At 42.9% G+C, this 288,358-nt stretch overlaps 1 protein-coding gene and 1 non-coding gene across 2 annotated transcripts; one reads left to right on the forward strand and one right to left on the reverse strand.

The window, feature by feature from the left end:
• The first annotated feature begins 6,953 nt into the window (after nucleotides 1–6,953).
• On the forward strand, nucleotides 6,954–158,872 carry LOC126259606 (multiple epidermal growth factor-like domains protein 10). The gene is made up of 14 exons (XM_049956517.1): nucleotides 6,954–7,108; nucleotides 20,950–21,072; nucleotides 41,765–41,905; nucleotides 54,120–54,257; nucleotides 71,986–72,150; nucleotides 79,661–79,807; nucleotides 101,323–101,466; nucleotides 110,234–110,371; nucleotides 119,597–119,725; nucleotides 128,545–128,670; nucleotides 135,953–136,078; nucleotides 149,845–149,991; nucleotides 156,389–156,523; nucleotides 158,280–158,872. Exons 1-14 carry the CDS (start codon nucleotides 7,036–7,038, stop codon nucleotides 158,363–158,365), a joined length of 1,818 nt encoding a protein of 605 aa, XP_049812474.1. The 5' UTR covers nucleotides 6,954–7,035; the 3' UTR covers nucleotides 158,366–158,872.
• Nucleotides 158,873–217,624: 58,752 nt separating this feature from the next.
• Nucleotides 217,625–217,699, reverse strand: Trnat-ugu (transfer RNA threonine (anticodon UGU)). The gene has a single exon. It is a non-coding gene; the product is annotated as a tRNA-Thr (tRNA).
• Between the last annotated feature and the right edge of the window lie 70,659 nt (nucleotides 217,700–288,358).

Below are 288,358 nucleotides of genomic sequence, written 5' to 3' on the forward strand. Positions count from 1 at the left end.
AAGGCCGACTGGTAATTCTGACCACCTGTCCGCTATGTCAGTGTCTGATAAGGTCTCTAGTAACGGATGCGGGTGTGCGCCAAAGGCATCTGCAGAGATGTCAGACACTGGAACCACAACACACATCAAAATGGACGAGAAAACATTATGCAAACCTATGAGCGTGACGGAGAAGCAGGCATTAAATTAAGCAGCTATTAGTAAAAGACGGTTTCTGTGTGTCTTGAAATGTAATATTCAGCAAGAAATAGCACTGTTTAGTTACTCGGTACGCTACTTCTGTACTAGTGTTCTGCGGTTCGTTAACTGTCTGTTAACAACTTAATGTTAGCGTTAAAATTGACAGTTCTCTTTCTAAAAGAATTCCAACAACAAAGATTTCTTTTTTATTTCATTTTTCATTCCTCGCTCGAATGTGTGTGGCGGGTTATTTGAGATCCTGATACGTTGTAGAGCTCAAATCTTTTCCGACATATTTTAGCAAGGTGCGAGTGGGGCCGAAGGGCTCCGTATTTGGGAGTAATTTGGAGGGGATAAGGAAGAAGCTTCACTAAAAAAATCTCCAGAAATCCGTACTGAAACTGGGGTATTCGAACCACATTTAATTCGGGTCTGCTACCATATCTTCCCGTTTTAAATGTGATTGCCTAGTAAACTTATGTTCATTCGTCAGTCAGTGTAAGAAAATCGCTCAGAATCTACAGCAGTCTACCTCTCTGCTTGCCTGTGTCGTAAAATAGAAGGGAATATATCCCCCTGAATAGGAAAGATTCTTTTTTAGGGAAGGCCTCAGGTTGTTACAACAATTTTTTCTTGGAGGAAATCGGAAAAGATATACTAGAAAAAATGTTTATGATGGTATAAGACCTTGGTATGACTACAAGCTAGTTATATGGCAATTTCAACTATATAGTTGACTATTGACTGTACTAAGTGACAAGTCTGCACTCGGAAAACCGTCTACTAAATCTTCAGTGCAAAGCTCAAAAGCACTAAGAAAAAGCAAAACCGTAGCACTAAGTGGCACATTGAGAATGTGGTCAACGGAAGGTAAGGGCAATTATTTTCGATTGCTTAGAAAAAGAGGAATGAAAACAAGGAGACACATAATTGAAGCTAAAGAGACCTTTTTAGTTGTTAGAAACGAATGAATAATTCTGCATGAAGAAATAGTCGAACTAACGGATGAAAGAGAGAACTACAAAATTATAAGACATGCGAAGAGCAGTCAATAACAAACGATCTTTTTTTCCTTTAAAAAGCAAAGACAATGACTCTAAGGTGCCTGGCTAATATAAAAACAAAAATAAATAATAAATCAAAAATAATAAATAATAAATACTGTTAGGAAGAACTGACACCACAGGCACAGATGAAAAGTCATAATTAAGTGGGTACAAAGTAGTACATGGATATAATAAACTGAAAAAATATGCGTTCCTCTGTCATTTCTAATAGTAGTTTTTTTTTCTGTTAATTCCTATAGCTTGTAGAATCATTTTTCCTCTTTAATTTTCTTTCTTTAATGTGCTCCGCCATATAAAATCATTCCACCTCATGTTAATATTACATTTTCACTGGCTGTAGGTTTTTCATCGTTAGTGGACAACTGAAGTATCATCACTATTTTAGTAGAAGATGTTTTTCGATATGGGGAGGACTCTCTCTCTCTCTCTCTCTCTCTCTCTCTCTCTCTTTCTCTCTTGGTATTGATGTTTTTAATGCGGGATTTCTGTTGTTTTAAATTTATACCAGTCCATTGTGGCGCGGTGGTACAGGAACTTTATAATGTGATTCATAATAAAAAGAAACAGTCCAGGCTGCACAATGTTGTTTATTGGTTCAAAAACGACGCGTTGCAATATTGTAGGGTGTCATCAGTCCTTGTAGCCAAGAATACGAGCGTATTCTTATTTAAGAGCTTTTTCTTTATCCGAACGCCAATTTTCGGGCCACGACAGGCAGTCATTCACTCTGCAGCAAAGAGTTTTCTGAGGTCACACTCTGTCTTAAATGGTTCAAATGGCTCTGAGCACTATGGGACTCAACATCTTAGGTCATAAGTCCCCTAGAACTTAGAACTACTTAAACCTAAGGACATCACACACACCCATGCCCGAGGCAGGATTCGAACCTGCGACCGTAGCAGTCCCGCGGTTCCGGACTGCAGCGCCAGAACCGCTAGACCACCGCGGCCGGCACTCTGTCTTACCCCAACGTATTATTCAACACGGACAGCCTGGTGACTAACTACGCTGAGTTTTCTATCACTACTAATTTTGAAAATTACAATCAGGCAACTCAATAGAAACTGTGCAGTGGCTATGAACGTCACACTAGTAATATTATGCGGCGTCTTTGGCCTTTTTGTGGTGGGGAACAATCATGGCGTGACCCAAGACTTTTAATCGTATCTTTTTGCGCAGTCTCCAGACGACCGAACGAAAAAGCCAGTTACTGACTCGACTCCTCCTGACGGACATATGGCCAAATTCTGTCTGACTGGCGCGTTACATCGTGAAAATTACGGGATGACTGGACGGCCCTACTCACAGTGCTCCAAACGTTCTCGATTTGGAGAAATACGGCGACCTTGCTGATCAAGAAAGACACGCTTTAGAAACTCTCGCCGTGTGGGAGCGGGCATTATCTTGGCGAAACGTAAGCCCGTAATGACTTGCCATGAAGGGCAACCAAACGAGCCTTAAAATTTCGTCGAAATACCTCTGTACTGTAAGGCCGCGGATTACAGCCGTAGCGGACCTGCTATGAAAAGAAATGGTACTCCAGACCATCACTCCTGGTTATATCCCACCGCTATCCATGCCGTCTCCAGACAAATCTCAGGACTGGAGTAGAATTGCCTTCACTGATGAGTCCAGACGACCGCCAAAGACATGTCTATATCGGCGACGGGATACAAACCTGATTATCGCCCGCCATACAGCCCGACAACCAGGAGTGATGATCTGGAGTGCCATCTTTTCATAGCAGGACCCATTTAGTTGTCATCCGCGACACCGTTACAGGATAACGGTACATGGACAATATTCTACACACCATTTTATTGCCCTTCATGGCGAGCCATCCTGAGCATACACTTCAGCAAGATAATGCCCCACTGCACACGGCAGGAGTTTGAATTGCTTTTCTTCGCTCTTGCCAAACCCTGTCTTGGCCAGGAAGGTTACCAGATCTCTCCCCTATTGAGAACGTCCGGAGTGTTATGGGCAGGGCCCTCCAACCAGCTGGGGATTTTGACGATCTAACGCGCCAATTGTACACAGTTTGTCAATATATCCCTCAGGTGGACATCCAACAACTGTGTCAATCAATGCGAAGCCGAATAATTGCTTGCATACGGACCAGACTTGCTCAATTTGTGAAGTTCTTTCTCTTGAATAAATCATCCGGATTCTCTAAAATTACAATCACAGGTTTGTGTTTACATGTACATCACATCTACGATTTCCATCCAATTCGAAATTCGGATAATTCCTTCGAGGTGCGCTTTTTTTTATTAGATTGTAGTTTCTGAACCGGTTTGGTCTCGCTCAGTCCATACTTTCTACGTTATCAATCTTGCGACTGGTTTGACGAGATCCTCCATCGTTTCCTATCTTGTGCTAATCTTGTCACCTTTATGTGTCGCTACATTCAACATCTTTTGCTATCTGTTTTACGTGTTATCCTCTTGCTATGACCCTAACATTTTTCCTTTCTGTTTCACCTTCCACCGCCAAAGCCGGCAGGGATGGCCGAGCGGGGAACTGATGACCTCAGCAGTTAAGTCCCATAGTGCCAGAGACATTGGCCGAGCGGTTCTAGGTGCTACAGTCTGGAACCGCGCGGCCGCTACAGGTTCGAATCCTGCCTCGGGCATGGATGTGCGTATGTCCTTAGGTTAGTTAGGTTTAAGTAGTTCTAAGTTCTAGGGGACTGATGACCTCAGAAGTTAAGTCCCATAGTGCTCAGAGCCATTTGAACCATATAAGTTACTCAAAGTAAACACGTTTTATCCTTTTCCCTCAGCAGTCTCTATCAATTCAGCCTCACTAATCACCCTTGTTAGTTGGTCTCTCTCACCCATTTCATTTTACGAATATTTAAATTATTTAGCTACTTCACACGTCATTGTTCAAGATTTCTTCCGATAAACACCTTTTATATACGCTCGCAGTAGAATTTAGTTTTCTATTTCATGATTTCCATTCGCGTAACACTCTGCGATCGTCAAATTGCTCAAAACACATGAATATACACACTTTTGCCTCAGTAAACTACTGCCCGTGAACTTTTAATCACGAACACGGCTCTTTATTTTCAGACTCGGTTTACTTCAGTATACTTAGTATGAGCCTTTTGTCCTCACATTTGGGCAACAAATCGACCAAAATCCTTGACCAGCAGCCACCAACTAACTCAGTCCACAATCTCCAAACTCACACAGTCTACTTGGGAATCCCAGGACGTTCTAGGACCTAGGCAGTATCTCATCCGTGACCGTCTCTAATGACCTCGTTGTCGACGGGACGTTAAACACTATCCACCACCACCACATCATCCATGAGCTTCTAATATCAACCTTTAGTAAGTGTATTGATAATGCACCTATTAAGGCCTTGAATTAGGCTTGATTTTGGTATGGGCTTTTGTTTGATAACCACACCCTAATGAAGGAAAAATGACGTCACTTAATAGTAGTATCAGGATGTGGAACCTTGTTCTAAAACATTATTTAGAACCTATCTTTCTCGTCTTCTACCTCCATTGCTATCATTTGGCCTTTGTACACACTGCAGATTATTCATATGCCTCTGTACTTTTGATCTTAACATGTGATACAAAATAAAATTAGTTGCTGTCACGCTCTTTATAGTGATTCACAGAATATAAAGGTAAATACAGGGTTTTTGAAAAAAGGGTCACATAATCCTACAGGAGGCAGTAGTGCTCAAAACTGGAAGAAACATTTTTATAATGATCTGTCTGGAATGCAATACCTGTTGAGATATGAGCCAAGCTGTCCTTCCATTCCCATCTCTCTCTTACGTAGAGTGCTGCGTGTGGTAACCACGCATTCTGAAACATCTTTCAGCCCTTCTTCGAAGTGTATCTCGCATGCTACTGGCACCATTCGGACTGCGTCACTTTCATTGGTCATACGATCCTGTAACTTTTGCACATTGACGAAGTTGAGTACATTCCAATGTCTTTAAATGTCCCCATAGGCACAAATCCAATCGATTCAGGCCGATGGACGAGCAGTCCATATTACTGAGCCTCCTCAACTCATCCATTGCCCATTCAGCGAGAGCTGTCGAACGAGCCTTAGAAAGTGGGTAAGGTCCGTCGTGCCTAATCCATAATTGTTGTCTTTCTGAAACAGTAACATTTTCCAATAGCGCCAGTCATTCATGGCACAGAAATTGGTGATGCGCAACATCTGTTAATCTTTTTGGAAAAGCGTATGGCCGTACGAGTCAGTCGTCGACAATTCCTGCTGATAGACTGATACTCCAATGATCCTGATGTCTCGCCTCCATGATTGGTGAAAGATTTGCATGTACCCACGCGGGCATATTGTGGTACCGGGTGGTTGTAATTTATGTTCAACTACTCACGGAGGTCCATTGTGGACTGTAACTATAGTATGGCAGCGAAACTTGGTAGGTATGCTAACGCTGCAATAAATAGTTGCAATTTTGGCCACCAGCTGCAATTCTGGCGCTGTACAGCATGTCGTCAACGTCTACGGTGGTCATATTGCACAAATTTGTAAGTGGGGGGTTAATAATAACATCAGCAGTATCTCTTTCTCACTTGTTTCACCTCTTCTGCCCACGTCCGGTCATACACCATTACATATGAAAACAGCGTCAGATTGGCACCTGCTGAACTTAATTGGAACTAATATAGTACTGGCAAAATTGACATTTCTGACCGAGAGAAGTCTGCTAATATCAAACGTAGCCCTTAATCTCAGCAAGAAATTTCTGAGACTGTACGTTTGGAGCGTAGAATCGGATAATAGTGAGAAACGGACTGTAGAAAAAGCACAACAGAAGAGAATTGGTGCATTTGAGACGTGGTGCTACAGACGACTGTTGAAAATTAGGTGGACTGATAAAGTAAAGGAGGAGGAGCTTCTCCGCAAAATCGGCGAAGAAGGGAATATATGGAAAACACTGTCAAGAAGAAGGGACGGGGTGATAGGACATATGTTAGAAAGAAAAGATATCAGGCAGTAACCTCCATGGTACCAGAGGGCGCAGTAAAGGGTAAAAACTGTAGAGGAAGAGATAGATTCGAATACATCCAGCTAATAGTTGAGGCCGTCGCTTTCAATTGCTTCTCTGAGATGAATAGGTTGGCACCGGAGAAAAATCGTGGAGGGCCGCATCAGTTCAGTCAGAAAACTGACACAAAGGTTGCATCTGCCATGTTTAGCTGCTATACGATAATTACAGCCCGCACTGGACCTCTGTGAGTAGCTGCACTTTAATTACAGCCACCCACTAATTTATTATGCCTTTTTTTGTGTATCCTACTTCATCTGTAAATAAAATACGTCACCAAAACAAACGGCCCATATCCCAACAATTATTGGTTTTCGCATGCACTACTATCGGAATTTTTCTCCTGTTTTGACCAGTACTACCACCCGCAGGAATATGTGAGACCCTTTTTTAATAAACCATGTTTTAATTTAGCCGCCCAACCGCGTCATAATAAAAGTTCCACTGGACCCGGTGAGGCCGCCCTATTTACGCCTGAGCTCCGAAGTAATGTTTTCATTGACCGTGACGCAAACACATTTTCGGGTACTACTTTAGAAACGACAGCCTCCGCTTGTGCAGCTGACAGCTCACCACCTGCTCGTATCTCTCTTCCGAACTCTATCAGAGAGGTTGCAGGTGTGCGCAGAGCCGGTGGAGGCCGTTATCGGCCGTCTTTTATCAGGAGACACCGGTCAGCACTGCCGGCTGAGGCGTTCCTCCGCAGTCTCACTCGCTCGCCACGCCGCGCCGCGCCATGGCCCACCTCCCGTCGCTGTTCCTCGCCGTCGGCGTCGTCGCAGTCGGCATCGGCTTTCAGCTGGCCCAAGGCGAGTACCCCGCTTTCCCCCCAGTCAGGCGTATCCTTCGGCAAGTGTCTGTACACGTAAGGGACACATTGTCTGATAGTCGTTAAAGATGTAAATAATGTTTGCTACATCAGGTTAGAAGTATAACAATTACCAGCGATCTGGCCTGGCTTCGTACAGGAAGCACTAACAAGGAGAACACGGCAAATGCCATAACTCAATTTCCCAGAAACTTCGCTCAGTGGAAGAGGGGTCAAAAATTAACGAACAAGAGTCTCAGAATATCCGTAGATACTCGGCAGTTTCTGACGAAACTACGATCAGCGTTTTCGACGCAGTTTAGATGCCTTTTATGAGGTGGTAACGTCAACTGAAGTGTTGCATCAGTGGATAGCGCCACGGCTTCACAATTTTGCACCCATGTTGCCGGTGGTTTTCCAAATTTCAAGCATTAGCATAATATTGCCAACATCTAATAACCTCACAGCCTTACTACGTGCCTTGTATATTAAAAGTACTGGTACCGCTTACATAATGCACATATTTATGTCTTTATGTCTGTTTGTATGTCTGCCGGCCGGGGTGGCCGAGCAGTTCTAGGCGCTACAGTCTGGAACCGTGCGACCGCTACGGTCGCAGTTTCGAATCCTGCCTCGGGCATGGATGTGTGTGATGCCCTTAGGTTAGTTAGGTTTAAGTAGTTCTAAGTTCTAGGGGACTGACGACTTCAGATGTGAAGTCCCATAGTGCTCAGAGCAATTTGAACCATTTTTTCTTTTGTGTGTGTGTGTGTGTGTGTGTGTGTGTGTGTGTGTGAGCAGTTGACGCGGTTTACAAAAATTCGCAAATAGAAAAGTAAATATAGGTGGATGAATTAGAAAAACAATCCTTTTGACTTAAATAGTTGTGGTTTCTTTCTTTCTGCGTTAGGTTATAAGTGTAACACTTGCAAGCGACCTGCACTGGCTTTGCACGGGTAGCACTAACGAGGAGAACACAAATGCCATAACCCGGTTTCCCAGAAACTTAAGAAGAGGGGTCAAAATAAGCGAACACGTGCTTCGGATTATCTGTAGATACTCTACCGTTTCTGAGAAAACGACGGTCAAATTTTTGATGCACTTTAGATGTCTCTTATGGGCCGCCAAGTTCAACTGACGCGATGACACATTGTACAGCGTCGCGGCTTCACAATTTTGCGCCCAGTGTTCAAACCCGATTATTGTTTTTTTTCATTTATTTACTCATATGTTTCTTATCAAGTAAGGGGATACGAGAATGTTATGATAATTGTTGGATCACAACTGGGTTTCCTAAGAAGTGTCATAAGTTTATTATATAAAGTGTGTGTGTATGGTCCATTGCTGTCTGTTCGCTTCGATATCTAATTCTGGAATGATGTGTTTCCTTTGCTGATTCCGTTAATAGGACAGAAACAGCTGAGCAGGTCAGAATGGACTGCAGGCTACACGAATAAACGGGTATACTTGCTGGCAGATCGAAAGACGTTTCACCACATCAAGTAAGCAACACCACGAATATTATTAACAGGTCACACAACATGAATTTCAGTGAAAACAATTTCAAATTTTTTTCGTACATTTATTCTTTTACGGATAAGTATAGTAATCTTCTACGGACATCGGTAGCTAAATGAAAAAAATAAGGAAAATAAAAAATAAAAATTTTTAAAAAATCAGGTTTAGAATGCAGGGCGCAAAAGGGTGAAGCTGTGATGCTAGCAACTATGCCGCCACTTTGGCTGAATGAGAAGCGTGCTAAAAGGCATATCAAGTACCTCGAAAATTTCTAACGACATTTTCTCAGAAACGAACGCGTATCTACGGATAAGCCTAGACATTCGCTTATTTTGGCCCCTCTACTCACAAGCGGACCGTACGAAAATCCCCTCACCGAGTTGATTCATATTGACATGATGTGTAGGACACGACTACGACTTTAGTATATGTCAACAGAAGCACGCAACTCTCAACCGTTTTCGAGAAAATTTAGTTCGAAAATTGTATAAGCGTTTGTATATTTTGTATGATCGATACTACTCTAAAAGTCCGCATCCGAGGGTGTTAAGCGCGGACCGTGCAACGAATATCTCTGCCTACACTCATTTGTTATTTTCCCCCGTAATTATTACGACTGTGCAAACCGTCACACTGAATCTCTCATTTATTATTTTCATAATTTTTATCCTGAAAAAAGGGAAAATATTTTCGTAATGAGATTGGGAAAAAGTGGATACATAAGACTTTCAATCAAATCAGAATTTAGCCATTTTATTTAATTTATCTACACGACTGGCCATTAAAATTACTACACCAAGAAGAAATGCAGATGATAAACGAGTATTCATTGGACAACTATATTATACTAAAAGTGACATGTGATTACATCATCACGCAATTTCGGTGCATAGATCCTGAGAAATCAGTACCCAGAACAACCACCTCTGGCTCTAATAACGGCCTTGAGCCGCATGGGCATTGAGTCAAACAGAGCTTGGATGGCGTGTACAGGTACAGCTGCCCATACAGCTTCAACACGATACCACAGTTCATCAAGAGTAGTGACTGGCGTATTGTGACGAGCCACTTGCTCGGCCACCATTGACCAAACGTTTTCAATTGGTGAGAGATCTCAGGGATCGAATGAAGGGTAGAGCCACGGCTCGTAACACATCTGAAATGTAACGTCCACTGTTCAAAGTGCCATCAATGCGAACAAGAGGTGACCGAGACGTTTAACCAATGGCACCCCATACCATCACGCCGGGTGATACGCCAGTATGGCGATGACGAATACACGCTTCCAAATGTGCGTTCACCGCGATGTCACCAAACACGGATGCGACCATCATGATGCTGTAAACAGAACCTGGAATCATCCGAAAAAATGACGATTTGTCGTCGTTGAGTACACCATCGCAGGCGCTTCTGTCTGTGATGCAGCGTCAAAGGTAACCGCAGGCATGGTCTCCGAGCTGATAGTGCATACTGCTGCAAACTACGTCGAACTGTTCGTGCAGATGATCGTTGTCTTGCAAACGACCCCATCTTTTGACTCAGGGATCGATCCGTAACATCCATGAGGATAAGATGCCTGTCATCTCGACTGCTAGTGATACGAGGCCGTTGGGATCCAGCACGGCGTTCCGTATTACCCTCTTGAACCCACCGATTCCATATTCTGCTAACAGTCATTGGATCTCGACCAATGCGAGCAGCAATGTTGCGATACGATGAACCAAAATTTCTATAGGCTACAATCCGACCTTTATCAATGTCGGAAACGTGATGGTACGCATTTCTCCTCCTTACACGAGGCATCACAACAACGTTTCACCGGGCAAAGGCGGTCAACTGCTGTTTGTGTATGAGAAATCGGTTCGAAACTTTCCTCATGTCAGCACGTTGTAGATATCGCCACCGGCATCAACCTTGTGTGACTGCTCTGAAAAGCTAATCATTTGCATATCACAGCATCTTCTTCCTGTCGGTTAAATTTCGCGTCTGTAGCACGTCATCTTCGTGGTGTAGCAATTTTAATGGCCAGTAAAGTACATTTGTGGCAACTATAATGTGTAATCTATGGAGCACTGTACGAATCAGGATGATAATGATCTTGGAAACGTGGGAAACAATAATTACTGCGACGTACAGCGCTTGTATCGAACATTGAATCTTTGCATGTCCATGGTTTTATCCAGTGTGTCAACTGCGAAACAAACTTAGGTTATCTACGCAAGCGGTTCTCAGTCATCACACAATTTCGCAGCGTACCACGCATATCTGTCATTATAGTTACGTACAGAAAAAAAGAGAAGAAGGGGAGAGAGAGAGAGAGAGAGAGACACTATCGGAAGCGAGATTCGATCCACAGACCTCGCGCTTACGAAACTAAGCGCTTACTCGCTTGGCTGCAGAATCCTTGTTTAGTAGCTATCATGTGAAGTACGTAGGAACGTGTAAAATATTCAAACTCGATTTTTATCGAAAGCAGTTCAGAGTAACGTTCTGCTATTTACATACACTCCTGGAAATGGAAAAAAGAACACATTGACACCGATGTGTCAGACCCACCATACTTGCTCCGGACACTCCGAGAGGGCTGTACAAGCAATGATCACACGCACGGCACAGCGGACACACCAGGAACCGCGGTGTTGGCCGTCGAATGGCGCTAGCTGCGCAGCATTTGTGCACCGCCGCCGTCAGTGTCAGCCAGTTTGCCGTGGCATACGGAGCTCCATCGCAGTCTTTAACACTGGTAGCATGCCGCGACAGCGTGGACGTGAACCGAATGTGCAGTTGACGGACTTTGAGCGAGGGCGTATAGTGGGCATGTGGGAGGCCGGGTGGACGTATCGCCCAATTGCTCAACACGTGGAGCGTGAGGTCTTCACAGTACATCGATGTTGTCGCCAGTGGTCGGCGGAAGGTGCACGTGCCCGTCGACCTGGGACCGGACCGCAGCGACGCACGGATGCACGCCAAGACCGTAGGATCCTACGCAGTGCCGTAGGGGACCGCACCGCCACTTCCCAGCAAATTAGGGACACTGTTGCTCCTGGGGTATCGGCGAGGACCATTCGCAACCGTCTCCATGAAGCTGGGCTACGGTCCCGCACACCGTTAGGCCGTCTTCCGCTCACGCCCCAACATCGTGCAGCCCGCCTCCAGTGGTGTCGCGACAGGCGTGAATGGAGGGACGAATGGAGACGTGTCGTCTTCAACGATGAGAGTCGCTTCTGCCTTGGTGCCAATGATGGTCGTATGCGTGTTTGGCGCCGTGCAGGTGAGCGCCACAATCAGGACTGCATACGACCGAGGCACACAGGGCCAACACCCGGCATCATGGTGTGGGGAGCGATCTCCTACACTGGCCGTACACCACTGGTGATCGTCGAGGGGACACTGAATAGTGCACGGTACATCCAAACCGTCATCGAACCCATCGTTCTACCATTCCTAGACCGGCAAGGGAACCTGCTGTTCCAACAGGACAATGCACGTCCGCATGTATCCCGCGCCACCCAACGTGCTCTAGAAGGTGTAAGTCAACTACCCTGGCCAGCAAGATCTCCGGATCTGTCCCCCATTGAGCATGTTTGGGACTGGATGAAGCGTCGTCTCACGTGGTCTGCACGTCCAGCACGAACGCTGGTCCAACTGAGGCGCCAGGTGGAAATGGCATGGCAAGCCGTTCCACAGGACTACATCCAGCATCTCTACGATCGTCTCCATGGGAGAATAGCAGCCTGCATTGCTGCGAAAGGTGGATATAACTGTACTAGTGCCGACATTGTGCATGCTCTGTTGCCTGTGTCTATGTGCCTGTGGTTCTGTCAGTGTGATCATGTGATGTATCTGACCCCAGGAATGTGTCAATAAAGTTTCCCCTTCCTGGGACAATGAATTCACGGTGTTCTTATTTCAATTTCCAGGAGTGTACGTTGAAGTTCTAGTCATGCCCTACGCAGCCTGTCAATATGAATCAAATCGGTGAGGGAAGTTCGTAGGGCCCCTAGAGATCGAAGTTCCTGGGAAATCTGGCACTTTCCGTGTTCTCCTCGAAGTATATACCGCCGGACAACTCGTCTGGCATAGCGGTAATTTCGTCTGCGGGCCAGTGCATAGAATCATGACTAAAATTTGGAGAACAGCGTTTGGTTAATTTTTTATTTATTTATTTATTGTTCCGTGGGACCAAATTAAGGAGAAGACTCCATGGTCATGGAACGAGTCAATACATGGAATTATAACACGATAGTAGAAACAGATAACATGAAATATAAAAAACATATTCAGGCGATAAGTCGTTAGTTTAAATGTAACACTGGAATTTGCTTAATTTTTAGCTCTTCCAGGAGCTCCTCGACAGAATAGAAGGAGTGAGCCATGAGGAAGCTCTTCAGTTTAGACTTAAAAGAGTTTGGGCTACTGCTAAGATTTTTGAGTTCTTGTGGTAGCTTATTGAAAATGGATGCAGCAGAATACTGCACTCCTTTCTGCACAAGAGTCAAGGAAGTGTATTCCACATGCAGATTTGATTTCTGCCTAGTATTAACTGAATGAAAGCTGCTAACTCTTGGGAATAGGCTAATATTGCTAACAACAAACGACATTAAAGAAAATATATACTGTGAGGGCAATGTCAGGATTCCCAGACTATTGAATAGGGGTTCGACACGAGGTTCTCGAACTTACACCACATATAGCTCGAACAGCCCGTTTTTGAGCCAAAAATACCATTTTTGAATCAGAAGAATTACCCCAAAAAGTAATACCATACGACATAAGTGTATGAAAATATGCGAAGTAGACTACTTTTCGTGTCGAAGTGTCACTTATTTCAGATACTGTTCTAATGGTAAATAAAGCAGCATTTAGTTTCTGAACAAGATCCTGGACATGGGCTTTCCACAACAGCTTACTATCTATCCAAACGCCTAGGAACTTGAACTGTTCCGTCTCGCTTATAATATGCCCATTCTGTCTGATCAAAATATCGGTTCTTGTTGAATTGTGAGTTAGAAACTGTAAAAACTGAGTCTTACTGTGATTTAGCATTAAATTATTTTCCACAAGCCACGAACTTATTTCATGAACTACATTATTTGATACTGTTTCAATATTACACACAAGATCCTTCACTACCAAGCTGATGTCATCAGCAAACAGAAATATTTTTGATTCACCTTTAATACTAGAAGGCATATCATTTATATAAATAAGAGACAGCAGTGGCCCCAGCACCGACCCTTGGGGGACGCCCCACTTAACAGTGCCCCATTGGCACTGAACATCACTACCACTACCACTCGTCATTTCCATATAATTTAAATGGTTTAAGCAGCGCACACCAGAGGCATAATTGTTACGTATTCCATAATTAACTGGCTTTTGGAGTTAAATCTCTTGGCAATGGTGGCTGCTGCGAGCTACTGTGCGGGCCAATCCACCCGACCGCAGTGCCATTCCGGCGCAAGCTTTGGCCACTTGCCAGCTGCCGGCCTCCAGCAGCAGAAGGCACGAGCTACTTTTTATGTGTGACCTTTTCATACATTTTCCTTCACAGCTTTTAAACATTGATTCTATACCAAAAAATCTGTTCTTATCAGTTTAATATCTGGTATGTCCTGTGTCGTTGGTTGTTTAGGACTCTGCAGATGGATTGCTTCAGCAAGACAATGTCCACCAGCAAGTGGAGGGGAATGTACATGCCTTCTTCGAAGTAGTATAGGTACGACTGTTTACACTCCTGGAAATTGAAATAAGAACACCGTGAATTCATTGTCCCAGGAAGGGGAAACTTTATTGACACATTCCTGGGGTCATATACATCACATGATCACACTGACAGAACCACAGGCACATAGACACAGGCAACAGAGCATGCACAATGTCGGCACTAGTACAGTGTATATCCACCTTTCGCAGCAATGCAGGCTGCTATTCTCCCATGGAGACGATCGTAGAGATGCTGGATGTAGTCCTGTGGAACGGCTTGCCATGCCATTTCCACCTGGCGCCTCAGTTGGACCAGCGTTCGTGGTGGACGTGCAGACCGCGTGAGACGACGCTTCATCCAGTCCCAAACATGCTCAATGGGGGACAGATCCGGAGATCTTGCTGGCCAGGGTAGTTGACTTACACCTTCTAGAGCACGTTGGGTGGCACGGGATACATGCGGACGTGCATTGTCCTGTTGGAACAGCAAGTTCCCTTGCCGGTCTAGGAATGGTAGAACGATGGGTTCGATGACGGTTTGGATGTACCGTGCACTATTCAGTGTCCCCTCGACGATCACCAGTGGTGTACGGCCAGTGTAGGAGATCGCTCCCCACACCATGATGCCGGGTGTTGGCCCTGTGTGCCTCGGTCGTATGCAGTCCTGATTGTGGCGCTCACCTGCACGGCGCCAAACACGCATACGACCATCATTGGCACCAAGGCAGAAGCGACTCTCATCGCTGAAGACGACACGTCTCCATTCGTCCCTCCATTCACGCCTGTCGCGACACCACTGGAGGCGGGCTGCACGATGTTGGGGCGTGAGCGGAAGACGGCCTAACGGTGTGCGGGACCGTAGCCCAGCTTCATGGAGACGGTTGCGAATGGTCCTCACCGATACCCCAGGAGCAACAGTGTCCCTAATTTGCTGGGAAGTGGCGGTGCGGTCCCCTACGGCACTGCGTAGGATCCTACGGTCTTGGCGTGCATCCGTGCGTCGCTGCGGTCCGGTCCCAGGTCGACGGGCACGTGCACCTTCCGCCGACCACTGGCGACAACATCGATGTACTGTGGAGACCTCACGCCCCACGTGTTGAGCAATTCGGCAGTACGTCCACCCGGCCTCCCGCATGCCCACTATACGCCCTCGCTCAAAGTCCGTCCACTGCACATACGGTTCACGTCCACGCTGTCGCGGCATGCTACCAGTGTTAAAGACTGCGATGGAGCTCCGTATGCCACGGCAAACTGGCTGACACTGACGGCGGCGGTGCACAAATGCTGCGCAGCTAGCGCCATTCGACGGCCAACACCACGGTTCCTGGTGTGTCCGCTGTGCCGTGCGTGTGATCATTGCTTGTACAGCCCTCTCGCAGTGTCCGGAGCAAGTATGGTGGGTCTGACACACCGGTGTCAATGTGTTCTTTTTTCCATTTCCAGGAGTGTATATGGTCTGTACGTTCACCGACATGTCGACCATCTAACATGTCATATATAACTTATTCAACAACATCATCCAGCAACTACCCAAAGAGAACTTTGTGAGTCCGCGTACAAACTGCAGTGGTGGAGATTCGCCAGGAATATATCAAGACGAATTTGCTTCCGTGTCACAATGTTAACAGTCGATCAAAGACGTAGCTGCTTCGAATTATGCCAAATGCTCAGTCAAAGACAAAGTACAGTTCGGTAGTCCTCATCCTTTTTGTCTTTTGATGTGCCAAAAACGTCCCTTTAAGTCGTACGTATCATTCTTGATGTTGCAGTTTTCCCTAACATCTAGCAATATTTACAGAAAATGAAAACAAAACTACCTGAAAATAAACCTTTTCTTTCATTTCTTTATTGCCCCATCAGTTCTACTGGGTTGTAACAAACTTCAGTCACACAATTGTGTGAGTGTGGCGTAACACCTGCAACCTGGAAGGTAACCATGCCTTATACTGAGTGAAAAGAAGCCTGCAGTTATGAACCTGGTACGGGGAGGTGTCTTTGAAAGTCTCTTCGGGTTTGCTGCCGGATCCTAAAATCAACTTGACTCGATATTTCGGCGATCCAGCTCGTCGCCATCTTCAGGAGAATGCTGCTTCTGCTGATGAGTCCCGCTGAGAACTAACGCCAGGCTGCAAATCGACGTGCTGTATAGGGCACGGTTCAGTACACGGCTCATGCGGCACCCATCACGGATGCTGCTCTCCAAGACCGGGAGGTGGCGCCGCCCTTAGTGGAACACTACTGGCAGCGATATATCGCACTCAGGGCCGCACCGAAGAACGTTCAATTTTCAACTACTTTTGGAAATGCTACATTAAAATAGTGAAGAAAGATGCTCTGAAAATTCATGTACATGCTATCAACATTGTTCTGAGTGGCGATGCTTTCCCAGTTTCCCTTCGCCAGTAAGAGATTAAAAATTCTAATGCTATCTTCAGGAAAGGTTCTTCTTTCGACTACTTTTTCGGAACTGCTACTACTTGTTGGCATTTCTATATACAGCAGCCGTGCCTCATGACCTCTGAATCTACAAATGCTCTAAAATTGGGTTTCTCCAGTCTTCTAAGATAAATGGTAGGGTCGATTTTGCGACTCGTTTTCCTACATTTCCAGGAACCCAAAACGATCTTCAAGGTCAGCTTCTACCTTTTCCCCATTCTTCTATAAGCAATTCGTCTCATGATATCCATACCTATCAGAACCTGTCTTGATGTGGCTTCGTAAACTTCCCTGGCGTAGCAATTTAGCAATTGATGATATTCACGTCGGGTCTCCAGCCGGAACATAACGTCATCTTGACACAATATTTCGCCATCCACTTGGCCGTCATATTCAGGTCAGTAAGCCGTCGCACTAACTCGCCGGAACTGAAATCAAACACTCCGCGGCAGGTGCTTTATACAACGCCTGTAGGTCCACCGCGCGTGAGCAAATATAACTGCTCTCTAGTACAAGGCACACCAACACACCGGTGGTGAAACTCGCGGAAACAATAAATCGATGTCAAACACTACTGACAGCTTTTGATGACCGAAACAAAGGCCGTTGTTTTTTAATGTCAAAGAAAACAGGGTTACAACTCTTACTTAAAGGATGCCCCATGATCCCTTTTGTAATATTGTCAGACAGCCGGATTTCAATAGCTTCATTCACTACACAGTCCCAACAACGCGACCCAAGGACAACCATTTGTGTCTCATAGTACAACATTTTATATTCTTCAGTAAGACAATGTTCCGCAACCGCAAATTTTTCTGGCCTGAAAAACGCGTACGAATTGTTTGTCCAATATAGGCTTTTCTGCAATGGCAGGGAGTTTTGTAAACACCGGGCTCCCTCAAACCCAAATCATCCCTCACTGAGCCCAGCAAAGCTCTAGTCTTAGTTGGTGGACGGAACACACTTTTAATATCAAACCTCTTTAAAATTCTTCCTATTTTTTAAGATATGCTTCTTGCGAAAGGTAGAAATGCCCGCGAAGGTCCAGTCTGTAAAGCACGACGAATCTGACTGTCGGCATAACCATTCTGCTTGAACAGAGCTTTTAAAAGATCCAGTTCTTGTGTCAAACTACCTGCATCTGAGATGGCATAAGCTCATTTTACCAATGTACGTAGGACCTCATGGCGTTGGTACTATGGACGATAACTTGGTGCGTGAAGATATCTGTCCATATTCGTGGGCTTACAATAAACACTGCGTCCTAATGTCCCATCATCCCTCCTGTAGACCAAGACATCTAAAAACGGAAGTTTTCAATCCTTTTTAGCTTCCATCGTGTACTTAATATGGCGATGCAGGAAATTAAAAAATCTAAGAAACGACCCAGAACATTTCTCTCACGTGGCCATACCACAAACGCGTAGTCAACGTATCTCCAAAAACAAGTTGGTGTTAAGAACGCCGTCTTCGGTGCCGTGTTCTCAAAATGTTCCAGAAGCAAATTGGCTACTATAGTGTACTCGCCATAGTCACACAGTCAGTTTGTTCAAAGTTTTATATCAAATAAAAAATATGTCGACAAAGCTTAGTTGTTTCTTCGTCCGATTTTTCACCAATTAACAGCAAAGAATCTTCAACAGGAACTGTGTTAAAAAGAAACACAACATAAAAACTAGCGAGCAAATCCGTAGGACTGAGACAAGAAGTCTTCAAACGCTGAATAAAATCCAGAGAATTAGAAAAATTATGTTCGCATTTTCCGACATGGGGGCTGAGAATGGATGCTAAATACTTGGTCAAGTTATAAGACGGATCGCCCAAATTGGTGGAACCCCTTGCTTGTGTACCTTAGACAAACTAAGACTACAGCTCTGCTAGGCTCAGTGAAGGATGATTCGGGTTTGAGGAACCACGATATCTACAAAATTCCCTGCCATTGCGGAAAAGCGGACAAGCGATTCGTAAGGTCCAGGATCGATGTGTGGAGCACCATCGCAGAAAAATTTGCGATTGCGGAGCATTGTCTTACTGAAGAACATAAAATGTACGATGAGACACAAGTGGTTGCCCTGCGTCGCGGTATTGGGACTGTGCACTGAAAGAAGCCACTGAAATCCGGCTATCTGACAATATTATAAACAGAGATAAAGGGTATCCTTTAAGTAACAGTTGGAACCCTGTTATGTTTGACATTAAAAAACAACGGTCTTTGTTTCAACCATCAAAAGCTTTCAGTAGTGTCTGATATCAATTTATCGTTTCCGCAAGTTTTCACCACCGGTGTGCTGGTGTGCCTCGCTCTCGGGGACAGTTATGTTTGCGCACGCGCGGTGGACCTACAGGCGGTGTATAAAGAGTCGCTGCGGCGTGTTTGATTTCAGTTCCGGCGAGTTTGTGCGACGGCTTACTGGCATGAAGATGGCGGCCAGATGGACCGCCGAAATTTTGTGTCAAGATGTTATGTTCCGGTTGGCGACCCGACATGAATATCAGCACCTGTCGTTTTTTAAATTGCAATTATTATATTATCACGAAGTTTTAGGGTATTTCATGTATATTACACACAAGGCGGAGTATTTCGACGTGGCTGGTTCTCCCAAGGCCTTGAATGAATCTAATGTAAGAGCCTTGTTTCGACTCGGTCCTTTCAGTGCTCTGTGAAATAATTCTCGCAGTATCAGTCTCCCAGCCCATCTTCACGTATTCCTCTTCTATTTCTAGAATATTGTCTTCATTTTTCTTGCATAATACTTCTGTATATTCATGCTTTTCTCTTCTTTGCTTGGTACTGACATGCCGTCGATCTCTTGATGTTTATACGGCTTGTTATCTCTTCTCTAAAGGTCTCATTTACGTATAGGCAACATCCATTTGTCATATGTGCTTCTACAGCCTTGTATTTGTTCTCTAGCTACATCTTCCCAGCCATTTTGCAGTTTCTTTCAGTCATTTTTGAGAAGTTGGTTCAAATGGCTCTGAGCACTATGGGACTCAACTTCTAAGGTCATTAGTCCCCTAGAACTTAGAACTAGTTAAACCTAACTAACCTAGGGACATCACACACATCCATGCCCGAGGCAGGATTCGAACCTGCGACCGTAGCGGTCTCGCGGTTCCAGACTGCAGCGCCTAGAACCGCAAGGCCACTTCGGCCGGCTTTTGAGAAGTCTTTAATCCATTTTCCCAGCTTTATTTTTTGCATTTTTATGTTCTTTCTTTCGTTATTTTAACTCAGTATCTCGTACGTTGTTGAGAAGTATCTACTGGGCCGTGATTAAATTATGTATTGTGCAAAATACTGCCAGGATGCTACCGCCTTCATGCCTTTCCCCAGTCCTATTACTATTTTTTTTACTTTCTTTTGCAACTATCGAATTCAGTCTCCCATGAAACATTTTTGTTTTCTTCAACTATCTAAATAACTTCTTTAATCTCAACATAGAGTGCTTCAATCTCTTCATCACCGGAGCTAACTGACATACGACTTTTACGATTACCGTTATTGATGGTTTCATATTTGTTTCGGCTCCGTGGAGGCGTTCACCATGCTGTTCATAGGAGCTTAACCGCATTCCTATTTTCTTATTAACCGTCAGACCTATTTCTGCATTATAACGGTTCTATTGTATATTTATAATCCTATACTCATCTGATGTGAAGTCCTTTCCTTCCGACCACCACACTTCATTACTTCCCACTATATCTATCAACGTATCCACCTCTAGAATATTTTACCCAGGAGGATGCTGACATAAGCCATACAGTAGAGATGCATGTACTACGGAAAAATTAAAGCTGTAGTTTTCTGTTGCTTCCAGTCATTCACAGTACTACATAGCAAGGCTAATGTTACAAGACTAAATCACTCAATCACACGCTGTTGCCTCTCTTCAGGAACCACGAGTCTGCCTCGCCTCTGCACAGCTGCCCCTCTGTTGTGGTTGCAACGGTGGTGTCGTCGTACGCATCGTTGAGACATGCAAACTAGTATAACCAGAATTATACACAATAAATAAAAGCCAATACCGCACTGTCTGGAAAGGGCCTGGTATTGACCAGTACGACTTCTGTAATTATAAGCTACTACGGGTATAGTGAATAGCAGTTCAGAGCCTTCTGTCTCTTTGGTAATGTAGAAGCAGATATCCAATGGCTAAACACCTGGCTTTATGTTTTCAGGAGCGGCCACGTGCGAAGAAGACAGTGACTGCTCGGCGCTGAAAAACTCCATCTGCTATGAGGGCCAGTGCACCTGTCCATCCCAGTTCTTCCCCAACTACGACTACACGCTCTGTCTACCTCGTGAGTATATACTGTACACGCCGATTTGTCTGCTGTTTGTGGAGGTGGGAATATCTGCTACGCTACGGGTCACTGGCAACAATTAACGTTTTGTATTTGAGAAGTTAAAATGGTACTTTTTCTGTACTGCTGCTATGCGGTTAGTGGTCATAACAGCTTCTGTAGTAATGCAGAATGCATTAACGATACGTTATCCTCTATAACACAACATACGAATCACAGACCCTTGGGGATCTGTGTGTTCCTGGCAGACTACAAAGAAAGTGGAAGTTGTATAGTGAGCTTTAAAAGAAAATGTTATTTAATGTTGATGTGTACTGTATACGTTCATCTCGCCACATTGTGCTCACCGATTCGTCGCTCTCTCCAACATGATAACGGACGCTGACATGTAGAGGATGCCATTCAGACAGAGACCTGTAAGTAAAGCTGCCATCTGTATGAAAACGGATATGGAAACCTCAGTGCCTTACGAAGAGTATGACGCTATTGAAGTTGGTGCGTACTCGCTTTTCTCTGATCTTCAAACTCACTCACACAACCAGTTACAGGGGGACCTACAAGTTACTAGGACTCAGAACCATGAGAGACCTCTGCATTTTCCACATACACCAGTGAAAGAAGCAATAAGCGAAAGAAAAAACCTAGGAACGAATGGGGATTGAATGCTGAGCTGCGTCTTTGGATTTATAGTCTGATCCTTACACACTGAATCCAATGAACAACGTAAATAAATAAAATATGTTTATCTTAAAAATTTACATAATATGCGGGAAGCGACGCAATAATATACTCTGATGGGAAACTGAGCTAGGTAAACCTACCTAGTAACGTGTAGCAGTCGCTTTCGTCCTGTAACCAGACAGATACACACAATGGGACACTATGATCCTACAACGTTCACCAACCAACGTCGTTCGCCACTGAGAGAAGATGGCAAACATATCAAGAGCTTATCCAATCCCATGACAATGATTCTTCACATCAGAATGCCATAACGTATAGCAAATAACTAGGCGGGTTTATGGTAAGATTATAATCAGACATTAATTCAGTCTAAATCACTACAGCCTTGCACCCGAGAAAGTTTATAGTGACCATAGATAAGCGAAGCAGTTCAGCATCTGTGACAGGATGCAATCAAGGAAATGTGACAAGAAAGTCCAGTTGTCAACATGACGTACGAGGCCGTAGCACGGATAACATGAGGAAATGTTTCAGAGTCTATGAGGCATGGCGAACCCGGCTCCGTAGCTGAGATCTTGTTCTTCTTCCGACGAGGACCGATTTCGTTTTAGTCCCGCTCGATATCATGGGGTTTGCCATTGCTCAAATTTTGCATCACGCTGGTGATGCTAATAATATATCTTCTTTTCATTGATGCATGTTGGCCCTCTTGGAACCTGTGCCCTCCAGCCTTCTTAGTTCTGAATGAGAGAATGGACACGGTGGCCAAGCCTCGGGGTGCAACCATTGTCCACTTTGTCCCCGACCCCTCCTTTTACTATGTATAAAATAAGAGATAAAATGCGTGCCCGAAAAAGTCAGTAACGCGCTCTTGGGCGGTTCTGTTCTACTCGTAAGTAATCCGATTCGAATCCTGGTGGAGGACGAAATTTTGCCCGGTAGTATTTGGCAATGGGAGAAGAGGTGGTGACGTGAACTTCCCCAGTCACCAGTCTTTTCACAAAGGTCTTGGATTAAATTCCAACTATGGAACCAATTTAATCACCGTGTTGTCAGTTTTATTCCTCTAACGCCCCATGCATATAAATTACATTAAATTCCAGTTTCGGCCTTAGGCCATTTTAAAATGTGTGATAATGATAATGTTTGCGATGATCCATTGATACTGTGGACCAGTACATGAAGAACTTAAATAGTGAACTTCGCCACAGTGTCTCGTAAGCTGAGAACATATGACACTGTTGATGTTAATCCATCCGTCGGAGAGGAACCTTAAGCTTGGCGGCCCCATTGGAGTTATTGGAGAGCAGTAAGCTACCTAACAGCACCGGTTTTCACCTTCTCCCTTCTCTCATCATCAACAACACAAACAAACTGTACAACAATCCATACGAGGCAACTCTCACATAACCGCAAAGAATAGTTCCAGTGTGCACGGAGGAAGAACAGCTTCCGACGGGCGTCTGGACACACTTTGTGGGGCATTCCAGCCAACAATGCCAGACGACATTTGCGTTTTCATTGCTGACAAATTCCCATGCCCGCACAGTATAGCGAAACGACGAATTAGGCAGGGTCCAGCGGAACGGGGCGTCCAGTGACAGCGGCAGTAAAGAAGACGGCGGCATAGAGTAGCTGGCGATGATCTGCTTGAGGCTGCCGCCTGAAGATAAATGTCTTCCTCCTGTTACAATGCTACCTTCGTATTTACGAGGTGGCCGACTTGCGTGAACTGCATTCACTTTGCCTAGCTACCGCCGATTGTGGCTGAGCCGCTAAATCTGCGATGACCATGGTGCCTGCAGTCAATGTGTTTTTATCCATAAATGCCAAAGATGGGGGCGAGGCATGAGTCTTACACCATATTGGAGCCTACCAACGGCTTAGCAGTCCAGGCGATCGTTTGATACACCATGACCGCCTATGCGTCGAATTACGGCACCCAAGATAATCTCTGTGGATGAGGCGTGCAGAGAACAGTGATATTCGTCTGGAACAGCGGCTTCTGTAGATGACAGTAAGGTTCAAATGACTCTGAGCACTATGGGACTTGACATCTGAAGTAATCAGTCCCCTAGAACTTAGAACTACTTAAACCTAACAAATCCTAAGGACATCACACACATCCATGCCCAAGGCAGGATTCGAACTTGCGACCGTGGCAGTCGCGCGGTTCCGGACTGAAGCGCCTAGAACCGCTCGGCCACCGCGGCCGGCTGTCAGTAAGGAACTGGTCCTCGATGACTGTTACAATCCGCCATAGTCGAGGGCGATCACTGTCATCAACACATTACTGACTAAGACACGTGAATGCGGTGTCTTTGTACCCGAACTGACATTCACACTACAGAAAGTGGAAGACGCAGTGTCTGCGCAACTTCGGTGACGGAGTTTTTCTTACATAAAGGCACCAACATGTGGTCGCTATGATATGCAATGACTCCGTACGATTTACTGTCACTCTGAGATTCATAATAAAGTCATAATCTGTCACGTAACACGCGAATTGTTTATTTGATGCCTATGTTTTGTAAGATAACCTTCTGCAGTATCATAGTGATAGTTTTCCTCCCTCAGTGGAGCCTAAATTTCATGCCATCGTTTCGACTCCGAAGCAAACGACAAAATCAATACAGGATGCCAGCAGATTTCATGTGACATCACATACACAAAACCGTAGATCGTGGAATTCTTGGATGCTTCCTGTATTCGTTACGGTGACCCACTGATGGTCGGTTACGTCGATCACGGCACCATTAGATCTACAAAGTATAAGACCTGTAGTAAAGTGAAAACCTGCCGAAATACTAATGGACTCAAATATTGCTTTAGCTCTTACGCACATTTTGAAGCTGTCAGAAAAACGGTTCGTTATGGGCTGTTACAAGGAGAGGAGGATGTAGGTGAAAATGAGATGAAAGGTAGGATACTGCGAGACAGACTAGTGAAAAACCTAAGTGGGAAAAAGGCCCAAAGAGTAGACGACATTCCCACAGAATTATTGAAATCCTTAGCAGACCTAGCGGTGATAAACCCATTCCACGTCGTATGCAAGATGTATGACACAATGGTGATACCGTTAGATTTCAAGAAGAACGTAATTATTCCAATTTCAAAGAAAGTAGGCGCTGACAGATTTGAACACTACGGAATCACTCTAATAAGACATGATTCCGAATATTGATACGAATTAAGGGTCAACGGAAGCGTCATTTTTTGTTCGTCATTTTGGGATCGTGGTGTGTTGTTTTTTTACTGTTATATTTAGCTTGTCCCCTCCCTAAAACCCCCAATTTCCCTCGGTTGTCCCATTAGTTTGATTGTATTTTTGGAGGGAAATGTTATTGTCTTATTTGTACGTATTTTCGTGTGTTCTGCCATGTGTATGTAGTGACAATATAGGCGCCACATTGGAGACGCTTAGAATAGCCATTTTCGCCATATTGATGACCTCATGAGTCAAAGCAGACGGGTGGAATCAGACACTTCCGTAATCCCCGAATTACAGGGAATGGCAAAACTATTAAAGACGACCTTGAACGAGATCCGTTTTAGGTTCCGGAGAAATGTATGAACGCACGAAGCAATTCGGATCTAACGGCTAATCTTAGAGGGTAGATTGAAGAGAAGGAAATCTCCATTTATAGCATTTATAGATTTAGAGAAAGCTTTTGACAATGCTGATTGGGCTAGACTCCGAAATTTTGTAGGTAATAGGGATTAAATACATGAAGCGAAATATTACCTACTGTTTGTACAGAAACCATGCTGTAGTTATAACAGTCGAAAGACGTGAAGGGGAAGCAGTGGTTGAGAAGCCAGCGAGTGAGGTTTGTAGACTCTCCCTGATGTCATTCAATCTGTACACTGTGTAAGCAGTAAGGGAATGCAAGGTGAAATTTAGAAGTTGGATTAAAGGTCACTGACACGAAACAGAATCTTTAACGTTTGCCTATGAGATTGTAATTCTGTGAGAGACAGCAAACCACCTGAAAGAACAGTTGAACGGAACGGATAATGTCCTGAAGAGAGATTATAAGATGAATACCAGCGAAAATAATACGAGGGTAATGGAGTGAGGTTGATTAAAATCATGCGATGGTGAGGGACTTAGATGACAGTAAAAGTAGTAGACGACTTTGGTATTTGGACAGAAGAATAACTGGCAGAGGCCGAAACAGGATGTAAAACACAGTTTTTGTGATAGCAAGAGAATCGTTTCTGAAAAGTTCGGGAGCTGCACCGCTATTTTTAAAGATTACATTCACATTTTTTGTGCGTTACATCTGCTTCGCCTAATCACTATCATTCGGTCACGATGTGTTCATCTTCTTCTTCGGTGAAAACTGCCACATTCGCAGTTCAGATATATAAGCTACAGTTGCAGACATCTCTATTAATAACTACAGCACAGTCTGATAAAATTGTAGGGATGTTTTTTTTCTGCAATGTCACCACAGAGTATTTTATAACACCTTTATAACGTTATCTAGTTTATTTTCAGTGCTGAGTGTAAAATTAAGTACAATATTTTTAAAATATATTATTACAGAACGATCTGTGTAAAGAAAACTGTTCTCAGAGATTTGTTTTGCGCAATTTTGATCGCAATTTACCATTATTTAAATCCAGAAGAAAGTGTTTTACTTCCAAACTTAACGAAAGTAACCACATCAGAGTTCGGCAACTAACACCAAAAGACCGCATAACATGAAAACTCCCGTAAATAAATCCGTAAATAATCAACCCTCCGTTACTCGCGCAAAAATTCCTGACATCGTCACTCGCTTGGATGACAGGTGTCATCCACAAAGCAAGAGGTCTATTTATAAACTTTGAACGGTCTTTATGACAGATTTTATGATGTTTTTTATTAAATCTAAATATAATAAGTTAATATTTGAACACAGTATAATATATTCTAACGTTTGAAACAATTCGACAATTCGAAGAACAATATCTTCAGCTGAATTACTGGCATTGCATTGTCCCTCTGGTTGCTTACCGACGCACGGTTCTAAACTCAAAGTGTATGCTGTTTTTATATCAACCAAAGCAAACACTTTCAATCCATACTTTGCTCGTTTGCTAGGAATATACGAGTATTGCCTGAAATGGGCAGTTTCCTCTAAATGCCAAAAGCTGTTCGTCGACAGTAAGATATTCACTAGGTGAAAAATATTTTTGGCAATTGTTCGTGAATAGTTAAAGTACCGGTACCTCTCTGATAGCAGCCAACTCGTCAATCTCTCTCTGTGAACACCTCTGTCATGGATATTATCAAACATCAGACGTCTCAACAGAACCATGAATCGGTTTTCACTTATGCATAACTAACACGATTCAAGTCTGTTACCCTTTGAGGTATCCCACAATTTCGACATATTCTTCCTAGTACATCTCAAACCTATGAAACCTCTGATCTCTGTCGCATCTGTTTCTTTAGCGTCCCTTTCCCTAGCGAAGTTACCACGAACTTAATTGATGTATATATTAGTGCATGTTGCGATAATCCTTCTTACGTTTCCATCTAAGAACAAATTCAGGATTTCTATTTCTGTCTTTTTTATACGAGCTTGATTTTTTGGTCCAGGCGAATGTGTAATAATATTACAAGATATGCTTCTAACTTTTGTAGGATATTTATTTTTCCTCCGTTTAGTTATTCCATATTTCCCTAAAAAAATGCACCCTCTTGAGTTACTTCTTCCTGTGATACATATTAACCATTTTCTGACACTTCTTGTTCTGTTCCTCAATCATGACCGCTTTTGTGAACACAGTCCTCAGTCTTTCAGTCAGCGCTATCACTGTGGGCATCTTCATCACTCAGCTCATTGAGCCATTCCAGCCATACATTAGGATTTCTACTAAACTCTGTCCGAGGTTATTTTGCCTTTGACATCTCCTCCATAATCTAAAAATAAAGATAATACTAGGTAACACGGAAGGTAACTGCAATCAGTTTCAGTACGTCTAAATTTGCGCACATAAAAGAGTGATTGAATCTAGGAAAGCAATAAAGTAATACGGACTTCGTTTCAGATTGTGGCAGCAGAGCTCGCACGGATGAAAACTGTCCTCCAGACTATAATAATGTTTCATAAACAATGTATATTTCGTAACTGAAAACCAACAATGATTGGAGCTAACAGCCGGAGAGTTAACAGAAAGGTACTGAAAATGGCGCGAACTCAATCCAGCGCTGTCAGACAAAACTGAGCGGGAAAGTCATGTGGATGACGAGTGTCATCCGCGCGAGCAACGGAGGGTTAATGACATGGCTATAATTTTGTTCACTTCTAACTGAATAACTCGCATTTGGAAATGATAATGCCCTAATACGACGTCTTAAAGAATGTAAATACTGTTTACGTAGTTGACAACTATCAAAATCAAAAATCCCGCCGTTAGCGTGCTTTGCACTAATAGCGAGCGAGCAGCTTTGCTATGATTGTTCGGGGCGGGAAAGTAACGGCGGACGCCACAATTCACGCGGTATAGCACGTACCACAACAAACACGTACATGCGCCCAATAAAAACTCTGCACACGTTTATGAAAACACAGGCTCAAAAAGAACAAGTAGAAACACATGCAATAATAGCTACAATAAAATAAAGGACAAAGATATGCGCAGAAAATTACAATAACTACTGTTAATGGTAGGTCAGCAATGTCGAAACACGTAATACACTTCACTGAAGTTACATCTATTTCTAAAGAAAGCTTGTGAGAAGAAAAGTTTGTCACAAAAGAAGAAGAAGCTACATTTAACACTATTCGAAATTCTTTGTGTCTTTTCAGGGAGTGAGCGCTTGGCGTTGCAGCTTTTCTTTTTGTAGACGATGTGTCCTGACGTCAGCGACAGCTCGTTGGTACTGGCAGCATAATTATTGTGGCTCCATTATGAAATGTCAGGGATACACCCTCTTGATTGGTACAGGCCCTACCGTTCAATGTTATTATCCTCCTTTACGTTTCTGTGGTCAAAGGATGGTCCACGTACCGCGGTAATCGTTGTGACAGATCCAATTTCGTATCTGATGTTTCTAGCGTTCCGTACACAGTTTTAAAACAGCATAATATTCAATTCCACCCGCTGATCGCTATACTACAGTCTGTATATTTTTAGCAATCACGATAGCGAATTTACAGTTCTGGCGAAAACAATGCCACACGTCACAATCAGTCTGCAAATCTCCACAGTGACATTCAACGTGTCAATGCTTGCGGCAACTCATTAAGTTGCACATGAGGTAATAAGTTCAAGGTACCTACATTAGTTCGTGCAGTTCGGTTTTCTGCAAAGAGTTCAGTTCTCACAGGACAAGTGACAGTAGATTCGCACAAGCATTATCACTGCTGTTTATAGTACTCAACGAAACTCACAGCACTCACACAATCTAACGTTTTGGTCCACAGCGTCCACCCTGAAGTTTAGTTTAATCTGTGACCGAAAAATAAGAAGGCGGCCATGAATTTTCGTGTGATTCTGTCAACCATCTTTGCACAACATAAACGGTGCCTACGCCACGACACCACACACATTCTGTCTGTACTGTTCGACTGCAACTGCATGTATCGATATCGCTCTCGCATCACGGTTCATATAACAGTGCTGCATGTTACATTTGGTTTTACACAGCACATTACGCATAAGCATGACGAGGGAAGTGAAACATAGTTAAAAGAGACTCTTGTAGTAAGACCAATAAAGCAAAATATAGTAATATTTCATACTACAGAACAAAAAACAAAATTCTAGACCATCAAAGATACACGTACAAGCAAAATGAAGCAGAAGAAAAGACAGAAGAAAAAGAAAAAAAAACATCTCTCATAATGGCCAGCTAAATATGCTTTCGTAAGTCGTTATCAGAGGAGGCTTACATGGCCTGACGAGAATTGACTCCTTTATGTAGCAAAATGTTTTTAGAAGCACGTTGCTGTTTACTTAAAATATGTCAGTCATTCAACTAAATTTAGTAACACACCGGATATTACACTAGTGACTTTCTTACGTGACCGAAGTAAGCACCTGCACGGTGATCAATCACAAGTCCAATTCGTGCAAGGTTGTCAAGAGCGAAAAATGGTAGCCAACACAGATTATAAACTGAAGCATAGTCTGTTGTAAACTTAACAATAACAGTCCAGTCGTAAACCAACAGAACTTCACAACCACAGTAGATCCGATGTAGTGAGACTGTATACGGCATGCGACTAAAAGCTTCGCAAGCAATAAAGTGTCTACCTCGCTGTCAGATTTATTGTACGGAACAGGCCAAAGGCTTTATGGCTGGCGTGTTTCGTGCCAGTCGAGCGCTTTGTTCGACTAACACTACAACAAAATCTTCTCCAGTTACGGTATCAGTCTTTCATACTTATCCTGAAGATGACCGGCAACAGACTATGAATTTTTCCTTCGAAATTTCGTCAGATTCTCAGTAATATTGTATTCTCATACAATTTATGACTCCTTCCGGGCCGGCCGGAGTGGCCAAGCGGTTCTAGGCGCTTCCGTCTGGAACCGCGCGACCGCTACGGTCGCAGGTTCGAATCCTGCCTCGGGCATGGATTGTGTGATGTCCTTAGGTTAGTTAGGTTTAAGTAGTTCTAAGTTCTAGGGGACTGATGACCTCACCTGTTAAGTCCCAAAGTGTTCAGAGACATTTGAACGATTTGAACTCCTTCCGGAGGTAAATTCAATATTTTCGCTTCTTCATCACAAACCGGCGAAGACACAAGCATTTACTTTTACTAGAACGTTTAACCTTTTGAGGAAGGTTTTTCAGTAAACTCCTTGTTTTCATCCAGTCTGCAGGACGGTGAATATATGCTGCGAGATTTTTGGGCTGAATAATTCGGCAGACAAAAAACTCTCTGCTTCAAGCTACATGTGTTCTACGAGGTTCATCAGGGGATTTCCATACACCAGAGCAACAAATCCACCTGATTTTCTTCGAATTACGGGAGCATTATTATGCTGATATGTAAAAAATCCAGTTAACAACAATAGTCCAAAGAATGGATATGGTTACACTTTCGAATGTGTTCGCACGAACTTCTAGGTTCATTCTGACTCCCATAGAAATTGATGGTGGTACATCAGAGTAACAGACCTCTACAATCTTCTCACTGTAATTTACCGCCGTCACAGTACGTCCTGTTAAATGTTTACCATTTACCAGGATTCTTCCAGGTCCTCGTACTTCCCGGTGTTGCGCCTTATCGATTTTCCAGTGACATAATGTTAGTTAATTAACAAAAACAAGGGGCGTGTGTAAGGCTGTGTTTGAGCACGACTCACGGTTCGAACAGTTTACGTCACAGTTTGGGAAAGTTCGTGTTCTCTTCGATCGCTTGATCGGCCTGCGATCTAGTGACTTTCGCTGATACTATAAGAACGACCTGCCTTAGCGTTTTTAATCCACTATTGAGTTTAATATTAAAAATTACTGTGAAACAGGGCTGGAATGTCTTTTAGTGTGCAGGTCTTGTGTAACAACGGCAATTAACAAGTAAATGAAAGATTTCTATGACGAATCTGTCTAATTCTGGAGCTTTCCCTCAACCTGGTGACGTTTTTATCTGTTGTTCTGATATGTGGACAGGGACTGAATTGCTCATGTGTGACCTACTCGGCAAGTCTTTTAAACATTGTACTGGTTTCAGTCGCGTGTTATTGTTTTGGAGAATATTTTCGTCTTTGTCTTTGTTATCGTAATATTAAAATCAACATAAATGTTTGAATATGCATAATACCGGCAATCTATGAGAACTTGTGTTGCAAATAAGTTCGCCCGCAATAGGAGTTTGTGCAGTGGTATAAATTAATGCTGTTTCGTCGAGTGCTGCACAAAATTATCGAATTTTAAATTTAATGCAAAGCCATAGCCTACCGTTCTGGCTAGTCCGTGGTTTCTTGCATATCCCTTGCATCGCGCCGTGCGAAGTCAAAGCACGACATGAATCGAACGCTGCCGTGTATCGGGAAACCTTGAGCCCGTTCGAACGCGAGTATTGTTTACCCAGTCCTAGTAGTCTGAATTCTACTGGTAAATTTTAAGAGGTTTGTCAGGGCTGTTTGCTGTTTTTCACAATTAACCCGTGCTCTCCACTGACTGTTTGCGGAGTAATGCATTCGTTTTGTTACTCAACGAAGTTAGACTGAAAGAAGTGACTCAATGTTAAGATGGCAGACTTTCATCCGGTGTGTATAGGGTTTAGACTCCATTAATCTGTCATCCAGGTATATATTTCCTCTATATCGATTGAGGCCACAACGTGAAAGTTTCCTCGAACACGAATAGTAAATCCTCTTTCTCAGAAATAACTTAACGCCTACTTAAAAAATGAATTGGAGGGGTGCACACTGAATGCCTCCTGTCTGACATGATAACGTTGAAATTTTCTAATTGCGGTTAAAGTTTTCTAAAGCTAACTTAACTTGAATGTGTTATGACGACAGTGAAATGTTATTGGAATCTTTTGGTTTCTTCGTCTGTTTGCTCTGATATAGGGTTCATAGGGAGGAATATAGTTAGTCGTTTCTTCCCTCGCTCTTTTTGCGATCGGAATTGGACAGGAAATGACTAGTAGTGTTACAGGGTACCCTCCGCCACGCAGCGCACGGTGATTTGCAAAGTATCGCTGTAGATGTAGATGCAGATGAAAGCTATCACCATTACTTGTGAGTGGCGTGAAACTGAACGTAGACGAAGTGAAGGAACTATTACCTTCGAAGCAAAATAAATCACGATGGGCGAAGCAATGAGGATGTAAACAGAGGCCAAATAAAGGCAAGGAGGACATACCCAGCCGAAAGAAGTCTGTTGGTATCAATCGTCGATCTTAATCTGAGGTAGAAATATACATCTAGAGCGCAGTAGTCAATGGAAGTGAATACTGGCCTTGAAGAAAACCGAAGAAGGAGGTAATAGAAGCATTTGAGATGTGGTGCTACACAAGGATGTAGAAAACTATATGGGCCGATAAGAAACGAGGAATTTTCCCGCAGAATCGGCAAGGAAAGGATTTGTGAAACACTGTCAAGACAGTTAGGAACAGCTTGCATGGTACTGGAAGGATCTTGGGCGGGTAGAAAGTGCAAAGCAAAACTTAAGTAATATACCCAACAAATAATTAAGTACTTTGTGCACCGATCCGTTTTATTGTCCTTCCGTGTACTAGCGCAGGAAGTTCACTCACCTATGATGAATTCCAGGTAAAATCGACCTACCTGGAGAGACCTATAACGTCCTTCATCTGTAAAGGTGTATAAAGAAACTGATAATTCAGGTTCCTGATCAGACTAAACTGCCAAATAAGCAACAAACATCGAATATAAATTCCGTCATTGTCATTTCTATCTACAAATCACTACCACCAAGTCTATATTAGTATACAATTTTCAGTACAAAAGAACGATACACAAGAGAGTCTGCACTAATCCACTCACGCTTGCAGCACAATCACTCTCTAGTAGCCAGTTTAAAGTTTTCGCTCTAAACCTGATACCGAGAAGATACTCACCTTGACTTGTAGCACGAATGCTCTCGCATACGCTTTGGAAATTCTCACTTCGCAAGATTTCGGTTATGCTTGCGCAACACGCGACAGGTGGATGCAAATGCTACTCCTGAGATGAAGAGGTCGGAACAGGAAAGGAAGTCGTGGCGCGCCACGAAACCAGTCAAAAAACGAAAACGATGAGGAACGAAAAAGTTTTGATTTTTGTTTGAGAGGTGATTGTAAATATCCTTATGCCGCATTGAGGTGATTAATACGGGTGTCCCAGGAGAGACGGGCAATTTTCAGGAATGTGACAGGAACGATCATTAGAAGCAAAAAAGACTAGTAAATACGGGCTTTAAAACGAGTACCTTATCAGCTGGGAGCACTTTTTCTTCCATACTGTGCAACAAATTCTTCTACTACAGGTTCTTTGCTTTCCGTGTGTTGGAAGGACGTAGCATGAACCAAAATCAAAAATGTCTAGTACATCTACTTCTAATTCTATATCTACATGGATACTCTGCAAATCACATTTAAGTGCCTGGCAAAGGGTTCATCGAACCAACTTCACAGTTCTCTATTATTCCAATCTCGTATAGCGCGCGGAAAGAATGAACACCTACATCTTTCAGTACGAGCTCTGATTTCCCTTATTTTATCGTGGTGATCGTTCCTCCCTGTGTAGGTCGGTGTCAACAAAATATTTTCGCATTCAGAGGAGAAAGTTGGTGATTGGAATTTCATGAGAAGATTCCGTCGCAACGAAAAACGCCTATCCTTTAATGATGTCCAGACCAAATCCTGTATCATTTCTGTGACACTCTCTCCCAGATTTCGCCATAATACAAAACGTACTGACCTTCTTTGAACTTTTTCGATGTACTCCGTCAGTCCTATCTGGTAAGAATCCCACTCCGCGCAGCAGTATTCTAAGAGAGGACGGACGAGAGTAGTGTAGGCGGTCTCATTAGTAGGTCTGTTACATTTTCTAAGTGTCCTGCCAAGAAAACGCAGTCTTTGGTTAGCCTTCCCCACAACATTTTCTATGTGTTCCTTCCAATTTAAGTTGTTCGTAATTGTAATACCTTGGTATTTAGTTGAACTTACGGCTTTTAGATTAGACTGATTTATCGTGTAACCGAAGTTTAACGAGTTCCTTTCAGCACTCATGTGGATGACCTCACACTTTTCGTTATTTAGGGTAAACCGCCACTTTTCGCACCATTCATATATCTTTTCTAGATCGTTTTACAGTTTGTTTTGATCTTCTGATTGCTTTATTAGTCGATAAAAGACAGCGTCATCTGCAAACAACCGAAGACGGTTGCTCAGATTGTCTCCCAAATCTGGAAATCCAGAAATACGGAATCGATCTGAAATCCCTTGTCAATAGCACTCAACACTTCATGTGAATAAAGACCTAGTTGTGTTTCACAGGAACGATATTTTCTAAACCCATGTTGACTATGTGTCAATAGACCGTTTTCTTCGAGGTAATTCATAATGTTCGAGCGCAATATATGTTCCAAAATGCTGCTGCATATCCACGTTAACGATATGGGCCTGTAATTTTGTGGATTACTCCTACTACCTTTCTTGAACATTGGTTTTTCCAGTCTTTGGGTGCGGATCTTTCGTCGAGTGAACGGTTGTATATGATTGTTAAGTAAACATGCGCTGTAAAATACCTTAAGAGCTATCACCACTTGTTCAGTAGAACATATGTGTTTCGCGGTAGCGAAGTTTAAGGTATGCACTTGGGAGGCGATATTTACTGGAGTCTTTCTTTTTTTTTTTGTTTCATTTTTTCTTTCGATGCATACTATCACCTCCCAACACGTGAAAAGCAAAGAGCTTGCAATAGAAGAGATTTGTTCCACATTACCGAAGACGAACAAGTGCTCATAGCTCTTAAGCTACGCATTTTAGAGTCGATGTTTACTATACTCTTTGCTTCGAATGACCGTTCTTGTCATTTCCCTGAATATTGACCATTGCTCCTGAGACACGGTGTACATGATCTTAGATATGTTAAACATACTGACTGTATTAACGTTGGCTATGGTTCCTCAGATGTCAGACGTTGCGAACACCTTTCTAACAAAAGTAACCGTACAGTAGATACGTTACTTGTCATCGGCTACATATTATTTCTCGTTTATTGGAAGGTATCAGACATAAATCGAATTCCAAAATCGAATCCAGTCATTTTTCGTTTCGTAACATGCATGATCAGACATTGTCGTTTCACAATAGAGAATTTGTAAGTAATCGCGAATTTCGAGCTGACGTGAATATCAACAGTCAGACCACTATCGATCAGCTGAGCTCTGATTACATATGTGGAACTGGACATCAGTGCGTGATAAGCGATTAAGAGACAGGTGCGTGCGATCTGATAACGCTGAGCTAACGCAATCTTTCCTGTGAACTACGTGTACGATATTTTCAATTAGCAGAAGATAGTCAGTGGAAGACAAAAGTGTCGCGCCAAGTTTTTAATGTTTTTATGAGTCTCGGGAAGTTTTTCTTGTCTTTTTTCCCCTATTTGTGCCTAAAAGCACGGTGTTGGCTGGTGACTTCACTCAGCCTCCTCTGCATTCATCACTGATAGGCCATTGGCAAGCCGCTCAGCCACTTCCGCTAATCTATCCGATAGCTTGTAAGCCTGCAGCTAGAGGGCTGCACGGATAAAAGAGGTGTGATTCGTATCCGCAGGTCCATTTATGTACCCGCATCGGCAACTCTTTAATTCGTATCCGCGTTTAAAATTTTGTAAACAATTTAAAATTGGCCGGAATGAGATTTTCACTCTGCAGCGGAGTGTGCGCTGATATGAAACTTCCTGGCAGATTAAAACTGTGTGCCAATGCGCGGGATTTGCCGAGCGGTCTTAGGCGCTGCAGTCATGGACTGTGCGACTGGTCCCGGCGGAGGTTCGAGTCCTCCCTCGAGCATGGGTGTGTGTCTGTATGTGTGTTTGTCCTTAGGATAATTTAGGTTAAGTAGTGTGTAAGCTAACGGACTGATGACCTTAGCAGTTAAGTCCCATAAGATTTCACACACATTTTGAACAAAATTGTGTGCCGGGCCGAGACTTGAATTCAATTTAAAATTGTTCTGCACGCTACAACTGTGATGATAGCGCTGGCTACAGATTAAATTTTCGTCTATCGAAATCAAACCTCGTATTTTATATTCCACTAATTACGAACGTAGAGGATGATTAACAGTACGTTTTAATATACCACAACTAGTCATATTCTTGATTCGATCCGTACTTTACAACTTTCTGTCGTAATTATTGAAACTGATCTTGTGAATTTTCTTCGGAACATTTCCGTAGTATCGGAAAGTAAAATGATGTACGCTCGCCCGGTTAGCCATGCTGTCTAAAGCACTGCTTTCCGAGCGGATTTGTGTCCAGGTCCGGTGTGACGGCCAGTCTGTGGATGGTTTTTAAAGCAGTTTTCCATCTGCCTCGGCGAATGCGAGCTGGTTCTCCTTATTCCGCCTCAGTTACGCTATGTCGGCGATTACTGCACAAACACTTTCTCCACGTACGCGTACACCATAGTTACTCTACCACGCAAACATCGGGATTACACTCGTCTTGTGTGAGACGTTCCCAGGGGAGTCCACTGGGGGCCGAACCGCGCAATAACCCTGGGTTCGGTATGGGGCGGCGGTGGGGTGACTGGACTGCTGTAGCCTGTTGTGGGATTGTATACCACTGCGGGCTCTGACTGGGGGCGAATCCTCTCCGTCGTTTCGAGGTCCCCAATTCCTTGCAATATAATACAATACAAAATGATGTAGCATTAAAAGTTGCGTCATGTGTTGCATACTATTGAAAGATTCACTGATTTTACCCCGAACATTGCCGGCCGCTGGTGGCCGAGCGGTTCTGGCGCTACAGTCTGGAACCGCGCGACCGCTACGGTCGCAGGTTCGAATCCTGCCTCGGGCATGGATGTTTGTGTTGTCCTTAGGTTAGTTAGGTTTAAGTAGTTCTAAGTTCTAGGGGACTTATGACCTCAGCAGTTGAGTCCCATAGTGCTCAGAACCATTTGAACCATTTTTTTTTCACCCCGAACATTATTTGTGCCGTATGTGATAAACAGGAGTCACATCATGAAGCAAAGACTTCAAATGGATGAGAAGTCTTAGTACAACCTTCAGGTAGCTCTGTAGCAGCTTTCGGTAATTGCAAAACTGACGTTTGTTTCTGCAAACGAAACTGGAATAACTCAGGTATAAGACACCTGCTGATACAAATAGCATGCACTTGTAATTGTCCACGTGTAATTGTACAGAGAATCAGGAAAACGAGCATGTCGCCAGCCTTAGCCACGGTAGATGTCAACAGCGCACCTACCCTCTCAGAGACGATGCTTATTCAAGTGAATGTAGTCCCACTCCGTCCTAATGTGCCATAACAGTTATTTATAACAGTAAAAGTTTTTACAGTCGAAGGAATGTAATACAGGCAGGCGACATTAAAATACCGACACTGTTCGTTAATTTTCAACCGCAAAATAATTATTATTGCGGGTATCCTCAGATACATCGACAGATATGCGCAAAGAGACAGGCTTTCATCCACATCCTCGTAGATTTCTACCTACGATTAAGTGGTCGGGAAAACTAAAAAATTGATGTATCTGGTGTACAACAAACCCACGAAACCAGGCACCAATTAGTAGTCTGTAAAGATACCAAAGTTATTGCCATGTCGAACTGCCTCCCGTCATAAAACCATCACTATGTACTTGCTCAGTGGATACCAAGTGCGGTGGCTGCATAGTTTCATGTCGGTTAACTCAGTATATGAACACATCCATACTCACATCCGCGGTGTGATGCATTGAATTAACTCTCCACAACCTCCAGTCAATCTCACTTATCCATGGTAATAGCGGATAACCAGCTAGTTTACAGTGCTCCACTGGCTCCAAAAAATTACACGACGGTCGGATATTACCTCCCACCCCTTTTTTTCCGGCCTCTTCCGGCTTCTAATCTCTTAAACTGGGATACTGACACCGAAGACCTTGACGCCAACAATTACAATTTACACTGAGGAGATAAAAGTCGTCGGACCTCCTTTTGCCCGGTATAGTCCAGCGACTATGTGGCATAGACTCAACAACTCATTGGAAGTCCCCTATAGAAATATTGAGCCAGGTTGCCTCTATAGCGGTCCATAATTGCGAAAGTTTTGTCGGTACAGGATTTTGTGGACGGGCTGGCCTCTCGAGTATGTCTTGTAAATGTTGGATGGGATTCGTTGTCTGGGTGGCCAAATCAAGCGTTCCAATTGTCCAGAATGTTCTTTAAACCAATCGCGAACAATTGAGGCCCGGTGACACTGCGCATTGACATCCATAAAAAAAACTCCATCTCCAAGTAGACGAACATAACCATTTACAATCAATGATCGATTCATTTTGGCCAGAGAACCCAGCCCATTTCGTATAAACACAGCCCACATAATAATAGAGCAGTAAGCAACTTGCACTGTGCCTTGTTAGCACCTTGGGTCGATGGCTTCGTGGGTCTGCGCCACACTCTAAACGTACCATCAGCTCTTACCAACTGAAATCGGGATTTTCCAATCGTGTAGGTACCTACCGAAATGGTCAGTAATCTAGGAGAGGCGCGACAGGCAATTTCGTGCTGTTAGAAAAGCTTGCTTCGATCGTCCGCTACCATAGTCCGTTAACGTCAAATTTCGCAGTCCTGCGCTAACGGATACGTTCTGCGGTTACTTCACATAGTGTTGCTTGCCTTTTAGCACTGACAACTCTACGCAAACGCTGCTGTCCTCGGTCGTTAAGTGAAGGCCGTCGGCACTGCGTTGTCCATGGTGAGAGTTAGAGCCTGAAATTTGGTGTTCTCGGCATACTCTTTACAATGTGGAACTCGGAACATTGAATTCCCTGAAAATTTCACAAATGAAGTGTCCCATGCTTCTAGCTCGAACCATCATTCCGCGTTCAGAGTCTGTTAGTTCCCAACGTGCGGCCTTAGCAATGTTGGAAATCTTTTCACACGAGTCACCTCAGTACAAATGATAGCTCCGCCAATGCACTGCCCTTTTATACCTTGTGTACGCGATACTACGGTTATCTGTATGCGCATATCGCTATTCCATCAAGTCATCTCAAAGTATCTGTTCTTCTCCTACAAACTCACCTATCTATTCAGGGAAAAGAGCAACGGTCTAAAAAATATGAGGAGCCAGCCTGTACCTCATTCAAGAGGTACAATTATTGCAGTTTTCCGCAGTTTCACAATATCAATAACACTGCAGGGAAATGATGTATAAATTCTAAAATAAGTGTGTGACAAAGCTGTTTTGGCGAACAGTAAAGAAGTCTCTAGTGGATAGTAAAAATAGCTCAAACTTTAGTTTAGGATACACGGAAGTTAAGACAAATTTTTGACAAAAGCAACCGCGGTAGTACCCCAAGCAAGTGTTTCAGAGCCATTAGTGTTCACAACATAGCCGCGCGGGGTAGCCGCGAGGTCTGAGGCACCTAGCACGGCCCGCGTGGCTCCCCCTGTCGGAGGTTCGAGTCCTCCCTCGGGCATGGGTGTGTGTGTTGTCCTTAGTATAAGTTAGTTTAAGTTACGTTAAGTTGTGCGTAAGCTTAGGAACCGATGACCTCCGCAGTTTGTTCCGATGAGACCTTACCACAAATTTCCAAAATTTCACAACATAAAGAGTGAGCCAGAACTCCGCAGACAAACTTTCACAGGTGGTAGTATGGACCAAAACAAGAAAAAAGCGACTATTAAAACATGGGCTCTAAAATGCACACCATAACAGGTATGAGCACTTGTTCAGTAGAAGAGATGTGTCTTACAGTAGCGAAGATGAACAGATGCTTATAGCTCTTAAGGCATACAGTTTATATATGTTTATGAGACTTTCTTCTTTGTTTTGGTCTAATCTTTCATCTCTGAAAGTTTGTCGGTGAAGTTCCGGTTCACCCTGCATGTAAATGACCAAGTAGATATCGTCGGAGGGTCTCTATGACTGTCTACGTTCATCCTATTCATATGGCCAAACCACACCAGCTGTTTTTGTTGGATGTCGTCTCAGATATTCCTATCCATTTCCATCCTTTGTCGGATTCGTCATCCAGCGCAGAACATATTCATTTTGTGTTAATACAATCTGGTCATCTGAAGAAACCCCACACACTGCTGCAGACTCTTCTTCACCTCCAATTCTTACTCTCGCAGTGCTATTTTCACTTAATTTCCTAACAGTCTGTAGCAAACTTTGTCTTAAAACGTGAAGATATACCTCCCACAGTACTAGAGGGACTGTGCAAGGTAAAAACTGTAAGGGACGACAAAGATTGCTTTCTTTATGGTAATTTCATCCTCTCGACTCATATGTGGAGGGGTGGGCTGTTAGCAGTACAACATCCTCTCTTCGGCCAAGTGGTTTTAAAAATTTAAAGAATACAAAAATAAGAATTATTAAAATGTGAAAAATTTACAATGATTTTTAAAAACTGTAAAAAATTGTATTTTGTTTCCTTTTACGTAAAAACAGTAAGACTTATTTAGAAATAATGTGAAATGATAAAAAGTTAAACATTGCACTTCCGTCTAACAGCTGAAGGATTTCCATTGGGAGAAAAGGATTCAGGGAAGAGAGAATGTGCTCTATAGAGCCGAGGGTAGAAGGAGTGGGATAGGGAAAGGTGGATAGGGAAGAGGGAGGAAGGGGAGGGGGAGCCCAGATGTGGAGTGGGATATATGAAGAATTGTAGCTGGTAAGGAGGATAGATATCGGGGCAGATCTTATTGTCTAGGAGTGGAAGTCGACTGAAGTTGCGCTGGGTAGAAAGTGTAGTGTATGTGTAGGGGCGCGGTGGCACACCAGGACTGGTGATCTCAGGGGAAATAATGGGGTTTTTGGAATCTAGTTTGCGAATAGTGTAGGATATGCAGAGGTGTTTGATAGGAGCAATGAGGGTGGAAATTTTATGAGATGGTAGAGGATCCGCGTGGGGGAATTAGCGAGGCGATGTGCACGACGTTCAAGGATTTTGAGGCACTTGTAGAACTTTGGTGGGGTGGACACTCATGCGATATTAGTATAGGAAAGGACAGGTCGGATCAAGGTTTTATAACAGTGGAGGATTGTGGTAGGATGTAATCCCCACTTTTGGACAGTTAGTAGTTTTATTCGTGGGTTTTCTTTTTGCTGAGTAATGGGTAGGGTTTCCATGTTATTTGCCGGACGAACGTTAGTACAAGGGATTTTAGCGTGTGACGGATTGGAACACATCCAACAAATAGTTGAGGGTGTAGGGTGCTACTGAGAGATGAAGATGCTGCAACAGGTGAAGAATTCGTGAAGGGCAGTATCAGACCAGTGAGAAGACTGACGACCCAGAGAACAAGTAACCACCGGTTATGCAAGCACTCCGGGGTAATATAAGCTCTTGTGTTTGTTGCAGCCTCGGTGGACAGCAGCACGGGGTGCGAGACGGCCATGCAGTGCGCCGGCCGCCTGGGTCTGGGCGTCGAGTGCCACGACAGCGTGTGTCGCTGCGGACCCGGGAACCACTATCTGCACGGCAGCTGCCGCCGGTCCGCAGGTCAGTGCCCACACCTCTCGTTTGTTGCAAACAGCGTATCTAGCTACCAACCTCGACCAGATGGTATTCACTCGGAAGCACTGAGAAAACTAGCACTGCAGATCACCCCGTTGCTAACAAAGTTACTGAACGATGCCTTACGGCTAGGCAGTGTACTTACAGTACAGAAAACCTCCAAAGCAGTCATTATTAAGAAATCAGCGTGCAATGTCTGCGTAAGCAGAAGAAACTAACGATCAAAGTCCGAAAACAATTTATTGGACTGTTCAATTAACCAAAACAAATTCGCCAAGTATAACACCAACACAAAACAGTGATCCGTCTTCGAATCACAACTACGCACAAGAATAATATAGAAAACAACTGAAATAAATTCCTACTAGTCTCCGCCAGAGACTTCTCCGATATACCAAGCCTAATCCAGAGATCAGCGAGAAGATCCAAGCCGGGCTCCCGGTGCGGCAGCTATCCACGTCTGCTGGCGGCCTTTATAGCGCTTCGGCGGATGAGTACCGCGGAACTATTTTCCATCACGTGGTTGTGAAAATAGTTCCAGGATCTGCAGTGACCTCTTCCTTATGTTCATGTGGGCCGGTAGTGGCCCCTGGTGTCTTTGCTGTGGTGTTGTTGTTGTTGTGGTTGTTGCTATGGCCTATCATCAGTGTTGCCTGTCGGTTGTGTAGTGCTTCGGTGTGCCTGCGAGGTGAGCAACCCGCGGCTGCAGGCTGTCAGTTTGCTTGCTGATACTCTAGGCGCCGTGATGTCTGGTGGAGAAGGCCACAGCACAGCGGATCGGGATCCTTCAGATTCAAAGACATGCAGGCCAATATGGCTAATAAACATCCTAGCAAAGATTCAGGAGAAGCTACTACGTAACCCCTTGCAAACACACAAATCTCTCAGGGGTATGAGCCAACACCAATTTGTTTTCAGAACTAGCAGATCAATAGATGATGCCATCAAGCAGGCCCTACACATAGCTAATACTACAACACGGAAGCCGCGCGAGGTAGCCGCGCGGTCTTGGGCGCCTTGTCACGGTTCGCGAGACCTTCCCCGTTGGAGGTTCGAGTCCTCCCTCGGGCATGGGTGTGTGTGTTGTCCTTAGCGTAAGTTAGTTTAATTTAGATTAAGTAGTGTGTAAGACTAGGGACCGATGACCTCAGCTATTTGGCCCCATAGGAACTTACCACCACCACAACACAGAAATACGCCATGGCAATAATGATTGACATTGCCGGGGCATTCGATAATCTCTGGTGGCAATTTTCCAGAGATTAAGACATCTGGAGGTACCGCAATCACTGTACAACAGTTTCCTAGACTACTCTAAAGACAGAGCAGTCGAATGGCATATGGACAGCCGGAAAGTGATTACAGCAATCGCCAAAGGCTGTCCTCAAGGGTCGATCTGCGGCCTCATCTTCTGGGACATAACAATCGAAGCCCTCCTACAACTTCTGGACGGGGATGACAGGTCAGACGGCATTTTCGCCTACTCAGATGACCTATTAGTTGTAGTCACTGCAAACAACAGAGCCCAGTTAGAACAGAAAGTCAGTCGAATACTACAAACAATTACACAATGGTTTCAAAACAATAAACTCAGGATAGGTGAAAACAAAACAACATACACATTACTGAAAGGATCACTCCAACGGAATCCTTCAGTTAAAATGGGGGCACAAACACCGAACGAGCACACGTTACGCGCTATCTTGGGTATACATTAATGAAAAATTGAATTTCCACGAATACATAAGGCTAACTACAGGCAAAGCAGAAAAAATACTACACAAACTGGTGTGGCTAAAATTAACAGTACAGACAACCTCTACCAGTTATACGGACATACCACTGTGCGCTCTTCGAATCAGTACTTAGCTTCGCAGCTAGCACGTGGGCATATAGACTGAAACTGGTCACCAATAAAGCATCAGTCAGACGAGGGCAGAGAAGTGTTCTAGTTAGGCTGTCTAGAGCATTCGATACCACCTCAGTGGATGTACTGTGTGTGGTGCTCGGAATATCCCCCTTAGATATCACGATCAAATACAGAGCTGCAAGATCCTGGTTATAGATGGGGAGACTAGATAAGGTACACACAATAACTGGTGTGCCGATAGAGACAATGCGTCACCTTAAAAGTTGGCGTTTGGATTCATGGCAAGATGAGTGGGCTGTGACAAGGGAAGTAGACTGTTCGACTTCCTTCCCGACATAAGGAAGTAGTTGAGAGTGAAACATATCGATCCCAGCCTCGGTATGGTAATTTCTTAACCGGGCACGGACCTTATCCCACGTACTTGAACCGGGTGACTCCGAGGCAGACACCTATGCGCACATGCGGTGAAGATGGTCACCCAGAATACACTGTCTTTTTCTGCGGGCAATAGGCGAACAATATACATATGCTACACTTAGACTACACAGAAACAGACTTAGATATACACAGCAATGAGAGACGAAGAACAATGGGCACAATTAAACGTACTGACAAACAGTATTTCAAAAGCAACTCATGAAGAGTACCTGCGGGCACGATATAAGAGACATGGCTGTACGCAACGTAACAACAATATCCAGAGGGTGAACAGCGATACCCACAGTGACAGCGGAAACAGTGACAATGAGGAGGAACAGGAGGAGGCAGACGAGATGTGACAGTAAATAAGCATAACGTGCTGGCGATCTAGCCAAGAAATCACCAAATGCTGTAAACGGATGAGCACCTAAGGTTAATGGTTCAAATGGTTCTGAGCACTATGGGACTCAACATCTGAGGTCATCAGTCCCCTAGAACTTAGAACTACTTAAACCTAACTAACCTAAGGACATCACACACATCCATGCCCGAGGCAGGATTCGAACCTGCGACTGTAGCAGTGACGCGGTTCCGGACTGAAGTGCCTAGAACCGCACGGCCACCGCCGTCGGCCCTAAGGTTAATGCTTAGGGTTACTAATACATAGAATTAGCAATACTAATTCTCTACTAGTTGCCATTTGTGTATGTGTATGTGTGTGTGTATGTGTGTGTGTGTGTGTGTGTGTGTGTGTGTGTGACTGGTGGTCAACAGCTCGAAGAAACCATTCCGAGGTATTCACCGTCAGTCACAATCGGTGACGGAACTAACAAATCTCTCTTCTATCATATTATCATTTTATATTATTCCCTAAAAAACAACAAAATTTTATTTGTATTTCAATCTTAAATTATTGTTATTCTGAAAAGTATTATTCTTTGTAAACGTTGTAGATAAAACAAAAGAAAAGAATACTGTAAGAAAATGGAAAACAAAAATTGTAAAATGTACGACCTGTTTCAAAACATCAGGAAACAGGTCTATAATTTGGCAATAAATAAATAAAAATAAGTTCACAGTAGACGTCAGAGACAGGAAAGTAGGCATGAGCAATGTTGACAGAGTAGAGGAAACGAGTGAGAGGGAAGATTCCTGTGATAGGGAGAGGCGGTGTGACTAGACGCCAATAGTTCCAGTGGTGAGAGACTGAGTGTCGCGATCTGATACACGAGATAGGTGGCCACGGCTAGAAAATGCTTGAACATAGCGCCACAAGTAGCGGAAAGCCGCGCGGAGTAACCGCTCGGTCTGAGGCTCCCTGTCACGGACTGGTGGTGGTGGTGGTTAGTGTTTAACGTCCCGTCGACAACGAGGTCATTAGAGACGGAGCGCACGCTCGGGTTAGGGAAGGATTGGGAAGGAAATCGGCCGTGCCCTTTCAAAGGAACCATCCCGGCATTTGCCTGAAACGATTTAGGGAAATCACGGAAAACCTAAATCAGGATGGCCGGAGACGGGATTGAACCGTCATCCTCCAGAATGCGAGTCCAGTGTGCCAACCACTGCGCCACCTCGCTAGGTGTCACGGATTGCGCGGCCCCTCCCTCCGGAATTTCGAATCCTCCTTCGGGCATGGGTGTGTGTGTGTGTTGTTCTTAGTATAAGTTACTTCAAGTAGTGTGTAAGTCTAGGGACGGATGACCTCAGCAGTTTGGTCCCTTAGGAATTCTCTCACACAGACACCTAGTAGTGTAAAACGTTGTGCCATCAGTGAAGTGTTGTGTACGTTGTATAGTAGCATGTCGATGGAAGGCAATGGAAACCTCGTAATTCCATTTTGTTGAATTTTGCAGGAGAAGGAAAAACGGTTTCTTAAAAATAGTGGTTCAGATAACGTGCATCTGTAAAGGATGAACATTAATAAAACAGCAGGAACGAGGTCCTGTCCCGAAATGGAATAAAAAAAGGTCTCATGAACATGAGCCCGGAAATGCATCGTTGCCACGGCAGATGGCGCTGACGAATGACAGTACCTCTGACTATGTACCGTCTGTTCCGTGTGTGTTGCAGGTGGTAGGGGTAGTAGCGGTTGTCTTGCAGGGTATACATAATCGTACTTTGGCTTACGCTATGTTGGTGGGCCACTTGCCTGGAGCTTGGGGTTCGACTCATCCTGTAGAGCCCAGTCCTCCAAATCTGGTGTACACACAGTCCGCTACCTCTTTGCACGTTCGTCCGCCTAAATGGACTCAAGATCACACAAACTCCCAAAAAGGGCTTGAAATGTTGTAAGAGGTTTTTGCTGTCTTAGAGTACACATGTTTGTGTGTAGCCGTGCTGCCTCTCGACCGTTTCCATTTGCTCGGCCACACATAAACACCATCTCGGCTTGCTCCTGACATTAACACCGGGCCATTCTACTCCTTACAGTATGCTGCGTCAATTACATATACCAGAAATACACAGTACGTCGTCAGAGGGACTGTCATTCGTCAGCGCCTTCTACCGTGACGATGATGCATTTCCAAACACATTTTCATAGGATCTTTTTTCTTCCTTTTCCAATCAGGAATCCGTCCCTGCAGTTTGTGGCTTTTATTAACGTTCACCTTGCATAGCAGAAGCTTAGTTGACAGATTAGAGAAATCCAAGCATTTTCAAATCTCTTTTATGATGGAGTTAGTGGTGACTGTAATCACGAGGTTTTCACAGACGAAGTGTTCATTACCTACTTATTGTAATGTAATATCCGATAATTTAATAAATAATAATAATAGTAATTTAATATATAACAAATGCATTTGACACGGTGCCAGACCGCATACTGCACGAACGTACGGATAAGCTCCCAGGCAAGTGAGTGGCTCAAAGCCTTCTTAAATAACAGAGCCTAGTCCATTCTTCGCGATGCCAACTGTTCATCAGATGGTTCAAATGGCTCTAAGCACTACGGGACTTAACATCTGAGGTCATCAGTCCCCTAGACTTAGATGTACTTAAACCTAACTAACCTAAGGGCATCACACACATCCATGCCCGAGGCAGGATTCGAATCTGCCACCGTAGCAGTCACGCGGTTCCGGACTGAAGTGCTTAGAGCCGCTCGGCCACAGCGGCTGGCTGTTCAGAGACAAGGACCTGTGATAGGCAAGTGTGATAGGACCGCTATTAATCACTATGTAAGTAAATAATTTTACGGACAGAGACAGCACGAGTCTGCGGCTGTTTCTGGATGATACGTTGTCGTACGAGAAGGTGTTGTCGCTGAATGAGTGTAGGAGAATAGAAGTTGATTTACACAAAATTTCTTATTGACGTGATGAGTGACAGCTAGCTCTAAATGTGGAAAAGTGTACATTAATGCAGATGAATGGGAAAAATAATCGCGTAATGTTTGAAGACAGCATTAGTACTAGTAGTGTGCTGCTCGACACAGCTACGTTGATTAAATATCTCGGTGTAAAACTGCAAAACTATATCAAATGGAACGAACATGTAAGGATTCTACTGGTGAAGGCGAATGGTTTATTGGAAGTAGTTTAGGACTTTCTGGTTCAAATGTACAGGAGACAACGTATACAGGGTGTTACAAAAAGGTACGGCCAAACTTTCAGGAAACATTCCTCACAAACAAAGAAAGAAAATATGTTATGTGGACATGTGTCCGAAAACGCTTACTTTCCATGTTAGAGCTCATTTTATTACTTCTCTTCAAATCACATTAATCATGGAATGGAAACACGTAGCAACAGAACGTACCAGCGTGACTTCAAACACGTTGTAACAGGGAATGTTCAAAATGTCCTCCGTTAACGAGGATACATGCATCCATCCTCCGTCGCGTGGAATCCCTGATGCGCTGATGCAGCCCTGGAGAATGGCGTATTGTATCACAGCCGTCCACAATACGAGCACGAAGAGTCTCTACATTTTGTACAGGGGTTGCGTAGACAAGAGCTTTCAAATGCCCCCATAAATGAAAGTCAAGAGGGTTGAGGTCAGGAGAGCGTGCAAGCCATGGAATTGGTCCGACTCTACCAATCCATCGGTCACCGAATCTGTTGTTGAGAAGCGTACGAACACTTCGACTGAAATGTGCAGGAGCTCCATCGTGCATGAACCACATGTTGTGTCGTACTTGTAAAGGCACATGTTCTAGCAGCACAGCTAGAGTATCCCGTATGAAATCATGATAACGTGCTCCATTGAGCGTAGGTGGAAGAAACTAAAATGAGCTCTAACATGGAAATTAAGCGTTTCCGGACACATGTCCACATAACATCTTTTCTTTGTTTGTGTGTGAGGAATGTTTCCTGAAAGTTTGGCCGTACCTTTTTGTAACACCCTGTATAACACTAGGGTGACCAATTCTTAAGTACTGCTTGAGCGTCTGAGAACCTCACCAGGTCGTATTAACGGAAGATATCGAAGTACTTCAGAGACGAGGTCCTAGATTTTTATCAGTAGGTTCACTTAATAGCTATATATTATGGAGATTCTTTGGGAACTGAAATGGGAATGTCTGGATCGAAGGCGACTTTCATTTCGAGGAACTCTACTGACAAAATTTAGAGAACCGGTATTTGAAGCTGACTGCTCAACGATTGTAGTGCCAACGTAAATTTTGCGGAAGCATCAAGAAGATAACAGAAATTAGGACTTGCATGAAGCCACGTAACAATGGTTTTATCTCGCTCTGTTTGCGATTGGAACAGAAACGAAGCCGGCCGCTGTCGCCCAGCCGTTCTAGGCGCTTCAGTCTGGAACCGCGCGACCGCTACGGTCGCAGCTTCGAATCCTGCCTCGGGCATGGATGTGTGTGAAGTCCTTAGGTTAGTTAGGTTTATGTAGTTCTAAGTTCTAGGGGACTGACGACCTCAGATGTTAAGTCCCATAGTGCTCAGAGCCAATACAAACTGAAATGCTTAGTACTTGTACAGCTTGTCCTCCACAACGCACCATACGGTGGTTTGCGGAGTATGTATGTATGTAGATGTAGATATGGAAATGACCTTTCTTGGCCCGTAGAAATCGTATGACAATGTTCCTAGAATATAATTATGAGCAATAATGAAAACGACCTATGCGAGAGAAAAATGGATTAACCTGGTTAAAAAGTTAGACAAGAACACAAAAATAATGACGAATATAGGAAACAAGAGCACCTGAAATATTTTCGCTGATAAAGGTCTAAAACAAGGTTGCGGATTGTCAACTGTTCTGTTTAATACACTACTGGCCATTAAAATTGCTACACCACGAAGATAACGCGCTACAGACGCGAAATTTAACCGACAGGAAGAAGATGCTGTGATATGCAAATGATTAGCTTTTCAGAGCAGTCACACAAGGTTGGCGCCGGTGGCGACACCTACAACGTACTGACATGAGGAAAGTTTCCATCCGTTTTCTCAAACAGCAGTTGACTGGTGTTGCCTGGTGAAGCGTTGTTGTGATGCCTCGTGTAAGGAGGAGAAATGCATACCATCCAGTTTCCGACTTTGATAAAGGTCGGATTGTAGCCGATCGCGATTGCGGTTTATCGTATCGCGACATTGCTGCTCGCGTTGGCCGATATCCAATGACTGTTAGCAGAATATGGAATCGGTGGGTTCAGGAGCGTAATACGGAACGCCGTGCTGGATCCCAACGGCCTCGTATCACTAGCAGTCGAGATGACAGGCGTCTTATCCGCATGGCTGTAACGGCAAGTGCAGCCACGTCTCGATCCCTGAGTCAACAGATGGCGGACGTTTGCAAGACAACAATCATCTGCACGAACAGTTCGACGACGTTTGCAGCAGTATGCACTATCAGCTCGGAGACCATGGCTGCGGTTGCCCTTGACGCTGCATCACAGACAGGAGCGATTGCGATGGTGTACTCAACGACGAACCTGGGTGCACGAATGGCAAACGTCATTTTTTTCGGATGAATCCAGGTTCTGTTTACAGCATCATCATGGTCGCATCCGTGTTTGGCGACATCGCGGTAAACGCATATTGAAGCGTGTATTCGTCATCGCGTGATGGTATGGGGTGCCATTGGTTACACGTCTCGATCACTTCTTGTTCCCAAAGCCGGCACTTTGCACAGTGGAAGTTACATTTCAGATGTGTTACGACTCGTGGCTCTACCCTTCATTCGATCCCTGTGAAACCCTACATTTCAGCAGGATAATGCACGACCGCATGGTGCAGGTCCTGTACGGGCCTTTCTAGATACAGAAAATGTTCGACTGCTGCCCTAGCCAGCACTTTCTCCAGATCTCTCGCCAATTGAAAACGTCTGGTCAATGGTGGCCGAGCAAGTGGCTCGTCACAATACGCCAGTCACTACTCTTGATGAACTGTGGTATCGTGTTGAAGCTGTATGGGCAGCTGTACCTGTACACGCCATCCAAGCTCTGTTTGACTCAATGCCCATGCGGCTCAAGGCCGTTATTAGAGCAAGAGGTGGTTGTTCTGGGTACTGATTTCTCAGGATCTATGCACCGAAATTGCGTGATGATGTAATCACATGTCAGTTCTAGTATAATATATTTGTCCAATGAATACCTGTTTATCATCTGCATTTCTTCTTGGTGTAGCAATTTTAATGGCCAGTAGTGTATTTTTCTGGAATAGTCATTGAATGAATGGCTGCTGCAGGAAGTGTTCAGGTATGGGAATCAGATTGGTGACGATGCTCTTTTTTTTCTGGGGATGACCAGGCAACATTTTCTCAAGATGAAGATGATTATGGAATACATGCTGAGAAATGTTAAAGAAGAGCATAGCAAATGGGATTTGGGAATAAATCTGGAAAAGGCGGATTCTATGTGTAAGGGACAGGATTTGATAAAAATTTACGCAGAGAGAGGGTAAATAATATTCTGTAGAAGAGAAAGAGAGCTTTGAACGGGATAATATGAAATAATAATATTCGGCAAGACAATAATAAAATGATATTTCACAGTGTGGTGGAGAATATGGTTCTAAAAGGAGCTGATATGTGGTCTCATACAAGAAAAAATAGCGAGAAAATTAGAACAGAGCAAATGGACTGTGGGAGAAAATTTCTGCAGTTAACCAGGTAAGATAGGTTGCGAAACGGGTAATATGCATGCTAATGCAGATAACGTACTCCATAACAAAAACTTCGGAGAACAGATCGCTTGAGAGGTACGGGTAAGTGCGGAAAACCATATGTGACCAAGGAAGGTTTTAAATTGGCAGCCGCTCGGAAGAAGACGGAGAAGATCCCCAGCATTAAGATGGGAAAAATACACACAGGAAGCAATGGAAACAGGAATCTAAGATCTTATGATAGGAATGAAAGATGCCTTTGGTAGAAAACGGCTAACTGCTAGCGGGGGAGGAAAATATTACGTTAGTATCAAGTAATAGGAAGATATGTTCATCTACAAAGAATTGTGGCTATTCAATTGTTCGCTGAGTCGCGCAATAACTAGACTATTAATTATAATTACAATATTAAAATCTTTAATCTTAAATGGGTATAATCAGATACATTACTTATGGATTCCGTAAGGAGTTGCGTTGGTACGAAACAGAAAGCGCCACACACTGACCGCGGGCTATTTACAGTAGAGAATACAAACGGTCCATATTTGTTAGGTGAAGAGCATATCCCGCTATGCGCAGGAAAACTCGAAGACATGCGAAGGTAGGCAACTATGAGAAATCCACATTCGAAGCAATGTAATACATTTATCTTTCTTTTCAGTTTCATTACTTATTTTCGCTTTATACTGTTACTAATTTATTAAGATTTTTAAACACACTTGTTGTGGTTTTATAATATAAATTATTATCATTGTCAGAATTAATAATTAAAACTGTCGAACAGAGAATTTTCAGTGTATTGTACGACCTGCTGTAAACCTACATAGTGGAGTGGAGTGTAGGAACTGACAGTTATAAAGTATATTTATGACGAAAGCAAAATTCATATTGGATGTCTTTCACATTGTTTTAAAAAACGTAAAACAAAAAACAACTACTGTATTTTCACCTTCAAGAGATAAGATATTTTTACAAAGTTATTGATTCAAATTTTTTCAGGAATTTAAATTATTATTTATGTGTACTGTAGGATTCTTCTTTGTCCCGGTGCTGTAAAATCTCAATCATTTTTCAGTTTTAGATTCTTGGGCTCTTCTTGTCGAAGGACACATGTAGCAAAAACGCTGATGTGAAAAAACCTTCTACCTACCTTCTTAATACCGTGTTGGTCCACCTTTCAAAAATAATAGAGGTGCAACTCTGTTTGGCATGGATTCGACAAGTTCTTGATATGTTTCTGAAGGTATGAGTCAGCAGACGCCTAAGCACAGATCTCGCAATTCTCGTAAATTACGGGCTTTTGATTTGTGGACGCGAAGATGCCACCTGGAAGCATCACATATGTTTTCCATGGGTTCAGATCAGGCTGATTTCGTGGCCATGCACCTCAAACCACTGTTCTCCGATTCTGCCCTTGTGACGGGGACAGTTATCCAGTGACTTTTCAGTGCACTACCCGGCCTGGTAAATGGCAACACCTGCTGGTCACTGTAGTTCGAAATCTAGTCATCTGTGGATTTCCCATTGCCTACCGTACAAGTAGTGTATGTGTAAAGGAGACAGCAGACAAGCTGCTAGTGCAAGCACTTACACACTGCAGCTCGTGCATTTGGGGTCCCCAGCAAATAGGCATGACAACGGACATCGAATGAATTAGCAGATCAATTTTTTGCGTAGATATCTACTGCAATTGCCGTTATAATCAATTATTATTCGTTCAACCGTCTTTAGCTTACTACAGTGAAAGTCTATATCTCAGCAGACGCGATATTGCTTATATTTATAAAGCATCTTCTTTGATCATTCTGGAAATATGGGTACTAGTATGTCTCTCCATTTTGGTATTTGTAGACGAAAAACAGTATTTCCTTATAAAATTGGAGTGCAATTTATTCACAGCGTGTTTTACATCTTCTTTACATATTTTGCAATCCACTGCATTTTCCTTCATTGTTATCGGTGAGTTTCGTGAGAACAATGTCTCCTTTCTTCCAAAGATTCATGGGTATCTCATTAATAATTCGATGTGTGCTGCACAGGCCATATGAAATTGTAAAGCTCATGAATCTTCGGAACGAAGGTAACATTGTTTCGCCAAGCCCAAGCCCTGTTAATTAAAGCTGAAGAACGTGAATGATGCCAGAGCCCACAAGTGTTTTTTTTTTTTGTTTTTTTGTTTTTTTACGATGATGAACATGTAAGTGAAACTGGAAAGAAAACATCTGATATTCGTACGAAGAGCCCACGCCATCTTCCGTAAAACGGGTTGTGATATATACACGTAGAGGAGAAGGCAAAGTAAACCATTTGTTTTCAGCCTCTTTCTTTTGTTTATTTCCTTCAGAAAGCGAAATTTAGCTTCATGCTTCAGAATCAGTCATCACTATTCGCAAGATACGAATATGTGAGTGAAACACCATGCCACGGAAAGATGACTGACCCGATCTCAGTATTTTAGAGTATACGAGGGGAAGGTCCGTAACGATCACAACGTTTGGGTACCGGGTTCGTAATAGATGATTCGTTTTGTAAACTAATAACATCAATACAGTGCAGTCCTTGCACCTTTCAACAAAATACTTTTTGGACAAATTTGAAATCAATGTTCACTCAGCTGACAAAAATGTATTCTGAGTATTGCGCCTCGTCATGATGTAAGAAATTGTACAGTGACCTTCTTCTCTGTCTGTTCACCAGTTTCCACCTAAAGCTGAAAAACCCATTCGAGAAAAGTGTGGACATTCTTCACCTAATGTTTTCAGTGATGGTACTTTAGCGAATAATATAAATGAGCCCGTAAATATGAGATCATAGGCTATGGTTAACTTTTTACGTTTTACAGGTCTAGGGGAGCAGTGCACGGAAAGTGACGATTGCTTCGACAACTACGCGACTCACACCTTGACGTGTGCCAGTGGAGTCTGCGCATGCGCCGACGGTGCCTACGACCGCTATGGCTCTTGCAGGCTAAAAGCAAGGGGTAAGTCAGTGTGCAGTTAATTTCATTTCTTACCTCCTCATTTTCCCCATTCCTGATATAATATTTGGATCACAAGATGAGCAGGTATATACAACATTCCAGGTGTAATTCTTTCTCTGAAATTTTGCTTGCAAATTAGCTGTTCGATAGCCACGTGTACCTAAATTACGTAAAAGAAATTGTTAAGATTTGTTCAGCGATTACGTAGATCTTCCCGGCGTAGTAAATATTGATGCTCTTGAAGGGCATGGCGCCGTATTTCATCGTCCTGACGACACGATATTTGGACGGTGCAACTGGCCGCCATCTTCAGATGAGATCGTAGGTGCATAGTGACGCCGGATCTGAGGTAACATGAGGCACGGCGGCTCCTTTATAGCCTAGAATAGGCCTCTGGGCGTGCGCGAGAAGTGGGACGGCTGCCTTCTTCGAAGCAAAAGCGATTAATCTCAAATTAAGGTGGTTATTTCTTGTATCTAATAAAATAGGATTCCACAGATTGCTTAAAGGAAAACCTTCATCTGTGTCAATAATCTCATCGGACAGTCGTATTTCGATGGGTTCCTAAAGTACACAGTGCCAGTAAGGGGAAGGCGGAGCATTAATTTGCGTCTCTTTTATTGGTATATTATGCTCTTCATTAAGGCAAAGTTCAGTGACGGCACATTTTTCACACTGGAGCAAACGAGAGTGACCTTGATGTTGCACACATCGGTCATGAATCGTACTAATAGTCTATCCAATATAAGCCTTTCCGCAATGACAGGGAATTCTATATACTCCTGTTGATAAGAAAATTGTTCCGATAATTACATGTAGACCGTGGAATCCTGTTGCAACAAAGAATGTTGATCCATAAACTGCGTCTGCCCAATCATCCTCAACAGTTCCAACAAGGCAAAAGACACTTATAATATCGTATTTTCCGATGACTCTTGAAATGTTCTGAGAAATTATCTCCGCAAGGGGTAAAAAAGCAACTCATTCATAAGTGTCCATTGTTGGTTCACGTCGTGGTTCAAATTGGAAAGCACGAACAATTTGATGATCACTGTATACATTTTACCAAAAAACAACCTTAAGATAATCCAGTTCCTGCGTCAGATTATCAGAATCCGAAATAGCATAAGCTCTCTTGACGTTCGTCCGATCGTCAGCAGTTTTGGCGCTCCTACTTGTAATTGGGCCAGATATTCTGTTTCTGTTCTTAGCCTTCATGTGCAGAAATGAGAACATCATGTATCTAATCGACCGATTGTATTCACCGCTTGAAGTGTCTCTGGCTTGGAACATCTGACCTAGTTAGTTTTGATGTTGTTTCACTTTTAACTCAGGCACCTTTGGAGGAGTCTGTGTTGCTAACTGGGCAGATTTAGATGATACTGAGCTGTGTCGCCACGTATTGGCAATGACATATTTTTTATATAATGATACCTTTTTTGAAAAACTGACGGTGTCGCTATAGAGAATCCTCCTTCCCCTATTGTCACCAATCTTCTCATGGAAGATTTTGAAGATATCGCAGCCAAAATCTATTCTTAGCGTTTGGCCACATGGAATAGAAGATTTTCATCAGTTTTTAGGTAATTTTCACTACCTTCACCCACGCATAAAGTAGTCTATGGAAATTGAAAAAGAAGGCACATTAATAGTTATGGATGTTTTACTACGCAAAACTGAAAGTGGGACTTCGGGTCACGCTGTATGCCGTGAATCTATGCATACGGATCGCTACCTCCCTGCTACAAGTTTTCATCCATCCCGTCAACGCATGGGAGTTTTACGTACACAGGCCAAGAGAGCTTACGCTATACCGGATTCCGATAATTTGACGCAGGAACTGGATTATCTTAAGGCTGTTTTCAGGCTAAATGGGTATACTGACCATCAAACTGTTCGTGCTTTCCAATTTGGACCACCATGTGGACCAATAATGGACACTTGTAAATCTGTTACTTTTTTTCTCTTTGCGGGAAGTACTTCACCGAAAATTTCAACAATCCCCAGAAAATACGATATTAAAAGTGTCCGTTCGCCTTTTGCCAAAACTAGAGCTTTTTGGATCTGTTAAGGATGATTTGAGGTTGAGGAAGCCTGGTCATATAAAATTCTCTGTCATTGTGGAAAGGCTTATATTGGACAGACTACGAGGGGGACACAAAAAAAGAAACATAAAAGATAAAATAACATTGCCGTAGGCGGAGCTTGTGTAGTATGCGTTTCTGCCGCTAGGCGCGTATAGTGCGACTCATTGCCAGTTCAGTGCCGAGTGTGTTGTCGACCTGGCTTGTTCTGTGCATCTGCAGTGATTGTTTTTGCTAACACTGTTTTGTTCTTGTTTAGTTTTTTATGATGGCAAGTTTAAGAAAACAGCTTGCAGCAGTGTAATTTTGTTTTCTACTTGGGAAAATGCTGCTGAAACTGTTCTAATGTTGAAAAACGGCTTACCATGATGACGCTATGGGAAAAACGCAAGTGCATCAGTGGTTTGCTCGATTTAAAAAAGGCGACATCGATTCATGGCATTCCTCGTTCTGGACGTCCATCAACTGCCCGAATCGATTAAAATAATGAAAAAATTCGAAAGCTTGTGCTCACAGACCATCGACAGACAACTGATCAACCGTCAGGTATTAGTGGGTTATCTTGGAACTCGGTTCAGCGAATTTTAACCAAAGATTTTGGCAGACAGGAGACTGGTTCTTCCACCACGACAACGCAGCTGCACACACAGCCATCTCTGTTACACAGTTTTTGGCTAAAGATGGCATGGTTCCGCTGCCATATGCACTTTACTCGCCTGACCTGGCTCCGTGCGACTTTATTTCTACACATGAAAAGGGGCATGAAAGGACACCGATTTGACGACATTGAAGAGGTCGAGAAAAACACGAGGGAGGATCTGTCAACCATTTCTAAAGATGACAACAAAAAATGTTTCGAACAGTGGAAGCACCGCTGGGACACGTGATTCGTTGTAATTGAGAGTATTTTGAAGGGAATAAGGCTGTTTTGTAACAATTTGAAAATATTTGGCTCTTAAAAAGTTCTTCCGATTATTTTTTGGGTACTCCTATTCATAGAGTTCATCACCGATGAGAGGAACATCAACGTCACACACATTTGCCCCAGCCTGAAAAATCTGCCGTTGCTGAACATTATGTCAATGAAGGGCAAGAGACGCAAATTATTTCCCCGGCTTCCCATTACTGGAATTTTTTTATTTAGGGAACATATCTAAATAAATTATCTGCTTACATCATTAATAGAGATGACGATTTTCGTAGAAGCGAAATGTATAATCCCGTTTTATGAGATACCAAACAATAACGGTCTGTTTTTCGACCGGCACCATCTTAATTTGAGATTCATCGCTTTTGATAGTTTCTACCGCGGGCGCTCCTGAATTCTTCGCTTCACAGAGGGCAGTCCTTTGGTTTTTCGCGCACCCGTGGCGGCTTGTTCCCAGGGTATAAAGGATTCGCCGTATCTCCTGTTACCTCAGTTCCGGTGTGATTGTGCACTTGCAGTCTCACAGTCTGACGTGAAGATGGCGGCCGGTCGGAGACCATCGAGATATCGCGTCGACAGTACGAGGAAATCCGACTGCATATCCTCGAAGAGCGTCAAGGTTTGCCTTGCTTTTAACACTGAAATACCAACGAAAGTAAATGTTAGTTTGTTGACAAAAGGCGTAATTATGTTACAGACAGTAGCTTATGGATGTCATCAGCCGCTATCCAAAGCAGAATAGTTAGCGAGTGTAAGAAGGAATTCTGTATCAGAGAAATTCAGACGTCGGAAGTCATATTTTTCAACTCATGGAAGAAAGTCAACATTTTGGTCACTCTCGGAGTAGAAACAAAATAGTAATCTGTGACACTGACGATGGTTATTACGTTCAACAGTTAAATCTCTTGTAATCTGATATGCCCTGCTAAACACCGCAGGATAGGACAAGTAGTAGGAATTGTGGAAGGGGGCCAGAATGAGAGGTTATCAGTTAAACTCCAAACATAACACTTTATTTAGTTGTCCAAACATTACAGCGCAACCTCTAAGTTTGATTATCGACTGAAAACGTCTTTAATTCTAAAACAGCTGAAGGTCCATGAATTAAATACAACTGCTACATTTTTTTTATTATTATTTTTAGAGGCAGAAGGTTCTAGGCTTTAACCTACAACAGTATTTAAGCCCAAGCGATGTAAAACTTGACTAGTAAGATAAATTAAATTTTTAAAAGTGGCTGAAGGGCCATAAATTTAAAACAACATAACTACAATAACTTTTCAACAGGCAGAAGGGCCAAGCTTTATGACCAATAAGAAACCTAACTTCAAAACGGCTGAAGTCCTTCGTTTTAAACAAAAGTGCAAGCAATTTTCCAAGGCAGAAGGCCCAAAGCTTTTTTGAAAGAATGTAATTCTTTGATAAGTAAGATCCTTAAAACTTAAAGTAGCTGAAGGCCGATGCTTTTAAAAAACAATACAATAAATTTTCGACAGTCAGAAAGCCTTTGATAAACACAATTACAAGCATACAAATTCAAACCATCGGCTATGAGGCATTAAAACACACAGTTAAACGCCAATAAGAAAGGCAGTATAGACAACGGCGCTCAGAAGTTTCTGGGGGGTTTGTTCTGCGCTTGAAATCTTAACGTTCGCTTAGGTGAGACAAGAAGTAGGCCCAACGATCCACCGGCAACACAACCAAGAGACAGTCAGGGACCCACAGACAAGATGACTTACTAACCACCGACCAGTATACGAGGATTCCAAAGCCAAGACGTTACAGGCACATCCACCCACAACTAAATATACAGTAAGCTGTCAAAAACTACACACCATGTTTGACAGCGAGAACAGGTGAGGAAAGGACACTGCCTGAATTTACGTCAGCGACCATGGCAGGTAACCGGAACACTAACTGCCACAAGGCAGAAAATTCCGCTGGTGCACTTTAATTTCAAATCGACAAGTATAGTTAATTCCACCACACGAAGGCTAAATCTTCACCAACTCGAACACTCGCTGTTGCTCCCAGGAATACCACCAACAGCGAACCACCAACCAGTGGGACAATATGAACAGACGTGGCTGTGGCTTCGGTAATTAAATTATCACCCAATTTTCATGTCCTGGGTCGGTGAACCACGAACTTAACAGCACTCGGAAAAGCCCCACACGCTCCGACATTGCGTAGAGACCGCCTGCGGGCCCGGCCAACTGCGCCGCGCAGAGACTTGCTCGCTGATCCACTCCAACCGACCGACTCGCTACGAGTACGCCGACAACATTTAAAACAAGTTGTCAGTGGAAATGACACCAACTACTCACACAGTTTGACAAACATTTGCACGAAAACTTGAACGACATTCAGCAGTGGCTGTGCAATCAAGATGACAAATCGGTAGTCGATACACACACAAGCCAACCCATAAGTGATCGGCGAGCCCGTTCACGTCGTCCAGTAGAACGACCGACCGACGATCCACGAAGACCGTCCCCAGCTGAAGTGATGCGTGGCGGCAATGGTCGGGCGAACCATGGACATCCAGGCCTCACTGCTGCTCCAGCCCGACTGAACTAGTGCCGCGTTCCAACTCAACGACTGGCAGGTCCGAACTGCCCGCCTGGCACGTTCCAACTGACTCCATGACAGACGACACCTGGGAAGTAATAGCAGTGCAGCAAAGATAACACGTGAGGGCTATATCGATAGGCGCTGATGCTCCCGCTGACGGGCAGACAAAGCAGCAACTCAGTGACAACAGAAATTGAAACCAACATAACGAGGTGTCAACACGAAAAAAAAAACAGGATGTAAAATAAGAGATGGCACGAGCGCGAGCTACGCACAGCTCATAATCTGTGAAGAAACCAGAACTTAAGTTATTGTTGGTCTAAAACTTGTACTACAAATGTAGTGAAGTTTTAGAAGTCACGTGTAAATATTGAGAACGACATGCGATCGAATGGTTTTCCGAGGCATTTCTAACGTATATAATTCTCTAGGGTCCACCCGGTTCACGTAAGTTGTCCACGCTGCTACATTGCCGTCTTCGGGTGCTTCCTGATGACGCCATACCATCAGATCACTCGTATCCGACCACAATACAAAAGTATCATATAAGTGCGAGTTGGATTTGCACTCTGGCGGCTCTGTACAAACATAATTATGTATATACAGTTTCTTATGACCGAGTTTGTATCAAAACTAACTTAAATGGCGATATCATTTGATTGGGGAAGGTTAACTTTTTAACACCACCAATGGACCGTCTGAAGTATACGGCGGACGAGAGGTGTAGCAGTCAGTAATTGAGGTGCACTAGTTGCAGTAACATCAGTTGTTTAGTAACATGATCTAAACTAAGTTCAGCGTCTGAGGAGAAATGTCCACCTTACTTCATAACAGAAATGCCGATTCTTGATAGTGCGTATTAAGTGCTCACTAGGAAAGTCACAGCAACGAGCAGTAATGAATACCTGTGAATGAGTAACGACAGGTTCCATGAGGCTAGGAGCTGGCGGACCGTCAACTGCTGAGCGACCAGGTGCACACAGTCCCAGAAGGCTGTGAGTCGAAGGCAGCCAGCACCCAAAAAAGTGCTGTAGGGAGCGGACGACTGAAGTTCAGCGTCATACGGAGCTCACAACGAAGGCAAAACGGCACTGTCTGGCAAGCAGCAGCTAAGGCTGGCGTCGTGTAATCGTGGTGGCTGATGGTCGGTCGGAGCCCGTAGTGGACCTAATTATGCGTTCACCGAAGACTAAAGGCGTCGTCTCAGGTGGCCAAGTAGCGCGCGGACGAGAATAGGTACCCGCGACTGCAGCGCCGTCGATCGCGACCTGCACGCTCCGCACCGGCGCAGCTTGCGCCCCCAGACGCTGTGGCGACTGCAGCAGGCTCGGCGGTGAACAGATGACCACTCTTCTGTTGACAAACGACCTTCGAGGTGAAGCAGGGGCCGCATCTAGCCCGCGAAGCATATACGTAATTGTGTTGGCGGAATACACAGGGGCAGAGCCTGCTTACACCGCAGCGTCGAACTTGGTACCTGACCACTTTCAACTTGCCTGTACCCATGCCTGAGAAAAGGCTTCTTAACATATGGAAGGACAGACAGACAGGTACGGACAAAATAAAGTTATCTCAAAAGCGTTCCGTTTTTCCCTAAATGCTAATTACTCTTAAACCAAGATACTTAGACAATCTTTCTCTTTCAGGGATTGCATGTTTAAAGGCGCCATCGAAATTGGGGTACAAGACCCTAGTCAACAACGATAGCGGACTATAACAGAGTCATGCAGTGAGCCAAGAGAAAGCAAAGCCGAGCGTCGCAACCCCTCCCCCCCCCCCCTCCCGCCACTCAACTACACCCCATCCCGAACCCAACGCGGCAACGGCGAGCCTAGCTATACGAACAGAGTGATGGAGGCGATAGAGGCCAATTTATGTAGGACGCCAATAAAAGCAGAACAATAATCATCAGGGAACACCTGAAAATGGCAACTAGTCTCTCTGCCGAAGTATAGTGTAGAACTTACCGTGTGATCCAGACAGTCGCCCTAGAGTTCTACAAATGACGACGACAGGACACTGTGTCAAGCAGCCACCTCGTTTTCTGAACCACTCCCTCTTCCCCTACGCATCCTATCTACATGTAGCTATTGTGCTGTAAGATTGTAACCTCTTTGAGTATATCTGCTGTAACATTAAGCTTATTAGTGGCTATGTGTAACCTTTTGGTTGTAGCTACGTGAAACGTCCGAGCTTAAGAGTTCCACCATGTATGGTTGTCTACGCTATATGCAGCCTCTGTGAAGTCTGTAGATTTGACCTTCTAGATGTGACTGCTGTGTAACTACATAAACTTTATACCTATTTGTCATCTTTCGCCTAAACATTTATACCATCCTTTAATTGTACAACATTGGTTTGTGTGGTAACAAAACCAACATTTACGTACGTGGCTATGTAAGATCCTAACATCATGACTGAACAATCACTGAATATAAAGTATCCCATCCACAACAATTGGTATAAAGCAACACAATATTTAACATATTCCTAATGGGACACCCACAACTGTCATTTCAATTATTCATGGTAAATAAAATCCGTTGCAGTTGCAATTATAAAATTCATTTATTTCGATAGAAACATGCGCGTTTCTGACGCTAATGTCATTTCAGGTGCTACTATAAGAACTAATGAAGACTAAGTAGGACGCTAAACAGAATTACTTAACATCAGAGAGGAGTGTTAAGGCCATAGACTATAAGTAGAAACGTACTTTCATTGCTTGCCACAAAACATACAAGTAATGCAGAAAAATTAACAAGTTTGACCAGTGGTATGAGAGAGCCTGTGCGGGTGAGGCATGAAAAATGTGGGGTCGACCCATAAAACTTCAGGTACACGGTCAGGTAACTGCATTTTGAGTACACTCGGCATCACACGTGCAACTCACTTGTAAGTTTTGTTGTACACAATTAAGGTACGTTCTTGTGATGGTACACAGCCTTATCGGCCCCCTTAATGTTTCTTAATTTTATTTAGTATCCTGCTTAGTCTTCAGTAATTGTTACAATAGTACCTGAAGGTGGAATTAATGTCATGAAATAGGGGCAGTGTAGGTGCCTTTATTCGATGAAGGGACTTTGTAATTACAACTACAGCGGATTTATTCACCACGAACAAAACAATATTTCTTAACACATTGTTTTCAGTACGATAGTACGGTTGGCCTAACAACAGTAATTAACGCACGTACAAAATAAACATACATGGTAGCTAAACGTAATCAGAATCTGCGCAAAACGAATAAACGCTCACTGCTCCCTAGACGTACTAGACATTGAACCCGCTCCTAACAACGATATAGCTTATCTGTGCAATAACCGAAACGTAGCTCTACTGCAATGCAAATAGTAATGTGCAACAAGATGCGCTGGGTAAAATCACGCTACTTTTGGTATTATGGATATATATCATGCTAAGTGCAAGACGAGAAAGCCAAGTGCCAGCAGATCAAATGTTAGTAATCGGATAGCGCGAGATGCAATGCGTGTCTGGATAAACTAAGTTTAGAGATCTTTTGAATAGGCAAGCGGGACATACAGCTCAGTAACTAATAATTAGAAAAGTATTGTGATTTATTTCTGTATTAACTAGCGGAATTAGAGAATGTACTGAGGATTGTTATTAACGATTGCAGTAGCTTTGGATACAGAACAGAAAGTTCATGGAATGAACAATTTACATAAAACAACCTCTTACATATAGACCTTTAAAAGGATAAGAGTAAAGGATGATATGATCCTGAGCTCGTATGTATCATGAAGTGCTTAAATCAACAACGTTCTAATAGACAAAACACAAGTTACAACATCGGAAATGCTAGAACTGAAAATGCTCCGTAAACGCGACATTCCGTTTCATGTACTGCTCGCTCACGCCAATGGATAGCCAGGTATTACCTTATTCGACAAGTTCCAAGCTGCAGCAACTCCTTTCCGAAATATGGCTTCCACACCAGCACGTACCAAGTCAACAAATCCAATTCTATCAATACTTGACAAATGAGTGCTAGCGGGAACGTACTCACTGCTCGACAATATAAACTTTGGAATCTAAAGACTCTTCCCTACCCATGCATACAGGAAACAAACGTTGTGTGGCAAATATCTCTCATAATATAGATACCTTACACAAGACACCATGTATTGCGAAGCAAAGTGTATTTGCAGTGGCGCAGTGTTTCAATATAAGCATGTCTCCGACGACTTCAGACACCAGATACACTTAAAACGGCGATTGTGACTTTCTCCTCTGGTTGATGCATTCTGAACCACAGGGAATATGAACACACTTAACACCAGATTTTGCTTCTATCTGTACAAGATAAAAACCGCCTCCATAACCGCGCTAGCTGACGCCCGCTTGTGGAATGACACTCTACTCTGAGGTCAGCAATTTCGAATCCTGGTGGTGGAAAATTTTCACTTACAGTATTTGGCCGGTTATGGGAGGATAGATGGTGACGCGAAATTCCTGATCTCCACTCTTTGCGACAGTATCCTGGATTAAATTCCAAACCTCTCCGCCGTGTCTCTGAAGTGAGAGTACGTGACACAGTTACTGGTGATCCGTCCGGCGGATGGGGAAGTTAGGCTCAATGGCACCCTTGGTGCTATTCGAGAAGAGTAGGCTAAGTGCGTGCATTGGGTTTCACCCTCTCCCTTCCCTTCATCCATAACACAAACCCAACACTACACTGTACAAGCACACATTGTCGTGTCCTGACATAGGTGGGAGTGGGAGAGAGGGGTTACTGGTCAGTCTCCACTCCCGAGCGGTACAGAGCAGAAGGCAGAAGGACAATTCACAGTGAAGGCATTTGATTGTTTTCTTCTATCTGAGCCAACACTGGTACAGGCGTTTACTAGTAATGCAGGGGATGAGACTTGGTAGGGAACTGGTTGTGGAGACTCTGGACAAACCGGGTTTTGAATTAGTTGTTTATTCCATACAGGACTAACTAATACACTGGAGGCTAGTTCTAGTGTTAGAAAATGCATGAATAACACTGTTACAACAGAAGCCACTGAAGAAGTCCCAGGAGTGGATGCTAACCACAGTAGCAGACACTAGCAGCATATTAAGCCAACAACTTAGTTGCAAAACAAAACATACTGAATGTGACACTGTTCACTGAGGCACTCCAAGTGAGAGAGCAGACTTACGGTGAGCTGGACCGAGGCTGGAGTCGACGGACGCTGATTCGGCGGCCAGATCATTTGACTGAGAACTCCGCCAAAGTGCGGAACCTAGGTGTTTTAAGGAGTCGCGTGGGGGCACTGTTCTTCCCACTTAAAGCCACCCAGCCAAGCCCGTAGGTCTGTTGCAGGCGCCTGCCAATCACGGTTTAGTTAGGTCCCCTCTACTGCTCCTAAGGCGGGGATGTTAATGCAGTTGCGCTAACTGGGTCCGTATTTCGTATCAACATTGTTCAGCTGAAAGCTAAACGTAACTGCTCTGCCAAATAAGGCTTGCATCATTATTGTTATACGTCATTTAGCCTCGCCCCTAGGGCTCCTCGGAGTAGGGACTGCTAGGTCAACATTTTTTTGGCGTTTTCGCTCTCTTTCTAACTCTTGTGAGCCTACTGACGTTTCTGTTCTCAGGGCTGGTATCAAGCTGGCTTTATCGCTAATACGTGCCTGTTGGCTACAAAGTTCTACGGTTTCAACCTACTACAGCGTCTAGACGACATATGATGTTACATGTTAATTCCTTGAAGAGTAACTAGCGCCCTGGGGCCGCGTCTGGGGGCGTCTGCATTTTCGCAAGGCCCTCCCCTTACTGTTTACTTCATGTAACAATATCCCTCCTAGTTTCGTCTGCCCTCAGCATCGTCTCTGCTTCCGCGAATTGGAGTGCCTGTCCTCCTTTCTCACAGCTTCACGATAACACTATAGTAGCAAAGAATAATCAATATGTTACAACATCACAGTCGTGCACACAACACATATACACACCTGATACTTCATAACGGGTCAAAGGGAAGCCCTGCCAAACCTAGGACCTTGTCCAGGACGGTGATGCAGAATTTTTGCATCTGCTCCCCAACATTCATTCCCTGAGTACAGGAAACTATTATGTACAAGACAGCGATTGTGCACAAGTTGAAGGGTATGGAAAACCCTCAACGCACCATGGAAGTGGTCTGCATTTAGGGCAAGCATGACAGCGACACAGTGGTGATGAGTGACGGTGCACATCTGAATTATACAGAGAGTCCACAAAACTATAGGTATAAAATATTTAGAAAAATAATAAATGTCCAAAATCTTCCAGAAATGGTATAAACTTAATAATAACTGTTGCTGACCGGCAGCGCGCCAACCAGCGATGCTAATCACTAGGCATGAAGAAACAGCGATACACTATTTCAGCCACTGGAGCCAACTACAGCACCCTGGATCTAGAACTTGTCAGTGGTCTCCTGTACTGCAGTTCAGGTGGAGACTCGCTCTGTGGTCGTGTTTTCCCGTCGTTTTCGTTGTGATAAGCTTCGAGGATGGCCTCTCCAAACGAAGCTTTGAGATCGTCGAGCGGGTCTTCACTTTCCTTCATCGAGAAGCCCCCATGTCGATCTGTGCCACAGGATTATATGGTAGTAGGGCTTTCTTCGTACGGAATATGTGAACGACGCCTCTACACTTTTGTCTTTTGAGTGAGGGATCATGCTAATCTAACTGGTATGCGACATCCAACAAGTGTCTAAGATTACGATATGGCCCACAGCAGTTTTTCAGTAACTTTTCCAACTGCTCCACATTCCACACAGGTGTAAAAATCCATAAAAACTCTTATGGGCTGTATGTCGCCTACCTTTTCTTAGCGTTACACTGTAGTGCTGTCGATATTTCTCCTGGGCATCCAGCGTTCGTATGCGAGTCAGCTGCCTTGTTTTTCAGTCCTGGTGATGAGATGTCTCAGGTAGTCATCCCAAGTGTCGTCCAGTTAAAACGAGAACAGTGTATCCATTGCCGTTTTAGCCTAGCGTCCACGGAACAGAAAGAACAGCGTGTCTTGCTTCGCTGTATTGTATACGAGTGTCACTATCTACATCGTGAAAGAACATCAGGATAGCTGACCGTAGACGGGCACCCCATTGTGTCATAGTTCCTCTCATACAAAGTTCCGTTCATTAATTGAAATTCTCCTTTAGTCTGTTCCGCCTTCCTCAAGACTTCTACGATTTTCAATAGTGTTGAATCTTCTTTCTGTTCAGCAGCAATGTCATTTTATGCAGCAATAATTGAGATTTCTTTTATACTCCGGTGTACTGCCAAAGGATTTTTTTAAATGCAACAGTGCATACGTGCCCGGTTTTCTATTTGGCTTCAGGACGGAAGCTTCAGGACCAGTCCCGTCAGTCGATCTGATGGACCCTTCAGACTAATAGCCAGCATAGACAAAGATGAGCCGTCACATCAGCTTGCCAAATAAATACAGCCGGAACTTGTCGATTGACCACAGAACTGCAGGGGTATCTTTCTCGGTTGTAGAGTAGTTCATCTCGGACATCGGAAGTACTCGAAAGTATAAGCTATTGCATTTTCAACACCTTCCTGTATCTGCAAGAGAACTGCACGTATAAATGCACGGGGTGAAGTTCTGTCTCAGCATCACTTCATACAATGCTAGGGCAGCGAATGAGTTAGCTCCTCCTTGTTGTTGTTGCGATCTTCAGTCCAGAAACGGGTTTGATGCAGCTCTCCATGCTATTCTGTCCTGTGCAAGCTTTTTCATCTCCCAGTACCTACTGCAACCTACATCCTTTTGAATCTGTTTAGTGTATTCATCTCTTGGTCTGCCTATACGATTTTTACCCTCCATGCTGCTCACCAATACGAAATTGGTGATCCCTTGATGCCTCAGAATATGTCCTACCAAGCGATTCCTTCTTCTAGTCAAGTTGCGCCACAAATTTTTCTTCTCCCCAATTCTATTCAATACCTCCTCATTAGTTGTGTGATCTACCCATCTAATCTTCAGCATTCTTCTGTAGCAGCACATTTCGAAAGCTTCTATTCTCTTCTTGTCTCAGCTATGTATCGTCCACGTTTCACTTACATAGCTCCTCCTTAAGGACCAGGAAATAACTTTGTTGTACCTCATTCGAGGGATATTTGGCGTCTCGCTGCAGCAGTTCTTCCAAAAGAAGTCCCTTGGGACAGATTATAAATCGTTAGTAGTAACAGCACATTCCGAGAAAACTTCTCACACGAATGCGCCACGGAGTCGGAAAATTTGTGACTGCTCTAATTTCTTCTGGACTGCGACGGACTACATCGCCATTCACTAGATGCCCCAAGATATTTATTTAGTGGGCGGCGAAGAGGCAATTTTTCACACACAGGCGGAGGAGGAGATTACTGTTTAACGTCCCGTCGACAGCGAGGTCGTTACAGACGTAACACAAGCTCGGATTAGGGAAGGATGGGGAAGGAAATCGGCCGTGCCCTTGCAAAGGAACGATCCCGGCATTTCGTTCTTTGAATGTCTTTGTAAAATCGATATAACAAAAACACGTCGTCCATTTAAGTTGATGTAGTAGGCTGACCGTCATATATTCGAATGTGGCTGTATTATTACACAGGCCAAACGGCATGACTTCGAACTTGTAGATACGCTCAGGATTTATGAATTCAGTGTTTACCCTGTCAGCCTCATAAACATCAATTATCCAGTAGCCCGTCTGCATGTCCGTAGTTGAGAAATATTTTGCTTTTCTCAAACATTCGAGAACGTCATCAGTGCATGACAATGGAGAGACATCGTTCTTCGTGATTTCGTTCAGTCGTCGGTAGTCGACGCAGAAGGGTCGTACGCCTTCTTCACAAGGCCCACAGGACAGGAGAAACAACTGTCTGTAGGTTGACTCTCGTCATCTTGCATCATTGTTACCACTTCTTCCTGGGTTCTCTGTCAGTCAGCTGGCAACACTCTAAATGGTGGAAGATCCTCGTTGTTAATAAGGTGTTTCACCATGAGCTGCTTGGTCTGTCTTTTCTCCACTCTGTATTTGAAAGCAATCGAAAGTTGGCTCTGAACGGCTATCATTGTTCTTCATTCAGGCCAGATCCTATTGGTAGATCCATAGGAGCTAGTAACTTCCTCCCTAGCGTTATCTGTAGTTATAGCGTAGCACAACTGTTCGTTGATGACACTAAATTGCCCTTCCATGACTTGCACGGCTACCCGTACAGATTTATCTGTAGAGTTGAGCTCTGATCAAGTAGCTGTCGGTCTGCTGTACTCGTAGTTACTCGTACAATTACTATTATGCGACATAAGATGGCGTAAATAATGATCTGGAGAATTTATGAGCCGGCCGGTGTGGCCGAGCGGTTCTAGGCGCTTCAGTCTGGAACCGCACGACCGCTACGGGCGCAGGTTCAAATCCTGCCTCGGGCATGGCTGTGTGTGATGTCCTTAGGTTAGTTGTGACTATTACAGCGCCATCTATCACAAAGCGAAAAAAGTGGTCAACTAAAACATTCATATTTCTTTACGTACTACACGACTATGTAATAACGCAGTTGATATCCGTTTGACCTATGGCAGGTCCATCTAGCCGGCAAACATTAGCGCCATCTGCTTTCCCCCTTCAAGCTAGACAAGTTTCGTTCTTTGTAGTTTTTTCGTTTGACTCTTATTTCGTGAGATATTTGGCCCGATCACGTGTGTGTGTGTGTGTGTGTGTGTGTGTGTGTGACGAATCCAATACTTTACACAACATAAAACGTGAAGTACAAAAGTGAATGTCACGCATGTACTTGAAAGTAGTATAAAGTCGAAATCAGCTATTCGTACAAATTAAATAAAGATCATTAATACACAGCCTACAATGGACCGTGTTATCTTTTGTTAAGATTTTAGACGCTTTAGACCCACAGAGAACCAAAATTGTTGTTGTTATTATTACTATAAATATTACTATTATTACAACGATTGCTATTATTACTAGTGTCAGAGATTAGACACAAAGCACTAGCAGACTGAAGTCTTTAATTTACTTCCAGTTTGAGGCAAAGAGTTCAGCATTCAAGTGATTTACAAACTATAAGTATAGTGTACGATTTTAACTTGGTTAATTTCAATGGGATAGAAGGGTGGGGGTGGGGAGTGGGGGGGGGGGGAGATCTGCAAGATGTGGGTGAAGCACTGTCGCTAGAGAGAGGAATAGTGCAGAGGAAGCATGTTTTGTACCAACTGTCTGCCCTCAGCGTGGATATTAACTTTCTTTCCTGAGCAAGAGTTGTAGGTAGATAGTACTCGCTCTCCACGTAGAGTGGCTTCATCATGCTATAATAAAAGATTGTTAGAAATTAGTAGTACCAACAGTCTCACTGGCTCATTACTCACCTACGAAAACTAAATAACATTTACCTTTCGTCATCTTTATATATAAAATTCTCGTGTCACAGTGTTAGTTGCCATACTGCTCCGAAACAGGTCAATCGATTCTGATGAAATTTTACATGTATATTCGGTAGGTCTGAGAATCGGTCGCAATCTATTTTTCTTATGTTTTCGACAGAACTTTTTATTTTTACTTTTTTATTATATGGAATTACAAAATACACCCAACCCTAAATTTTCACCCTTCTACCACCAACCGCTATTTATTAACAGCGATTTTAGTAATTTAAAAATTTTCAACCCCGGTTCATATCTGATCAATTATCACTTGATCAACGGCTCGATCGAGTTTGATGAAATTTTACACGTATATTCGGTACGTCTGAGAATCGGTCGTAATCTATTTTTCATACCCCTAAGTGATAAGGGTGGTCAAGCCCCGGTCGAAAACTGATCAATTATCACATGATCAGTTATCCCTGCCAGGTGTCTACCGGTGATAGTCTTTCACTATTCGATAGACACGTAATTGAAGAAAACGTACCAAAACCAACGACTCGAATATGCCTCTTTGAATCGACCTACCTAGAAAGAGAAGTTTAACTAGCTAGCACGAGTCATTCGCCAAACCGACATTTAGGCCTAGCGCACACGCATTGATTTTTATCGTACGCTAATACATCGTACGATCAAATTCTTTTAGTGGAACAAAGATGTTCGTATGTTCCCCTTTGTTCCTCTAAAAGAATTTAATCGTACAATATTTTTACGTACGATAAAAATCGAGGCGTGTGCGCTTGGCCTTTTTCATAATGCTGGCGAACACGTTTCGACACGAAATTGCCGCTATGTTTGTATGTTCATGGACGAGCCGTGTATCGGCTGCAATTGTTAAAACCGCGCGATCTACCGTAGAAACGCTAGAACTAATAGTGGCCGATACTGCCGGACTTCCCTCTAAGCCCTTTCTCACTCCATACACAGTTTTCGGCCATTATTATTGTTTGTGTCACGAGCTCCCTCCAACAACGGCTATTCTGTTACAAGTATACGTTGTGTTACACGTATACATTATTTTTATAGACTAGAGATAATTTATATGGCAAAACAACGTTTGCCGGATCATCTATAACATATAAAGATTTTCAGAGATGGAACGAAGTTCGCCTGGTATAGATAATTTTAAAATAAAAGTGTGCGAAGATAATTCTTTTTCGTTCTAAATTTTATTCCGGAGCTAATTTTGATGATGACTGTGGGAAAGAGGGAGGAGGCTTGGGTACTGACTAATACCTAATTTCACTTAGGGGCAATAGTTGCAAAAATATTGGCAATCACTACTATAAGGTAAGGCGGTTAAGACACAATATGAACAACAAGCAAAAAGAACAATAGCAATGAAGGTAAAAGAGAGCAGTGCTCGGATTAAAAAGAGTGTTAGACAAAAATGCAACCTTTCAACATTGCTATTTAACCTGTCCAGCGAAGAAACACGGAAATAAAGGAAAGAATGAGTAACGAGATTAAAAGTCAGGATGAAACGATACAGCGACGACATTTCTACAAAATTACAGGGCCTATTGAATGGGATGAACAGACTAGTGAGCACTGAATATGGATTGAAAGGAAACCAAAGTTAATACAAGTCATAGGAAACATTGCGTTGCGCGTCCATACTTCTGCTGAGTATTACTTTAGGTGTAGAGAAGCTGCTTTAGATCGTTTCATTTCTGAAAGCGCGACCTTGACGGCTGCTCCTGTGTGTCTTTTTGTGACGCAGGCGCGGGCGACTCTTGCGACTACGACGAGGACTGCAGCCACACTGACACGTCGCTGTCGTGCATCGAGAACGTCTGCACCACGAGCAGTAGAGCCGCAGCCTCCAGAGGAATGGTGATTGCCAGCGCTTATGTAGAGAGCAGAGAGGACGACGAAAACATTCCCAGTAAGTACAGCACGCTACAATAATTTTGCTACTTACTTTGGTTTGAAACTTCCTAACAGACTAATGCTGTGTGTTGGACCGGGACTCGAACCGCCCGGAATCTTGCCTTTCGCGGGAACTGATCATACTGGGTTCCAATCCTGTGCTTTGCACTGCAAAGGGTACTTCCAATTCTATTACGTGTTAGCGCTCTTTCCGTTCCGCCTATGGAACGTGTAAAGAATGATAGTTTAAATAACTGTGCACTCTGAAAATACTCCAATCGTGACGTTCTGGCCCCTGCTGCAGTGATGTGTATGGGATTCCTAATTTTAAAATTTGGTTCTTCGTGCACAGTTGTAGTCTGTATTCAAGCATCTGCTACCGTCTGCTTCTCGGTGACATTCGCTCGTGGGTCAAGCAAATCCGTCAACATTCATGCTGAAATGGTCCTAACTTCTCTTTTGAATAGTTTTTAAACTACCTACCACTACGATATTAGTTATACGGTTTTATAAAATTTAGTGATAAGGGGCAGTCAAATGAAAACAAAGACATACGGAAAAGAGTAAGTAAGTAAGCTGATTATTAGGTAAGTGTCCAAGTTTTCGTGGTCGTTGTCACCGATCGTAAACTCTTTTGGGGCGTTAGGCCGTGTCATTTCTTCTACACGAATGACGTTTCGACCCCTCTGTGGGATCTTCTTCAGGATCTTGTGGTGTCCACGGTTGACTGAGCTTTGAACACTGAAACTTCCTGGCAGATTAAAACTGTGTGCCGGACTGAGACTCGAACTCGGGACCTTTGCCTTTCGCGGGCAAGCGCTCTAAAAACTTTTTTTTTAATCTCATTTTGTTCGTTTTCGTTCGTTGTATTTGTTCGGTGCGGACGTCGCGAGATACCCGTTTATGTTCGTCGTTGACCAATTAATTCAGTTTTTTTTATTATTATTATTACAGAGGGCAGCTAACCCTCTGACCGAACACGCTGAGCTACCGCTCCGGCATAAACTGAGCTACCCAAGCACGACTCACGCGCCGTCCTCACAGCTTTACTTCTGCCAGTACCTCGTCTCCTACCTTCCAAACTTTACAGAAGCTCTCCCGAGTTCGAGTCTCGGTCCGGCACACAGTTTTAATCTCAAATGGTTCAAATGGCTCTGAGCACTATGGGACTCAACTGCTGAGGTCATTAGTCCCCTAGAACTTAGAACTAGTTAAACCTAACTAACCTAAGGACATCACAAACATCCATGCCCGAGGCAGGATTCGAACCTGCGACCGTAGCGGTCTTGCGGTTCCAGACTGCAGCGCCTTTAACCGCACGGCCACTTCGGCCGGCCAGTTTTAATCTGCCAGGAAGTTTCTTATCAGCGCACACTCCGCTGCAGAGTGAAAATCTCATACTGAACACTGAGTTCGGTCAACCGACACCACAATATCCTGACTAAGCGTCCCACCATCAGCATTTTACTTACATTAATGTCATAGTTACGACTTCCTTTCCAGTCTAGTCTGTGCTCCATTTTTTCCTCTCTCCTCTACTAACATAATTTACAATGACACCAAAAAATAATTAGTATAAAGTAATGAAATTTCGGGAATATATTTGTCTAGGTAACATATTTAAGTCATTAACATTGCAAGATGACAGGTTAGTGTAAGCGTGAGCTAGGGCATTGCAAAAATGAAATGCTGGTACATTAATAACCGGTATCACCACTAAAATGTTAAATGCAGGGATGCAAACGTGTAAGTTAATTCTGGTAGCGGTTGACGCTGGAGTTGTCGTCTGGTAACGTCCCACATGTGCGCGGTTGGAGACAGATATAGTGATCGAGCAGGCCAACCCAATATGTCGACATACTGCAGAGAGTGTTGGGTTACAACAGCGGTATGTGAGCGAGCGTTATCCTGCTGGAAACACTCACTGGAATGCTGTTCATGAAAGGCAGTGCAACAGGTCGAATCACCAGACTGCTGTACAAATTTGCAGTCAGGGTGTATGAAATAATCATGAGAATGCTCCTGCAACCATACGAAATCGTGTTCCAGACAATAACTCCAGGTAGATCGAATGTGTCTAGCACGTGGACAGGTTGATCGGAGGCTCTGAACTGGCCTCCTCCTACTCCACGGCCATCCCTGCCATCGAGACTAGAGATGGGTCGTTCGCTAACTAACGGGTCCAAAGGAACGGGTCACTAAAATGAACGGAATGAGAGACGAACGAATTCTAAGGAACGTTCATAGTTCGCTTCGGTCGCGGCTTTCTACTTATAGTTCCCGGGAACGGGAAACGGTCGGTTTCGTTCCCGAACGGCACGTCGGCCGGTCTCGTTCCAGCCTCGGTCCCGTTCCCGTCTGTCTCGGTCTCGGTCTCGCTCGGCCGGACTCGTCCTTCTTCGCGTGGTCACTCGTCGCAGTTCCACTGCCAACTGCTCATAGTTCAGTATCGAGTTGTTGTTGTTTGTTTCGTTGGCTTCGCACGCCCAATATAGATCTGTTTCAAATCTTTTTTGAACTCTGAACTTCTGGTTATTTTCGTATTCTAATCAGCGTCCGCGACCGTAATTAAAATGTATTTTATAATTACGTAAATTACATAAAAATTACGTTGTATGTAGTACATACATCTCTTCAGGTAACAAAACGGCGTATCAGCTTACTTCACTATTTCGATAAACAGCATAAGAAATAGTTGTAAAAAGGCAAGATTTTTTTGTTACTACACATGCAAAGGACGTCGGCACGGCACACACGAGTGGCCATTTTCCGTCTAATTTTGATCTAAGGTAAAAGAGCGTGTTCACTGCTATAGAAGGCAGAAAGACTTACAACCGAATGAAGCCCGCTGTTCGTAATCGAGAATATGAAAACTCCTACAATATTATTTCAGTGGCACAGGGTGGAGCACGAAAAACTGGCCCCGAGTGCTAGACTACTCATTGTCGCTTACCAATCGTCATCTATTGTTTCGAAGTTGTTTGCATTAGCTTATTTGTTATTTCTCCACTGTCTAATTATTACTTGCTTATCTGTTCTGCTCGTAGCGGTCAACAAATCGATCGTAATTGGCGAGCAGTCTGTACTCGGGGCCGGTTTATCGTGCGCCACCTTATATTATTTCACTGCAATCAGCCACATAACGCTACAGTTGGCTAAACGAGATGTTTTGCAGAATCACGAAAATTACAAGTGTGTGAGAATTCTGTTATGAATAAAAACTCAGTACTCCAGGGGGGCTACAAGTGCCCCCTCTTGGCGCCTTCCGTCTTCAGTCACCTATGCTACTAATTTTCAATTTTTCATAAGAACCATATACCAAACACAATGAACGGTGAACGAGTAAAAATGAACGGTTCCCAGAAAAGAGCGATCATTAGTAAATTAGTTCCCGAGGATGAATGACTTTGCCCATCTCTAATCGAGACAGAACCAGCTGCGTCAGAAAACACAACAAGTCTCCACCCTGCTTTCATATGAGCTCACGCTGGACACCATTGAAATCGCAAAAGATAGTGCTTAGAGACCAGCGGAATGCAGTGGAATGGAGGTATACCACGGAGCTGTCCTTGATGTAACCGATGTCTAAGACTTCGTTGTGTCACAGTGGTGTCAGCTACTGCTCAGATTGCTGCTTCAGAAGCAGTACAATGCGCCAGAAATATGGGCCGAACACACTGGTCTTCCTTCACGGTAGTGTCACGTGGCCGTCCAGGGTCTGGACTTCTTGCAATTGCACATTCCTGTAACCACCGCTGCCAGCAGTCATGTACAGCGGCTACATTCCTGCCAAGTCTTTCTGCAATACCGTAGAAGCCACATTCAGCTTCTCGTAGTCCTATAACACGGCCTCGTTCAAACTCAGTGAGGTGTTGATAATAGCGACTTTGGCACCTTAAAGGCACTCTTGACTAACATCAACTCACCATGTAAAGTATCAGAGTTAACCAACGTTCACGACCGTTACAAAGTGTATTTAAAGTAAACCTGGTTTACATCCTCATAGTGGCACTACTAGCGCCACTAATATGCGACTGGCGAGAAATTTGAACAGACATCATCTTTCAGATGTAGAAACACGTCTACCACCTTTAGTTTATGTGGCACAACTTGTTCCTGGTGCTGAGATTCCCCTCCCATCAACGTAATTGCCGGTTTTTGTTTAAGATCCGAAAGTGCGGTGTTGTTGCAACAGGTTCCGCCTGTACACAGTTGCCACAGCGCTCCTCTCCCCGTGGCGATAGGAAGACGATTTAAGCGGGGCAGGACGTCAAACGCGCCGACTTGGAGCAGGAGAGGCACCACAGGACATTTTATTTTCTACTGTCTATACTTTTACAAATAAATTCATAAAACTTTGTCAGTATGACCAGGAAGGATTCAGGATTCACACTCGTAGCAGCGGAAGTTCAAAAACATAACAAAATAATTTTTTCACTTACTATTGGCTACATTTGTTGCTATAGGTACACTTTTTTTCATAAGTAAGGAAGACTGTTCGATGAATTTTGCACTGCATACAACCCATACTTACAGGTGTCTGAAACTCGAGAATCTATTTAATTTATGGAAAAATGAAAGAGCTGTTACGTTTTAAACCTTATGTTTAGAAGAAAAAAATTTTGTAGTTAATTATCTTATTTTTTACCACAGTTTTTAATAGATTTGGAAAATTATAGAGTTTCATACGCCTGTAAGTATGGTTTGTATGCTGTGCAAAATTCATCAAAGAATCTCTCTTACTTGTGAAGAAAAATGTACCTATAGCAACAAATGCATCCAATAGTAAGTGAAAAAATGATGGAATTTCATATCTAAAATGTTTTTTGCACTTCCACTGCTATGAGTATGAATGCTGAATCCTTCCCGGTCATGCTCACAAAGTTTTATGAATTTATTTGTAAAAGTATAGACAGTAGAAAATAAAATGTCCTGTGGTGCCTATCCTGCTCCAAGTCGGCCCGTTTGACGTTCTACCCCTCTTAAATAAAGTCTCCATCTGTTACGAAGTTCACGTAAAAGTCTGAAACACCCGTATAATATAGTTCTTTGTAGTGTCTCTGAATCTGTTCTTAATTTAGTTTAGGATCAGAGTTTTGTTTTCTTTCTTAAAATAGGTGGAAATTTGGCGTCCGGAAAAGTTTCCTAGCCGGCAACTGACAGGTGCAATGCTACGGCAGGAAAAGTGGCAATACAGTGTATTGCTGGCGGGAGTGCTCCACCCTGTTCGCTGTCAAATAGCAGCTGATTTCGATAGGACTACAGTAACTGCCAATGAACGGGTCTCCAGTGGTCAAGTAGTAACACACTTTTCAATTGCTTTTCACTTCATAGGTGCTTCCCTATTGTCCTAAGTCAAAACTAATAAATATATTAATCGAGCCGGCCGAGGTGGCCGAGCGGTTCTAGGCGCTACAGTCTGGAACTGCGCGACCGCTACGGTCGCAGGTTCGAATTCTGCCTCGGGCATGGATGTGTGAGATGTCCTTAGGTTAGTTAGGTTTAAGTAGTTCTACGTTCTAGGGGACTGATGACCTCAGAAGTTAAGTCCCATAGTGCTCAGAGCCAATTCAACCATTTTGAACCATATTAATCAAAAACTTTTGTTTCGGAGGATTCTGAAGTTTAGTTTTGAAAACTCTGTTAACCTACCACCCTATCGTACATACACTATCCACCGGGTAGTCATCAACTGACCTAATCACACAACCTATCAACTGCTTGTGTAACTCCATCGCCGGCCGATGTGGCCGTGCGGTTCTAGGCGCTTCACTCTGGAACCGCGTGACCGCTACGGTCGCAGGTTCGAATCCTGCCTCGGGCATGGATGTGTGTGATGTCCTTAGGTTAGTTAGGTTTAAGTAGTTCTAAGTTCTAGGGGACTGATGACCTTAGAAGTTAAGTCCCATAGTGCTCAGAGCCATTTGAACCATTTGTAACTCCATTGTTAATTTGGGGTATTTCTTTGCAGCATGTTTATTATCTTCCTTCAATTTTTTGAAGAATACTTTCAAACTCGTTTAGCAAGTTCTTCCGTACTTTGACTGAAGTTTATCTACCGAGTAGGAAAAAGAGTGTAATGACATCAGCGAGACAGACGGCCAGTGAAGATGCACACCAAGCTCGAAGTCTTACGGGAATTGTCGAAATGCCGAGCTAATGAGGCTAATGACCAGGTTCACTACATCAGTTCAAAAAATGGTTCAAATGGCTCTGAGCACTATGGGACTTAACTTCTGAGGTCATCAGTCCCCTAGAACTTAGAACTACTTAAACCTAACTAACCTAAGGACATCACAAATATCCTTTCCCTAGGCAGGATTCGAACCTGCGATCGTAACGGTCGCGCGGCTCCAGACTGTAGCGCCTAGAACCACTCGGCCACTCTGGCCGGCCTACATTAGTAGTGTGTGATATAAATTTCGGGCTAACGAGAGGCGTGCTAGGGTAGTCCGCGCAGGTGTGCTGACCAATGTGTCGCGACTGCTACGGGCGCAGGTTCGAATCCTGCCTCGGGCATGGATGTGTGTGATGTCCTTAGGTTAGTTAGGTTTAAGTAGTTCTAAGTTCTAGGGTACTGATGACCTCAGATGTTAAGTCGCATAGTGCTCAGAGCCATTTGAACCATTTGACCAATGTGTCTGCATGATGTAGTGGTCAATGCATCTGGTTTGTAAGCAGAAAACCTTGGTTCGAATCCCTGTCCAGCACAAATTTTTAATTTGCCTCATTGATATAAATCAATGCCTACTGTCTTGAAACAAACGTAGTTCGGGATGTAATGCTGCCTTGTTCCGACCGGTTTGGGCTTTTGAATGTTTTAGAACCAGAAGTAAAATGTTCACAAAATAAGGTCACATCACACTGACGACAATAAGAAATGAAATTCTTTTTCTTCGTCTGGTACCTTGAACTGGTTAAATACCTGTTAATGAAACAGAATCATCAGGCACATAAGTCTTTGTTGGAGAGCAGAAAAGTTTCTGTTAGTTTTCAATGCAAATAAAAATTTGGATTATAATAATAAACTAAATGGACGTCGATAACGTCATCAACTGCAGGCTCTATTGATGGACACTGAAATTTGAAACAGTGTCACGCTACAGGGTGAAAATACAAGTTTTGGATGATTTGAGCATGGTCCTAAGTACAATACGTTTAATAAAGTATAATGCGTTGTCTAAGCATTTAGTTTTTTTTTTTCATTAGTAACTATGATAACAAAATATACAGAACCTTCTCGTCTGGAATATACAATAGAAAGAAGTACAAAAGTGAGATGTACATCGCTTTTGCTTTTTAAAACCATAGAATATGGAAAATGCCACAGATAACTGAATAGACACAGGAGGTTAGCTTTCTACAGTACAGTGAAGTCTTTGTCATTGAGTCATAGTGAATTTTTATAAGGAACACGTACTATTATGTCTCTCTTTTCATAACATTTTGTAAACAGTACCTTCTTTTTCAGTGTAGCGGATTCATAATGTACGCTTTCCACGCTTACACTGACAACGTATTTACAGACCTGATCCAGTGCGGCAATTCGACGTGCGGCAATACGACCTGCTCCGACGACACGCAGTGTGGCTTCGGGGAGACTTGCTCCGTGCTGGAAACCTGTGCCTGCAAAGCAGGCTTCTTCCGGGACAGCGACGGCGCCTGCAAACTGGGTGAGTCTCTTTCACAATGTAGTGATTGCCGGCATAGCGATTCATTCCATACATACTTGATAGGCATGTTTACACAGTGGTACGTACTCGAAAGTATGGCTTCATATCGTATCTATTTACACTCCTGGAAATGGAAAAAAGAACACATTGACACCGGTGTGTCAGACCCACCATACTTGCTCCGGACACTGCGAGAGGGCTCTACAAGCAATGATCACACGCACGGCACAGCGGACACACCAGGAACCGCGGTGTTGGCCGTCGAATGGCGCTAGCTGCGCAGCATTTGTGCACCGCCGCCGTCAGTGTCAGCCAGTTTGCCGTGGCATACGGAGCTCCATCGCAGTCTTTAACACTGGTAGTATGCCGCGACAGCGTGGACGTGAACCGTATGTGCAGTTGACGGACTTTGAGCGAGGGCGTATAGTGGGCATGCGGGAGGCCGGGTGGACGTACCGCCGAATTGCTCAACACGTGGGGCGTGAGGTCTCCACAGTACGTCGATGTTGTCGCCAGTGGTCGGCGGAAGGTGCACGTGCCCGTAGACCTGGGACCGGACCGCAGCGACGCACGGATGCACGCCAAGACCGTAGGATCCTACGCAGTGCCGTAGGGGACCGCACCGCCACTTCCCAGCAAATTAGGGACACTGTTGCTCCTGGGGTATCGGCGAGGACCATTCGCAACCGTCTCCATGAAGCTGGGCTACGGTCCCGCACACCGTTAGGCCGTCTTCCGCTCACGCCCCAACATCGTGCAGCCCGCCTCCAGTGGTGTCGCGACAGGCGTGAATGGAGGGACGAATGGAGACGTGTCGTCTTCAGCGATGAGAGTCGCTTCTGCCTTGGTGCCAATGATGGTCGTATGCGTGTTTGGCGCCGTGCAAGTGAGCGCCACAATCAGGACTGCATACGACCGAGGCACACAGGCCAACACCCGGCATCATGGTGTGGGGAGCGATCTCCTACACTGGCCGTACACCACTGGTGATCGTCGAGGGGACACTGAATAGTGCACGGTACATCCAAACCGTCATCGAACCCATCGTTCTACCATTCCTAGACCGGCAAGGGAACTTGCTGTTCCAACAGGACAATGCACGTCCGCATGTATCCCGTGCCACCCAACGTGCTCTAGAAGGTGTAAGTCAACTACCCTGGCCAGCAAGATCTCCGGATCTGTCCCCCATTGAGCATGTTTGGGACTGGATGAAGCGTCGTCTCACGCGGTCTGCACGTCCAGCACGAACGCTGGTCCAACTGAGGCGCCAGGTGGAAATGGCATGGCAAGCCGTTCCACAGGACTACATCCAGCATCTCTACGATCGTCTCCATGGGAGAATAGCAGCCTGCATTGCTGCGAAAGGTGGATATACACTGTACTAGTGCCGACATTGTGCATGCTCTGTTGCCTGTGTCTATGTGCCTGTGGTTCTGTCAGTGTGATCATGTGATGTATCTGACCCCAGGAATGTGTCAATAAAGTTTCCCCTTCCTGGGACAATGAATTCACGGTGTTCTTATTTCAATTTCCAGGAGTGTAGACTTTCCCGGCGCATTAGTATATCGGATTCTTGTCGGGTTTCCAGCCAGATCAAACTGTCATCTAAGCACAATATTTCAGCGGTCCACCTGGCCGCCATCATCAGGTGAGAAAAGCTACGCTGCTCTCACCGATAACTGCTTCCACTCGTTTATTTTTTTCTTTATTGTGATTTTATTCCTCTGCCCCATATGGGCAGGGGAGGGCTGTCAGCGGCACAATCAGCCGCTCTTCAGCCGAGTGACATGACAACTAAAACAAGAATAAAATAATACATACATAAGGAGGTAAAAAAGGGGGAACATAAAACAGAGTAAGGGGAGAAAATGGAGGTAAAAATAGACTGACATGGAGACGTTCATGGGGGACAGTTAAAAAAGTCACCAGAAAGTCAAAAAACATCGTTGGCGATTCTTAAAACACAGAGAAGACACTGAATCGACATTCACAGGTTAAAAGTCGGCCACAGTATTAAAAACACTCCAGAACAACACACTTAAAACCCACTTGTAGCACACAGGACGAAGAACAAAACTGCCAGGTGGGACTTGCCGAGGGAAAGGTCAGAAAGGATGGAAAAGGAGGGGAGAGCAAGGGGCAGCAGGGGAAGCGGCGGGATGAAGAGAGTAGGGGCGTCAGCAGGTACACTAAGAGCCAGGAGACACTTGAGGTGGGAGATGAAGAGGGAAGACAGGGCAGGAGGGAGTGCAGAGATACTGAAAGGGGGCAGAAGAGAGGGAGGGGGAGTAAGTGGGGGAAGCCGCTCAGGAGGTGAGAGGGGGAGGAGAGGGAGCCCTGAGGGGGAGGCAGGAAGATGGGGTTAGAGTTGGTAGGAAGGGTAGATGTCAGGGCGAAGCTCATTATCTGGGAGGGGTAGACGGTGGAAATTGCGTTGAGAAAGGAGATGGAGGGTGTGGAGATGGAGAGAGGGTGGGACACAACGGTAAAGGCGCGGCAACTGGTTGGGGGTGGAGAGGAAGGGAGACACCAGAGGATATGTACAAGGAAAAGGAGAAGGTGGGGGAAGGGGATGAGGTCGTAGAGGATGCTCGTGGGGGACGGAAGGCGAATGCAGAAGGTGAGGCGGAGCGCATGGCGTTCGAGGATTTGGAGGGCTGTTTAGAACCGGGGAGGGACGGAAATCCAAGCTACGCTGGCATAACAGAGGATGGGGCAGATCAAGGATTTGTAGGTGTGAAGGATGGTGGAAGGATGCAGACCCCATGTCCAACCGGACAGGAGTTTCAGGAGGCAGAGGCGGTTGTGTTCCACTCGTTTTTTTTTCCTTTATTGAGTTTCGATTCCCCCTAAAGGGGGCGGGCTGGCAGCAGCTTATTACGCCGCTCTTCAGCCTACAGAATTTGTTTTAAAAAGATGAAGATAATAAAAAATAATAACAGTTGGCAATAAAATCGGTCACTTAAAGGTAAAATGGCAGAAAATTCTGGAGCTTAAAACATAAAACACAGGGTTGATGATGCTAATAAAATACACAGGAAGCAAAAAAGTAATAGACAGACAATTAAAAAACATGGCGACAGTCTGGGTTCTGTTCGCAAGAGATATAAAATGCACACCCAGCGACAGCATGATTTCTGTTCGCTACACTGTGGAAAGACGCACAACACTGAACACTCACTTAAACACTGCACTAAAAAGTTGGCACAAATATGACATACCACACCCGAGAGCAGGTGGGGGGAAACTGGTCAGATGATGGGAAGAAAAGGGGGGGGGGGAAGGAGAGTAAAAGTGAAGGGGGAGGGGGGATGGAGCCAATGGAAGATGAGGATCCATAAGAGGGGTGGGGGGTACTCGGGGGGGGGGGGGGAGAAAGGAGATAGAGAGAGGGTAGGCGGGGAGAAAACACAGGATGGAAGGGGGGAGGAAGAGGGAGCCCAGGGAAAGGACAGAGGGAAGGAGGGGGGTGAGGATCTGAGTTGATAGGAGGGATAAATGGAGGGAGAGAGGGCACCATCCGGGAGAGGGAGTTAATGGAAGCCACCTTGGGAAAGTGTTCCACCCGCAAATGGCTGCACCTTTATATTCATCGGAAGTACAACAGCGCATGCGCTAGATACAGTGCGCACGCGCTCAATCATTCCTGCTGCCCCCTGGCGCAAAAAGAGTTACAGCGCCTCCGGTGGTGAATACTGCTGAAAACGATGTATCGTTACAAATGATTATTCATAATCGGCCGATTCAGATGCCGTTGTTTCTTCTTATCTGATAAAACTTGATTCCACGTTTTAGTTAGCGGGTATCACTATCGCGATTAATGATATTATTTGCTAGTCTGATTTCGACAGATTCTTTTAAAACACAATCCCGGTACCGCGAAGCATTTGCAACGACTTGTGTCTCATTGTATAGCATCCTGTGTCCCTCTGTAACGAAATGCTCAGCCACCGCATATTTATCTGGTTGTAATAATCGCGTATGGCGATGACGTTCAATACACCTGTCGTTGACGGTACGAATAGTTTGGGCAATGTAAATTTTCCCGCATTCACACGGTATTTTGTAAACGCCAGATTCCCTCAAACCTATCTCTAACAGAGCCAAGAAGTGCTGGAATCTTAGCTGGCGGACGAAAAATACATCTGATCTCATACTACTTCGAAAGTCTACCTATCTTGGCGGACACGTTCTCAGCAAACAGAAGAAAAGCCACGTACCTAAAGGTGTCTTTAGAAGGTTCAGGTAGAGGTCCAAACTCAAAAGCACGTCGAATTTGTCTGTCCGTATAGCCGTCATTATTGAATACGTCCTTAAGATCAGCTCCTTTGATAAATTCTCAGTGCGGGAAAATTTACATTGGCCGAACTATTCGTACCGTCAACGAATTCGTACCGTCAACGAATTCGTACCACCAACGACAGGTGTATTGAACATCATCGCCATACGCGATTATTACAACCAGATAAATGTGCGGTGGCTGAGCATTGCCTTACAGAGGGACACAGGATGCTATACAATGAGACACAAGTCGTTGCAAATGCTTCACGGTACTAGGATTGTGTTTTAAAAGACTCTGTCGAAATCAGACTAGCAAATAATATCATTAATCGTGATAATGGATACCCGCTATGTAAAACGTGGAATCCTGTTGTATCAGGTATGCAGAAACAACGGTATCTAACTCGGCCGGCTGCGAATAATCATTTGTACCGATATATCGTCTTCAACAGTGTTCACCACCGGAGGCGCTGCAACTCTTTTTGCTCCAGGGGGCAGCAGGAATGATTGCGCGCGTGCGCACTGTATCTAGCGCATGCGCTGTTGTACTTCCGATGCATATAAAGGTGTGGTCATTTACGAGTGGAATCCCCCTCCCCGGTTCTATAACGCCCTCCAAATCCTCGAACGCCATGCGCTCTGCCTCGCCTTCCGCATCCGCCTTCCGTCCCCCACGCGCATCCTCTATGACCTCATCACCTTCCCCCACCTTCTCCTTTTCCTTGAACACATCCGCACACTCTATATTGTCCGTCGCCTTGATCCCCCTCACCCCCTGGTGTCTCCCTTCCTCTCCACTCCTGACCAGTTGCCGCGCCTTTACCGTTGTGTCCCTCCCTCTCTCCATCTCCACACCCTCCATCTCCTTTCCCAACACAACTTCCACCGTCTACCGCTCCCGGATGATGAGCTTCGACCTGACATCTACCCTTCCTACCAACCCAACCCCCCTCTTCCTGCCTCCTCCTCAGGGCTCCCTCTCCTCCCCCTCCCTCCTTCTGAGCGGATTTCCCCTCCTCCTCCCCCTCCATCTCTTGTGCCTTCTTTCAGTGTCGCTGCGCTCCCTCCTGCCCTGTCTTCCCTTTTCCTCTCCCGCCCCATGTGTCTCCTGCCTCTTCGTGAACCCACGGTTGCCCCTCCTCCCTTCCTCACGCCGCTTCCCCAGCTGCCCCATGCTCTCCCCTCCTTTTCCATCCTCTCTGACCTTTCCCTCGGCAGGTCCCACCTGGTAGTTTTATTCTTCGTCGTGTGTGCTCCGAGTGGGTTTTAAGTGTGTTGTTTCGGAGTGTTTTTAATACTGTGGCCGACTTTTAACCTGTGCCTGTGCATCCAGTGACTTCTATGTGTTTTAAGAATCGCCAACTGTGTTTTTTTAACTTTCTGGTGACTTTTTTAACTGTCCCCAATGAACGTCTACATATCAGTGTATTTTTACCTCCGTTTTCTCCCCTTACTCTGTTTTATGTTCCCCCTTTTTTACCTCCTTATGTATGTATTATTTTATTCTTGTTTTAGTTGTCATGTCACTCGGCTGAAGAGCGGCGGATTGTGCTGCTGACAGCCCTCCCCTGCCCATATGGGGCGGGGGAATGAAATCACAATAAAGAAAAAAAAAAAAAACGAGTGGAATCAGTTATCGGTGAGAGCAGCGTAGTTTTTCTCACCTGATGATGGCGGCCAGGTGGACCGCTGAAATATTGTGCTCAGATGACAGTTTGATCCCGCTGGGAACCCGACAAGAATTTCATACGGCCTCATAACGATAGGTTTCACTAAATTTGTGTCAAGTGTCCGTCTGCATCAGTTTCAGCGATAAAATTAAGTAGATGACAGAATGAATGCTTGTAGCGACTGAATATGACGACTGTGAGTGTGCAGTGCAACATGCGCTGTACATATTCATTACTTCATGTGTGTTACCACAGATAGCACAGATAGCATCCATTTGTACTGGAAATGTAAGACACGTGAGGAGCCCATTTGCTCTCTGCCGCATGAAAGGCGAACACTGAGATTCTGTAACTGTCCACCCACCTGACGTCTTCTAAAGAAGTTCTTGTTTCTGCGCAGAAGTAGCAGTCGGGTCGCTAATGCTTTCTCGCGATGTGATGCTCTGAAATTTACTAGTAAGTTGGCGAAGACCCACTACGTTACTAAATAAGCATCCAAAGTTAAGTGGAGGCCAATAGCTTTTTAACACCTTCATCACACACAGAGGAGCTAAAGCCTTATAGTGGTAACAAGATATATCACAAACGTATGTCTACAAGTCCACAAATTTCACAGTTCATGTATGTAACACTTATAATTCTGTTATATTGAATATATATCGTGTAGAAATTACATACACGTTCTACACTCTACTCTCTCCCATGCTCGCGCACTCCCGATTACTTAAGATCATTATGTACGGCGCGCATCTCAGATCCTAATCGGGCGGCTTCTAAATCGAACTGTACCGTTTGGCCCCTCATTACCAACTGGATCAAATGGTTCAAATGGCTCTAAGCACTATGGGACTTAACATCTGAGGTCATCAGTCCCCTAGACTTAGAACTACTTAAACCTAACTAACCTAAGGACATCACACACTTCCATGCCCGAGGCAGGATTCGAACCTGGGACAGTAGCAGCAGCGCGGTTCCAGACCGAAGCCGCTAGAACCGCTCGGCCACAGTGGCCGGCTCCCAACTGTATCGGTCTACACGAATCACTTGGCTATTTTGGTGGAAGCCGATGACGCACGAAGTGCTTCGCCTGTTTATCGTCATTCTAATGTTACTAAAGGTGGTTTTTAAATTGAAAACTGATGTGAGTGGATGATAGCTTATTACTGAGTGGATAACAAGTATGATTGTCAACTAAATCTTGGTTATGCTTTTAAAATATTAATAAATTAAAAGTAGAGATTTGGCGCCTTGCCCCAAGGGTAATAACTACATCACCTGTCGTGGAAGCCAATCAGATTATCCGACTACTAAATAGGAGCAATGTCTCATGGAATCGGTCCTCACTGCACCGTTTGCCGTCTGTACCTCACTCCAGTTCTTACGTCAGACACCACGTATAGCAGTATCAACTTAATTATGAAGTGGGTTTGCCGGCCGAAGTGGCCGTACGGTTAAAGGCGCTGCAGTCTGGAACCGCAGGACCGCTACGGTCGCAGGTTCGAATCCCGCCTCGGGCATGGATGTTTGTGATGTCCTTAGGTTAGTTAGGTTTAACTAGTTCTAAGTTCTAGGGGACTAATGACCTCAGCAGTTGAGTCCCATAGTGCTCAGAGCCATTTGAACCATTTTTGAAGTGGGTTTGAATATTACGCCTCCTAAAACTAGAAATGTGCTTTAACTGATGCTACGTTTATAGCAAATTTATAACTTGCATAACATTGAAATTAATGCGGAGAACCCTCTGACTTATCGCGCTGACTAATAAACTGAATTAAAAAGTACTGGGAGGAAATCATTCTACCCCCAGCAGCGATTCTTCGTTTTCTTCGTATTGCAAGGGATAGGAGGGTAGGACGTGTTAAGAAAGTACTAGAAATAGCTGTAGACGTTAAATACTGTAGGGGAAGAGACAGATTGGATTATATCCAACAAATAATCGAGGACGGGAAAATAAAGAATGGATGCCTTCATGGTATTTATAGGCCCCACATTTAAATGTTTGGTCTCTTGAATATTTCTTTCATTCCGTCTCTTCTTTTCAATTTACAGAATGACAGTAGAAGAGAAAGACCGCACCCCTGATTTATGCCTTTTTTAATCTGAGCACTTCGCTCTTGCTCTTCCACTCATGTTTTGCCCTCTTGATTCCTATACATCACGTGTATTTCCCGTTCTTCCTTATAGCTTATAAATATTTTTCTGAGGATCTAAAATATCTTGCAGCATTTTACGTTATCCAACTTTTTTTTTCACAAGTCTTATTAAGATGTCTTCATTTCTTCGAAGTCTCGAGTCCATTATCAAGCGCAACGTCAGAACTGTTTCTCTGGTACCTTTACTGGTCATCCATCAGATCGTCAGTTTTCATTCTCATTCTTCTGCGTATGGTTCTTGTCAATAACTTGTATACCTGAGCCGTTTAGCTAGGCGTTTAGCTGGCTTTGATATCTTAAGGATTGTGTGGATTACATTCTTCCGAAACTCCGATGGTATGTCTCCAGTTTCACAAATATTACCTTCTCCCAATGATTTCAGAAATTCCACAGCATTGTTATTTATTACTTCTGTCTTGTCTGTTCGCAAGTCTTCCAAGGCTTTTTCCGTCTCTGACTCAAGGACTGCACCTTCTATGGTTTCATTTCTTCGTCATCAGACAGTTTCTCCCACTCGTAGAGGCCCTCGGTGTACTCTTCCCTGCCAGCCTCTCGGTCCTCTACCTCTAACGGTGACGTCCCTTTTGCACTCTTCATGTTGGCGCCTTCGCTTTTAATTTCGTCTAAAGCTATTTTTAATTTTCTATACCATGTATCTGACCCTCCGAGAATCATTTGTTTTGCAACTGATTCACTTTTTCTTTTTTCCTTTTGCCATTTCGCATCAGCTTATCTGCAATGTATAAATTAAGGAAATACTAGCAGTTTCAGTTCCGCTTCTAAGATTGTGATACTACGCTCACCCGGCGACGGGGCGAAATGTAATAAATAATCAGGGTAATTACAGCATAGGAAGCCTTTCTACATCTACATCTACATCCATACTCCGCAAGCCACCTGACGGTGTGTGGCGGAGGGTACCTTGAGTACCGCTTTCGGTTCTCCCTTCTATTCCAGTCTCGTATTGTTCGTGGAAAGAAGGATTGTCGGTATGCCTCTGTGTGGGCTCTAATCTCTCTGATTTTATCCTCATGGTCTCTTCGCGAGATATACGTAGGAGGGAGCAATATACTGCTTGACTCCTCGGTGAAGGTATGTTCTCGAAACTTCAACAAAAGCCCGTACCGAGCTACTGAGTGTCTCTCCTGTAGAGTCTTCCATGGAGTTTATCTATCGTCCCCGTAACGCTTTCGTGATTACTAAATGATCCTGTAACGAAGCGCGCTGCTCTCCGTCGGATCTTCTCTATCTCTTCTATCAACCCTATCTGGTACGGATCCCACACTGCTGCGCAGTATTCAAGCAGTGGGCGAACAAGCGTACTGTAACCTACTTCCTTTGTTTTCGGATTGCATTTCCTTAGGATTCTTCCAATGAATCTCAGTCTGGCATCTGCTTTACCGACGATCAACTTTATATGATCATTCCATTTTAAATCACTCCTAATGCGTACTCCCAGATAATTTATGGAATTAACTGCTTCCAGTTGCTGACCTGCTATATTGTAGCTAAATGATAAGGGATCTTTCTTTCTATGTATTCGCAGCACATTACACTTGTCTACACTGAGATTCAATTGCCATTCCCTGCACCATACGTCAATTCGCTGCAGATCCTCCTGCATTTCAGTACAATTTTCCATTGTTACAACCTCTCGATATGCCACAGTATCATCCGCAAAAAGCCTCAGTGAACTTCCGATGTCATCCACAAGGTCATTTATGTATATTGTGAATAGCAATGGTCCTACGACACTCCCCTGCGGCACACCTGAAATCACTCTTACTTCGGAAGACTACTCTCCATTGAGAATGACATGCTGCGTTCTGTTATCTAGGAACTCTTCAATCCAATCACACAATTGGTCTGATAGTCCATATGCTCTTACTTTGTTCATTAAACGACTGTGGGGAACTGTATCGAACGCCTTGCGGAAGTCAAGAAAGACGGCATCTACCTGGGAACCCATGTCTATGGCCCTCTGAGTCTCGTGGACGAATAGCGCGAGCTGGGTTTCACACGATCGTCGTTTTCGAAACCCATCCTGATTCCTACAGAGTAGATTTCTAGTCTCCAGACAAGTCATTATACTCGAACATAATACGTGTTCCAAAATTCTACAACTGATAGACGTTAGAGATATCTGTTCGACGTCCATTCTTGAAAACGGGGATGACCTGTGCCCTTTTCCAATCCTTTGGAACGCTACCCTCTTCTAGAGACCTACGGTACACCGCTGCAAGAAGGGGGGCAAGTTCCTTCGCGTACTCTGTGTAAAATCGAACTGGTATCCCATCAGGTCCGGCGGCCTTTCCTCTTTTGAGCGATTTTAATTGTTTCTCTATCCCTCTGTCGTCTATTTCGATATCTACCATTTTGTCAACTGTGCGACAATCTAGAGAAGGAACTACAGTGCAGTCTTCCTCTGTGAAACAGCTTTGGAAAAAGACATTTAGTATTTAGGCTTTTAGTCTGTCATCCTCGGTTTCAGTACCATTTTGGTCACAGAGTGTCTGGACATTTTGTTTTGATCCACCTACCGCTTTGACATAACACCAAAATTTTTTTGGATTTTCTGCCAAGTCAGTAGATAGAACTTTACTTTCGAATTCATTGAACGCCTCTCGCATAGCCCTCCTCACACTACATTTCGCTTCGCGTAATTTTTGTTTGTCTGCAAGGCTTTGGCTATGTCTATGTTTGCTGTGAAGTTCCCTTTGCTTCCGCAGCAGTTTTCTAACTCGGTTGTTGTACCACTGTAGCTCTTTTCCATCTCTTACGATCTTGCTCGGCACGTACTCACCTAACGCATATTGTACGATGGTTTTGAACTTTGTCCACTGATCCTCAACACTATCTGTACTTGAGACAAAACTTTTGTGTTGAGCCATCAAGTACTCTGAAATCTGCTTTTTGTCACTTTTGCTAAACAGAAAAATCTTCCTACCTTCCTTTGAGGCCCAAAGTAACACATATATTTAATTTTATGTGTGGTTTGAAGATGGACGAGACATACTAAATAGTTAACGGTGTTACGTAGATATAATCAAAGATCTCGACTTAAACCGACCTTCCCTCATCTAGTTTCCTCATAAAATATGTATTTTATAGATCATAATGTATAAATAAACAACATGTGGTATGGTTGCCACCCCGCATCCCTACAGAGATATTTTTAATTAAAATTGTTTAGTTGATTTTTTTGGATACCTACCCTTATGCAGTTTTTTAAAACAATTACCATCAATCAAGAGTAGATATGCATATAACGCCGAGATAAGGTTGCCAATCTTTTTACAGGCAATAATGGAAGGTTGCCAGATACAAACCGGTAAGCGTGTAATAGTAAATTACCCTCATCGAATTTCCTTATACCATCGTACATAAAATGTAAATAATTTTATTGTGAACACGATGGTATAGGGTTGACTTAGGAAAAATGGGTATATCTTAGGGTTTTCGCTGTTTTAAGATGCAATAACTGAATACGAAAACGTGGTGCGGTGGAAAACCATTGAATGTACAAATCTGTGCGATGGATAAAGCAGCAGAGTAACAATTATGTTTGTTACAGTCGGCGAGTAAAAGAGACTGGCCATGCTCATTTCTCCGTGGAACCAGAGTCCAAGGTAGTGCGCCGCTAAAACGCGCAAAGTTTTCTTGCAAACCGCTGCTGCAGCTCAGCCAAGCGGCTGGCTTGTGCATATAAACTCACCGCGAAATGATTGTGTATTGTATATATATGGAGCTTAGAATCACGCCCAAAACGCAAATCTATGCTCAGATAATAGGCGTACCGCGGGCTCCATATCTGCGCGTCAAAGATGGGCTTTCAGACATAGTACGAAAACGAAAATATTGACTGCTATCAAGGATCATCTTGGTTTCTCACAAGATGATACATCATAATATTTGCAAACATTAGAACAAGGAAGATAAAGCAAGTCTTCACAGTACTATTAAAACAATTAAAAGCGCCATGAGTACATTTGATGATAGTATCGATATAAATGTCTTATTTAACATTTCTACATGTAAAGGAGCATCATCCGATGTTACTGATTTCCCGCTTACTTTTAAATCACTCAACAAAAGTTAAGTTTTCTTTCTGGATGCAGTTCTGTTATTGGAAGATTACAGAAGCCGATATTCTTAAATCTTAATTTCGCGTCACAGGGCACCTCCTGAGTTCAGGTGAATAAAGATAAACGCGCAGTACTAAAAATGGAACGAGTCACCAGTGGTTGGCTACTCGCAATTAACCTTGACAAAAAATGCGTAGAATGGTGACGTTTCTATGATTAACAATTATGCCTGTTCTATTCTCGTGCACCGTTGAAATGTTGAAGACAGACAAATCCATATCAGCCAAGACAGTCAAATCTCAAGACAACATGGTTCAGCCAACAAAAATCAACGTTGAAATAGTAGATGAATCTTGAGGAACGTTCAATAAGTGATGCAGTATTTCTTTTTTTTTCTGACAGAAGGGTAGTTTTACTCGGGATTCCAGTACAGCAAATGATTCCCCACTATTTTGGCTCCAAACCCCTATTTTTCAACATTCGTTGTGACAGCCTTACGCCACCTACTGTATGGTATACCCTCATGGTAATGCTCTACTGGTCGACGTAGTATCCAAAGTCTTGCTGCATCAATAACCTCCCCATCATCCACGTATGCTTTCCCCGGAGTTCATCCTTCATTGGGCCAAAAAGACGGAGGTCGGAATGTACGAAATCCAGGCTGTATGGTGGATTAGGAGAAACATTCCAATGAAGTTTTGTGAGCTCGTCTCGTGTGAGACCATGTGTTGTCGTGGAGAACTAAAAGTTGAGCAGCGAGGTGTTTGACTGTGATCCGTCGATCACGTCGAATGAGAGTGTCCGCACGTTCCATCATTGCACAAGTCACAGCTGTGTGCGCCCGCCGGTACGAAGGAGATCGGACAGGTTCGCACAATGATGACAGAAGCCTCGCCCAACGACTCACCGTGCTTTCGTTCACTGCCAGCTCTCCGTAGACACTCTGCAAGCACCTATAAACATCTGCGATACTCTGGTTTTCCGCCAAAAGAAACTCAATGACAGCTGTCTGCTTGGGACGCACCTCATTTGCAGACGCCGTTCTGAAGGCTACGTATTGGCGCTGCCACCTATCGGAGCCTCGTGAATCTATAGCGGCTGACGCGGGGAATATTCTACGACGCCCCACAACAAATTCTGCATTTCTTCAACAGAAATAGGACGAGAAAAAAAAGTGTTGCATTACTTATGGAACGCCCCCGTACTTCTTATAGCAGATCGGATCCTCCTTACCACAAACTTTCATTAAAGCAGCTGATCATAACCTCATAAAACCTTGTTCAAGTAATGCTGCAAAGACACACATTATATTTTATCGCTATTTAGCGCCTTCTATCAAAGATATTGAACATCGAAATCGACAAGTGTTTGATATTCCCGACATAGTTAAAGGACCTCTACAACCCAGACCTACTGATTTTTTGGGAATGTCAAGAATTATCTTTTAAGGAGGCTTTGGTACAGTTCTTAGCCGATTATGGGGAGAATGACCATTTGGCATCAGTAACGCAAACTAAAGATGTCCTTATAACTGATGAAATTCTGTGCTACTCTTATCAAATAAATGAAACTCATGTCGTGAAAACAAAAGAAATTGTTTATGAATGTCAACGTGAGAAAGCGGATATGTGGATTATGTTTCATGCTAGAAAAGTGCCACCAACTTGAGTAATTGTAGTTGATGCCTCTGGTACGGAAGATATAATAATTTGGCTGGTTAATTTTCATAAAGTCCCTGAATCTGAAATTTGGTAAGCAGCTTCAGCAACTAAGACAAAAAGCAATAAAGACCTTAACTGTATCAACTGCACAAAATTAGAATTGAATTTGGGATCCTCATTATGTTTTCCAGCATTCTACGCATTTGCAAAACGCCGATTACATCGCTGTTTTCTGCAGTAATGGAAAAGTCAGATCGTTTTAAGTTTTTGCAAAAGTCTAAATTTAGAAAAAAACCTTTGCGTCATTAACAGATGAGGCCCACGTTTTCGTTGACGAAAAAACTGATGTAGTTCCAGAGTTTACTGCTCTTACGTATGGCATAAAGCAGTGCAAAGATATTAATGATGTAAGGTCTCGTATTTTCCAAACGAATTATTCAGCCAAAAAAGATGGTGAACAATTTATGAAAAAAATAAAACACTTCAATTCAAACATAATTCCACCACGTTGGAAAACGTTAAAACAAAAAATAAAAAAAGAAATAAGCACAGTTTATGTAGCCTATGTTCTATGTGGCTTAATGCTGCGGACTCTTTTTGTGTAAAACTATAGCCTGAATCTTGTGGGAAGTACGTAATGGCTATATAAAGCCAATCTTCAGCGTCCCAAAACTCTTACAAGTTCACGAAATTTTATGGGCTATGGACATGGATAGTAATGACAACAATCCCTCAGAATCTGATTTCAATATTTCAACTTTTGATGCATCAGATTCTGAATAACCACTAGTATCTGAAATCTTTGTGTTTCAAATTGTACAATAAATCACATTGTTTCTGTTACAAAAAATGTGTTAAACAATTTTTTAAATGTTGATTTATTTTCTTCATTTATTAATCCTATTTTATACGTAAATAGGTAAACTCCGGAAGATAAGTGAATATTCCTTATTATTACTATATCGTGCATTTCATTCAGTGGAAGTTATTTCATGCTTCGAAACGCCAAGCACTGATAGCAGATTTGCGTTTTGAGGATATCTCTACATTCCATATTTACAACGCACAGTGCGTTTGTATGTACAAGCCAGTCGGTTGGCAGCGCTGCAGTAGCGCTTACAAGGAAACTGTGCCAGATTTTACCCCCCACTGTTTTGGATTCCAGTTACACAGAGAAGTGAGCATGTCCAGTCTCCTTTACTCGGCAACTGTCACACACGCAGCTGTTAGTCTGCGTCTTTCTCTATCGCATGTGGGTTTCTATATTCAGTGTTTCTCTGACACACCACGCTCTCGTACTGAGTTATTGCAACTTAAAACTACGACAGCCCAATGATAAGCACACATTTGCTAAGGCAACCCTATACCATCGTGTTAGCAATAAAATTATTTACATTTTATGCATGAGTGTATAAGTAAATTCGATGAGGGTAATTTACTATTACACGTTTACGTGTTTGTACATGGCCACCTTTCTTTATTGCCTGGAAAAGAAGGCAACCTTACCTTGGCGTTTTATGTACATCTTTTACTCTTTATTGTCTGTCATTTTTTAATAAACTGCGTAAGGGTTCATATAAAAAAATCAAACAATTCTTAATTAAAAATGTCTGTGCAGGAATACAGGGTGGTAACCGTAGTTCGTTTTCTTTATGAATACATCATAACGTATAGGGCATATGAAGGGCTTACTTCAATAGTGATACAAGTCCATTTTTGTTCATTGTGAGATACAGAGTCCTAAAGTTAAATGACTGCTGAAAAATCTGCAATTGAGATTCCAGAAATATTCAAGCATATGGCTTCTTGCTAGAGATGAACCTTTCTTTCTGTTTGTTTGGATCATTAATTGCAGAAGCATTATAGGCAGAAAAGTGGAGGTAATGGACTTATACCACTATTGAAATAAGCCCTTCATATATGTTGTAAGGAAACTCCATGAGGTAAGGTCGGTTTAAGTCGGGATCTTAGAGTAATATACAGGAAATGTTTCCGTACTTTTCCCACATCTTCATACTATTTCATTAATAAGTTAGTAATTTCCTACAAAATTACTATTTTTGTTAAAAGACCGTATGAGAACTTGAATGGTGCGTCTTCGACAGTTGGAACTCGGTGCCTGTAAATCTAACGGGTATGAGCAGCGCTCCCAAAGCAGTTAAGATGAACTCAGTTAGGTAGACTGTAAGTTGTACAGCATCTGTGAATAGTCGTCTGTTTTGTTTGAGTGTCGAGGTTTGATCGTCTGCAAGCAACGCTCGTGGTTCGTACAGTCAGCCGCCAGGCTCCGCAGTTTAGATATGTGGAGTAGTTTAGCTGTGTGCCTAAGGTCCCGGAATTTCAGGAAATACTAATAGGTTTGTCGAGCAAAATAGTTTACCATCATTTTGCTCGTCAGTTACGACAGGTGCATGAGAATTACGAAAGTAACTCAGAATTACATCCACATCCGGACCATAGATGCCTACACAGGGCGTTAGAAATGTAGCAGGACACAGGATGCTCCACTGAACAATTCGAGGTAGGGAATCTGGTGTCGGAAAAGGCATCTTAAGGACATAAGGAAGTATACTTGTCTATAGCTTTGTGTAGCATTACTGTTTTCCAACTGTTTTACAACTAACATGCGTACAAAATCACTCGTACTGTGCTATATATTTACATGTACATTCTTTATTTCCTGCGAGGAAACAAGGAGAACGAGCCTAATTACCTGGAAGTCATGATGCAGGTTTTGTTTACTTTTCTTGTCCATAAGGAGGCTCTGTCGTATTCTATTTACATCGTCTCAAGACAGAAAGTGCTATGAATCAACGACAGACCCGTTCATCACTGATTGCTATTCAGAGACGTACAATATAATACGATGGAGAGATGTAGCGGGACCGGTACAGTATTTCCTGGTCGCTGGAGTGGAAAGGGAGTTTCTATTCCATGGCCTGCAAGGTCATATGACCTGAATTCCCTTGATTATTTCATATGGGGACATTTAAAGCCACTTGTCTACGAGACCCCAGTGGATACGAAGATGGAATTAGTTGCCAGTATTGAAGCTGCCTGTGATGTGATTCGAAACACACCAGATATATTTGTCAGGTGCGTCAAAATCTTGTTCGCCAATGTCATACTTGCATTGTGGTTGATAGCCATAGGTTTCAGCACATTTTGTAAGATACAGTACAAATGGTACGTTCATTGTGTCAGTGATGGTATTTGCAGGTAAATAATATAAACATAAAAGTACACAGTAATGTCATTTTATTCCTGTTATCTCCCTAAGCTGGCTTCTCCTACCCCAGGTTCCCTACCTCAAATTGTTCAAGGGGGAGCATCCTCTATGTCCCGTTAAATTGTTGCACACTCTTACCCAGACACCTTGTATGTCATGGTTAAAGAAATTTTTGATGTTTCACTGGCTTGTTCCATTACTATACGGACCCATGGACCCACTCTCGCTCGCCTTCAGTTTTCCACATTTGATTTCTGTATTGGTCTACGTTCCATAACTGGGTTTGTGTTTTTTTTTCTTTTTCTTATTGGCCGAGCGCTGTTTTGGGTCACTAAGCCATAGTATCTCTACAGTAACAACAGTTTTTGCGCTCATTTCAGTGCGTTCCGACTTTTTAAGTGTGCGATACTTCGTGTAAATGTTTTCATTCGAATGGTTCAAATGGCTCTGAGCACTATGGGACTTAACATCTATGGTCATCAGTCCCCTAGAACTTAGAACTACTTAAACCTAACTAACCTAAGGACAGCACACAACACCCAGCCATCACGAGGCAGAGAAAATCCCTGACCCCGCCGGGAATCGAACCCTCCCGGGCGTGGGAAGCGAGAACGCTACCGCACGACCACGAGATGCGGGCTGTTTTCATTCGTCTCTACGAAACTTCAAATACATTGTCTGAAGCACCCGGAAAACTTGCCGATGTCAACGTTACCTCGTTCGCTTCTACAGCACTCGGGCGTATAGAAAATGATTAGGGCTGTAAATTTCTGCGACAGGTAGAACGGAATGTATTAGTGTTGTGATTCTTGAGTTTCTTCCGGCGTATTTGATAATCAAAATATCCACGGGTGTACTGCCGGTCTACAGTGTCCAACGGGCACAATATTTCAGCGATCATACATGTCGCCATCATCAGGTGAACTGACGGACTGAGCTCCTGTGAACGTGCCGGCACGAGATCCGTACGCTATGTGTTGTTCGTGTTCAGCGTTGTTACTAGTTCCGGTAGGATTTGTAATATAACCGGCGTGAACAACGTCGGATGTTGACCGATCACTGTGAAGGGCATGGACATGCCAAGTACTCGTATGAGATAGCGTTGTCAGCAGTTGACAGAGGTTGGAAAGGGCTTCATCGTGGTCTCCATGTCGCTTGCTGGTCAAATCGTGCAATATCCAAAGTTTTGGGCATTCTGATGCGTCAGTTCCCCGATGTTGGACTGCTTGGGAACGTGAGGGCAAGCATAATTGCCGTCTACGTTGCGGTCGACCACGTCTCACCACCACAAAACGTCATAGCCAATATTGTGCACCAAGCATAGTGTAACACCCTCACATCTCTGCCTGCCGTCTGAGAACAGGTAACATACTTTTTGCAACATTCTCTCTCATCATGCACCATTCGTCAGAGACTAACAGCAACCAGACTACGAATGACCGCCCAATACGTAGGCTGGAACTCTGACAGTACAACAGTAGGTCACGGACATCCAGCGTCCTCATGTGTTACCTCTGTTGCGACAGTATCGTGATGCCATTTTTCAACAGGGCAATGTCCATCCACACTCGATTTGTGCCTCTATGAACTGTCTGTGTGATGTTGAGGTACTCCTGTGACCATCCACAACACCAGATCTGTCCTTTATACAACACAGAACGTCTGTGGGCCCTGATCCACCCCAATGCCAGTATACAGGATATCAATTACATGTCTGCATCTACATCTACAACTATATAGATACTGCACAAGCCACCGTACGGTGCGTGGTGGAGGGTACGCTGCGCCATAACCAGTCATTTCCTCTCCCGTTCCACCGACAAACATAGCGAGGGAAAAACGACTATCTACAGGCCTCCGTATAAGCCCTAATTTCTCGTATCTTGTCTTCTTGGTCCTTATGCCCAATGTATATAAGCGGTAGAAGAATCTTTCGGCAGTCAGCTTCAAATGCCAGTTCTCTAAATTTCCTCAACAGTGTTCGTCGAAAAAAACGTTGCTTTCTCTCCAGGAGGAGGAGGAGGAGATTAGTGTTTAACGTCCCGTCGACAACGAGGTCATTAGAGACGGAGAGCAAGCTCGGGTGAGGGAAGGATGGGGAAGGAAATCGGCCGTGCCCTTTCAAAGGAACCATCCCGGCATTTGCCTGAAGCGATGTAGGGAAATCACGGAAAACCTAAATCAGGATGGCCGGAGACGAGATTGAACCGTCGTCCTCCCGAATGCGAGTCCAGTGTGCTAACCACTGCGCCACCTCACTCGGTTTCTCTCCAGGGATTTCCATTTGAGTTGCTGAAGCATCTCCTTAACACTTACGTGTTATTCGAACCTACCAGTCACACATTTAAAAGCCCGCCTCTGAATTGCTTCGATGTCTTCCTTCAATCCGACCTGATTCGGATCCCAAACACTCTAGCATCAGCGTCCTATATGCGGTCTCCTTCAAAGGTGAACCACTCTTCCCTGAAATTCTCTCAATAAACCGAAGTCGACCATTCGCCTTCCCTACCACAGCTCTCACAGTGTTCGTTCCACCTCACATCGCTTTGCAACTTTACGCCCACATACCTAAACGACTTAGCTGTGTCAAGCAGGACACTAGCAATACTGTATCCGAACATTACAGGTTTGTTCTTCCTACTCATCCGCGTTACCTTACATTTTTCCACATTTAGAGGTAGCTGCCATTCATCACACCAATTACAAATTTTGTCTAAGTCTTCTTGGATCTTCCTACAGTCACTCAACTCCAACACCTTATCGCACATCACGGCATCATCAACAAACAACCGCACATTAATGCCCACCCTGCCCGCGAAATCATTTACGTATCTAGAGAACAGTAGCGGTCCTATCACACTTCTCTGAAGCTACTCCTGACGTTACTCTTGTCGCTGCTAAACATTCGCCGTCGAGGACAAAAAGCTGCGTTTTATTACATAAGAAGTCTTCTAGCCACACAGGTATTTGAGAACTTATTCCATATGGTCGTTCCTTCATTAACAACCTGTAGTGGGGCACCGTGTCAAACACTTTCCGTAAATCTATGAATTTGGAATCTGTCTGTTGCCTTCATCCATAGTTCGCAGTGTATCATGCGAGAAAAGGACAAGCTGAGTTTCTCACTAGCGATGCTTTCTAAAACCATGCTCATTCGTGGTCGTAAACTTCTCAGTCTCAAGAAAGTTTGTTATATTCGAACTGAGAATACGTCCAAGGATTCTGCAGCAGCCGGCCGGTGTGGCCGTGCGGTTCTAGGCGCTACAATCTGGAGCCGCGTGACCGCTACGGTCGCAGGTTCGAATCCTACCTCGGGCATGGATGTGTGTGATGTCCTTAGGTTAGTTAGGTTTAAGTAGTTCTAAGTCTATGGGACTGATGACCTCAGATGTTAAATCCCATAGTGCTAAGAGCCATTTGAACCATTCTGCAGCAAACGGAAGTTAGGGATATAGGTCTGTAATTTTGTGGGTCCCCGTTGGCCCTTATTATATACCAGAGTCACTTGCGCTTTTTCCAGTCGCTTGGGATTTTGTGCTGGGCGAGAGATTCAGGAAAAATGCAAGATAGGTAAGGGGCCAATGTCGTAGAGTACTCTCTGTAAAATCGAATTGGGGTTCCATCGGGACCTGGTGATTTATTTGCTTTCAAATCTTTAAGTTTGTTGCCTATGACAGGGATGCTTATTACTATGTCGTCCATACGGGACTCTGTCCGATGGTTAAATGGCGGTAAGTTACACTGATAAGAGGGCTCATACTGCGAAGTTCTTTCATATATGACTCAATTTCTTAAAACCTGAAATAACATCACTCACCCCCTTCGGCCGGCCGGTGTGGCCGTGCGGTTCTAGGCGCTTCAGTCTGGAACCGCGTGACCGCTACGGTCGCAGGTTCGAATCCTGCCTCGGTCATGGATGTGTGTGATGTCCTTAGGCTAGTTAGGTTTAAGTAGTTCTAAGTTCTAGGGGACTGATGACCACAGATGTTAAGTCCCACAGTGGTCAGAGCCATTTGAACCATTTTTGAACTCACCCCCTCCCCCCAAGTAAATAAGTTTCGTTTCGTTTCCTCTTCCCCTTCTGATCGCTCAACGTTTTTGTCAGACAGTGTATATTTAATGTAGTCCTGTCCTTAATTTTAACCGTTCTTGGCCACCATCACTGTGGTCCAGCGTGAGGGCAGGGCAATTGAAGCCTGCAACAGAAAAGAATTTGACACTTTAGACAACGGTCAACACAGTCAGCTGGGATAGAAGGGTGATCTTTTCAAACCACGTCGGCATACTCAGGTGCCATTTTCATAACGCCATTTCATCACTATCAGGTGCACGTGTAGCCCGAGGCGCATAGGTTTTAAACACCCTGATGCACACTGGAAGCTGAAGGGATGTTAACGGGTAGTGATGTAGACGGTAAGTGTGTACGTTTTTCGCAGAGCTGGGGGAGTCGTGCACAGCGGACGCTGACTGCTCGCACATCGCCGGGGCGCGCTGCGGCGTCACGGACAGCTCCCGGAGCGCCACCTGCCACTGCGGACCGCGCTGGGCGCCCGACCCCGTCAACAACTTCTGCCGACTCGGTGAGTGCCTCTCCTCTCCGTAAGAAAAACATGCTCCGTCAGCCACACTTTGGCTCGTTCAGCAGCTTGGACGTCTCGCTACATTTTTGAACGTGTTTTATGATCTATTACGAATTTTCTGGAGTCCGAAAATCTCCTCATATAAAATTCAAATGGTTGAAACCAAGACAATATTGAAGTAGAATCACAAGGATCCCACGAGCCGAGTGGTGCGAAAAACATCAGAACTTTTATCAAATAGTTCTCTACCGAAGGAGGTCATCAAGAGACTGAAACCAAACAGTTCAGTTCCACCTAGGCTATATGGACTGCCTAAGATCCACAAGGAAAATGTGCCGTTACGTCCAATTGTGAGTAACATTGGAGCAGCCACTTACGACCCAGCAAAATTTTTGGCATCTTTGCTCAAACCAGTGATAGGCATGTGTGCACATCACATAAAGAATTCCAGTGATTTATCAGCCGATTTCAGTCACTACAGCTGCAAAGTAACGACTTATTGATCAGTCTTGATGTGGTTTCTCTTTTCACAAAGGTGCCTCTTGTGGACTCACTACACCTCATTGGAAATATGTTTGGTGCTGACGTTACAGAGTTGTTTGAGCACACTCTCTCCTCTACATATTTTATATTTAACAACGAATTTTACGAACAATCTGACGGTGTCGCTATGGGAATTCCTTTGTCTCCCCTGGTGGCCAATCCTTTTATGGAAGATTTTGAGGAGAGAGCACTCGACTCTGCCACTTTTAAACCGACAGTATTTTGGCGATACGTTGACGGCACATTTATGGAGTGGCCTCATGGTTTGGACCTTCTCCAAGAATTTTTACGTCACATGAACTCCATACATGAAAACATAAAATTTAGCATGGAGATGGAGAAAGACGGTTGCTTCCCATTTTTAGACGTCTTAGTGCGACGTAAGAGTGATGGCACACTTGGTCACTCGGTATACAGAAAGCCCACTCATACAGACCTGTATCTGCAAGCTACTAGTTGCCACCATCCAGCACAAACAATGGGCGTTCTCAAAACCTTACTCCACCGTGCCCATACCACCTCTGACGCCGGCCGTCTTCAAGCGGAACTGGAACACCTGAAAAAAGTATTTCTGAAGAATGGCTTTTCAACTAGGCAAGCGAACAGAGTGATGCAGACCTACAAGCTACGGAACAAGTAAGAAGACGAGGCCTTCAGGTCGACTGCTTATCTACCATTTATTGGGAATATTTCATCTCAGATAGGCAGAATATTGAGAAAGTATCAAGTGAGAGTCATCTTACGGCCTCCTTCCAAAATTTCATCACTGATGGGATCCGTTAAAGACGACTTGGGCCTGCGTGTTTACAAGATTCCGTGTGAATGCGGCAAATCATATATAGGGCAAACAACACGAACTGTGCATGAACGCATTGTGGAACACCAACAGCATACTCGCCTTCTCCAACCAACCAAGTCCGCAATCGCACGAACATTGTATTACCACAGACCACTCCATGAATTACAACGACACAAAAATTTTGGTCCATACGTAAAACTTTTGGAGCTCGATTATCAATGAATCTGTGGAAATAAGAATGTCTGACAACGAGACTCTCATCAACCGTGATAGCGGATATCAGCTAAACTCTGCTTGGACTCCTGTTATAGAGAAACTTCGTAGTCGACGTAGTTATCTGCATAAAGATGAAAATCGACCTGATATCGATACGCCAAGCTTTCACCGTGGAGGGCGCGAGGCGCAGCGCACGGAGTTGTTGTTATGAACGCGCACACTGAGCAGCGCATGCGCGATGTCACCTCAGTATGGCTTTAAATAGCAGAACTCAGCGCGTACTCGCTCTGTCTATTGTCTTCCATGATGTTCCCCCTTTTTTATATCTATGTTCACCATGTTTTCTCCTTTGTATATTTTTAAATGTCTTCTATTGTTTGTTCTATGTCTTTCGGCTGAAGAGCAGTGCATATGCTGCTGCCAGCCCACCCCTATGGGGAACTGAAATACAATAAAGGAACAAAAAAGCGTACTCGCCAGTACTACTACAGTGGCACTCACCTGAAGATGGCCAGAAGACTCTGCGCCGAAATATCGTGGCAGGACGTTACTGACATCCGGCAGTTCTCCCGTGTTTTTATGGAACAAGAATCACAAAGATTAAAATCAACGTTGAAAATAGCTAATGAGATACTAGGCAAAAATTAAAGTATCAAACTGGAAAAGGAGTCTGAAAATATGGAATACAGAAATAGCCAATAGTATTAAATAAAAACAAAATTTTTACAAACACGAACAAATGAAGACTGGAAAATACATAAATAGAAAAAAAAACAAAGAATTAATAAAAGGATACCACAGTGAATCCTGGGACAAATTCATTGCTAATGTTGAACATGATATTTATGGAAGACAGAATGTGTCGTTTAAGCTTTATGAAGCATATCAGTAAAACGGAGAAAGATACTGTAGACATTAATATGATAACACAACATCAATGGATATATCATTACAGAAATGTATAGTATGATGAAGATAGGGCAGAGAGTTATTCTATAACATACTTACAACAACGCTGTACATCACATAGAAATAAAATAATTACAAGCAGTCTTAAATTTAACAAAAAAATTGAAAAGCTACTGCCCTATATAGAATTAACGCTGAATTAAGCAAATACGAATGAATTATTTTAGAATCTTGTTTCCTTCATTTTTTAAATATTTGTTGGAAGAACTGTTCCATACCTGAAGAACAGAACAAGCGTAAGATGGCTTGTGGAGTAAAGCTTAAGTTATTTCTGTATTTTAAAAAGTCAATAGGAAATACTCGAGAAATCGAGGAATTCAGGGTATAAAATTTATGGGAAAATTCTTACTCAGTGATTAAAAACTATTGCTGATGTAATAATCTCAGAAGAACAATTTTGCAATGATAATATATTTATAATAAGACAAATTAAGGAAAAAGTCGGGATTTGGCATTTAATGATTATGAGAAAGACTTTGCTACGGTAAAAAGACCCTTTTCTGGATAATATTGGAAATAAAAGGCATTCCTAAACACCTTATTAATACCTTAAAGAGTCTACTTGTAAATACTAACAATAGTTATAACTTCAGGTTCAAAAATATCTTATGAAATTTTAATAAATCAAGGTGTTCAACAAGGGTGCAGTTCGTCACACAGTCTGTTTACTTTATATATGGACGATCTAGTTAAGAAGTTAATGATGAAATAGGGCTAGGAATCGAATACTCTGTTATATACTGATGAGCAGATAATTATACAGGAAACAGAAGATAATTAACAAAGAGCGGTGACTAGATTTAGCCAAAACGCGAACTGTTACAACTATATCTGAAAATAAGACAGAGATAATGGCTTTCAAAGGAGAGAATTCAGTCAGATTGAAAATCATAATAACTAATAAGATTTTAGAACAATTATCCCACTTCGTTTATCTAGGATGCGATATTACGTTTAACTATTACAAAGACGTTGAGAAGAAAGTTAATAACTATCGAGCTATCTATTTCCAATTTTATAAGGCTTTATGACGGTTGAGTTACATATCCAGCTGTTGATGCCTCAAAAGAGTGAAACTTCGTAACCAAGACGCTTTTTATTCTGAAATGATTTTTAGTGTGATTCCATAGAAACGTAGATTACATAAATTTTTCCGAGTACAATGAACACTGTATGAAGGACACTATTTCACAATGGCATTTACTTTTAATTTAAGAGGGAAGTCTTATGTCATTAGGTTTCTGCAATGTTTTTTCACATGTTAATAAGGCAACGGTAAACCACCGTGTAACGTAAATAGAGCGGACATCTCTCTTACTTCAGGCTGCATGCACCAGACAATTTCGACGCCGACAAAAATCAAATTTTCACAGGACTTTTATCAAACTCCAAATCCCATGCGTATCAGTTCAGCATCGTTCACACACGGCCATCTCACTCCTGAAAAACTATTGGTATTTTGATAGATAAGAATATTCACTTCGTCCGCTTTTCGAGGGTAATATCACTCGTACTTTCTACGAAATTTGTTTTTAAAAGGAACCAGAATATGCCATTTGTTTAATAACACACCTCGTTTCAAAAAAAGGCAGGCAGCATTAAATCTGAAAGTACCAATAGTTTATTTAGACAAAAGGTGGATTCATGCGCATTATACTGTGAATAAATTCTGGCAAAATTACAGTGCCTGAGGAGTAATGTCAAACAAAAGTTGTGTGGTCGCCCTGAAAGAGGGACAACTTAGAGCCCGCACACATCTTCATTTGTTACAACTACTCCTGTAAGTATTCAGACAGAATAGCGAGTGATACTAAATAGGATCACGAAAAATACGTTCTAAGGAACTCTCAGATCATGAAGAACCCACTCGGAGCTGTGTATAACCCCCCGCCCCCCTCTTCCCCCCCCCCCGCCCCCAAGGAGACACTATTTCGAAGGTGGTAAGGTGATGGCGGTAAATAATATCCAGGCACAGTGTAATTTTATTGAGTTGTGTATTTCAGGAACTTTTGTGTGGCACCTCGTAATGGGCATGTCTCTACAGCTATACGTGCAGATTTGCCCGCCCAAAGAATGTCTGGGAGTAAAGACACAATCATAGCCAGATTCCTTTCATTGTGCAGAGCAGTGTCCCCGAATATGATCTGTGATGCTGTGGTAATGAGAGAACTGAGCAATTTGTCCAGACTGGAAACCGTTAGAACCCGCCGAAAATTTAAACGGCTTCTTCTCCTTCAAAGATTCGCCTTGATACAGAAAGGCCGGCCGCTGTGGCCGAGCGGCTCTAGGCGCTTCAATCCGGAGCGGTCGCGGGTTCAAATCCTGCCTCGGGCACGGATGTGTGTGAGACCGCGAAGGAGCTACGACGGCCTTGTGTTCTGTCTCCGAAAAGCTTGAAAAGTGGCTACTCTATTTAGTAATTGAAGTACAAGCACAAATAAACTTAAGACCTGGTTTAGTGAAACTATGCCTCGTTATAATCAAATTCATGACAAACTAATAACTTATGGAGGGCTATCTCACTTCGATAATGAAAAAGAAATTGAATCGTTAGCTCATACTTACATAAATCGCTCAACTTAATGAATGTAGGCATAGTATGAATAACTGAACAAAATTTTACTTGAAAATCACTCGTTGACCGTATCAGAATTACTGAAGCGTAAGAATGGCCAACTTATAGCCGACACCTACTGTGCAATGGTGATCGAGATCCCTCTCTGTACTAGCAGTAGTTAAATATGAAAACTAAATAATTGCTGACAATAAGTATCAAAGTCATCTGAATACTATGTACTTCGGAAGATTTGAAAATGCATGACGTATTAAGTAATATTGGACACATCAACATAACACTCCCTGTAATTTACTTTGTGGAACTTGAACACACAAACTTCGCAGAATCAACCACATGATTTATTCAATCAGCGACGTCGTTAAAACCTACCTTCACAGTTGGAAATACATGTAAAAACACTATAAATCTGAGAACAGAGATAATTCGGTAGCTTTGTCAGGTTCAACAATCTGGCAGGCAAATGTGAATAACTGGCCGCACGTGAACATGAAACGGAGACAGACAAAGTACACACGAAAATGTATGTAAATATTCAGTAGATGATTTAGAAGAATGAAAATGAAGAACACTGTATGCAATCAGATTGAACAATTGATTCCAATTCAAGTAAAGATAGGTCACAAGCCACTACGTTTCCGAGAAATACGTGCAAATGAAAGTGTCCGCAATCACAAATACTCTTATACCGTATATAATCGCTAATCAAAGAATATCATAAAATGAGCTGAAAAGATGGAGAGAATGAGTTGATTACATAACGTTTCGGACTGAGCGACAAGAACACGAAACTGTAGCCAGCTCCAAGCCTAAAAAATTCATAAAGACGGGGAAATTTCATTACTCCATGCACATGGATACCAGTTCACGATCGTAAATCATTCAGAGCTTAGCAAGTGAAATTAGTGAAAAGTAAGTGTGGGATGCGAACACCACAGTAATTATTTGACAGCAAAATCTTGCCTATGAGCAACAACTTCGAATAACCACGAAAACGTAACTTTCTCACCAACACTGCCGATCCGATATCTCCCCATCTAGCCGCCAGCATCGCCGTCCAGCAATAAGAAGTGCCCACGAACAGGGCTATCCGCAAGCGTAGACTCCTAACCATCAGCACACTGATTGGCTGAAATCTCCCGGAACCGCCAGAGATGACCACTCTTCCGCCACAACACCTCTAAGGGACAGCTATGCTGTATGATGTTGATGCTGGTTGCAGAATATCTTTCCAAAGTTTCAGCAATGACAAGTTCGCGATTTACTGAAAGAAAATTATTGAAATATTGAAAGTTGGCATTGAAGAGGCAACTTACAAGCTGACGAGGATGGCGCATTGATAAGACACTGGACTAGTACTCGGGAAGACTACAGCTCAAATCCCCATGCTGCCATCCAGACATGTTTGCCACCATTTCGCTTCATCGATTACGGTAAATGTCATGAGAGTTCCTTTGAAAGGACACGGTCGATCTCCTTGTCCCATCCGAGCTTACGACCGGCCATAATGACGTCGTCGCCGACGGGATATTAAGTCCTGTTCCTCCGTCCACTCCTCCATACTAAACTGCTCATTCATAGCTAGTGAGAGGATCGACTTTGATGACACATGCCTCGGTGCAGCGTAAGAGCACAGCTCAAGATCGGAACACGGTCGTGCAATAATACGCAATGGAAAATAGTTCGTTTTTAATCCTTGCACTCTCAGTTTGTTTTTCCAAGTTAGTACTTTTTTCAATGTCCTTCGACAGACAAGGAACGATTCGACTGATTTTGTTAAGAGGTTGTCTCTGTATAACTTATATACACACTATGTGATCAAAAGTATCCGGACACCACTGTGAACTGCATAATTCACAACTTGATAGGTGGACCGTTCAATAAAGACGGAAATTACGATTAAATCAATACCGTTAGCTGCTGACAGGCGTTGATATACACCAACGGGGACAGCTGAAAATGTGTGCCCCGACCGGGACTCTAAGCTGGGATCTCCTGCTTACACGTCAGGCACTCTATCCATCTGAGTCACCGAGGGCACAGAGGGTAGTGCAACTTCATGGGCTTATCACTTGCACGCCCCCAGTGAAACCCACATTCTCAACTTATAGTCCACACACTACATTCGTAGCGCGCCTGCCATTATACCCATTACTCGTGGCAGACAATCCACCGAGTCCCACAAGAATTCAAGCAATTCGTGTGCATCCGCATTGAAGAAGGTCATCAGCAGGTTAGCCTTAACGATATGTCCGAAAGAACAGATGCCATCAGAGGGAGGGCCGAAGTGTTGTATAATTGGTGGAGAAACAGTAACAAGGAGAGCTCATTGGCTTCGAACGTGGACTTGTCATTGGATTTCAGATCCATCAGATACATTTCAACCCTTCTAAAACTCCCCGAGACGAGTGTTAGTCATGTGACTGAAGTGAATACGCGAGGTAGAATCTCAGCTGAGGCGAGGCCAAGAATGTGGATGTGCTGACGTACAGGGACCGTTAAGTATTGTGGAATATGGTTGTACAAAATTGCACGAAATCAGAATAGGAAACCATTCGTGAGCTCAAAAGTGCTACCGGCAGTCCAGCTAGCACAGTGACTGTGCGCAGAGAGTTGAAAACATAGGTGTAGAAAGACCGAGCAATTCCTCATAAGCCACATATTTCTGTATTCAGTGCTTAGTGAGACTTGGAGTGGCGTAAAGAGCGACGCCTCTTGATAGGGGATAGCTGCACATGAGTGATTTGGGTGTGAGAAATCACGTTATACTCTGTGGAAATCCGATGGAATGGTTTGGGTTAGGCGAATGTCTGGAGAAGTTTGCCTGACAGAATTTCAAATAGTGAAGAGAGGAGGTGGTGCTGTTACCGTATGGGGATGTTTTCCGTGGTTAGGATGCGGTCCTCTTATTTCCTTAAGAAAACGCTTAATGGGTAAGGCTATGAATACATTTTACAGCTTTGTGTATTGTGTACACTAGTGGAAAAGTCCGGAGACAACGAATCGTCCTATCAACATGGTAATAAACCATCATAAAGCAACATCTTTGAGGCAATGGTTCGTAGACAATAACACTCCTGAAGTGGACTGCTGTGTCCAGAGTCCGAACCTAAACCCAATGGAACATCTTAGGCGTAAGTCCCCAACGTCCATCACTACCTTCTCTGGTTTCGGCTCTTGAGGAAGAATTGGCTGCCATTCCTCCATAGACGTTCAGACAACTCACTGAAAGTGTCCCCAGCAGTCTTCAAGACGTCATGAGGGTGAAGGGTGGACACACCACATGTTAGCGTTTATTAACAGATGTCCGGGAAGTTTTGATCAGATAGCGTACAATAGATAAAAGAACATGATAAGACGGTATATTGTATCATGATGTGTAAATTGAACGTATGCCAGTATCGATCATAGGTTTTTAGACGAAGACTGATTAGTACCCGAAGAACAACAGCGGAGATGGTCCAGTGTCTTGTGGCGATTTTCGTTAACATCTATCTACACGCCAAAGTTTCTCTGATTGAGACAGTGTATTTTGCAAAACACATTCTAGTAGCTCAAAGATGAAGTTACTAGTAGCATTATTTGTTGTAAGTGACACGCCTGGGAGCTGTTTTTGTCTTACAGCCATTGTAAGTTACTAATACTATCCCTCTGAATTCCTACAGCCCGTAAGATGAACTACAGCTGCGCCGAGAACGCAAACTGCTTTTCCTTCGGGAATGCCGTCTGTAAGGACTACAAATGCGCCTGCGACGACGGCTTCCGCTTCGTCGAAGAGAGAAATTTCTGCTGGCCAATCAAAGGTAATCTTAGGTGCTTTCTGAAACTGTTGTGTTTTATTAAGAGTGTGGGCAATAAACCAATTTCTTCCTGTCTTCTTGCAATTTAAATTACATCGTGTTTAAAACACTCTAAATTGGATGACTTCCGTGTTGGTAGAAGAACGTAGATCTATGACGCAGGTAACTCTTATGTTGCAGAATTCTCTGTCTATATCTCCACTGTTGCAATATACTGCTGTGCTTCATGGTCACGTCAGATCTGTTTTTACTTGTATGCGTTGAAAATACTCATAAGTCTTCAACAACACAGTATGTGGGTGACAACGCATCGCTGATGGTCACCGGATCTCGCACCGTTGTTTAGAATGACGTCTCTATCACACAGGGAGTTTCTCGAGATGCAGTAATTACAGGACCTCACAGTGTATAGTAGTTAACTGTTGAAAATATTTCCAAAAAAATTAGTGTAAGTATGCGACACGTTTCAATATTTTGCACGAAAAATTTCGTAATAGTGCACAGATTTAAGAGCGAATTCGTAATTCATAAACCAAAGTAAATAATTTATCGTAGTTACGGTTTTCAAACATTTCACCGCTGACATTAATGTTGAGCCCGTACGCAATCCTCTTTGTTTCTTACTTATTTCCAGCCAAATACCTCATTTGATACTCATCCCATAGCTTCCTTCAAGTATGCTCAGTAGAATTTCTATGAGTATTTTGGCTCATTTTTTCCAGGTCATGCAGTAGTAATTTGTTTACATCTCATTACCAAGGTTACTGACCTCAGAAGCCGAGTTGGCGGCGTCCATACCTCCTCCTTTATCACGTGATAAATACAGCCATCACATTAATCCACACATCCTCCCCTCCCCCTATCCCATCCTCGCCCCTGTCTCAAAAGAACCACATTGAATTATTAAAAATTAAACAACGAATCAAAAATTCAGGATATCGGAAACAGCTCAGTTGTGTTAGTGGGAAACTAAAAGCCCTTTCACCGCCCTGTCCTTCTCGTTCCATCGAATCACAGCGAAATATTAAGATGAAATACCCTATAAACAAAGAAATATAAAAAATCCATCATTGTAGAACTACATCAGTTGTGCTCTACACTTCTAGCAAGTTATAATTTAGTGTTAAAATGAAGTGTAAAAATGCCATCTAGATTCATTATTTCCATAATATTTACATAAAGTTGCATAAGCAAACGCACTGCATAATGTACCAATTCCCTCCCCTACCCTGCAATAAGACCCTAATGTTTTAGCCACCAATAAAACGAAAGAGCTAAGCCCCATTTTGGCTACGCTCATAAACATCCTAATCATTTACCAAAAAGTTCTGTTTGCAAGATTTACATATCTAAAATACCTGGGTTGCGTAAAATGGGGCCAAAAATATCTTCAGATATATTTACACTACTGACTACAAAAATTCATTTACGGACCGGTTCACCAGTTTCACATCTGTGACTTTTTTTCTTTATTGTTATTTCAATCTCTCCCCCCCCCCCCCCTCAACGGGGGAGGGCTGGCAGCAGATAAAAACCGCTCTTTAGCCAAGGATTACACAAACCGTAATTGCAGATGGTTAAAATCTATAAAAGTTGACAAAAAATATGTTTTTCTAATCAATAGGTAGGTGGATGATCATGATGATTTTGAGATAAAAACGAATGGCAATAAACGAAGATTTTGTAAAATACACATAGATGGGAAGTAGAAGTTGTTTTTAAAACTCGTTTGACGATTTTTATTACAGTTAAAATATAAAAATGATGAATGTGAATGATGCCATGGAGTAATGGTGATGCTAGGATACACAGGAAGAAACCATCATGATGAAGGTACAATGATGAGTATGATTAGGGGACAGGTATGATTAAAAGTCACCAAGTTGGATGAAGGAGGAAGAAGAAAATGGGAGTATGGTGTGAGGGGGAGCGTTGTGATTATGGTTAGGTAGGGGATTATATCTCTGGACGGATTTCATTGTTGGGGAGAGAAAGTTGGAGGATGGATAAGGCATGGACGTGCATGGAAGGTAAAATATGGATGTGATAGCGCAACAGGGTATCTAGATAGGTTATTGGTGGGTGGGAAACTGAGTGTTGGGACTGTGTTCTGCGATTAATGTATTAGATCCGAAGATTCTCTAGAAATAGAATAAGGTGTGGGAAGTGGATGAATTGGTACAGGATGCTAGGTGGGGAAGATAGGCGGATGCCGAAGGCGAGGTGAAGGGCACTTTTTTTTTAGTATCTCATGGGACTATAGAATTTAGGCGAGGCAGACATCCAGGCAACGTGGGTGTAGATTAAGATAGGGTGGATGAGGGACTTATATGTGTGGATAATGGTAGACGGATGTAGACCTCAGGTGCGACCTGTCCATAGTTTTCGTAGCTTAGGCTCTGTATTGGATGATAAGGAGATGTGCATTCAAAGTTAGTTTTCTGTCAAGAGTTATCTCTAAATACTTTTCTGTGTTACTCAGAGGGGGAGACGGTAACCTGGAAGACGGAAACGCCAAGTGGTGCGACCAAAGATGGTGGCTTGGCTTTCGTGTGGATGTACTTCGAATTTCCACATGTTACACCACTCGATTAGAAGTTGGAGTGAGGCATCGAAGAGTTGAAGGGTATGATGAGTGGCTAGGTCGACGTTATCGACAGCATATTGCAGAAGGTATGTTAGGACTGGCGCTTTTGGAAATGTCTGCAGAGTATAGGATGTAAAGGAGAGGTGAAAGGACAGAGCCTTGAGGCACGTCTGCAGCAAGGTGGAGGATGTGGTAGCAGGCATGGTTGATTGTGACATATGTTGGACAGTGTTGAAGGAAGGATCCTATTAGGCGGGCATCGTTAAGTAGGAATGCATAGGTTTGTAGCTTGAAGGTCAGGGCAGAATCCCATACCCAAGCGAAGACTTTTTGGATATCAAGGGAGACAAATATGGCGGACTTCCATTTATTCAATTGATGTGAAATCAGGTGATTAAGGTAAAGAATTTGGTCGTCGATGTAATAGTTGGGACAAAAGCAACACTTGGTATTGGGAATGGGTAGTTGGGTTGTAAGGTGCTGATGGATTCGATGAGTAAGAATTGTTTCAAAAATTTTGCTGAGAACTGACCCGAGGCTGCAAGGTTGATATGCTGATGTTTGCGAGGGTGGCTCATCAGGTTTCAGGAAGAGGAGATGTTTTCCACTGCTCTTGGTAAGAAACTGTGTACAGAATGGTATTGTAAAGGTGTGAAGGATGGCAAAGGTTTCATGAAAGGCTCTGGGACTTTCCTTGAGGTGGCGATAGGTAATTGTATCATGACTAGCCGCTGTGTTTTGCTTTTTAGCGAGTGTTTGTGTAATATCGTCAGCCTATACTGGTGTGTTTAGTCCTGTTCATGGAGTGCTGTGTAAGTATGGTACGAGAGGTGGGACAGTACATACACATAAGGGTCCATGGTGTAATCAAAGTTAGGATCATGTGGGATGGTGAATGTCTCTTCCAAGTGGGATGCTAAGCGGTTGGCTTTGTTGAGGTTGCCTAGAAATGTCTGTTGCTATGTAGAATGGGATAAGTGGGAGTGGGGTTGTTTCTGGAGAGTCTATGAAATTATTTCCAATACTTTGTTTAGTTTAGTGCTGTCATATGCCAGTCCTAAGGACATTTGGCTTGTAATAATTGTGAACATATCGCTAGAACTGTCAGTGGAGTATGAGCGCGTCTCAGTCGCGAGTAGGAAGGAATTCTATGTATGCACGAAGGGTTTTCGAAACAGGACAATAGCAGGTGGAGGAGGAGTGGGACGGTCGTAGGAGAGAGTTCAGAGTGGGGTATGGTTGGAAATGGCATGCGAGATATGTTTAGATTAATGCATTATTTGCGAAGGTAGTTTTGGTGCAGTGAGGACAGGTAGGTGTATTTCTGTAATGTTCTGCCAGGTGATCATTGTATTGTAAGCATCGCCGGAACTATATTCTTGTGTAGTGTATCAAGTTGCTTCTACAGAATCCTTCCTGAGGTAAACCAAAGCCCCATTTTGATTAGTGTGTAAGTGGTCTTAGGTGATTCTGAGAACACACATACTAGGAAGCAAAGTCCATTACCAATTTGAATGCGGAGTGTCTTGCATACATTGATTCTTGGTTGAGATATCATTTAAGATCTCTTCGTCGGTGTACTCTAGGTTGATCTTTCGATCCATGCTGTGAATGTGACGAGTAAGCGAGGAGGTTGGGGCTGGTTAGGTGGAGGGTTTGTAAGGTCCGTAATGGTAGCATTTCCTTCAAAAGAGGGGATAATTCGGAAGAGGGATGAATGGGAACCGACAGTTTTAATGATGATGGAATCTCTCATAGGGATGAGTTGCTGGAGTTGCGTTGCTGGTATGTACCACTGAATGTGAGCTAGGCTTTTCTTTGGATTGAGAAATGTGGGCTGACATCTGCTGTTCTGAGATGATTTCAGCCTGCATGTCATCGGTATCTGGGAGAGTTAGCTGGGTTTCTCTTAGTTTCACACTGACGATCACTGGCACTCGGACTTTTATTTTAATTATAGTTTTGGTTGGGTGTGGGAGGGAGGTTGCGGGATGACTGGAGGTAGGATATGTTTACCTGCTGGTGTCGTTGAATGAGCCATAGCTGGTACGTGAATCGCTACTGAGGAAATTTAGAGCACCAGCATTTGAGGCTGACTGCAGTACAATTTTACTGCCGCCAGCTTATATTTCGCGTACGGACCACAAAGATAAGATAAGAGAGATTAGGGCTCGTACAGAGGCATATAGGCAGCCATTTTTCCCTCGTTCTGTTTGGGAGTGGAACAGGGGGAGAAGATGCTAGTTGCGGTACGAGGTACCCTCCGCTACGCACCGTATGGTGGATTGCGGGGTATGTGTGTAGATGTAGATGTAGATGATATCGGGGCTGCTCCTGTTGATGGTAGACAGTTCTCATTCCAAGATCAGATCTAATCTTAGCACGGTAAAATACATGGGAAGCATACAAACAAATAGACATTCTAGATTTAATTAGTTAGGTGTACTAATGATGAAGATGCTGTATCACTATAAACATAAAATCAATTGACGGCTAATTGACTGGACCTAATCGAAATCAACAGCTGCATTCGCTCTCTGAGACGTTTGTCAATCGGAAATGAAGACTCGCTGCAACCGTATCTCCTATACTTAACAGCAAGATATGGTAAAAAAAAAAGCACGAGACATACACACATTCACGCAACCCCACAACCACACAATCTCACACAACACCATTTTAGGACGGAAGGAAGGTGTTTTTATCAATTAAGCTACGACGCAATTTTTGGAATGAAGGACAAAGATTTTCACTACAGTACGTATATCACTTATACTGAACAACTACTGCCTTGTTCGTACACACACACACACACACACACACACACACAGAAGGCGACAGAGACGCAATATCTCCAAAGATGACAGAGTCGATATCTCGAAAATAAATTTTTTGATAGAATTGTTTATCATTTATCGAGTACCAAACACACACACGCACACACACACACACACACACACACACATCATGCTTATCATAATTAACAAATTGTAATTATAGATCTCTATGAAAAATTCGAGCGAAAAAAAAATTGCGTTATGCACAGAATGTAATGGGAACAAGTGCAAATATTTCTATTGGTGACTGAGGACGGTAAACTGAAAATCGTTACTTCACTACTTACGTCATTTACAGGCTAATAATTGTAGCTATTAGAAGTAGTACGGTTTAGGTAATTTAGTACCTCCAAGTACCTGTGGCGCGTGCAGGTCATTAACGTGTATTTTTCTCTGAGCAGCAGGTCAGATGATGAAATGTGGATACGTGTATGAAAAACAGTTAGTCTATACTTAAAGCCGTAGAGCACCTAGTGCTGCCGTTATCACTATGCAGAAAGCATCAGATCATAAAATTTGTGACGTGTTTGTGAGAAGACTGTTTGATGCAGATAAATAACAACCAACACGCTGGTGTGTGCAAACATTAGGGTACCACATAACTCCTGGAAATTGAAATAAGAACATCGTGAATTCATTGTCCCAGGAAGGGGAAACTTTATTGACACATTCCTGGGGTCAGATACATCACATGATCACACTGACAGAACCACAGGCACATAGACACAGGCAACAGAGCATGCACAATGTCGGCACTAGTACAGTGTATATCCACCTTTCGCAGCAATGCAGGCTGCTATTCTCCCATGGAGACGATCGTAGAGATGTTGGATGTAGTCCTGTGGAACGGCTTGCCATGCCATTTCCACCTGGCGCCTCAGTTGGACCAGCGTTCGTGCTGGACGTGCAGACCGCGTGAGACGACGCTTCATCCAGTCCCAAACATGCTCAATGGGGGACAGATCCGGAGATCTTGCTGGCCAGGGTAGTTGACTTACACCTTCTAGAGCACGTTGGGTGGCACGGGATACATGCGGACGTGCATTGTCCTGTTGGAACAGCAAGTTCCCTTGCCGGTCTAGGAATGGTAGAACGATGGGTTCGATGACGGTTTGGATGTACCGTGCACTATTCAGTGTCCCCTCGACGATCACCAGTGGTGTACGGCCAGTGTAGGAGATCGCTCCCCACACCATGATGCCGTGTGTTGGCCCTGTGTGCCTCGGTCGTATGCAGTCCTGATTGTGGCGCTCACCTGCACGGCGCCAAACACGCATACGACCATCATTGGCACCAAGGCAGAAGCGACTCTCATCGCTGAAGACGACACGTCTCCATTCGTCCCTCCATTCACGCCTGTCGCGACACCACTGGAGGCGGGCTGCACGATGTTGGGGCGTGAGCGGAAGACGGCCTAACGGTGTGCGGGACCGTAGCCCAGCTTCATGGAGACGGTTGCGAATGGTCCTCGCCGATACCCCAGGAGCAACAGTGTCCCTAATTTGCTGGGAAGTGGCGGTGCGGTCCCCTACGGCACTGCGTAGGATCCTACGGTCTTGGCGTGCATCCGTGCGTCGCTGCGGTCCGGTCCCAGGTCGACGGGCACGTGCACCTTCCGCCGACCACTGGCGACAACATCGATGTACTGTGGAGACCTCACGCCCCACGTGTTGACCAATTCGGCGGTACGTTCACCCGGCCTCCCGCATGCCCATTATACGCCCTCGCTCAAAGTCCGTCAACTGCACATACGGTTCACGTCCACGCTGTCGCGGCATGCTACCAGTGTTAAAGACTGCGATGGAGCTCCGTATGCCACGGCAAACTGGCTGACACTGACGGCGGCGGTGCACAAATGCTGCGCAGCTAGCGCCATTCGACGGCCAACACCGCGGTTCCTGGTGTGTCCGCTGTGCCGTGCGTGTGATCATTGCTTGTACAGCCCTCTCGCAGTGTCCGGAGCAAGTATGGTGGGTCTGACACACCGGTGTCAATGTGTTCTTTTTTCCATTTCCAGGAGTGTATAAAGATACCTTCACCTACGCCTGTTAAATTCTGTATAAGATTTTGCACACTTGCATTACTTATTAAAATACACACAGTTTGCATATTGGCACTATTGACAAAGACATTTTCGCTAGTAACACTCATTAACAATGAACGTTTAACGGCTGTACTACACTTGCTAGCCCTATGAACCTTCAAATTAAATATTTCTGTGTCTGAATTGTCTGTATAACTTAATGAAACACACTTAGCTGGCTTATTTGAACTCCTTAAATAAATCATAGCTTAGTAATGATAGTAGTTCGTTTTTTGTATCACACATTAAACTCATCTAAATTCTTAAAAACTGGTTGCAGAGACATGCACATGAACACTACTGTAGATCTGATTTACAGCTTAAAGTTCCTAGAATTATGTATGTTAATCTCATGACTAAAATTTACCAAGAGTTCGATATTCCTGCCACATTCTGAGCAAATTAAATAATTCTAAACGAAAATTGTATTACTAATTCGTTAATTACATTGCGTAAGCAAACGCTCGTTTTACCTTTTCATAGAGAGAATATTTTTACTCGTTCTATTATTCCATAGCAAATGATGAATAGCTTCCAGTGAAATTCATACATTCTATTTGCAAGCCATTGTACAAACAATTTTTTGTAGTCAGTAATAAAAACATAGTTGATCATATTTTTGGCCTCATTTTACGCAGTTCAAGTATTTTATAGATGTAAATACTGCCAACATACTTTCTTGACACAGTAAATGTGCTATTTTTTAGCATAACCAAGATGGGACTACGCTGTATTTGGCTTTCTCATTTTATTGGCAGGTATATTATTGGGCTCCGATTTAAGGATAATGGAGGGTGGCAGTACATTATGCAGTGTGTGTGTTTACGCAATTTGACGTAAATATTGTGGAAATAATGCAACTAGGCGGCATTTTGAATTATAACGTTATTGCTAACTCTGACTGGCTGGTGAGGAGATGGATGGAGCTCGGGGTATATACTACAATTAATTTCGTTCCGACATCTTGGATTTTTTAAATTTATTTATTCGATGCGTCATTTTAATAGCTCACTGTGATTCGGAGTAAGGAGAGGTTGGGGTAGGGAGAGATTTCCCACCAACACAATTGGGCTGTTTATGTCATCTTGACTGTTTTTGATTGGTTGTTTCATTTTTAAAACTTCACTGTGATTGGTTTGACATAGATGGAGGGGTAGGGGAGTGTGCCTTCTCACGTAATAGAAAAGACAGGTTGTAGCTAGTCATTTAATAGATAAGTAGGACTATGGCTGCCAACAATTCGGATTTTGGGTCAGTGACTGGATCATGTAATATAAACAAATAACTTTATTATTTGTAAACAAAGTGGGCCAGAATGCTCATAGATACTACTATGCTCTATAATTCTTACCTTCAACCAGGGGTCCTATAGCAACTTCAAACTCCTGACCTTTTCGAAAACCGATTACATATTCCCAGAAACTGTTTTGGCCCAGGTTGTGCTACCTGGAACGTCCTGTATAGTTTATTACAATGAAATTGTTTCATATCGCAGATTATTACCTTACACAATCGCAGCTTAAAAATGTTAGTAATGATGGAGTGAGCTTAGTAACTTTTTTGAGGAAAATATCGAGATCAAGCGTAATTTTACAAACGGCAATAACCCACCGACAGTCACTTTATCGTCATTTTTTCCGCTTATATCCAGCAGATCATATAGTTAATTAGAAAGACTGGCCAGCTTCTTCAATTCATTCCCCCTATTTCTACCTTTCCAGCTCTGAATGATGAGTGTTCAGAAACACTGGACTGCTACTACAGTGGTTCCATATGCTCGAGCGGCACCTGCGCGTGTGCTGAGGGCTACCACGAAACATACAAAGGCACTTGTCTCAAGGACATCAAAGGTATGTGGCTTATCTTGCTTAGACATTTTGAATTCACCTTGGGGTAACGTAATGAAACACCTGCTGTAATTAGTTTGGTATTTTTAGATAATTATTTTTGGCTGTTCCGAATTGTCATCCCCATATCAATGTGCAGTGCAGTAGTTAGAGTCCCGGTCTGGCACACAGTTTTAGTCTGGCAGGAAGTTTTATATAGTGTGAAGCCACATGCTTTACGTGAATACTTACTAGCAATACACGCTCAACATCGCAATCTGTGGCGCTTGCTATCATTTCCGAAATCAATTAAAAATCTGAGCCCCATAAGTTAAATGATGTCACAAATTCATAAACAGTAATAGATTTAATCGATTCAATGATGAATGATATTGGCTGCAAATCATTCCAGAAGATTGATCCCTAGGTTCACTTGTGCTAGGTTCCAAGATGTAGAAGCATTAATTCAGAGAACATGGATTATTGGTAAACACCGCTCACAGAAATCACAATTCATACAAGATCCACAATAACAAAACGTCGGCGGTATTGCTTCAGAGTTGTTTACTTACTTTTTGCAGACAATAACAAAAACTGCATGAATGGTAAGTTACACGAACTGCCCTCACGACATCTTACGCTAAACTGCTGCTGGCGTCCTTCAAACAGATTAGGAAATGTGCTGTCACGAAAACAAAGTATAAATATGTATTTCGTAGTAGAAGTAAGCTTTCTGGTCACAAGCAGTTATTTAATTTATAATACTTTTAACTCAAAAGGGCTTATCAATTGTAAATTAAATCAGTTGGAATGTACACAAATATGGTAGCAACAATATTTGAGTCACCTATTCCATCTACAGATCGTTCTGCCCCCTAAGCATACTAAAATACATGAAATTTTTACGAAATTTAAAATTGTTATAAAATGTTGTGTAAAGTATACCATCTTAAAGCATTTGGTGGGCTAATTTTAAAACTTGCCTTATATTTCGCGTCACAGCTATATTTCAAAGATTATGGACAGCAGAACATTGAGAATAATATGTCTAAATATTTTGTTAATATTAATTCACCTGATGTGTTTTTAGTCGAATTGTAGATGTGGAACACTAGCTTTTGTTCTCTAACATTAATTGAACGAGCTATATTTTTGAAAACATCGTTTGATTGGATTCTGATACTGGACGGTGGATTCATTTTTCCATGTTTGATACAGTTTTGTAATTAGCAAAAAGACTAGATTCCCTTTGAAACTATCAACCTATCATGATTTTTAGTTGAATTTACGATAGCTATATATGGGATAATTATCTGGTTACAACATTCAAAATGTGGATTTCTCACAGAGATCTGAAAGTACAGTTTCAGAAGATTTGTTTGATATCTATGGGATCTGCAAATAGCTAGGGATGTTGTATTGATGTTATAGACATGTCTTGTGTATAACAAATATAGCATTTACGTAACACCCTCTAAAATGTGGTTCCCAACTTCCCGCACAAGAAGCCAACAAATTGAGAGTGATACTGTCGACATAAAATAATCATTGCAGTAACATTCGGAACATTGGTAACATAGTACCATAATATATTTGATTACTACTAATCAGTTGATCATGTAGAAACCTGTCCTTGTCAACATCGAGATTTTTAACCATTTCCAGCTCCTCTAGTAGATTCAACTTCTCCTCCTCCTGAGCAAGGTCTAGTATCCTCAGGTTTTGTAATGTCGGAGACTGGTGCACGCTGGACTTGAGATGCTCAGCAAATACGGAATTTTGGTTAATTTGACTTTTATTAGTTAACAAGCACTCCCTAAACATGATTTTGAACTTTTGCCAGTCTGGCCTATATACGAGTATGACCTTTCGTAGTCAATGCACCCCAATCTATGTACGCCCGACCCTGCATACCTATCTCTCGGGCGGCATTCATTATACTGAAGCTTATTGGCTACCACGTGGTATCGCCGACACCGCAGCTGGGAGCGCATCTCAGCTGCCATGTGCGGAGGGAATCTGTCGTCCAGTTAAGTCGGACGGGAAGTGTTGCACACTGAAACGCAATTGCGATAGACAGAAAATGAATAAAATTACAATCCTGGTTTCAACACTAAATTTTCTACCTTTACTCAGTTACTCATCATACTGCCTAATACGCTGTTTTTGGAACTACTGTCCCTGTTTTAAAAGTGAGTGCACTGATATTTATGATCTTTGGATGTTCATCAAGTTCTTCGAAATTGTACAATTTTTCCCTTACAAACTGCTTTTTTATCAAGAACTGCGAAATACACTCCTGGAAATGGAAAAAAGAACACATTGACACCGGTGTGTCAGACCCACCATACTTGCTCCGGACACTGCGAGAGGGCTGTACAAGCAATGATCACACGCACGGCACAGCGGACACACCAGGAACCGCGGTGTTGGCCGTCGAATGGCGCTAGCTGCGCAGCATTTGTGCACCGCCGCCGTCAGTGTCAGCCAGTTTGCCGTGGCATACGGAGCTCCATCACAGTCTTTAACACTGGTAGCATGCCGCGACAGCGTGGACGTGAACCGTATGTGCAGTTGACGGACTTTGAGCGAGGGCGTATAGTGGGCATGCGGGAGGCCGGGTGGACGTACCGCCGAATTGCTCAACACGTGGGGCGTGAGGTCTCCACAGTACATCGATGTTGTCGCCAGTGGTCGGCGGAAGGTGCACGTGCCCGTCGACCTGGGACCGGACCGCAGCGACGCACGGATGCACGCCAAGACCGTAGGATCCTACGCAGTGCCGTAGGGGACCGCACCGCCACTTCCCAGCAAATTAGGGACACTGTTGCTCCTGGGGTATCGGCGAGGACCATTCGCAACCGTCTCCATGAAGCTGGGCTACGGTCCCGCACACCGTTAGGCCGTCTTCCGCTCACGCCCCAACATCATGCAGCCCGCCTCCAGTGGTGTCGCGACAGGCGTGAATGGAGGGACGAATGGAGACGTGTCGTCTTCAGCGATGAGAGTCGCTTCTGCCTTGGTGCCAATGATGGTCGTATGCGTGTTTGGCGCCGTGCAGGTGAGCGCCACAATCAGGACTGCATACGACCGAGGCACACAGGGCCAACACCCGGCATCATGGTGTGGGGAGCGATCTCCTACACTGGCCGTACACCACTGGTGATCGTCGAGGGGACACTGAATAGTGCACGGTACATCCAAACCGTCATCGAACCCATCGTTCTACCATTCCTAGACCGGCAAGGGAACTTGCTGTTCCAACAGGACAATGCACGTCCGCATGTATCCCGTGCCACCCAACGTGCTCTAGAAGGTGTAAGTCAACTACCCTGGCCAGCAAGATCTCCGGATCTGTCCCCCATTGAGCATGTTTGGGACTGGATGAAGCGTCGTCTCACGCGGTCTGCACGTCCAGCACGAACGCTGGTCCAACTGAGGCGCCAGGTGGAAATGGCATGGCAAGCCGTTCCACAGGACTACATCCAACATCTCTACGATCGTCTCCATGGGAGAATAGCAGCCTGCATTGCTGCGAAAGGTGGATATACACTGTACTAGTGCCGACATTGTGCATGCTCTGTTGCCTGTGTCTATGTGCCTGTGGTTCTGTCAGTGTGATCATGTGATGTATCTGACCCCAGGAATGTGTCAATAAAGTTTCCCCTTCCTGGGACAATGAATTCACGGTGTTCTTATTTCAATTTCCAGGAGTGTAATTCCCCAAGTCGTTCGTCTGTTATCGTTTCACGTCGGCAGCAAGAATTAGTAAACCCTCAGACAACTGGAGCAATATAGACGGAATATTTAAAACTCTCTTTCATTCAGTGGATTTTGAAATATCATGGGAAAATCTCAATTATGTCGCGCCAATGCGTTCATTCATGCACGCCAGTAACTTCTACATTTCTTCTGCCATTTTTAGGTTATATATTGATAATGTGTGACACAAGGTTCTTAGAAAGAAATAAAAACTTCGAGCAAAGATGGCACACAGCTTTGAATGTTATGATGCTACTTTTAGCTGCTATACTGTTGTGGAAATAGCATTACAACAGTAGATATAATACGTGACTCCTATGGTAGTGTGACTGACGTAAAACAGATGGCGCTCAGTTTCGGCTGCTAGTTAAATCATATCCGGATATTGATACCTGGTTAATTCGATAACGGCGAATTCTCAACAACTTGAAACTTCCTGGCGGATCGAGACTCGAACTCGGGACCTTTGCCTTTCGCAAGCAAGAGCTCTACCAACTGAGTTACCCAAGCACGACTCACGTCCCGTCCTCACAGCTTTACTTCTGCCAGTACCTAGTCTCCTACCTTCCAAACTTTACAGAAGCTCTCCTGCTAACCTCGCAGAACTAACACTCCTGAAAGAAAGGATACTGCGGAGACATGGCTTCTGTAAAGTTTGGAAGGTAGGAGACGAGGTACTGGCAGTAGTAAAGCTGTGAGGACGGGACGTGAGTCGTACTTGGGTAGCTCAGTTGGTAGAGCACTTGCCCTCGAAAGGCAAAGGTCCCGAGTTCGAGTCTCGGTCCGGCACACAGTTTTAATCTGCCAGGAAGTTTCATATCAGCGCACACTCCGCTGCAGAGTGAAATCTCATTCTCTCAACAACTTGTTATTTTTAACAACTGCATTATTTCTTACCCAGCTCTAGTTCCCATCCTATGCACGGATCAACATCAAAAGTGTTATTTCAGGGGACATTGAGGAGAAGCTTGTCCCATTGTGGGCCACATACTGCTGGTGAAAATTTCTTCCATCACCAGGAAACGTACCATTTCCCTCCGGACAGAGGGCCGCCACAGAGGCTTGTATTAGCGACCTCGGCACTTAGGACATGTAACTCACCTCAAATGCGGATCAACGCAAGATAATGTAAATAAACACAAGACAGGATACTGTACAAGGTTATCGAAAGAGACGGACCAAATTAAATTAATTTTTGACAAACTTACCGTTACCTTCTGTCTCAGGTTCTTCGCCTAATATTTGTTCTTTAATTTTGTGACATTTCGCCAGCACGAGTGGATGGTATTCTCAAAGCTTCTACATCTACATCTACATGATTACTCTGCTATTCACAATAAAGTGCCTGACAGACGGTTCAGTCTCTCAACCGTTCCACTCTCGAACGGCGCGCGGGAAAAACGAGCACTTCATTTTTTCTGTGCGAGCCCTGATTTCTCTTATTTTATCGTGATGATCATTTCTCGCTATGTAGGTTGGTACCAACAGAATGTTTTCACAATCGGAGGAGAAAACTGGTGATTGAAATTTCATGAGAAGATACCGTCGCAACGAAAAACGCCTTTGTTTTAATGATTGACACTCCAATTCATGTATCATGTCTGTGTCACTATCTCCCCTATTTCGCGATAGTACAAAGCTTCGTGAAGCCGAGGAACCATAGCCAGCAGGCAACGAGGAATTTCTCAACAAAATTCCACGAAAACTATAAAAATTTCGTAAATTATTATTCTATGAAATGAAAATTGTGTATGAATACATACAGCTGCAAACCAGAAGTTTTAAAGTTTACAGACATACGTAAATGTTCGAAGTGTCCCTTTGCTGCAGCAAGACAAATATCCAAATGATATATGGACTCGTCCCAACCACGAAAAATCATGTGTTGTGTTGCTGAGTTCACCACAGCAGTGATACAACTTATGTTTTTCGTAGCTGGTGGCTCAGTGGCAAATTGGAGACGAAATACCCCCTGCACTGAAACTGCCTACTCACTTCCTTCCGAAGAGCTAGTGAAATCTTATGCTGTCTAGTAGCTATCTTCCAACTGATGCAGAATGGCTCTAACGCTCTAGCGGCGGCTATCGAAATTCGGCATCCTATGTTTCTACATCTACATAAATACTCCGCTAGCCACCGAATGGTACATGATGGAGGGTAGCTCGTTGAAATGCCAGTAATTTCCTTTCCCGCTCCACTCACTCGTGGAGCGAGGTAAAAACGACAAGCCCTAGTTTACGATCCCTTATTCCTCTCATCTTCGCTTTTCTTATGCAAAATTTGCGTTGGTAATAGTAGAATTTTTCTGCAGTCAGCTGCAAATGCCGGTTCTCTAACTCTTCTCAGTAGCGTTTCGCGACACAAACTCCGTCTTCCCTCCAGGGATTCCCCTTTGAGTTAACGAAGCATCTCCGTAACATTCGCGTGTTATGATACTGCAGTGCCTGCGTTGTCCGTAAGTTCAGCGTAATGTTCCTTCGAGCAAACTTGCATATCCGGAGAAATAGGCACTGCGGCGACTACAGCCGTTATAAAAGCATGAAATGTATTCACAGTTGCACGTATGGACAACCATCAGCTGTATAACGGAATGACGACAATGTAAATTTGTGCCGGGCTAGGAACCGAACCAGTATTTCCCGCTTATCAACGAGCTGTCGCCAGACCATTAGGCTAGCCGAGTACGTTTCACAGCCAGACCACGTGCCTACGCCTGCACTCGTACATCCATTACGTATATTCCCATACAGGAGACACATCTTAATTGAAAGTCATTTGCCCGGTGTCTGTGGGTAAATACGATATTGCAGTGTCTGTGTTCAGAATGAGATTTTCACTCTGCAGCAGTTTAAAACTGTGTGCCGGACCGAGACTTGCCTTTCGCGGGCAAATGCTCTATCATCTGAGCTACGCAAGCACCACTCAGGCCCCTTCCTCACAGCTCTACATCTGCCAGTAGAGCACTTGCCTGCGAAAGGCAAAGGTCCCGAGTTCGAGTCTCGGTCCGGCACACAGTGACTGTGTTGTTCAGAAGTACGACGCAGCGTTCCTTCGGACTTGCCTGCATTAAAATGTCTCCTTTGCACGGAAATATACATAATGGATGTATGAGTGCAGGTTGTAGATACATAGTTGATGACACATGGTAGCTTAGGTCCGACCGTGAAACATACTACGGTAGCCTAATGGAAAGACGCCGCTCGTGATAAGGCCTTTCAGCCATGGTTTGCAGGATATCCTGTGAGAAAAGGGCAAGGCGAATTTCGCACGAGCGTTGCTTTCTAAATCCGTGCTGATTTGTGGCCAGAAGCTTTTCTGTCTCAAGATCTTCCCAATGGTGTTTATACTGAACTATATTTCACGAAATAAAAATTAATTAAACCGGGTTCATCTATTTGAATAACCCTGTATCATAAATTTAGCGCCTCAATTACACTACTGGCCATTAAAATTGATATACCACGAAGATGACGTGTTACAGACGCGAAATTTAACCGACAGGAAGAAGATGCTGTGATATGCAAATGATTAGCTTTTCAGAGCATTCACACAAGGTTGGCGCCGGTGGCAACACCTACAACGTGCTGACATAAGGAGAGTTTCCAACCGATTTCTCATACACAAACAGCAGTTGACCGCCGTTGCCTGGTGAAACGTTGTTGTGATGCCTCGTGTAAGGAGGAGAAATGCGTACCATCACGTTTCTGATAAAGGTCGGATTGTAGCCTATCGCAATTGCGGTTTATCGTATCGCGACAGTGTTGCTCGCGTTGGTCGAGATCCAATGACTGTTAGCAGAATATGGAATCGGTGAGTTCAGGAGGGTAATAGGGAACGCCGTGCTGGATCCCTACGGTCTCGTATCACTAGCAGTCGAGATGACAGGCATCTTATCCGCATCGCTGTAAAGGATCGTGCATCCACGTCTCGATCCCTGAGTCAACAGATGGTGACGTTTGCAAGACAACAACCATCTGCACGAACAGTTCGACGACGTTTGCAGCAGCGTGGACTATCAGATCGGAGACCATGGCTGCGGTTACCCTTGACGCTGCATCACAGACAGGAGCGTCTGCGGTGGTGTACTCAACGACGAACCTGGGTGCACGAATGGCAAAACGTCATTTTTTCGGATGAAACCAGGTTCTGTTTACAGCATCATGATGGTCGCATCTGTGTTTGGCGACATCGCGGTGAACGCACATTGGAAGCGTGTATTCGTCATCGCCATACTGGTCTATCACCCGGCATGACGGTATGGGGTGCCATTTGTTACCCGTCTCGGTCACCTCTTGTTCGCATTGACGGCACTTTGAACAGTGGACGTTACATTTCAAATGTGTTACGACCCGTAGCTCTACCCTTCATTCGATCCCTGCGAAACCCTACATTTCAGCAGGATAATGCACGACCGCATGTTACATGTCCTGTACGGCCCTTTCTGGATACAGAAAATGTTCGATTGCTGTCCTAGCCAGCACATTCTCCAGATCTCTCACCAATTGAAAACGTCTGGTCAATGGTGGCCGAGCAACTGCCTCGACACAATACGCCACTACTCTTGATGAACTGTGGTATCGTGTTGAATCTGCATGGGCAGCTGTACCTCTACACGCCATCAAAGCTCTGTTAGACTCAATGCCGAGGCGTATCAGGGCCGTTATTACGGCCAGAGGTGGTTGTTCTGGGTACTGATTTCTGAGAATCTATGTACCGAAATTGCGTGAAAATGTAATCACATGTCAGTTCTAGTATAATTTGTCCAATGAATACCCGCTTTTCATTTGCATTTCTTCTTTATGTAGCAATTTTAATGGCCAGTAGTGTACATTCCTCGGATTTGAAAAAAATGTCTAACTGCTGTATTATCGATCAATAAAAAGAACATTTAAAAAGATGTTACAAGGAGAGTGAGTCTAACGTTGACTTAATAGATCGAGAGTATAGAGTATTAGCAAACACACAGTGTATTCTTCACTGACACGTCATTCAAGATATATGAACACATACTTACCGCTAGTACGATAACAATGCATGTGGAACGAGAAGCCGAAAGGAATGCAACGGTTATCTGTTTTCAGAACTGGGCGATGAATGTGTGTCGTACAGCGAATGCACCTCTATGTTCGAACACTCCATCTGCAGCGGTGGCCGGTGCGTATGCGGTACCGGCTACCTACAAACTGGGCCAACAGTCTGTTCCGTGGGTAAGTACCTGGCACAGCGCTGAAACACGGGCCGCAAGTTATTATTATTATTAATAGGTCTAATGTAGTTGGTACAAGAACTTCATAGTTTGCAGATTAAGTACTATGGCAAATAATCCACCTAATTAATAAGATATAAATGTACAATATTTGTTTCGGAGCTGTTGTTGCCTTCAGTCTAAAGAGTACTTTGATTCAAAACTCCTTGGAAGTCTATTTGTGCTAGTCGTAAACCGCCTAAATACAGCACTCAACATGCATTTAAACGTCCTTAGTGTGTCAATATTTGACCTCCCACCACAATTTTACTCCCCCTCCACAGACACTCACTCCCCCCTCCTGCCTTAATCAGTTTAACTATTTCTTTTTGCCTCTCGCTGTGTTCAGTGAACCGATCCCTTTTTCTACTCGTGTCATGAATTTCTCTTCTCATTTATTCTATTTAGTGTCACTTTATTAGTTATTCGTTATATTGATCTTCTGTAGTAGCACATTTCAAAAGGTTACATAGGCTTCTTATCTGTATTGTCTATCGCCCACGTTTCACTTCCGAACAAAGGCTGTACACCATATAAATACCTTCAGATAAAACTTCCTACAGCATACATTTATATTTGATGTTAAAAAATTTCTCTTTTTCAGCAACGCTTCTGTTGCTCTAGCCAGTTTTGTATCCCCTGCCTTCGGTCATTGTCAGTTATTTTGCTGCCGAAATACCGAAACTCGTCTACTACTTTTAGTGTCTCATCTATTTTCCCCCAGCATCGTCTGATTCAATTCCACTACACTCTATCGCTCCTTTTTTATTTTTGTTGATAGTTACCTTAGAATCTCTTTTCAGGAAGTTATACATCCAGTTCTACTGCTCTTTCAGGTTCCTTGCTATCTATGACAGAAATACGCCATCGGCAAACTTTAAAGATTTTTTTTTTTTTTTTCTGCGTCGCACGGAGTAGTCACGCGGCCTCAGGCGCCTTGCAACGGTTCGCGCGGCTCCCCCCGTAGGAAGTTCGAGTCCTCTCTCGGACACGGGTGTGTGAGTTTTCCTTGCCGTAAGTTAAAGTCTAGGGACCGATGACCTCAGCAGTTTGGTCCCATAGGAACTTACCACAAATTTCCACTTTTTTTGTTTTGTTTCTGCTTACTGAAATTTACTTCCGTTTCCTAATTTCCCCTTTGTTTGTATTCGTTGTACGCAAAATGATCCACAATAGTAAATATATTTAGTGTCTTTAGAACCAAAAAGCGGGAAACTGCAAATGAAAATTAAGGTTTTGTCAGATTTTTTGTACTGTATAGTCTGAATTTAGCTTGAAGATCGTGTAAATTTTTGTAATGAGACGAAGACATTCTAATTTCAGGAGTCGTTTAGTTATTGATAGGGTACACCCAGCTGAATTTTTATGTATGTTATACAGCTCTGCAGTAGCGCGTTCGATCACAGGGGCGTTTTCTCGCTCTACGAGCGAGAGGGCTTATAGACTTACCCAACGTTGCGAACGTTTCCAAAGATGACTGTTTCACTCTGTGCTGCTTTTTACGGCCGCCTGATCAATATCGACTGCTCGAAGTGCTTATACCTTTCGTGCCCGCGTTTAAATTAGCAACCAACCGCTGCTGAGCTCACTGCTATAATGGAAGTGGGTTTTGTGCTTTCGTGTCGTCTTAACATTTATTATGTTGTTTTCTTTGTTTTCGTGTCACTGTGAAAAGGTTGCACGAGGTCCTGGCGTATTACTACCAGTATTCTTTTTCAAGAGAGGCGAAATGCCTGAAAGCAAAAAGGTATTTACAGTTTACACAGAAAAAGGCTACAATGTGCATAAATAAGATGGTAATAGATAAGTCTGCTATAATGAAAATTACTTCAACAGTGAAAAAGTCAGTATTACGTGATAAGGAAAATAATTTTCGATGTTATATGTCACGTAGCGAGCAAATAAGATACAGGGGATAAAACAAAACATCATTTATTGTGTTCTAGATATTGTTTGTTGTGTATTCTATATTTTATCGAGCAAATAAATGTGTATGTTCGGAAATGTTTGGACGCTACTTTTCATATTTTTTTCTGTTCTCAGGCGTGTAGAGAATTTACCACACGGCTTTCGACAGGAAAATTCACTATTAATTTTGATTTGCTCATCATAAACTCTATTACCATAACTTGTTCATACATTTCATTGAAGCTGTCGAAACACAATTTGGCGCCGTCGTGTAAACGAAAATTACCATTCGAGGCAGACGACACTCAGTGCAGGAATCATTAGGCAGAGGCGCCGTAGCAGACTCATCTGTGTCGAGTTATTAATGAGACAAGAACGTCGATCGTGTAAAAGGGGCTATAATCACGCGGAGTCAACCTCGATAGCTGAGTGGTCAGCGTGACAGGGTGCCATGCAAAGGGGCCCGAGTTCGATTGCAGGCTGGGTCGGAGATTTTCTCCGCTCAGGGACTGGATGTTGTGTTGTCTTCATCATCATATTATCCCCATCGACGCGCAAGTCGCCGAAGCTGCATCACCTAAAAAGACTTGCACCAGGAGACCGGGTGGTCCTAGCCACACGACATTTCATTTCATTTCATCACGCGGTAAGGACGACGCGTTTTTGGGTCGCTATAGACGAGTGCTTCGTAGCGTGAAGGCGAGTGAGGCCGAGAATCGTGGACAGCTTGCGGTGGACTAGGGGTGCCGCTTTCTCGCCGGCCGGAGTGGCCGAGCGGTTCTAGGCGCTTCAGTCTGGAACCGCGCGACCGCTACGGTCGCAGGTTGGAATCCTGCCTCGGGCATGGATGTGTGCGATGTCCTTAGGTTAGTTAGGTTTAAGTAGTTCTAAGTTCTAGGGGACTGATGACATCAGCAGTTAAGGCCCATAGTGCTCAGAGCCATTTGAACGATTTTTTGCCGCTTTCTCGACTTCGCTACGCGGATGCAGTGCTCAAGAATAACAAATGGTTCGGTGCGCAGCTCGTGGTCGTGCGGTAGCGTTCTCGCTTCCCGCGCCCGGGTTCCCGGGTTCGATTCCCGGCGGGGTCAGGGATTTTCTCTGCCTCGTGATGACGGGGTGTTGTGTTTTGTCCTTAGGTTAGTTAGGTTTAAGTAGTTCTAAGTTCTAGGGGACTGATGACCTCAGCAGTTAAGTCTCATAGTGCTCAGAGCCATTTTTAACAAATGGTTCAAATGGCTCTGAGCACTATGGGACTTAACATCTGAGATCATCAGTCCCCTAGAACTTAGAACTACTTAAACCTAACTAACCTAAGGACACCACACACATCCATGCCCGAGGCAGGATTCGAACCTGCGACTGTAGCGGTCACGCGGTTCCATACTGAAGCTCAAGAATAACAGCCATCAGATAATTGGACTTAACGGAAATCAGTATAAACGCATTGATATTTCTAGGAAAATTAACATTGTCGACTCGAATAGTTGTGTACAGTGTTCAGGCAATAGTATGAGATCCAGTATTCCGGCAAAATGGTTCAAATGGCTCTGAGCACTATGTGATTTAACATCTGAGGTCATCAGTCCCGTAGAACGTAGAAGTACTTAAACCTAATTAACCTAACGACATCACACACATCCATGCCCGAGGCAGGATTCGAACCAGCGACCGTAGCGGTCGCGCGGTTCCAAACTGAAGCGCCTAGAACCGCTCCACCACACTGGCCGGCAGGATCCCGACAAATGCAGGCAGATGGTATCACATTTTATGCCAGTAGTACAGTATGTAACAAGACAAAAAAGATTCAGGTGGTAGACGGCAGAAATCAGTACAATGGCAATCGGCTATGTGTTGTGTCAGTGTGTGTGTATCTGACTTTAATGTGGATAGGAAACAGACACCTTTAATGAAAGTGCGTGTTGTGTACATAAAGCAATATTTGGCACAATGAAACGTGGAAAACAGTTATCTCAAGATGAAAAGCAAATGTGACTCTCTAATCGTCCAATCGCCAAGAAGTTGAATCGTTCAAGTAGGGTGACCGATAATTTTGTGAGCCTGGGCGCACGATATGGACGGAACGGTAAACATGGTCTAAGTAGAAAATTATGTGAGGCATCGAAACAGTTCCTTTTGAACAAAGCAAGGGCCATACAACGCTATTATTCTCAATCTGTTGCTGATTTATGGTTGTCATTAATTGGCACATGTATACGATACATTTTGTCCCATGACGAGCATCTTGCATTACATGAGCGACTGCAGAAACTTGCTGTAATCCCAAAACATAAACGGGCTTGACTGGAGTTTGCTGAAAAACGTATGTTGCAAACTTCAGAATGGGATAAAGTGATTTTCAGGGATGAGAAGCAGTTTAATTTAGATGGGCCGGATGGGTTTCAATGTTATTAAGATGATCTGAGAACAGAGCAGCAGCTAAGAAAAAGCAGAAATTTTGGGGACGGAGGCGTTGTGGGCAAATCATGCATTGCTTTGCTGAACGCTAGAATGAACTCTAATATTAACGCTGAGATGCTAGAGACGAAACTGATTACAATGTATGAGGACCTAGCGAACGGAAACCTGATGTTTCAACAAGATAATGCGTTTATGTTTCTGCTGCCACCAAAAAGTGATTTGAAGATAAAATATCGGTGTCTTGCCCTGGTCTGCACGTACCATGGATATGAACCTCGTGGAAACCTGTAGGGAATACCTGCAGGGCGTGTTTATCGCAATGGAAGGCAATCTGAGGCCGTAAGTAAGCTGAAAAGTGCGATACGAAAAAAATGGGCGACAATTCCACTGCAAGAACTACAAACCCTAGCAGAATCAATGCTGAGGTTAATTTTTGAGGTAATTAGAAAGAACGGAGTTTGAACAAAGTACTGACAGTGCAATAACACAGCATTTCCATCAGGAAATGCACACGCCTTATTTTGTTACTCGTGTTATGAAAAAACTATGCGGCTACATCATGATTGTTTATGTCTTATATGCATCTACTACATTCATAATAAATTCTGTACAGTGTGCTACAGATATTCTACTATTACTTTCCTAGGAGCACTGCCTTTATACAGATTTCCACTACTGTACATTTGTCATGGTTGGCAAGGAATTTTTCTTAATTTTTATTTCTCATGAGGCGTTTCGGGTTACCCCGTCATCGATCTGAGACATAACAATACAATGTAACGCCAAATGGAGAAATATACAATGAAGCAATGAAGCTAGGTAACATACCTTTCAGATTCTTACACAGTATCTTATCACTTGTAATCATTCCATAATATCGTTAGTGCCAAAATTGGCCCAGAAACAACGGTTCTTTATAAAGTAAACAATCTTTGGCACTAGATGGCATTAGCGACAGTCAAAATGCCTACGACAACAGATATACCTGAGCCGTGTCCACGTTTATTAAAATTACGTGTATTATTTAACGTCAATTATATAATATGATAAATTAGTGCAGAAGCCGTAGTTTATAGAATCAACTAACACATGGTACATCAAATCACAAAAAAATGACGCACTTAAAATTTGATACCAAGGGGAACATGGATATTATTGTAATTATGTGGAACCTCTGTCAAATACAGCCCAGCGACCGAAAATACTTGTAGTCTGTTTAACCTGTCATTCCATTAAAATTACAATTTGCCGAACAAATGCTGTACGTTTTTAACTGAACTGTATTCTGGGAAATATGTAACTCAGTTCTGTACAACTTACCTAACAACCATTTAACAGTAGATGTTTTAAGATAATGCAAGCAATGCTTTAATAAGCCATGGAGGTGCACACCGCATGTCAGTGAACGACACAACCTAGGAACTGTAAAATACGAGAAAGAGGGAATAGGAGGACTTATTGCGACAACCAAATGAGATGCCTTTTCTTTATGTAAAACGGTGTGTAGAGCTAGTGGGAAAACATTGAAACTTTACAGCACGTATTATGCAACAGTCCACATGATGCAGTACTCGTCCACTTCCCTGAAATTTCGTTCAGCCTGTACTAATTTTTTTGTTTAATTGAAGCTAAATGATATTTCTACCCACAATAAGAGTTTACATATCGCAGATATGCCTTTGTCATATGCATTTTGATACTGTTACTAACGCCGCCTAGCCTCAAAGATTGCTTACCTCATAACATGTTGTACTGCCTGAGCCAGTTTAGACAATTTTCTTGCATTGGAATGATTATAAATGACACTGTGATCGATATTAAAGATTTGTTACTCGGCTTCAATGCTTCATTGTAATGCATATTTTTCTGTTTCGCTTCACATTCTGATCTTATGCCACAAAGCTGATAATGGGGTAACCTGAACCGCATCATGAGAAGTTAAAAATAAAGAAAAAATATTTCGTGACCATAACTAGTGTGTAATCATTAGTATCAATATGGTCACATATACCTGCAAAGGTTTTTTGTCTCAGGTGATAAAATTGGACTTTCATCACAAGTTTTCTCGGAGTTTAAATTCAATTTCAATTCAGTTTTTTGCAATGATATCCAGAAACTCTGAAACAAGTCATACATATTCAGTACCCATGATTGACATACAATGCTTTATAAGCTATGTTAATGGAAACTATCGCTTATATTAATGTGGAAATAAAACTGAATGTTGAGAATATAGTCAAATAAAACAACATGAAATAGAAGTAATTTAATTACAGTTCTAAGTGAATAACTTCTGGCTTATGTTACTAGATCATTCACTGGGTGCCTCGTAAGAGGTCGAGCTTTGCCGACTAGCTACGACTGTATCTACATCTAGATGTATTCTTACTACAACATTCTTCACTGCCCCCTGTGGTATGAGCGTGCCTCAGCAAACATTGAGTCTACGCATACCCGTCTGTGTGCATTTTTTTACTTTACTTTTATTTTTTATAGTTTATCTTAATTGTATTGATTCGTGTCTATCATCCTCTATTATGATAGAAATCTACATTTTCCTTCTGATCTGTTGTCGTTATCTTGAGATTCAGAGGGTTCATTTAATGTTAAGGATTGAAAGTTGAGCAATTCGTATTTATTCTATGCGGAATCATATTAACCATACTTCTAAAGTTTTAGTCCTTTACAGTTGTTTGCAGATCGTATTCTAATTGCATTCTCTTTATACCTGGAATCTGGGACGGGGACTTCATCAGCGGACCTTCCTCTCCACGTTCATAGATTTCTTAGTTTCTGCATCCTACTCGATGTAGGTGATTGAGATACGATCCATGAGCCTTTAATAGGACCACAATAACTCGAGTCGATGCAGCCTAGATGTGTGTCTTTCATTTGTCCTTTGTGCTGTTTTCTAGGTGTGAATGGCCAGTGTTCCGATAACGAGACCTGTAGCGCTGTCTCTGGAGCCATATGCAACGGAAAAAGGTGTGTTTGCGATGACGGCTTCACCCTCTCAGCTGCTTCGGACACCTGCCTGCAGGGTAATGACTGCATTCTACATAACCTTTTTCTCTGGAAATTGTCTTTGTATGTTTGTCAGACGCGTTTAACAACATTTCTCAGTAGCTAAGCAGCTGCTTGTCATGTGAGCGTAATATTCTGCAGATCGGTAAAACTCCTGCGTGTTAATGCAGTAAAACGCTAAATGTGTCAGGGTTCTGCAACCAACAAAAATATGCGAATAGGCAGCGGTCTACATCTATATGGTTACTGTGCAGATCAACCTTAAATGCCTAACAAAGGGTTCATCCAACTTCCTTCGCTCTAATTGTCTGTTATTCCTCCCTCGAACAACGTGCGGAAGAAAGAACATCTAGGTCTTCGCATGCGAGCTTTGATTTCCCTTATTTTATTATGCTGATCATTTCTCAATAAAATATTTTCACATTCGGAGGAGAAAGTTGGCGACTGAAATTCCATCACAACGACAAACGGGTTTGTTTTAATGACATCCACCTCAAATTGTGTATCATGTCCGTGACAGTCTCCTCGCTATTTCTCGATAGTAAAAAAGTGCTGCTCTTCTTGAACTTTCTCGATGTACTCGGTTAATTCTATCTGGTGAGGATCCCCCACAGCGCAGCAGCACTACAAAAGAGGATGGACAAACGTAGCGTTGGCAGTCTCTTTGGTATATCTGTCGCATCTTCTAAGTGTTCAGACAATAAAACATAATCTCTAGTTCGTCTTCCCCACAACGTTTTCTATTTGTTCTTTCCAATTTAAGTTCTTCTTAATTGCTATTCCTAGATATACAGTTAAATTTACGAACTTTAGATTTGGTTGATATATCGTGTAACCAAAGTTTAATGGATTAGATTTAGCACTTATGTGGATGACCTTATACTTTTCATTATTTAGGGTCAGTTGCCAATTTTCGCCATACAAATATCTCTTCTAAATCGTTTTGCAAGTCGTTTCGACCGTATGGTGACTTTATTGGACGATAAACGATAGCATCATAGCATCATCTGAAAACAAACTAAGACGGCTGCTCAGATTGTCTCCTAAATCGTTTATATAAATTTCAGTGAGATCACATTCAAAATTTGTGGTGTTCTTCAAGTCTGGTTGACACAAAAGTACGTATCATCTACTTTTGGTTTTGATGACAACAGCGGCCCTTCGTCTAAGGGTATCAACGAGACGCTAGATTTTTTGGAGAAAAATTTTGATTCTTGAGCGCTCGGTAAAGCATTAAGTTTCAGGGTTCCTATAATAAAACTATTTCCTTCTTGTTATGTCCCTCCCTCTTTGATCTGGAGGAAGAACCAAGCACACAGTACATCAGTACACCCGCACTCAGACATTCATCCAGATTCCTAATATTAACAAATGGAAATTTAGGTTATGCAAAACAGAAATATCTCAATTAGGAGCTTCAGTGGATTGAAAATAACCTCTAGCCAGTTGCACAATAAAGTTTTATCAAACTTCGACCAATGTTTCATCAGTTCTAAAAAAGTCTTCTGCAGAAGTTATTGTATCTATCAACAAATACTACGTGATTGTGTGTGGAACAGAGACGGTATCATTACAATAACCAAAATTACAGAAAAAGTTTATAAATAATTTTAGTAAAGCATACTCATATACATTCACATATTATCTATGTCTGATATTGGATTCGTTGACTGTCTAGTACATGTGCCGGACATCCACTTAATCTGCATTTGAAATACATGACTGAAAGCTCTCTACTGTAGGGCCTTCTCTTAAAATTTTTAAAATACCACACATTTGACAATGGATGCAACCACGTAGATTGTGCCACTTGAAAGCTTAAATATAAAACGTGGCATCGCAAGGTATGCCAAGTACAGAGCTGGTGACATTCGCCAACTGGCTGAAGAGCAGAGGCACTAACCTCAGGTCGCCTCAGGCAGGTGGCGCTCCTGCACGTCCCGCCAGCGCGTAGCTGCAATGAGCAGCGTGGGTTATTCCACTGATACATATTATTAACAGAATTAACATATTAACTAAGTAGTTGAAAATATGGAGAGGGGAGGGGGGTAAAAAAGTTGTACTATCGAAGTCATATGGCTTATAAAGAGCCTGCACTCAGGTAAACATAGCAAACTCTTTAAAATATGTGCAAAAACGCACAAGAAGCACTTCCCTCGTGTGGATCCTCTATGTCCTGATTTCTTGCCCCCATCTGCTCCTTTACCTCGAATATATCCACTTCGTCTCCACCTCCCGCCGACTTGATCCCCCTCATCCCCTGGTTGCTCCTCTCCTCTCCTCTCCAACGCCCGCCCTCTGCCACGCCTTCACTGTTGCGTCCCCCCTACCCTCCACCTCCACACCCTTCATCTCCTTTCCGAAGGTGGCTTCCGTCAACTCCCCCTCCCGGATGATGCCCTCTCTCCCTCCATTTATCCCTCCTAACAACCCTGATCCTCACCTCCCCCCCCCCTCTGTCCTTTTCCTGAGATCCCTCTCCCCACTTTCCATCCTGTATTTTCCCGACCTACCCTCTCTCTGACTCCCTTCTCTACACCGAGTCCTTTTGCTTTCCCCTCCACTGCCTTCCCCACTCCTTCTCGCGTCTGCCCTGCCCTCCCTTTTTCTATGTCCTCTCCCTCCATCTGCTCCCCCCTTTTTTCTGTTCCTCTCCTCTCCTCTTTTCCCCCCTCATCTGTCTGGGTCCTCCCCCTCCCCCCATCTGCCGCCATCTCACCTCTAGTGCTGTTTCAAGTGAATGTTCGGTGTTGTGCATTACCTGTCAGTGCTGCAAACAGCCACCATACTGTCGCCAGTGGTGTTTTTATTTTTTTTATTTTGTGCAAACAGAAATTAGACTGTCACCATGTTTTTTTAATTGTGCGTGTCTACTTACTGTGTGTTTTCATCCACATTGTCAATGCCGTGTTTTTATATTTCAACTTCCACAACTTCCGCCATTTTACAGTTTTTTACAATGTCACTGCTTTATCACCTGTTTTTATTGTTTGTTTACATTCTCATTATGTTTTTTAACTTTTCTGTAGGCTGTAGAGCGTCCTATTACGCTGCTGCCAGCCCACCCCCGCCCCTCCCCCACCTTGACTGTCAAAGCAAAAACGCGTCACTATATAAGGGGCCAGTACTTGACGTATTAAGTGGACCCCTGACATGAAGGAACACTGTAAATGGACACATTTGATGGAGAACTGAAAATATTAAAAGGAAAATGTAAATGCTGCAGCTATCAAATGTGTGGTATTTTAAAATGTTTTAAGACAAAGCCCTACAGAGTAGAGCTACTACTTTTAAATCACGTCTTTTAAATGATGATTTAGTGTTAAGCGGATTACAAGAACATGTACTAGACAGATTCAACGACTCCCACATTGGATGTAGGCAATTTGTATTTCTGCGTGAGTATACTTCACTAAAATTATTTGCACACATTTCCTGTAATTTTCCTTATTTTAATGACAACATCTCTGTTCCACATACAATGTCATAATATTTCTTAATAGGTACAATACATTATAAAAACAGTTTTAAAACTGTCAAAACTATGGTCAAGGTTTAATAAACATGTATTTTGCAACTGGATGCCACTTTTAATATCGCATAATTCAATTAGTTGTGTTACACTATTGTCAGAATATTTGTGTTGTATTTTCAGAGGCTGATTGTTATTTGATTGCACCGTAACGAAGCTAACGAAATGGATATTTGTGAACAGACTCTGTGAATTAAGTTACTGATGACACATGTCAGTGAATACATACCCTCTCGTTAATATGTATGTTCCAAGGACTGAACGTTTGAGATTTGGCTGATTGCAGAAGCACTACAGACTGCAGAGTCACGGTTCATTTGAATCAAGTATCCCACTAATTGGAAATGAGGCAGAGGATATCCCAGTTGCGAATATGTGAGAGAGGATTTCCAATTCCAGCGTCTCATGGTAACCAAGGGAAACTTCCAAAACGTCTTGGACACAATTAACGAGATGGTAACTATTTAATAACAAGGAAGTAAACATGAGAGATATTCATTTCAGTTCAGTTTCAATAAAGTTGAAATTTATAGAATTGGCATTTACATCGGTTTCGCTACACAAACCATCGCAACTTCGATTTGTTAGTTCCGTTGAAGAATATGTTTCGGTATCCAAAGGCTTGTGCATGAGAACGGTTCCTACCCCTCATGTCGATCCATAATGGCGGCTGGTATAGTATCCTTGCCTGCATTGTAATTGTATCAATTATGTCGACCCTTTTCTTTGATTTCACAAAATTCATAGTTGAAATTGCTGATAGTGCTAACGGGTGATGGATTGCTGTCTTATAACAGTTTATGGGAGTAAGACCGTACGCCCAGTTTGAACGAAGGGTTATCGTTAACTGAGTATGAACCACAAAGAATAATATGTAATACACCCTCACGATTTTTCCTTACTTAGCCCTACTTGTATATAAAACATTTCAAATAGTTCTTCCTTTGAACAAGAGCATACCATAGACACTCACTGTAGCAGCTAATCAGCTGAATCCCTTTTTCTTTTTACACATCACCACTTCTTCCTGGTCAGAGTACGCTCTCTTTACACTACCTACCGCACCGATAAACAATTCTTAGCGTCCTCTAACTTTTCGTGCCCCTCGAGCATTATACAGCCAACATAAATATTAATTCCTCTGGGTATACCACGTATATGCTGGAAAATAAACGTTTACGGTATTTTCTACATACGTTGACATGTTGTGTTACACAGGTGACAGTAATAAAGAAAAAGAAACAGAAAACCTCAAAATATGTCACTATATCTCCGTTAATAACATGGCATATGTGCTGAAGTAGTTGGAGGTGCTAGAAGACCAAGATCAAGCATACTTTTTTCCCTCAGAATGTGCAACAAATAACTGCAACAAAATTCTCAGATAATGCTACAGTGCATTGTCTCGCTGAGATTGCGAGTCTATAGAAGAATGCCATAGGCGAGCACATAGGCTCACTCTAACCTGTTAATGGATTCACACATCTAATTAGCTTTTGAAGACTGATGGTTGGCTGCCATGTGTCACAGTGACTAGCAACATTATGAACAGTAAGGTCCATGAAGCAGAAGGTGAAGTACAAAATGGTCGCCAAGTCAGATACAGAGGTATATGTCGTGCACAAAAGTAGTTAATTAAGAGTAAAAAAGGTTTGATTTAAGTTTATTTACTTGTTATGGTGCCTCTTCTTCTTACACAAGTTAATATTTAGCGTTTCTATGAAGTTTCTCTTAAAAACAACTCATGTTATTTGCAGCCCCGATAGCCGCGATGTTGCCGAAATTTGACTGTTACATCGAAAATTGTATTAAAATTATCTTAAGTCTAAAAGCTTCTTTAAAACAAGACAGTTATCATTTTCAGTACTGTCAATTCTCACCATAAAAGTGCAATTAAACCTTTCTAAATAGTATTTCCTAAGACATTTCGTGTTAATTACTAGTTGGATAGACGCTACTTAAGCGTAAATTATACGAGCTATAAACGTTTAAAAACCTATCCAAACAACGATGGTAGCACGTATTTTCTCAAAACAAAGCAACTATTAACTCATTCTTCTGTCGTTATAAATCTGAACCAGTACAGAAACACGGAATCGTCACAAAACGCGATAGTGTCGGTTTTGTTTACACACATCCAAACTCACGTCCTTGACAGACTTAGTAAATTTCTGAAATTACGTTTAATTCTTCTTTCGAAATGAATTTAACTTTGATAGAGAGATGTGAACTGTTACATGGTAGAAAGCAGGGGAATTTGTTCCAAATCTTATAGAAAATATTTCCACAGGGTGGAGGCAATTTTAGTGGGAAGAAGAGTGGAAAAACTGAAGGGGCTCTCCCCTCGAACTGCTGAATATGCAGAAGGAACATTTTGAGGAGCAAGAAGCGAAAATCTGTGCTCTTCAGGAGCAACAGAACGAAACAAGAAATGACCTATTCAGGATTAACAGTGACAGAGGGGAGGAAGGTGGTTGGGAAATGGAAATTGTTAGGAAGGCAGGGATAAAGAGAATGCGATCTGGTAGTTCCATTATAAAAACTAAAAACAGATATTAACCATTGCTAGAGTTAAGCGCAGAAGATCCCCGAGTAGGACTAATAGCAGGAACGTGCAGCACATTTTAACCACGAGCACAGAGCACTGAAATGTGCAAAATGTTAGGCAGAAGAAAATATTGCTGCTAGGTAGAAGCTAAGGGGAGGCTTAGGCTCTCAGTTAAAGGAAATCTTGCGGGCAGCGTACCAGACCACCAGCATATTCAAACCAAATGTAAGGATTAATCACTTGATAGACAACTTAGGGTCTTTATGTAAGGCTTTTTCGAAAGAAGGCCATATGTAGACTGTGGGTGTGGTAAGATACAGTTTGGACATAGAGCGCATGACATTGGTGGTGACGTAGACAAAATAGCTTCCCTCATTCGAAGCATGAATGTAAACTTTGTCGAGCTGTTCCGGCGTCATGGGATTTCTTAGGCGGATCAACATAGGGATAAAATGGCACTGATGGCAGCCAGTGTTTCTCTCGTACTAGTCGGGGCAGTCGATAGGTAGTGTTTCAGTAGGCGTGGCCCGCACCTAAATATGACTGGCAAGGGAAGACTAGCACAGCTGAGACATGATAAGTAAGATTCTCAGCCACCTGTGTAATAGCTCTCTGGAACAGGGCATTTTCCCTGATAGACTGAAATATGCTATTGTTATATCTTTGCATAAAAAGGGGGATAGATCTGATGTCAACAATTACCGTCCAATCTCCCTTCTAACAGCTTTATCCAAAATTTTTGAGAAAGTAATGTGTTCAAGAGTAGCTTCACATATCTGTAAAAATGAAGTACTAACAAAATGTCAGTTTGGTTTCCAGAAAGGTTTTTCAACAGAAAATGCCATATATGCTTTCACCAGTCAAATTTTGAATGATATGAATAACCGAACACCACCCATTGGGATTTTTTGTGATCTCTCAAAGGCTTTTGATTGTGTAAATCATGAAATTCTGCTAGACAAGCTCAAGTATTGTGGCATGAGTGGGACAGTGCACAAATGGTTTAATTCGTACCTAACTGGAAGAGTGTAGAAAGTTGAAATAAGTAGTTCTCATAACATGCAAAGATCAGCACATTCCTCAAACTGGGGAACTATCAAGAATGGGGTTCCACAAGGGTCAGTCTTGGGTCCTTTGTTGTTCTTATTATATATTAATGACTTGCCATTCTATATTCATGAAGAGGCAAAGTTAGTTCTCTTTGCTGATGATACAAGTATAGTAATCACACCTGACAAACAAGAATTAACTGATGAAATTGTCAATACTGTCTTTCAGAAAATTACTAAGTGGTTCCTTGTAAACGGACTCTCACTGAATTTTGGTAAGACACAGTACATACAGTTCCGTACAGTGAATGGTGTGACGCCATTAATAAATATAGACCTTAATCAGAAGCATATAGCTAAGGTAGAATATTCCAAATTTTTAGGTGTGTCCATTGATGAGAGATTAAATTGGAAGAAACACATTGATGATCTGCTGAAACGTTTGAGTTCAGCTACTTGTGCAATAAGGATCATTGAAAAATTTTGGTGATAAACATCTTAGTAAATTAGCTTACTACGCCCATTTTCACTCATTGTTTTCATATGGCATCATATTTTGGGGTAATTCATCACTGAGGAATAAAGTATTTATTGCACAAAAGCGTGTAATCAGAATAATAGCTGGAGTCCACCCAAGATCATCCTGCAGACATTTATTTAAGGATCTAGGGATATTCACAGTAGCTTCTCAGTATATATACTCTCTTATGAAATTTGTTATTAACAACCAAACCCAATTCAAAAGTAATAGCAGTGTGCATAACTACAATACTAGGAGAAAGGATGATCTTCACTATTCAAGATTAAATCTAACTTTGGCACAGAAAGGGGTGAATTATACTGGCACTAAAGTCTTTGGTCACTTACCAAATAGTATCAAAAGTCTGACAGATAACCAACAAGTATTTAAGAAGAAATTAAAAGAATTTCTGAATGACAACTCCTTCTACTCCATAGAGGAATTTTTAGATATAAATTAAGAAAAAAATATAAAAAATAAAAAAAATAAAAATAAAAATAAAAATAAAGAAAAACAAAAAACACAAAAAATAAAGTTGTTATATTAACTTAAGTATGTTGTTAAATTAACCTAATTATGTCATGTATTGGAAAATTCGACTCGTTCCACATCATTACGAAATATCGTATTCATGGTCCATGGAACTTGTATTAATCTAATCTAATCTAATCTAATCTAATGAAAGTATACTGGTTGGCTCTTGGCTGACACATGGTAAAATAGCTGTTTTCATCGGAAGGGGAAGTAAATCCAGACAACAGGCTTCCCTGCCAGAAGAGAATCTCACTCAGTGTAAATAAACTGCAATAATACTCGCGAAACAGATGCTGACAAACCAGATAGCACACTTACTGCATTACACAAAGAAAGAAAACCGATGGAAAAAGTAACATGCAACGTTGCACAGACTTAACAGTCCTTCCTGACAACAAGCAATCAATAAGTAATAAAATACTACAAACTGAAGTTCAGCTCCTATCTCGGAACTGTACAGTAGTTTGTGTCACTGACCATGTTAGGAACACGGAAATCCCACATGTAGCATTACTGTTGAATGAAAGGACACACTCTGACTGCAGGACTAATTCAAAGTGTGGAGGATCATGCATTTATATCAGAAAAGAAACAAAGTATAAATCAAGACATAATCTTAATACAGCAAGTGAAGATAAACACTTTGAAATATAAGCTAACAAGGCTTGATATCAACAAGAAATTGTTTGTGTATCAGTCACTCACTGAAGTGAGGACAATTGGATCTATCATTGACCGCAGGTCCGCAAAAGACAATAATCAGATATCAAAATATACGATTTTTCAAGGGAACCAACAAATCACAGTTGTGGTCATGTGTGTATAGAAAACAAAGTAAATGATAATTCTATAAGTTCTCAACTTTATTGAAACTGAACTTTGAAAAGACGTTCACAAAAGCATTCACATCAATAGCAAAGTCTTACAAAAACAAACGGATAAAGCAGTTAAAAGGAAGTCCTCCAAAACCCTCAGGTACCTCAGTTCCATAAAAAAACGTGTCATAATGAGCCAGATTCTTAAATTTTCGCCACTTCAAAAAGATTCACAGGAGGTAGCAGATTGGTAGAAAAATATCATTTAATTGCGAAATTGTATACCATACAAAGAATAAAAGCAAAGCGGTCTGCTATGTCAACGGATAAGAAACAGGAAGAGAAACAAAAGCGTAATAATATTCTGATAATGGAGAGGGGATAGAGTAATAACTGATCCAGATAACTTGAAAGACTATGTGAATGAGAATTTTTCAAGCACTGCAGAAAAATTACAAAAAAGTCGCAAAAACAAATAAAATACTGTAAATAATTGTGCAATATATGCGATAATGTTATTACCAATCACAGAGCACGAATTGAGTAAAATTTCACAAAACCCAAACAAAAAATCTGTAAACTTAGATAAAGTACAAATACGTCTTCTGAAGCAATGCATTCTGAGTATACAACTTCCTTAAAAAACATAAAAAATTATTTGCTGGGCCTCTCCTAGAGAAAGACAGTATAGAAGACAGAAAAAAAATCTGTCCCGTTTCCCTGCTGTGATCATTTTCAAAGATAATGGAATAATGTATGAGTGGTAGATTAATCAAGTACGTGAATAAATACATACATGTAAGTGAATGACAGCTGTGTTCTGAAGTGGTAGAAGTACAGTATCTGACGTAGTAGAATACACCAAAGTAGTACTTGATGCTGTTGACAAGAATCAGCATAACACAGGCGAATTCTTAGTTGTTTCAAAGGTTTTTGACATTGTTGACCATAAGATTCTATTAAATAAGGTAGAATCTTTGGGAATAAAAGATATATTTGATTACTGGTTGTGATCATACTTAGCAGATTGAGTACAAAGAGTAGAGATAACATCAACCTCAAGTTTAGGCTTTTAGTGAAACACTTTTCAGAGCTAGAATGCCTTACATGGTAGCATATTAAAGTCAATACTGTTCCTAAAATACATCAATGATTTTCTCAATAGTGTAAGTTACGGAAAAAACCTTCTACTGGGCCGCGCGAGGTATCCTCGTGGTCTTAGGCACCTCGCCACGGATCGCTCGGCTCCTCCCAATTGGAGGTTCGAGTCCTTCCTCAGACATGGATGTGTGTGTTGTTCTTAGCGTAAGTTAGTTTAAGTTAGCTGGGAAAACAAATGAAGGACGTTCACAGTTGATTCATATGCAATAAAGTGACATTGAACAACAAAAGCTATGAATTTCAGGTTGCATAGAAAAAATGCCACCGTTAAATTTAATGTGGATGGTATCTCTATAGGTTGCATAACGAACACAAAATTTCTAGGAATGAGTATTCATTCTAGCTGAAGTGGTGTGAACACACAAAGTACATTCAGCTCTTGGCCACGCAATTCTTCGGAAAAGAAACGCACTGAAAATGACCACGAGACTCTAAAATTCCCATTTTTTATACAAATGATTTTTCAGTTTCGAGACGAGGCAGAGCACGAGAATTAAATTTTATAAGTAACTCAGCAAACGTACTATGTCCCATAGAACTGATTGTTGTCCATGGTGTATGAGAATATTGTAATGAGTAAAAAGTTTGTGCTCCAGATTACAGGGGGGGGGGGGGGCGGGGGTAAAATACCTCCTTTTGCTCGCCCCCCTCCTTGGTGTACCATAAATTTCTCTTATTGCCGATTCGATTCCGTATCTCCTCATTAATTTCTAGATTTACACATCAAATCTTCAGCATTCTTCTGTAGCGCTACATTTCAAAAGGTTCTATTGGCTTCTTGCCTGAACAGATTATCGTCGTAATTTGACGAGACAAATACCTTCAGGAGAGACTTCCGAATGTTATGTTGGACAGCCCTGATCGCATACAAACACTTTTTTATGCGTTCGACACTGTTCCATATAATATTTTATTACTAGTTCATTGGGATCACTACTGATCCCAATATGTTTACAAAATCTATGCTATCACGAAACGCCTTTTTTTTTTTTACACTTCCGGTCTGCTTATATTCTCTTTACTTCCGCCATCATCAGCCATTTTGCTGCCAAATATGGAAACTCAACCACTATTTTTAACTCCTTATTTCCCAAGCTAGGTCGTCAGTAGCGCCTGATTTAATTCTACTACATTCCGTTGCCCCCGTTTCACTTTTGTTGATGTTCATCTTATAACCTCTTTTACAGTTATTTTAAGTAAGGCTGCAGTCCAAACAGGATGGTAGAAGAGCTGAGAAAAATCTACGTCAACATCTGCGTAATTATTCTTGCTGCAATTCCCAATTAGCTGCTTGACAGAGGAGTCATCGAACCAGCTTCACACTCTTTATCCACCGTTCCATTCTTGAACAGCGCGAGGGAAGAACGAAGACAAATCCTTCCGTGCCCGATCTAATTTCTGTTATTATATTACGATGACCATTTGCTCCTATGTAGCTGAGCGTAAACAGCATATTTTCGCATTCGGAGGAGCAAGTTTGAAATTTCGTGAAAAAATCTCACCGCAATGAAAAAAGGCCTTTGTTTTAATTACTGCCGTGACACTCGGTCCCATATTTCACGACAAAACAAAATGAGCTGCCCTTCTTTGAAATTTTCAGATGTCCTCTGTTTACCTCATCCGAAGAGATTCCTTGCAGCGCAGCACTACTCCAGTAGAGAACGGACAAACGTCGTTTAGGCGGTTTCTTTAGCAGATCTGTTCCATCTTCCAAGTGTAGGGACAATAAAACGCACATTTTGTATGTGATTTCAGAATTTAAGTTATCTATTATTCCAATCCCTAGGTATTTAGTTGAATAGGCATCCTTTAGATTTTACGATTTATTGTGTAGTGGAAATTTAACAAAATGGTTCAAATGGCTCTGAGCACTATGCGACTTAACTTCTGAGATCATCAGTCCCTTAGAACTTAGAACTACTTAAACCTAACTAACCTAAGGACATCACACACATCCATGCCCGAGGCAGGATTCGAACCTGCGACCGTACCAGTTCCAGACTGAAGCGCCTAGAACCGCTCGGCCATTCCGGCCGGCGAAATTTAATAGATTCCTTTTAGTGGTCATGTGGATGACTTCACACTTTTCCTTGTTTAGTGTCAATTGCCACTTTTCGCACCATACATACCGGGTGGTTATAATTATCCTTCCCCTATTTAACTCGGAAACTAATAACCGTAGGAGTGCCAAACTTGTTAGCATTCATGTCAAAGACATGGGGAAGAGAAATAATGCAGAATCAATTGAATAAAACACTTTTAATATTCTGCTACGGTGCATAATATCATTACATGTCCGTCCATTACTGCTACAAAAAGGGCTCAATATGGCGTCCATCAGTGTTCAGAAGATTCTGAAAGCGCAGGATTGCATTCTACTGAGCAGGACGAAGCATGTATGTAGGTATGCTGGCTACCTCTATTGATATACTGAGCTTCAGATCATCACACGTCTGAATGTTCCCCTGGTAAACCCGTCCTTCGGGTAACTCCACAACCAGAAATCACAGGGAGTGAGATCATGTGACGGCTCTGGCGAAGCATTTGGAAACGATCAGCTGATAATTCGATCGTTTCCAAATGTGTTTCTGAGAAGCAGGTTAACTTCACGAGCGATGTGCGGTGGGGCCACAACTTCCATGAGAACTGTTCAATGCGTCTCTTCCTGTAGGGCGGATACGACATGCTGGCGAAGCGTATCGTAGTAACGCTGGCCTGTTAGCCTGCGTGTCTTTGGTCCTTGAGCGCCAACCTGTTCAAAAAGGAGTGGGCCAATGATGAACGTTGCCGTGAAGTCACACCATACGGTGATGCGTTCGTCTGTCCATAGGATGGTCCAGGGAGAGCGAAGTCAAAACGTCGTTGTGCGTCCTACGGTGCAAGCTGCTGTAAGACAGGGATCTTGCACGTATACCATTTGGGAATGGTTCGAAGCACCTTCCGTACAGTGGAGCACGGGATATTCAGCTGTCGTGACACAGCAGGGGCACTGCCTGACGATCGGGAATCACGCGCAGCGTTGTCTCCCATAGCAACAGCGATTTCATCAACCACATGTGGTGCAACCCGCCGTCGACCTCTTCCCGGAGCGACGTCCAGTTGTCCAGTTGATTTGAACTTTTACATCATGCTCCGCACAGCAGGTGGAGAGGGTCGTCCCTTCCGTAATCCTTTCAGTCAGCCATATTCTCGAAGTGCAGCTGCAGCATTATTGTTGTTTTGAAATTAGAGTTTCAACAATAATGCCCTGCTCCTTTTCTCCAAGCTGATGTTGACACGTCAACAAGTGCACTGCGACTGGTCAGCTGTGTGAGACTATGGATCACGATGACTGATCACGGCACCTGGAGGCCATAACTGGAACTGGACGGTGGCGCTGTGACGCATGAAAATCATTGACCCCATACTCTGGACATTAATGCTACCAAGTTTGGTACTTGTACGGTAATTAGTTTCCGTGTTATAACATGTTAAATAGGTAAAGCTTAATTATAACCACCCGGTATATTTTGTCTGAATTATTTTCTTTACTGAGAAGCCTATTTTGATGATGTTACAAAGAGCCCTTACTCGTTTAGAGTACTAGAGGATAAACACTGAACTGACAGCTGTCTGATGTTGCAGTGGCGACGGAAGAGGGGGGCCCTTGCAGCGAGTCTGTGCAGTGTCAGCCGCTGATGGGCCAATACTCGACATGCAACACGACCACCGGCTCGTGCGTCTGCTTGGCCGGGATGCACTTCGCAGATGGCGCCTGCTGGAACAACACAGGTAGACTTTGTGTCAGTGCCTCGTCTGAGACCGACACCGTCGTTTTACCACACTTGATCTCCTTCATGTTCACTTTATCTGACCACCCGACCCGAACTGTTAGCTTGTAGGGACTCAATATTAGTTTGTAAGAACTGCCTTTATTTTATCTAGAGAGGAGGACAGAGAAAAAGAGAGAAACGAAGAGAGAGAGTGAGTGAGAGAGAGAGAGAGAGAGAGAGATGGATTTTGGAGCTTACACGGTTGCAGCGAGTTTTAGAGATATTCTGCGATTAAAGAAATTGAAATTATTTTCCAATTTATTATTTCTATTATTGTGATTAATCTGCTCCTAAAATGATTTGAAATGATTAAAAAGACCTTAACCAACACCACAATAAAGGGTAAGTCTAGAGCAACACTTTCAGTTTTAATAGTGTGCTTGATATGGTGATCAGGGAACGACGACGAGAACTGAAAGAAGTGGGTGAACTGCGATTGGGGTGCAAGAAGAACAGGTGTACAAATAGACTGTCCAGCTTTCGCAGACGATATTGTGACATTCTAGGAATCATTGCATGACATGACTAATCGATCCATCCAGCTCTAGAGAAAAGCAGCTGAAGTGGGTTTATAGATTTCTGCGGGGTAGTGAGGTATTGAATCGAGGTGAGGTAGTGAATTGAGGACTGTTGGGAAACCACAACAGATGATAATCGAAGCGTTTGAGACATGGTGCTACAAAAGAATTTAAAAATTAAGTAGAATGATATGATGAGGAATGAGGAGGTTCTCCACAGAACCGGCAAAGAAAGGAACATATGGAAAACACTGTGAAGATGAGGTAACAGACGACAGGACATGTGTTAAGACACAGGGGAATATCTCCGTGATATTAGAGAGAGATTTTAATACCTACAACAAATACTTGAGGACGAAGGGTTCAAGTGTTACCTGAGATGAAGTGGTTAGCGCAGAAGAGGAATTGCCAACATCAAAACAGACTGACGACAAAAAAAAAAAATAGAGAAGCCATAGTATGCAACAACGTCAAGACAGTTCCTAAATAAATGACGTTCGTGTGAGTAGAAACGAGGAATGTAGCGAGAACTGAAAAAACTTGTTTGACCGAAATAGAAGCTATCATAAAACGAATAAACAAGGTGACTTTTTGTATATAGGCTGACCATGGACAAGTTCAAAAATGGTTCAAATGGCTCTGAGCACTATGGGACTTAACTTCTGAGATCATCAATCCCCTAGAACTTAAAACTACTTAAACCTGCCTAACCTAAGGACAGCACACACATCCATGCCGGGGCAGTATTCGAACCTGCGACCGTAGCGGTCGCGCGGTTCCAGACTGTAGCACCTAGAACTGCTCAGCCACACCGGCCGGCCATGGACAAGTAAGACAAGAAGAAACTTCAGTCAATGCAAAATTAAGGCTTTAACAGTGATTCGCCCCGAAGCTTTATGGCTAGCAGGAAGGGCTAACTCTTGTAACAACAGGGTTACTTAGGAGACTAGAACCTGTGGAACGAAGGATTCTTAAGAGAATATTGCGAACTCAAAAAAGAGGAGCCAATGTATAAGATGAGCGAACCAATTATTGTACACCCAGATAAAGAAACCTCGGACGTTGGACTATGTTCTTCGGGCTAATACTTAGAACGGACAAGGAGAAGTTGACATTTTAGATACTGCACAAATTCCTTGTTCAACAAGAAAATCAAAGTAACTGGAATCAAAGGCAGTAACACAGAAAAAATAAATTTGAAACAAAGTACCACTCAAATCAAAAACTAAGGCTGCCGTAGCTTTCCAGGACAGAATTAGACTCAGGATAAAAACTTCATGGATGGAACAGTGAGGAAGGTTTCATAGCTTAAGAATAAAGAATAAAGACACCGACAAAAATACCTTATTCGAATTCATGTGATGTGCGAAGCCGAAAAGGAGAAGATTGTTGGTACTCACATTTGCTGGTACTCCACTGGACCAAGTGATGTACTAGGCTCATTTCAAAATTTCTTTTAGCTTTTCATTGTCTCCAGATTACTTTCACTGTCTTATAACGGGCCCTTTTCCTATCCTCTTATCAGCTCGTTATGGATTAGGTTTTCCTGGCTGGCCAACAAGTCAGTCATTAATTTTTGTGACTAAAATTTTTCCTACCTACATTTCGTTTATATAAATTCCCCCCCCCCCCACTCCCCCCTGGCAATTGGTTTGTACCGTTTTAATTTTATTAGCCCGTAATATAGCATTTTCTTCTCCAACAATTACAGCTAATTTTCTTTTGACAAATTTACATTCTTTCTTTAGTTGCAATCTCGGTTTGGTTACGTTTCATTTATGTGATGTATAACTGTTTCTTGCTCTAGTGTAGAAAATAGTATAATTTAGCAATGATGTCACAAAATCAGTTCGTAACTTTTTATATTTAGGGATACTGAAGATATATACTGACTGCTGGAGAGATTACTTTAAAAAAGTCTTAAGGAAGTGTTTTCTAAGCGCAAATCGCTTATCCTAATAACGTTCACTCAATGAGCGTCACTGTTACTGAAAATTAACCGAGTTATGTGCCACAATATGGTATAACAGAGTGGAAACAATAAAGTAATAGTAGCTTTATGCAGGGTGTCGCAGAAGGAATGATAAGTATTCAGAATATGGCAATACGACAGGAACGACCATTCGAAGCAAAAATGTTTTGTAAACATGGGCTCTAAAACGCATACCTTAAGAGCTGTGAGCACTTGTTCAGGGTTCTTGTTTGGATCCACGCTACCATCTCTCAGACCATGGAAAGCATAGAGATTGCTTTAAACGTGATTTGTTTCACAGTATCAAAGGTGATGATGGTGATTGGTTTGTGGGGCGCTCAACTGCACGGTCATCAGCGCCCGTACAAAGTCCCAGCTTTTACACAGTACAATTTTTTTAGACAGTCCAATCTAGCCACTGTAACGAATGATGATGATGATGAAATGATGAGGACAATACAAACACCCAAGCCCCGGGCAGAGAAAACCCCTAACCCGGCCGAGAATCGAACCCAGGACCCCGTGATCCAGAGGCAGTAACGCTAACCACTAGACCACGAGCGTCGATGATGAAGAAGTGCTCAAGCTCTTAAGGCATTCTTTTTAGAGGCCACGTTTATTGAACGTTTATGGTTCGAATGGTCGTTCCTGTCATATCCCCGAATATTGACCATTCCTCGTGGAACACTGAATAATAATGGAAATAGGATTGCGCCTTGAGCAAATACAGTTTTCTGCTTTAACGCCGATAAACGTTTCCCTGAAATTTCACATTCATCAACGAGTTCATTTTATTTTCTGTCGGGTGATAGTCAAAAATTTCGCACGATAATATCAACATTATTGCGATTATTACGCTTATAGTCATCAAATTATTAAAAAAATACAGGGCGTTAAAAAAAGATTCCTTATTTTGAGAGGTGGTATTATGGGCCAAATGAAGACAAAAAAACCGCCCGGGATTAGCCGAGCGGTCTAAGGCGCAGCAGTCATGGTTTGTGCGGCTGGTCCCGGTGGAGGTTCGAGTCCTGCCTCGGGCATGGGTGTGTGTGTTTGTCCTTCGGATAGTTTAGGTTAAGTAGTGTGTAAGCCTAGGGACTGATGACCTTAGCAGTTAAGTCCCATAAGATTTCACACACATTTGGACATTTGAAGACAAAAGTATCCAGTAAACATGGGCTCTAAAATGCATAGCTTAGGAGCTATGAGCACTTTTTCATCTTCGCTGCTGTGAAACATCTCTTCTAATGCAAGCTCTTCGCTATTGCGAAAGACCTATATAATTCAGTAAACAAATGAAGATGGTTTTACATTATAGTTTTGTCTTTCCATTTACCAGCGTAAAAAAATGGTTCAAATGGCTCTGAGAACTATGGGACTTAACATCTGAGGTCATGTCCCATAGACTTAGAACTACCTAAACCTAACTAACCTAAGGACATCACACACATCCATGCCCGAGGCAGGATTCGAACCTGCGACCGTAGCAGCAGCGCGGCTCTGGACTGGAGTGCCCAGAACCGCTCGGCCACAGAGGCCGGCCTTCACTAGCGTAACGGAAAACTACTATTCCATATGGGAAATAGCAGAGAGGATTTTGTGTTGTGGTCAGGCAAATGGAGCCAACCGTCGGCCGGTGTCCTGCATGCTGGAAAATTTCCAGCGAATAGGATATTCCCTAGTATCAAACAGCTTAACTAGTGTGAGATTTTCACTCTGCAGCGGAGTGTGCGCTGATATGAAACTTCCTGGCAGGTTAAAACTGTGTGCCCAACCGAGACTCGAACTCGGGACCTTTGCCTTTCGCGGGCAAGTGCTCTACCACACTTGCGCCCGAAAGGCAAAGGTCCCGAGTTCGAGTCTCGGTCGGGCACACAGTTTTAATCTGCCAGGAAGTTTCATATCAGCGCACACTCCACTGCAGAGTGAAAATCTCATTCTGGAAACATCCCCCAGGCTGTGGGTAAGCCATGTCTCCGCAGTATCTTTTTTTTCAGGAGTGCTAGTTCTGCAAGGTTCGCAGGAGAGCTTCTGTAAAGTTTGGAAGGTAGGAGACGAGATACTGGCAGAAGAAAAGCTGTGAGGACCGGGCGTGAGTCGTGCTTCGGTAGCTCAGATGGTAGAGCACTAGCCCGCGAAAGGCAAAGGTCCCGAGTTCGAGTCTCGGTCGGGCACACAGTTTTAATCTGCCAGGAAGTTTCAGCTTAACTAGTGTTAGGTAACGTCGGTTCCTATCAGATGAATGGTCTGTCCTGCTAGAGGAGAAACCTTTCCGACAAGGTCTGGAGATGTGGTTCATGGTCGATGGAGGACCAGTCCATTTTCTGCGAAATGTTCTTGAACAACTCACACGAATATTTAATTTGCAGTGGCTTTGTCGGGTAGATCCCGCGCGTTGGCCAGTTAGTTTCCCTGATAACAAAGAGCTTGCAGTAGAAGAGAAGTGTTTCACAGTAGCGAAAATGAACAAGTGCTCGTAGCTCTTAAGGTATGCATTACAGAGCCCATGTTTGCCGTACATTTTTGTTGTTTTGGTCCATACTGTCACATACATGGAACACTTTTTTTTAACACTCTGGTTTCACCTTGAGTCGCATACTGAGGTTCGTGTAGCAGTTTATCATTTGCCGTCAGGTTATACATTGCTCCAGTTTGTCATCCGCAACTAATCAGACTTCTCAATAGTGTATTACATATATTTACCGAAACGTTAGGGCTTCAATAAGACTGTTGTTTTTATTCGCTTCACTTCCCTTTTCTTGCTTCACTCTAACATTAATAAGCAGAATCTAATTTCCACGTATTTTCCAAAGCACACATGGACAAAAAATAAGTTTCAACCACAAGATAAACAGTAGCTCTGTTATAAATAGACAGTCTGGTAGATTACCATAGGCCTTTCGTTTCTCTACGTCTTCTAACAACCCTATCACAACAAAGACCAAAAGTTAATCATGATTGTGGTGTTGCTCACGCTGCTAAATATTTAATTTTCGAGCACAACAAAGTTATTATGTGGCAGGTGTCATTAGAGCACAGTTAATAAAGTCATTTCAATCTAATAATGAATAAACTAGGCACTCATCTTTTCGAGTTTCCTACGCTGGCCTCGTTGTAAAATCATGTCTCAATCGTCGAAAATCTAGGTGGTGATGATTCCAAGCTCGGATGCAAAGAGGCCTAGGTTTTATTATATGCGATATTCAAAAGTTTTATAGATGTGTTTCACAAACCATTCTTGAAGATTACACTTTTGCAGGACAATGGTGATGTAAAAAAGTAATCAGCACTCCGAATTTAAGTTACACTTCTTTTTTATTACTTTTGCTGCAATATCACGTAACACACAAAACATCACTTCTCAATACAAAACATACCTGAAAACATCTTCCTCACTGTTAAAGTTCACTTTTTATAAGCTGACGACAATATGCGTCTTTCCAACATGACGTCCAAGACTTCTTTTCTCTGGGTCCGACTCTCTAACTAACTAATAATCGCTTACGCACCCAAAAATCAGAGTTACAAGTACGACAAAGATCATAGTGACAAAAGAAAGAATACACATAAGAACAATATCACTGCAACATAAACATATCGATGTACCAAGGTACCTCTACATTAATGAAATCAAATCTGAATGTTGTCTCAGAAATATGTTAACTACTTTACGGAAACACAGTAGAATATTACTGGTATCGAGAGGTTCAGGTGAGGTGCCGTAATGGTTACGTAATTCAAGTACCATTACGGTCTATGATAATAAAGAGAATTTTCACCTTCATTTTACACTTCAGACAGTCTTCTACGTGCAATACAGATAGAATTGGCTTTCAGAATTACAGTGTATGTGATGTGTGTTGCAGTGCTGGGTAGTAGCTGCTCGCGATCTAGCGAGTGCTTCGTCGTCGGCAGCCGAGACGGTTTGGAATGCCGGAACGGCTTCTGCGAGTGCAAGTTCGAGTATGTGGCCACCGAAGACCGCTCTGCGTGCGTCTCAGGTGAGTTTGTCTTCTCGACACAGTTGAGTCAGCGCCATCGTACAGGGAGCTGATTAGCTGCTGGGAGAGGCAGCAGACAAATGAAACTTTGGCGCTACTATAAAGCCTTCAAATTCTAGAAGTATGAACAAAATGGAATAGTGCTATTTCTAGCATGCTCTTCGGAGACTTCTCAGAAGAATTCAATTGGAATGTAATTCGCCCTCAGGAGAAATCTCTTGCAAAATTCGAGGTCTAACTTCTTTTATCGTCGATTATTGAGTGGGATCCTTACCAAGTTGGCTTAAAGCAAGTAGTAATAAAACTCAGAGAAGACCCATGCAGTTCGACATACACTGAAACGCCAAAGAAACTGGTACAGGCATGCGTGTTCAAATATGGGGGTATGTAAACAGGCAGAATAAGGCGCTGCCGTCGTGAGTTTGAAAGTGGTGTTATACTCGGCGCACGACAGATGGAATACAGGAAGGTAACGATGAAGTGGGAATTTCCCGTGCGACGCTTTCACGAGAATCCCGTAAAACATCAAATCTCTGACATCGCTGTGGCCGGAAAAAGATCCTGACACAACGGGACCAACAACGACTGAAGAGAATAGTTCAACGTGACAAAAGTGCAATCCTTCCGCAAATTGCTGCAGATTTCAATGCTGGGCCATCAACAAGTGTCAGCATGCGAACCATTCAACGAAACATCGATATGGGCTTTCGGAGCCGAAGGTCCACTCGAGTACCCTTGGGACTGCACGAAACAAAGATTTATGCGGCGTCTAGGCCCGTCATCACCGACGTTGGACTGTTGATGACTGGAAACATGTTGCCTGGTCGGACGAGCCTCGTTTCAAATTGAATCGAGCGGATGGACGTGTACGGATATGAAGACAACCTCATGAATCCGTGGACCCTACATGTTAGTGGGGGACTGTTCAAGCTGGTGTAGGCTCTGTAATGGTGTGGGGCGTGTGCAGTTGCAGTGATATGGGACCCCTGATACTTTTAGATACGACTCTGACAGATGACATGTACTTAAGTATCCTGTCTGATCACCTGCATCCATTCATGTCCATTTTGCATCCTGACGACTTTGGCAATTCCAATAGGAGATGCGACTCCCCATACGTCCAAAATTGCTACAGAGTGGCTCCAGGAACCCTCTTCTGAGTTTAAGCACTTCCGCTGGCCACCAAACTCCCTATACATGACATTATTGAGCATATCTGAAATGCCTTGCAACGTGCTGTTGAGAAGAGATCTCCACCCCTCATATTCTTACGAATTTATAGACAGTCCTGCAGGATTCATGGTGTCAGTTCCTTCCACCACTAGTTCAGACATTTTTCGAGTCGGCACTTCTGCGTGCTCGCGGGGGCCAAACGCGATATTAGACCGGTGCACCAGTTTCTTTGGCTTTTTAGTGTAGATTTTAATCACGAAGGATGGCTGTACTCATTTCTTAATGAGGAATGAGTGATTAGTTTCAGAAATCTACTCTCGATTGTAAGATCGCCCAGCAGATGTTTCGGTTACATCTCTACATCTTGATCATATATTCCGTGTAGTAAAGCGGATCGCGACATCTTCAGAGTTGCATTCAAAAATGGGCACTTTCTTTCTACGATTTTCCCCGTCCTCAAACAAAAAGCCTTAAACTATTTTGTGTGTGTGTGTGTGTGTGTGTGTGTGTGTGTGTGTGTGTGTGCGTGTGTGCGTGCACGTCTCTCAACAGTGGCGGTGACGAGCTAGTTTTATGTTTACAGGGGCGACTTCTGGGCTGCGTCTGGGTGCGTCGACGTCTGCGCTGCTCTTACTGGCTCTCTCTCTTCTCCGCAGCTCGCTATGCTGACGAACTGCCAGCACATCGGCATAATCTTGCAGAACTAGATCCTTTTTTGAGGGTTCTCTTTTGTAGAGCAACTAAGGAAATAACATGTTTACAATAATGAATGTTGACTAGTCATTTCTACGACGAGTCATAATACCCTTAGTCCTCCAGACTCAATGGATCAGCAGTTTTCTTCTTTGCCACGAATGCGTTAAAGCTTCACAAAAGGAAGCATGGCGCTAGTATGTATGACCAGGTTCCTTGTACAACGTATGACTCGTTTCGATGTCCACTTAATGAAGCAATATGATTTTTTTATCATTGCATTATGTAAACTCAGTATTTTTAAATACACTGTTGTCAAATAATGGTTATTTATTTTTATATATCTTTCAGTTTTCGTAATCTGGACTTTAAGAAAGTGAGTGATGTCTTCCAGTACTGTTTTACTCAACTGTGATAACGTCAAAGATGAAAACGGAAGTGTAAGAATGAATGTAATTGTAATAAATCTGAAATAAACAGTAATCTGTAAGGCGAGTATATTACTGCTACGTAGTGCCCATTTTACCAGCTGAATTCGAATAGATACGTCTTCTGCATCACAGCAGATCCTCAAACAACGAGGCCGCTTGATTTTACAGGAAATCCGAGCAAAGGCTTCGACAGAACAGATTAGTTACATAACTTTAGAATCTTTAGAATCTTTGATGTGAGTCAAATGCTAGTTTTGTTTTATCTGTGTTGGTTCATAGCAAAACGAGTCAAGATTGTATCAGTAAACAAATGCAACAATTAACACTTTCGTTGACTGAACAATATATTTTTGTAGTTCTCATTGGCATATTCCGAAGTAGCTCTTTCTTGCTCCGTCTTTTCGCACAACTGGCTTCCCTTTTAACGGAACAGATATTCTGGGTATCTTTTCCCTTACAGTGGCGATTACTTTAAACCACCACCTTTCTGTTTAATGACACCTTCCTTAAAAAAAGGACATGTTACTTAACTTATGACATTCTTTCACCATTCAAGGATACTGCGATTACGTCTTATTGGAGCACTCACCTTGTTAACGTTAAATTTTAGATGAGGGACTATATTGAAAATACTGACAAGAGGACAGGACTGCATCATAGGAGATCTATTAAGATATTCGGGAAGAACTCCCATGGTACTAGAGGACGCTATAGAGGATAAAAACTGTAGGTCAGACAGAGATTGGAATACATCCAACATATAATTGGCCTTGTAGGATCGAAGTGCTGCTAGGAGATGATATAGTCACAGGAGAGGAATTTTTAGCGGGCGGCATCAAAGCAATCAGGAGACATGGCTCAAAAAGGTAGGTTATAAAAAGAAAGAAGTGCATGAAGAATTCTCGGGAAAAATTACGTTATATATGTAAAATATGTTCTAGTTAACGCAATACAATTTTATTTTGTCAAATAATGACGCCATTATTAGAGAACACGGATATTATACGACTCAAAATGCTTAGACTGCACAGCAGCAACTAGCCACAATTTAGTTTTGGTTTACTTCATTCCGAACATATCATTATCGGTTTCGGATTTAGACATTCACCGTCAGATACCTTGCATGATTTTACAAAACTAAACCAACTTTTATGTGTCTTGGTGAAAGAACGTAATCCTCCTGAAAATAAAGATGTAAATTCGAAACAGATAACGATACGTTTTCAATGAAGGAAATCAAAACCAAATTGTCGTTGTTCACTGTTGTACATTATAAAAATTCCCTACAATATAATTTTGGTAAATTCATCTACCCACGAATTTTTTCAAATCTTCTATAGTTCTTGCATAATGAAATTTCAACAGTTAATTCTTTTCTGGCTGCACCACTTACAACCTCTTAACGCAGGGCTACAGTCAGAGAATGAAGCTGTGAAGTTCTCACTATTCATCTAATGGCTGACATAAGGTGCTGTTAATCTCTGAAGCATTGCGTTTCACGCTACGCCCATCTGCTTATTAATTCTTCCTCTCGCTATCCGTTCTACGTGATTTTACATCTTATAAAGTAAATTTGTAGGTCACGATTTACTGGGAGTTCAAGATGGGCGTTCAGCTGCCTGTTTGCAATTTATTTCAAATGAACGGACTTTGGCGACGGTGGCGCCCTTAAGCTATCCCTGTAATCGTATTGGGAAAAGCGGACCTACCGTTTAACGTGAAAACCAAAATAGGTGTAGTTTTTGGTATATTTTCGCATCATTGAGAAGTGAGGACTAGCACAAAGGCAGACCGATAAATTCCGCTGCCTGAGCAGGTTTTGATCCTGCAACCTTACAGACTAGACCACAAGCCGGATTGCATCGTGTATGCTACAGTTGTCTCATTTCTTTTACACTGCCTCCCTCGCTTTTAATAATTCTGTGATTATTCTCCACGTTTCTATACATAATTATCACATCTACCTTTCTGTCATTTTAAAGAAATATTCCACTCCTTGTGTGACTATGATCCAGTGCCCAGTGTCTGCGCTAATCCAAAGCCGTCTGAAATTCGATGTCGGAAATTGAAGAAACATACTCCGCAAAATTTCCGATTCAAATCCCTAATGGTGCACGAGAAGAGCAACGGTCTATGCTTCCCATCCCAAATTATCTTTCGTAATCACATCTTGATTTCTTTTGTTCAACAGTAAAACGTCCCATTTTGTGCAAGCTCTTTCCCATAGGCTTCCCATTGGGACATAGCATCTCTGTTACGCACTCATTCTCAGCCAAGCAGCGAAGAACTGTGCAGTACTTGACACGTATTGCGTCGTACTGTATAAGTCAGACGGTAGCGGGCAGATACATAAGAACAGTAAGTCATGGTTCTAGCATGACAGATGTGGGCCCTGATTCAGTAGCAGCAGCAAGAAAACAGCAACAGACCATTGTTTCCCAACGCTGTGTCCAATCAACGATATAATCACATAAACTCTCAGCAGATGTCCGTACAATAGTGTCCTGCACGGAAGATGGCATTCTGGTCAACGGGCAACAACGCCAGCGATGACATGAGGGCACCTAGCAAACGGGATAATGTTTGCCGGATAATGCCACATCCACAATGGCTGTGTACACAGTCAGAGACGGTGCAGTAGAGCACAGAAAAGACGCCTATAGTGCTCCCTACGGTGGAGGGCCATGGGAAGAATGGAAGCAGGATAGTCACAAACTTATGTGGCCCGAAGGCGTAATGTGAATTGTTCTGTTCGTTTTCAGATGTGGCGTCTGTTTATAGAGATTTAAACTGCATCCCGAAGACGAGGGCCGACGAAGTGTAACATCAGAAAGAGAGAACCGTAACTTGGTTGTAAAGGCACGATGCCTCAGTACTACACGACAACTGGTATCTGACCTCGCAGCATCCTCAGGACGTGTTGTAGCGAGTCAATCGGTGTACCGAAGACTTGAGCAGAGTAGCCTTTATTGTCTGACACCTGCTGTACGTGTACCTCTGACGCGTCTTCACAGAAGGGAATATCTAGAGTGGAGCCGTCAACATGCCACCTGGACGGCGAACAGTGGGCCAATGTTCTTTTCACAGATGAGTCCCGATTTGACCTGCACAGTGATTCTCGACGAAATCGCATCTGGAGAGAACGTGGAATACGATTTCCGGATCCAAACGTTGTCGAAAGAGACGGATACCGAGGAGGATCCCTAATAGATGGGCAGGGGCTATGTTGGCCACCCAAGGACCTCTTCACGAAACTGCTGCTAAGGTCGCAGGTTCGAATCCTGCCTCGGGCATGGATGTGTGTGATGCCCTTAGGTTAGTTAGGTTTAAGTAGTTCTAAATCTAGGGGACTGATGACCTCAGATGTTAAGTCCCATTGTGCTTACAGCCATTTTAACCTTTTTTTTACGAAATTATACAGTTAAATTGGCAAGGTTTAACTGCTCTCAGGTATCGTGATGAGATCTTGAGATGGACGATAATGCTCGACCTCATGGAGCACAAGTGGTTGATGTTATCCTGGAAATGGAAGACATTGCACGCATGAAGTGCCCTGCTCGCTCTCTCGATTTGAACCCCATAAAGCATGTCTGGGATGCTCTAGGGACACGGTTTGCATCACGCTAGCATCCACCAAGCACTCTCCAAGACTTGCAAACAGCGCAGCAGGAAGAATGGGCGTTATTGCCCCAACATGTGATTCGTGACATCATTCACAGCATGCCCCGTCGTTTGTCAGCCTGTGTTACTACCCCATACTGAGTGTATTAACCAGTTGTCGGAATGTGTGGGTAAATCCATTAAGTTAGAAGAAACGCAGAACATTTTTGTCTACCCTTATGCATGTTGTAGTTGTTTACGTTCTGTATTCTTTATGTTGTTTCTGCTTTACTATCACCTGATTCTACTGTTTTGAGGCAAAACAAAAGCAACCTTGGACAATTTCCGTTTGTTATTTTAATTTTGGACACCAGTGTAGTTAGGGCTGCGGCCGAAGGATGCCAGCATCTTACAGAACCATGACATGCAGCAGACAAAATAGTATATTTTAGGAACAATACTTTATATTTGTGAATATTATGCATTCTATTAAGTATTAGTGATCAAATACGTTTAGTATTTAGTGTAAATGAAGATCTGAATGTGAAGTAATGTAATAAATAAATATTGTTGTGTCTATTAACTGAGTGCATGCTAGCGTGATAATAGTGGCTGTGCAGGGAGAGGGCGTCATACACTCAGGGGAAATTTGTAAAGTGCAATTAGCCAGTTTGAGACAAAGGAAACAAGAAACATTTTACGATAATTCTGTTTTTTAAAGAGGGAGTTATTCTGATATTTGTGGATTTTCTAAGTGTGTTCATTTGTAAGTAGGCTGTTTAGGTTTTTATATTGGTAACGCCACGTAGCGCTCTGTATGAAAATCACTGGCTGTGCTGTGTGCAGTCTGTGGCTGGTTAGCATTGTTGTAATATTCGCTATTGTAGTGTTGGGCAGTTGGCTGTTAACAACGCGTAGCGTTGCGCAGTTGCAGGATGTGGGGAGAGAGATGGCGGAGTTTTGAGAGCGGATGATCTGGACGTGTGTCCGTCAGAGACAGTAAATTTGTAAGACTGGATGTCATGAACTGATATATATATTATGACTTATGAACACTAGTAAGGTAAATACATTGTTCTTTATCAAAATCTTTCATTTGCTAACTATGCCTATCAGTAGTTATTGACTTCAGTAGTTTGAATCTTTTATTTAGTTGGCAGTATTGGCGCTCGCTGTATTGCAGTAGTTTGAGTAACGAAGATTTTTGTGAGGTAAGTGATTCATGAAAGGTATAGGTTATTGTTAGTAAGGGCCATTCTTTTGTAGCGATTATTGAAAGTCAGACTGCGTTGTGTGTCAGTTTAGTGTTGATCAGAATAGGTAAAGAGCGAAATGTCTGAGTACGTTCAGCTCTGCTCAGCTGTTTGAAAATCAAATAGTGTAAGAGGTTTATCAGCACAGTCATTCATAAATTTTTCTAAGGGGTCGTTTCACATTTAATAAATTGTTCGTAAAGGCTGCCATCTTGTGATTGGTCAAATGTAGAAGGCGCTGGATTGCGCGGTTTAATTCTGATATCGGATTGGCTATGATGTTCCTCAGTCAATCAGAGGACAGTACGTTTTGAGGTATTTTTCGGGTTAAAGAATTACTTTTTGGGGTCTAAGAGCAGTTTAGAGCTCAGCCGTCACATTGTTCGGTCTTAGAGGCTCTGAATACTTGTGCAGATTTTGCGGAATTACTACTTAAACTTGTCTTTGGAGGGCCACAAAGTGAACGCAAAGGTGTGTTAATGACAAGCACGCAAAATTCATATTTTTTTGTTTAAACTGTAACTTTTGAATTAAACAAAATCCACGTGGCATGTTATACAAGTCACGATCACGAACTGAACGTTCGTAGCGGTCAATTTGTGTAATATTTGAGCGAGTAATGTGGCATGGATATTCCATTTTGTAATACTTTTGCTAACTGGTTTGGTTGGATTCCATAAGCTGCCTTTTACGAGTGACTGTGACCGCCTGTGAGTGTTGAAACTATAACTTGACACCAGAGTGGTGTTGGCGGTGTTTTTAATAATATACTGAAGGTTTCACTCACGGACTATCAACCGTTTCATAGATCAGTTAACCTGATACCAGAAAACCTTATTTCGTTGAAACCTGCAGAGGCGTGCAGAGCGGCTAGTTTCTGCTACAGTTTTCTCTACCTGGCGGATATTACGCATTTTCTAACCGTGTCAGACGTGTGGATTGGAGTTCAGCAGAAGAAACTCACCGCAAATTGTGTGGTAATTATTACCTATAGGATGAACAAAATTTAAAAAAAAAAGCCGCGCTGTTGGGCACTTCTGTCAATCTTCTCCATCTGTATTGTTAATCCAACATGATAAGGGTGTCATATCGAATGATTCTTGAGTATTTTTCGTAAAACGTTTTGTAGACAACTTCCCTCGTACATGAAGCACACTTCCTTACGAGTCATCCAACCCGTCTCAGCTTTGCAACTGTCTCCATAACAACCAGATTTAGGTGGTATCTTTGCCTTAAATTGCTCCTCACGAATATCCGTTGACGGTTGGGACTTATTTCAGATATTCATCGGCGATGTCGTAAATAAACAACATCAAAAGTTCTTGCCTATTTACGAGCATCTGTTTCCGGGGAAAAGTGGACAACTAAAGCAGGGAATGTCGTTAACAGTTCTGTAGACAGTCTGCAGACAGGAATCTGTACATTGCATGCTCTCTTGGAACCGTGCCGCGTAATGAGTAGGCGTAGAGCGGCTCGTATGTTGGGCCGGCGTTGGTCAACGACCTGGTTGATGGAGCACCCGGCATTGCTCTAGCGATGGGAGGCACTGTGCGGGTGGCACGAAGAACTGCTGGGGATTTACACCGCGGAAGACTGACCTGTCAAGCTGAGCCACAACCGGGGTGCGTCGTTTGCATTTCGTGCAGACTCTGCCCGTCCGCAAAGTGGAAACAAGCGCGAAGATATATGGCTCGCGCGAGCTGAAGCGCTCAGTCTTGCCGCTATCTTTGTTCCAGAATAAAATTACTGTTCTATTCCGCCAGTAAAGGTCAAACATGCGTCTAGTATTCTTTTGCAGCTCTTTCTCTACTCTGAGTTTAAAATTTCCCATATGAGACTTCAGGGTAACAATCGTATCTCAGTGATAGTGTCTTAGTCTAGAAACACAGCTGTTCAATTGTGAATGAAGATCACGTTAGCTACAGTCATTATAAAACCATCCAGCAGTAACACGCGTCACCAAATGACAGAATATGCTAGAATTGTAAGGGGCAGTCAAATGAAAAGGTGACAGGTGCAGGATAATGTCTGCCCACATATTGCCATAGTTGTTTCTAGCACGCTGCAGAAGCTACGCTGGGAAACCCTTACACTTCCCCAGTACAGTCCCCCCCTCTCCTCATGCGGTCTTCATATTTTAGGACCCGGAAGGAAGACATTAGCTTGGGGGGGAACAAGTGCACGCCTGGGTAAAATCATGGTTCCGTGAGCAATTGCAAACACTTTTACGTGAAGGTATTGGCCACCCTGTCTGACAGTGACATAAATGTATCAACAGTTATGGTTATTACTTTTGAAATAATAAACATTTTACTTATTTTTTCCATCTGTCTCGTTTTCATTTGACTGCCTCTTATATTGCTAGTCGTCTTGAACTTGCACGTCTCAAAGGGAACCAAATACAGGGTGAAAAGTATTTAAACCGACAAACTCTGGGAGGTTGTAGGGGACATCAAAAAAAAAATGTTTTTCCCTAATGTAATTTTTTCCTATGAGGAGTATTTAAACCGGCAGAGGAAGATTTCTCTGGCTGCAAATTAATTAAACCAACAAACACTTTTCCATTTTTTTATGACCAAGAGACAACAACTAGGTAGCAGATACGGCCCAATTAAACAGTCTCCAACAACACCGACCCACACATTAACGAAGAACCGCACTTGATGAGCGCTAGTAACTGTGGGATGTGCGTTATCTTCACTCCAAACATGCGAATTGTGCATGTTGAAGTCTCCATCAAGCCCGAACGTTGCTTCATCGGTAAACAACACAGAGGATGGAAATGTAGGATGCATTTCACACTGTTCCAGGTACCACTGCGAAAATTGTGCTCTGGGTGGATACGCTGTAAGTGAAATGGACGTAACAATTGTTCTCGAAGGACTGTGCTTACATTCGTCTGATTCGTCCCCAAGTGACGTGCAATTGCATGAGTGCTGATTGAAGGATCCCGCTCCACATGCTGCAAGACAGCTTCCTCAAATTCCAGCGTTCTTACCGTGCGACGGCAACCCTGTCCAGGTAATCTGCTAAATGACCTGGTCTCACGCAGACGTTGGTACACAGCATCAAAGGTCGTATGATGCGGGACGCGGCGATTAGGATATTGTTGTTGATAAACCCGCTGTGTAGCTCGTCCGTTGTGGTGCGCTACGTAGTACGCACCAACCACATCAGTGTACTCACTCCAGGTGTGTCGCTCCATTAGTAAACAGAGAAAATGCACTGCTACACTGGTCGACAGCAGTTGCCTACAACTGAAGAGCGTAATACGCCCTCTAACTACTGAAGATCGTAATACGACCTCTATCAACTGAAGAGCGTAATATGGCCTCCAACGGTTTAAATAATCCTCGTAGGAAAAAATGACATTAGGGAAAAATATTTGTTTTGATGTCCCCTACAACCTCCCAGAGTTTATCGGTTTAAATACTTTTCACCCTGTATAATCCTGCTGGTAGCTAAACAGCATGGAGGAGCACGCTAAATACGTACATGTCGAAGCAAGTACCCTGAGCTAGAAAGTCACCACGAAGGTCAGCTGAGTGTCACACCGATTCACCTACCTGTTCTATTGTCTCTGCAGGGATGACCCTGAGGTGTGCACTCTTTCAGCATGATACATTCAAAAGAACTGAATCGATCAGAAATTACTTTTACAGCCTCTGGCAGAACTTATTTATTTTACGTTTACGTACTGTTAACGTACAAAGGAGTCTTACCCGGCTGGTTAGCCGAGCACTTTAAAGCGCTTGCTTCCGGGACACAGGGAGGTCCGTCGACACGTGATCTGATCCATCCTGCTGATTAACAACGACCGCCGGTGTAACGGTCAGTCTAGGTGTGGTTTTTAGGTGGTGACTAGATGAGTACCAACCAGATGCAGACATCCCCCTTCATTTACATTTCACAGACATTCAGAAAACGTTCTCACACTTACAATGAGGTAAACTAGACCCAGACAGATGTTATATACCGTACAGGGGGTGTTGGGAGGGGAGGAAAGGGCTGGTGTCAGGAAGAGCAACCGGCCACTCACTACCACTAAAAGTTCCAAATCCGAAAGAACATGTCGACCCCGTAGAGACACGGGATGACAAGAAGACGGAGAAGAGGAGCGTGCGGTGACGTCTTCCTACCCGTTATGTCTGGCACCAGATCAAGGGGGCCACCGGAGTTAGTAGCGACACCAGACTGGTATACCTTTCCTGATACTACTCCTACACGACGTTTCTGCTGCTACAAAACATATGAGCATGGGTTCTGCTTCAACAGATAAAATCCCGTTTGGTAAATATTCTCGATTTTGCGCTGTTATTGTTGCCAGGCGGGACTTAAATGCAGCGCTAAATTTCTACGCTATTTCGTTTTTCCAACTACAAATTAAGAAGCGGTGAATCGCAAACTACAGACTACTCCTTTTGCTGCTGGCTCTGTCCCGCTTCCTGCACCGAGAAAGATCTACTTGAGGCAGCTCCAAATCTTCCTGAGATTCCCCATTTTGGTCATCCATGGTGAAACCTTAAATGCGCTTAAGCATACGCATACTTTTTCTGTGTATTCAGTGATTTGTTTCTGTGTTTCTTTGTTCTGATTCTTCTGAGATCAATAATAGAATATTAACCGACACACGGCTTACATAACATAGTCAGCATACCCACGGACTCTTTTCCTCTCGACTTTATAGACGAGAATATATCTACCTGCCGCTTACCCAAGTGCATGGAGGAGGTGACTTAGAAACTGATCACGCCTGCGCAGCGATCCACAATCTCAGACTGCAGCTGGACAAAGTGACACATTACCACTGCAAAGCGACTGTGGAGTGGCGACCTGTCTATGGTACTCACTGCACGGGCATTGCCCCTCGAGAAGCCCCAAGGCCAGTGCAACACTCCTACTTCCAGGCACCCCTTGCTCTTTGTTGGGCACTCTCAGTCACAGCTACATGGGAAAACCTTTATAACAGCTAGTAAAGTTCCGCGTCTTATTTCATCTGCTGGATTCACGGAGAGTAGTCGAACACCTTCTTCAATGGCGCTTACGAACGAGGGTACTGGCGAAACCTTTGGCGTGGATGCATTGTTCAGTCCTTTACCTAAAACCATCATCGTAGAGTCGTCAAGATTTCTACCCAGTTTTCAGGTTAGTACTTTTTATAAAATCGACGTCCGTGCAAGATTACAAGAAAAACTGGTTCAAAGGATCATATTTACCAGTCGAAAATTGTGCCTGGTTTCCCGACAAATTCATCGCCTGCATCTGAAGATGACTGTGGAGTTACCACGCAACTCATGAAACTGAACAGATGGTACAACGTGAGCTAAATCGGTTTTGGTGCGTGAGGTGGCCACATGGAGACAGGCTGCGAAGTTTAGTCGCCTAGAGACGTCTTCGCAGCAGAAAACTGTGATTTAGCGTTCCGTCATTAATATGATGGATAGAAATATGAACAACGCTTAGGTGATGGTTTTAGGTAAGGGATTGAACTTTGCAAAAAAATGGTTCAAATGGCTCTGAGAACTATGGGACTTAACATCTGAGGTCATCAGTCCCCTAGAACTTAGAATTACTTAAACCTAACTAACCTAAGGACATCACACACATCCATGCCCGAGGCAGGATTCGAACCTGTGACCGTAGCGGTCACGCGGTTCCAAACTGAAGCGCTTAGAACCGCACGGCCACACCGGCCGGCTTGAACTTTGCACCCATGCCAAAGGTTTTGCCTGTACCAACGTTTATCATCATCGTTGAAGATGCTGTTCGATCACTCTCCATGAATTCAGGTTATGAAATGAGACGCAAGACTTTCCGAGATGTTATGAAGGAGCAGTATATCTGTGGCAGAGAGCGCTGTACTATGTAAGCTTCGCCAGGATACACAGACGGTGGTTCTTCCAGCTCTTCCAGCCACTGTTTTAACGATTCGTGACGACTACCATGATAAAACGTACAGTTTACTAAGTGATAGCGCATACCGGAAGATCAGTGAAGACAGCTCTGTCTAGGTGGTAAGAAAGATTGCTTCGCATCTGAACGACATCCCTTTCTGCCAGACGTTGTGCAAAGACTGAAACCACGTGGTGCCGTTTCTCTCAGGCTTTATGGATCCATAAGAAAGATGTATCCATAAGAAAGATGTTCCTATGCGCCCAGTAGTGAGTAACATTCGTGCTCCAAACTATGACTATGCCAGATACTTGACGTCTTCACTAAGGCCTCTTGCGGGAAAATTTGCTCATCACACACGCAACTCTGGGGACTTCATTAGTAAACTAAGATCACTGACACCGAACAGTTCTGACCAACTAGTCAACTTCTATGTGGTGTCTTTATTCACAAATATTCCAGTTGCAGAATCCTTATCACATATTGCCAGAAGTATTGATAAAGAGATTTCAGCTTCGTTCAAATATGTTATGATCACGACATACATTTTCTAACACAATTTTTTAACAAACTAACAGCGTCGCCATGCTTAGTGCCTTGCCGCCCATTATGGTCATTTTACGTGTGGACTTCGAGGAAAAGGCGATAGAATCTGCTATCTTATTGCCCACAGTATTTCGAGATACGAGGGCTGTCCGTTTATTAAGATCCGACCGCTCGCTAAATGGAAACCATAGTGATAATCCGATGAAGTTTACCACAAATGTGTTGGCCAATGTCTGTAGTACGCCCGCCGATGGCGTTACGTCGCCATTTTCAGTTATGAGCTCACAGGGAGCAAGTAGAAACATTTTGTATGTTCTGGCTCACTTAACTCAATTCCACATTTTCTAAGTAACTCAACTGATTTTTTTAAATTCAGTATATTCAAGTAACTCAACCGATTTTTGAGCTTTAGCTAAATACCTAATTTTTTCACTAACTCAACAGATTTTAACTATTTACCATATAATCCTCGAAAACCAACCGATTTCTAAGTTCAATATTTCATTTACAGCGTGATCGTAAGAAAATAAATTTAATTTCTCTATGTGATCGTAAGAAAATAAATAAAATGGTTTTTTTCAATTCAATCTACTTAATTAACTCAACCGATTTTTGAACTTTAGCTCAATACCTAATTTTTTCGATAACTCTATCGATTTTAACTAATTACCTCAGACTAATTCAGTACCGCATTTTCTAAGTAAATCAACTGATTTTTTAAAATTCAGTCTGTTTAATTAACTCAATCGATTTTTTAGCTTTAGCTAAATGCCTAATTTTTTCAATAACTCAGCCGATTTTAACTAAGTAGCTCATTATCCTCGATAACCAACCGATTTCTGAGTTAATTATTTCATTTCCAATATGATTGTAAGAAAATAAATTTAATGACTCATTTCCCTAGGTGATCATAAGAAAATAAATAAAATGAATTAGTTAACAAAGGTAAATTATATTAAAAATTTCACATCATGAACTCTATCTCACATCATGCATATAAGAAAAAAATTTAATGATTCATTTCCCTAGGTGAAAATAAGAAAATAAATTTAGTGACTCATATCCCTACGTGAACATAAGAAAAAAAGTGAATGACAAATCCACACGTTTTTACTTCATTCTATAAAAGGTGAACATAAGAAAATAAATAAAATGAATTAGTTAACAAAGGTAAATTATTCACTTTCAGTTTTTGTGATTATTGTCGAAAAAAATAATCCTTGGTTTTATGCAAATCAAGTTGCTGATCTGCTAGGATATAATCGACCTAGGAATGCAATTAAAGAGCATGTTAAAGAAAAATACTCTAAAACATACAAGAATTTTGGTAGCACCATTTCAGTGCTACCTAAATATATACAAAAATCAACAAAATTTATCAATGAACCTGGTCTCTATTCTCTAGTTATGAAATTCAAAATACCTTTTGCAGAACATTTTCAAGATTGGGTTTATGAAAAAGTTTTACCTTCAATTAGAAAATATGGTGAATATAAAATTAAAACTTTTTACAAAGATCAAATAAAACATAAACATCATTATATACAAAAACTACAAGCATTGAATAAATGAAACACAGAAAGAATTAAAATAAAAGATGATAGAATTAAAATAAAAAAAGAAAGAATTAAAATAAAAAATCATCGAATTCAAAATTTGAGAGAAACAGTTGATACTGCTTCAGAAATAATAGATAAAACGAACCAAAACATAAATAGTTTATTACCACATGTTGTTCCTCAAACAGTTAATGAAAATTTACGACAAACATTCATTCTTTTAAAATTATTCCATGGTGAGTGTGAATATGATTATTAAGTGATTAGAACTAATTATTTCCAACATTACAATCGAAAATTATTGTGGAAAAAAGAGATACATTTTTTAATTCAAAAATGTAGAAAGTTATTATGTATCTAATTATTGGATAGAAAAAGAAATACAGGATAGAAAAATAGATCTAAATTATAAAATTAAAATTAAACTTGATAAAATTAAAACAACACCAAATAAGAACAAAGACTTGTGTTTGTTGTTTCATTTTTATGTATCTATTTTAATTGTTTCGAATTTCTGTGAAACAACTGTATTATTCTGTTTAAAAAATTCTAACATTAATGGTGGATATTTACAATTAAGTCCAGCTAAACTTGCTATATATTTCTGAATGTAACAATTTCCAAAAATGTAACAAGGATGAATTAAATTTCCATCTTCTGCATAATAAATGTGGTAAACATTATATCCTAAATAACTAAACAATAACAGAAACCATTCTTTTTCTATAGTCCCGTTAGTGATGTGTTCAAATACATCTGTTTCCCAAGGTGCAACATCTTTAGGAATAATTTATTTCTCCATTTATTCTAATAAAAGTTATTTATAACTTACTAAAAAATCTGTAGTTCTACATGGAAGAAGGCAGGAACGCTAAAATTAAGGATCTTTTTTTTAAGAGTAAAATGCATTACCAAGATATGTGACAAAAATTAAATAGTTTGTTATACGAAGAATACCAAATAAAAGTTTGGATTTAGTTTTATTTAAAAACGGTTGTGCAAAAATTACAGTTTACAACATGGAAAAGGGTGCTTTTGCAGAATTAAAAGATTTGAATAAACATAGTAGAAACAAATATATAAAAAGGATTCTTAAAGCAATTAACATATGTTACTTAGAAGAAAAAGCTTCGGATTCTAATGAAGAAACCGAAACAGATAGTGATAAGTATTATAAAGACGTTTTTCCACACTCAGAAGTTGGAAGAGAGCACAATGGTGGACGAATTTACAGAAGAAGGATTTATATTTGTATGGATTTTTAGGTAGCATTTTTTAATTTTTGTTCTAATTATTTGTCTATTTAAATTGGTGCTATGCGATAGCAACCTTTGTTCTAGTAAATTTTTTGATGATGTTGGAGGAAAACGAAGATAAATTAATTAAACTTCAAATGAAGATCAATTAAATTCGAAACGACAATAAAACAACTAAACGTTAAACAAATGTTAAACAAGCTTTAAACTAATTTTGGGTGTTAAGCTAAACATACACACTAACATAAATTTTAAAGACCAACATTCGCTAAACAAATGTTAAACGATGACATTAACTTAAAAATAAACATGAAAATGTTAACACACTTCGTTCAAACTAAGTGAAGTGTTGATAATGGCATCTTTGTCGCCTTAAAGATATTCTTGACTAATATCAGCTCCCCAGATTAAATATCAGAGACAAGCGTGTATTTAAAGCAAACATGATTTGCATCCTCATACTTCCGCTAGAAGTGTCACTCTTGCGTGACTGGCGCGAAATCTGATTAGACATCATCTTTCAGATGTAGAAACACGCCTACCAATTTTCGATTATGTCACACAATTTCTTCTTGGTGTTGCGATTTTTTTCTCAATCAGTATATATGCTTGATGTAGCGATTTGTGACTTTGCTTTCAAATTTTGTATGTTCAGTGGACACAAGGCGTCCGCATGTTTAGTAATCATGTCTATGTTCTAAGAATAGCAGAAAAATTGTATCGTTTTTCATTATGTGGTTTATTTAGTGTAATGTTTTAGATTGTTCACTAGCTGTCTCACTTATTCCCAGTAGCGTTACTTTTCCTGTTACCGACATTTAGAGGAATGACAACTGGACTGTTTCTCTATCATTGTGTTGGTTCAAATGGCTCTGAGCACTATGGGACTCAACTGCTGAGGTCATTAGTCCCCTAGAACTTAGAACTAGTTAAACCTAACTAACCTAAGGACATCACAAACATCCATGCCCGAGGCAGGATTCGGACCTGCGACCGTAGCGGTCTTGCGGTTCCAGACTGCAGCGCCTTTAACCGCACGGCCACTTCGGCCGGCCTATCATTGTGTTCTGAAATAAGTCTTACCAAATGGTTCTAACTAGCCTGTAAATTCTGATAGGTTTGGTTCGACTGAGTATGTAAGCCCAGAATAATAGAAACTTGGTTTTAAATTTAACCTTGGTATTTTAAGAAAAGTGTTTTTGGGATTTTTGTTTAAAGAATTTTAATTTTCTCTTAAAAGTCACGATTTTTCCCTGCAGTTCCTTTAGTGAAACTTATACGCTTCATTTACTGATTGCTAGTTTTATTCATTGTGGCTTTTTATAATGGGAAGATTGCCCGACTTGGTTTCGATCCTTTTAAAGCAGTTTTCTGAATACTGGCGTTATTGACCGCTTCATCTGGTAGTGGTATCTTCTGTAATGATTTTATGTATGTGTCTTACATTCCTCCTGACCCTTGTGTTTGTCGCTGTATTTCTGAAGGCAGCTGTCAGGTAGGCCGTTTGACTGTGATGGATCAATGTTATTTGAATTTGTTGTAAACTGTGGAGGCTATGATACGGTATGTTTGTTTGTTGTAAGTTACAAATTTATTTTTCCATTGTTGTTAAATACACTGAGGTGACAGAAGTCATGGCAAAGTGATATGACCGTAAATGGCGGTAGTATTGCTTACACGAAGTATAAAAGGGCAGTGCACTAGCGGAGCTGTTGTTTGTACTCAGGTGATTCATGTGAAAAGGTTTTCAACATGGTTTTGGCTGTACGACGGGAATTAACAGACTTTGAACGTGGAATCGTGGTTACAGATAGGCGCAGGGGACATTCCACTTCTGAAATCGTTAGGGAATATAATTTTCCGAGATACGCTGCATCAAGAGTGTGCCGAGAAGAGCAGACTTTAGTTATTACCTCTCACCACTGACAACACAGTGGCCAACGGCCTTCACTAAACGACCGAGAGCAGCGACGTTTGCGTAGAGTTGTCAGTGCTAACAGACAAGCAAAACTGCCTGAAGTAAGCATAGAAATCAACGTCGGTCGCGCGATGAATGTATCCGTCAGGACAGTGAAGGAAAATTTGACTTTAATGACTTTTGGCAGTAGACGACAGTCATGATTTCCTTTGCTAACAGCACAATCGACATCGCCTGCAAAGCCTCTCCTGGGCTCGTGACATTATGGGTTGGACCACAGACGACTGTAAAACCGTGGCCTGGGCATATGAGTCAAGATTTCAGTTGGTAAGAGCTGACAGTAGAATTCGAGTGCGGCGGAGACCTCACGAAGCCATAGACTCACGTTGTCAACAAGGCACTGTTCAGGCCGGTGGTGGCTCCATAGTGGTGTGGGTTGTATTAACATGGATCATTGATTAGAAATGGACACCTTCTGCTACATGGGGGCCATTTGCAGCCATTCACGAAGTTCTTGCTCCCAAACAACTATGTCATGTCACCGGGTCACAACTGTTCGCGGTTGGTTTGAAGAACATTCTGAACATCAATCTGTGAATGATATCGCCACCCAGACCGTCTGAAATGAATTCCTTCGAACGTTTATAGGAGATACACGAGAAGCCATTTCGTGCACGCCACCGTGCGTCGGCAACAATTTCGCAATTATGGACGGCTAAAGAAGCAGCACGGCTCAATATTTCTGGAGGGATCTACCAACGATTTGTTGAGTTCATACCACGCGGTGTTGCTGCACTACGCTGGGCGAAACAGGTCCAAAACGATATTAGGAGGTACCCCACGGCTTTTTTCATCTTAGTGTAAATATATGCAATTTTCTTGTGTTTTGCTATGGGTTTTTGTGCACGATCACTCCACGTCAGAACTGAGAGTGGTTGGCATTTTAGTTCAATGGTATCAAATCTAACAGAATAATGGAAATGTCAATACCCACCGTAACAAAATCATAGACGAAGCAATACTTCAATGCTTGAAACGGTCAGCTTTGCATTTGCATGTAAATAGTTTTGGCTTGCGTTGGAACAAGCGGCTCACTTATTGACTTGATGCTGTGGTGTGTGTCTTTACCCTCAAGTTTTGTATATTCATGGATACAAGGCCCCAGCGTGCTTGGGAACCTTATCTAAGTTTTAAGAGTAGCAGAAAAACCGCTCCGCGTTCCATTGTATGGTTTGTTTAGTGTAATGTTTAAAATTGTTCATTTTCTGGCTCACTTATTTCTAGTAGCGTTAACTTTTCTGTAATCGCCACTGAGGGCAATGAGAAATGAATTATTTCTTCATGACTGCACTCTGAAAAAAAGTCTCACCTGAAGATTCTAACTAGGTTGTAAATTCTGAGTGGTCTGATTCGGCTGAGTATTGTGAGCCGACAATAAGAGCTAATAGGCTGGAAGAAACTGAGGAGCGTATGTGTACTCATTTGTGATACACGAACGCTCCTGTATCCACTTGAGGGGTGACCAGGCGATCAAAAATGGCGGTTGTGGTCAATGTTTTCTGCGGTTAAACCTTAAGAGGACTCGACGGAAGATGTAAATTGATTACGCCCACGCTGTGGCGAAGGGGAGCATGTAGTACTGCCCCGACGGCGGCGACATGGCCGAGTTTGTGACATTCTCAGCAGTGTGGATGTTTATGAGGACACTGCTGTCGGAGTGTGTGCGGCAACACTCCGGGCACTCATGCAGGGACAACCATGGGGGCGGTCTGAATCTGAATTGGTTACAGGAGACTAATCGGTTGCCTCCAAACACGTCTCCAAAAATTACCTGTTTGAACGCATATGCGACGCTCATCGGTGAAGAGGACGTGATGCCAGTCCTGAACGGTCCATTCGACATGTTGCTGGGCCCATCTGTACCGCGCTTCATGGTGTCGAGGTTGCAAAGATGGACCTCGCCATGGACGAGTTGCGCATCATGCAGCCTAGTGCGCACAGTTTGAGTCGTAACACGACGTCCTGTAGCTGCTAGAAAAGCATTATTCATCTTAGTGGCGTTGCTGTCAGGGTTCCTCCGAGCCATAATCCATAGGTAGCGTTCATCCACTGTAGTAGTAGCCCTTGGGTGGCCTGAGCAAGGCATGTCGTCGACAGTTCCTGTCTCTCTGTATCTCCTCCTTGTCCGAACAACACTGCTTTGGTTCACTCCGAGATGCCTGGACACTTGCCTTGTTGATAGCCCTTCCTGGCACAAAGTCACAAGCGGACGCTATCGAACTGCGGTATTGACCGTCTAGGCATGGTTGACCTACAGACAACACGAGCCGTGTACTTCCTTCCTGGTGAAATGACTGGAACTGATCGGCTGTGGGACCCTCCGTCTAATAGGCGCTGCTCATGCATGGTTGTTTACATCTTTGAGCGGGTTTAGTGACATCTCTGAACAGTCAAAGGAACTGCGTCTGTAATACAATATGCACAGTCAACGGCTGTCTTCAGGAGTTCTGGGAATAGGGGGGATGCAAAACTTTTTTTGATGTGTGTATATAGAAGACACATCTTGTTCCTCGAACGAGCGTTGTGTTTGACGTGAAACCTATCATGTATGAGAACCTCATCTAGGGTGGATTATCAAACTGTGATGCTCGTGACCACACTTTCTGGCCTCGAGCGAAATGAATTGTTATATCACGCACAACAGAGTGTGCACAGAACTGATTACAATTAGAGTTATTACATGTAAAAAGACAGTTGCACGAAAGACACTGGAGTCCATGTGCCCATGCTGCGTATTGTAGATCAGAGAGTTTGTGACAATGAAGAAATCCCAGTCTTGCTACTACTATATGAAGCTTCTGTCGACAATATAAAGACACAGACTGCGATTTATTGGAGGAACACAGAGAAAGTGCTAGAGCTTGAAGGGTCTCTGCATGAGCCTCTTCATGATTTTGGCATACCACACAGCTTCATTTGCCTCTGGCATCTCAATTGTTGGTGCAAATGGTCTATTGCCCTAGATGTAAAGAAGAAAAGGGAAAAGACTGAACAGCTGAGTGTCTTTGTGATGGTCACAATTTCCATGTTTCCATACAATGTTTCGTTTTAACATTTCATTAGGTTATTGGTACTTGCCGGAGCCCCACACACATGTTTCATACATTTAAGTGCCATATTTCAATGTATCTTTTCTTTCCTCTTCTTGTCCGATCGGTTGAATGTATGAATGAGAGTGTGCGAGGATTTCAGTTTGTAGATCCGTGGGAGTGTGCCCGGGTTCCCAGGTTCGATTCCCCGCGGGGTCAGGGATTTTCTCTGCCTCGTGATGACTGGGTGTTGTGTGATGTTCTTAGGTTAGTTAGGTTTAAGTAGTTCTAAGTTCTATGGGACTGATCACCATAGATGTTAATTCCCATAGTGCTCAGAGCCATTTGAACCATTTGAACGTGGGAGTGTAGTAGTCTGTCACTGTGTCAGAACAGCCAACTGTAGGTAACACGTACCTGGTAGCAAAGAGGTTTCTGTTTGGCTTGGACGAACCTTTACCACAATAGGGGTTCCTCTGGCCACTTCCGAAGGTACGGGGAGCGGTTTGGTTGGAGAGCGAATGCTCGCGGTGTGTTCCGTGGGACGCGAGATGGGTGAAATCTACTGGCGGTAAGTGTGCCTTTTCGATGAGAAGTTAATGTTGTGTTTCCTGTAAGTTTTTCAAAGCCAGTCAACGGAAATTATTCCTTTCATTGTTCATAGTTTATTATGGTGTGTGACAAATTTTACTTGCCAATTCGCGAGAGTTAAATGCGTTAAAATCCAGGGACGGTGTAGGCTACTGTACAGTTGAACTGTTAATCAAACACGTGGAGTCGTGTTGAGTTTATTGTGATTCAGTTCATTTTGTTCAGTATCCCTTTCGCAAGAGCATATATATTGCGTATGATTTCCGTAATTTTAAGACTGAATTTTGTGCAGTTCGTTTCAAAAAATGGCTCTGAGCACTATGGGACTTAACTGCTATGGTCATCAGTCCCCTAGAACTTAGAACTACTTAAACCTAACTAATCTAAGGACAACACACACACCCAGTCATCACGAGGCAGAGAAAATCCCTGACCCCGCCGGGAATCGAACCCGGGACCCCGTGCTCGGGAGCAGTTAGTTTCACTTGATAACTTTCTTTGTGCACACTTTTGTTTGTGAGGAACCACATGGTCGTGATCTAATGAGAGAGTTTATGGTAACAAGGCCACGGTGATCTTCCACTGTAAAATATCTCAATTAATTATGATTCACTCTTATAGCTGTTCACTTCAAATAGAAATTTTATTCATTTATCCCGCATGTTGAAATCAAGGTAACAGTCTCTCTTGTTATCCACGTGTGCTGTACTGAAGGTTTTCGGTTCTTTGCCTTCCTGTTAGTCTTTCAAGTGCGTATGAATGTAAGTGTTCCTGATTAAACCATCCTTTGGTCATTCCTTTTCCATAAATCATAGACCTTGCAGGGGACTCCCAAGTAAAGTTCTAGAGTTAATTAACATGCGATGTAATAGATTGCAGGCAACAGCAGCATATTACTACTATAAACGTGCTTGTGTGCAATTAAAGTTACCGATCTAATGAATGTTCTTTTGCCAGAATTTTTGTGTACGCTCTCACTGCTAAAATTCCACTCCATGCTTCACCCAGCTCTGATGTACGGCACATCCTACTGCATTCCATTCGCGCGACAGCTGTATTGAGGCCACACTAACCCCCGTATTCAGATTAATGGTAAAGATACCCCTTAATTGTAAAGATATCTTTCAAGGTCTAAGAAAGAGACTTCTTACACTACCCTTGTCTGCCCTTTTCTGGGATCCACATGAGATAAGATTGACGGAAGTCATCAAAAAGGTTCAGAGAAGGGCAGCTCGTTTCTTACTATCGCGAAATAGGGGAGAGAGTGCTACGGACATGAACCGTGAATCTGGGCAGCAGTCATTAAAATAAAGACGTTTTGAGTTGCGGCAGGATATTCTCGTGAAATTTGTCACCAACTTCCTTCTCAGATTGTGAAAATATTTTGTTGGCACCCACTTACATAGGTTGAAATGATCTTGGCAATGAAATAAGAGAAATCAGAGACCACACAGAAAGATTTTAGTGTTGGTTTTTCCCGCGTGCCCTTCAAGAGTGGAATGGTAGAGAAATAACTTGAAGGCGGTTCGATGAACCCTCTGCCAGGAACTTCATCGTGAATTTACGAGTTGTTACGTATATGTAGAAAGTAATTTACAATTTTCTGAAAATTTCCAAGTTTCTGGATTTACTAAGGACGTTAACTTAACATCCAAACTCTACAGTTTAAGATTAGTAGACGGGAGAAATGTGCATTGCAAAATATCAGAAAAGCTAAGTGGCTGGACATGCAGAGAGGTGCCAGTTGTAGCGGTCCCATTCCTCTATATGGAAGGACAGGAATACAACAATAAGTCGCAATCTCATTGGTTTGTCATTATTCTTGCATATACAGATTTCAGCTATAAATTGTCATGTCACCATATTATTTTACTGGTGTACATGGTGCCTGTATATTAGTGGAGTCACATGGTGCTATGTAATGCTGATTGTTTGTTGGATCATCACTCACTCAAATGCACCGGAAATGGCTATTTATAGCTGAAATTTGGGTATGCGAGAATAATATCAATCCTTATAATAATACACAGTCGCTTTGCACAGCCTTTCCGTATGGAATCAAAGTTAGCCATTCCTCTGTGTGTGGCTGAAAAGGTGCAAATGGCTGTGGGTGGTGCACCAGCTCCGCTGCTAGTGGTGGGAGTGGCTGCGTCAGCCCAGACTGCGACTCCAACTACTGTTCCAAATGGGACTTCTGTTGTTAAAGTTGTACTTGTTGCTGTTGATGTCATTGCTGCAGCAGTGTTAGTTTCTGCTGCCAAAGGTGGAGAAACTTGGGTCCATATTTACTTACGCAGGATGCCTGCTGGATTCGTTTCATGTGTCTTTGAACTGTGACCATAATCCTCATTACTACTTGCGTACACGACCGTTTGGTTCCTGTTCAAACAAATTTCGGGCTTGCAGCCGGTCGTCGTTCAATACTTTGCACGATATTTCAACTGGGCACCTGCCAGTCATCTTCAGGTGAGCCGGCTCACCTGAAGATGACTGGCAGGTGCCCAGTTGAAATATCGTGCAAAGTATTGAACGACGACCGGCTGCAAGCCCGAAATTTGTTTGAACAGTCAATTCGCCGGGAAAATTTTAAAATTCACGTTTGGTTCCTGTCCACCATAGTGTTTTTATTAATTCACAATGAAGCAACCGCAGAAAGAAGTCCAAAAAAACTCGACGAGCTGGGCCTGCATGTGGGTGCAAACTTGCTCTTTATAGAATACTACAAAGTCCATAAGTCCTCGAAAAGTCGTTACCAGGCAGCCAGGTACCAATAGCGTGTCATGAAGGTGAACTGTACAGTCTTGTCCGGGATAACGATTTGTCAGTTGACTTCCTGGCCCCTGCGTATGACAGGCATTCTGGCTCCTGGTTGGCGGTGGGGGGGGGGGGGGGGGGGGACTTGTACACCTATTCTGTACCGTCCATACCGTTCGTTCAGTATTTTAGCAACGGTAGGGACGCCATTTTCGGCTTGGTAGCTGAATTTGCTAGTCTGTATGCTACTGAGTCCTACCGATCGGTCCGCATGCGATTTTTCGTCTATTGTACTGAGAGGTGATGAGGTGTCAGTGAGGCCATCGTTCGGTTCAGTGTGCTTTGACCGCAGGGACAATTTTTTATTTTATAAACTTGAGTCATTTTTAGTTTTGGATGTAATGATTATGTTTTATTAAGAATCACTAGGACACCTACAGGTGGAAAGTGAGTTCATAAATGTTATTACGCATGCATTTCGGTCGAGAATCATGGAAGCGGACATGGTGTGCATGCTACTGTTAAGAAGAAGGCAACAGTAACTAAGGCAGGCAAGCCAGCTCGAAGAAATGCGGCCCCATGCGTTTTACCAACATAATCTGCAGGAAGAGACGAAGCCACCTGAAATTCCTGAGAGCGACTTTGTTTGCGAGGTACTGAGCTGGAAGGTGGCCCGTTATTTGATTCAGGAACAGGGGCCATACATGAGAGGCCATCAAAGAGCTACAGCTGTCCCTTTACACCTGAAAGGTACAGTACATTTATGCAGCAAGTCCTCAAATGAGAAAATCAATTAAACAATGCTTATCAGGCATCAGGTTTTTAACATAGGTAGTTATTCTGAGGAAGGCCAGACATACTGGTCAAAACTAGTCAATAATGAAGCGACTTACTACATCCTGTTTTGCTTCAGATGTAGCACACATAAAAAGCAAACACACTTTCGCAACATTCAAAGGCATTTCAGTGTCGCTGGGATGTGAATATACTAACCTTCTCATTTTCTTCTTCTTATATAACCAACACTGTTCATTGTAAACCACACTTTTCGGAAACAATACTGGTAACAGCGTGTCTTGTAGTTGTATCGGCTGACCGCTTCGGGTGTGGGGCAGTGTGCGCACTGCAGTGTGCCGGATGCATAGTCATATGGTGAACGTGCCCACAGCTGTGGTCACTTGTCTTCAATTGGAAGGGAACGACAGCAACATGGCACAGGAGCCGCCACCCCTCAGGAGCCATACAGAATCGCTTCTGAAGGCTTAAGGAATTGCGTGGAAGCACAGTTGCAGTTAACTCTACCGTTCGGCGCGCTCACCTACTGAACCGATCGGCAGAGTGATCCAACAGTAGAGAGTGGAGCTGCTGGTGATTCGCCGAGAGCGATTTCTATCAGAGCTGCTGTTCCCAGCAACCTCTTTAGATAATAGCTAACGTCAATGTCTTCAATAGTGGAATGAATGTCATTGTCTATGTTGTTGTTGTTGTGGTCTTCAGTCCTGAGACTGGTTTGATGCAGCTCTCCATGCTACTCTATCCCGTGCAAACATCTTCATCTCCCAGTACCTACTGCAGCCTACATCCTTCTGAATCTGCTTAGTGTATTCATCTTTTGGTCTCCCTCTACGATTTTTACCCTCCACGCTGCCTTCCAATACTAAATTGGTGATCCCTCGATGTCTCAGAACATGTCCTAGCAACCGATCCCTTCCTCTAGTCAAGTTGTGTCACAATCTCCTCTCCTCCCCAATTCTATTCAATACCTCCTCATTAGTTATGTGATCTACCCATCTAATCTTCAGCATTCTTCTGTAGCACCACATTTCGAAAGCTTCCATTCTCTTCTTGTCAAAACTATTTATCTTCCATGTTTCACTTCCATACATGGCTACACTCCATACAAATAATTTCAGAAACGACTTCCTGACACTTAAACCAATACTCGATGTTAACAAATTTCTCTTCTTCAGAAACGCTTTCTGATGTGTCGGCAGCTGGGCCAACACCTTGTAGATAGAGGTGGCTTAATGCACGCTAGACTAACGCAGACGGGCGTGAAGTACTGGAACAGGATACGTAATTAATGCTATGAAGAAAAGTACGTAGCTGGTATAATACTTATCTTTACTCATTCATTGTGGTACATCGCACAAAGGAGACTTTAATTACAATCACTGTAAGGCTAATGGCACCTTGCTAGTTCGTGGCCATTAACTTAGCTGAAGGCTATTCTGTCTCTCGGCTAATGAGAGAGAAAGGCTTCGTACGTCTAGTCGCTAGCTCTGTCGTCCGTACAACTGGGATGAGTTCGAGTCAGTCTCTCGAGACCTGCCTTGTGGTGGCGCTAGGTTTGCGATCACACAGTGGCGACACGCGGGTCCGACATGTACTACAGGACCGCGGCCGATTTAAGCTACCACCTAGCACGTGTGGTGTCTGGCTGTGACACCACATTCCTCCCCCACAAATCGGCGAACGGTCGTGAGATAAGGCTTCCGCCCAACGTGGGGAGGACCCCATGTTGACGTATGCGATGAGGTGGGGAGCCTAACAACAGGCGAGGCTGTGCCACCCGCACCCGGCCATTCGGTCCGAGGGGAGCTAGGAAACGCCTGAAAACCTAGTCCAGGGTGCACGTCAACATGCGGTGTATGCGCCCGTAAAGAGACAGGAGGGGCCGAAGGGTCGACCTCCATGTGGTCGGAGAATCCGACGCGCGATGACGACATCTGGTCCGGAGCGGGCAAGAGTTCCATGGCGGAGGACAGCTGGTCACGGGAAGCGATCGGCGGCGCGTGACCCAGGGAGGCGTGTGGCGGCTGCAGCGAAGCGTCCACTGCGGGCGGCGCCGGAGGCGGCTGCGGCGGCTGCGGCGGCGGCGCGACGCCATGAGGCAAAATGGAAGGCAGCGTCGGTAACACCTGGGGATGAGGCGAGCCAGTAGATGGGTCCCCAGGGTGCTGACCTGACGGCTCCCTCGCTGAAAGCAGACGGGGAGCGGCAGAACCCGGGCGACGACAGAGGCGCAGCTGATTGAGATGCCGACGCACCTCACCAGAGGCCCCCAAAACCAAATACATCGCGCGGCCGAGGCAGCGAAGAATGCGCCCTGCGAGCCAACGCCGTGAACCGCGATAGGTGCGATAGAAGACAACGTCGCCAGGAGCAAAAGCGGGAGTCTGCCGCTGCACAGGAACCTGATGCGGCGGATGCAGCAAAGACATCAAGGGTCGATGAGAACGACCATGGAGCAACTCAGCCGGCGAGCGACCATCGCGGGGCTGAGAGCGATACGAGGACAAAAAGAGCAATAATGCGTCCTCCCGAGAATGCGACTCTTTCAATTTCAACATCTGTGACTTGAAAGTCCGGACCAATCGTTCTGCGGCACCGTTGGACTGAGGCGAAAACGGCGCGGACGTCCGATGTTGAATACCATTGGCCTTGCAGAAGGACTGAAATTCTGCGGACATGAATTGTGGGCCATTGTCGGAAACAATAGTCTGCGGAAGACCTTCAATGCAAAAGATAGCAGACAAGGCTTGGATTGTGGCAGAAGACGTCGTGGAAGACATCCGGACAACAAAAGGAAAATTACTGAAAGCATCGACCACAACCAACCAACGAGCATTCCAGAATGGACCAGCAAAATCGATGTGCAAGCGTTGCCAAGGGGAAGTGGCTTTCGGCCATGCAAAGAATTTCCGCGGCGGTGCGGATTGGTGTTCGGCGCACGCCCCGCAAGAGGAGCACATATTCGTAATCGCAGCATCGATTCCGAACCAAGTACAGTGCTGACGAGCAAGGTGTTTCGTACGCACTATACCCCAATGTCCTTGGTGGAGAAGCCTTAAGACAGAGGACTGTAACGAACGTGGGACCACGACTCGGGACTGATCATTATCAGAACGCAACAACAAAACACCACGTCGTACAAAAAGTCTCTCCTTGTGAGCAAAAAATCGGCGAACCAGCGGATCCTCGATCCGTGACTTGGACAAGGGCCATTGCGTAGCAACAAAACGCAAAACTGGAGCAAGGACAGGGTCAACAGCTGTGGCCGTAGCTACACGACGAAAATCAATCGGAAACGATGCGACCACGTCATCGGTTTCCGCATCAATGAACATGCAAGCAAGTTCGGAAGAATCGAATGCTTTATCCTCGGCAACAGGCAAACGGGACAACGCATCAGCGTTTCCGTGCTTAGCAGTGGACCGATACAAGATATCGTAGCGGTACTGCGAGAGGAAAAGAGACCAGCGAATGAATTTCTGCGCCGTACGCGGAGGGACCAGCTTGTTCGGATGAAAAAGCGATGTCAAAGGTTTGTGGTCCGTGATGATGGTAAAGTGACGACCATACAAGAAATCGTGAAACTTAGTAACACCAAACACGAGAGCTAAAGCCTCTTTCTCTATCTGTGAATAATTTCTTTGCGCAGATGAGAGCAATTCTGACGCAAAGGCAATAGGGCGATCATGCGATCCATCTTTGTGCGCAAGCACAGCACCGATCCCGAAATCCGATGCATCTACCATCAACAAAAGGGGTTTTCGGGGATCGAATGGCGTAAGGCAAGTATGTGAAAGCAACGCCGATTTCAACTGGCGAAAGGCGCGTTCGCATTCCGTCGTCCAGACGAACGGAACACCTTTACGGCGTAAGCGATGAAGCGGAGCTGAAATGGAAGAAGCATTGCGCAGAAATATATGATAATAATTTATTTTACCCAGCAAACTCTGCAGCTGTTTCAAGTTCTGCGGTGACGGCAAATCCTGTATGGCACAGAGGTGCTCTGGACTCGGATGTATTCCTTGGGCATTGAGGACATGGCCCAAGTAGGGTAAATCCCGAGCAAAAAACACACATTTGTCCTTCCTCAAGCGAAGACCATTTTGTCGCAAGACCTGAAATAATGTTCGGAGATTTTGCAAATGTTCGGCTTCTGTCTTTCCGGAGATCACAATATCGTCCAGATAGTTCGCAGCAGTAGGGACCGACGCACAAACAGTTTGTAATTATTGCTGAAACAATGCAGGGGCGGACGCACACCCGAATGGCAGTCTTTTGAAGCGATACAAACCAAGATGCGTGTTTACCACCAAGACGCGCTGGGATTCTTCGTCCACCGGTATTTGCAAGTACGCATCTGCTAGTTCCAACTTTGAAAAATATGTTCCCGGGCACAGTTTGACAAAAAGATCTTCCGGGTGGGGCAAAGGAAAAGTTGCAGTCACAAGTTGTGGATTCACAGTTGCCTTGAAGTCCACACAAAGTCTCAATTTTCCGGAAGGTTTTGGCAAAATTACTAAGGGTGAGGCCCAGAGAGAAGCCTGCACACGTTCAATGACACCTTGAAATTCTAAATCGTTTAATGTTCTTGCGACCTCATCACGCAATGCGTGGGGAACATTGCGCGCTCTGAAAAACTTCGGTTGCGCGTTTGCTTTCAGTTCCAAACGTGCTTCATAGTTCTTAGCGCAACCAAGGCCCGGTGCAAAAATGTCTGCCAATTCTTCACATAGACTAGAAACACTGGCGGAAGGCACAGTCTGAATCAATGAGAGGACCTGATTTACTATAGACAAATTAAACAACTGAAATAAATCTAAACCAAACAAGTTCACTGCAGTAGAAGAACGAAGAACGTAAAATGAGGCAAGTTTTGTTTGTCCCTTGTATGTTGCAAGAAGGCTGCACTGTCCTAACACTGGTATTTTCTGGCCTGAGTAACTATTGAGATGAACATTTGCGGCACGCAATGGAGGTTTGCCCAGTTGGTTGTACGTGTCGTGATTGAGCAATGAAACTGCAGCTCCGTTATCAAGCTGGAATGGTATCACTTTGCCTGCAAAGTCTAAGTCTACAAAAAGTTTATTGTCCTGCTGACGACAAACGCGACTGTTTGGTGCAACTGGAACAGACACTGGGACAGAATCACGTGCGACGTGACGGGACTTCCGTCGACGGCGACGCACACTTTTTGTGGAATGAACACTGTCACCGGACGGGGTGGAATGAACTACATGAATATCCATGGGCGAAGGTTCACGATCCTGAGTTACCTTGGTTCAATTCCGGCGCGAAGCAAAGGGCCTGGTATTGGTGTGAGTGTCTGATTTGAGCTTTTTCTGGCAAACACTTTGGACATGTCCTTTCTTATGACAGTAAAAGCAAATAGCTTGGCGTGACAGGCAATTTTCACGCGAATGTCTAGTTGCACACCGTGGGCATGATTTCACTGCATTAGCTTGCTTACGCGGCGCACGTGTTTGCGAGCTAGGCTGCCGCTGCACTGACGGGCGCGAGGGCCGCCTAGCGTGCCGTGCAGCGGGCCCGGCGCGCCGGTTAATGTGACACACTGCTGGCGAAGTTTCAAACGAGTCCTGAGCAAAGTCAAGTGTGTCTTGCCTGTCCAATATGTCTATCACTTGTTGAAGGGAGGGATTAACTAGTTTCAAAATCTGTTCCCGTATGCGAACATCAGAAACGTTCTGTGCTATTGCATCACGCACCTTAGTATCTGAATAAGGAAGTCCACATTCGCATTCAAACGAACACTCCCTAGTAAGTCCTTGCAATGTCGCAAGCCACTCCCTATTAGTCTGACGGGCCATACGTTTTGTACGAAAGAACGTATACCTTTTTGCAACGACATTTACTGTTTCCTTGAAATAGGCATCTAAAGCAGACAAAAGTTCTTCGTAGGACAGAGTTGCTACGTCGCGCCGGGGAAACAACTTCACTATCATTTGGTAGGTGGACACACCGACACAAGAAAGCAAAAACGGCTGCCGCTCATTACCTTGAATTCTGTAGGCTGCTAGGTGGAAGTCGAACTGACGGGACCACTCTTGCCATGACTCGTGGGTGGCATCAAAGGGTCTGAATTGAGGTGCAACAGCATGTTGTGGCTGCGGTAGCAATGAAGCGGCGGCGGCCGCATCGGTGTGCAGCGCACGTTGACCCTGGACGAGCTGTCCAAGAGCATCCAATAACGCCTGCGTCTGCTGATTCTGCAAGCGATAAAATTCGGACAGTACATCTGGAGATTGTGGCGAAGCCATGACACAATGAAATTAGGGCAAAGTAAAACACAAGATTCTTTGTAGACTCGTCGCCATGTGATGTGTCGGCAGCTGGGCCAACACCTTGTAGATAGAGGTGGCTTAATGCACGCTAGACTAACGCAGACGGGCGTGAAGTACTGGAACAGGATACGTAATTAATGCTATGAAGAAAAGTACGTAGCTGGTATAATACTTATCTTTACTCATTCATTGTGGTACATCGCACAAAGGAGACTTTAATTACAATCACTGTAAGGCTAATGGCGCCTTGCTAGTTCGTGGCCATTAACTTAGCTGAAGGCTATTCTGTCTCTCGGCTAATGAGAGAGAAAGGCTTCGTACGTCTAGTCGCTAGCTCTGTCGTCCGTACAACTGGGATGAGTTCGAGTCAGTCTCTCGAGACCTGCCTTGTGGTGGCGCTAGGTTTGCGATCACACAGTGGCGACACGCGGGTCCGACATGTACTACAGGACCGCGGCCGATTTAAGCTACCACCTAGCATGTGTGGTGTCTGGCTGTGACACCACACTTTCCTTGCCATTGCCAGTCTACATTTTACATCCTCTCTACTTCGACCATCATCAGTTATTTTGCTCCCCAAATAGCAAAACTCATTTACTACTTTAAGTGTCTCATTTCCTTATCTAATTCCCTCAGCATCACCAGACTTAATTCGACTACATTCCATTATCCTCGTTTTGCTTTTGTTGATGTTCATATTATACCCTCCTTTCAAGACACTGTCCACTCCGTTAAACCGCTCTTCCAAGTCCTTTGCTGTCTCTGACAGAATTACAATGTCATCGGCGAACCTCAAAGTTTTTATTTCTTCTCCATGGATTTTAATACCTACTCTGAACTTTTCCTTTGTTTCCTTTACTGCTTCCTCAATATACAGATTGAATAGCATCAGTTAGAGGTTACAATCCTGTCTCACTCCCTTCCCAACCACTGCCTCCCTTTCATGTCCCTCGACTCTTATAACTGCCATCTGGTTTCTGTACAAATTGTATTTTACCCTTGTCGCCTTCAGAATTTGAAAGAGAGTATTCCAGTCAACATTGTGAAAAGCTTTCTCTAAGTCTACAAATGCTAGTAACGTAGGTTTGCCTTTCCTTAATCTTTCTTCTAAGATAAGTCGTAGAGTCAGTATTGCCTCACGTGTTCCAACGTTTCTACGGAATACAAACTGATCTTCCCCGAGGTCGGCTTCTACCAGTTTTTCCAATCGTCTGTAAAGAATTCGCGTTGGTATTTTGCAGCTGTGACTTATTAAACTGATAGTTCGGTAATTTTCACATCTGTCAACACCTGCTTTCTTTGGGATTGGAATTATTATATTCTTGTTGAAGTCTGAGGGTATTCGCCTGCTCATATATGTTGCTCGCCAGATGGTAGAGTTTTGTCAGGACTGGCTCTCCCAAGGCTGTCAGTAGTTCTAATGGAATGTTGTCTACTCCCGGAGCCTTGTTTTGACTCAGGTCTTTCAGTGCTCTGTCAAACTCTTCATGCAGTATCATATCTCCCATTTCATCTTCACTACATCCTCTTCCATTTCCCTAATATTGTCCTAAAGTTCATCGCCCTTGTATAGACCCTCTATATACTCCTTCCACCTTTCTGTTTTCCATTCATTGCTTAGAACTGGGTTTCCATTTTAGCTCTTGATATTCATACAAGTGGTTCTCTTTCCTCCAAAGGTCTATTTAATTTTCCTGTAGGCAGTATCTATCTTACCCCTTGTGAGATAAGCCTCTACATCCTTACATTTGCCCTCTAGCCATCCCTGCTTAGCCATTTTGCACTTCCTGTCGATATCATTTTTGAGACGTTTGTATTCCTTTTTGCCTGCTTCACTTGCTGCATTTTTGTATTTTCTCCTTTCATCAATTAAATTCAGTATCTCTTCTGTTACCCAAGGATATCTACTAGCCCTCGTCTTTTTACCTATTTGATCCTCTGCTGCCTTCACTACTTCATTCCTCAAAGCTACCCATTCTTCTTCTACTGTATTTCTTTCCCCCATTCCTGTCAATTGTTCCCTTATGCTCTCCCTGAAACTCTGTACAACCTCTGCTTCTTTCAGTTTATCCAGGTCCCATCTCCTTAAATTCCCAACTTTTTGCAGTTTCTTCAGTTTTAGTCTACAGTTCATAACCAATAGATTGTGGTCAGAGTCCACATCTGCCCCTGGAAATGTCTTACAATTTAGAATCTGGTTCCTAAATCTCTGTGTTACCATTATATAATTTATCTGAAACCTTCTAGTATCTCCAGGGTTCTTCCATGTATACAACCTTCTTTCATGATTTTTGAACCAAGCTATGATGAAGTTACGCTCTGTGCAAAATTCTACCAGGCGGCTTCCTCTTTCATTTCTTAGCTCCAATACATATTCACCTACTATGTTTCCTTCTCTTCCTTTTCCCACTGTCGAATTCCAGTCAACCATGACCATTAAATTTTCGTCTCCCTTCACTACCTGAATAATTTCTTTTATCTCATCACACATTTTCTCAATTTCTTCATCATCTGCAGAGCTAGTTGGCATATAAACTTGTACTACTGTAGTAGGCGTGGGCTTCGTGTCTATCTTGGCCACAATAATGCGTTCACTACGCTGTTTGTAGTAGCTTACCCGCACTCCTACTTTTTATTCATTATTAAACCTACTCCTGCATTACCCCTATTTGATTTTGTATTTATAACCCTGTATTCACCTGACCAAAAGTCTTTTTCCTGTTGCCACCGAACTTCACTAATCCCCACTATATCTAACTTTAACCTATCCATTTCCCTTTTTAAATTTTCTAACCTACCTGCCCGATTAAGGGATCTGACATTCCACGCTCCGATCCGTAGAACGCCAGTTTTCTTTCTCCTGATAACGACATCCTCTTGAGTAGTCCCCGCCCGGAGATCCGAATGGGGGACTATTTTACCTCCGGAGTATTTTACCCAAGAGGACGCCATCATCATTTAATTGTACAGTAAAGCTGGATCCCCCGGGAAAAATTACGGCCATAGTTTCCCCTTGCTATCAGCCGTTCGCCGTACCACAACAGCATGGCCGTTTTGGTTAGTGTTACAAGGCCAGATCAGTCAATCATCCATACTGTTGCCCCTGCAACTACTGAAACGGTTGCTGCCCCTCTTCAGGAACCACACGTTTGTCTGGCCTCTCAACAGATACCCCTCCGTTGTGGTTGCACCTACGGTACGGCTATCTGCATCGTTGAGGCACGCAAGCCCTCCCACCAACGGCAAGGTCCATGGTTCATGGGGAAGGGGGGTGTCACTGTCTATGTGAGATATTATTTGGATGTACTGTGGATTTTATGTATGCGTTTCACATGAACAATTAGCACACCCTTTTTGGAATGAACTAGAATAAAAGATTTAGAGAAATACCTTAGTGTTTCACTTGGTTATCACAAGTATTATTGCTTAGCTGCCTCTAATTTTTGTTTTATTGGGCCCACCACTAGTTTTAGTTTCTGTGCTGCACTAGATCATGTTACCGATTCTATATTTTAATACGCTATTCTGTAACCCATGCGAAAGGAGTTCCTAGCTCGCCACAGTGAAACTGTCCTCAAAAAAACTGTGACAGACGGGAGAGCTGGATAATATAGACTTGTGAGCTGCCTAGAATGAAGCAGATAACTCTTAAAAGGACTTAGTAAAGGCAGATGCTCCCATTCTCACACAGACACAGTCTGCTCGACGTAAATCTGGACTGTTACCATAGTAGGAACCACAGCGTGATTGAGTGCCAATCTGAATGTATGTGCCAACTGCCGTGCTTCGCTGGCAATGGCTCCTCCCAAGACGTTCATCCGTCCGCTATGCCCATGCTTGACGAAACTTCCCATAGAATCCACACTTATTGACGGGACACTGACAAAGGTGACTCCCCATCGTACCCCCTCAGATTTAGTGGTAAGATGGATCATTAAAAACTGAACACAGATCAAGAATGAAAACAGGAAGACTGTGTACTGAATTACTGAACTATGAAAAATGAAGCGAAACAGTTAACGGTCCACACTCAAGATGTGCAACGTCTAGGGCAATTATGAATGCATGGTGTCGTGGTGTCGTGGTGTACGTGATCGTGATGTTGGACTATGAAGGGGAAGATCTGTGTGCAAATCTCCCTCATGACCATATTGTTGTTTTTTTTTTTTTTTTCCTTTTGTACAAAATTATGAACTGTCCGTCCAGACATTGATGTGAATGCCCGCTGTAATCAGATTTTACTCTTGAATTCATTTGTTGTAACGTAGTCCACACCAGTTTATTTGTCGTTAACATTTCTGTGAGATGTCTATGTGGCATCTTGCCTGCTCTCACTATTCATCACATAACTTGCGACAGTAATAACGATAAAAATGAGCGCACGGCATCGGTGGCCGGGAGACCCCTCGCGCGGCGGTTCGGCCGCCGCACCACAAGTTCTTTAACGCCACTTCGGCGACTTGCGGGTGAAGGAGGATGAAATGATGATGAAAGACACACAACACCCAGTCACCTCGAGGCAGAGAAAATCCCTGATCCCGCCGGGAATCGAACCCGGGACCCCGTGCGCGGGAAGCGAGAACGCTACCGCAAGACCTCGAGCCGCAGACATTTGCGACAGTAAGATATTCTTATCGCATGATAACTTCCAAGATTAGAGAAGGAGAACAGACACGTCAATGAGCGCACGGAAAGTTCACAATTTTATTAAAAAAATAAAAGAGCACGAATGAGATTTAAACATGGATCACATGTCTCCCGCTTTGCAAGCCAACTTTGTGACTACATAACCGTAACACCGTGGACCGTGATTCTGGTGGTTAGTTCGACGTTGCACTCTTACACTTTATGTCTTTTTTCACGTTTCAGCACACATTCTTCCTGTTGTCATGCTTGATTTGTGTTCAGTTTTTGATGGGCTATCCATTGGGTCATTTTACCACTAAATTTGAGGAGGATGAAACGGGAAGTTTCCCTTGTGAGCCCTGTTCCTTCCTGCTGGCTATCAACTGCACTCCACGCTGCAATGCTATTTAATGTATTAGGCAAAACCCGGAAACACAGCTGAGCGTTTTTGCTGAGGATACTGCGCGCATACTGGTTCCGGACGAAGTGCTACACCATACTCCACAAGCCGCATAATGGTGTGTGGCGGAGCGTACTTCTGGTACCACTAACGTACCCCCTTCCCTGTTCCATTCGGAAATGGTTCACGGGAAGGATGATTGTCAGTAAGCCTCTGTACAAGATCTAATTTCTCGAATTTTCTCGTTGTGGTCATTTCGCCAGATTTTTGTGGGAGGAACTAATATGCTGTCCCACTCTTTCCGGAATGAGCTCACTCGAAATTTCAATAGTAAACCTCTCTGTGATGCACAACGTGTGCTGCTGGAGTTTTTGGGCATCGCTGTGATGCTCTCGTGCCGACTAAACGATGCCGCGACTAATCGCGCCACTCTTCGTTGGATCTTCTCTATCTCTTCCATCAGCCCAACCTGGTAAGCGTCCTATATGACCTGTAAACCACTTTCTTCGTGGATAGTTCCTCCTAGAAATTTTACAGTACAAGTTGTTTACAGCAGGTTATCATCAATAGTGTAGTTCTACACTAGTGGCTCTCTTTTCCTCTGAACGTGCATTATGTTACATTCATTAACGTTCATGGTCAACTGCCAGAGCCTGCACTATTCATCAGTCCTATGGAGGTCATGCTGCAAATCGATGCTCTCTTTTGGCATTTGCTACTTTCTTATAGACAACCACATCACCTGCAAATAGTGTTAAAGAACTTCGTACACTTTATACTGTACCATTTATGTACCAGGTGGCTATAATTAAACTTTCCATATTTAACATGTATAACACGGAAACTAATTACTGTACGAGGATTTAGCTTGGTAGCATTAATGTCAATTAAAACACTTTCCGTGCGCTGCTACCGTACATCACACCATTACATACCGGTACCATTACTGCTAAAAGGCCGGCCGCGAGGGTCTAGCGGTTATAGGCGCCCAGTCCGGAACCGCGCGACTGCTACGGTCGCAGGTTCGAATCCTGCCTCGGGCATGGATGTGTGTGATGTCCTTAGGTTAGTTAGGTTTAAGTAGTTCTAAGTTATAGTGGACTGATGAGCACAGCTGTTAATTCCCATAGTGCTCAGAGCCATTTGAACCATTTTTTTACTGCTAAAAATTGTCTCAATATGGCGCCCATCAGTGTCCAGAAGTGTCTGAAAGCGCAGGATTGCATTCTGCTCAGCTGAACGAAGCATGTCTGTAGGTATGCTGACTACCTCTCTTGATACACTGCACTTCAGATCAGCACATGTGTGAATGTTCCCCTGGTAAACCCGTCCTTCAGGTAACCCCACAATCAGAAATCACAGGGAGTGACGGCTAAGCATTGGGAAACGATCGGCTGATATTTAAATAGTTTCCAAATGTGTTTCCGAGAAGCAGGTGAACTTCACGAGCGATGTGTGGTGGGCCACAATTTACATGAAAACTGTTGAGTTCAGTGCGTCTCTCTCCTGTAGGGCGGACACAACATACTGGTGAAACGTATCGCAGTAACGCTGGCCAGTCACACTGCACGTCTTTGGTCCTTGAGCGCCAACCTGTTCGAAAAGAGTGGGCCAATGATGAACGTAGCCGTGAAGTGACACGTTCACCCCACAGAGAAAATTCTTTCATGGTGACTGGAGGTGAAGATCGCCACTCTCGGCAATTCTGTGTGTTCACCTCACCCTACAGAGAAAAATGAGCTTCGTCTGTCCCTAGGATGGTCCAGGGCCAGCCCTCGTCAACTTCAATCCTTTCGAGAAAATGGAGAGCGAAGTCAACACGTCGTTATGCGTCCTATGGTGCAAGCTGCTGTACGATAGGGATCTAGTATGTATACCATTTGAGAATGGTTCGAAGCACCTTCCGTACAGTGGACCACGGGGTGTTCAACTCTCGCGACACAGCAGGGGCACTGCCTGACAATCGGGAATTGCGCGCAGCGTTGTCACAGCAACAGCGATTTCATAAACCATCTGTGGTGCAACCGGTCGGTCTCTTCCCAGAGCGACGCCCAGTTTTCCAGTTAGTTCGAATTTATTCATCATGCTCCGTACAGCAGGTGGAGAAAGTGGTCCCTCCCGAAATCCTTTCAGCCAGCGATACTCTCGAAGTGCAGCTGCAGCATTATTGTTGTTTTGAAATTAGAGTTTCAACAATAATGCCCTGCTCCTTTTGTCCAAGCTGATGTTGACACGTTAACAAGTGCACTGCGACTGGTCAGGTGTGTGAGACTACGAATTACGATGATTGACTACGGCACCTGGTGGCCATAGCTGGAACTGGACGGTGCCGTTGTGACGCATGGAAGCCATGTACCCCATACTCTGGACATTAATGCTGTAAAGTTTGGTACTCGTGCAGTAATTAATTTCCGTGTTATAAGGTGTTAAAAAGGGAATATTTAATTGTAACCATATGGTACATTGTAAACAGTAAAGGTCCTAGCACACTTCCCTGGGATATTCCGAAAATTACCATCACATCCATCTGTTTTGTTTCTTTAAGAACGACGTGTTGAGGCCTGTCTGTGAGGAAGTCTTGAATCCAGTCGCAAATCTGGTCCGATACTCAGCAACCGCGTATTTTTTTACGAAAAGGGAATGTGAGGCGATGTCAAATGACTTCCTGACGTCAGGGAACACGGCATCAACCCGAGTGCCGTTGTCTACAGTGCTATAGATCTCATGAAGGAACAAACCGAGCAGAGTTTCGCAATGTCTCTATTTGCGGAATCCATGTTGATTTTTGTAGAGGAGATTTTCGTTCGCCAAAACGTCTTAATTCTTGAGCGTGAAACATATTCCATAATTCTACAACAGACTAACATCTACTGTATAGACCTATAATTATGTGCATTTCTCCTACGACCCCTCTTAGATCTGCACTTTTTTTCCAAATGCTAGGTACCCTTCGTTGCTACAGCGATCTACGATAAACTGCTGCTAAAAGGGGTGCGGCTTCCTTCGCATAATATTTGTCGGATCTTATAATTATCTCACCTGTTTCTGATTTCTTTCCACTAATAAGTGATGGTAGTTGCTTTTATATTCCGTCATCGGTTATCTCTGCCATTTCGATGTTCGTGCGATGGTTGAAAGGAGGGACTGTGTTAACTTTATTCGGCGGTGAAACAATTTCGGATGACCGAATTCACTATTTCGCCCTTTTCTCTGTTATCTTCCGTTTCGATGCCAGCATGGTCACAGAGTCAATAGACAGAGGATATCCAACCGCTAACTGATATCACGTAATACCGAAATCTCCTAAGGTTCTTAAACAAAATTTTGCTTTCAAAGACTTCGCTCTCCTTTTGTTTCGTTCAGCTTTTGTTTATAAGCTAGATTTTGACAACCACTTGTTAACGCTATAAGAGCACTGTCGGCAGAGAGCACTATCCGTGCATGAGCGCCTCTACAGGCACGCACCTTCCACCTGTCTGCTGGTGACAGCCATCGGAGATACCACCTACGTCACGGCTCAGTCCATCCTCGTTTAAATGAAAAATGGATGGTCGCCTTAGGGAGAAACGTGCTATGCAGCCTCCAGTCTCACACCATTCCCTTCAGCTGGCCCAGGGAATATCAACTCCTTATTATGCTCGATCCTGGATCAGATAACTTACCGGAGATAACTACTTAAGAAACTCGTAAGGCCCCAGAAATCTGGTAGCTCTTTGCTGGTTATCTTCTGTTGCCCCTTACTTCGAGACAATAGTTTTTTTTTTTTATTTTAATCTCATCCCCGATTTTCAAGATAAAGGTGCGCCTTTCCTTATTGTTTATATTGCACAGGTGCCAGATGTCAGTTTGTGGGATGGAATTCCATGACTGCTGCACTTTGTCAATCAATACACTAACGGTTAATGCTGGTTGTGGATGACGTTGGAATTGTCCTCTGATGACGTCCCATATTGCCCGATTGGAGACAGCCAACATTTCGACACTCTGTAGTAGCGGTATATGGGAGAGCGTTGTCCTCTTACCGTCTGGAATGTTGTTAATGGATGGAAACAGAACAGGCCGAGTGACCAGACTGACGTACAAATTTTCAGTGCGTGGAATAGCCACGAGAATGCTCCTGCTGTCATACGAAATCGCATCCCGTACCATAACTCTAGGTATAGGTCTAGTGTGTCCAACACATAGAAAAGTTGGCTACAGGCCTTCAACTGGCTTCCTTCTGACCAACATACGCCATCACTGGTACCGAGCCAGAAACAGCTTTCATCAGAAAACACAACCGACCTCCATTCTGCCCTCCAAGGAGCTCTCGCTTGACACCACTGAAGTCGCAAACGGCGGTGGTTTGGGATCAGTGGAATATATGCTACAGGGCGTCTGTCTCGGACCTGTCCTTGAAGTTACCGATTTGTAACACCTCGTTGCTTCGGTATGGTGCAAACTACTGGTCAAACTGCTGCTGCAGATGCAGTACGATGCACCAGAGCCATACGCCGAACACGACAGTCTTCCTTTTCGGTAGTCCAGTCTTCTTGCGACCGTACAGTCTCGTGACCACAGCTGCCAGAAAACATATCCAGTGGCTACATTCCTTCCAAGAGCGTCGACAGTATCGCAGAAGGAAAATCCAACTTCTCGTAGTCCTATTACAGGACCTCGTTCGAAATCAGTGAGGTGTTAATAAATGCGTCTTTCGCCTTAAAGGTATTCTTGACTAATATCAACTCACCATGTCCATTCTCAAAGATAACTAACGCTCACGACCGTTACAGCATGTATTTAAAGCAAATGTGATTTTCATCCTCATAGTGGCGCTGCTAACGCCACTCTTATGCCACTGGCGCAAGATTGGAAAATAAATCATCTTTCATATGCAGAAATCCGCCTACCAACTTTCGTTTATGTCGCACAACTCCTTCTTGGTGTTGTGACTTTTCCCTCAGTGTATCTTGCCCTTATTGTCGTGGCCTGTTTTACAGTCCAAGAGACGTTTCCCAGAAGAATATCCGGCTGCTGCAGCTCCCCCTTAATCTGTTGTTTAATTTGCGATAATCTACTACCACCTTTCGTGTAAGTCACCGAAGTTCCTCTTAGAACATCCGACTAATCAGACTGGCCAAAACTAGCGCACTAGATAAAGTGTGATTTATCCCGTCGGAAGTGGCTTCTTGGCTGTCCGTCGACTTACTTCTAACGACATAAATTGAGTATCCAATCTCATCTGCTATGTTTTTCCGCCTCACGAGATTTTATAAATTGTTTCCTAAACAGTGATGATAACAATACGATAGTTTACCTAGTACCCAGAGAGCGCATATTACTCTCAGATTCATAAATAAGCTTAGTGCTATTCAGTTTCATTACTCATTGCATACTACTTGCTAGTACAATTGCAGGAATCCAATTAGCCAACTCAGCAACTTTTTTAATTATGAGATATTGATAAGCTAAAAAATTAATACAGTACGACCTTACGTATTTAGTGAGCGGTAGGAAACATATTTCGGCCTGTTAATGCCTACCATTTGAAAGTACTTATATCCAACTTTTCCGTACAGTATCCAATATTGTCTGAAACTAGTTATCTTCCAAGTTAATTAACATTAAAGCCTTAGACCATTCCTAACTTTAGTTACAAATTACATCAAAAGTACTGTTCGATCCTGAACTATGGCATTATACGAGGGTTGTCCAGAAAGTAAGCTCCGATCGGTCGCGAAATGGAAACAACTGGGAAAATACGGTAAAGCTTTGCACAGATGTTTTGGGCAGTGTCTCTAGTGTGCCCGTCGATCGTGTGGCGTCGCTCTTTTCAGTTTTGAGTGAACAGTGAGCACGTAAAGATGCGTAGGGAATAGCGTCTCCCGCCTTGTATGAGGGCCTGGTTAGAGATTTCGCCTGTGTGATGCAGCCCACATAACACAACTGTCGAGCAGTTCCTTCTTCGTGCCAATTCTCGGCCGCTCCTGCAGATTTTCCTATGAGAAGCGTTTCATCATCCACAATACAGTCGGTAATTTGCTTTCCTCTGAGTTTCATCTCTGCTCACAAGAACCGCTGGCTATGAAGACACAATTTTTCCACAGACAATGAGCTGCAGACCACTGCAGATAATTGACCGAAAGCAAAGGCGGCTGCTTTCTGTGACGATGATATTGGAACGTTGAACCAACACTACGACAAAACTCTAAGTTGGAGCGACGACTATGTAGAGGTGTAGGTGGAAGGTGTACCTAACTGTTGCAAATAAAACTTTTCTGGTTTTCCCTGTGGTATCCATTTCACGACCGATCGGAACTAACTTTCTGGACAAACCTCGTAATTTTTTTAATGTATATGCTTATGTGCCGTTTGATGTGCAATATTTGTTAATTAAGTCACTAATTAGGAAGTTCGGTATTTTGAGCGTCATAAAATATTTTATTTAAGATGCCTACCGTCAGTAATGATTAGTTTAAAACATATTTTTCATAAGCGAAACTATTTATAGGCCTAGCACACCCGAAGTCAGGCAGACTGCGGCTGAGAGTAAAGGGAGCGACACAAATGTCTCTTGTAGTGAGGAGTGTGCCACAGTGCGATAACTAACATTCTGAAATATACGCAAGTATTGGGTACAGTTCTTTTTCTTCACTCGTGGGTTTAATTCATGACTTCTGTGACAGTAGCTACTAATTAATTCCAAAAGGAACAGTGATTGTTGACTCCTACGGACAATGACTGGTTAGCAGGCCTGTGTTGAGGGACTTACTGATTATTTTTGGGCATATCTTAATTGTTTCGAGTTCCTAAAATTTGTATGAGAACAGTGATGGCGAACTGGTACTTTAACTTTTTGCCACATATGTATGTTTTGAATCATTGGACTGTGTTGTGTGATTACTGCGTTAGGACAATTGAACAAACTACGAACCAGTACAGTAGATAACAATCTGTTTTCCTTTAATTTGAACTATATGTGACACCTGAAACTGGGCTTATTAGTGAATGCACCAAGAGTGTAATTAAAGTGTCTTAAATGTACCACATGGTGTCGACCACGTTATTGCCGTACACTATTACTACAAATAACATCTTTCACCCAGTTTTAGAGTCAATGGAACTACTGAGATGAACAGGAGAGGCTTAGACAGAAGGAAGCATGTTTGTTCTAAATAATGCCCCGTGGTTTTGGAGCAGTTTCCAGTGTAGGCACCGCGTTAACGATCTCTAATAAACTAAAGATTTCGAGACTTAACAGCGATAACCTATTTACAGTGGTAATGTGGCAGGCAGAAATTTTATAGTGTTCCGAATAACGAACACGATAATGTTCTGAATTACTGGTTCGTTTCGGTGGTTAGCTGTTGGGGAGGTTTTCCTGTGAGCAACACCGAGTGTTTCATTTGCTGAAATTTAGTCGCCATGCGGTGCAGTTAACTATATTGGTTGACTACAAGTCAGGTGCACCAGCGGAATTTTCTGCCTTGTGGCCGTTAGTGTTGTGGTTACCTTCCCTGGCCGCTAACCTAGTTTTTAGGCAGTGTTTTTTTCCCTCACGTGTTAATGCTGCCCAACATGGTGTGTAGTTTTGGCAGCTCAGTTCACATACGCGTTTGTTTGGAGATGGTGATACTTGTAATATTTTTGGGGCCTTGAATTCCCGTGTACTCCGTCGTGGCAAGCAAACGGTTGGTCGGTCGGTTTGTGACTGTCCCTTGGTTGGGTTCGTACGAATCGAGTGTAGTTGGACTCACCACCTGTCTCTCCTATTGTGAACGAGGGCAGACTGATCCACTGGAGGCTCCTGAGTGCCGTTCTCTTAATTATCCTTTTGGCAGTTTTAATTAGTTGTAATTTAAATGTATTTTATATTTTTAATGTGGCAAAGTTAGTTGTGGGCCTTCAGCCCTGGAAAAATGTTCTCTGAGTTTCCTTCAAGTCCAAACATTATCGCCTTCTGCTCTTGAAAGGTTATTGTAATTTCCTCTGAAAGACTTTACAAGTTATTGTGGGCCTTCCGCAGTTGGTGTTGCAAAAAGGAAATTTTTAAACTTAATGTGTTGTTTTACAGATTGTTGCAATATATATTTCCTTAATTTTCAGAATTTGTGGCCTTCAGCCATCTTAATGCGTTTGTTTATCTCTTTCCGTGTACCTTAGCCGGCCGGTGTGGCCGAGTGGTTCTAGACGCTTCAGTCTGGAACCACGCGACCGCTGCGGTGGCAGGTTCGAATCCTGCCTCGGGCATGGATGTGTGTGATGTCCTTAGGTTAATTGAGTTTAAGTAGTTCTAAATTCTAGGGGACTGACGACATCAGATATTCCCATAGTGCTCAGAGCCATTTTCTGTGTACCTTGTGGGCCATCAGCCCTGTTAGCATTTGAAAACATTGTGCTCTTCTGCCTTCAGTAATCATCATAGTACATTTGGAATTTTGAAGATTTAATCCGGCGGCCTTCAGCCGCTCCGCATGCTGATCTCATATATGTATACGATTTATCTTATTCGTAAATTTAACTGTGTGTTATGTCTTTGCAACGTTGAACTTATTCTAAAGCATCTGTTTGGAGGCCTTCAGCCACGAAGCAAATTTAATTCTTTCAAAAGTGTATTTGTGAACTAAATGATAATAAATTACAATTGTGAAATGAATCCGACCGCAACTGCCTTGGCCCTTTCCACAATCCTAATCACCTGTTAGCCCTGCGTGATTTAGCGGGCGTTTCAACTGGAACACAACGTTATTAATTACGTAACACAACACTGACTTGGAGCCCGGGATCAAAAACTCGTCCATTTGCTGGAGTTGACAGAAATTGGACATTGTACTATCCCTTTTTCATCCTTTGGTGGAAGAAACTGGTGAATCGCTTTGTTACAGCCATGATCCACCCTTATACCTTTAGCTGAAACAATAAGGCCTAAAGAAAGATGTCTCCCTACACGCTAAATCTACTTTAATTGACTCCATCGTTAGGCCTGCCTATTATGAAAACGACTTAACACTTGATGGACATGATTCACATTTTCTCAGAAAGTTCGTCTGTGGATGACAACATATTCGGGATAATTACAGACGCAGTTAAATTTTAAATGGCGAAATACGAAATCAACAACACAGATAACACTGAGGCACCAGTTGCCAAATCGAGTGGAACCCTATCGTATGCACACAAGTTCCAGTTGGTATTAAATGCTGTCAGGGCTTTAGATTTCTGAGCTAAAGGGGTGTGATGATAGGCTAGGGTTAAATCAAGGTTGGTAAAAATAACTGAGCTTCGGAGAACCAGGAAAAATAGTTATGCATGTCTGGCAAGTGAGCTGACACTACTACAAACTTCTCGTTTAACCGGCGATAATCGGCAACGGGTCGATACCCGTCCCCAATGGGCTAGGGGAAGCATACGTATGTAGACACTGGGGCCAGCTGGTAATCATCTTTCTTTCTTTCTTTTAGTCATCAGTCTTCTCAGTCTTATCTGACCTACGTCCTCAATTATTTGTCGGATGTTTTCCAATCTCTGAATTCCCCAATAGTTTTTACCCTCTACAGCTCTTTCTGGTACAATGGAGGCTACTCCCTAAAAGCTATCTAAAGGGGTGAATTCGTCGGCGTACGGCGTAGTTCGCTAGCCAGGGACAAAGTGGACGAACTTACCTCCACAGTGGTGTGCCTTGAGAGGAGCCGTTGCGAGAACAACACTGCTTATGGGCTGCATATTCAGTCTTGCACTCGGTCCCGCTGTGGTTCCTACAACGTTATTCGACCATCTTACTTCGAGCGGACTGTGTCTGTTTTAGAAGGGTGAGCATCGGCCTTTACTAAGTTCTTTCAAGATGTTATCCGCTTAGTTCTAGGATGCCTAAAGGTCTATATCATCCTGGTTTGCTATCTTTCGCATAGTGGTTTGTTAAGAGTTCACCGAGAGGGCGATGTAATCTAAGCTGTATTTAGAATAATGTGTAACGTCAAGTAACATGTGACGGCTATTTTTTGATCAGGGAAATGTTGGCATTTACCAAAGGTTGTTGGGTAATTCTGGGACGAGTGACGGGCGAGTGATGCTACGATTAAGTTATCTCAACGGTTACTCAGTACTTCTCTTTTGCTGGCCTGTAAATTTCGTGAACCGTTGGAAAATGTATTCCAGCAAAATACTTTAAACTAGGTGGCTCAATCAGCTGCGGCCGTTATGCAATAATTAAAAGACTGTCTGCAAATCTTAAGTACTTACGGCTGTTGAAGTTACGACGCGCTGAAGTGACGGAAGTCGTGGGATAGCGACCTACTCATATACAGATGGCGATAATATTGTATAAGCAAGGTATAAAGTGGCAGTTCATTGCTGTCAATTGTACTCAGGTGACTCATTGGAAAAGCTTTCCGGCCTTATTGTGGTCGGACAGTGGGAATTAACAAATTTTGAACTCGGAGTAGTTCAGATGGTTCAAATGGTTCTGAGCACTATAGGACTTAACATCTGCGGTCATCAGTCCCCTAGAACTTAGAACTACTTAAACCTAACTAACCTAAGGACATCACGCACATCCATGCCCGAGGCAGGATTCGAACCTGCGACCGTAGTGGTCTCGCGGTTCCGGACTGAAGTGCCTAGAACCGCTCGGCCACAACGGCCGGCGAACGCGGAGTAGTAGTTGGTGTTAGATGCATGGAACATTCCATTTCGGAAATCGTTAGGGAATTCAATATTTGGTCCACAGTACCTCTCACCACGGACTACGTAGTGGGCGACGGCCTATCAACAATGCGAGAAGTAACAGCACGAATGTGTGACGCACGACGAACGTATCAGTTTGGACAGTGCTGCGAAATTTGGAGTTAATGGCGTATGGCAGTAGAAGACCGAAGCAAATGCTTTTGTTAACAGCATGGCATCGCCTGCAGCGCTCTTCTGGGCTCGTGACCGTATCGGTTGTACCCTAGACAACTGGAAAACGGTTCTCTGATCAGATGAGCCCCGATTTCATTTGGTAAGAGCTGATGTAGGGGACAAGTATGGCGCAGAGCCAACGAATCTATTGACCCATGTTGTCAACAAGGCACTTCATGCTGGGGTACCTCCATAATGGTGTGGGCTATGTTTACATGGAATGGACTACGTCCTTTGGTCCAGCGGAACCGATAATTGGCTGTAAATGGTTATATTCGGCTACGTCAAGACCATCTGTAGCCATTCATGGGATTCATGTTTCCAAACAAAGATGGAATTTTTATGGATGACAATGCGGCATGTCACTGGGGCACAGTTGTTGGCAGTTCGTTGGAAGAACATTTTTAACAATGTGACCGCCCGTCGTGAATCACATCGAACATTCGTGGGACATAATCGAGAGGTCAGTTCATGCACAAAATCCTACTCTGCCAACACTTTCGCGGTTATGGATAGCTACAGGGGCATCATGGCTCATTAATCCTAAAGGTGGCTTCCAACAACTGGTTGAATCCATGCCACGCTGAGCTGCTGTACTACACCAGGAAAAATGAAGTCTGCCACGATGTTGTTGTTGTGTGGTCTTCAGTCCAGAGACTAGTCTGATGCAGCTCTCCATGCTATTCTATCCTGTGCAAGCTTTTTCATCTCCCAGTACCTACTGCATGCTACATCCCTCTGAATCTGCTTAGTGTATTCATCTCTTGGTCTCCCTCTACGATTTAACCCTTCACGCTGCCCTCCAATACTAAATTGATGATCCCTTGATGCCTCAGAACATGTCCTACCAACCGATCCCTTCTTCAAGTCAAGTTGTGCCACAAATTTATCTTCTTCCCAATTCTATTCAGTAGCTCCTCATTAGTTATGTGATCTACCCATCTGATCTTCAGCATTCTTCTGTAGCATGACATTTCAAAAGCTTCTATTCTCTTCTTGTCTAAACTATTTATCATCCATATTTCACTTCCATACATGGCTACACTCCATACAAATACTTTCAGAAACGACTTCCTGACACTTAAATCTATACTCGATGTTAACAAATTTATCGCCGGCCGCGGTGGTCTCGCGGTTCTAGGCGCGCAGTCCGGAACCGTGCGACTGCTACGGTCGCAGGTTCGAATCCTGCCTCGGGCATGGATGTGTGTGATGTCCTTAGGTTAGTTAGGTTTAAGTAGTTCTAAGTTCTAGGGGACTGATGACCACAGCAGTTGAGTCCCATAGTGCTCAGAGCCATTTCAACCATTTTTGAACAAATTTATCTTCCTCAGAAACGCTTTCCTTGCCATTACCAGTCTACATGTTATATCTTCACTACTTCGACCATCATCAGTTATTTTGCTCCCCAAATAGCAAAACACATCTACTACTTTAAGTGTCTCATTTCCTAATCTAATTCCCTCAGCATCACCCGATTTAATTCAACTACATTCCATTATCCTCGTTTTGCTTTTGCTGATGTTTATCTTATATCCTCCTTTCAACACACTGTCCATTCCGTTCAACTGCTCTTCCAGGTCCTTTACTGTCTCTGACAGAATTACAAAGTGGCCGTGCGGTTAAAGGCGCTGCAGTCTGGAACCGCAAGACCGCTACGGTCGCAGGTTCGAATCCTGCCTCGGGCATGGATGTTTGTGATGTCCTTAGGTTAGTTAGGTTTAACTAGTTCTAAGTTCTAGGGGACTAATGACCTCAGCAGTTGAGTCCCATAGTGCTCAGAGCCATTTGAACCATTTTTTACAAAGCTTTTATTTCTTCTCCATGGATTTAAATTCCTACTCCGAATTTTTCTTTTGTTTCCTTTACTGCTTGCTCAATATACAGATTGAATAATATCTGGTATAGCCTACAACCTTGTCTCACTCTCTTCCCAACCACTGCTTCCCTTTGATGCCCCTCAACTCTCATAACTCCCTTCTGGTTTCTGTAAAAATTGTAAATAGCCATTCGCTCCAAGTATTTTACCACTTCCACCGTCAGAATTTGAATGAGTATTCCAGTCAATGTTGTCAAAAGCTTTCTCTAAGTCTTATAAGATAAGTCGTAGGATCAGTATTGCCTCATATGTTCCAATATTTCTACTGAATCCAAACTGATCTTCCCCGAGGTCGGCTTCTACCAGTTTTTCCATTCGTCTGTAAAGAATTCGTGTTAGTATTTTGCATTGCTGACTTATTAATCTGAATTATTATATTCTTCTTGAAGTCTGAGGGTATTTGGCCTGTCTGATACATCTTGCTCACCAGATGGTAGAGTTTTGTCAGGACTAGCTCTCCCAAGGCTATCAGTATTTGTAATGGAATGTTGTCTCCACCCGGGACCTTGTTTCGACTTAGGTCTTCCAGTCACGATATTGGGAGATATTCTCTGACTTTTGTCATCTCAGTGTATTGCTTGTGTGTGTGTGTGTGTGTGTGTGTGTGTGTGTGTGTGTGTGTGTGTGTGTGTGTGTGTGTGTGTTCGTAGTTACATACATCTGGTGTTTTTCGGGTAGCTTATTTATTGCATTGCAAAATCCTTAAAACTATAAGCGGTTATGTGGAGGTCGTCCCGTACGCTCTCGTAAACAGTAGAGGTTCCTTACGGCCTCTTTGCAGCTGGGGCCGCCACTTCGTGCGGCACAGACTCCATGGCCACGTGATCTTGAAATTACAGCCGTTAGCTTTGTATTTTGTTTTCTTTGAATAATACCTTTCAGAATTCGATAGTTTATTGTTTTGAAGTTCATGCATCATCGTTGAATTTTACGAGTTTAATTGGCTGAAGAATTTATGTAATACCTTAAGGTTTTTAGATGTGAATTTAAAAAGTTGGAGTTGTTTGCAATTCTAATCAAAATTATTATTTCCTATCGTCCATTGAGGGCATATTGTATTGTAAAAGAAAAGCTTAAAAGCTATTTAACACTCTTAGTATTTTTAATATTAAAAAACATTTATTTGTTTAAAGTATTTAGAGTGTTTTATATTCGTAATAATGCCAGTCATCTAGCACGAGACTGTAGTGTCCCAGGAGACAGGATCAGAAGAAGCTGAAAATAACCAAAAGATTTGCATGAAGTATTGGAAGGTTGTAAAACGTTACAGCAGTGTCCCCAGATTTCTTATTGTACGTGCGAATCTGAATCACGAACCAATATATGTGTTAATAGAGTCATGTGGAATTGTTTCTTTATCAGATTTTAAATGGTTTAAGCGGTTGCTCCATGTTTGTAAATTACCACAGTTAAGCAAGAATCGTACATTGTGCATGTAAGTAAATGGAGAGACACTGACTAGAGTTGTCAAAGTGAGATTTAGATAAGGCATTCAGTGGTTCACGTGCCCAATGGATTTTACTGTCATAAAACCGTAGTCTTCATCGGGACTGTTGGATTGTGATTTATTACAGAAAACAGGGTATATTCTCTATTACCGAGATAAGAGCTTCATCTTTAAGTTTCAGCCAGAATAATGGTTCAGACTCTATAAGAATGGCTCCCCGGGACAGATATATAGCATAAAGACAGGAAAATCACCCTTCATTGTAAATCACCTAATAAGGAGCAAGCGGATAAACTGCTTAAGTTCTAACAGATAAGCCAGAGGTAACTAGTATTGTAAAATAGATAATTTCTGTACGGCAACCACGGTACAAATTGTCTCCCCCCAAAACGCGGCAATTGAGGAAAATAACTGCTGAAATTCAAAGCAAGGGCGGTAACTTTAAGAGGGCAATGGGAATTCCGCAGTTACATTCACAGAAGAGAGGGTGAGAGAGAGAGAGAGAAAAGAGAGGGAGAGGGAAAGAGAAAGGGAGAGAGAAAGAGAGAGAGAGAGAGAGAAAGAAAGAGAGAGAAAGAGAGAGGGGGAGAAAGAGAGAGAGAGAGCAGATAGGTGGAACGCAAATAGGTGAAAGCAGTACGTTGAATGCCTCTATGAGGGGGAGGACTTCTCTGGTGAAATGATGGAAGACGAAACAGGAATCGACAGGGAAGACATAGAGGATCTAGTGTTAGAATTTAAAAGAGTTTTGGATGACTTGAGGCAAAATAAGGCACAAGGGATGGCTAACATTCCATCGGAATTTCTAAAATATACCATCAGACTTTCGGAAAAAATCGTCCACCCATTCCGAAGATAACAAGAGCCGAGAAGTGCAAGAACTATCGCACAGTCAGCTTAACAGCTAATGTATCCTAGTTTCTGACAAGAATAATATACAGAACAATGGAAAAAAGAATTGAAGACCTGTTACGTCACGATAAGTTTGGATTTTGGAAATGTGAAGGCACCAGAGAGACAGTTCTGACGCTCCGATTGATAATGGAAGCAAGACTGAAGAAAAAATCGAGACACCTTCTTTGAGTTTATTGACCTGGAAAGAGCGTTCGACAGTGTGAAATGTGGAAGATGGTCCAAATTATGAGGACAATAGGGGTAAGGTATAGGAAGAAACGGGTCATAAACAAAATGTACAAGAGTCAAGAGGGAATAATAAGAACGAAGTGCTTGAATTAAAAAAAGATGTGAGGCAGGGATGTAGTCTTTCGCCCCTACTCTTCAGTCTATACATAGAAGAACCAAGAATGAAAATAAAAGATAGGTTCAGCTGTGGATTTAAAGTTCAAAGTGAAAAGATATCAATGATACGATTCGCTGATGACATTGCTATTCTCAGTGAAAATGAAGAAGAATTACTTGATCTGCTGAATGGAACGAAAAGTCTAATAAGTACAGAATATGCACTGACAGTAAATCGAAGAAAGACGAAAGTGATGAGAAGTAGCAGAAACTTAATATATGGATTGTTGGTCACAAAGTAGATGAAACTAAGGAATTGTGCTACCTAGGTAGTAACACAACCAATGACGAACTGAGCAAGGAGGACATCAAAACCAGACAAGCACTGGCAAAAAGGGCATTCCAGGCCAAGAGAAGACTGCTACTATCAATCTTAGGGCGTTACTTGAGGAAGAAAGTTCTAAGAATGTACGTTTGGTGCACATCATTTATGGTAGTGAGAAATGGACTGTGGGAAAACAGAAATAGAAGAGAATCGAAACATGGACTGATAAGGTAAGGAATAAGAAGGTTCTGCGCAGAATCGGAAAGGAATATGTGAAAAACACTGACAAGAAGAGGGGACAAAATGATAGGACATCTGTTAAGACACCTGGGAGTAACTATCATGGTACTAGAGGGATTATAATAGCAGGCTGTAATGCGATTTTTACTTAATCGTGAGTTTAGCTAATTTCGATTACTTGTCAAAGTAGCTAATCGCACGATTGAATAAAAATTACATTACAGCCTACTACGAACCACGTTTACGTTTATTAAACATCTGGAGGGTGTGGATCGCCACAAATTCAAAATTTTAAGTAGTGGAGGGTGTTGTAGAGGGTAAAAACTGTAGAGGGAAACAGATACTGGGATACATCTGGAAAATAATTGAGGGCGTAGGCGAGGAATGCGTGGCGGGCCGCAACAAACCAGTCAGAAGACTGTGGACTCAAAAATAAATAAATAAAATAAAAAAGATGATAGACTAAAGACTGTTTGACTACGTGCTGTTTAGCTTCCAACCAGAGCTCACGTTCTCTGAAAAAAAGAAAAAATGTAAGAGAATTATAGCAGCTTTGGTTTGCACATGTTAGTCATACACAGAAAGATACAGCTCAGGCCCCCTAAAACTGAAAAAGAGGGAAGGCGGTTGCAGAGCCATTAGTTTGTACATGATATTATTGCACAGCACTATCACAACATGCTAACTACACGTTATGTTTTTCGGAGTTATTTCTGTATTTGCAGTTCGTCCGTAATTACGGCCACCAAGGCATTACTCACTTTAAGAAAAAAAAAAAAACTTTAGCGTCTAAAATTCCTCGGAGTATTTTTATTTATCTACTTTCTGCACAAGGTACGCTGCAGTAAAAACAGTAATAATGTGACGGATGGCGTTTTTCCTGCAAATAAAAGAAGCGCCAGGTTCTCGCTCAGAGAGGAGCCGTGGCGCTAACGTCACGGAAAGTACGAAGACCTTAAGAGAGCGGCACGCGACTCGCGAACCGTTCTGGTTGCTGACCCGTTTGGGCCTCATTGCGGATTTACGCCGACTGCTACACGCGGCAGCCGGAATTCGAGACGCTCAAAGCGGAACAGTCGACGAATTAATATTTATTGGCTCCTTACAGCCACGTCCGGCCATATAACCCGGAAGAATTATCAACAACACTATCTGGTACAGTCGTTCGGAATCCAATATTCTAAGCAATTATCGACTTTCCAGTAACATATTGCCTCCTATTTCTGTTCATAATTCGATTGTTAGCCCGGAGTAGTTTACGATTAATATGTCTTTATATTTATTATGGCAAATAATGCAGAAACTATACTAAATCGATATCCACTAAACAGTCTATATCCACTAAACAGTCTGATATGATTCTACCCCGCTTCTTTGCTGTTTCGTAGGTGACTCTTGTAATGTAATCAAGTATGAATATTAGGAACACTTGGATAACGATTGGTATCGATCACTTCATTTATATAAAAAGCATCAATTTTATGCAGATCGATTTCGAAGCAAGCGATATACACTCCTGGAAATTGAAATAAGAACACCGTGAATTCATTGTCCCAGGAAGGGGAAACTTTATTGACACATTCCTGGGGTCAGATACATCACATGATCACACTGACAGAACCACAGGCACATAGACACAGGCAACAGAGCATGCACAATGTCGGCACTAGTACAGTGTATATCCACCTTTCGCAGCAATGCAGGCTGCTATTCTCCCATGGAGACGATCGTAGAGATGCTGGATGTAGTCCTGTGGAACGGCTTGCCATGCCATTTCCACCTGGCGCCTCAGTTGGACCAGCGTTCGTGCTGGACGTGCAGACCGCGTGAGACGACGCTTCATCCAGTCCCAAACATGCTCAATGGGGGACAGATCCGGAGATCTTGCTGGCCAGGGTAGTTGACTTACACCTTCTAGAGCACGTTGGGTGGCACGGGATACATGCGGACGTGCATTGTCCTGTTGGAACAGCAAGTTCCCTTGCCGCTCTAGGAAAGGTAGAACGATGGGTTCGATGACGGTTTGGATGTACCGTGCACTATTCAGTGTCCCCTCGACGATCACCAGTGGTGTACGGCCAGTGTAGGAGATCGCTCCCCACACCATGATGCCGGGTGTTGGCCCTGTGTGCCTCGGTCGTATGCAGTCCTGATTGTGGCGCTCACCTGCACGGCGCCAAACACGCATACGACCATCATTGGCACCAAGGCAGAAGCGACTCTCATCGCTGAAGACGACACGTCTCCATTCGTCCCTCCATTCATGCCTGTCGCGACACCACTGGAGGCGGGCTGCACGATGTTGGGGCGTGAGCGGAAGACGGCCTAACGGTGTGCGGGACCGTAGCCCAGCTTCATGGAGACGGTTGCGAATGGTCCTCGCCGATACCCCAGGAGCAACAGTGTCCCTAATTTGCTGGGAAGTGGCGGTGCGGTCCCCTACGGCACTGCGTAGGATCCTACGGTCTTGGCGTGCATCCGTGCGTCGCTGCGGTCCGGTCCCAGGTCGACGGGCACGTGCACCTTCCGCCGACCACTGGCGACAACATCGATGTACTGTGGAGACCTCACGCCCCACGTGTTGAGCAATTCGGCGGTACGTCCACCCGGCCTCCCGCATGCCCACTATACGCCCTCGCTCAAAGTCCGTCAACTGCACATACGGTTCACGTCCACGCTGTCGCGGCATGCTACCAGTGTTAAAGACTGCGATGGAGCTCCGTATGCCACGGCAAACTGGCTGACACTGACGGCGACGGTGCACAAATGCTGCGCAGCTAGCGCCATTCGACGGCCATCACCGCGGTTCCTGGTGTGTCCGCTGTGCCGTGCGTGTGATCATTGCTTGTACAGCCCTCTCGCAGTGTCCGGAGCAAGTATGGTGGGTCTGACACACCGGTGTCAATGTGTTCTTTTTTCCATTTCCAGGAGTGTACTTTTTAAACTACTGCTTTATTCGAACTGATAAAATATAAGCCAGTAACCAGATGCCGAAGAAGACAACGAAGCCAAAATGAAAGCAGATATGTATCAGGTTTCATAATTTATTAGTGGGGGCGTGACTACTCTCAAATTTTACCCAAAATTGCAAATATCTGTAAAGCTGATATGTAATTGGAACTATAATCTCTAATGAAACAGAACATCTTACTCTATTATACAATTCTGTTGGATTCTCAGCTCCTTTTTCAATATATGATCGATTGCAAGCATTCTATCTATATCCAACCGAGTGATTGAGACAGGTGGCTGTAGCGAGTGAGTCTTCGACGGCCGCCGGTACTGCGTCAGGCGAACATCAGTTAATACGCTGGCTTTTGCAGCAGCAAGAGGCTGAGGAATAAGGGTGACAAGGGTTCGTGAGACGCAATATACATTAGTAGTCAATACAATTTTATTATTTTTTATTATTATTGCCTCTGACCACTACCTCGAATTTCTTTGTAGGCAAGAAATGCTATAAGGAAACAATGATAATGAAACACTTACGGAAAAATCGAAACAAAAAAAAAATGATAATAATGTAGAATAATGAAATTTTGGGAAAACATTTGTCTAGATAACATATTTATGTGACTAACATTGCAAGGTCACAGGTTAATGTAAACACGAAATAAGCCACCGCAAATGTGAAATGCTAGTACATTAACAACCGATGTACCCGCCAGACTGTTGAATGCAAGCATGCAAACGTGGATGGATTGTGTTGTACAGGTGCCGGAGGTCAGCTTATGAGACCGAGTTCCATGTCTGTCACACCTGCGACTGTCAATACAGGGACGGTTAATGCTGTCTGCGGATGACACTGGTTGTCTTTCGATGATGTCCCATATGTGCTAGGTCTGGTGATGGAGCAGGCCAAGGCAACGTCGACAGTCTATATAGCATGTTGGGTTGCAACAGCAGTATGTGCAAAAGCGTTATCCTGTTGGAAAACACGGTGGAATAGTTTCATTAATGACAGCGCGACAGCTCAAATAACCAGACTGATATACAGTTTTGCCCTCATGGCGCTAGTTATAATCATTAGAGTGTTCCTCCTGCCATACTAAATCGCATCCCAGACCACAACTCCAAGTGTAAGTCCGGTCTCTCTAGGAGGCAGACAGGTTGGCTGCAGGTCTTCTATAGGCTTCCTCCTAACCGACACACGGCCATCACTGGGACCAAGGTAGAAACAGCTTTCATCAGAAAACACAACAGACCTCCGCCCTGCCCTCCAATGAGTTCTCACCTGATAGCACTGACATCGCGTATCCCGATGGTTTGCCGTCAGTGGAATGCACGTTGCAGGGCGTCTGGCTCGGGGCTGTCTTTGAAATGACCGTTTTGTAACAGCTCGTTCTGTCACCGTGGTGCCAACCGTTGCTCAGATTGCTCCTGCAGACGCAGTTCATAGGCCAGAGTCATACGCCGATGGTCCTCCTTCTTTGTAATGCCACATGGTCGTCTACTTGAGACCGTACATTCTCGTGGCTACGGTTGCCAATGATCATGTACAGTGGCTACATTCCTGCCAACGCTTTCTGCATATCGCAGAAGGAACACCAGCTTCACCTAGTCCTATTACACGGTCCCGTTGAGACTCAGTGATAATGGTATCTTTGTTGCCTTAAAGGTGTTCTTGACTAAGGTCAACTCGCCACGTCCAGTCTCAAAGGTAACTAAGGCTCACGACTGTTACAGTGTGTATTTAAAGCCGACCTGATTTGCATTCTCATAGTGGCGCTACCAACGCCACTCTTGTGAGACTGGTGAGAAATTTGAATACGCGTCATCTTTCAGATGTACGATTAGAAACACTCCTACCAACTTTCGTTTATGTCACACAGCTTCTTCTTAGTGCTGCAACTTTTTTCTGTCAGTGTAGTAAATATGCACATAGGCCTAATTTCAGACAAAGAAGTATCAAGAAAGGAAAAAAAAGGCCGGCCGGAGTGGCCGTGCGGTTCTAGGCGCTACAGTTTGGAACCACGAGACCGCTACGGTCGTAGGTTCGAATGCTGCCTCGGGCATGGATGTGTGTGATGTCCTTAGGTTAGTTGGGTTTAAGTAGTTCTAAGTTAAGTCCCATAGTGCTCAGAGCCATTTGAACCATTTGAACCAAAGGGAAAAAAATAGAAGAAACTGTTTCAGCAACATGGACAGTAAACTAGCACTACAAATATACTACAATACGAGAAATAAACTACAGAACTTCCACCATTCACCCCGTGGTGACACAATCAGGCAGTTCGACGACGAAGCAACAAAGGAAAGTGCTGTCAAATTTGAGAGTTTCACTAGGGAATCCTGCACTCGGGTCACACAGCAAGAGGCGGAGTTCCTCCCATTCAATCCAACCACGGACTTTCTCAGCACCCGCATGTCTGGAAGGGGACTGCCAAGGAGGGGTTGGGGGGAGGAGGGGGGGGGGAAGACCACGAGAGAAGTATTAAATAACCAAGGACATACTACGAGTAGTGACTTGGAAGTCAGAAGTTTGAACATGTTAAGGAAGCTAGAAAATATGAAAAGAGAAATGCTAAGTCTCAGTCTAGATACAATGGGGATCAATGAAGAGAAATTGAAAAAAGATAAGGATTTCTGGTCAGAAGAATGTAGGCTAATATAAACAGCAACAGAAGATGGCATAACGGGAATAGGATTCGTTGTGAATAGGAAGGTGTGCAGAGAATGAGTTACTGTGAACAGTTCAGTGATAGGGCTGTTCTCGTAAGAGTCAATAGCAAATCAACACCGACAACAATAGTTCAGGTATACATTCCGAAGTCTCAGGCAGAAGATGATAAGATAGAGAAAATAATCAAGATATTGAACGGGCAATTCAGTACGTAAAGGGAGAAGCGAGATAATAGTCATGGGGGACTGGAATGCGGCTGTAGGCAAAGGTGTAGAAGAAAGGGTTACTTGAGAATATGAATTTGGTAGTAGGAATGGTAGAGGAGAGAGGATAATTAAGTTCTTCATAAATTTCAGCTAATAATAGCGATTACTCTGTTCAAGAATCACAGGGGGAGGAGGTATTCTTGAAAAAGTCATGTACAGGCAGAGATTAAAAAATCTGATTCAGAATTATAAAGCCGAGAGCATATATAGACTCAGACCACAGTTTAGTAATATTGAAGAGTAGGGTGAAGTTTCGGAGTCTTATGAAGATTCAATGCGCAAAGAAGCGGGATACTAAGGAATGAAGAGACACGCTTCAAGCTCTCTGAGACTATTGGTACTGCAATAGTGAATAGCTCAGTAGGCAGTTCATCTGAAGAGGACAGGACTTCTCTAAAAAGGACAATCGCACAAGTTGGAAACAAAAACGTCGACACCAGTAAGACAACTGCGAAGAAACCACGGGTAACAGAAGAAATACTTAAGTTGGTCGACGTAGGAAGGGAGTACCAAAATGTTCAGGGAAATTCACACGTCATTTAAAAATGAAATAAATAGGAAGTGAATGGAAGCTAAGTCGAAATGGCTGTATGAAAATGTAAAGATATCGAAAAAAAAAATGGTTTTCGGAAGAACTGATTGAGCATATGGAAGAGTTAAGAGAACAGTCTACGAAATTAAAAGCAAGGGCTGTAACATTATAATGGCAATATAAAAGAGCTTTGGGCGACTTAAGATGAAATAAAGCAGAAAAGATAAATAACATTACATCAGAATTTCTAATACCACTGTGGGAAGTGGCGGAAAATTGACTATTCATGTTGTTTTGTAGAATGTATGAGACAGGCGATATTAAGTCAATCTTTCGGAAAAACATCATCTACACAATTCCGAACACTTCAAGAGCCGAAAAGTGCGAGATTTATCGCATTGCCAGCTTAACAGCTCATGCATCCAAATTGCTGACAAAAATAATATACAGAAGAATCGAAAGGGAAATTTTTGGTCTGTTTGATGACTGTTCTTACTGTTATGGGTAAAGTCAAGTCAATCCACTGACATCTTCACGTACTTCTTTATATACTGGGTGATGTTGCAGGGTAGGTTGTGCAGAGAAATAATTGTTACATCGGCGCAACATATCGAATTTTTTCTTCGCAATTATTTCTCAGCACAGCCTACCCTGCAACACGCTTAGAAGCTTTACATACTGTTTCTGACCAGCCTGTATATTTTATAGTGATGACTTTCTACAGTTGCCAGGAACTTGAAGAATTACATTTAAGCACTTGAAAGGTTCAGTAAGGGAATTCCGCCTAGTTTGCAAGATATGGAAACATTTTTAGATCATTTTGACTTGTATTATAGAAGAACCTTTGGGAAACATATGGCCCACCACATACATCACGAAGAAATTTTGTTTATAAAAAATCGTTTGTCGAATTTATTTGTAATGTATAGATTTATTGCGACATAATTTTCTATAGCACGAGTTTATCACTCATTTTTGTAACAGATGGACTGCAAAGACTGTAGCTTCCATAGATACATTTGTAAAGCTTGGACACATAAAAGGATGCATTTTCTTTGAGTATTAAGAAAGGCATTGTTGAGTAAAATGGCTCACGGCAGGCGGAACAACTGTAACGGAGAGATCAGTCGTAGTCGAGTCTTTGGAGAGATGTGACTTATCGATTAGCTTAGCTGAGGATTTCTGGGTCAGAGCCAGTGGTTCCCATTTAAAGACAAGAATTTTTGAGGAAATAGAGAATAGCTAAAAACTGAATATTATTGGATGAAAGCCTTTCGCAATTTGATTTTGACACAGAAACGACTCAAAAACCAAATAGTATTCGTCGCATAGCATTGTGTGCATTTAGCGATTATTGTAGTTTGTTAATTTTCATTGTTCAGTGACTTCCAGTGTTAGGTAGAGGAGACTGTTAATGTGTGTGAAATCTTATGGGATTTAACTGCTAAGGTCATCAGTCCCTGAGCTTACACACTACTTAACCTAAATTATCCTAAGGACAAACACACACACCCATGCCCGAGGGAGGACTCGAACCTCAGCCGGGACCAGCCGCACAGGCCATGACCGCAGCTAGAGGAGACTATTTATCAGTCATATGTCGGAGGCGTTAGCAACTTCCATCCACTTCTGTTACTTAAAAGAGAATTGTGATTTAAGAACTTACAAGTAAAAATGCTTGAGTATTTTCTTGAAAGGAGTTTACATGTTTGCTTCGCAGTTTGGAGAAGATTAAATAAGTTCTGAAATGATAATTAAATAGACACCCTAGTTGCAAACAGGCGTTGATGTACTTCATTGAGCCCCGACCGGGACTCGAACCCGGGATCTCCTGCTTACATGGCAGACGCTCTATCCAGCTGAGCCACCGCGGGCACAGAGGATAGTGCGTCTGCAGGGACTTATCCCTTGCACGCTCCCCGTGGGGTCCACATTCCCAAAATGTCCACACCACTACATTCGTAGTGCGCCTAATAGATGTTTGCCCATCATACTCATTACTCGAGGCAGATTAATCTACCAAGTCCCGTACGAGTTCGGGCATAGCGTGTGCGTTCGCACAAGAAGGTCAATGGCCGTGAAGCCATATTTTAACTATATATGACGGTAGTATCTGTTCCCGAACGTTCTTTCGGGAACAGACACTACCGTCATATATAAATAAGTTCTGATTTCATTTTATTTTTCATTTATAATCTACCTCTCCCTTTTCTTAAATGACATACATTTCTAATGCAATGGGTACTTAGGGCATTGTTAGCAAGTGAACAGAACGACGAGTGGATAGGGTGATGTTGAGCCGTGGCGCCAATAAGTTAATAGACTGTTCTGTCTGGTGCCACTAGCTCAAGGGTAGTATCGACTATCCCTCTTCTGGCCCCATTGCCAATATCTGTGAGGAAGAGTTGGTATCTGTGGGTTGTGTCCTCAGAAGTTCTTTGCTTGCCGGTGTATATACGGGTTCGCTGGCCCGAGAAAGAAGGCAACAAGTTTGGGGATTGGCGGTAGCGTCGTGACAAGAGACGGTCACGAGCTGCGAGGGGCCGAAGCCACGAGCTACGCAACGACGGCCTGTGCAGAGGAAGGATACCGGAGTACTTCGTTCAGGTCAGTGTCGACCACAAGCAGCAGGCCGACATCCCGTCGGTTGGTTGGCAACATATGTGACGGACGACCGCTCGTGGCCTGGCTGTCCCCTTTTAGCTGGCTGCCATCGGTACCACTCAGCAACCGCCGGTGGATCCATGGAGCTGCTTGCTGATAAAGGGGATCAACATTCTGTAATCTTCGTGGTGATTGGTGTCATTGTCTACCCGACCTCCTAATTATTTACTGGTTTGTGCCTGGCCCACAGAGTTTTACTCGATCGGCTCTTAGGTCGTAAATACAGGCCATAGTATTGTACTAAGACACTAGTCGTCGTTTAAAAATTTGCCCCGTTACAATACTGCCTTTCTTTACCATTTTCTGGTTTGTACCCAACCCTCAGAGTTTTACTCGGTCTGCTCTTTGGGCGTTAATGTAGACCGTAGTATTGTAATAGACACTGGTTGTCGTCTGAAAATTTGTTCTGATATTATATTGACCCATCATTCATGTTTTAGTGAATCAGCTGCTGGTCGGAAATATAGTCGGAACAATTGTAGCAAAGCACAGGTTGCCGTTGAACAAACGGGGGTCTTGTGGTTAGATTTGTATGTTAACTGGTTCAATTCCTTGATTGTAATTGTATTTGAGATAATCTCAACTACCTGTTGCACTAAGTTGTGCGTTCCTGTCTTTGAAAGACCGGGTCATTATTGGTGTATTTTTAACTGGACCTTGCCGGCCCGTGTGGCCGTGCGGTTCTAGGCACTTCAGTCTGGAACCGCGTGACCACTACGGTCGCAGGTTCGAATCCTGCCTCGGGCATGGATGTGTGTGATGTCCTTAGGTTAGTTAGGTTTAAGTAGTTTTAAGTTCTAGGGGCAATGCATTCTTCTTGTGATGACGTATGGCTGCGAGACATGGACACTGAACTCATTCACAAAAGGGAAACTTAGGACAGCACAGAGAGCCATGGAGAGATCAATGCTGGGCTATACAAGAAAGGACAGGAAAAGGGCAGATGACATCCGGTCTGTGACAAAGGTTAATGACAACTTGGAGAGAGTAGGTTCCTTGAAATGGCAGTGGGCTGGCCACGTTGCAAGAAGAAAAGACAACAGATGGACGAAGCTAGTACTGGAGTGGAGTCCGAGAGAGCACCGGAGGCCTAGAGGAAGACCACCAGAAAGATGGGACAAAGACATCAAGAAGAGCGCTGGTAACACCTGGCAGAGAACTGCCCAAGACCGTCCCACTTGGAGAAGACTTCTGAAAGCCTACCTGAATCCACAACTCGAAGTGGCCACATCATCTAATGATTGAATTGGCTGATGATGATGATGATGATGATGATGAAGTTCTAGGGCACTGATGACCTCAGATGTTAAGTCCAATAGTGCTCAGAGCCATTTGAACCACTTTAACTGGATCTTGTGGTTCCGCCGAGTGAGTTCTCTTATGCTAAGTGATCATACGTAATGTTTTAAAACGGTCCTTCAGCGCGGCCTTCATAACTGAGAAGCAATTTAACTTCTGACATATTAACATCCAACTGTCACCAGGGCTTTAGTCAGAATAAGATTGTCAAAAGGGAAGGGTTGGGATCCAGAGGGGCCGAGCGGTTCTAGGTGCTTCAGTCCGGAACCGTGCGGCTGCGTTCGCAGGTTCGAATCCTGCCTCGGGCATAGATGTGTGTGCTGTCCTTAGTTAGGTTTAAGTAGTTCTAACTCTAGGACACTGATGACCTCAGATGTTAAGTCCCATAGTGCTCAGAGCCATTTGAACCATTTTTGGGATCCAGTCGCACCTTTTTGCTGATTGAAATGAAAAGGTTGTTCGCTTTGAAGCAAGCCTCATCATTTTCATAATAATTTCCTAATTTGTTTAACCTTTAAGCATAGGTGCACAACTTAACCCCGAACCTTTCTACATACAGTTTCCAAATAAAAAAAATTACGTCATTTGTTTGAGTAATTGAAACACTCTTGTCATCAATATTAGTTATATGTTTTCATGTGTTGCAGAAGGGTATTTAATAAGAGAAAGTGTCTCCAGCGCGGTAGTAAACACCGCTGTTTCATCCGATAACGGACGGGCTGCAGGTCCGAGTCCTTGTAATTATTGTCATGTTGTTCCTGTTTTGATTTCTCTTGTAAAAGTTAATTCATTCCACAAATTTGTTAATTTGTAAAGAAAACGAATTTATGATTATATATTATTAAATAAACAGGTTATGTGAAAAGAAAGTAAAATTGATGGGTCCTCTCTTCCACGTTTTCTTTAACACCAGTAAACACCACGTATCAGATGTCTTTCTTGACAAGCAGTAAATTATAGCACGCAATGCAGCGCTTTTCTCTTTAAGTTTCTGATGCCGCAGCAGTACTGTCACTAGCAGCTACGCTGATACAGAACAGAACCGAGTGTCCGTTGCAGGTAAGACATTATCAGGGCTTAATTAAGGAACTCATTTGGAAGGAAATTTCCTTGTTGCATGCAGTGAAATAAATGAGACGTGAACACATTCTCGACACGTAATGTACAGCGACTGTGATTGAGCATCTCCGCGATAAGTTTATTTTCAGTTTATACTGTCAATTTCAAAGTTCCTCTCATTAGAAATTACCAATTTTTTAAAAAAATATCATCTTGTTAGACTCCTCCCGTAATTTCACTTCATTTAATATTTTTCAACACATACTTTCGCCATCATCTTTACGAATTTACCGGTTTCAGTCGTATGATCGCAGGAAGACTAACACCAAAAATTAAATATGCACTGTACATATAATATCAAGTCCGAACGCTGTTGCAGAGGCAACGGAAAAAGCATGCGAAGTTCAGAAGAACGCGAAATCCCAAAGATTGGCTAAAATTTACAGACGCGCGAAATTTGGCACGGACTTCAATGCGAGATGCCTTTAATAGGTTCCACAACGAAACATTGTCTCGATATTTGGTAGAAAATCCGAAGAAATTCTGGTCGTATGTAAGGTACACAAGCGGCAAGACGCAGTCAATACCTTCGCTGCGCAGTGCCGATGGTACTGTTACCGACAACTGTGCCGCTAAAGCGGAGTTATTGAACGCAGTTTTCCGAAATTCCTTCACCAGGGAAGACGAATGAAATATTCCAGAATTTGAAACACGAACAGCTGCTAGCATGAGTTTCTTAGAAGTAGATACCTTAGGGGTTGCGAAGCAACTCAAATCGCTTGATACGGGCAAGTTTTCAGGTCCAGATTGTATACCGATTAGGTTCCTTTCAGATAACGCTGATACAATAGCTGCCTACTTAGCAATCATATACAACCGCTCGCTCACCGATAGATCTGTACCTACAGATTGGAAAATTGCGCAGGTCGCACCAGTGTTTAAGAAGGGTAGTAGGAGTAATCCATCGAACTACAGGCCTATATCATTGACGTCAGTTTGCAATAGGGTTTTGGAGCATATACTGTATTCAATTATTATGAATCACCTCGAAGAGAACGATCTATTGATACGTAATCAGCATGGCTTCAGAAAACATCGTTCTTGTGCAACGCAGCTGGCTCTGTATTCGCATGAAGTAATGGCAGCAATCGTCAGGGGATCTCAGGTTGATTCCGTATTTCTGGATTTCTGGAAGGCTTTTGACACCGTTCCTCACAAGCGACTTCTAATCAAGCTGCGGGCCTATAGGGTATCGTCTCAGTTGTGCGACTGGATTCGTGATTTCCTGTCAGGAAGGTCGCATTTCGTAGTAATAGACGGCAAATCATCGAGTAAAACTGAAGCGATATCAGGTGTTCCCCAGGGAAGCGTCCTGGGACCTCTGCTGTTTCTGATCTATATAAATGACCTGGGTGACAATCTGAGCAGTTCTCTTAGGTTGTTGGCAGATGATGCTGTAATTTACCGTCTATTAAGGTCATCCGAAGACCAGTATCAGTTGCAAAGCGATTTAGAAAAGATTGCTGTATGGTGTGGCAGGTGGCAGTTGACGCTAAATAACGACAAGTGTGAGGTGATCCACATGAGTTCCAAAAGAAATCCGTTTGAATTCGGTTACTCGATAAATAGTACAATTCTCAAGGCTGTCAATTCAACTAAGTACCTTGGTGTTAAAATTACGAACAACTTCAGTTGGAAAGACCACATAGATAATATTGTGGGGAAGGCGAGCCAAAGTGATGGACTTTTGGTAAAGGTTACATTCGTACCACCTGTTGGAGCCACATTAATCTGTATAGAAAAAGGCTTAAGATTCTCGACGCTGAAGTATTTCCTGTGCAGCTTCAGCCTGGAGAAGGATGACACGGTGGGAGGAGCCACACTGGATTCAGCTGGAGGCCTGAAGTGGGATGAAAGTTCTAGAAAGCTGGGGGGCGGGGGGTGCTGTCTGTCCCAGGAGTTGAGGGTTCACTAACTATGACAGGTAATCGCCTGTGTGCAATCTCACGTTGGTTACATCACTGTGTATGTGTGTGTGTGTGTGTGTGTGTGTGTGTGTGTGTGTGTGTGTTATACTTTTATTTTCAGTGGTAAATTCGAGTTTTATTACGTGATGTGAATGATTTCACGTTTACCTAGTATTATGCTACAAATACTTTTAAGCAATTATTTGTAATTTTATTACCTGAGCGTTTACATCATTGAACAGATTTGTGATGATTTATTGTCGTAATGCTACCTATGTATTATTTCAGTTTGGTATACAGGAGCCTAATGATGGTCTGTGCATCGAAAATAGTTGTTAAATAAAGAATTTTGTAGAATTTTATCAGCAGCTCGAGGCTGTAATCATAAAACTTTTCAAATATGCAGGAGCTGTGGAAGATTTAAGACCGAATAAGGCAAAAGGGGGTAGACAACATTCCATCAGAATTTCTAAAATCCTTTGTGTAGTGGCAAAAAACGAGTATCCACGTTGGTGTGTAAAATGTGCGAAACTGGCGATGTAAAATCAGACTTTCCGGTAAACATCGACCACACAATTCTGAAAATTGCAAGAGCAGACAAGTGCGAGAATTATCTATCGATCACCTTCACAGCTCAGGCATCCAAGTTGTTGGCACGGATAAGACACGGAATGGAAAAGAAAACTGAAGATGTGTTAGACCATCAGTTTGGTTTTAGAAAAGGTAAAGGCACCAGAGAGGTACATATCACTTTGAGGTTGATAGTGGAAGCAATAGTAAAGAAAAAGCAAGCCATATTCGTAGAATTTGTTGACCTGCAAAAAGCGTTCGGCACTGTCAAGTGGTGCAAGATGTTCGCAATTCTGAGAAAAATAGGGTACGCGATAGGGAGAGACGGGAAATACACAATAGGTACAAGAGGGAATAATAAGAGTGGATGATCAAGAATAAAGCCCTCTGATTAAAATGCGTGGAAGGCAGAGATGTAGTCTTTCCTCCCTACTGTTCACTCTGTATATCGAAGAAGCAATGATGGAAATAAAAGAAAGGTACAAGAATGGAACTAAAATTCAAGGTGAAAGGATGACAATGATAAGATTCACTGGTGACTTTTCCATTCTGGGTGAAACTGAAGAAGAATTACAGAACCTACAAAATAGAATAAACAGTCTAAAGAGTACAGAGTAAAACGAAGAAAGACGAAAGTAATGAGAAGCAGCAGAAATGAGAGCAGCGAGAAACTAGACATTAGGATGAATAGTCACGAAGTAGATGAAGTTAAGGAATTCTACTACTAGGCAGCAAAATACGCTATGGCGGACGGAGCAAGAAGAACATTAAAAGCAGACTAGCACTGGCAAAAAGGGCATTCTGGTCAATAGAACTCTACTAGTACGTAACATAGCCCTTCATTATAGGAAATGTACGTTTGGAGCACAGCATTGCACGGTAGTGAAACATGGACTGTGGGAAAACTGGAACACAAGAGAATAGAAGCATTTGAGATGTGGTGCTACAGACGAATGTTGAAAGTCAGGTGGACTTATAAGGTAAGGAATGAGGAGGTTCTAAGCAGAATAGGCGAGGAAAGTAATATATGGAAAACTCTGATAGGACATCTGTTAAGACATCAGGGAATTACTTCCATGGTACTAATGGGTGAATACCGTAGGGAAAAACAGAAACTGAATCACATTAAAAAATAACTGAGGACATAATTTTCAAGTGCTACTCCGAGATGAAGAGGTGGGCACAGGAGAGGAATTGAGAGGAATTCGTGGCTGGCCACATCAAACCAGTCAGAAGACTAATCACTCGAAACAAAAGAAAAAAGCTATGGGGCACCACAGTATTTAAAACCTAATATTACTTCATTTATATACTGTACAACCGTTCGTCATCTGGAGTAGGAACCAGATATCTTACTATTGCACCACCTCGCCCGGTCACAGAGAGGAGGAAATTTTGGTGGGACTGACACCCCAAAGAAATACACTACTGGCCATTAGAATTGCTACACAACGAAGATGACGTGCTACATACGCGAAATTTAACCAACAGGAAGAAGATGCTGTGATATGCAAATGATTAGCTTTTCAGAGCATTCACACAAGGTTGGCGCCGGTGGCGACACCTACAACGTGCTGACATGAGGAAAGTTTCCAGCCGATTTCTTATACACAAACAGCAGTTGACCGGCGTTGCCTAGTGAAACGTTGTTGTGATGCCTCTTGCAAGGAGGAGAAATGCGTACCATCACGTTTCCGACTTTGATAAAGGTCGGATTGTAGCCTATCGCGATTGGGGTTTATCATATCGCGACATGGCTGCTCGCGTTGGTCGAGGTCCAATGACTGTTAGCAGAATATGGGATCGGTGGGTTCAGGAGGGTAATACGGAACGCCTTGCTGGATCCCAACGGCTTTGTATCATTAGCAGTCGAGATGGCAGGCATCTTATCCGCATGGCTGTATCGGATCATGCAGCCACGTCTCGATCCCTGAGTCAACTGATAAGGAAGTTTGCAAGACAACAACCATCCGCACGAACAGTTCGACGACGTTTGCAGCAGCATGGACTATCAGCTCGGAGACCATGGCTGCGGTTACCCTTGACACTGCATCACAGATAGGAGCGCCTGCGATGGTGTACTCAACGACGAACCTGGATGCACGAATGGCAAAACCTCATTTTTTCGGATGAATGCAGGTTCTGTTTACAGCATCATGATGGTCGCATCCGTGTTTGGCGACATCGCGGTGAACGCACATTGGAGCCGTGTATTCGGCATTGCCATACTGGCCTATCACTCGGCGTTATGGTATGGGATGACATTGGTTACACGCCTCTGTCACCACTTGTTCGCATTGACGGCACTTTGAACAATGGACGCTACATTTCAGATGTGTCACGACCCGTGGCTCTACCCTTCATTCGATCCCTGCGAAACCCTACATTTCAGCAGGATAATGCACGACCGCTTGTTACAGGTCCTGTACGGGCATTTCTGAATACAGAAAATGTTCGACTGCTGTCCTGGCCAGCACATTCTCCAGATCTCTCACCAATTGAAAACGTCTGGTGAATGGTGGCCGAGCAACTGGCTCGTCACAATACGCCAGTCACTACTCTTGATGCAATGTGGTAAAGTGTTGAAGCTGCATGGCAGCTATACCCATACATGCCATACAAGCTCTGTTTGATTCAATGCCCAGCCGTATCAAGGTGGTTTTTGTGGGTACTGATTTCTCAGGATCTATACACCCAAATTGCATGAAAATGTAATCACATGTCAGTTCTAGTATAATATATTTGTCCAATGAATACCCGTTTATCATCTGTATTTCTTCTTGTTGTAACAATTTTAATGACCAGTAGTGTATTTGGAAACGCGTCTCCCGCCTCTTAATGTCACTTTTGTAAACTGTACCTCTAAATAACCTTAACGTAGATCAAACTCACGATAATGAGGTCTTTTTCAGCGCTTCTACCAGCAATAGTCTTTAACATTATCGTGTTTTACCGTCGGACACGGTGACCACTCATTTACGGAAGCGGACAACAGTACTGATTTTGTGGCCCCTGTGGTAATCATCATGTTACCGACTTTATTAAATATTTTTGACTCTGTTCTTTTCCTTCGGTCGTACACTGCCTGCGAGATATGTGAAGCACCTTATCGGGAGGAACTAACGAAGCTTCCCAGGTTAGAGGATATATGATGTCATTTCAGTGATTGCAAAGTCGTGTCGAATTTACGAAGAACTTGGCTGTATGATCCCATTTATGACGTTGTACACAGATCTGGCGTAGATGCATGCTCACGTTCTGTTGGAAAGGATGTCTTAAAGCCGTTGTTTCCTCTCCTGGGGGTAGGTTGCCCACAACTGTTCTAACTGGTCCTTCATATCCTACAGATTGGCACGATGACGGAGACGAGAGCCGACCTGGTCCCGCAGATGCTCTATCAGGGGCAGATCTTCCGCAGGCGTGTATCAACATCTAGCAGACGTCTTTTGTATTAAAAAGCGCTTCAGCTGTATTCAGCCTATATTTTTGGATTACATAGCTGTGGCTGCCACACCTGTTGTCTGCAGATACCACAGACAGTCATTAGTGTCTCGTACTATGTGTGAACGAGCATATTTCTGCTGAGAAAGAGCACATCGATACTGTCGTATGGCAGATAACACATGAGGACGTATCGTCAGAGTTCCCGCAATCACTACCGGCCTTGACCTCACCAGCTTGACCTCAGCAGCGATTCATCGCTGAACACAGTGAAACGCCAGGCTTCAGCATTCCTTGCTTCCCGGTCGTAGCTCCATTTCAAAAGTAGCTGTTTGTGTTGTGGTGTTACTGGCAGCTTGTGCGTGGTTGGTAATTCCCTAGTGCGCCTGCTTCTAGTCTCTACCAATACTGCAGGGTGACACAGAATGTTGCGGGTTAGGCCATTACATGTTTTCGAATGGCAGACGTTGATGTGAATGGCTTAAGGTGAGCACGGCGATCATCTTCTGTTGTGACATTAGATCAACCGGAGCCTTGGCGAAGAGTATGGTTGCCCCCACGTTCTCATGTAGTACAAAAATCGGGCCAGTGCCACATCCGCATGTTCCACAAAACTGGGTATTGCACACATCTACCAGCCGACCAAATCGAGACGCACAATCAGGTACTTCTCTAACTCTGACAGGTACTGATAATGCTGTCTCACACGGATGCGTGGCATCTCCGCGTCCATAACAGCGATCAGTCAATACCTAACGCTGTTTACGCCCATCGTATACTTTACCAGGCCTGCTAACAACACCACATACGACAACGCTAGTGTGTTCTGGTGACCGTTCGACCTGTTACAGAGAATTGCAACTCAAATCAGTTTATGTATTCGCAGATGGTGTGTACATGTACGAAATTACGTTGACTTCCGACCAATTTTCTGTCAGGCTGTGTATGTCTTCCAATCAGCAAACTATTTTGGAGTATAAATGTCTCCTAGATCATAAAAATACCCATGGCAAATCGCAGATAAGTGTGTATTGTGACCTCTGAAAAATGTTCATTTTATTTCCACATTACTCAATAATACAACAAGCACAGCAGTCAAAGTATGTTACCGTAGACGCGTAGCGAACTGCTTCTAGAGATTTAGTGCAGTCGACAAAATCTTAGACGTTGCGTGGAGATAGTCAAGTTAGCGCTAGGCGTGTGACCTGCCTTGTCATGAAACCCAGCTGAATTAATTTTTTTTCTTTTTACCACGTGAGCAGATTAGGTATGGAACTAACTGTTTCTCGACTCCGGCTTGACAGTATAACTTCGTCGCTACAGGAGTCTCATTATTTGTTGCATAAGAAACTGTCGACTATTACGTTTGACAGTGATGGGGATTATTGCCACTCAGAAAGAACAAGGACGCGAAAGAAATTATCACTCGCATTTTGTAAAATACCTTTACTGACATTCGCCTAACATAATACTGATAAATCACGGAAACCTACATCCCGGTGGCCGGACGGGAATTTAAGTTCCGCTCTCTCCGATGAAAGTCGTAATCATTTCGGTCACACAATTCACCACTTAGTTACATTCCATTCCCATCTTCTGTTCATCGTTTTTACAAATGCTGTGCTGAAAATAACATTTATTAATAACTTGCATCCATTCGTTACAGTCTTCTTACCCCATCAGTAATTTCAGTTTGCAAAGGTTGCTTACATAATTTTTTTCCATTTATTATTTTGTTTTATTCCTTATGTTAAGTGATAAATTTCAGTACACTTAAGTAAAACAAAGAAACCTGTCTGAACATAAATGTCACGTAGGCACAGCTGAAGTTGGTCTACGAGAAAACTTATAAATATCTGACTCGACCTATGAAGTAAATTTTTAAACCATTTGCCTAAAATATTCCTTGACTGGCTGCCACCCAATACAGTGTTAGTCCTTCGTATGGTCAGTAAAGGTGAATGCGACCGGATATTCTACGTATTTTTTATCAATTTTTCAGCCACTACTCCTCATATATCAAATACTTATCAACATTCCACAACTGCAATACCAAATAGAATACGTTCAGCAATGTAACACTACTTTTTTTTCTTCTGCGTCCTCCATTCCAGCCACACCACTCTGTGGTCTACGTCTTATGCAACATCACTCTACATTCAAGAGGAAATTAAACAGTCATCTGTTATCACCGAGGTAGCTTTCCTCTCGACACATCTCAGGAATTTTGTCCTATGCAACTGTCAAGCAGTATCTGTGTTACATTTTCAATACTACCCACGCTAGTCTCAACCCTACAGCTTTTCGTTTTCTTCTATCTACTCTGTCAACTTTGTCGTTTCTTGCTATTCCTCTGACCAAAAAACTTCTTCTCAACGTTTCATTTCTTCTGTACTGCCACTCTACGTTTCTCTTAGATGCTAGTACCCACATCTGACAGCAACGCAATGAGGAAATTGGTAATAAAATGCTAATAAGACTGATATTTGTTTTATCACATTCATTACCAGATTTACAGTTTTATCATTAATACTAATAATAATGAAAAGTCTCTCTGTACTAAAGCCAGAACTTATTAAGTAAACGCAGTGGCAGTGTTCTCAACGTCAGCATAGACGGGCCTGCTCCATGCCACCGATTCCTACTACTATCACCAAGGAATGTAGATCTGTTGATGATCTCTGTAGCAGATCTAAAACGCTCATCCACATGATGTTGTTGTTGTTGTTGTTGTGGTCTTCAGTCCTGAGACTGGTTGGATGCAGCTCTCCATGCTACCCTATCTTGTGCAAGCTTCTTCTTTTCCCAGTACCTACTGCAACCTACATCCTTCTGAATCTGCTTAGTGTATTCACCTCTTGGTCTCCCTCTACAATTTTTACCCTCCACACTGCCCTCCAATGCTAAATTTGTGATCCCTTGATGCCTCAGAACATGTCCTACCAACCGGTCCCTTCTTCTTGTCAAGTTGTGCCACAAACTCCTCCCCAATTCTATTCAATACCTCCTCATTAGTTATGTGATCTACCCATCTAATCTTCAGCATTCTTCTGTAGCACCAAAATTTCGAAAGCTTCTATTCTCTTCTTGTCCAAACTATTTATCGTCCATGTTTCACTTCCATACATGGCTACACTCCATACAAATACTTTCAGAAACGACTTCCTGACACTTAAATCTATACTCGATGCTAACAAATTTCTCTTCTTCAGAAACGCTTTCCTTGCCATTGCCAGTCTACATTTTATATCTTCTCTACTTCAACCATCATCAGTTATTTTGCTCCCCAAATAGCAAAACTCATTTACAACTTTAAGTGTCTCACTTCCTAATCTAATTCCCTCAGCATCACCCGACTTAATTCGACTACATTCCATTATCCTCGTTTTGCTTTTGTTGATGTTCATCTTATATCCTCCTTTCAAGACACTGTCCATTCCGTTCAACTGCTCTTCCAAGTCCTTTCCTCTGACAGAATTACATTGTCATCGGCGAACCTCGAAGTTTTTATTTCTTCTCCGTGGATTTTAATACCTACTCCGAATATTTTTTGTTTACTTTACTGCTTGCTCAATATACAGATTGAATAACATTGGGGAGAGGCTACAACCCTGTCTCACTCCCTTCCCAACCACTGCTTCCCTATCATGCCCCTCGACTCCTATAAATGCCATCTGGTTTCTGTACAAATTGCATCCACATATAAAAAGTAAAAACTTATAAGCGACCACGACTGTTTACTAAATACATTATATTGTAAGGAACAATTTTCGAGGAAGGATGAAGGCAGAGCAGCGACCAAGCGGCGTCTGCATCGTGTTGCGAAATGGCTCGAAGCGCAAGTGGGACTGAGTCCCTGCCGCTGGCAGTCTTATATAGCGGCGGCAGAGGTGCTGATCCTCTAGAGGTGTGCATCACTGGGTCTTCCACTGCTGGCGTCTCACAGACGTAACGACGCCCAATGGGATAGTATTGCTACGTGATATCCTGACCGAAGGCACGTGACGTGGTAGAACGATCCTACACGAGTAAGCGAACAATGTCCCTATTTGTGTGGGATCACTGAAGTACTGTGCGGCGTCGTGAATGATACAATACTGGGTGGTCAGAAACATACTGAAAAATGTGGGGTGTAGGTTGCAGGGTACGTACTGCTGAATACAATTTTTAAAAAAGAAATTCGATACACTGCGCCAGTTTCAGGCTAATTAGCACTAGAAGTAGTCGATCAGGCCGTTCTGAACGCAAATTCAGGCAGTTTTCAAATGGCTCTGAGCACTATGGGACTTGACATCTGAGGTCATCAGTCCCCTAGAACTTAGAACTACTTAAACGTAACTAACCTAAGGATGTCACGCACATCCATGCCCGAGGCAGGATTCGAACCTGCGACCGTAGCGGTCGCGCGGTTCCAGACTGAAGCGCCTAGAACCGCTCGGCCACAACGGCCGGCCTCAGGCAGTTTTCCAGATACAGTTAGTTGTTCCATAGCATGGATGACAGCACACGAAGCTGCTCGTCTTTGGTTCGGGTTTAATCCTTACTACCGTCCCATATTCAATTTTTGTATCGCTTTCTTGTTCATTTACAGGAAACCAAACGAAGAACACGATTGTCGACACCGTCTCTGGCGGGCCGCTTGAATCTGCGAGAGCAGTGACCTGCTTGGCTAACTCCAGTGCTAATTAGCTATGGATGCCCTGTATATAATGTATACGAAAAAATGGGACTTAATATTTGAGGTCATCAGTCCCCTAGACGTAGAACTACTTAAACCTAACTTACCTAAGGACATCACACACATCTATGCCCGAGGCAGGATTCGAACCTGCGACCGTAGCAGTCGCGCGGATCCAGACTGAAGCGTCTAGAACCGCTCGGCCACACTGGCCGGCTATAATGTAGACGGCATTACTTCTACTGCTGAAATGGCAATCGTTTGAATATCCTAGCATCCGTGGCGGAGGGTATCTTATACCACTGCTAGTGATCCCGTTTACTCTTCCACTCGCTAATGGAGCAAGCCAAGACCGTCTGTCTACATGTTTCTGTAAGAGCCCTGATTTGTTTTCTCTTCCCGGTCTTTACACGACGGGGCAGTAGATTCTTTCTGCAGTCTCTCATAATGGCAGGTTCTTGAAACTTTCTCAATTCTAAATGTAGATTTTCCCGCTGCATACTGTTGACGATATCTTCTTCCATCGAGGTGGCTACATTGAAATTCGTAGAATTCTTCGCCAGGATATGATGAGAGTGACATGCATCAGAATATCGCAGAATTTCATCACTGCTATCCGAATGGAAGCCTGAGAAGATTTCTCGACAGTGTTTCGTGAAAAGGACGTCTTCTGAAAAATGGTTCAAATGGCTCTGAACACTAAGGAACTTAACATCTGAGGTCATCAGTCTCCTAGAACTTAGAACTACTTAAACCTAACTAACCTAAGGACATCACACACGTCCAAGCCCGAGGCAGGATTCGAACCTGCGACCGTAGCGGTCGTACAGCTCCAGACTGAAGCGCCTAGAACCGCTCGGCCACTGCGGCCGGCTGGACGTCTTCTTCCCTCCAGGGATTCCCATCTGATGTCTCGCAGCATTTCCGTAAATACTCGTGTGTTTGGTATGCCAAACACTAGTGTAGTACACAAGAACGGGCCGCACAAGTGTTCAGCAGATGGTCTTGCTTATAGATGAGCTACCTTTTCTAGAATCACCTCAATAAACAGAAGTCCACCACTCGCCTCCACTACAGTCAATCTCTCTTGCTCGTTACATTACATGTATTTTTATGCCTAGATATGTAACCGACAGGGCTGTGTCAAACAGCACAACAATAAACTGGATTCGACCACTATACGATTGTTTTCCTCACTTACAGGGTGTTTCAAAAATGACCGGTATATTTGAAACGCCAATAAAAACTAAACGAGCAGCGATAGAAATACACCGTTTGTTGCGATATGCTTGGGACAACAGTACATTTTCAGGCAGACAAACTTTCGAAATTACAGTAGTTACAATTTTCAACAACAGATGGCGCTGCGGTCTGGGAAACTCTATAGTACGATATTTTCCACATATCCACCATGCGTAGCAATAATATGGCGTAGTCTCTGAATGAAATTACCCGAAACCTTTGCCAACGTGTCTGGCGGAATGGCTTCACATGCAGATGAGATGTACTGCTTCAGCTGTTCAAGTGTTTCTGGATTCTGGCGGTACACCTGGTCTTTCAAGTGTCCCCACAGAAAGAAGTCACAGGGGTTCATGTCTGGCGAATAGGGAGGCCAATCCACGCCGCCTCCTGTATGTTTCGGATATCCCAAAGCAATCACACGATCATCGAAACATTCATTCAGGAAATTAAAGACGTCGGCCGTGCGATGTGGCCGGGCACCATCTTGCATAAACCACGAGGTGTTCGCAGTGTCGTCTAAGGCAGTTTGTACCGCCACAAATTCACGAAGAATGTCCAGATAGCGTGATGCAGTAATCGTTTCGGATCTGAAAAATGGGCCAATGATTCCTTTGGAAGAAATGGCGGCCCAGACCAGTACTTTTTGAGGATGCAGGGACGATGGGACTGCAACATGGGGCTTTTCGGTTCCCCATATGCGCCAGTTCTGTTTATTGACGAAGCCGTCCAGGTACAAATAAGCTTCGTCAGTAAACCAAATGCTGCCCACATGCATATCGCCGTCATCAATCCTGTGCACTATATCGTTAGCGAATGTCTCTCGTGCAGCAATGGTAGCGGCGCTGAGGGGTTGCCGCGTTTGAATTTTGTATGGATAGAGGTGTAAACTCTGGCGCATGAGACGATACGTGGACGTTGGCGTCATTTGGACCGCATCTGCAACACGGCGAACGGAAACCCGAGGCCGCTGTTGGATCACCTGCTGCACTAGCTGCGCGTTGCCCTCTGTGGTTGCCGTACGCGGTCGCCCTACCTTTCCAGCACGTTCATCCGTCACGTTCCCAGTCCGTTGAAATTTTTCAAACAGATCCTTTATTGTATCGCTTTTCGGTCCTTTGGTTACATTAAACCTCCGTTGAAAACTTCGTCTTGTTGCAACAACACTGTGTTCTAGGCGGTGGAATTCCAACACCAGAAAAATCCTCTGTTCTAAGGAATAAACCATGTTGTCCACAGCACACTTGCACGTTGTGAACAGCACACGCTTACAGCAGAAAGACGACGTACAGAATGGCGCACCCACAGACTGCGTTGTCGTCTATATCTTTCACATCACTTGCAGCGCCATCTGTTGTTGAAAATTGTAACTACTGTAATTTCGAAAGTTTGTCCGCCTGAAAATGTACTGTTGTCCCAAGCATATTGCAACAAACGGTGTATTTCTATCGCTGCTCGTTTAGTTTTTATTGGCGTTTCAAATATACCGGTCATTTTTGAAACACCCTGTATCTGCATTGAATTACGTTTTTCCACAATCAGACCAGGTAGCTATTCTTCACACCAAATAGAATATTACAATTCACTCCAATTTCACCTTCGTTGCATGCCGAATCCGTGATATTGTAATTTTAATGGTTTAAAGTATAAAAACATCAATTTAAACAACATCCATGTAGGTAATGGGTAAAGTAGTCACGTTTACAAAGCAGATAGGTTAGATTTCCGCTATTTCATCTGTCTGGGACAATATCATGGGTATGAATCCTCTCACTTTTCAGTAAATGGGCCTACGTCTTTTACTCTATTGGGCTGCCAGACACAGCATAGCCAGTAAGCTGATGACGTGACGTTAAGCAGTACTGATGGCCATCAGCCAACGGAGAGCACGCAGCCAGAGCGGCGGAACGCTTTTACAGGAGATGTAGATGACGCGACACAGGGAGGCAGATAGCGCGTCATGACGTCAGCCATTGCTGCCGTATCGGCAACATGCAGAACTGCTGCATGCCACCACAAGGACCCTAGTACTGCGGTAAAACTCGCATAGCAATACTTTATACGCTGCTTGACAAAGAAATGACGCACCCAGAAGATACGATTGGATATCAGTATAAATTGGTACACATACACACCATCGGCAGGTATGTAAATGAATAGAATTGCAGTTCTCTGTGATATGTAGAAGGGCCACCAGAGTGCATTATTGTTGTTAGTGTTTAGTGTTATTACTAACAACCTCAGAGACAGAGTAATCACTGTGATGGACATACAGAAACCGCGTACTTGTGTGAGACAGCGTTATCAGTACCTGATTGATTTTCAAAGGAACCTCACTGTTGTTGTTGTTGTCTTCAGTCCTGAGACTGGTTTGATGCAGCTCTCCATGCTACTCTATCCTGTGCAAGCTTCTTCATCTCACAGTACCTACTGCAACCTACATCCTTCTGAATCTGCTTAGTGTATTCATCTCTTGGTCTCCCCCTACGATTTTTACCCTCCACGCTGCCCTCCAATACTAAATTGGTGATCCCTTGATGCCTCAGAACATGTCCTACCAACCGATCCCTTCTTCTGGTCAAGTTGTGCCACAAACTCCTCTTCTCCCCAATCCTATTCAGTACCTCCTCATTAGTTATGTGATCTACCCATCTAATCTTCAGCATTCTTCTGTAGCACCACATTTCGAAAGCTTCTATTCTCTTCTTGTCCAAACTATTTACCGTCCATGTTTCACTTCCATACATGGCTACACTCCATACAAATACTTTCGGAAATGACTTCCTGACACTTAAATCTATACTCGATATTAACAAATTTCTCTTCTTCAGAAACGCTTTCCTTGCCATTGCCAGTCTACATTTTATATCCTCTCTACTTCGACCATCATCAGTTATTTTGCTCCCCAAATAGCAAAACTCCTTTACTACTTTAAGTGTCTCATTTCCTAATCTAATACCCTCAACATCACCCGACTTAATTCGACTACATTCCATTATCCTCGTTTTGCTTTCGTTGATGTTCATCTTATATCCTCCCTTCAAGACACCATCCATTCCGTTCAACTGCTCTTCCAAGTCCTTTGCTGTCTCTGACAGAATTACTATGTCATCGGCGAACCTCAAAGTTTTTATTTCTTCTCCATGGATTTTAATACCTACTCCGAATTTTTCTTTTGTTTCCTTTACTGCTTGCTCAATATACAGATTGAATAACATCGGGGAGAGGCTACAACCCTGTCTTACTCCCTTCCCAACCACTGCTTCCCTTTCATGTCCCTCGACTCTTATAACTGCCATCTGGTTTCTGTACAAATTGTAAATAGCCTTTCGCTCCCTGTATTTTAGCCCTGCCACCTTTAGAATTTGAAAGAGAGTATTCCAGTTAACATTGTCAAAAGCTTTCTCTAAGTCTACAAATGCTAGAAACGTAGGTTTGCCTTTCCTTAATCTATTTTCTAAGATAAGTCGTAAGGTCAGTATTGCCTCACGTGTTCCAGTATTTCTACGGAATCCAAACTGATCTTCCCCGAGGTCGGCTTCTACTAGTTTTTCCATTCGTCTGTAAAGTAATCACTGTGATGGAAATACAGAAACCGCGTACTTGTGTGAGACAGCGTTATCAGTACCTGATTGATTTTCAAAGGAACCTCACTGTTGGTCTTTATTTGGCCGTATGGTGGAATCATGTGATATCCAGATTTTTGTGGCACTCAGATGTAGTAGTGGCCCATTGCTGGACTGCAAGGGAACGTGAGGGCACACGCACTTTGGTCCACCACGTCTGACCATCACAAGGAAGGACAGCCTTATTTCCAGGAATCACATCGCAAACCCTACATATCTGCACCTGTCATCTGATAAGAAGTCTCCCTGCATCATTCTCCGTCATCTTACATCATTGGTCGGTGACTAGCAGTGGCCAGACTAGGGAACTACAATCGTATGTGTAGCCTGAAAATAAACAGCTTCATTTGTAGTGGCACTAACTGCTGAAGGATGGTATCACATTGTGCTCAGTGATGAATCGCAGTTCTTTACTGCCCCGGGTCATCATCATCAGTGGCGACGTTGGGAGATGTGCTCTCCTTCCAATGGTCACGGCTGGTAATGATTGAGAGAATTCTTACAGTACAACAGTAGGCCACAGACACCCCACATCCTCATGTGATACCTCTCATACGACAGTATCGTGGTGCCATTTTGAAAAAGGTTAATGCTGGCAAGAAGAAGGAACAGGATGATAGAACATCTGTTAAGACATCAGGGAATAGCTTCAATCGTGCCAGAGGGAGCTGCAGAGGCTAAAAACTGTAGAGGAAGACTGGGATACATCCAGTGAATAATTGAGAACGCAAGTTTCAAGTGCTGCTCTGAGATGAAAAGGTTGCACAGGAGAGGAATTCGATTCGGGCCGCATCAAGCCAGTCGGAAGACTGATGACTCAAAAAAAAATAAAATGCTCGTCCATATATGTCACATGTCTTAACTCTCTGCGTGATGTTGAGACCCTCCTGTGGCCACCACGTTCACCAGACGTCAACTCCACCCCAGGGCCTGTATCCAAGATATCAAGGACTACAACAGTTGTCGGCTGTTACCTCAGGAAGGGATACAGCTGACTTTATGAAATCCTTCCATAACGAATCAGTGCGTGCATCCAGGTCAGAAGGGGTCGAAGTCATACTGATAAGTGGGCTCATAGTGCCAAGTAAACTTGACTCTTTTTTTTTTTTTTTGAAAAAAGGAAATAAAATCACATACCCTCTCGACCCATGAAGTTTCATTTCTTTACCTCTTTTCCTCAGGCGCTTCTCCTTTTTTGGCAGACAGTGTAAATTAAACATACAAGTCTTCCCAACTGTCCACCACTTTCTTCTATCTCCTTCATCAGTAATAACCAGTTTCGTCAGTTAAGCGTGTAGCAGAATAATCTTCGCCTAAAATTTTACCTTCTGTTACTTCCTTAATACATCAGTTCTGAATGCCTGTTGAGCCGTGGTGGCTCGGTCTGGTCGATTTTCGATTGCGAGACTTGATCTTTGCCCGCTTTCCGTGACCGGTGTCCAGGTGGCGCCTGTGGCGAGAGAGTCGTGCTGCGGCGTGTGCAGAGTGGCGATGGGTGGCGCCCTTGTGTCTGGAGTTGCTCAGCAAGTGATTGGTCGTTTGGGAGGCGTGCTAGCGTCTGATGTTGTTGTTGTCTCCCTGGAAAGTGGCCGTGCTTAGAACGGGTGGTGCTGGGCCTCCCTGAGGACGGAAAAATCATCTTCTCGTTGCTTTACAATCCGGATGAGGCTTAAAGGTGGAGTTTTCATTTCGTTCCTTTAATGACCATGAGAGTCTTCTGTCTGCTGAGGTGTAATTAACTTCTTCTGAATGGTCTGTAGTCATAAGAGACAACAGAATTAACATAAAAGTTGCAGTGTGGTGTGTTCACGCAAATATGAGCAAGATACTATAATTCTTGGATTGGCAAATGGGATTTTAAACCTTTTGTTTAGTATTAATCACACCCCGAATTTAGTTAAGAGAAAAGATATTGCTTTAAACTGATGTAGTTTTTGTCAAGCCTTGGCCCCAGAGATGTATATTGTGACTTCATATGTGGATTACAGTGCTTGTGGTACTTGTCGATTGGGATGGGCAATCTGGTTACGTACGGCAAAATGCAAATAGCGGTTGAAGTTTTCGGTGACGGATGTTTTCTCGTCTTGTTGCGGCACTTCAGGAAACAAGAAGTTTCAACCCACGACAACACAATCGTCGTAGCACTCTCACAGACGAAGCTGCGGAAGTTACTGTTCTCGCTTCCGTTGCTATGAATCAACATGTGAGCACACGACAGCTTGAACGCGAGATTGGCATTCCTAAAACCAGTGTACATAGTATTCTTATACTTCACCGATTCAATCCTTATCATGTGCACATACATCAAGAATTGCATGGGAATGATTTTCAGAATCGTGTACAGATCTGTCAGTGGGCACAGCAGCAAATACTCTCCAACCCGAACCTCTTCTCCAATGTTCTATTTACCAATGAATGTTCCTTCTCAAAACAAAGGACAGGTAAACGCAAGGAACAAGCATTATTGGTCCAGCAACAACCCACAGGTAGAACATCAGCCTCAATAGAGTTAACTTCTGGTGTAGGATGCTTGGTACTACAATTATTGGCCCTTATTCCATCAACGGTAGTCTAAACGATTCTCTTCTGGATGAATTGCCGCGAACAACCAGAATGCTTATATGGTGTCAACACGATGGATGTCCAGCACATAATGCCTTGCGTGCACGTCGTGTTCTGAACCGAAAGTATCCTGCCAGATGGATTGGTCGAGGAGGAACAGTTACTTGGCCTGATAGGTCTCCTAATTTAAATCCTCTGGACTTTTTTTCTTTTGGGATGTATTGAAGACGTTGTCTATCGCGATATTCCAACAACTCCAGAGAACATGCAGGAACATATAGTGCTTGCCTGTAATTCTCTTCAGCAGGCAACAATGGAAGCAGTAAATAATTCTTTCATTCATCGAGTGCAACAGTCTATCGGTGTCCAGGGTCACCACTATGAGCACCTTTGAATATTCTACTCCTGGAAATGGTACAGGAGGGTCAAAGTCAATTTTGTGTTATGATTTTACTTGGTTTTCATTTGTTTTCTGACAACTCCAGCAAGTTGACGAGTTTATGATCCCGGGATCAAAGTCAAAGTTGTATAATGTAATTAGTAATGTTCTGTTTCAGTGAATGGTACACTGTGACACAATTCTGAATAGGCCTTTAGGAGAGGAAATGAATTACCGAATAAAAAATACAGCGTACCATTTAAAAAAGTCATACCGCTGTACATATCTTTGTAAAAAACATAGCTACAACGAAGCAATCGTGCTTATTGATGTCTACCGGATGGCTAAAGAACATATGCTGGAAAAATTTTGTAATTTGCATCTGGACAAACAGTTATTTTGGTAGTCAATAGCCGGCCGCGGTGGCCGTGCGGTTCTAGCGCTGCAGTCCGGAACCGCGGGGCTGCTACGGTCGCAGGTTCGAATCCTGCCTCGGGCATGGATGTGTGTGATGTCCTTAGGTTAGTTAGGTTTAAGTAGTTCTAAGTTCTAGGGGACTGATAACCTAAGATGTTAAGTCCCATTTGAATCATTATTTGGCATTTGGGTGGGTTACCATCCGGACCGCCATGCGCTGTTGCCATTTTTCGGGGTGCACTCAGTCTCTTGATGCCAACTGAGGAGTTACTCGACCGAATAGTAGCGGCTCCGGTCAAAGAAAACCGTCATAACGACCGGGAGAGCGGTGTGCTGACCACACGCCCCTCCTATCCGCATCCTCAGCTGAGGATGACACGGCGGTCGGATGGTCCCGATGGTCCACTTGTGGCCTGAAGACGGAGTGCTTGAAGAAGGGTAATGAATAAAAAAATTTGTATCTCTGTAACCTGATAGCTGAATGAAGCTATAGCGTAGCATAGTCAGGTTGGAGAAAGGTAACAGCAGTTCACAGAGTGAGCTACTCGAGAGCTTTGTGGACTGTGTATAAGAGAGAAATTTTTTGCACTTTGGTGTTCAAGGAGTCAGTCTGAAACACTTTATGTCAACTACCTTCTGCTTGAAAGGAAAGAACGAGTGGGTTTATGTGGAACATACGTTAGTGTTTGAACTCTACTAACAATCACGGAAAACTTAAATCTGGATGGTCGATTACGAGTCCAGTGAGCGACCTCTCTTGGTTTCTCTTATCTTCTACAGTTAGTTTTGCGTAGCTGTTCCTTTTAGGGCTGCTCTGGAAAATGGTGAAGATTAATAGTAGTAGACTTCAGATACTACAGTGAGGTGAATGTTTGCCTTAGTGTTTCAGTGTGGTCTCTTGTAAGGTTAATCAAGGGCTTAAACGAATTATGTTTTAAATGGAGCCCACTTGTATGTTTTATCTGGATCATGAAGATTTTTGTATCTAAGTAACATATGGATGTGTTTTAGAGTGAGTTCTGTTACATGTTATTGTTGCCCTTTTGATTTAAGAATTATAACATTTCTGTTTGGACGAAATATTGTTTCATTTCTGGCATCAGCAGTTTCTTAAAATCATATTCTGCGTTATTAAGCGCCAAGATTTCCATCGTTTTTTAGACTTACATGCTTTAATCTATTGTTTAATAAAAAAGGTACTTACTGTAAGCACACTCTCGCACAGTCCCCCGCTAAACTCCTCTCAACCCGAAACCTGCACTACATAGGGTAGTTTAAGATTTTTTGGATGAGTTCTAGGAAAATGCAACACAGCTGTTAATAAAATATCATAGAAGACGCTTCTGCGACAAATTCTGTACGCGGACAAGACTATCGAAGAGGTTGACGGTAGTCACAGAAGGCTATGATGTCTGTTTGCCGTTACCGACATGCCAACATGATTGCGATAGCAACAGCTTTTCACTTCAGTATTGGATGCCATTATACGTTTTCCGTTAAACTGCGGTAGGGATTGTACGTGGACAAGATTGTCGAAGTGGCTGACAGTAGTCACGGAAGGCTATGATGTTGTCGGTTTGCCGTCACTCGCATTACAACATGGCGGCTACAGGAACAGCGGTGCAGTTCAATGCTGAATTCCAACTTACGTTAACCTACAGTAGGGAGTTCGCCTTATAGCATCACAATAGTCTTAAAACTCTGCTACTCGCATTTTTTCTAGCTGCAGACACTCTTTAGGTGCTAAAAAAAAGGAACCAAAGTATTTGATGGTGACGACTCACAACAGTTAAATCAGAGGACGTAACTGTCATTTACAGAGCCATACGACAACAGCGAACAAAACGGCTGGCGGTCCCTGATTGAATTTTGCAATGGCAGCTCTTTTACAAACAACTAGCTGTCAGTCACTTTGTTTTTCTGATTCGGGTATGGAGTATTGTTCCAGGGTTTCTAATCCTCATTAATTAGTCAAGATAACAGACGCTTTTCTAGGATCATAACAGGTCGGTGTAGCCCACCCCAAAGTATAACAGAAAAGTTCGGAGAACTCAAGAGGGAGTCCTTGGGTCAAACACGATGTAATTCTAACGAAACTCCGTTGGGTAAATGTAAGGAACCTGTGTTTGAAAAAGACTTTGTGACCACTATGCTGCCATTATCGTATACACCGCCTAGAGACCATTAGATTGGTTGGTTGGTTGGTTGGTTTGGGGAAGGAGACCAGACAGCGAGGTCATCGGTCTCATCGGATTAGGGAAGGACGGGGAAGGAAGTCGGCCGTGCCTTTTGAAAGGAACCATCCCGGCATTTGCCTGGAGCGATTTAGGGAAATCACGGAAAACCTAAATCAGGATCGCCGGACGCGGGATTGAACCGTCGTCCTCCCGAATGCGAGTCCAGTGTCTAACCACTGCGCCACCTCGCTCGGTGAGAGACCATTAGAACAAGAGGTACTGGGCTACGTACAGAAGGATAAAGACAGTCGTTTTCTCAATAGGACAGAAAATTGATAATATTGGTATGATGCACCCTCCGCTATGCATTGTACAACAGCTTGGGCGTGGATATAGTTGCCTTTTCCCGTTTTTTAACATCGCTGCTGGTAGGAAACATTATCTTTCCGTATGCATATTTCACATGGTATTGATCTTTACCACTCTTCGGCACTGTTTACTTTAAACCTCATGCCAGTAGCAACTTTCTTGACAAGATATGGCAAGAACGCACGTACAGAGAGCGGGAAACTATTGTTGGGAGTGACTGCTTGTTACGATCCACATTGTAATCAACTGATGATAAAACAGCCTAACATACGTGAGTTTCACACTGTTTTACAGTCAAATAATGTTCTAATATTCCTTCCTGCTCAAGTACATTGCAATTTTTTTGTATAATAATTCCAAGTTAATATAAGTTGCGAAAAATCTCATGTTGGTTCAAAGCAATAGTGGAGTTGAGTAAACATTCCGTAATTTAGGATCACTCTTTACAAATCTATTGATATAGGTGTAAAATCATAATCTAGGTAGTTTTTAAACACTGTGTCATTATCTCTGGCATTCTGACTGACATTGACCTATAATTTATAATTAATTTGCCTGACAATGAATTCGATGCGAATACTGATGTTTCTGATGATGGTGTATCAGATATTGGCACGAAGATGATGACGAACCTGTTGAAATAGGTAAAAGTTCTCAAGCTCTTTCCGAAGCAGCTGTCGCGAATTTCATATAATGGAAAACGATGGGGGCTGAAATTTCAATATGAGAGCAGAGCAAGAGACACGATATGAAATTGCAAAGGTAAGGATCACTAACGGAAGTAATAATATTGAGAAAGTACGTAGACAGAAGGGTAATTGCATAACATAATTGTTCTTAAATTCCTAGTTAATTTATTTATAAGCGATAAAGTTAATTATTCTCAAGTAGAATCAGATGTAAACAATCGTAACACAACCGAAGGAGTACCACCAACACATGAGCAATAGCAGCAGCAAGTTAAACGTAGGTATACGCGTACTGTCTATAAATTTCTATAAATTTGAAAAAAAAACTGATTTTCTGATTCATGACAGAATGGAAAAGATCACTTCAAACACCATCACTAGAGGAAATGAAACTTTCGCTGTATTATAAAGCATTTCTCAAAGGTTTCTACACGTATTTGAACTTACTGCTGAGAAATTCAAAATCTATGTTTTGCAGAAAGACTCAGTTTCTTTGCAGATAATCAAGTATGAGCGGGAACAGCTTTGTTGTTATTTTATTGCAGATGTGCTTAGTGAAAATACCTTCTATTCACTTATACCACTCGAATGAACGTAGATATCACCATTTGTTGATATGACGAGAAGAAATCGGTTCTTCCAGCTTCCGCGGTATTTTCACGTGATCAGTAATCGAAAATTTCCTGAAGCTAATGATAAATTTTTCAAGATTCGTCCGCTTTTGCTTGCATTGCAGTTATCATTGCAGACAGTTCTCCCCCCCCCCCCCCCCCCCAAACAGAATACCAAGCCTTTGATGGACAGATAGTATCATTCAAGGGTAGAAACAATTTGAAACGGCATGTAAGAAATAAGCTTCACAAATGGGGCTACAAATCTTTTGGAAAGGCTGATGCCTGAGGCACAATGTATGATTTTAAATTTATGTTGGCAAAAACACCTGTAACGATAGAGAGTTAGGCTTGTCTCGGGATATCGTTTTCGCATTGGTGGAACATTAGGAGAGAAAAAACATTTCGAAGTGTTTGCAGACAGTTGGTTTTCATCCTTACCATTAGCAATTTCCCTCAAAAAAACTGACATTGATTCTGTGACGTCATCAGGACAGACGGTACGAGAAAATGTTCTTTGTAGACTGAAGTGAATCTCAAGTAAACAGCACGTACCTCTTGTGACTGGAGAGTGGAGACAACAAAAAAATGTAGAGTTAGTACGCTGGTTTGGAAGGAAATGTATAAATTTCGTTTCAACATTTGCATGTGTTGAGCCCATGGCAACAGGGAGACCCTTTTGAAAAGAAACTCATTGATGGACCGAGACCTCATATTATGGGAAGCTACAACAAATGTATTTGAGGTGTGGATCTTGTTGATGTATTGTAAGAATTCTTCCAGATCAACTCGAGGTCATAGAAGTGGTATATGCGCATCGTCTGCTGGTATTTGTTTGTAGCCGTTGCCAATGGGGCGGGGGGCTGCTCCACCGACGTCATATCGTCCAACGTGAGAAAACTGTAAAGATGTCACTGCTGCAGTTTCAAACAAGTATTGCTGCAAGTCTACTGCTTGCAAGATCAGTTACTCATAAGAAGATAGGAAGACGAAGTTCTGAAAAAGGTTCAGCAAAACGGACTGTGAACTGTATTTGCACCTACAATTACGGATGTACATTTTGATGGTTTTGAAGACTTTTCAGATATGGTGGAGAAGAAAGGTCGATGTAAGGCGTGTATCAGCTCCACTACAAAAATTTTTTGCATCAACTGCAAAATGCATATATGTCTCACTGTAAGCATTAAGTGTTTCCGCATTTTTCAAGGAAATGATTGATACTACATCAGGTATAATAAGGAGAAAATTGAACATGCATTGATAGCTGACATTATACGTGAAATTAGAAGTTTGAGGTGTGTCAATACAAAAATTTCAAATTTCTAGAAATCCCTAGAGCTCAATTTGGTAATTATTTAAAGGAAAATCCTTTCCAAACTGTCAGTAATAAAAATTGTGCGATTGTCTAAGCTCTAAAATGTGATGCATAAACCAATATTTTCCTTAAATAAACTCTTGTTTACTGGATTTTGTTTCTATCGTGTCATTTCCCGTAAGAACCAATGTTGCTTCGAAGCAGCATTCGAAAAATTTTTGAATAAACATATAAGAATTAGATTATGTCATGTTTCTCGTTTATACGCCTAAAAAAGCGTGAATACTAGTGCAAATATATTTTTCTCAAAACTTCGAAATTCGATGAAGAACGGGAGGAAAATTCCGATATTAAATTATGTTGCAGACCGAAGCTTGGTCCTGGAGCCTTGCTACCATTTTTATCAGGCAAAAATTTTCTAATGATCGGCGATCAGATATTCCCTTATCTTCTTCCTTACCAAATACGATATTCCCTCCAAGCATTGTCGGGATTAATGAAATTGATACTCGGGATACCTGTATAGCATTCTCCTTTCGAATGCCGAAAGCGCGTACGCGACTGTCAGTTATCGAATGTGGCCTTACGGAACTGAAATAGCGACGGAGGAGCGAGAAACGAAACGCCGTCAAATTGCTACGGTGTGTTGCGTGTTGCCGGCACGCAGGGGCCCAGCGCACGCGCGCTGCCTTCCATGCAAATCGCGCGAGCCTCGAAATAGCTCTCACCTCGGCCAATTATCATTTAATTAAGGCGAAACAAAAGTCGCGAGGAGGAGCCGCCTGCTCGGACAACTGAGTAACGAGCCCTCCGCCGACGCCACCGACGTAGGTCAAAGGTCGCCTCTGCGGGTCTGCTGGGGGTGTTCAACCCCACCCGGGGAAGCGATTTGTTTGGCGCGAGGTCGGACTTCCCCTATATGGAACGGCATGGCACACCTTCGTACTGCGGCAGCGGTATCGAACGCCTCATCGCTCTTCTTAATATTCAACCTACCGTGATCGTAAGGCTTGTTAACACTGGAACCTTTACTTTTGGACAATTCCTTTCCAGTGACAATGGCATAATCAACAATTACTTGGAGAGTCCTATCTAGAGCTTTCCGAATGAGTATTCTTATGTATTTCAACATTCCATAATGCAGCAAGTGTTCCAACATTCCATATCTGATTATCACAATACTGTTGTGTAGTTATTACTGCATTTTTTTTCTATTTATTTAGTCCTCTGATCATTTGTAGAACAATGTACAGGTTGACATTTTACGTAACTCCAGCTATTGCAGGGATCTACATCTTGTAAATAACAAAAGTTACATATGTATACACTTACTGTAGTTCAGATATTCACTTATAGAAAGATGTAGTAGTGCTGTGGATCTTTCAAAAGCATTAATATTTAATATACATTTCATATCATTTGGCAGTTTATTGTATAGTTCTATTCCCATAGCATTCCCTTTCTTGATAGAAACTTGTATTGCCTGGGGGTACTTGCAAGTCATCTTTTAATCTGCTCTTGCGATTATGTAAGTCAATTTTTCTAATACTGTTATTATTTTCAATTACATTTTTTAAAATATACCTTAAGTTGTCAGCAAATAAACTTGGACGACAGTCATTGCACTTTCAGTGTTTTAAATATCAGTTTATATGACAGTCTAGCTCCCTCTAATAATCCTAATGGCTCTCTTTTGGATTCTGAAGGTCCGCAGAGCTGCTGAGGAATTTCCCCAGAATATTACATATTTTAAATGTACATTAATATATGCATAATGAGCAGTCATTAGTGTATTTATTCATGCATTTAGAGCTGTACTCGGCTTGGTATTAATGTATTCAACATATTTGTCATGTGGACTAGCTCCTGTTCTGTGCCTATTTATCACTCTAAACAGACATCCAAGGGAAAATATATCTCTTGAGGACAAAACCTCTGCAAAGGCTCTCAGGTCTTCGTATTTCAACGTTTGGATTGAGTTTATCCCCACTCTTAATTTATTTTCACTTCATGTCGATCTCACTATCTCTACATACTTTATAACTTTCTCCAGCAGATGTACATCATTTTCCACGACCCTACCTCCTCTTCCTAAAGATTTATCATTAACTTCATCTAATCAGTTGAAATCTAACAGTATCTGTTATCCATAGGGGGGCTTGCGTATCAGTAGTTTTGTTATGATGTGTTATCATCATACCTATGACAGCAATTTATAAATATCCGGGTGTAAAGTAGCGTAGATATGTGCATGTCGAGTACAAATCTATGTAGTGCTCCTACATAGGCACAATGAATGTATTTCTATTAAACTAGCGTATGTCGAAACTTAGTTAAAAATATTACAAACTACAAGAGAAAATGTTTCTTATTTATTGTAAGATTTTAACACAGTTCTATAAACAATGCTTTTCACCTTGCCTTCTTCTGCAAAGAGATAAAGATTTTGTAGGTTGCACGCAAGTGAGTATCACACATAGAGCAGTCCATAAAAAAAAAAGAAAAAAGAAACATGTTGTTCTGAATGCACACGGGCAACTTGTCCTTGGCCTATATTTATATTCATTCTAAAAGCAATTTTTCGCGAGAATTGCAATCTTTTTAATTAATACGTTTCTTAAGGCTTACCGTCGGATTTTAGTAGTGTATCTCCACAATATTTCGCCGTAAAAACTGTCTAGTTTCACCTTGCGCACGAGTTAACACTGGACTGGCATTGTCGCGGAATAATCCATTAACACTCCGCGTCACTGACCTCCACGCAAGCGTTGTCTGTGTGCCTACTTCTCCCTCTTAGGAATCGATATTTTCTCTTTCTAACGTAGCCTACTTTCTTCTTCATGATTCAAGCTATATCGATACCAAATTTCATCAAAATCGGTTCAGCAGTTTGGTCTTGAAAATAGCAGATAGAGCTACTTTGGCACTTATAACATTAGTATGGATTTGTGCTTATCATTTTTCAAAATACCACGTTTCAAACATATTTGATGTTGGAATGATATTTCCATTCCTTTTATTTGAACATAAAAGTTGGTCAAAAGTTACCTACAGGTTAGCATTTAGTCGTACATCACTTGCTACTGGCTGGCTGCGGTTACACGTAGCAGTGCAGTAAGAACAGAGTGAAACACTGCAAGTCCGGGAATAAAGAGAAAGCCAGTCATTATGAGAAACCCAGCCAGTCACTAAAAGTTGTCCAAGCCCACATCACACGTCTACATGAGGGTAACCGGTACAATTGTTGAAAACATTTGAATGAATGTGACACCAGGTTCCTGTCGCTGTGTTGGCTGCTCTCTGTAAACCATGGGATCACAACACGAGTCGTGACGTGGCAAATGGGACGTGTGCTCGCAGCCTGCTGCGAGTATGTGGCGCCACCAGTTGTGGGAGCCAGTAAATAGTTGTCGCTATATGACTCGTTATCTGAATCGCTGGTTAAAGCATTTGGTTTCTAGCCTTATGTTTCTGATTTATTCCCCTTAATTCATCCCAGACTGGTGGCTTCAATAATCTCTCATTCATTTACTTGGTAATGTTGTTTACTAAATACTAGATTCCTTGGAAAAGTATAGAGTCGAGTAAATTGCAAAATAAGAGTTGAAAGAAAGGACAGAAACTTCGGGTTTTACTTCTAGTTGACAGCGGAGCCGTACAAAGGAAAAATTTTGCATTTGGAGAAGAATAGAGAAAGAAAAGTGACTGAGACTATAGAAAGGAAACACCGTGAAATTCATCTGAAGTGACGAAGAGTTGATTTCCGGTTCTTCCGTACGCCAGTCCGAGTTTTAACGATGTAGCCAGCTCACTCGGTAATAACAGTTCTCCGCACATCATAGCAGTGGCTGTAACCACAACGAGTTATAATATTCTTTGTAGATTCTTAAAAAATTGAAAAAAAATTAAGTAAATGTCCGCCTCCATAGCTGTGTAGTCAGCGCGCTTGATTGCCATTTGGAGGACATGAATTCACTTTCCATACGGCGAGCGATTTGTATTTGGTGAAAGGACTGGACCGGGATCCACTTTGTGATGCCAGGCAAAGGATGGCACGGAGGCCAGTCGGCATCGCGTGTCCTCCGGGTCTAATCACAGAGTTTAGCACTCTTTTTATAAATAAAGAAACAGAACGTAAACATTCACTAAAGACTTTTATTTTTTGGTCAGCGTTAGGGGTGTATTTCTGTACTGGAAAAAAGCTTTACGTGCCTTAATGAAGGCTATTACTTTACACATGAAATGTTTAATGACTGGTTGAGTCAGTTTATTTCTAGTTTCAACATGTAGGCACGTAAGAAGCAGTTAAAATATAATTATCCCTAACGGAGTAGGTGTTCAGCTGCGGTATCCGTTACTTATATTAAGTGAATTAATTATTTCAGATATTAATGAATTCATACTTTCATTTTAATTGTTTGTATTAACACTTGTGAGTTATGAAACGGAAACCATCAAACAAGTTCTACACAAAACTGTTTCAGTATAAACAAATTACCTGTAATTAACTTTTCGATGCTGTAACACACTGTTCACAATAATGTGTGCTGGATTTATAAGCGACCTTATCAAAGATATCATAAAAGTGTTAAACTTCATTCTTAGGAAGTTTGCATGAAACAGTCTTGTAGCCTACTGCTCGCTTATTATTCATTTAAGTCGACATTTTGTTTATCCAGTCATCTTCCGTTGCCGCGCGGGGTAGCCGCGCGGCCAGAGGCGTCTTGTCACGGTCCGCGCGGCTACCCCCGTCGGAGGTTCGAGTCCTCCCTCGGGCATGTGCGTTGTCCTTAGCGTAAGTCAGTTTAACTTAGATTAAGCCGTGCGTAAGCTTAGGGACCGATGACCCCCGCAGTTTGGTCCTATAATACCTTACCACAATTTCCAAATTTCCATCTTTCGTTTTCATTCGCCACCTCTGAAATCTGGTTGCGCAGGACAGAGCGGATCAGGTTATAGTTGTGGAAAGGGGCCAAAATGAGTTACTGTCAGTTGGAAAAAATACACAAACTTTGTTTTCCTAAAAACACTTAATCACTTATGTCCTTAAAAGGATTCAAAACAATATTGCTGAAAGCCCGAAAACAAGTTATTACAATTGCTTTAAGGAATACACGCTGCTGAAGGCCCTACTTTAAAAAAATAATTATGTATGTATATACTCAGCTGTAGGCCAGACACTTATCATATAACAACTCAAAGCTTAAGGCCTGGATAATAATAATTTCGGATAGAGGAGAAAATTTTAAAAGCTTTTAAACAAGTGAATTTTCAAATTTTAATTTGAGACTACTGAAGGCCTTATCTTAAAATATCTCACGTAAAAGCTCAGCTGAAGGCCACATGCTGAACAAAGAACAATTAAAGGCTTAAGACCTGGATAAAAAGGATTTCCAAAGAGCAAAATCCCTTTTTTTCAAAAAAAAAAAGAAATCAATTTAAGCAAGAATCATCAAGGTTTTAATTTAAGATAGCTGACGGCCTTATCTAAAAAATATCTCACGTAAAAACTCAGGGCCACATACTGAACATTGAAGAATGGAGACTTAAGGCCTGAATAATAAAGCTTTCCAATAGAGCAAAATCTCCTTTTTTAAGAAACAAATTTTAAACAAATCAATGTTGAAACCTTAATTCAAGTCGGCTGAAGACCTTATTTTAAAACTGAAACAAACTAAATTAATAGACGACTGAAGGCCTCGCATAATACTTAAGACTACAGGAAAATCACAATCTAAAAACAACAGAACAATGGTGCTCAGAAGTGTTCCAAGTATCAGCCTGAGGAGGTAACTCTGACATAAGTTTAGGTGAGACGGGCAGCCAAGAGTTAGACTAAATAATCGTATGACAACCCGACCCAGGGACGGCTGAAGACCGACCAACAAGCAAATCAATTCCCTTCCGCCCAACCAACGGCACAACAACGGAAAATATCAGCGAGGACGAAGATATCAGCAGCACTATGTCTTTAAAATTGGCGTCTAAATACAGTCAAGGCACAATAACCATTCAAAAATACGAACAACACCAAGGCCGTCGAACTACACACCGTGCCGGACAGCATCAACACGGCGAGGAGAAACACACTGCCGGAAAACTACGGTAACAACCAGGTCAGGCAACTGGAACGTTAAAGGCAACAAGGCAGAAAATACCGCTGGTGTACTTCACTAATAAGTAACAACCAATTCAATAGTTAAACACTGTATAGGAAGACAGCTGCAAAATTTCGCCGACTCCAACACACCATACGTTGCTGCCTGTGGGAAGGGCCCAGGAAGCAACAACTGGCAATGAACGAAGAGATGTCACACCAGTTGAGATTTCATAACAAACTAATTGGTCACTCAGCTTCAGCGTCCAGGTTCGGTGGGTGACGAACTTTGTAGCTCTCACAGCTGGCGTCTCACAAATTCGACCGTGCACGCTGCCAGCAGCCCCAGCCTGACCTCACACCACGGATACTTCCTCGCTGCTTTGTCCTAACTGACCGACTGCCTCACACACACCACCACACAGAAATACGGTACAACAGTCCTAGTATCGATAAGCGCTGCTGCTGCCACTGACAAAGTCAGCAACTCGTTATGGTAGTAACTCAGGGAGAAATAAGATGCCACTCCATTGTGACAAAATTCCAAAGAACAAACGGCTTGAAGGCGAGCCGGCCACGGCTCAACCCCCCCCCCCCCCGCCTCAAACATCAACCCGGGGGGTGGTGGGGTAACTCAACAAAAGGACTAGCCAAATTAAACTTGGCTAAGGTGGACCTGGTACTGCTTACTGGTGCAGTTATCCTTAACCAGCAGATTCACCAGGCCTACAATACGCACAATGGTGCAAGGGCCCCTAAAAACAGGAGTAAATTTATTAACTTTTCCGACACACACCAGCCTCCCGGGGAAATTACGGACGTAGACCTGATCTCCTGGCGTTCCCCTAAAGGCTCGCCGATTACGATTGTAAGGCTAAGCTTGTTTATTATGGGCCCTAAGTTTATTATGTCTGGCACGGTTGCAGTTTTCCTTGACGACTTGAGGGGTAATATCCGCCGGAATTAGATCTTTAATTCCTCTCAGGTTCGAAAGAGAGGAATTAACAGGATAGGCAAGGATCAAGGAGGCGGGAGTAGCCTTTTAGGCCTCATGATTGGCGGTATTAAAAGCAAAACTAAGCTAAGGAAGACTAGGGACTCACTTACTAGGCGTCTTCTGATGATAAATAATCAAAGCGTATTTCGATTGACCCTCTCCACAAAAGATCCCTGCCTCATAGTGATATGCTTAACACTGTTCTGAAAATAGAAGGTCTTGAAGAGTGCCGAAAGGAAGGCGGGCGCATTATCACTAACGATTTGTTTAGGGTGTCCAAAAACACTGAAACCATTAGTTAAATGCGAAATAGTAGTGGTAGCAGTCGCGCTACGTCTCGGAAGGAGTCAGGTAAATCTCGAAAACTCATCAATAATAACCTATACGTACCGATGACCTCTCTTAGTACGAGGTAAGGGCCCTACATGATCGAATACAGTTTGTGCGTAGGACAGGATTCGCGCTCAGAACGTAACAGATCGTGTTGAAGAGCATTGTTAGGTTTGGTTACATTACACAACCGACATCGAGAAACCATCTCTCTCACGTCACGGTCCATGGAGGGCCAAGTCAAATGCTTCTTAATTGTTTGCAAGGTCTTATAAGTTCCTAAGTGCCCACCCAACAACGAATCATGAAAGTAACGAAAGACCGGGCGCACCAGAGCTACTGGCAAACAGATCTTTAACTGCTTAGCACGCCTCACCTTTTTACACAAAATGCCCTTCTTGACAATATACTCATCCGACAGTTCCCCAGCAAAGAGGTGTTGCTTAACGGCTGCCCAAGTAGTGTCCTGATCCTGATGCTGAGCAACATGATCCAATAAGACAGGAGTCTCACCTAACACGATTCAGTGCCTTTCACGTGTTTAATTTCAAATTTAAATGCAGAAATGCGTACTGCCCGCCTGGCAATACGACTAGTTTTACGTGGCCTGGCTAACACCCAGCTCAATGCCTGATTGTCGGTTTCTAACTGAAATACCCGTACTCAAGATAGAAGCAGTACTTCTCCAGCCCAACTAAATGGCCAACGACTCACACTCGTAGACGGAATATTTAAGTTCGGCACCAGTTAACCGACGAGAAGCGTATGCTAATGGCTGCCTGGAGGAGGACAGCCAAAATACCGGCATTAGACGCTCAGTTTGGACAATAAACTTTTTATTAAAGTCCAGTACTCCGAGAACGGGAGGTTTGGCTATAGCTTCCCTAATGTGCTCAAACGAGGCCTCTTGCACAGGTCCCCATTCAAAACGCACTCCATCCCGGCGCAATTCATTTAAGGGGGCCGCCAACTGAGCAAAATTAGGGACAAAACGCCTAAAATAGTTCGCCATGCCTATGAACCTAGCAATTCCACGTTTATCAGTAGGCGGAGGCAGAGCTCGTAATGCCTTAGTTCGTTCCTGGTCGATGCGAATACTCTGGCCTGACACTACGTGACCTAAGAAGGACACCTGCTGCCTGATTAACGTCAATTTACTTGGTTTAACAGTTAACCTGGCTCCCTGCAGTCTCAAAAACACTTGCTGGATATATTCCAAATGATCCTGAAAAGAACGGCTATAAATGACTAAGTCGTCCAAATAATTATACATACACAATAATTTCAAGTCCCCAAGAATATTATCCAGCAAACGAGTAAGAACGACTGCACCAGTAGCCAAACCAAGAGGAATATCGTCAGATAGACGCATATGAAATTAAGAACATTAGTAACGCCCAACCTATCACAAAGAAGCTCCGGGAACCTCTGTAGCAAATCCTGTAACTCAGAGGCCTGATGTGGGGAGCCAAGGGTGAGATCGAACTCATTAGGCACAGCCTCAACAGCCAGGATGCTGGCATCTCGATGCACATTACTTTTAGCACACTCACAGACACCAGACTTCTCTGCAGGAGTGAACTTAAAGAAGAAGGTGGGCCCAGAATAATCCAAGATTAATCCAGATTTATTGATGAAATCACGCCCCAAAATTAAATCTACCAGCAGTTTCTTGACCAAGGCTAATGACAAAAGCCAGGGGAAATCCCCAACCTATATACTCCCCCAGACCCAACCATGCAGAGGCAACACCTGGCCATTGGCCACCCGACATCTCTGCACCAGGGAAAAGACCGACCGAAATTTCGTAAGATCACCAAATTCAAAATGGTTCAAATGGCTCTGAGCACTATGGGACTCAACTTCTGAGGTCATTAGTCCCATAGAACTTAGAACTAGTTAAACCTAACTAACCTAACGACATCACAAACATCCATGCCCGAGGCAGGATTCGAACCTGCGACCGTAGCGGTCTTGCGGTTCCAGACTGCAGCGCCTTTAACCGCACGGCCACTTCGGCCGGCTCACCAAATTCAAGAAACCATTCGAAGCACAATAGTGAAAGGAATCCAAAAGAGCGGAAATGGGTTCCCCACCTACTCGAGAGCAAATATGAGGCAAGCGCGGTGATTAGGGAGCGACAACACGGTATACCAATGTTTAAAGGCTCGATCCCGAGGTCGAGGGCCAGCCCGGCGTCATTTATTAACTCTGGGCGCGGGAGGTTGAACGCAAGAGCGCACCAAATGAGCCGTGCTACCGCACCTGCAGCAACGCCGGGGTTCCCTCTTAACGACCACAGCCGATGTAGTCAATTCGGAATCTCCCTTGACAATGCCCGTGGCCTGACCCTCAACTCCATGACATACACTGTCCGCAATCGGCAATGCAGATATAGCTACAACAGCGGCACGGATCTCTTCCAAGGTAGAAGAACGATCACGAAAAACAAAATGCGACTTATCCACCACTCGCATTCCCCTACAATAGACACCAATTCTCGTTCTGCCAGATCGATCAACAAGGCCAAGCAGGCCGGCTGAACTCTGTCGATATACTGATGTAACTGCTCTTTATCCTGCTGCATCTCCCAAATGTAATGACACTCAAGCTGTTTCGAAACTCTGGTGGTCAATCTCTGGCTAATGACGAGCTCCCTCAATTGCTGTAAGGAGAACCCTTCTGCCCTGGTTAGGGACAGGAGGTTCCGCAACTCACCTCTAGCTAACGGGTACAATAGTGACAAAACTACTTGGTGCGAAACACGAAAGGCAGCAATATGTTCTTCAAGACGAACCAACAACCATAGTAAGTGTTCGACCTGCTTAAGGCGATCTACAACTAATTCAGTAATATCTCGAAAGAAATACACCAGAGGATTAGGCAGTTCGGCAAATGCTGCGTCGAACTTCGCAGAGGATATAACAACACCACACCCGGACTGGCTCTCAGTTCCCCTTTGATATAGGAAGTCCCGTTCTTCTGTCCTCCTGCCATCCAATTCTAAACATGTAAGCTTAAACTGCAATGCATTAACCAAAGACCCCAATTCGACGGTTAATTTTTTATGATGATCTTCCAAACCTACCTAATCCCACTATCCAATTGGATAAATGCACTAACTGTTCCCGCACACTATCCAATTGAGTGTAACTAGGTTGAGTGCCTTCCAAAACCCAAATGGTGTCCTCAAGGCCCCTAACAGCCTTAAACAAAAATTTCAAGGCTGCTTCTGTCTCACCCACCACCGCCAGCGTGATATCAACTGGGTGGAGAATGGTGGCAAGTAAGCAGGCCACTGCCACTTTCCCAAGGTAGACTATCCGCATCCTAGCCTCCGGGTTCCCATTTCATTTTCTTCCATAGTGGGATTGGATGACTAACAGGTATCCACTCACCACTTGGTTGCTCCTTGCCCAGGGTGGTAGCCTACAGGTTAGATTACCCACCATAGTGGGGTCAGATAACTAACAGAATAGCTAACAAATATCCACTTACCGCTCGACTGCTACACTGCCCAGGCTGGTGGACTATCAGCATCCTGGCCTCCAACTACCCATTCCACCACAAGGCATTAACTGAATGTTCCTCAGCAACCCCACCCAGTATGAATGACACTCAGCATCCTGATCTCCAACTTCATATTCTATTACCAACCATAGTGGGGTCAGATGACTGCCAGGCATCCACTCACCACTGTACTGGAACCCCACCCAGAATGGTGGACTATCAGCATTCTGAACTTAACTATCCTGTTCCATTACCTACCATTGAGATCTAGCATAATGGCCTTGTAGTCCAGATTGTATCCTATGGGAATATATTCTTGATGTTTCCTTTAATATTATCAGTCTACTTATTAATTTATTTGTTTATTTGACAGATACATCTGTGTTAAATTGCTAGATTTAGGTGCCTCATGACTGATCCATGGTTCTATAAGGGCTTAAGGTAACAGTGCATGGCCGAACCCCTCTTTTTCAGATGAGCCATATTCAAATTTATGGTCGTGTACTCGACCTTTGATGGTTAGGTAGCAACTAATTGTTGCTGAGTGGCGACTGATTCTCCATTAAATTGTTACCGTGCCTCCCAGTGCATATGCAATGTTAATACATCTTTAAATGCACAAAAATCGTGGTTGATCTTATATTTATGTTCTATAAAGCAAGGTCAGCCTTAGCCTATCTCGTTGCAGCGTAATATTATCGAGCTTAGTACAAGAGGCTCACTTACAAGAAGACCCCATACGGCAGTCGGACTTTTATAATTCTTTTTTATATTTATGGTACACGAAGTTCAGAAATCGAATATCAGTTCAACAAAGCAGTTTGTTGCAACTCTCAAAAATTGACGAGAAAATCGACTTTAAGGTTTTGAAGTTTTTGAAGTGTCTTTAATATCCAGAAGTAAGGTCATATTTTCCACAGGCGACGTGGCTCTGTGGTACGAGTGCTCCTCTGGCAATTGGTTAGTCTGGCTTCAATTTCCAACCGATGCAAATCTTTAAAGAAAGTTTATTTTCTACGAGCACTATTATGAAGCGTAAAATGCATAAGAAGATGGAAAAAATAGGTAATGGTCGAGGCTGGTAATCGCTGCTTCGAATCTCGTTTCTGTAATTATGTTTTTCGAATACACGAACCGCTTTATAGAGTATCAACACATTCAACGTTCTATTTGCTTACATCATTCGTGCAACATATTTTTCATTCTTCCTCTACAGTGAACCCTTGTTCCCTCGCTGAGAACCCATTACTGAAATATTAACTACCAGTAACCCCCGACCCCCCCCCCCCCCTTTTCCTGCTCCCTAGCTTCGCACAGATAGCACCAAGAATCTGTGGCCACTCCACTTTTCTGGCGCAGCGGTATTAAATTACATAGACAAAGGTTCCTCGTGAATCAGTCTGTCAATTAGTGAATACCATATCCAAATCCCTACAGTATTCTTGAGATTAGCCTCCGTACAGACAGAAAAACGAGGAGAGGAACTTCAATTTATAACGTGTACAGATTATCAGTACACTCTGATCCTGTTATTACACTCAAAAGACCAGTGAGAGCAGCTTTCAGGCTCTGTGTGTTTACTCTGAGTTGCACTATCGCTACGTTCTCTTCGTTGTCACGAACTTCCGTATTCCGGGTTCACACTGCTCACGCCACCTCTGAAGCTTTTGCAAAGGCTAGTAATGACAGTGTTTCCAGCTCTTGTTGCAGCGGCGAGCCGGCACGCACCATCGGTCTTAGTGGTCGGTGCAAAGTTGAGTGCCGTGACCACAAACGTGACGCAGAGTCGGCCATTTACTCACTGAGTCACGCCCACTCCCAATACTTGGGTCGTATGTTACTTGCGCTGGTCTTCAATTTGCGAGCACCAGTGCTGCCTTGGTCCACTTGAACTTTATACTTATCAACTGGCGTCGCGAAAAGAACTTGACATTCTCGCAAGAAACATTGTGTAAAAACGTATGCTATTTCTTAGTTATTTTCCTGTCAACAATACCATAATGTAACAGCTTCCGAGTGTTTGCTTACCAGAATTAAATTCTGTAGTTGCAAACGTTATCAACAGCTTTATTTGCCTGAAATTTAACAGATGAGCACATGTATTTATGAGTGACTGATTACGTTTGTAACTACACCGTTTTGATCAGTGCTGACTCAGTACTCGAAAGAGGAGATCCACACGTAATGTAATGCATTGTAATTACGAAATAAAATAATAAGTCAGAATTCAGTCATAGGTATTCTTAGCTGCAGTAATATGGTGAACAATTATGCGTTTCTTCACACATTAACATCCTTTAAAGGCTGCTCCGTCACTACTCATAAATTTTAAGGTAATAAACACCACGTCACCAGCCATTAAACTTCAACTCTTCAATTACGACACGTTTCAGAGGCTTCACTCAATCGTCAGGCGACAGTTTCGCCATATACCAAACAATGAGATTTTACTTCTTATGCTTGTGCATTAGAGTAGTATATTTTAATTCTGTTTTAAAATACCATCAACAACTGTAAATCAAATACGGTCAATACAGCCACAGAAATGAAGTATCCTAGAAACGTGATTTGGAAACTAATTTGAGGCTGCAGAGGGCGCGAAATGTGGTACACTGATGTGACAAAAGTCATTTCATACCTCTGAAAATAGTGTCGGACCTCCTTTTGTCCGGCACAGTGCAGTATTTCGACGTGGTATGAACTCAACAAGTCTTTAGAAGCCCTCTGCGGAAATAGGGACCCATGCAGTCCCAGTAGCCGCCCATACCTGCGAAAGTGTTGCTGCTGCAGGATTTTGTGCACGAACTAACCTCTCGATTATGTCCCATAAATGTTCCATGGAATTCACGTCGGCGATCTGGGTGCCCAATGATTCGCTCGAACTGTCCACAATGTTCTTCAAATCAATCGCGAACAACTGAGGTTCGGTGACGTAGCGCGCTGTCATCCACAAACATTTCTTCGTTGTTTTGGAACATGAAGTCCATGAATCGCTGCAAATGCTCTCCAAATAGCTGAACATAACAATTTGCATTTAATAATCGGTTCAATTGGACCACAGGACACAGTCCATTCCGCATAAACACAGCCCACACAATTATGGAACCATCACCAGCTTGCACAGTGCCTTGTTGACAACCCGGGCCATGTCTTCGTGCGGCCTGTGAGATACTCGAACCCTACCATCAGCTCTTACCAATTGATACTGGAGCTTATCTGACAAGGTCACTAGTTTCCAGCCATCTCGGATCCAACCGATATGGTCACGAACCGAGAATAGGCGCTGCAGACGATTTTGTGCCGTTAGGAAATACAGTCGCTCGATCGTCTGGTGCCATAGCCCATTAACGCCATATTTCGCCGCACTGTCCTAACAAATATGTTCGTCGTAATTCCCACATTGATTTCTACGGTTATCTCACGGAGTGCTGTTTGTCTATTAGCACTGAGAACTCTACGAAAACGCCGCTACCCTCGGTCGTTAACTGAAGGCTGTCGGGCACTGTGTCCGTGGTGAGAGGCAATGCCTCAGATTTGATATTCTTGGCGCACTCTTGTTGCTGTGAATGTCGGAATAATAAATTCCCTAACGATTTTCTAAATGGAATGTCCCATGATTCTAGCTGCAACTACCATTCCACGTTTAAAGTTTATTAATTCCAGTTGTGTTGCCATAACCACGTCGCAAACTTTTTACATGAATCAGATGAGTGCGAATGACAGCTCCACCAATGCACCGTCGCTTTACACCTGGTGTACGCGATACTACCGCCACCTATCCCAAGACTTTTGTACCCTGAGCGTAAATCGTAGAAGCTGGCGAGTGGTGGCATACCATTCTCACGAGCAGATGCTTTCAATGAGTGAGAAATCTGGAAAACACGATGTTCAGGACAACAGCCAACATTTTCTGTGTCGTGACATCATGAACAACATGCGGGTTTGCGGTATCTTGTTTCAAGATAAAGGCACAGATACCTCGACAGTATCACAGAATGTACTGGCTGCTGTCCAAATTACTGCCTACGCGAAGACGAGGCTGTCGTGTTGTGTATTCAGTAACATCCAATGTCTTCGAGCCAAGTGCCAGGCGACGGAGGGGTATCTGTTGAGAGGCCAGACAACTGGATGATTGACTGATCTGGCCTTGTAACACTAACCAAAACAGCCTTGCTGTGCTGGTACTGCGAACGGTTGAAAGCAAGGGGAAACTACAGCCGTAATTTTTCCCGAGGGCATGCAGCTTTACTGTATGGTTAATGATGATGGCGTCCTCTTGGATAAAATATTCCGGAGGTAAAATAGTCCCCCATTCGGATCTCCGGGCGGGGACTACTCAAGAGGACGGCGTTATCAGGAGAAAGAAAACTGGCGTTCTACGGATCGGAACGTGGAATGTCAGATCTCTTAATAGGGCAGATAGGTTAGAATATTTAAAAAGGGAAATGGATAGGTTAAAGTTAGATATAGTGGGAATTAGTGAAGTTCGGTGGCAGGAGGAACGAGACATTTGGTCAGGCGAATACAGGGTTATAATACAAAGTCAAATAGGGGTAATGCAGGAGTAGGTTTAATAACGAATAAAAAAATAGGATTGCGGGTAAGCTACTACAAACAGCATAGTGAACACATCATTGTGGCCAAGATAGACACGAAGCCCACGCCTACTACAGTAGTACAAGTTTATATGCCAACTAGCTCTGCAGATGAAGAAGAAATTGAAAAATGTAAGACGAAATAAAAGAAATTATTCAGATAGTGAAGGCAGAAGAAAATTTAATAGTCATGGGTGACTGGAATTCGGTAGTAGGAAAAGGGAGAGAAGGAAACGTAGTAGGTGAATATGGATTGGGGGTAAGGAATGAAAGAGGAAGCATCCTGGTAGAATTTTGCACAGAGCACAACTTAATCATAGCTGACACTTGGTTCAAGAATCATAAAAGAAGGTTGTATACATGGAAGAAGCCTGGAGATACTGACAGATTTCAGATAGATTATATAATGGTAAGACAGAGATTTAGGAACCAGGTTTTACATTGTAAGACATTTCTAGGGGCAGATGTGGACTCTGACCACAATCTATTGGTTATGAACTGTAGATTAAAACTGAAGAAACTGCAAAAAGGTGGGAAGTTAAGGAGATGAGATCTGGATAAACTGACTAAACCAGAGGTTGTACAGAGTTTCAGGGAGAGCGCAAGGGAACAAATGGCAGGAATGGGTGAAAGAAATACAGTAGAAGAAGAATGGGTAGCTTTGAGGGATGAAGTAGTGAAGGCAGCAGAGGATCAAATAGGTAAAAAGGCAAGGGCTAGCAGAAATCCTTGGGTAACAGAAGAAATATTGAATTTAATTGATGAAAGGAGTAAATATAAAAATGCAGTAAAGGAAGCAGGCGAAAAGGAATACAAACGTCTCAAAAATGAGATCGACAGGAAGTGCAAAATGGTTAAGCAGGGATGGCTAGTGGATAAATGTATGGAAGTAGAGGCTTATCTCACTACGGGTAAGATAGATACTGCCTACAGGAAAATTAAAGAGACCTTTGGAGAAAAGAGAACCACTTGTATGAATATCAAGAGCTCAGATGGAAACCCAGTTCTAAACAAAGAAGGGAAAGCAGAAAGGTGGAAGGATTATATAGAGGGTCTATACAAGAGTGATGTACTTGAGGACAATATTATGGAAATAGAAGAGGATGTAGATGAAGATGAAATGGGAGATATGATACTGCGTGAAGAGTTTGACAGAGCACTGAAAGACCTGAGTCGAAACAAAGCTCCACGAGTAGACAACATTCCATTAGAACTACTCACAGCCTTGGGAGAGCCAGTCCTGACAAAACTCTACCATCTGGTGAGCAAGATGAATCAGCAGGCGAAATACCCTCAGACTTCAAGAGGAATATAATAATTCCAATCCCAAAGAAAGCAGGTGTTGACAGATGTGAAAATTACCGAACTACCAGTTATGATGTATCATGCAGCGTAACTTGCTGTGACAGTGCGAGAGAGAAAGATATTGTTTATTACTCTGTGGCGGTCAGCGCTCACATAATTCTTCTTAGGATATAGAGTTCTTTTGTTCTTGTTAAGTGTAATATTTTAGGGGAGGAGAGCCATTCTTGTGATGTAAAAAATCGACGCCATTGCGAGTTTTTTGATTCACATTGTAAAATATAAGTGCATATGGAAGGAAATCAGTTAATAGAACAATAAAATATTGTTCATTTCAAGAAGGTACGTCTTATTATACACCCAGCGATGTACTGCTATTGTGATTTACTAATAAACACCAGTTGAGAACAGTTCCGACGGGAGCGTTCAGTTCTAGTGAAATAGTTCGATGTTTTCTTCGGAAAAGAAGTCACTTCATGGATCATTCAAACCCACAATAGTAACTGGACATTTTGTGGTGTCACTGCCAGACACCACACTTGCTAAGTGGTAGCTTAAATCGGCCGCGGTCCATTAGTACATGTCGGACCCGCGTGTCGCCACTGTGTGATCGCAGACCGAGCGCCACCACACGGCAGGTCTCGAGAGACGTACGAGAACTCGCCCCAGTTGTACGACGACGTTGCTGGCGACTATACTGACGAAGCCTTTGCTCTCATTTGCCGAGAGACAGTTAGAATAGCCTTCAGCTAAGTTAATGGCTACGACTTAGCAAGGCGCCAATTGTCACAGTGCATGTATCTTACGAGTCTCATTTGTATAGTCAAGAGAGATGTATCACAAGGATTGATTAAAAGTTAAGTATATTCCAAAGATACGTATTTTCTTTATAGTATTCAATACGTATCCTGTTCCAGACTTGACGCCAGTCGGCGTGTGTGTACGCGTGCCTTTCGGCTTCCTCCTCAGTGTGGCGTGACTAGTTTGTTACGCCACAACACATTTCTCAGAACTGAAAGCAATCTGATTGCTATGCAACAGAGCCCCGAAGAATATTTCTCCGTATTTTGGTTACCACTTTCAGCTCAACACGGTATCTGCAGCATCTGGAGCAGATTGCTACAACAGTGCAAGCGTGTAATCGCCATCAGTTTCACACACCGCCCTGTGTACGCTGTATGTATTTGCCCACAACAGTGAACATACAGTTACTCACACACATAGAAAGACTATACTAGGTGGTGTGGGGAAACATTTCAGTATAATGGCCCTGTAGAGCTAAACAGTAATTAGCCTAGTAAGAAAAGGAGTAATTATACAGTTTAATAAGTCACGGCTGCAAAATACTAACGCGAATTCTTTACAGACGAATGGAAAAACTAGTAGAAGCCGACCTAGGGGAAGATCAGTTTGGGTTCCGTAGAAGTATTGGAACACGTGAGGCAATACTGACCTTACGACTTATCTTAGAAGCTAGATTAAGGAAAGGCAAACCTACGTTTGTAGCATTTGTAGACTTAGAGAAAGCTTTTGACAATGTTGATTGGAATACTCTCTTTCAAATTCTGAAGGTGGCAGGGCTAAAATATAGGGAGCTAAGGCTATTTACAATTTGTATAGAAACCAAATGGCAGTTATAAAGCCGGCCGTAGTGGCCGTGCGGTTAAAGGCACTGCAGTCTGGAACCGCAAGACCGCTACGGTCGCAGGTTCGAATCCTGCCTCGGGCATGGATGTTTGTGATGTCCTTAGGTTAGTTAGGTTTAACTAGTTCTAAGTTCTAGGGGACTAATGACCTCAGCAGTTGAGTCCCATAGTGCTCAGAGCCATTTTTTTTTTGCAGTTATAAGAGTTGAGGGGCATGAAAGGGAAGCAGTGGTTGGGAAGGGAGTGAGACAGGGTTGTAGCCTCTCCCCAATGTTATTCAATCTGTATATTGAGCAAGCAGTAAAGGAAACAAAAGAAAAATTCGGAGTAGGTATTAAAATCCATGGAGAAGAAATAAAAACTTTGAGGTTCGCCGATGACATTTTAATTCTGTCAGAGACAGCAAAGGGCTTGGAAGAGCAGTTGAATGGAATAGATATTGTCTTGAAAGGAGGATATAAGATGAACATCAACAAAAGCAAAACGAGGATAATGGAATGTAGGAATCAAGTCGGGTGATGCTGAGGGTATTAGATTAGGAAATGAGACACTTAAAGTAGTAAAGGAGTTTTGCTATTTGGGGAGCAAAATAACTGATGATGGTCGAAGTAGAGAGGATATAAAATGTAGACTGGCACTGGCAAGAAAAGCGTTTCTGAAGAAGAGAAATTTGTTAACATCGAGTATAGATTTAAGTGTCAGGAAGTCGTTTCTGAAAGTATTTGTGTGGAGTGTAGCCATGTATGGAAGTGAAACATGGACGATAAATAGTTTGGACAAGAAGAGAATAGAAACTTTCGAAATGTGGTGCTACAGAAGAATGCTGAAGATTAGATGGGTAGATCACATAACTAATGAGGAGGTGTTGAATAGGATTGTGGAGAAGGGAAGTGTGTGGCACAACTTGACTAGAAGAAGGGATCGGTTGGTAGGATATGTTCTGAGGCATCAAGGGATCACCAATTTAGTATTTGAGAGCAGCGTGGAGGGTAAAAATCGTAGAGGGAGACCAAGATATGAATACACCAAGCAGATTCAGAAGGATGTAGGTTGCAGTAGGTACTGAGGGATGAAGAAGCTTGCACAGGATAGAGTATCATGGAGAGCTGCATCAAACCAGTCTCAGGACTGAAGACCACAACGACAACAGTAAAGCAGGGAACGAAGTCACAGTAATTTTAATCTATCATCCTTCATATTTTTCCATGGTGATCCCAATAAAACTTGAATGTTGATCATATCTATAATAGTTTAGGATTTACTGTTAAAGTGAAATTGACAAGTTTTGTTACAAAGACCTGAATGCTAAAATCTGAACGCTTTGGTCGATCTTAACGATCGACATTTCATATAGAAGCGCATCACTAAAATGACAAACGCTGTAAATATCAACCCTGTTACTTCATTTGTTTAAAAGATATAGTAAATTTAAATTGTCAGTATTTTCAGTTAAGCATCAGACCATCATTTCCTCCACACAAAACACATTGAACGATAACAGCATGACACCTCATCGAATCATTAGCTAATAGGATATTTGTTGTAAAGTTTAGAGTATAATAGTTGCTTTTGTTCCTTATTTACTTATCAGAAAGCACATTGGTGCAAGGCTACTGGCGGTGACATTCAAAGTTAAGATGGAAATTGTATTGATTTTATGTAAAAAAATTTAACGTTTATTATGTAATGGATATTATTGCTACTTTATTTAGAACGAGAAAGTGGTCAAGTTTTGACCATAGAATGAAGGCTTTCACGGCAGGTGTTGTCATTACTTAACACTTCCGGGCTGAGATGCCGTGGTCCATACATAAAACTCTCCCCTGACGTTTCGCCTTCGACTGCGGAAGGCATCCTCCGAGGACAAGCGGCGAACTGCAGTTCGTGTGAACCATAAATTATCTAAAGACTTAGTATGTCTGCACGATGTATAACAAATACTAAAGAATGTAAATTATTATTATCAGAACTCACAAATATCGATGTAATTAACAAAGAACAGTTTTTTGTATAATCTCTGTGTAACATAGGCCACGAAGATCAGACACAATGCTTTGATTGGGCCCCCTCCTGTTTTTGTTTCGTCTAGCTGTATGTCGCCATTGTAGCGCTGTCTGATAATTAATGTAAATATTTTTCTGTATTTTAGCAAAATATAATATAAATTGTTATTAGAAAGTGTGTATTATTGACTTAGTTGTCACCTCTCATGGTCGCAACCATTGATTATCATTAACAGTATTGGCTAAAAACAGTCTTGGTTGAAATTTTTAGCTTTTATATTTTTCAACGACACGTTTCGCCTTATTTAGGCATCTTCAGGTTATCTTTTCTAGATGGACGTGAGAGGCACCAAGATCTGCATAACGCGTTCCCATTCACAGGAGCGAGTAATAGTAAGATGGGGGCTCAGGTAGTAAGCATAAGGCGCCACAGTGTCGTGTAAAATAAGGCGAAACGCGTCGTTGAAAAATAAAACAAAATAAAAATAGCAACCAATACTGTTTTTAGACAATACTGTTGAGCACTGGTTTGCTGTTATGCCACATATGGACTGGAAGACCTATCATTAACTAAGTTTTTTCAGGAATTCGAGTTGTGGGGAGCTCTTCTTCTCTAACAGCATTTGGGCGGCCATTACGCTGACGATCTATTATAATTAATAATTCATGTTATAATATTAAATGTAAATGCGAGAGACTTCTCGATTTTGATCTTTCATTAATTTCCAAGTTAAAGAGAGTAGTGATAGATTTCATTCACTAAAATTCACAGCACTGAATGAGTTCAGTACGTTTCATTTTGGCCGCTTAACGGCAGATGAGATTTTCTCCAGTTTTGCCTTGTAAATAATGAACAAGAAATATTGAAAATCATTCCATTCGATGTGCCCCGCTATATCTCAGTTAATCTTTGTGAAATTTGGTACATAAATAACCAGTAGCCCCTGAGACCCATATTAACAATTACAGTTTACGTAAGAATACGCATATTTTCATTTCTAAATAGCAGCGCTCACACAAATTATTTATTAGAAGGCGGTGAGTCCTACGTTGTGTTTAAAAATATTATATCGTACGTACTTCTGGGCAGCCTACGTCCGTACGAGTTTTATCAGCGGTATAAGTTAATTAAAAGTCTCATGCTAGCCCACGAGATTTAAAGACATCCCAACCAATAAATCATAAATAATAATATATACAATATATAATACAATCACTGTAAATATATTATACCGTGATACAGAGGAATACATGGCAGTCCGCATCTTTTGCAGTTTGAAGACTCATAACTCAAAAAAAAAAAAAAAAAAAAAAAATTATAAATACATAACCACTCCACGTAAGCTGCTAGAAACCTTGATTAGCTTTTATTCCTCGAAAATAAAGTCTAATTCCTACGAATTGCAAAGTAGATAAGCAGAACGCTGAGTGTAAAAAAGTACGTGTGCTAAACTGTATTGTGTTTAGAAGAGATAAAAAGAAACAAACGTTTGTGTGAGAAAAATGTGATTTGTGCACATCTTCCCCGCTAGGGTCGATGAAGGTGTTGCGCTAGTGATGTTGAGAGACTCCCTTTGATGAATATTGTTTTCGAGAAGTTGCTAAAAATGTAGTCCGTTTACAGTAATGTGTTACTGGCGTCAGCGTGCTAATGATTGTCTAGTACACGCAAAACAACCGGATGTTTCATCAATAATGTCCGCAGCTTCAGCTAAATGGGTAACTATCTTTCTGGAGTATCGGTCAGTGTCTCATACAACAAACGCTTTATCTTGCAACATAACGAATAAAAATTGAATGAGGCTACACGCGTGGCTTCTTGTTGATTCCACAGAATAATTATTCGATAAACTCTTAGCTCACAAGCCCCCGTGTGCATAGGCCCTCCGAACGCATGGTTGGATTTTTAACCCTAAAACAGTTCAGTAACAATGTTCAAATAAATGCAGGCATCTACTTACAATGAAAATACTGTAATGTTCACAACACATAGAGTTTTTAAACCGCAAGAAGCTCAGTTTCTTTTATCGTAACATGTATCACAAGTGAATAACTGTGTATGATGGTAAGGTTCAAAAAAATGGTTCAAATGGCTCTGAGCACTATGGGACTCAACTGCTGAGGTCATTAGTCCCCTAGAACTTAGAACTAGTTAAACCGAACTAACCTAAGGACATCACAAACATCCATGCCCGAGGCAGGATTCGAACCTGCGACCGTAGCGGTCTTGCGGTTCCAGACTGCAGCGCCTTTAACCGCACGGCCACTTCGGCCGGCAAGGTTCAAATGGTTCAAATGGCTCTGAGCACTATGGGACTCAACTGCTGAGGTCATTAGTCCCCTAGAACTTAGAACTAGTTAAACCTAACTAACCTAAGGACATCACAAACATCCATGCCCGAGGCAGGATTCGAACCTGCGACCGTAGCGGTCTTGCGGCTCCAGACTGCAGCGCCTTTAACCGCACGGCCACTTCGGCCGGCTGATGGTAAGGTTCACGACCGTCTGACTGGGCCATATCTTCTGCACGACGCACTTGGTGGAGTAAATTAATGTCTCTTTCTCCGTGCAGCAGAACCGAAAATTTTGGAAAAGTCCCCCTTAGCAATCAGGTGACGATTATGATTCCATCGTGAGGGAGCCTCATCACACTTCGCCGTTAGTTTTGGAGAACTTTTGGACAATGTTTCCCCCTTGATCTGATGGAATTACGTTTTCCTGGAGACATGCTGAGTCTCGACTTTATCTTAGATAAGGATAGAAGGTAAAGTAAGGAATCAGAATCTGTACCAAGGCCGGGACTTGAGCCTGCGTCTCCTGTGTACTAGGCATATGTGTTACTCCTACACTACCGTGGTACTGTGGCTAACACCGCTGCTCCGACTACCCTTGTCCAAGTTCCTCCCTAACAAAAACTTCAATTCACACGTCAGTCCATCTTCATTTTACCCCTCTTAAATCTTCAGTATTGCCGAGGCTCTCCGATACTGGAATAGCACCCCAGCTTTGTGCATAACGGGTATCAAATTATTTAATATCTGCGTAAGAGCTTAATGAAATGGAAAAGTATCTCATGTTCGCATAAACGCCTGAAAAAAGATCAAAGTTCCTTTCATAGAAGTTTAAACTTAAGGATCTACTCTTGTGAACACAAAATTTCGAGTGCATATCACTCGCAAAAAAAGGGAAAAAAAGCGAGAGTATTTTAGAGTTCTGACTAGTTCGCTTAGCGCAAAATATACAAAGTCCTTAAGTCGAAAATGTTTCACAATATTCGCTAGCAACAAGCACGTATATCACAAGTCTATGCGAAATATTCCAAGCCCTCAAGCAGAAAATATTGTAGAGTTCTATGAGGTTTCGGGATTGCAGCCGGACCATGTTGACTTCTTGCAAAAATATTTCAGCTGGAAACCGTCCAGTCACCTTCAGGTGAGTGTCCGTCCAGTGACTGACACTCGCTTGATGTTGTCTGGACTGTTTCCAGCCGAATTATTGTGCCAAGAAGTCATCATGATCCGACTGGAATCGCGAAACCTCATAGAATATTCTGTACGCCGGGAAAACTTCAAGAATCGTATTTTAGAGTTTTTGCCAGTGACACACGCAAATTTCAGAGGTCCACAACTCAACACTCAGAATGCTTTCGATACTCTCGAGAGGCGAGCTAATGTTCCTCATACACACAAGCTGTTCCAAATTTCATGCCCGATTGTTGAAGGTATGTAAAGGATCCCGCCCTAAGACGGCCACCGCTGTTTAAGCTCTCACCTTAACGTGAGTCAAGTACGCACACTTTCGACTTATGTAACATACCTAAAAATATAAAATTAATGTCATTCACATGCATCATACACTGAAGAGTCAACGAAACTGATACACCTGCCTAATGTCGTGCAGGGACCCAGCGAGCACGCAGAATTGTCGCTACACGACGTGGCAACGACCCGACTAATGTCTGAAGCAGTGCTCGAGGGAACTGATAACATGAATCCTGCAGGGCTGTCCATAAATCCGTAAGAGTGCGAGGGGTGGAGATCTCTTCTAAAGATCACGTTGCAAAGCATCCCATCAATAATGTTCATGTCTGGAGAGTTTGGTGGACAGCGGAAGTGTTTAAATTCAGAAGAGTGTTCCTGGAGCCGCTGTGTAGCAATTCTGGACGTGTGGGGTGTCGCATTGTCCTGCTCGAATTGCCCAAGTTCGTCGGAATGTACAACGAACATGAATGTATGAAGGTGATCAGACAGGATGCTTCCATACGTGTCACCTGTCAGTGTTATATCTAGACGTATCTGGAGTCCCATACCACTCCAATTGCACACGCCCCACGCCATTACAGAGCCTCCACCAGCTTGAACAGTTCCCTGCTGACACGTAGGGTCCATGAATTCATGAAGTAATCTCCATACCCGGACACGTCTATCCGCATGATACAATTTACTGTGAGACTCGTCGGACCAGGCAACGTGTTTTCCAGTCATCAACAGTGCAATGTCGGTGTTGACGGAGCCAGACGAGGAGTAAAGCTTTGTGTCGTGCAGTCATCAAGGGTACACGAGTGGCCTTCGGCTCCAAAAGCCCATATCGATGTTGTTTTGTTGAATGGTTCGTACGCTGACGCTTGTTGGTGGCCCAGCATAGAAATCTGCAGCAATTTGGGGAAGGGTTGTAATTCCGTCGACCGGCTGAGTGGCCGTGCGGTTCTAGGCGCTACAGTCTGGAACCGAGCGACCGCTACGGTCGCAGGTTCGAATCCTGCCTCGGGCATGGATGTGTGTGATGTCCTTAGGTTAGTTAGGTTTAATTAGTTCTAAGTTCTAGGCGACTGATGACCTCAGAAGTTAAGTCGCATAGTGCTCAGAGCCATTTGAACCATTTTTTTGTAATTCTGTCATGTTGAACGATTCTCTTCAGTCGTCGTTGGTCCCGTTTTTGCAGAATCGATTTCCGGTCGCTGCTATGTCGGAGATTTCGTGTTTTATCGGGTTCCTGAGGTTCATAACACACTCGTGAAATGGTCGTACGGGAAAATCACCATTTCACCGCTACCTCGGTAATGCTGCGTCCCATCGCTCGTGCGCCGTACAAACTCAGTTAAGTCTTGATAACCTATCATTGTAGCAGCAGTAACCGATCTAACAACTGCGCCAGACACTTATTGTCTTATATAGGCGTTGCCTACCACAGCACTGTGTTCTGCCTGTTCAGATCTCTCTGTATTTGAATACGCATGCCTATACTAGTTTCTTTCGCTCTACAGTGTGTATCAAATTGTTTCAAATGGCTCTGAGCACTATGGGACTCAACTGCTGTGGTCATAAGTCCCCTAGAACTCAGAACCACTTAAACCTAACTAACCTAAGGACAGCACACAACACCCAGCCATCACGAGGCAGAGAAAATCCCTGACCCCGCCGGGAATCGAACCCGGGAACCCGGGCGTGGGAAGCGAGAACGCTACCGCACGACCACGAGATGCGGGCCAGTGTGTATCAGTTAGTACGTAATTTTTCTCAGTTTTCTAGTACTGTTCTCAGTTTTTCCCTAACTCGAATTGCCGGCCGCTGTGGCGGAGCGGTTCTAGGCGCTTCATTCCGGAACCGCGCGAGCGCTACGGTGGCAGGTTCGAATCCTGCCTCGGGCATGGATGTGTGTCATGTCCTTACGTTAGTTAGGTTTCAGTAGTTCTAAGTTATAGGGAACTGATGACCTCAAATGTTAAGTCCCATAGTGCTCAGAGCCATTTAAACCATTTGAATCTACCTCGAATTGTTTGTTTATAAATAATGATTCTGTTCAGGTAAACCTGTAAACATCAACAGAGATTTTTTTCACACTATAACGTAAACAATAATAATGTAATTGCTTATCCACGGACGTGGACAATGCTAGCAGCTACAAAAACTTATCCTTTCTAGCAGTAAGATGAAACTGTGTTGCAAGTCAGATTCCAGCGTCAACGTGTTTCATACAAGGCAGTCAAAACAACTGTGGACGTTGACATGAAGGAAGTCCAAAGTCAAACTTTTCAAGTACCCTTAACAGGGAAACGAAGCACCTGTGATATTTGCCACATAACAAAGGTTTTCTTTTATTTTCTCTAATAACTCTATGAATGTGTGTAATTAGCATTTCTGCACTCTGTGCATTATTTCTGGCTGATATCAGACTGCATAACGACAACGTATTAGGTTACCTCATTTAACGGTATTAAACAGAGTAGTTTACGGATAAAAACGGTAGGATTTGCTAGGTTTTTTGTTATAAACCTTAGCGTTTACGTAGTGGGAGTAGGGTGTTGCTTATGCGTAGGATTCACGGCGTCCAGTAGAGTACAAGCTCACGGCAGGCGCAGCTGCAACTAGTGGCTTTGCGAGCCATTTATTGCCGGGGCGAAGCAGCGAGGTCGGGTTTACGGCCGCAGGACTTGTTGCTGTGTGATTTCCATCACAAACCGCAGGCAGCCTTCGATCCTGTGCAACTGCGAGAACACCGCAAGAAAAGGAAAGCTAATCGACGATATGGCACATGAACACTGAGTTCGCATGACAGCTGCTTATAGGTGGTCGAAGCATTTCCTTATAGACACTCGAGAGTGGCAGAATTTGATTAATACCATAGCTCAACCCAAAATGTGCGTTTGTAACATGACTACTTAGACGGAGATTTCTTAGGGACTGGATGAGAGGAAGCACTTTGCGCCCACTTAGGCAGTGCAGATTTACAACACATCCCCTGACCCTACTCTCATGAGTATACATTGAAAGAAAGATGGAAAAAGAAGGTCACTGAGAGTTCCGTGCTTCGCGTATCGGGTGTTTCAGGTAACTTGTGTTTCTCCGTAGCTTATAAAGTATTAAGTAATAAGAATTGAGACGTATCGCGAATCAACCTATCGCGTCAGGGGTGCGTGAGTGCCTGTCTCTGGATAGAGGTCGTCCATGGGGGCCTCTGCGAGGTCTCTGGCGAGCTCGCTCTCTCGAAGAGAGTCCGCCAAGGAGGTACGTGATGCCTAGCTGGCACGCTCGTGGGGCGTCAGGAGCGGTCTGGGGTTGCCGGCTGTGATTTCGACTACGGGCGTGTGGGCCGCGTTTCGCCGTATGATTATATGAAGATGGTATCGGACACGTCCGAAAGAATGGCAGTACAGTAGCTCTGTTGTAACTGCAATTATAACACGCCAGACCGAGTGTCTTACAATGTGCGCTAATTTGGGTAATGCCCGTTAACTGAACTCACCCCTGAGAGAAGCCGGTACCCGTTAATTATCATCTTGCTATTTACATCATTTGGTTTGTTTGACAAGGTTCAGCCTCCCGTGGTAAAACATCCTTCAAATTACATGCTTGCTGTTTACTGCGTTGGTCCTTTGGTAACGCAAATTAATAAGGTCATACGATCTTACATCCAGTAAATTTGCCGGTTTGAACAGAGTAAAATTTTGATGTTACTTTTGAAATGGTTCAAATGGCTCTAAACACCATGGAACTTAACCTATGAGGTCATCAGTCCTAGACTTAGAACTACTTAAACCTAACTGACCTAAGAACATCACACACATCCATGCCCAAGACAGGATTCGAACCTGCGACCGTAGCAGCAGCGCGGTTCCGGACTGAAGCGCCTAGAACCGCTCGGCCGCAGCGGCCGGCCGATGTTACTTTTAACGCACCACCTATGTTTTTGCGGCCATCCTTTCGGAGTCGGCCCAGCCTAGGTTTTTTAAGCAGTAACGGGATTTACTTAAGCACGCTGGGCGGAACTTGAACAAATATTTTCTACTTTTTGTAAATGAAGCAAAACTGTATTATGTTGTACGTTAACCGGGGACCTAGAAACGACGGAGAGGCTCCGTCCCCGCCGCAGCCGCAGTGTCCACACCCCACGACGACTGCTGCAGTCCACTTCACCCCTCCACTGCCCCACACCGAACCCAGGGTTACTGTGCGGTTCGCCCCCCGGTGGACACCCCCAGAGAACGTCTCACACCAGACGAGTGTAACACCTATGTTTGCGTGGTACAGTAATGGTGGTGTACACGTACGTGGAGAACTTGTTTGCGCAGCAATCGCCGACATAGTGTAGTGAGGCTGAATAAGGGGAACCAGCCCGCATTCGCCGAGGCTGATGGAAAACCTCCTGGAAACCAACCACAGACTGGCCGGCTCCTTCCCGCTCCGGAAAGCCGTGCGTTAGACCGCTTCGCTAATCGGGCGGGCCAAAAAATTGTATTAACTTATTGTGGCTCTCTGTTGTATTACTTTGTCCAAGGAAGTTTTTTATTCGTCCTTTCTTATATTGTAGAACTGAGTGGTATTGAAGGATGATATGCAGCTTATTCCTAAACGTAATCCCTAGAGTGTGAGATTCAGCTATTTGTCGCCACACTACATTGCACGTATTAGTTTTATTATGTTTGTAATAATAAGCTTGTATGTGTTTTAGAATCATTTAGTTTGGGCTACTTGGGCGTGTTCTTGTGGAGTGTCGCCGGTTCTGCCGCCCAGTGCAGACCACTTGCAGTGCCAGAAGGCTGCTCAGAATATTTTGTAGAAGTTCCTCCATCAAATTTCTTGTTACACTTCTTGTACGTCTTTCCTTAAAACATTCTCTAAACTTATTTGAATATCACTGGATGTGTCCTGTTAAGGTTCAGTAGGGTGTTACGGTGAGTTTGTGTACATTATCTCAAACACTGCTAGAAGCTTTCGAGTGGTTCGACTTTATTTAAAGCTTATACCGTTAAAATTATATAATTTTACTCTAAAATGTGCATTGATGTAAAGAATATTTTGTAAATTTCATCATACCTAAATCTTTGTGTTGTAGTACTGTTTAGAAGTTGATAACTATACCCTTTAGTTTTGGATACCGTCTGTCTAAGTTTGCTGATTTATGTGGACTCTTATAATCTTAATTAATTGTAATTCAAATGAGCATTAACGAATGATGTTCAGTCCCTCTTTTTCCAGGCATTCCTTGTCCTTCCTAGTATAGAAGTATTGAGGCATTTTAAAAATATTTATTAAGGTAGGTAAAACTTTAACGTTATTGTTGGATTGAGGTCCGCCAGTTACCCTAAACACCGTTTTTTGAAAGTTCCCAAACATGTTTCAGCACCTCCGTGCCATCATCAGTTGCTTTCTGTTTTATATAACCTGTGATGTGAACATTTTTCCTAAATACTTACAAAAATTACGGAAATATTTAGTTCAAACAACTATTTATTTCTGTTAGTTAACACTTTTACATTCGATTTGTATGGTTTTGCAGGACCACTTGCGTATTATTTCGTACTGGCAGCTTGTCATCCGCAACCAAAGTATAAGCGTAAGATGTAAAAATATACTACTCCAGTGCTGCTACAGAAAGTAAGTATTTTCTTGCTGAAGTATGTAAAAAAGACGCTCCCCAAAGCGAGAATAATATAACGAAAGAAACATTTTATCCACAGCGATGATTGAAGCCAGTGTTATCCTGCTAGAAAGTTTTGTGGAGTAACGATGATCAAGTCGCATCTTTTGTATAATAAGATAATAGGTTTCATGAACGCTAACATAGCGACTGTAAAGATCATTAAGTGGTTTATTTCATTTCAAAACGATATATAAATATGTAAAGTAATTGTTTAAAGTGAAATTTAATTTTGAGGAAAACTTGATTATTTACTAATGTAAATGATTTTATAAGTATCGTCTTTTTTTTGTAAGACATTAAAATCTGGAATTTTGTACGAAAAATATTATTTCTGAAGATAAAAGGAAATTTTGTAAATCAATTTTCTTATTCGCTATCAAGTCCAAGCCTCTGAAAGCCGATGTAACATCGAAAAAATTGTAATGTATTTTTGATATTTCGTTCATTTGAAATAATTTTCATTAAAAATCCGATGGGCATTGTGAAGGACTTTGGCAATCCCGGCAGGACAATTCGACACCCCACACGTCCAGAATTGCTACAGAGTGGCACACAGGGACACACTTCTGAGTTTAAACACTTCCGCTGGCCACCAAACTCCCCAGACATGAACACTATTGAGCATATCTGGGATGGCTTGCAACCTGCTGTTTAGAATAGATCTCCACCCCCTCGTACTCTTACGGATTTATGGATAACACTACTTCAGACATTAGTCGAGTCCATACCACGTCATATTGCGGCACTTCTGGGTGATCGCGGGGGCTCTACACGATATTAGGGAGGTGTAACAGTTTTTTTGGCCCTTCAGTGTAGAATATCTACCAAGTTTCACTGCCTTAAGATAATTACAGTTCACACTGTCTCTCTGTGAGTAGCTGCACTTTAATTACAACCACGCGGTATAATAGGCGACTGTGTTTCATGAAACTACAGAACTCATTGTGTTTTCTGCTGCAGGGACGCCATTGCAAGAACAGCACTCCTAAATAAAGCTACCGCTAAAAAGATCGAGGCAAAAAGGAATCAGATGTCAGAGCACATGTAGAGGTGTATCCGTAGAAATTTGAGTTAAGCTAGCGTTTACAAAAAATCAGCTGTGTGTGGCATAATTCCTTATAAATATTTCTTTATAAACAGGAAAAGACTTTACACCCATCCTGCATAATCTCAATAGAGAATTCCTTTTCCTTACTCCCAGTTCATTAAGATTTCGCTAGACAGAGAATGAATGCTACAGCAAAGTAAATAAAAAATAATAAAGATAATGTTCCCGTGTAAGATGCTAAAAAATGAAAATGTCGTTTCTTCCGTTGTCTAGGGAGATATTTGCTTACAAGAAATCTGCTGATGATTCAAATAGCATTACACACCAGATACTTCATACCTAAGATGACTGCATCGTTGAGTTTAAATGGATAAGAACTTTGATTTGTTCATATGTGTACGCTGGGTGACATTACACCCTGTTAACATGGTGACGTAGTGAAGCAACCCGACCACTGATGCCTCCGTGGGACGTACCGTGATTCACAGATCAGTGTCCAATGCGGGAGAGGCCACAACGTGGCTTGCGAATACAGGCTGTTAGGTTTATGTTTTCAGCACAAATAGTCACGGAATCCACGTTTTATTTGCTTTCAGACACCGTAACGGAAGTACAAGAGAAGAATGAAATGTTGTTTCACTAACATATATAGAATGGATACAAAGAAAGCTATAGGAGAACGAGCTGACAGGTTTAAATAGCAGAAAACTGCCAGACAGATCCAGAAAACGTTCACAGTTTTCAGGAACAATTAACGCAGAAGCAAGGTTCACTGCTCAGGAAAAAAGGCAGAAACAACACGGTGTGAAACTACGATACAACTGACAGCTCAACAAGCTGGCATATCCAAAAGATAAATATGAAGAAGAAGAACAAAAGAAAGAAGAAAAGCAGCGAGCCTTTCATTTGCAAATTTAACGCCGCATTCAAAAGTAAATTTCCAGCATGTCTTAAGCTTTAAGCGTACAACCATTAGCCATTTATATCCTATGATAACGAGACTTGAACATTAAGTACGCAAAATATCCAAAGTAGCAATAAGAAGGGGATAGGTAAGAGAGAATACGAGAGCAGTAATCTGCTGTTGGTGGTTAGGAACAGAGAAATGATGGAAGACGTAGCTTGTTTTTAATTGGACCATATGACTTCTATGTTATTAGGGGATATCTTGTTGGGGTCCTCTCGAAAATTAATTAGACAATAGACAAATGGTAGATGGATTCATGGTATTAGGTAGTAAGAAGGAAATATCTGGTGCGTAAAACTGGCAACTTTGATATACAGAGATTTGCAAAGAAAACTTTTATGCAGCAGAGTGAAAAATCAATACAGATCATACCGATTATTTTAATGTAAGGAGATATCCAGAGGGAACCTTAAAGCAGAAGAGAGTGAAAAATCAATATACATCATACATTCTACATTCATTTACCCTTACTATGCCTCGCAATTTCCGTTTATTATCCAGTCGTTGAATAATCTGTTTGATTTCAGTAAGTAATACTATGACTTATACAAAAACACGTCCACCAAATTGGTCCTGGCAAAGTCGAGCCCAGAACAGAGCAAAGTAGGAGCGTGTCACGAAAGGAAAAGAACAGTCGTGCTACCGGTAATTCGTCGCAAAGTGTGCTGGCGTGTTCCCGGTATCCTGTGGTCCGTGAACGCAGGGAGATGCATGATAGGTCAGGCTGACCAGAGGAGTCCAGCTGTGCATGTTTCAGTAGCGCCGGACAAGTATTTAGGGCTTCCATCTGACATGGCAGGCGACGCAGTGGGAAAAGCCTTTTGGACATTAATAAGGTATACGGGCTTCCTCGTGCGAAACTGGCACTGTAAACGCGTTTGTGAAGTAAACATTCCGAAAGACGGGAGCGTTACGGTTTAACGTCCCGTCGTCGACTTGGTCATTAGAGACGGACTGCAAGGTCGCATTGTAGACAGGTGGGGAAAGAAATGTGTCGTGTCGTTTCAGAAGCGTGAGTCCCATGTGTTCTCTCTCACCTTGGGGTGGACAACAAGATACAGTATCAAATACACCAAAAAGTTAGTAGGGGGAAGTGGCGTGGATCGCTGGGCTAGTTTACATACATATTACATTTTTCTTTACACATTTATTTTGAAATATCCAAGTGGCATTAACCTGCAGACCTTCTTGCTTAATAAATTTTTGCTCTGGTAATATCGCAACTCAATCACTTAGCTGGTAAACAACACTCAGAAGAATTAGTATCTGCACAATTAAAGTCAACTACCAATGATGAAATGTTATGCAAACAAATGCTCAATTAAACATAACATCAGTTAACATGTAATAGTGTGGACATTTAGCACAAGAATCAAAAATTCTGTAAAATATCTCGTATTTTATTTTATTTAATCGTATGGCTAGGGCTCCACGTCGGGTAGGCCGTTCGCCGAGTGCCGGTCTTTCAATTTGACACCACTTAGGCGACCTGTAGTCGATGAGGATGATGATCACAGCACAACACCCAGTCCCTGGGCGGAGAAAACTCCCCAACCCAGCCGGGAATCGAACCCGGGTGCAGAGGATCGACAATCCGTCACGCTGACCACTCAGCTACCGAGGACGGACAAAATATCTCGTTAAATACAATTACTGAAAACCCTTAGAAGCTAAAAATCTGTTAGGACACAAAATAACTCCAGAAATGTCAGACATGCTCCGACGTTTCCAATGTGGCCTCTATAGACACAAATATGAACAAATTCTGACCACTACCACATACGATGTACTGCTAAAGTCATTGATCAAACCTTCAATAGCACTCAGTTTCCTTGCTCTAATTCGATCACTAATCTATCTCTAAGGAAGGTAAGGCAGGTTAACATTCACGTGGCAATCGGAAAATGAACTGGTATTAAAACCATGTAGCGATAATTCGTATGTGTTATTGCTGTGTTATCTTGCAGGGAGCTATTAGCAAAAAATGGCTCAAATGGCTCTGAGCACTATGGGACTCAACTTCTGAGGTCATTAGTTCCCTAGAACTTAGAACTAGTTAAACCTAACTAACCTAAGGACATCACACACATCCATGCCCGAGGCAGGATTCGAACCTGCGACCGTAGCGGTCTCGCGGTTCCAGACTGGAGCGCCTAGAACCGCACGGCCACTTCGGCCGGCTAGCTATTAGCAGTCTCACAGTTGACGTCTGCCGTATGCATTAAGATTGAAATCATTAAGCTTAACCGCTAAATCCCATTTAACGTGATAGTTTAAAAACTACAAAAGAAAGCACCTCCACTTAAAACTGTGGTGTCACAGCCAGACACCACACGTGCTAGGTGGTAGCTTAAATCGGCCGCGGTCCTGTAGTACATGTCGGACCCGCGTGTCGCCACTGTGTGATCGCAAACCTAGCGCCACCACAAGGCAGGTCTCGAGAGACTGACTCGAACTCAGCCCAGTTGTACGGACGACAGAGCTAGCGACTAGACGTACGAAGCCGTTCTCTCTCATTAGCCGAGAGACAGAATAGCCTTCAGCTAAGTTAATGGCTACGAACTAGCAAGGCGCCATTAGCCTTACAGTGATTGTAATTAAAGTCTCCTTTGTGCGATGTACCACAATGATTGATTAAAGATAAGTATTATACCAGCTACGTACTTTTCTTCATAGCATTAATTACGTATCCTGTTCCAGTACTTCACGCCCGTCTGCGTTAGTCTAGCGTGCCTTTTAAGCCACCTCTATCTACAAGGTGTTGGCCCAGCTGCCGACACATCACATGGATCCCATCCTCGTCACCATGTGATGTGTCGGCAGCTGGGCCAACACCTTGTAGATAGAGGTGGCTTAAAAGGCACGCTAGACTAACGCAGACGGGCGTGAAGTACTGGAACAGGATACGTAATTAATGCTATGAAGAAAAGTACGTAGCTGGTATAATACTTATCGTTAATCAATCATTGTGGTACATCGCACAAAGGAGACTTTAATTACAATCACTGTAAGGCTAATGGCGCCTTGCTAGTTCGTAGCCATTAACTTAGCTGAAGGCTATTCTGTCTCTCGGCTAATGAGAGAGAACGGCTTCGTACGTCTAGTCGCTAGCTCTGTCGTCCGTACAACTGGGCTGAGTTCGAGTCAGTCTCTCGAGACCTGCCTTGTGGTGGCGCTAGGTTTGCGATCACACAGTGGCGACACGCGGGTCCGACATGTACTACAGGACCGCGGCCGATTTAAGCTACCACCTAGCACGTGTGGTGTCTGGCTGTGACACCACAAAAACCTTTTTTTTTTTAAGTTTATTAAATAACCAGTGCGCTCACTCATCGTTAATGCCAGACAATTGGACATACAGAACACAATGTCGTTAAGGGCAAATGCATTCGGTAAACCGGGGAGGGCGTAATAACCTTCCAGCCAAAACAAGCAATGCAAAGTAACAACTATGCACAAATCACTCGTGTGGCTTAAAATATGTCCGAGAAGGGAAACCAAAAAGCACCGAAAACAGATTGTAGAGCACACCAAGTATCTAATACGTTCCATTATTGATAGTAAGCGTACAAAAAACTTCCAACAACTGCAGTCAACATTTGTTATTCGGAATACAGTACAAAACCCTGAGCTCATTTAATAAAGGAAGAGCACAGTAACAGTCCAATACATTGTACTCTACACGCCCCACATTCCGTAAGACAACAACCACAATAGGCGTCTACAGTATCTTGCTCCGGTTCTGAATCCAATACAACATCTAATCAATGTAATACAACCAAAAAGTTCTTCTTCCCAACTACTGACCACACTCATTATGTCCAGTAGTATCGTTGGTTACTGCCGTACGGAGTTTTAGTTGTCGGCTTCAAAACAAGGTTGCATAGCGGCCTGCAGCGTAACTACCTCTTTTCACAAACCCATGACTACTGTCTCCACTCCACAGTACACCGGACAAGCCTCGCTAAATTCACATACCCCCAAGGACTTTGTGCACGCACCGCCCCACAATGCCACCTGCGCATACAGCCAACTCTCGACAGATGACGCGATACGCACTGCCCTCTAACTGTAGCAACAGCATCAAATTCGAAATGTGAATCCAACCGGCACAAGTGATTCGGGGAAACAATGGAAAACCTAAATCTCGGGATCTGAACCACTGTCCTCTCGCATACGATTCCAGTGTCTCAGTCACGGCATTACCTCGCTCGGTCAAAGCCGTCAGAGATGATTCGGTTACGTGTTTCAATGTTTATGCTGCCATATCCGACCACTTTTGACTCTTAAGGAAACAGGAATAACTTTTATGAAAGTCTTCAGGCTTTCGTCGTCGATGTCATTGAAGGTAGAACCTTCTAGGTCTTTATTCCGCCCCATATTCCTCTTCAATTTCTTCTACACGATCGACGCTTCGGCAACTCTGACGCCATCTTCTTCAAGATCTTCTAGTACTCACTCCTGGCTGAATATCTTGACCGAGGTGCCATAATTCGCTGTAGCCTGACGGTGGTGGGACACATGTCCATGCTCGTAATTTGGCGGGCATATTTGAGGAGAGGTCAGTGTGCCGTTCCTCTATACAAGATCTTGCGTCAAAAGTATTATGTTGTTTTTTCATACTCTCTGCAAGGTCCTGCGTGGTATTCGGTAAGGACACTAGGCTTTGCAGCACCACTGGTGTTTCTCGAAAGGAATAAGGATTTAATGGTAGATACATCAACTCAAACAGTCATTTATTCTAATCGCTCTATTACAAGCTTATAAGGAAGGAACGTGCAATTGCACTGCTTTATGAAGATTTCTGTATTGTCTTACTGCAGTGAAAGTAATCAGTTCCCAAAACTGCAGACTTTCTCATAGCGTATTTCGAAAGGGATAGCCATTACGATCTATTCGGCACGTTAATGCACAGTCGTTAGCATTGCCTGTTTGAGTTGAAGGGAGACACTCTGCATTGTATTCAATATAAACGGCGTCCAAATCTTCTTCAGGCCATAATATTTACTTTTTGGATGAATTCTCCACATTAGACCAGGTGAAACCCAAGAAAATTCCTTAAGCAATCCCTTGGACGATTTCCTCCCCTATCCCCATCCAAAGTAAATATTAGCCTCTGATTACCACAATATCGGTGAAAAATTAAATTATATGTGCCACTCAACAACCATCCGGTCACCTAGGACACACCTCAAGTAAAAACATAGAACGCTGACTTAATTACTGTCAAGGCCAATCTTCTGAAGGACTTCGTATATCATGGGTAACGACAAGGGAAATACACCATGGTTTTTGAGTTAGCTGCTATTCGGTACTATTCGAAGTGGCAGCACAGCAGAAACTCCGTCAACGATACGCACTTTGCTCTAACGCAATGCATCGGCAACAAATTCGCTTATGACTGATAATCTGACTTGATCCATTATAAATGGTTTTTGAAAGCCTGCGACTGTTAAAACTATAGGTTTGTTTATAAATAAATCTTCTGCTACCAATCACGATGTTTTCTATTTACTTTTCACACGAGGCGTTTCTGGAAATTATTGCCATTTTCAAGCTTCTTTCTTTCGGGTGTACGCCATTTCTGTGAGATGTTGACGTTGTTTGAGGGGCTGCTTCATTTCGTTGACTTGACTGGACAGCAACATATAAGAAACACGCGATGTTTTAGTTGGTTATCGTTCTTTTTGTGAACTTAGTGGCGAAATTTATAAGAATTTGTACTTAGTTTTCTAACGGACCATTCATGCAGAGTCTCACACACACTGAACATCACGCCAAACTTGCTGTACACTTACATAAACAAAACAGTTACAAAGATGTTCTTACAAGTAGTCCACAGAGATAACATTATATGTAATCCACAGAGCATGATATGCTTTCGTACAGAGTTTATTTATCTTAATAATTAGGATCATAATTTACTTAGATCGATTTTACAATTGTGCTTATTTCTATGTGTTACTATTTCTATATAAGTATACTATCGAAACATCTGAAGAAATTCACTGATTCACTTTCAAACTCACAATGACCGACACAACAATCCCTGCAACGTCATGTCATCCAAATATCTATAAACAGGCAGCATACAAGTCAATGCTACATAGGGCAACTAAAATACCATTGAACAAAGAAAACATGCGACAAGAAATCAACACAATGAAAAAGATTGCAGTTACCAATGGTTAAAATGTTTCCATGGTTGACACAATCATTGACAAAGTGAAGAAAGACCCAAGTGCAAACTGCTCCACAGAAGAAAAAGAGAAAAAGAAATGTATATCTAGCCACCCAAACATTGGCAATGTATTACAGAGGATAGGAAATATTTTCAAAAATCACAAAGTAAAAATTGGATTTTCTACATCTAATAAACTACAGCAAAAATTAATACATAATATAAAGTGTAATCATGATCCATATTCAGACTCTGGAATATAAAAGGTAACATACCAAGAATGCTCCATGTTCTACCAAGGACAAACAGACCAAGATTTCAACACCAAGTACACAGAGCACATTAAAGCCTACACACAAAACAGGCACATTACATCAGCCGTAGCAACACACATGCATAATACAGGACACCCATTTGGAAAAGCAGAGCAAAATGTCAAAATACTACACTTACTAAATAAAGGACATCTAATGGATTTGCTAGAAGAACTGGAGATATATTCACATTACAGAAAATAAAAAGATAAAACATTAAACGAAAAACTTGAAAGTGAATTAGTGAATTTCTTCAGATGTTTCGATAGTATACTTAAATAGAAATAGTAACACATAGAAATAAGCACAATTGTAAAATCGATATAAGTGAATTATGATTCAAATTGTTAAGATAAATAACCTCTGTACAAAAGCGTATCATACTCTGTGGAAGACCTATAATGTTATCTCTGTGGAGTACTTGTAAGAACATCTTTGTAACTTTCGTTTATGTAAGATATTTTCGATGCTTAAAGTGTACAGCAAGTTGTGTGTGATGTTTAGTGTGTGTGAGACTCTGGACAAATGGACCACTAGAAAACTTTAAGTACAAATTCGTCAAAATTTCGTCACTAACTTCACAAAAAGATCGAAAATCAACTTAAAAAAATCGCGTGTTTCTTACAAATTGCAGTTAAGTCAACGAAATGAAGCACTCACACATCGACAACATCACACAGAAATGGCATAATACACACAAAAACAGCACTTGAAAATGGGAATCATTTACCGAAATTCCCGAAACGCGTCTTGTGAAAAGTAAATAAAGAAAATCGTGACTAGTAGCAAAAGATTCATTTATAAACAAACCTATTGGTTATGATGTGATACCATTGCCCGCTAACGAGTTCGATGTCATCAAAATTTTGGCTACTGTCTGCAAGCAAGTCATACAACGGGTGATGTAAGACATATGATACATCTGCTAAATAGTCACTACATAGTGTGAGGTGTGAATAAACTTAACATATCGGGCGGAAATATCGTTGAAAATCTTTTTTTTCCCATGATGTTATGATTTTCTTAAATCGTAGTTGATCCATGCAATGCTTTGCAAGTCTGTGCTATGATAAGCTTCGATTAGCGGAACAAGTTCTTTGAGCAATCTCTTTCTTTCTCCACTGAAGCATTTCGTATTTTTGGGCGTCTTTTGGGACATCAGCCAGTGGGAAACGTTCACGAGTATGGAATTATGAAGCGAGATACTTTCCAATGATTTTCCGCCATTCTGTGCCTGGATTCTGTGTCTGTTCCTGTTGTTCCATTTGGGACGAAATCTGTTCTGATTTATTCCACTTATTTTACTGTCTGATGTTGGTGCGGGCTGGTTCGTAGTTGAGGTCGGAGTTTCCACAGTTATGAAGATTGTGCATGAGATATTTACAATTTGAGGATGAAATTTTCACTCTGCAGTGAAGTGTACGCTGATATGAAACTTCCTGTCAGATTAAAACTGTTGCTTGGGCAACTCCAGCGATAGAGCATTTGGCCGCTAAAAAAAAGAAAAAAAAACCTCAGTTCGAGTTCGAGTCTCTTATTTTAACCTACCTCTGACACAACATGTAATCCAGTTGTCAATATTTCCTTTTGAAGAAGACGTTTTTATAAACGTTGACACTACAGTAAAGGGATTTTAAAAAATCTTCCATTTTGCAACTGATTGGCAGCTACTATTCCTGTAAGAAGATTTCTCGTCATTGTCAAATACTCAGTCTCTCATTACCACTGGCTAACACCCACTTACACTTTCTTCTCCTCTTTATTCCTCTCCCAATGGTACTGTCTCCTTCACTCTTTTCCTAGCAATGTTTTGTCGCTGTCAGCTATGTTCCACTGTTATTGTCTCCCTCTCTTACTCTAGCAATGTCATTGTCACTTTCGCTCTTTCTATACCACAAGCACCGTCTACCGCCTTCGAGTATCTATTACTTTTCCGTCTCCTTCTCTCATCAGAAAATAGCTCGAATTTATTCACATGTCAAAATTTTTGGGAAAAGTTTTAAACATGCTGAGGAAGGTCAAACGAAGCACCTGGTTACGTACTTTTCACTAAGTCTTTTAAACAGAAGCATATTGGCCTTTTTTTAAGCTCCAATTGGAGCACTTTTCCGTTGGTTCCTTCTTTTTCCTGTTACAGCATACGATAAGAACTATTTCGGTCAGTAAAATTTTACTTATGTGAAATGGAAATAACGTAAAACTTTATAATTTTACACCTCAGTCCGCAAGCGTGCACAAAAAATTTTCATGTACTTCAGTACTACATCAACAAGAGGTTCCCAGAACCCATCTGATGATAGCGGAGACGTTTTTGAGATATTTCCCCGTGCTATGTCACTTTAACAAATATGTTTTCGCCTCACACCGGATTGCAAGTGAGTATTTTACGAGTGCAAGTAGGGTAACTTTAAACCCTTGTATCTCGGAGACGGATACAGATATCAAGAAAATTTCCAAGGTTGTTCAAGGTGGGTATTAGGAACATATCATATGAATTTCATCAGTTAACTGTGCATAGTCGTCTTGGGATCCGCGCCTCAATTTTCGTACCCAAAAACAAGATTTCGGATTTTCTCAGGAACTGCTCGTGAAGTAAATGGTGCCTCCAAAAGCCCCATAAGGGACCACGTCTAATGCAAAAAGAACCAACCGATTTGCTTCATTTGCCTAAGGTGGAGGAAGCGTGTAACATTCAAACGTAGACACTGTACTGTAGGATAGCTGCAGTACGACGATCCTCCGTTGGTACCCTAACCCAAGGCCTGTCCAAAACGCTTGACCCTACATTTCTATCACTAATAGAAACCGAGTTATTAGCCACTTACACATCCCGCTTTTATGTGGAGCGTTTTGGAACCTATTAGGTAGTGCATGCTGTCGCATGCGTACCGATTAGAACTGGAAACTCCTTGGTCTGTGCCTTGCTGACCTCAAGAGCGTAGTTATTAGAACTTGGAGACTGAAAGTCTCAGGAATGCTGCTGTTGCTCTGATTGCTGGAGTCATATCAATGAACAGGTATTTCGTCTCCGCTGAAAATCTTGGTCGCGTTGTGCACAATGCGTGACGATGGCGATTAGATAGACATCACGCGCAGTCGCAGACTCTGGGTGCTTTCAACTTGTGTGTGGCGCCGACACGCATTTTACCGTGCTGTGGCCTCAATGTGGCTTTGACTAAGCGAATTAAGGAGCACTGTGATAACATCAACAAAGACAGGTCTGGTGAAAGTGAAACGTCCCCTTAGAACAATTATCCACGACTGTGCTTAAACTGACACACAATATTTTGTTAGCGCAACGCAATCTGACTTTCAATAATCCCTACAAAAGAATGGGCCCTGACTAACATTAAACTATACCTTTCACAAATCACTTACCTCACAAAAATCTTCGCTACTCAAGCTACTGCAATACAGCGAGCGCCACTACTGCCAGCTAAATAAAAGATTCAAACTACTGAAGGCACTAACTACTGATAGGCATAGCAAATGAAAGATTTTAATAGAGAACAACCAATGTATTTACCTCAATAGTCATAATATATATAGCAGTTCATGACAAATTTCAAAACTCCGCCATCTCTCTCCCCACATCCACCACTGCTAGCGGCTCACCTCCAACTGCGCAACGCTACACGCTGTTCACAGCCAGCTGCCTAACACTACAATGGCGAGTATTACAACAATGCAAAGCAGCCACAGACTGCACACAGCACAGCCAGTGATTTTCATACAGACGTGGCGTTACCAATAAAAAAACCTAAACAGCCTACTTACATAGCCCCCATGCTCCCCACAAAAAATTTTACAAATTGGTTTGGGCAGTGGCCAATACAGATTGGAATAAATTTTTCATAATTACAATAACAAAGAAATCAAATGTACACACTTATTGATACAATGTTGGTCAAAAGCTAAACTTTCTCACAGTCCATAAAGACAGTCCTAATCGTTCATCACAGTAAAATATCAGTGTTTTTCTCAAAGTCTGAGCAGTAAAAGAAAATGCACACGAAGTAGTGGATTTCCACGCAGTCTTGAAGAAGTAGTGTTGTCCTTCCAACGAAAAGACAGTGCTGACTCTTGACATGCTGACAAGTAAGGGGCCACAACAGAGCAAACCCACAGCAGAGTCAGTCGAAGTGTTGAAGACTATTGGTAGGTAGGTCATCACAGAGCAGACCCACTGTAGTCCTGGTAGAGATTACGGTATTGGTGGGCCACCAGAGGTGCAGACCCACTGCAGTCCTTGTAGAAATAATGGTATTGGTGGATCATCAAAGGTGCAGACCCACTGTAGTCCTTGTAGAGATGGCCAGCAGCCATCTGCTGCGAGTGTGCAGGTGCACAATCACCATCGAAGAGTCTTGCAGACAATATAGCAAGTCCATAAACCACCACTTGTGCACTCACAAAGTTTTTTAATTGTCCTTAGAACCAGCAATGCTGTTATCCAGTCCCTTGCTGAATTATTAACACACATGCAACACTAACAGTCCCTACTTCTCACATATTGTCCATATACTATGACCAACAGAAACGTGTGCAGTGAAATGGAACTTACAAGTTACTTAATTTGATGACCTGGTGTCAATTACAATTTTATAACATAAGAATACAATTACAAAGGTACAAAACACATCATTAAAAACATAATAATACAGATAACATTTGTAGTAATAGGGGCTTTTCAAAAGAATAGAAATAAACATATACATCAGTGTTACAGGAATTATGACATAAGTAAATACTTAAAAGATCAGAATAACTTTTGAAACATCACCTTCACATATGAGCAACAAAACGGAATAAATAATGTCTCAACATCTTTACAAAGTAAATAACATAGTATTAGGAAAATTCTACAACCTAGCTCTCATCAGCTAAACACATAAAGACAGGAAAAACACAAATACACAAGGGTACACAAACATATAGAGGGATGACACAAAAGGAAAGGACAGGGTTTGTTTTACTGCAGTATTTTGCATGGAGATCTCCCTTTGTTCATCATTATTCCCAAAAGTACTATCTAAGCCGGCTTTCTGTATTCTGTTCACAT

This window comes from Schistocerca nitens, chromosome 5 (assembly GCF_023898315.1).
Source record: "Schistocerca nitens isolate TAMUIC-IGC-003100 chromosome 5, iqSchNite1.1, whole genome shotgun sequence".
Taxonomy (NCBI): Eukaryota; Metazoa; Arthropoda; class Insecta; order Orthoptera; family Acrididae; genus Schistocerca; species Schistocerca nitens.

What these genes read in the sequence shown, in the direction of transcription:
- LOC126259606 (XM_049956517.1), top strand. Translation starts at nt 7,036, where the DNA reads ATGGCCCACCTCCCGTCGCTGTTCCTCGCCGTCGGCGTCGTCGCAGTC. An exon ending in CGGCTTTCAGCTGGCCCAAG is followed by an intron (nt 7,109 to 20,949) that starts GCGAGTACCCCG and finishes TTATGTTTTCAG; the next exon opens with GAGCGGCCACGTGCGAAGAA. An exon ending in CGACGGCGCCTGCAAACTGG is followed by an intron (nt 79,808 to 101,322) that starts GTGAGTCTCTTT and finishes CGTTTTTCGCAG; the next exon opens with AGCTGGGGGAGTCGTGCACA.